This window comes from Ictidomys tridecemlineatus, chromosome 6 (assembly GCF_052094955.1).
Source record: "Ictidomys tridecemlineatus isolate mIctTri1 chromosome 6, mIctTri1.hap1, whole genome shotgun sequence".
Classification (NCBI taxonomy): domain Eukaryota; kingdom Metazoa; phylum Chordata; class Mammalia; order Rodentia; family Sciuridae; genus Ictidomys; species Ictidomys tridecemlineatus.
The window spans coordinates 159,059,333-159,347,690 of NC_135482.1; the positions used below are offsets into that span (position 1 = coordinate 159,059,333).

The following is a 288,358-nucleotide window of genomic DNA, read 5'->3' on the forward strand; positions in this document are numbered from 1 at the left end:
CACTGTGCCTCAGTAGCAACTCCAGAGACTGACCCTAAGGGTGCTTCAAATTTGAGTGTAAAAGACCCAGATAGCTGCTATGGGAGAGTTGAATACATTCTCCTGGGGTTCATCAACTGTCCTCCCACCTGGTCAGAAAAAAAAGATTTCATGTTCCAAGGGTGAGCAGGAGACAGGAACAGAAAGCTTGCCTTCCTAGGAGCTGATGGTAGAGCTTCTCAGAGTGAACCCTGATATCTGGATCCTGAGATGTAGGGCTCAGGATCTGTACCTTCTAAGGATCTACACTGGGAGGGACAGGGGACTCTGAACCTTGGCAGCAAACTAAGTACATTTCCCTCCATCCCCAGGCCAGAGTATACAAATGCTATAGCTGTGTACTGAAGTTTTAAAACCTCCTTTCCTAAAACTAAGAAGTCCCAGGGAGGACTCAGGCTTGGCTTGGGTCAGCTGTCCAGCCCTGAATCAAAAGATCATGCCTGCAATGGAGGGAGCACCCTTGTTCTATTTTGTGTTTGGGGTCCATCAGGCTGGACTGAAAGGAGGGTATCAATTCAAAACAAAGCAACAGTTCCTTCAGTCAGCATGGCGGTGGGGGGCAGTTCTAGAGAATGATTGGTATTGAATGATCAGCCCCACAGAGGGCTTTTTTTCAACTCACCCCTTAAACATGTTCTGCAAAACTGTCTTCTCTTTTTCAGCTCATTCTCCTGTGACTTTGCTTTTTCTGCAGATACTTTATTACTCTCAAAGCTGAATCTCTGGGCATCCATCTTTCTTTACCTCCAAATCCCCTTCTTGCTGGTCTTTTCCACTTGTGTGCTCCACAGGCACTTCAAACACAACATGATCAAAAGATAATTCAATATTTGCTTTAAATCAAAATATGCCTATAGAAGCAAAGAATATCTCTGGGGAAAAGCCCCACGAGAAACCAATAAGTGTAGCTGCTATGTTCCAACCTCTCTTCTCTATTATCTCTTCCCATGAGTGGGAATTACAGACAATAAAGTCACCTAATCCAAAGCTCAGGAGTCATTCTTGAACTTGGTTATGAATATTAAAGTTATGGAAAAGACCTTTTTAAAGTGCAAACTTCATTATGTCACTCCCTTACTTAAATTCTTCCAATGATCCCAGAGCCCTCAGATTAAAGTATTGACTACTTCACAAAGTCCTCCATGCTGAGGGGAAAGTGTTTCTACCTCCCTCCCTACCACCCACCCACCCACTCCCTGTTTGTGCCACCTGCCTCACACCTCTTCTGCTCTTCTTTTGCAGAAGGTGTCTACCAAATGCCAGTCAAGGATAGTATATAATATTTAATCAATATTGAGAGTTTCTCCTTGGGTTTTCCCACCAGCACTAAGTCTTTGAACTTGCCTCTGACTGCGAATGTGTTTTGAAGATAGCATGCATATGAACCCAGGTAAAGATGGGTGTTACTACATTTTATTCTCTGGTTTATTTCAATGATAGAATCGCCTTATTGATAAAGTATTACATCTTTTAGCCTTGAGAAACAGAATTATTGAACATTCACCTCAAAAATATCCTGTAGTTTGATGACTCACTCAGCCTCCCCAGCCAATGGGTCACTGCTCAATTATTGTCCCAATGGCTACTGGAACTATTACAACCTCCCCCGCAACTCCCATACCCATACCCAGATTGTGAATTCTCTGAAGGCAGTATTTTTTTCTTTTTATTAATGTAATTTCTAGAGTCTAACTGAAAAACTTTACTGTTACTCAGTAAAGTTTGTGAAAAGGGAAGGAGACGGAGAAGGATTTATAAATCCATAAATGGATAATTTTTATTAGTTCTTTTTAGTTATACATGACAATAGAATTCATTTTGACATAATTATAAAAGCATGGGATATAATTTGTTCTAATTCAGTCCCCAGTACTTCCCCTTAGAAAGATCATTTTTAATTCCTAAATAATAGCAGTAAAAACATTGATTCTTTTCTGAGTTAACCACTGGTAATCTTAGCAAGACCACAAGGAGGCACTAGAATCCTACATGGGCTCCCTCTACCAAGAAAAGCCAGATCCAGCTAGAGTTTTGACCTGGGCTGGGAGCTTGTAACAGATGCCTGGCTGAACTGAGTGAGCCAAGAAAGATGGTTTGAAATGAGGACTGAGGGAGAAATTAATGCAAGCAGGCCGAAGAGCTGAATGGCAAAAAAGACGAATGATCATTTTCAAGGGATTATAATACAAAAAAAAATCGGAATTCCCCCTCCACCTCTGAATGACATCCCACCCCTGCCCTGGGAGCCATACATACAAACGACCGCCTATTGTTCCCCCTCCCTAGGCATCTTTCTCCTCTAAATTAGCAAAATACTCAGGCTCATCATATTGGGTTACTAGTCCACCAGGCACAATTTTCCCACTGAGTCCTCTCTTTTTCATTCCAGAACAGATTATAACTGTCACAAATATTATTGCCTTTTTTCCCCTTTTCCTCCCAAGAGGTCACTAAAATTTTCATCCCAGACCTTTAAACTCTAGATTTCTGTGTAGGCAGGCAAGAAAGAAAGGAAAAAAAGCCTTTTAAATTTCATATATATCTAACTACTGCAAGGTACCGGGAATGTAACCATGGAAACCAGAGCATGAGTGTAACCATGGAGACCCATTTAAACCAGCTGGGCCATTACCATCTAGAATCTGGTAGGCACTAGCTGCTAGAAGAACAGTTAGCCTTAGTTAATGTGGTCAAGTGATGTCAATCGCTTAGTGTTTTACAGACTTTGAAGTATTGTTTGAGTACTGCCAATACTTTAAAATGTGAGGAAGAAATCCTTTTCATAGGATTTTCTGTTAGACCAAATTCTAAAGACTCCCCTAAATCATTCTCCCTGCTTCCTAACCACACCTCGAGAGTCATCCCTTATTCATTCGTTCCTTTAGCAAACACACACTAATCACCTTGCTGTGCTGGGCACTCCACTGACCCCACTCTGTCTATGTCTCAGATAATAAACATTATCTGCCCCACCAGCTTTAACACTGAGGTTCATGTATCAAAAGGCTGCTTTACCAAAATATGCCAGAATTTGGGTTTGTACTTCTGTAAGTAAGATATTAATGAGCCTTTTTCCATTTTGAAGGAAATTCACTCTTCCCATGTCTTAGCAGTGCTTTGCAAAGTCAGATTCTTCTTTCCACGTGTGCATTACCACCCCATATCTCATCCACAGCCACAGCTTCAGAGGCCTTGGGAGAGTGTGAATCATGAGCTCATGAGCTGCTGTGGGGTATGTTTTGAGTACCATTGTGCTAAAAGGTGGAGCATGGGGTCAAATCACCTGTCACCCTAGCCAAGTTACTGGACCTCTTTGTACTTCCAAGTTTCCTTCTCTATAAAAGGGAAATAAAAATCCATTTATTTGGGCCGGTCAGTGATAACTGCCTACAATTGTGAGCATTTAGTCTGCAAGGAAATGTTATCTTCTGTCCTTGCCTGTGTCCCCCAGTATTACTCAGCAATATTTTTTCATGTTATTAGTGACTCCCCTTATTTTACTCAATAGCTGGTCCAAATGTTTACACCTCCAACTGTGCTTCTAAAACCCTTTGGCTCAGAGACAGTGATGGTCAGGATGGTGACAGCCACACTTGTTATAGGATGTTTAGCATACATCAGGCACTATCCTAAGCATCTCACATGTTTTAACTCATTTAATTCTTACAAGAATCCATTGAATATAATTATCATCTCTGTTTTACAGATGAGGAATCAGAAGCCCATAGTGTACAGGCACACCTTCTAATCATAAGCTATAAAATGGCAGAAAAAGCAACCTCAACAGCCTCCAGAATCTGCCCTCTCAACCACTGCACACATGTCAGCCTCTTCCAAGTGATGATGCTTCCTACCTCAATGAGAACAGAGTCCAATAGCAGGAACTCTTCAGCTTCTCCTGTTCAACCCCTATAACCTCCTCTACTAGCCTCCTCTACAGCTTCACCCTGTCCCAGAAGTCTTTCTCCATGTTTCAGAGAAAAGTCTTTCTCCAGTCATTGCCACCTGACTTCAAGGTCTTTGCTCCCTCTGTTTTCCCATCTCTTCCTGATCCTCAGTCTTTCCTCTCACTTGGCACCTCCCTCTCAACATGTAAAAAGGTCCAAATTGGTTCTATCTCCTACCCTTGTCCCCCTACCCCCATGTTGGTGATTGATCCAGGGCTTCCTACATGCTAGACAAGTGCTAGACTCTCTCTGTTTGTCATCCTATCTCCTTTCTCAAGACAAATTCCTGGAAAGAATTCTCATTGGCCTGGGGGCTGTGGTGTTGGAATATCTGCCTCACATGTTTGAGGCCCTGGATTTGATTCCCAGCACTACAAAAGAGAAAAAATAAATTAGGTGCTTTTCTTTACCTGCTCCTTTCCCCTGGGCTCTGAACCCTCTTCAGTCTGACTACTGCAACTGTTCTCCTGGAGGGGGTGGGGGCAGGGTCCCCCAAATGGCTAAAATTAATGACATTCTTAAAGCCCCACCTTGTTCCTCTCAGCAACAATTAACTTGCTGATCACCTGTTCCCCTTTAAAGTCTTCACTTCTTTGGCAGGACCTTCTCCTGTTCTTCCATGCTCTGCCATTTCCTCCTATCTCCTCCTCTGGCTCCTCCATCACTGCCAATTCCTTAAATGTGGGTGTCCTGGCTGTCCTTAACCTGCTTTTCTTCTCTCTGGGGATGATCAGCACCATGTCAGTAGCTTGAATTAGACCTTGCTTCCAGGGAGGTCTACAGCCCTAGATGGAAACAGCAACTAGCCATCTGGATGATCCATGGGCTGCTCATCCTCAACTCCGCTCCACTGTCCATGCAGAGCCCAGCTCATAAAAGCTGAGGTCATGCTCTAGTTCTCCCCTCTCATCCCCATCACCACAGGCACCTTAAAGAACTCCTCTCCATTCCTGATTCCCTGTCCTGCCTGAGCCCAGGTCCTCATCTTTACTCTCTTAAAATACATACCTCCTTGCCAGTCCCACTCCTCCTTCAAACTTCTACCTTAATGGCATCAGCAAGGTCTTTCTAAACTGCAATCAACCCATTGCATAAAATTCCCTGAAGAACCTCAATACTGATGCAAGGAAAGGAATTCCTTGGCATAACAAGAGAGGCCCTTTCTGGTGTGACTCCTGCTTCTTTCTCCAGCCTCATCCACTGCCCATTCACCTCCCTAACCACTGTCTTTCTAAAAGGTTCAGTGGCTACAATGCTGGGCTGGATGTAATGGTCCCAAGTATTACTCTCCTCCTTCCCCGAGCGGCACTTTCCATTCCTCATTTCTGGAACGGCTTCCCCAGGAAACTCCATGTGTGTTCTCTTTTTCCTTTTGTCCTCCACCTATTCCCTTCCACCCCCTTATAGGCATTGCCTGCCTGGTGCTTTCTACATACTCTCATCCAAAAATTATCATTTGGTCTCTTTCCCTTTCTAGACTTAACTTTTCTTAAGGACAAATACTATTCTTTATTATGCTTGCATTTCCTGTCTCTCTATTGCCCACTAAAATGTCTTATCAACAGTACTCATCTACTAAATATTAGATATTAATATGTTTTCAAAGGGATGGAAGGTGTCACCTGACACCTTTCATCCTCACCACCACCATCAACATCAGAAAGCACATATGAAATGCCGATGATAACAGAACAAAGAGACCTAACCATGTAGTAGCTCGGAGCCAGGGGAGGGTATTAGTCAGCACACATCCCACATGGATGACACACACCCACTGACACACAGATCCTGCTAATGAACACCCCAGGTGAGAGCTGCACCAGGTGACTTCTAATGTCTCTTCAAACTCTGACATTTTGTGAATGGTGACATTAAACCAAGACATCCCATCTGATCAATTGCCACAGGAGGGCCTGTGATGTGGAAACTATTGCACTAAATGTCGCAATGAATGGAAGGAATTAACTCCAGTATTGAGATCAAAGACAAATACAGTTAAAGGCCATTTACATGAGAGACTGGGGAGGCAGAGAGTAGCCATTCAATGAACTCAACTACATTTTGTGATGTGACCCAGCACTTTGCCAAAGTCTTATGTCAGGAGCTGGAGCATTACAACAAAAACTGTGTGGTCTCCTGGCCCAGTGAGGCAGACAGACAGACAACCCTCACACAAAAAGGTCAGAGAACAAGTGTGGCAGGAGAGATAGAGCAGAAGAAAGTATAGTTCTTAAGAAATTTTTCAGTTATGATGCTTGGCCTGGCTCTGGAGAAGCTAATGGACTTTTTCAAGCATAGAAGGGAGAGCTTCTCACCAAGGCAACAGAGTAAACAGAAGCACAGGGTTTGAAGCCAAAGCACCTTGGAAACCATTGATTTTCTTCAGGTCACAAACAGCAAGTAGCTCAGCACTCCACATAAGAATATGGAATCCTGCACCTGACAGGCCATGTGTGCAGAGTCTGGGAATGATTGGCAGCCTCGGGTGGCTGGGGCACAGGGTGCAGGCTGGGAAAGCTAACTCACATCAGTACTCAGATGTGAGGAAGGTAAAATAGCTGTTTTAGTCAGTTTTTTTGTTCCTGTGACCAAAATACCAAAAAAAAAAAAAAAAAAAAAAGAACAATTTGGAGGAGAGAAAGATTATTTGGGGATCTTGGTTTTAGAGGTCTCAGTTCACAGGCAGCCAAGTCCATTGCTCTGGTAGGACAATGGAAAGATGAGCAGTTCATGGCAGAAAAGAAGATGCATCTTTCCAGGGCACACCCCTAGTGACCCACCTCCTCCAGCCATCCAGTTACCACCTAGTTAGTCCATTCAAACTAGAATGGATTGATTAGGTTACAGCTCTCATCCAATCACTTATTTACTTATTTCACCTCTGAATATTCCTGCACTAACACAGGAACTTTTGGGGGACACCTCATATCCAAACCATAAGAATAACTTTTTTTATGGATGGGGGAAAAGGCTATATCTCTATGTTGCCCAAGCTATCTCTGAACCCCAAGTCTCAAGCAATCCTCCTGCCCCAGCCTCCTGAGCAGCTGGAACTATAGGTGAGTACCATTGTGCCTGACTAATAATTTTTGAATTTAGTCTTATCAATGATCTAGCCTTCCTCATCTAACTCTATCCACACTTTTGTCAGGAAAGTAAGTAACTATCTCATACAACAGCTTCACTATCTGCATAGGTGACCTACATCCACTGCCTCTCTCAGGCAGCCCACTCTACTCTCTGTTTCTCTTCCTAAGTTGATGTTGGGGATTATCATTTTTGTAACTCATGATGGCCAGGAAGAATTGGGGGCTTCATGAACCTGGGGCAGTATCTCCTTTCTCTAGGTTGCTCCCTTAAATCATTTGAGAGTGAAAGTGCCTGTCTTCCCTGGTCTAACTCAGTTTGATCCAGCCTAGTAGCAGTCCCTGGACTATGAACCCTCACTGGGTCCCCAAACCTTGTGAAGTCTGTGACTTCATATCACCTGGGGTAGATGTATCTTCCTGGCATGTGCCCTCACTTTTTGTTCAAAGGAGGCTGGAGAAACAAGGATTTGGGACTTTCTGATTTTATAGTAGAGATAGGCAGAGCTCAAATAGAGAAGGTTCAAAGATTGGACAGTCAGTGTGACCAGAACGCACTTCATGTCCTTCCACACAGCTTATTATCCTACTACAGTCATCCCTCTGGATCTGAGGAGCATTAGTTCCAGGACCCCCAGTGAATACCAAACCTGTGGATGCTCTAAAATTGCATAATATTTGTATATGACATAAGCACACATTCCTGTATACTTTAAATCATTTCTAGATTTCTTATTGTACCTAACACAATATGAATGGTTGTTACATTGTACTGTTTAGGAAATAATGACAAGTAAAAGTGTACATGTTCAATACAGATGTACTTTTTTTTTGAATATTTTCTGGGGGGCTGGGGATGTGGCTCAAGTGGTAGCACGCTCGCCTGGCATGCATGTGGCCCGGGTTTGATTCTTAGCACCACATACAAACAATGATATTGTTTCCGCCAATAACTAAAAAATAAATATTAAAATTCTCTCTCTCTCTTTCTCTCTCTCCCTCTCTCACTCTCTCTTTTAAAAAAATGAATATTTTCTGTCCGAGTTAGGTTAAATTCATGGTTACAGAACCAGTATATCTAGAGGACTGACTGTACATAATGGTCCTTAGCTTCACTAACTCAGGGGTAGGATTACCAAGTTTGAAAAATAAAAATACAAAATGTCTTGTTACATTTTAATTTCAGATAAATAGTGATTTTTTTTCTTTAGTATGTCTCATGCGATAATTGGAATACTTATATTAAAAAGTTATTTGTGTTACACCTAAAATTTAAACATAACTGGGCTTTCCTGTTTCTTATCTAGCATCCCTCCTTAAGGGCATCTTTTCTAACTATACTACACTAATATACACTGTCCCAGGGCTTGGTTTCTGGATATGCTACAGATGCTCATGTGCAAAATTCACATTCAAGACGACAGTCTGGCTGCCGAATCCTGATTTTGAGTTACCCAAATTGAAACCTACCCCAGCCTCCCCACTCCTGATTTCCTCCCATACAAGATTTTCATCTCTACCAATCAGACATATGCCCAGAGCCAACCAAGGTAAAGGTTATATTCTTGGAAAAGCAAAGGAGAGAACCACATTAAAATTTAAAAACCGATTACCCAGTTGCAATAGAAAGAAATAAGAGTAAGCAGTGCAGAAAGATTTCATGAATTTTTTATACTGGGCTCTTAAATTCTGGGACCTCAAGTTTACTATGACTCACACTTAACAGGGTTTTAATAGGAGGTGAAACTATAAAGTAATGAAACTGATTTTCATGTGTGTTGTATGGTAATGAGCCTCGATGAGTCAACAATTACTGTTTCTCTCACCTCCCACATCCCAGGGTGGGTCCATTACCCAATTGCAATCTGTTCCTTTGATGCAAAACGGTGAATTATTTTCAAAGCCACCCCATTTCAATATATTATACACAAAAATGATAGGAGTATTTCCTAAGGTTACTTAAAATCATAAATAACACAAACAAGGCATACAACTTTTCTAAATTCTTCTCAAGCAACAGACACAAAGACTTGTTTACACAGGTCTTGCATGAGGAATAATTAGACCTTCCCAAATCAATGTCAGCTTTCTCTGGGCTGCTAGACAAACCACAGTGGGATATTTCCAAGCCACAGAAAATAAATGGTGTCTTTTAGAGTTGGCTCATCTGTTGGAATATATTTTGTTAGCCAGCCTCAGGTCTTTGGAAAGAGAATCAATTTACATATTTCTTTAAATTAAACCTGTTTTCAATTCCTCAGACATGACTTGTCCTTCCTGTTTTGGAGTCTTTGGCACTGTTACTTTTAGAACGTTTTTCCTTGCTTCATTTGTTAACTCCTTTAGATGTCTACTCAAAATCGTTTTTTCAGGAAAAAGTTAAATCTCCAAACCTCCCCAACCCATCCTCCATGACTGGATTAGGATTAGGGATCCTTTTTTATGCCTTTGGGGTTCATTCTACCATTCTTTCTTAGTTTTATAAGAATATAGTTATATGGTTTTGGGGTTAATGTCTCTTTCCCTGTTAATTTGTTGTTGTTGCTGTTGTTTTGCTACTGGAGATTACACCCAGGAGCACTCTACCACAGAGTTACATCTCCAGACCTTTATATATTTTGAGACAGAATCTCCCAAAATTTCTTAGACTGGACTTGAACTTGCAATTCTCCTGCTCCTGAGTCACTAGTAATGTAGCCATGCACCTGTAATCTTTGGTAATGGACATTTTGGCTGAGTGCATGCCAGCCAGAGACCACATTTCCCAGACTCCTTGCAGCTAGATGGGGGTCATATGACTAGAGTCTGGCTAATGGTATGCAGTCCATCTCTGAGTGTTGTTTTTAGAAGAAAAGAAGTATATTCTCCTCTAGTCTCTTTCTCTCCAGCAGTTTGGAAGGTAAAGGTGAAGGTGAACTGAGGAAAGGATGGGAAAGGAAAAGGAAAAAGGAGTCTGGGTGTCCAGCTACCAGATTAACCCTCCATTCATTATGCTGATGGTTAACCTCAGAAAGGATTACGCTACTATGATGTTTAAGCTCTTGTATTGAGTCTGATTAAGCAGCCTATACCGAGCAAATGTGGATTAGAACCCAGGGCCTCTTTATCCCAGATTCCAACCTCTGAACTGCCACAGCATGTGCCTTTTCCATACTTCTTTTTGGTCTACAATTTCCATGATATATCACAGATAACACAGACCACTTGGTGAAAGTGGAGCTCCCCTCTGGTTCTATTCCAGATCCCAGAATGAATAAAATAGAGCACCCTCCAAGAGACTTTTTCTCTCTATTTTTTCCTAGTCAATTTTCATATATGCATTTACATCTGGGAGCCTTCATAAGGTTCTCAGGAGCACCTGCTGTAACAAAATTACAACTAAGTAATTTTGTTCCTAAAATATCAGCAGCCCCACATGGCTCCCACCAACCTTCTATGCCATCACAGTCAGAAAAAAAAAGAAAGCTGACCATAATCAAGAGTTATGATCTCTCTTAGAGGTCAATATTGATTAATGCTGTTTTATCCCTTGGTAGTTAACATGTACCTTTCAGAGATGATGGAATCAAATCTAAAGAGCAGCCCCTTGGTCTGAAGAAAAAAGCAGTTGATTTTGGGGGGTAGCACTTTTTACGTAAATCTTTGGGGTCTGGAGTTGTAGTTCAATGGTAGTGCATGTGCTTAGCATAAACAAAGCCCTGGGTTTTATCCCTGGCACCACAAAAAAATTATTTTCTGTATCACACATAATATCACATGAATGCATAGCATTTGCTTTTGTTATTTTGGTGCAATGCTTTTTTTTTTTTTTCCTACTCCACTTGTTTTCCTGCTCCCTTTCCTCCTCTTCTTTCTCCCTCCAATACCAGACATTGCCCATTAACACACACACACACACACACACACACACACACACACACACACCAGAGAGATCACCAGTCTAGTGTTCATTCTCTTGTGATTTGTCTCTGTGCTCACAAAATAATGTGTGCAGATTTAGTGGTGTTTTGTTTTTGTTTTTGTTTTTGTTTTTTTGGGGGGTGAGTAACTTTTTGCTTTATAAAGGCAAGAACACAGCCAGTCATGATAGCACACACCCTATAATCCCAGAGACTCGGCAGGCTAAGGTAGGAGGATCAAGGCTAATGTAGGAGGATCTTAAATTCAAGGCCAGCTTCAGCAACATAGTAAGACCCTGTCTCAAAAGAAAACACAAAAAAGACTGGGAATGTATCTCAGTGGTGAAGTACCACTGGATTCAATCACCAGCACCAAAAAAAAAAAAAAAAAAAAAGAGAGAGAACATATTATATATGGTTTCTACATATTTTTCTTCTCACTTAATGATACCTCATGAAAAGCTTTCCAAGTCAGTTGGTTTAATTTTAATTCATTCTTTTCAATGGCTGAATAATAATTCAAGATGTTTGATATGCCATACATTATTTAGCCATGGGTTTTGTTCACTGCTTCTGTCACCATGAGTACTGTTGCTCTAGCATCTGAGTATATGTGCTTATATGAGCTAGTGGTTTTATCTCTGGGAAACAGAATCCCTGAAATGAGTTTTCTGGGTCAAAAGTTATATGAATTTTTAATTGTAATAAATATTATATTTAGTTATAATTGCTTACTTCCCTGATATTTTTAATTGTTTACCTTTATTTATTTTATTTATTTATATGTGGTGCTAAGAATTGAACTCAGGGCCTCACACATGCCGGGCAAATGCTCTACCACTGAGCCCCAGCCCCAGCCCTGCTTACTTCCCTATTATTTTTTTCCTTCTAATTTAGAATTCTCTTTCCTTACTTCTCTACTATATTCCTTCCCTGCTCTATTTCCTATAATTAAGAGTAGAAATGTTTATGTGAGGTCAAACATTAAAGCTAAACTATATGTTATTTGTATTAATCTATGAAAACACAATAAATATTATAAAATTTAAAACCCACATTGTTTTAAAAGGCTCAACAGGAAGAAATAAAGAATGTGACTATAGGTGTGTAACATGATTCCAAATTAAGAATGTGACTATATTATAAGACCTATTTTTGCTCTCTTTTTGCATTTAACCAAGATATATGTTCACAAACTCCCAAGCACTGAATATATATAGCAACTGAATATTATCAATAGCAAATTACACAGTCCTCTGCCAATGTTTCCTAGGTAATTCATCATAGGAGATACTGCTTTCCTGGGGCATGCTCTGTCCCCAAATTCCATTCAGAGGACCATTTATTCACTTGATAAAGAGTCACTGACATGTGCTAGGTCCTGTATGAGATGGCAGGTATAAGATCTAGAAGTTCTCTGCATAGGGCTTTCCTTCTAGCCAAAGGGAAAGAGATGAAACAGTTAATTACACATAGGTTTGGATAATTTTTGATTGTTTACTTTTGTGCTGGGGAATTAAATCCAGGGCTTCAAGAATGTTAAACACACATTCATTCCCTAAGCTATACCCCATCCCTCATAATATATTTTTAGTTGCGGGGAAATATGCATGATGTACAACTTACCACCTTCAGCATTTTTAAGTGTATAGTTCAGTGGTATTCAGGAGTTCCCAAGGCTCAGCCACCATCACTATCCATCTGTCCATCTCCAGACCCCGTTCAACCTTTAAACTGAAACTCTTACTCATTAAACAACAATCTTCCATTTTTCTCTCCATTTACCCCTGGCTATCACCATTTTATTTCCTGTCTCTGTGAATTTGACTACTCTGGATACCTTGTATAAATGGGATCATCCACTATTTGTCTTTTTGTTTCTGGCTTATTTTTCTTAACGTCCTTACTGTCCACCCATGTTGCAGCATGTATCACAATTTTCTTCCTTTTTTCAGGCTAAATAGTATCTCATTTTGAGTATATGCCCCGTTTTGTTTATCCGTTCATATGTCAATGTTCACTTGGGTTGCTTCTACCTTTGGGATAATATTTTTAAACGATTTTTTTCATTTAAAGAAGTGTAAGTTTCCACACTAGACCCAGAGCCAAGGACTGGCAAATTATTTCTCCCACATAACTTCAACTCCACATTCCCAGACAAAGTAAATATATGTTTGAACTACTATTTAAAAATATTAACCAGTGTTTTTTCTTTTGAGCAAGTTCCTTTCCATTCTTTGTATTTTTTCCATTTAAATATTGAGGTCGTGTCCATTTCTTCAGAGTTAGCTGGGCAGCACAAAAGGCCTTTCCTATGGCTATTGTCCAAACCCCAGGTGCTCAAGGAAATAGAATTAAACAGGACTTCAGATATCTTAACAAACAGCTTGATGGGCAGATAACACTGAGACAAGGTGGGTTCCCCAACACCTTCTTTTCTTCTCTTCCTCCCACCAACTCTTGTTATTTTCTTTTGTTTTGTTTTTGGTACCAGGGATTGAATTCAGGGTTGCTTAATCACTGAGCAACACCACCACCAGCCCTTTTTATTTTTTATTTTGAGACAGAGTCTTGCTAAGTTGCTTAGGGCCTTGCTAAGTTGCTGAAACTGGCCTCAGATTTGTGATCTTCCTCAGATTTGTGATCTTCCTGCTCAGCCTCTAAAGTCAATGGGATTACAGGTATGCACTACAGCATCCGGACTCTCCCTCCAACTCTTGAGGCTTCATCCTACAGAATTATTTTATCCTTTGGGACCACAAATTGATGTTTCTTACCACCATGGTTGAATGGACTCTTGAAGTAAAAAAATTGTGATTTTTTTTTTTTTTTTGCTCACATGAGGTGTGACCAGAGGTTCCTTCCCCTAAACAATTACTGACTTCATGGTCTTGCACACTGTGAAAGAATGACTTGGGTCCATGAGCACCTGTTAGGAGAGAAGTGGGCTGTAGGTGTCAGATCCCTTGAATCTGAGCTGAGACCTCAGGGATGAATGCAAAGTAACTTAAAAGACAAGGTCAAGCAGTCACATCTCCAGTGTCATTAGCACCTCATAATCCCCTGCCCATTTCCAAAAAATATTCTCACCACAGCATTGTTATCAGCCACATACCCTTGCAGGAACTATTATTTTTTCAATTATTAATATTATTAAAATGCCCAAAGACCCTTGAAGATGTCATCATTTTCTAGGAGTTTTACATTGAGAATTCTCTAGATGTTTTAAGATGCCGTCTTGATTTTTGCAGCATTGTCTGCTAAACATATGAACATCTTTCATACAACAGACCTATCAGCTCACATATTCCCCCTCACAGTATTTATATTCAGCCTGACACTCCATCTTTCAGCATATAAAGCCATCATGTTGAGAAGCAAATACAGAAAAAATATTTTCCCACATTGTTAATTACTCCATTTTCAAGCAGAACAAACAGTTTTCCTCTTTTTATTTGGAACAGCTACTATGCTGCCAGCTGTGATTCCCGGGGACTTGAAGAGCATTCATCACCAGAATAAGCTTTGTTCTTTTTTTAAGGAAAATAAGACTAAATTAAAGGCACACATATTTTCCACTAGCTAGACTAAGCACAAAATTTAGTTATTAATTTCTTAGTGTCCACTAGTGACTTTTTAAAGTTACTATAATTTGAATAAATATTGAAAATATAAGCAAATTTAACTCTTCAGCCTAAATTTATTTTCTGAGCTTCAAACTCATATATTTAATATCACTATTGACATTTCTTTTTATATATCTCATGTCATGAGCATCTCAAAATACACATAGGAAACTTAATTTTCTTTTCTTTTTATTTTTCCCTCCAGGATCCCCGCCCCTTCCTAATACTTCTTTATTTCAGTTCTGGGAATTGAACTCAGGGCCTCTTGTATTAGGCCAGCACTGATTTTTTTAAAATAGCTTCTTTTAAAAAAAAAAAAAAGTTGTGGTTGCAGATGGACATCATGCCTTTATTTTATTTGTTTATTTTTTATGTGGAACAGCTACTAAGGAGAGAACCCAGTGCCTCACACTTGCTAGGCAAGTACTCTGCCACTGAGTTCCAGCTGTGGCCCTGAATGCTTGATCTTTCTTTTCAAATCTGGTTTTCCACCTATCTTTCAATATTGATAAATATTATTGATACTCACCCAGTTGCTCGGTTCCTGGATTCTAGAAGATACTTATAAACATCATCCTCCTGTCTATCGTGCACTTCTCCCAATTCTTCATCTGAGTATCCTCCATCTATCTCTGGCTTAAATGTCACTCAGTCAAAGGTTCTTTCCTGACCCTCTCCCAATCTAAATTATATCCCTTCAACTTCCCTATACTTCTCCCTTATAGCACTTATTGCATTTACCCTTCCTAAATGGTTAGTTATCCCCACGTCTGATGCCATAATGCATAAAAAACAAACAGTTCCTAATATCACTAAATAGCCTGTCAACGTTCAGACTTCTTTAACTGACCCATAAAATTTTTAAACTGTTTTTCAAAAATTATTATAGTTGGTTGAAATAGCATTTAAGTCTTTTTTAATGGATAGATTCTCCCTCCTTATATCTCCATGCAATTTATTTTTGGAAAAACCGGGACCGTTTTGTCCACAGAGTTTGCCATACTGTGAATTTCAATGATTGCATCCCTGTTGTATTACTTTATGTATTTCTTAAGAGGATACTTTTATAAAAATGTAGTTTTTACCCTGTTAAAATATACAACTGAATTCTCATATTATGATTGTTTACATGTTATTTTTGGGCTCTGTAGAAGCAAATAACAACTCAAGCTCACTGACTTAGACAGTGAGCTATAAATCTATAGCTATACATCCCCTTGTATAGGATGGCTGTAAACCCTCCACCATTCCTGAAATAGCCTGGAGGGCTTAAATAACAAACATTTATTTCTTACCATTTTGGAGACTGAGAAGCCAAAATCACGGAGATGGCAAATTTAGTATCTGATGAGGATACTAGATTTTCCTGGTTTCAGATGTCCTTCTTCTCATTGTGTCCTCACATAGTAGGGAGCAGAGAGAGAAAGAAAGTTCTCTTCCTGTCCCTTCTTATAAGGGCATTAATCCTATCATGAGAGTTTCACCCTAACAACCTGATAACTTCTCAAAGACTCCATCTCCTCATACCATCACAGCTGCAAGTGCCATCAATGTATGAATTTAGGGGGACCTAAACCCTAAGTCCATAGCTTTAGCCTAAGCAAAAAGATGGTACATTTGAAGATGGCAAGCCAGCAAAGGCTGCTGGCTCCCCTTTCCAGCCCAGCTCTGCCCTGAGAAAACTGGTTTATGATAATCCTGAAATAGTTCTAAAAGTTTTCTATGATTGAAAGAGCTTACATTCTAATAGGGAGGTACAGGTAATAAGTTAAAAATATATGTTTGGTGGTAATAAATGTTACAGAGAAAAAACATATGAACCTGGAGTATCCCAAAGACTCCTTCCCTCCCTCCATAGAAGAAAGTGGAATTGGTTGATCTGATGATGCTGGGGGACGGGCAGGAGGAGGGTACTTTTCTTTCTTGAAGTGACTGCAATCTAGAACTAGAGTTAGATGATAATATCAGTGTGTTGGGGAAGAGAAACCGGGTTGGCTGCAGACAGGATGTACTACCCTATTCATCTAACTGGGGAGAAGATAAAGAGCTTAATCCATTTGAGAAAGTGATGGGCAAAAATAAATATCAGTAGTCTTAATTCAATCTGCCTACTTGGAAGCTGGAAAGGAGAGATAAATTTAAAAAAAAAACAAAGTATAGAAAATATCAAATAATATAGAAAAAAGCAAGGAGAAATATATGTAAATGTTGAATTCATCAATCGAAAGACACTCTGAGTTTTTTTTTTTAATTAGTAAGATTCAGCAACGTATAAATTGTAAGATGAGACAGATTTGAAATGAAAAGGATGCAAGTAGGTAAAACAGAGAGAGGTGAGGAAAGATAAAGGCTTAGGAACTAAAAGATAACCAAGACAACAATTTTAACATTGGAAAAAAATAGGATGCAAAGTTAAAATACCAGAAAGTTGAGGGGTGGTGCTGCATACCTGTAATCCCTGTGACTCAGAAGGCCAAGGCAGGAGCATTGCAAGTTCAAGGGCAGCCTCAACAAATTAGGGAGACTCATCTCAAAAAATAAAAATTGGGTCCTGGAGTTATGGCTCACCAGTAGAGCGCTCGCCCCTAGTACATGCAAGGCCCTGGGTTTGATCCTCAGCACCACATAAAAACAAACAAACAAATAAATAAAATTGTTGTGTATAACTACAAAAAAATAAATATTAAAATATAAAGGGCTAGGGATGTGCCTCAATGGTGAAGTGCCCCTGAGTTCAGTCCACAATAAAACACACACACACACACACACACACACACACAGACACACATACATGCAAGTGAAAATAAAAACATAAAGAGGATGTTAAATATAGAAACAGGAAACATTAGATCAAGAAGATACAGGACTGAGAAGATGGCAGAGTAATGGATGTGGCTTTCCTGGCTGCTTGGTGGTGTGAGACCCAGTGGCAGATACACAGCTTCTCAGTGAAGTGAGTCAGAGAAGGATTTTACTGGGATTTAATACTGGACACTCAGAGAAAGCTTGGGGACTCAAAAGTGTGGATGCATTAAAATAAAGAACAATGTCCATGGGGTGGGGGGCCGCCGCCAGAGCCCATCCACCACAGACAAAAAGGAGGAGTAGAGGAAGTTGTGTTTCAGGCAGCACCGAGGCATGTCTTCTCCACAGAAAATCCTAATTAAGCTTCTCCAGAGACCCTCACCATTATTGTTCTTAGACTATCAGCAAGATTCCTGCAAAAAGTCTTCAGATGGGAAGTGTGTTTACAGAAGCAGTCTGGAACTAACTCAAGGCCTCTCTCTAGTCAGGCCTGGAGCCTAAACAGAGGCGTTTGCATTACAAAGGACAGTAGCTGGATCCTAGGGAAAGTCCTGTACAGTCCAAAGATGGGAGTAAATGGCACAAATTAGGGTCCTTGGAAAACAGCTGGCTGAGGGCAGGGCGGCCTCTCCCTTTGTCAGGCACTGATTTTCACAGAGAGTGTGTTTGATTTGTTTTCCAGGCCTGGGTTGATTGCCCAGAATAGTAGGAAAAAACCCCCTACTTTTATGTGGACTTTTGCAGGTAGTGAGCCTCTGAGCTCTCCCTCCCCCTACACACTAGATATAAAGTTCTAAACACTTCTGACCTCAAGGTTCACAGGAATGAATTGATTTAGGCGAAGGCCTCCCTCTGGACCTGGCTGCAGCAAATAAACCTGCTTCCTGCTAATTCCTTGGTATTCATCCTTGGCCATCCTACAACAAAATCTGAGATCAAAAACACTGCCTAAGGGCTAGAGTTGTGGCTCAGAGGAAGAGCGCTCGCCTAGCAAGCATGAGGCATTGGGATCGATCCTCAGCACCACATAAAAATAAAATAAAGGTAGTGTGTCCATCTGCAACTAAAAAAAATAAATAAATGTTAAAAAAAAAAAAAAACCTTGCCTAAACTTGTTTGAACTAAGAGGCAAACCCTGCAGGTCCTTGACAAGCAGCCCCAGGTGTTAAATAAGTCATGCTGTTGTAGGGACAAATGAGGCAAGGCACCGAAGATAGCAGGAAACAGTTTTATTTGGCTGCAGCCAGGTTCAGAGGGTACAGCTTTTGCTGTAATCAATAAATCCCCCTGAACCCCGAGTTCAGGGAGTTTCAGAGTTTTATACCCAGCATGTAAGGGGAGGGGTTCAGAAGTTCACAATCTGCAGAAGTTCACATAAAGCAGCTTTTTCTTTCACTGCTCTGGGTAAGTTAACTCTTCAAGGACAACACCTGAGAAGAGGAGAGCTTCTTCTCCCCTTTCATTCCTCCCCCTGCCAGCTGTTACCATGGAGTCCATTTGTAACTTATCTTAAAAATGTAGACATCTCTGTGAAGCCCAGCTCAAGGCCAGAGGCCCTGTTTGCACATTTCTTCAAAGTACTATACTGGATACGTTTGTGAAAAACTAGTAAGGGGGTGTCCAGCACCTGAAGTGCTGGTATCTTCTTGGCCAGTGGCCAAGTAAACAGGGTGACACGAAAATAGGAAGTTTATCTACAATGGACTCTTTTGCTGACAGTCCTAAAATCAGCCATGGTAAAGAGGGCTTTTGTGTGGAGAAAGGGGGTGCCACTTCAATGCTGTATCCCGACTGGCCATGGAAAGCGGAGGAAGGAGCCATCTTGGGATGAGTACGTGCAGTGACATCAGTGGGACTCAGGAGATCAGGAAAACAAAAAGAAAGAACCACACATAGCAACAGTATCCCGGCAGGCATTTATGGAGGGACCTATATCTGGTCCTAATGTGTGAGAAAGGGGCGTGGAGTGGACTGTGTCTAGGGGGACTCCGACTAGCAAGGGCAAAGGGGAGACTTTGTGTCTGATGGCTCATGTGACCAGCTGTTTTTGTCAGTTTTTTCTATGCTGCAACTAAGACCCAACAAGAAACCTGTAGAGAAGGAAAGGTTTATGGGGCTTATGGTTTCAGAGCTCTCAATCCAAAAACAGCAGGCTCCATTTTTCAGGGCTCAAGGTGATGCAGGACATCATGGCAGAAGTGTGTGGCAGAGGGAAACAACTCACATATCAGGAAGCAGAAAGAGAGAGGCTCCACTCACCAGATATAAGTATATATCCCAAAGCCATGCCCCCAATTCCCACCTCCTCCAACTACACTCTACCACTTCAGTTATACTTAGTTCATCCTTGTCAGAAGATTAATTCACTGATTAGGTTGAGATTATCACAACCCAGTCATTTCTCCTTTGAAATTTCTTGCATTGTCTCGCATGTGAGCTTTTGGGGGACAACTCACATCCAAACCATGACATCACCTGAAGCAGTCTGGGAGTCAGAGCAGGTGGAGTTGAATACACTTAGCAACTAAACCCAGGAAGGCCAAGCTCCTGGGCAAAAGTGAGTATAGGATTAGCCTCTCTGCCCCACAATTGAATTTCCAACCCCACAGAAATGATTGGCCAAAGTTTTGGCCAAAATTTAGCCCAAAGGACCAATTAACTTAGTCTCTCCAAAGAAGACACCTTTCAACCTAGCCCCAAAAGATCTGAGGCCCAAATAGGCCTCACTGCCACCTGCCAGATCTCCCCATAACAGAGTGGGAGTGCATAGATCTGGTACGAAGGGTCAAAACACAAACCTACTGTATTAACCCATTCCACTTCATACTGGTGAGGAGGGAGAGTGAGTCTTATATCAAACAGCTTCCATCTTAGGCCACTCCAACTAGTAAATCAGAGAGCAGCGTAACAACAGGGAGGGGTTAATATTCCCCACCCTTTGTTCTCTCTCTCAGTCCTTTACTCAAATATAATTGGTAAGAAAGACTATTGGACATAGACATTGACCACCCTTTCTGGTCAAATATTTGGACTACTTCAATGGAGAAACTCCCTTCAGTCTACACCGAGATATTAAATTTTTTCTTTTTCTGTCTTTATTTTTAAATATATATATATATATATTTTAAAAGTATATATATTTTATATATATTTTAAAAGTATATATATTTTATATATATTTTTAAAAGTATATATATTTTATATATATTTTTAAAAGTATATATATATATATATATATATATGCTTTTTTTCTTATTCCTTCTGTTTGTGTGTGGGGTGGGGAATGTAATCATGTGAATTCTGGCTATCTTGAATCCTTCAGGATCATAATGCATACACTCATTTGCATTGTTTCCTCTCGTACTCACCATTTTTAATGTGATCATCTTTTTCTAGCAATGTCTAGTGAGGGTTCAGGTTCATAGGATTATATATTTGATTTTGTGTTATTTTTAAGTGTTTATTTCTCTTTCAACCTTCTTTTCCTGCTATTGGCCAAATTCTATCATTCTATCGTTCTTCCTCGCATTCTCTCAACACCATGCTTCTGCTCTTTTTCCCCTCCCTCTGTATGAACACCACCTGCTACTGCTCTTCTGCATTCTCTCTGTTCACTTTATGAAACTGTATAGTCTTTTCTAACTTCCTAACACATTTCCTTTTACCCCAATTAACTGTATTTTACCATTATTCAGAACTAAATGGTTTATATAACCCCTGCCTGGACTATTAATGCTAATACAATCGTTTACCACTGAGGATGATAAAGTGGACACCTGCTATTTGCTTTAAACCCAGAGTAGTTCATGGTTATTGTTTTCACTGCTGACAATTGCTGAATTCACATTCCTGTTTATAGAAAGCAATTAATGTGAAAGATGTCATAGTAGGATCTGGGTATTTACTTTAAAACTGTACTGTTGGTTGTTTGCAACAATTGTTACTATTGTTTATTTTGATCCCATACTGTGAAGTACTGGGAGCCCTACAGGGACACTAAAAATTAACAGGTTAAAGATTCTGCTACAGAACTAAACATTTCCTCACATTACTCCAACTCAAAGAAAGGAGGAAATAAAAAGCCTGAATCTTCAATAAGGACCCAAGGAGGAACAACAAGACAGGGAACTCAGGTCCCACCCCTAGGTATCTACTCATACATCAAAAACAGAAATCCCAGAACAAATAACTACACACAAAAGGACATGCACAAAAAGAGAGGTACAGGAATCTACTTCAATTGTTTGCAAAACCAAGGCCTTTGAAAACACGAGAAAATAGGCAAACAAATCTCCTCCCCAAATCCACAATCCCCCAATAAAGGAACCCACTGAGTGTGAGGTAGACAAAACCCCAAAGAAAGATTATAAAAAACGGATTATAAAAATGTTCAATGACTTAACTAACATCTAAGGAAGGAATTAAGAGGGCAATTACACCAGAATTTGGAGGATGGCTGATTAGAATGAAGCGGTGTTTCTCATAGCTTGGCTACCTGGGACTCAGACAATGGGAATACTGCTTCTCCCTGAGGTGGGTGAAAAAGGAATTTCATTAGAATTCAATATTGGACAGAGAGGCTGGGGAAAATTAGAAAGTTTGGGTACATTAAGCAAGGGAAAAGGACAGATTAGAGATTATCTGCTTGCAGGAGTGGTAGAATTAGCACACAAGGTCAGAAAAAACTAAGAAGTACTATGAACAGGATTAGCATGGAAAATCCTGAGACTGGAGGGGCAGCCTCCCCTAGCTGATCCAGAGGTTACTGGATTCATTAAACAAGTCTACAAAAGAAGCCCCAAGCTTATCAATCAAATGCAGGGAGACAAGCTAGGAGCTATCTTGGGACTATTGAGCAGCAGTGCTGACAGGAACAGGGAACTCAGTGGGAATTTGGATCCAGGAGTTTGTGGCTGGGTCCATATGAATTTATCTGAGCCTAACAAAGACTTGAATGAGCCTAACAAACCCAGGAAAAATCAGACACTGAGAGTATTTTGCCTGGGGAAATACAGTTGGAGAGATTGGGAAAAACCTACCTTTGAGTCCAACACTTTTGAGTTAGGTGGTTCCGAGGGGCTCACAAGGCCAGCTGCATGCATCAGGTCCAGAATGTCAATAGATGGGTCTGACAGTACTAGGCACTTAGCTTGTCTGGCCCACCTGGTCCTGGCTCCAGCATGCCATTTTGCCACCCAGCCCACCTCTTGGAGCTTGGCATTTGTCCCTGGGAGGCCAGAAAGGGCAATATAAGAGCAACAGAAGAAGGATAGGATAAGTTCTCCTGTCCCATGAGGGAACCCTGTGGAGACCCCTGGGGTATAGTCTCCTAACCTAGATTGGTATTTACTGGGCTCTAGAGGCACATTGATTCAATACCACCAGAAAACTCACCATGCAATAAAGCATGTGGAACCTCACTTAACCTGAGCCCGGCACCTGGCAACTTCACCTACAGGAACTCCCCCCACAGAACGCATTGGCAAACACATCCTGGGAGTGGAGCTGACAGCTTTTCCCATCCCACCCACACCACTCTGCCAAGAAGAGGAGCTGAGAAGTCTTAAATCCCAGCTGGAAATTTGGTAAACAACATAATAAAAAAGAAGGACTGAGACAGCCTGTGGTCCTTACTCCCATGCTCAGTTCATACCTTAAGAAACAAAAAGAAAATCAGCTGGGCCCAGACAGTGAACACACATTCTCATTCACTATTCTGTCTCCTCTAATGGAAGCACCTCCTTAACTTTTCACCAAGATTTTTCATTTTTCTTTCTTTCTTTTCTCTTTTGAATATATACCGATTGATTCAAGGACATTTGTAAGGAACTGCCCTGGATGCAGACCTTCAAGTTCTGATGCCCTAAGGCACTGACCAATTATTGCCTTCAGTCTGGCATGATAGTGCCAGGTCGAAATAACTTGTGAGTTACACAGCGAGTTACACAGCTCGGATAAAAAGGCTGGCTCCAACAGTGTAGGTGTAGGTGTAGGTGTTACCATGAGGATTGAGTAACACTCATCTCTTCCTTTGTAATCCCACCCCTTGACTCATTTGAATGGTTTCTCCCAAATAAAGGGGTTTAGCACATGCTCCTCACTCTCTTTCTTGCCTGCCTTGCTCCCCTTGTGGGAACTGCAATGGAGGAGCTGTCACTGAACCCAAAGAAAAGGTACTTTCTATGTCTGTGTCTTTATTTGTTTCCCAAATTCACTTGGAGTGACCCTGACTGGTTTAGTTGTGAGATGCAACAGACATTTATATAAACACATATTTGTTTCTGTCTTCTCATTTCTAGCCTTCTTTTTTGAAGATAGTTATTTTTTCCTTGCTCAGTTATTTGAGGGATTAGGGTTTTTGATTCGTATATATATTTTTTTGTTTTGTATGGTCTTATCCACTATGCTATTTCCCTCTCTCTCTTTCATTTTGTTAACAGTGAAATTCTACTGTTATCTCTTTCACTCTTCCTTTACATTTTTTCTTTTATTTTTTTCTCCTCTCTTCACATAACCAACACATCCTATATCAACACTGCATCCGCCCCATTCACCCTTTGAAATTGCAATCACTTTTCTATCCCCCTATTGCTTCTTCTTTCCTCTTGATCAACTGTATCCTTACCACTTCTTAACACTCATTGATTTATATAATTCCAGCCCATGACACCAATCCGATAGCAATAATTAATACCACAGGAATCATAGACAATGCCTATTGTTTGATTTTATGCCAGACATAATTTATGATTATTTGCTATTTTTACCAGAGGAAATTGCTCATCCTATTATATTTGCATATTGTGCTAATTAACATTGTAGACATCATAATAGGAACTAAGTACCTAGTCTATTCCTATATATTATTTGCATATTTATTGCTGTTATCAGCCTCCTCTCTAATCTGCAAGTTACTAGAAACATGCAGGAATGCCAGAAGCTCATAAGGTAAAATATCTGATGCTTCAGATCCATCCAGATAGATGGATAAAAAATCATAGACAATACAGAATACCTCAACAACCGACATCATTGACACCACAGTGGAGGAAATGTCAGAGATGGAATTTAGAAAACTCATAGTTAAGCTGATATAAAAGGTAAAAGATAATGTAAAAAGTGAAATCAGATAGAAAATACAAGAAATGAAAGATCATTTCAAAAATAAGATAGAGATTCTGAAAAAAGAAAACATTGGAAATCCTCAAAATGAAGGAACCAATAAACTAAATTAAAAATTCAATGGAAAGTATCACCAATAGTCTAGCCCACTTGGAAGATAGAATTTCAGGCGACAAAGACAAAACACATAATCTTGAAAATGAAGTTGACCATGGAGGAAAAGATATTAAGAGACCATGAACAGAAGTTTGAAGAAATATGGGATAATATGAAAAGGGCAAATTTAAGATTCATTAGGATAGGTGAAGGCTCTAAAATACAAGCTAAAGGAATGCACAAGTTTTCTAAATAAAATAATATCAGAGAATTTTCCATGGAAAATCAAATACAGGAAGGATACAGGACTGCAAATATATAAAATTACAACACACACACTCCTAGGCACATTATTATGAAAATGCCTAACATATAGAAAAAGGATAGGATTTTTAAAGTGGCTAAAGAAAACAAGTGATCACCTTTAGAGCTAAACCAATCCAATCTCAGCTGAGTTTTCAACACAGAACCTAAAAGCTAGGAGGTCTTGGAATTACATATACCTAGCTTTAAACAAAAATGGATGCTGACCAAGAATACTATATCCAAAGTTAAAATCAGAGATTCAGCACTGCAAAACATACTTAAAAAATATTTCATGAAGAAGAAATAGAGAATAAAAATGAAAACCAGCAGAAGGAGAAGCTACACTAGAAGAATGGTCAAAAAGGAGAATCTAATTCAACTTAAAAACTATAAATAAATCAAAATGACAGGAAATAAAAAGAATTTCTCAATAATAAGATTAGCTTTAACTGATCAATAAAAAGATATAGGCTTGAAGATTAAATTAAAAAAAAAGACCCAACAATATTCTGTCTCCAGGAGGCTCACTTCATAAGCAAAGACATCCTTAGGCTAAAGGTGAAAGGATGGGAAAAAACATATCATTCACATGGATTTCGTAAACAAGCAGGGATTCCTATTCTCATACAGATAAAATGGACTTAAATGAAAGTTAATCAGAAGAGACAGAAGACCATTTAATACTGCTTAAGGGAACTATAAAACAACGAGTAAAATAAGTCATATGCCCCAAATAATTGAGCATCTATATACATCAAACAAACCCTCTTCAATATCAGGAAACAAAGAGGCCACAACAGAGTAACACTGGACGACTTTAACATGTCTCTCTCAACAATATATAGATCATCTAAAACAAAAACTAAATAAAGAAGAAACAGAACTAAAAAAATACAATTAATAACCTAAACTTAACAGACATATATATCATTTCATCCATCAGTGACTGAATACACACCTTCCTCTCAGCAGCACATGAAACATTTTCTAAAATAGAGCATAATTTAGGCCACAAAGCAACTCTTAACAAATGCAAAAAAATATAGATGATGCCCTGCACTCTGTAATATCATAACAGAATGAAATTAGAAATCAATTGATAAGACAAAAAGTCGGAACTACTCTAACATCTGCAGACTAAATAATTTACTACTGAATGATGAATGGATAGCAAAAGAAATCAGGGGTGAAATAAAAAAATACTTAGAAGTAAATGAGAATAGTGATACAACATATCAAAGTCTCTGGGACACTATGAAGGTGGTTTCAAGAGGAAAGTTCATAGCATTGAGCTCATTCATTAAAAGAATATAAAGATACCAAATAAATAACCTAACATTACATCTCAGGTCCCTAGAAAAAGAACAAATCAGCACCAAAATCAATAGAAGACAGGAAATAATTAAAATCAGAGCTGAACTCAATGAAATTGAGATTAAAAAAAACTCAAAAGAATCAATGAAACAAAAAGTAGTTTCTTTGAAAAAAATAAAGAAATGGATAAACCCTTAGCCAAACTAATTAAAAGAGAGAAAAACCTCAAATTGTTAAAATCTGTGATGGAAATGTAAACAGCACCACAGACACTACTGAAATACAGAAGATAATCAGAAACTATTTTGAAAGTTTATACTACAGAAAGCTAGAAAACCCTGAAGATATCAATAGATTCCTAGAAACGGATGACCCTCAAATTGAACAGGAGGACATAAAAAATTAAAACAGATCAATTTCAAGTAATGAAATTGAAGAAGCCATCAAAAGACCACCAACAAAGAAAAGTCCAGGACCCGATGAATTCTCAGCTAAGTTCTACCAAGCCTTCAAAGAACTAATACCAATCATCCTCAAATTATTCCATGAAGTAGGAAAGGCGGGAAATCTTCTAAACACATTCTATGAAGCTAGTATCAAGCCGATACCCAAACCAGACAAAGACACATCAAGGAAAGAAAATTTCAGACCAATAACCTTGATGAACACTGATGCAAAATTCTTCATAAAATACAAGCAAATCACATATAAAAACACATTAAAAGGAGTGATCAATTGGGTTTCTTCCCAGGGATGCAAGATTGGTTCACAATACAGAAATCAATACATGTAATACATTACATGAATAAACTTAAGGACAAGAACCACATGATTATCTCAAGAGATGCAGAAAAAGGATTTGACAAAACACAGCTTCCATTCATGTTGGAAAAACTAGGGATAGAAGAAACATACCTCAACATTGTAAATGCTATACAACAAACCAAAGGCCAATATCATTCTAAACAGAGAAAAACTCAAAGAATGTCTTCTAAAAACAGGAACAAGACATAGATGCCCACTTTCACTTCTATTCAACATAGTTCTTAAAACTCTAGCAGAGCAATTAGGCAAAAGAAAGAAATTAAAAGGATGTGAATTTTTATAAAAGAGCTCAAGTGATCTCTGTTTGCCAATGACATGATTCTATACTTAAAAGACTCAAAAAAAAAAAACCCTCCACCAGTGAACTTCTCATAAATAAATTTAGCAAAGAAGCAAGATATAAAATTAAAATGCTAAAGAAAAAACCCGAGGGAGACTTTAGAAAATGGAAAGATCTTCCATGTTCTTGAATAGGCGGAAGTAATATTATCAAAATGGCTATATTACCAAAAGCACTATACAGAGTCAATGCAATTCCCATCAAAATTCCAATGATATTCTTTATAGAAATAGAAAAAGCTGTCATGAAATTCATTTGGAAAAATAAGAAGCCCAAAATAGACAAAGCAATCCTTAGCAAGAAAAAGAAAGCAGAATATATCACAACACCAGACCTTAAATTATATTACAGAGTCACAATAACAACAAGAGCATGGTATTGGCACCAAATCAAGCAAGACCAATGGAACAGATTATAAGACACAAAGACAAACCAACATAAATATAGTTACCTCATACTAGAGAAAGACGCCAAAAATATTCATTGGAGAAAAGAGAGATTCTTCAACAAATGGTGCTGGGAAAACCGGAAATCTATATGTAATAGAATGAAAATTAACCCCTACCTCTCACTTTGCACAAAACTCAACTCGAAGTGTATCAAGGACCTAGGCATTAGACCAGGGACCCTGTGCCTACTTGAAGAAAATGTAGGCCCAACTCTCCATTATGTGTGCTTAGGAACTGACTTCCTCAACAAGACTTCTAACGTTCAAGAAGTAAAATCAGGAATCAATAAATGGGATCATATCGAACTAAAAAGCTTCTTCACATCAAAGGAAACTATCAAGAATGTGAAGAGAGAGCCTACAGAATGGGAGAAAATCTTTGCCACCTATACCTCAGTTGAGCATATACAGGGTATACAAAGAACTCAAAAAGTTAACACCACAAAACCAAATAATCAATAAACCCAATCAATAAACAGGCAGAAACTTAACAGGTACTTCTCAAAAGAAGAAATACAAATGGTCAACAAATATATGATAAATGGTTCAACATCCTTAGCAATTAGAGAAATGCAGATTAAAATTATACTGATATTTCATCTCACTCCAGTCAGGATGGCAACAATTAAGTAACAGTAAAGGCTGACAAAGATGTGAGAAAAAGATATGCTCATACATTATTGGTGGGACTACAAATTGCTACAACCACTCTGGAAAACAGTATGAGGATTCCTTAAAAAACTAGAAATTGACCCATCATTTGACCCAGTTATCCCACTCCTACACCCTTCTGCCATAATATTTTGCCTCACTTCAGGTCTAGAGCTATAGAATCAGTCAACCAGGGACTAAAATCAGCATATTATAATGATGCAGCCACATCAGGGTTTATAACAGCACAATTCACAATAGCTAAGCTATCAAGCCACCTATGTGCTCTTCAACAGATGAATGGACAAAGAAATTGTGGTATATATACACTACTCAGCCATAAAAAGGAATGACTTTATGACATTTGTTGGTAAATATGGGTCTGGAGACTATCATGCTTGGTGAAATAAGCCAATCCCCTCAAAAACCAAGGGTCAAGTGTTTTCACTGAAATGTGGAAGCTAAACTACAATAAAGAAGGGAAGGGAGGAAGAGAAGTTCAGTACATTAGGCAAAGAGGAATGAAGAGATGGTGGGAAGGTCTGGAATATGAAAGACTATAGAATGAACTTAATATTAATTTTCATATGTGCATCGCTGAAAATACCTACGTGAATCCCACCATCATGTACAACCATCAGAATGGGATCCTAAATTGAATAAGAGATAGTTCATACTCCTATAATTTTGTCAAAATGAATTCTACTGTCATGTATAACTAAAAAGAACCAATAAAAATTAAAATTAAATTTTAAAAAGGGAGCAATTACAGGAAATGAAAGATTAATGAAGAAAATTTAAAGAGTAAAAAGAAATCAAGCAGAACTCCTAGAAATTAGGACAGGATCAATCAAATTACAAACTCACTGAAGGCATCACTAATAGACTAGCTGGTATAGAAAACAGAACCTTAAACCTTGAAGACAGAGCTTCAGGCATTAAAGACAGGCTGTATGATCTTGAATACATAGAAGGTAGTAAGGGGGAAAATTATAGAACGGGATCAGAATATTCAAGAACTCCTTTTTATTATTCTAATCAGTTACACATAACAGCAGAAAGCTCTTCAATCCATTGTACACAAATGGAGCACAGTTTTTCACTTTTTTGGCTGTACATGAAGTAGAATCACACCATTTGTGCATGTACCTAAGGCAATGATGCTCGTCTTATTCCACCATCTTTCCTATCCTCATAGCCTCTTCCCTACCTCTCCTTTGCCCCATCCAAAGTTCTTCCACTCATCCCATGCACCACCCTACATTATGGATTAGCATCCACTTATCAGAGAAAACATTCTGGTTTCTAACTGGTTTCTAACCCAGTGTCAGATCAAGAATAGATCTGATCAGATCAAGAATAGGAAATTATGAGCCCTTTGCACTTATGAGCATGAATATATAAATATAGATAAAATATTAACCATTCAAATCCAAAAATATATTACAAATAAAGCTCAAGCAGTATTTATCATAGGAAGGCAGGATGAGGGCAACATTAAGACCATCAGTGGGTGACTGCCAAGCACATTATAAATGTTCAGGGTTAGTTATTATTATTGACTATTAATGATGGCTGGAGTATAAACCATTACAACAACTTTAGAAAATAATTTGACAGTGTTTCCTGAAGTTGAACAATTGCATAACCTCCAAATCAACAATTCCACTCTTAGTAATATGCCCTAAAAATAATTTATTTATGCACAATTGTAGGTATGTAGAAGAATGTTCTTAGCAGCTTTCTTTGAAATATGAAGAGCGGGTGAGGGAAGAAGGAAGCAACCCAAACATCCATCCACAGGAAGATGGAAAAATAATTTGAATTAAAAACATACGGTGGAATGCTATTCAGCAGTGGGGTTGAAGGTATGAAAATGAAGGTCAAAATGAAAGAGGAAAAATCATTAAAACCGAGAGGTGATTTGCATAAAGGAGCATGGTGTGCTATACACTGTAAGTGTGCAGGAAAGAAGGTGACAAGCAAGGATTTATTACAAGGACACATTGTTATTTCATAAACTCCAAGGGCAGGAATGCAGAAAAGGAACTAAAATGAAGGCCCAGGAAAATTCCAAGACTTTTTCTCCATCTCTCATCTATTCCTCCACATGAGTTTGTTATCCTCTTCTCTCTCATGGACTTGTTTTCTCCCTCTTCTGCAGTTTCACAGTGGTTAAATTTACAAGTTGTAAGCTTTAGCTGCATAATGAGTATAATCTGACTTTTCCTAGGTCCAATTAAAAACTTCTAAAAAGAGAATTGTATAGGATGTCAAGTAGTGACCCCCAAACTGTGGCTCATATGACTCAAATACAGGTACTGAGGGCCACGCCTGTGGCCTAGGGATCTGAGTCACAATTCCCCAAAGAGGGGGAATCCTTGTAACTTAACAGTTACCTTTTGCGAATGCCCTATCTAAGTATCAGCCCTATCTAAGTATAACAGCAATTCATATACAGGTCAAGGACAAGGGGACTTGATCCTTCCTCCCCAAATCTCGGTTTCTTTTTTTCTTTCTTTTTTTCTTTTTTTTTTTTTTTAGTGTGTGTGTGTGAGTGTATGTGTTCTGGGGATTGAACCCAGGGTCTTGTGCATGCAGGGCACACACTCTACCAAATGAGCTATATCCCCAGCCCCTAAATCTGTTTTTTTTTTTTTAACATTTTTTTTAGTTGTAGTTGGACACAATACCTTTTCCATTCATTTATTTTTTATGTGAGGGCTGAGGATCAAACCCAGGGCCCTGAGCATACTAGGTGAGTGCTCTCTGCTGAGCCACAATCCCAGCCTAAATCTGGGTTTTTAACTATAGTAATTCTGTCTATACCCACAACCAGCTCATCATGTAAAGAGACTCTTCAAAGAGTTGTTATCCAGGTAGAGTGGCAGGGCAGTCTAGATAGAGGAAGCAACAAGGTTAGAAAAAGGAAGAAGAATAATAATGTGGATCGTAAGGAGTGTCTGGACCCTTGATGTGGTCACCATACAATTCCATGTTGGGATCCTAAATGGAGGGAAGGAAGCAGATATGCTGGGATTGCTTGTGCATGCCTATAATTCCAGAAACCGTGGAGGCTGAGGCAGGAGGCTTGCAAGTGTGAGACTAACCTGGCAACTTAACAAGATCTCCTCTCAAATTTTAAATTATTTTTTAAAAGAAGGGGAGCTGGAGACAGCTCAATGGAAGAATGCTTGCCAAGCACGTGTGAGACCCTGGGTTCAATTCCCAGTACTACTGCTACCAAAAAAAAAAAAAAAAAAAAAAAGCAGCATATTTGACAGGCTCAGACTAAAAAAGTTTTATATGCCAGACATCTGAATTTTATTTTGAAATTGTAAGGTTTGAAACAGAAAGTTCTGGAGCCCAGGAGTGTCAAGAAATCATGTCTAGTTTAGCAAAATAAACCCAACATCACTGTAGTAGACAAAGGAGAGTGCTATGGTTTGGATATGGGGTATACCCCAAAAGCTCCTGTTAAGTAGAATGTTCAGAGGTGAATTAGCCCATAGGATGACTTACTAATTTGAAAGGACTAAACTGGATGGTAACTGTAGGCAGGCAGGATGTGACCAGAGGAAGTAGGTCCCTGGGGTCATGCCTTTGGGGTTTATATTTTGTCCCTGGCAAATTAAGCACCTCTCTCCCCATCTCCCTCTGTCTCCCTCACCCTCCCTGCCTCCTGGATGACCTGAGCAGAGCAGCTTTTCTCTGCTCCACCCTTCTGCCATGATGTTCTGCCTCACTCCAGGTCTAGAGCTAGAGAATCAGTCAACCAGGGACTGAGATCTCTGAAACTGTGAGCCAAAATAAACTTTTCCTTCTGTTTTGTTCTGTTCGGGTGATTTGGTTACGAAAGCCTAACTAATACAATGAGGTTAGTCACTAATATTAAGTACTAAAACCCGTAATCATTGGTGATAGAAATTGTTTCTTGAATTTATTCTAGTCTTCAGATTAATTTGGATTTATTGGCAAAACTTTTCTGGATAAACCAGAGAAGTTGTTAAGCAACCATTGTCCTTGGCCAGTAAATACGCAGCTTATTCACAGAATCCTCCTCCTCACCACCTGCAGAACAGAAGGAAAACGCTGCACCTTCACCCTCAGCATACTTTGAGGGCATTATAAATAGAGTCCACAAAGAAGGTTCTTAGGAAAGTTAGCATGTTGCAAACCCCAGGCACTTTGTTCATGGACTATGAATAGGAGATGCTCTGAAAGTAAGTGATATGATCAAGCCCTAATTTGAGCAAGATGCTCTAAATGTGCTGCACTTCTATGTGAATACCATTATTTCATACTGATTCATTAATTCAGGTTTTCTCTGTGTGCTCCTCTCTTCACACTTATATAATTTACCAACATCTGGTTTCAATAAGATCACACAACTCATCAACTTTTTTTCCCATAGACTTTTGATTAGCCAATAATACCCTCACAGGATAGTATTCCCTATGCATATGTGAACTCTTCTTACAGCCCATTTTTTATACAAACTAATATAATAAATTCATGTGCAGACCGTTGCTAGAGTAGAATTTCATTTAATTACAAAGTTCGAAGTAGCTGAAGCATATTTGAGGTTCATAAAAGGGAAAATAACCAGAGCAAGAATAACACATCGGTGATAGGTGTCAGAGTAAGGCAATTAAAATCCTTTATGCACAGCTTCATCCTTCTGCATGCAGAAAGCCAGAAAATGTCTCTTCATTTCTTTTTTCCCCTGGTATTTCCTCTTGTCATAGGCAGAAGGGCAGTTTATGGCCCCTTCAATGGTGAGGAAAGTCAAGAAATAAAGAATATAACCTAAAAATAGAAATAATAACAACCTTTCTACTTTCCTCGCTGATTGCTATGAAGATCTGACGAGAAGCATTTGAAATTTCCCTTGTAAACTACACAGGGGAAAATGGCTTCTGTCACAGCCTTATCTAAAACCTTCCTATGTCTCCCCAAGGACCTTGGAATTAAGTCCACAGTGTGTGCATGCCTCAAAGATTCTTCCTGACCTCCACCCACCCCCACAGACATCCCCAATCTCAGCCCCTTCCCACTGGGCTTCCCCCATTCAGTGTCCTGGACATGGCTTTCACTCATGCCCACCTAACCCTCTGTTTGCATCCTTTCTTCCCTGTTCCTTCCTGCCACCCTCATCTGGGTGAGTGCTCATCCACAATGCCCCCTGCCCATCTTGTTCCTTCCCCCAGGGCAGCATTTCTCAGCTGCAGCACAAGGGTTGACAGTATAAATTTTTTTCCCCCTTTGGTTCGACTTTATTGTGGAAAGTTGTCCTGTGCATTGTAGCATGTTTAGGAGAATAAATAGTGTCTAATCCACTAGAAGCCAATAACAGGCCCCTCCAACCAAAGAAAAATGTCTCTGAACATTTGCACCTTACCTCTGGGGAAGCAAAATTGAACCAGCTGAGAACCTCAGCTCTAAGATATCGCTTGTGCTGGGGTAGGTATAAGAGCAATTGTCCAGTGCTCACAAAATATATACATAAATAAAAACACAGCTTGTTTTATTTGCTAATAGTGGGCTGAACTTGCTTTTATGCCAAGCCACCATCACACTGGTGAGAGGTAACACTCAATCTGGCTAAATAAAGTTATCTTGTTCTTTTCTGGTTTAAAACCTTTCATTGTATGAAATGGGAAGAGTTGCCCTCTGAAATTTGGTTTTACATTTACTCACAAATCCCAGTTGCTCTCAGATATCATTCACTTTTGAGTAAATGTGTAAGTTTGCCTCAGAGCACACAGATCTCTTAAAGGATATTTTGTTTTGTATCTCGGAGAAGTGGGACAGAATGAGCTGGATACGAAGTTGCAGATATAAAGGCTGATTAGTGGGAAAGGAGGGGCAGACAGGGGACACTATTGCTGACAGTTCTTTATCTAGAACAATTTGCCGGTTCCTAAGCAGACGCATTTTTGATTCAGCATTTTTCAAATAACACTTGGAATTTTCTCAGTCTTTACCCAAGGAAAAAAGGAACAATATTCCCTACTCCAAGATCACCCCTAAACTTTTCAAGTTATTTGAAATGTGTCTCCCTCCTCCAGCTTTGGGGTGGAAGAGAGTAGGGAAAGACAAACCCTCTTGACCTTCTTCCCTCTCTGCTTCTCCTTCAGAACAAAATCGGCTTTGTTTTTCTTTCCCTGCTCTCCTGGAAGGAATTTTCCCCAAGTTCATAGCCTCCTCCTTCCCCAAATGTCATTCATTATTCCCCTTTCCTGCAGTCATCATAGCAGAAAAGCTGCAGGGATTCTACTCCTCGACACATTCCTTAGACAATATCCAGTCATCTATATTTCTTTGTGTCCTAGCAGGGCAGGATTGTACTTGCCTTGTGGATTCTTGTATCCCCAGCACTTGCCATAATGCTGTATCACAAATTACCAGGAAAGTAGCAGCTTGCAATAACAAACATTTGTTATTTTGCAGCTTTCTCGAGTCAGGAATGTGAGCATGGCACAACTGGGTCCTCTGCTCAGGTCTCACACAGCTTGAATCAATGCATCAACCACCACGCCTGAGGCTCAAAAGTCCTTTTATAGTTATTGGCAGAATTCATTTCTCGTGACTATTCTAGAACTATGGTGGCTTGTTTTCTCCAGCAGAAGGATCTTTAAGATACTTTCAGGGCTTTCATTTGATTTAGACCCACCCAGAATAATTTCCTTTTTGATTGACTCAAAATCAACTGATTTGCAAAGTCACTTAACCTTTGCCGTCATCACAGGAGCAGCATTCATAGTATTTACAGGTCCTGCCAAGATTTAAAGGGAGGAAATTACACAAAGGCATGAGTCATTGGTGGGGGGAGGTTGTCCTGGAATTCTGTCTACCATGGTACCCACCAAAATTTGTTGAATGAATAAATGAAAGAAGGAATGAAGGAATGCATTCCATTAGTCTTCACAATAACCCTGGGGTATAAGTTGTGTCACTTAAATTTATAGGGAAGGACAGTCAGTCTCAGAGACAGAAAATGATTTATTTTTGCTCACAGAGGTAGAAATTGCAGGGTAAGGCTCCAGATGGAGGTCTGTGTCTTCAACAAAACATTTATCTAGCAAAACATTCCCTCTCAAACCTCAGTTCTATTGTGCTGTCTATAACACAAGTAGGTGCAGCCTTCCTGCTTCCTCTCCCCAAGCTGCAATCAGCCTTGAGATGGATGTGGAGGCCCACAGGTCTGTTCATTTTTCATCCACCAACAGATAAAACTGTTGTGAACTTGGCCACCCCACATAACCCAGAGGTCAGTCCTGGATACCCCAAGGATTCTGGGCACTGAAGGTGAGCAAGGATCAGCTAGCTCCTGCACAGAGGTATTGCCTTACAGTCCACCCCAGGAGCAATTGGCCCCTCCATGATGGAGAAAGGGAAACTAGTGGGCCACTTTTTTATTTTCCTCCCTCCTTGCCTTTGGAGTGCCTAGTAGGCTGGTCCTGTGCTCTGGTGGAAATGGGAAGGAGGGCAGACAATAGTCTCTAGAAACAGAAAGGCAAGAAGCTAGGTAATCTCTGGGAGAAGGTAGGGGTCCAGTTTGGGCAGAATGAGAGTGGTTTCCACACGTTAAAAAAGTGAAATAATTTGTGGGACAAGAGCAACTGACTAGGCTTCTCCTTCCATCTTCTCTCCAGTCACCCCTTTCCTGTGTTCCTTTGATTGGGCTGCAGATATTCTGTGTATTCTATGGGTCTAGCACACAGTGGCTCCTTCTTGTGCTTCCCTGCCCCTTGTTTATGATCTTATTTTTATGTGTTGTGTGTGGTGCTGAGGATTGAACCCAGGGCCTTCTGCTTGCAGGGCAAGCACTCTACCAACTGGACTATATCCCCAGGCCTGTTTATGATCTTTAATAAGCAATAGATTTTTCATCTGCCTTTGTGTTGATAAACTTGTAGCTTCATCACAAGGAAACTCCAAATGACATACTAAAGAGCCCCCATTATAGAATTATGCATAATGTCAATCATATCCCCCCTACCATTTCACAGCATGTGAGGTGTAAACCCAAGGCAGATGATATTTGTTCATATATTTTCATAACCCAATTTAGACTTTAATTGCAATGAAGCAAATAAAAGAAAGATATGAATACATTATTCTGTGGCTGGCATCTTTGTCATTCACTTCATGTTGACTATTCCCATTGAAATTCAAACATCAGCGGCTCTCCTTCGGTCTACTGACAGCATCCCAAACAAGGGATCAGCAACCTTATGAATATCCAGCTCATTCTATCTCACTTCCTTCTCCCGAGACACAAAGCAAAATAAACTGTTAGGATATTTATGTGCTGAGAGGAAAACTTATCATTTGCTTGAAACTGAACAACTTTTGAGAGCCGCTGCTATTCATGAGGAAATATGAAATTAAATTTCAGAAAGGAAATCTGGCATTTTCTACAAATAAATGTTCTAACTGGTACATACCTAAAGTCAGGCAAAACAGTCAAGAGTCCTCCAGAGCTTAGTTAGATTATCCAAAAGAAGCTTTAATTGATGAAATATGAACATTTTGAATGAGTGTGCCTGTTCTCATTCTCTGGGCTTACTCCTGATAACCACTCTACCCTATTGATCTCCCTGTCAGCATCCAATTTGATTGATTAAAACTGAAAAGGGGAATTCCGTGGAGGCATGGGGACATTTAGATCTGCTACCACCCTTTCATTTGTGGAAAGGAAAGCCATCAATCACACCTGGAGGTCAGAGGGGATTAGTGTATGATAGAGTTTGGAAAATAACACACACCTGAGCATCCAAGGCCTTTCCTTGAGAATTTTTGGTTCTGTCCCAGGCAGCCTCTGCAGGAAGTACCTTCTGAAATGAATTGAGTGGCAACTGCCCAAAAGATGTTTCTGCCTCTTTTGGAGTTGGAAGGTAGGATGGGGGTCTCTGAAGGGAAGGCTCCAGAAGCCTGTGACTCTGAACCGGGAAGGAGAAGACAGAGAGGTAAACCTCAGACACAGGGCAAAGAGGGATTTTAGAGATCTTGAAATGAGATCATTCTGGGTTTACAGGTGAACCCAAAATCCAATGACAAGAGTCCTTCTAAGAGTCAGAAAAAGAGAAGACAGTCACAAAGAAGATGGCCAAGCTAAGACGGAGACAAAGATTAGAGGGATGCAGCCACAAGCCAAGGAAACAGCAACCACTGGAAGCTGGAAGAGGCAGGGGTCAGAACTTCCCCTAGAACCAGCAGAGGGAGACGGTTCCTGCTGACTGACATCTGGATTTCTGACTTCCAGCTTCCAGAATACATGGTCAGCAAATAAATTTCTGTTGCTACACGCTACCCACTGTGTAGCCATTTGCCCTAGGAAACAAATACATCCTCCCACACTCCAGCCTTCGTGGCCATCTACCTTTCATACTTAGCTCAGGTGTGACATCCTCCGTGAAGCCTCCCTGAGCAGTGGTGGAGGGGGGAAGGCCCTCCCATTCTCAGCTTGCCCTGAGTTTTTCTTGGTGGCTATTACAATTGCCATGCGCTTTCTCCCATTGTTCCTCTTTCATTCTCTGGCGATCCCAGGTAAACTTGACCTTCTCTTTGGCATTATGACTAAACATCCTCAAGTTACCCTCAGACTCCTTTCCAAGGGTGTGACTGAAAGCTTGGGATTTGACCTCACATTTACACTTACTCACATGGGTTCCAGTGTGATGGTGAGAACAGATTTAGATCTGTTACCCCAAAGATGCCTGGAACAAGCCTTCAGATGTACTTTCTAGCTAATGGGGGCAACCTCAACTTACCTTCCTTGGCTCCTGCCATCAGAAATTTGGCTCTCCTGGCTTCTTCTCACTGTGTTAAAACAACTCACAGAAGCTGTACAGCTGCCTTCCTGGGAGGAAGGCCAGAACTAATCATCTCACAAAATCTCTAATAAGAGGTTAAATACATGTGTGAGACATAATTGAGACACAAAGAATGGAATTCTGTGAACTCTAAGAAACGGTGCATTTGCTTCCAGAATCCCTGCTTGCTCTGTGTCTGGGTTTTACCTCTCTGTCCTTCCCCCTCCCAGGTACAGTGTTATTGGCTTCTGGAACCTTCCTTTCAGTGATCCCATCTGACCTTGCAACTCTAAGTTCTTCTTGCCTGCTAGTCCATTCTGTCTTGGGCCTTATTCTGATATGCAAGACCAGCAAAGCAAGAAGCCCACCCTCCCTGGAGAGCTATTTGCTTCACACAATAGTTTGGGTGTGAATGTTTCCCCAAGGACCATATGTTAAATTCATGTCCCCAGTCTACGGCACTGTTGGGAGGTGGGGAAACCTTTAGGAGGTGGGGACTAGGGGGAAGAAGTTAGGCCATTGGGAGCATGCCCCTAAATGGGATTTGGGGACTTCTGCCCCTTTCTCTTCTTCTCTTTGTTTCCTATCTGCTGTGAGATAAGCAGTTTCCTCCCCAACATGCTCCCCCACACCCATGATCTCTCTCATCATAGGCCCGAAAGAAATGGAACATAGACTGGAACATCCAAAATTATGAGCCAAAATAAACCTTTTCTGTTTTAAAGTTGATTATCTCAGGTATTTTTTTTAATAGCAACATAAAGTTGACTACTATGCCTAGCTATTCCCAGGTAATAATTATCCCTCACACCAAGCAGCTTACCCAAGCCTTTTCATCACACACTTACAATGCTTTCCTTGATAAATCAAGGAAAAAAACTTTTCTCAATCTCCTGATACATATGACTTTTATAATAAGAAAAAAATTAAATTAGAAAACACGTGAAGCTGTGCTGTATAGCATACTCAGACAGAAATAGTGTTGTTAAGACAGCCTGACTGTTGATAGAATTATGCACTGGAAAAATCTTTTAGGAAGTTGATTTGCCAGGATCTATCAGTGTTTAAATATGTTTCCTCTGAGACCTGGAAATCGTCCTAGTAAGACAATCCCTAGAAAAAAAATTTCTGATTTTTCTGAAAGATTGTTTATGATACACTGGTGAGTGTTTACCTGCCTCCTGTGTCAGTTATACATTCATTCACACTGTGTGTGTGTGTGTGTGTGTTATAAATACATGTCCATTACATCCCAGTGTAGCTGTGATTATGAACTACCATCATTTGAAGTGGAGGGGTAAAATTTAATTCAACACCACAATCTTTTTTTTTAATATTTATTTTTTAGTTGTAGTTGGACACAATGCCTTTATTTTATTCATTCACTTTTTTAAAAAAATGTGGTGCTGAGGATTGAACCCAGGGTCTCCCACATGGGGGACAAGCACTCTACTTCGGAGCCACAACCCCAGCCCATCAACACCACAATCTTAATGCAACCCAATTATCTCAATAGTTGCTCTTGTTCTTTGGACGACTCATGCAAATGTTCAGTCCTTGCTTTCTCCGAAAGGCAGGTCAGGTCTATGGGGAATGTGGTTTGGGGTATTTCTGGTGTGAAGAAGAGCAGCTGGCATCCTGCTGGGCCTCGTGAGTGGGCTGGCAAGTGACTGCTGAGGTGTGAGGTGTCCAGTCCTAATCTCTGAGCCCTTGGCTCTCATCAAACCCCACTTTCTCTTAATTTGTATTCCACATTGCAGCTGGAGTGATCTTTTTAAAAAATGTAAATCTAATCATGTTACTCCTTTATACAGCTAACCTTAATACCTTCTCATTGTCCTCGGGAGAAAGACACAAACATCTAAGAAGTGTCACATGTGTCACCACCCCCCTCCAAATTTCCCTCCTGCCACATCTTGTATAACCTTGCTCCACCCCAATGCACATGGTCCTTCCAGTTCCTTGAATGTGAAAGGCTTCTGCACCTGTCACATACCTGTGTATTCTGCCTTTACTAATTCCTTTTATTCCTCCAGATCCACTCCCTAGGGTTTCCTTCCTTTATCTCTTTGACAGCTCCAATTTTCCTGATTATTGGCCACAATACATCTGTCTTCAAAGCTCTTGTCACCAGTGTAATTTTATAGTATTTGTGAAATATATGGTCCCTGAAATAAATCAGATTCTCCACAATATTAGTTTCTCTTTCTCCTTTCTCATTTATAATTAGGCCTATGTACCAGGTTGGTGCTCCCTGAGGGAGTGTCTGTTATCCTGCCAGCTAGATTAATAACTTGAAATTCAAGTTGATAAAGCAGCTGGAGAATTTGGGTTAGAATGAGTCAGCTCCCCAAAGCCAGTCACATATGACATTGCAATGTTGTGTTAGCTTCCTGGGGCTGCTGTAACAAATTGCCATAGACTTGATGGCTTAAAACAGCAAGCTTATTCTTTTATGGTTCTGGAGGCCAGAATCTGAAATAAAGATGTCAGCAGGATGTGCTGAGGCTGTAGCTCGGTGTTAAAGCACTTGCCTAGCACATGTGAGTGCCTAAGTTCAATCCTCAGCACCACATAAAGATAAAAAATAAGTAAAATAGAAGTATTGTGAAAAAAATTTTTAATAATAATAATTTAAAAAAAGGTGTCAGCAGGACTGTATTCCCTTCCAAGTCCTCCAGGGAGGATACTTCCTTGCCTCTTCCTAACCTCTGGTGCTTGCTGGCCATCTTTATTTTTCCTTAGTTTGAAGACGCATCATTCCAAAGTCTGCCTCCATCACCTCCCTGTGGGACTGTGTCTAAATTTCCCTTTTCTTATAAAAACACCAGTCATTGGATTGGAGATTATTTTATCCACCATGAGCTTACTTTAACTTGACTAATTACATCTGTAAAGATTTTGTTTCCAAAGGAAAGACCATGGAATGAATCTGACATATCTTTCCTACGTACATATATAAATATACCACAGTGACTCTTACCATCGTATACATCCAAAAGACTGAGGTTCTAATTAGAAGAATATATATTCCATGTTTGTATAATTGTATCAAAATAGATTCTACTGTCATGTATAACCCAAAAGAACCAATAATAAAAGATCTGTTTCCAACAAGGATCACAGCCTGATGTCTCAAGTGAATAGAATATAAATTTTGGAGGGACACTAGTAGACCCAGTAGAAAGGTGTATGAGTCATCATTTAATATGCCTTATTTGTAGGCTTATTAACATGCTTACAGCAAAAGGAGGCACAGAGTATTCCTTTCTGTATAGCTAGCATATGTGAGATACAGTAGGAAGTGATAAAGTCATGGAATAAACTCCAAAACAAACTAAACTCTCCTTTAGTGGTTCTAACCATAGCATTTTGATGACATTCTGTTGTCTTAGTTCAGACTGCTAAAACAAAGTACCATAGACTGGGTAATTTATAAACAATGGTTCATCAGTAAAGATGCTAGGAAGTCCAAGATCAAGGTGTCAGTAGATTCAGTGTCTGGTGAGGGCTCAGAGCCCTCTGCCTCAAAAATGATGCCTTCTTTCTGCATCCTCACCTAGCAGAAGTGGTGAACAAGATCTCCTGGGCCCCTTTGATAAGGGCACAAATTCCATTCTTAAGAGCACCCCCTATGACCTTATCATTTCCCAAAGGCCCTACCTCCCAACATCAGCATAATGCAAATTATGTTTTAATATATGCAGGAGAACACAAACATTCAGGCCAAAGCAAATGTTTATGTAACATATTTTAGTGTTTATTCCCCTATGTCTTGGATATAAATTTGCTCACACTTAATCCACATCTGTAAACATGATGCTATTCCATTGCTTTCAATTAATGTATCTCATTTAAAGAGGCTCTCCCCATTTCCCTAAAATGTGAAGCCCAATTCACAAGAGTCTCTCATCTATCTCTGAGGGATTTTTTATTTCTCTTCTAGATTAGACACATCTGGATGTGTAACCTGTGGAATAAATTAAATCTAACTGAAACCCATACATATAAATGGAAGGGGGAAAGGGAGGGTGGAGAGAGGAGAGAAAACCATGCTATACAAAAATATATCCCTAACAGATATAGATACTGGCTGAATGTTTAGTGGCTGAGCATTAAAATCAATATTTCCACTAAGGCAAGATCAAAGCTAAATATGACCAGCAAAGAACAAATTTCTAGAGGCTGTTATCAAATTTTTCAATTATTATAAAATTTGGTGGCCTACTGAAAAGTTATTATAGTATAGAACAGCCCTGGCTCCTAGATTGCTCCTGTGACCACCATACCACACATTTATGTTACTAAATTGTCACTTTTTATTGAAGTTTGAAGAGTAGCCAGACTTTTTTTTTTCCTAGCTCTGCCAATAGAGACTTTGGCTGATGGGGATGTTACCACCACAATATTAAGCTTTCCTTCTTTATTCATAAGGGACTACAGTAAAAACTTACTTTTAGCACCTGTTCTTGAAGATGAGTAGATTATGATAATGTAATTTCACTAAAACCATCTCACAAATTGACAGTCTGGGCACTGCTTGAAAATGCTTTCTGCATATTTTCAGAAGCAGACTTAAGACTGTAATGATGATTTGTATTCTTCCATTTCTAATATTTTGGTAGGCACTTGTGGCTTCACAAGATCACTTGAGAAAATTTTATCCTTAAGCCTTGGAAGCATACAATGGAAAGCATAATTCACATGACTGGTAAGAACAAACTGTGTTTCAGACACTCCTATTTTCTCTACCACTTCTTTTCTTCATACTTTTATTCTTTATTACGTGTGGATCATAAGTGATTGTCATAATGGAGGTTATTTTTGCTTGTGAAATTTTTAAGGCGCAAAGTTGCTATGACAGTATAAAATTAAAATTTGGTCTCATAAATTGTGAAGAAATCTTTACAAGGACTTTTAAAAATAAAAAAAAAATAGGGCTGGGAGTGAGTGGTGGAATGAATGTTTAGTAGAGGCCCTGGGTTTGATCTCTAGCACAACACACAAAATAAAATTAAATGAATAAACAAAACTATGGTTTAAATTTAATTGAATACAAAAAAATCATATAAATTCTAAAACAGACACACACACACACACACACACACACACACACACACACACACACACACACTCTGGCCATTATGCCTCAGTCTATCATAGTGAGAAGATAGACAACTTGACGTTCAGACATCTACCGACTGGGGAGAAGAGTTGAGGTGTGGTCCTGCTTTGAGAATGAGTACCTCCTTGAATTTTGAGCTTTGGGTTCTTTAATTACCTCACCCTAGGTTGGACTCATGCATCTCCATAGCATCCCTGTGACAATACATAGTGGTCTTCCTGCACTTGGTATGGCAGGACAATGTGATTTCGGGAGAAAGGCTGGATAGGTTTAGCATAGACTCAGGAGTCTGTGAGGAGTGAGAGGGAAGAGAAATCAAGCCAGAACTCCTCAGGAGGAACTCTTTCCTCCTGGAGTTTTTCCTCCAGCAGCCTTCCAACCTTCTTCAAAACAAACTCACTCGTCTCTGAAGCCACATGTTCAGTGGCCATTATGAGACTTTCAACAGCCTCTCTTTTGTGGTGAGTCCCCTGTTTTCTGATCTCATGTCTTCCCCTTCTTGATGTTCTGCCAGACTGTTTTGGAGAATATCCTCCAATACCTCCCTGAGAAAGGACTCTTGGGAGGTTGTATTTTGAGAACTTCTATGGCTGAATGTTTCTTTATTTCTTCACCGAATCATTGATAATTAGGCTGGGAATAGAACTCTTGTTTGGAAGTTATGTCTTCACAGAATGTTGAAGTCAGTGACTCATTACCTTCTGCTTCCAACACAGCTATTGAGAAACCGACCACATTTTTATTTCTTATTCTTTGTGGTCTGATACCTACCACCTGCCCTGCCCAAGAATCCCTTAGAATTCACTCTTGGTATCTACCTTTACATATCGATTGTGCCGGTTACTCCAAGAACATTGATTCAAATATTTAAAGTTTTCTCTTAAATTCCTTTTTGTCCTGTTTGTTGAGGTTTCTGTCTTTGATGCTGATGACCTGAACTGAAGAGTGCTTAGTGATCCCTCTACGTCCATTCTCACTAAAGAGCGAGTCACTAAAAGTCTCCATAGCTTTCTGTGCTTCTGATGACAATGGAATAACTGTGATCATGTTTACTCTTCTACTAAAACAAACAAACCAAAAAAAAATATATGGATAACAATGATTTTCAGACTTTAAGCATCAGGTAGCACTATCTCAGAGAACACTGTCTCAGAGGACAGACAAGATAAACACTACCGATAAACATACTGCTTTTAACAAGTTTGCAAAATATTAGACCAATATTTTAAAAATCCGTTGTTTTTACATGGATTAGCTATCATCAGAAATGAAGCTTTTATCCCAATACAAAATTCTTGTCAAAGCATTTGCAAGAACAGTATACTGAAAAAAAGTAAAGACATAAATAGTGAGATACAACATGTTCATTGATTGTAAGACTCAATATTATCAAGAAGATAATTCTTTCAAACTTGACCTATGGAGTCAATGTAATCCTAGTAAAAATCCCAGAAGTTTTTGTTTTGTTTTGTTTTGTTTTGTTTTTTGCAGAAATCGGCAAGCTGTTTCTAAAATTCACATGGAAATGCAAAGGAACTAACTAGTCAAAGAAATTTCATAAAAGAACAAAGTTGGAGGACTTGCTACTTGATTTAAAGACTTCAAATTTAGTTATCAAGACAGTGAATAAAGGTAAACATACAGATCAATAGACACAACATAAATATTGGTCATACGTGACACACATAGTCAACTATTTTTGACAATTCAAGGGGGGAGCCAGGCATGGTGGTGCACACCTGTAATCTCAGCTGATTGGAAGGCTGAAGCAGGAGGATTGCGAGTTCAAAGCCAGACTCATCAACTTAGCAAGATCCTAAAGCAACTCAATGAAACCCTGTCTCTAAATAAAATATTTTAAAAGACAGCTGGGGATGTGGTTCAGTGGTTAAGCACCACTGGGTTCAGTCCCTGGTACCAATAAAAAAGAGACAATTCAAAGGGGGAATAGATAATCTTTTTGATTAACAATTCTAAAATATTAGAATTGGCATATGCAAAAACAAAACAAAAATGAAAAACAACTCTCATTTAACACCATAAGTAAAAATTACTTAAAAAAATTATAAAGCTTCTAAGAGAAAACACAAGAGGAAATCTTAATGACCCTGTGTAGCAAATTGTTTTATACAATAAAACATGAATTATGAGATAAAGTTTGATAAATGGAAGTTCATTAAAATTACTTTTGCTCTTCAAAAGACAAGACAATGAAAAAGCAAGCAACAAATAGATAATATTCACAAGGCACATTATTGATGGAGAATTTAGAATATATCAGGAAATTTTACAACTCAGTAACACAAGATAATCCAATAAAAATGAGTAAAATATTTGAACAAATATTTCACAAAAGAAGATATATAGATGGCAATAAGTACAAGAAAAGATAATCAATATCATTAATCATTAGGAAAATTCAAATTAAAACCACAATGAAATATCATTACAATCATATTAAAGTATAAAGAATGGTTTAAAAGCTGAGCACAGTGGTGCATACCTGTAATCCGAGTGACTCAGAAGGGAAGGCCGAGGCAGAAGGATTACAAGTTCAAAGCCAGCCTCAGCAACTTAGCTAGCCCCTGTCTCAAGATTAAAAAATAAAAAATAAAAAGGACTAGATGTGAGACAGTGGCCAAGCGCCCTGAGTTCAATCCCCAGGTATCACACACACACAAGGAATGGCTGAAGTATAAATTCTGACCATACCAATATTGCAAAATTGTGAAGCAATTGAAACTTCCATACATTTATTGTTGGTAGGAATATTTTGTTTAAAAATGAAGCAACTATTTTGGAAAACAGTTTGATACTTTCTTTAAGTTACCTCTGTACTGGACCTATTCTGTGGCCCAGTCATTCTAATCCTAAGTGTTTATCTAAGAGAAACAAGGTTCACATCAAGACTTGTACACATGTTAATAGCACTTTGTCTCTGATATCCCTATCATACATTACTTACACCTCAACAAAAATATAAAATAAAGCCGATTGAATCTGTGTGTGTAAGTTGATTCAAAGGCTTACTGTGTTGAACTGTCTCTGCATTTTTCTTCCTGGAAAGGATTATACACAATTATACTTTGTCTAATCGAAATTTACTAATATTTAAACAATTAATATTCCTTTAAATATTCACAAGCTATTAACATAACTAATAAAGCAAATGATTTTACAAATGAGTTTTACAAATGAGTTTTCTCCAAACACTAATTGCAAATCTAGTCAATTAAATTCCTTAAAGTCTAATGACTTAGGTTCCTTTAAATTCAGAAATTACTTTAAAAACAAGAAAAACATTTAAATATCTTAATGATTATAAAACTAATCAGAATACTCATAAATAAACAGATAAAACTTATTAATACTATGTATTTAAATATGTTTTTACTGTATCTATAGTTACCTATGTTTGTTTATTCTCCATATTTATAGCCTTCCTTATTTTTCTTATTGTTTTATTTCTTTCTAGGAGCAAAGATTTAATATGTAATTCCAAGAAGTGTTTATTTTCAGGCAGGCCAACATTGTGGATTCAGGTTGATAGCTGACATTTCAGGACTGAGGACTCTTGGCAGGGTGATTTTCAGTCCATTATCCAATGGGTTAGTTCTCTTGTTAGAGCTCATTGCATCAGAATTTTTACAATTATTGGCCCTGACCAAACAGCATGGGTTTGATTTCTTGGACCCTAGTGTTTTTCATAGAGTGCTTTTCCTGAGTCTTCTCTATAACACAATCTAAATCACCTATTTTGCAACTTCTTTTAAAAAAATATTTTAGTTGTAGGTGAACACAATACCTTTATTCGGTTTATTTTTTATATATTTATGTGGTGTGAGGATCAAACCCAGTGCCTCATGTATGCAAGGTAAGTGCTCTATGCTGAGCTAGAACCCCAGCCCCTATTTTGCAACTTCTTATTGCATGATAAGCCTGACTTGGCTTGCTCAAGTCTTAAGTCTTTGATAAAGCTGTTTTACTAAAACAACAACTTTTTCATGACAAGCAGTATCAGGACATCTGTTCTCTGGGGGTAGAACCTCTGTCCAAGAAGGGAACTTAGAGACTCCTGTCTGGATAGCTGCTAACATGCTAGGAGCTAGGCAGTCTACTTGGGTGCTACTGTTCTAATGCAACCCTCACACCTTCCAGTTTGGGTCTTCATCCCTACCTTCTACAGAGTCCTGTGTCCCTGATTCAGAGTGTCTCCTCTTTTGATTTCTCTAGAAAATAGTTTGTCTCCATACAGTGAGAAAGGGTACAAGGTTGAGCTCTCAGGATATGTGTGGGAGATAATTTGCAGAGGTATCCAACTGGTTTGCCAATAGATTTTTAACAAATTACAGGGTTTCACCCTGTGCATCCTTCCTGCTTTCCATAAAACCTGATGACTATGCTGGTCAGCTTTATGTTACTGAAACAAAACACTTGAGATAATAAAGTTATAAAAACAAAAGGGTTTCAGTTCATAGTTTCTTGGCCCTATTCTTTTGGTACCTCATGGTAGAAGTGCATGCTAGTAGAAGCTTATTCACCTCAGGGCAGCCTAGAAACAAAGAGAGACAGGAAGTGCTTGGGGTTCCAATATCCCCTTCAAGGCATGGCCCCCCTGACCTAACTTCCTTTCACTAGGCCCCACCTCCTAAAGGTTTCATTCTTTTAAAAGCACCACAGGCTGGTTACCAGGCCTTTAACACAGGGGCCTTTGGAGGACACTCAAGGTCTAGACTCTAGCAATGCCTTTCAGGCAAACCACTTGCCTTTTGTAGGTCTCTGTGGCCAATTCTGTCAGGTATCCACTATGTCAAGTGTTCCTCTTCCTTGCTCACAAGATATCCATTATCTCTAAGACAGCCAGATGCCCAGCTTCAGGTGAGACACACACTTTCTCAAGCTCCATTGTAGGCACAAGAGACCACTATAACTACAAGTCTGAGCTTCCCCTTTGCTCATTCTTTCTTCAATGCAGATACATGATAAATGGAGCTGTAAGAACCAACCTGTGGCCATGAGGCCAACTAAAGTCAGCAAGATGGGGAGTGCTGAGCAGAAAGACAGAGCCTGGCATAGGTGAAGAGTTGAGCTAAGGCCAGTAACCATGTTCCACTAGACCTCTTGAGGCCAAAGAAAATAAACCCTTACATAATGAAGCTTTGGCTTGTCGTGTATTCCCTTACTCACGGCTGAATGCATCCCTAACTGATGCAAAAGCCTCCTTCCTTAGGCACTCAAACTGTGCCTTCCACTGCCGAGTCAGTTTTCTTCTTCTATTTTATTTTTTAAATGTATTCACTTATTTTTGAGATAGAGTCTTGCTACATTGCCCAGCTGGCCTTGAACTTCCAGGCTCACACATTCCTCCTGCTCAACCTCTCAGTGCTGCAACTACAGACATGAACCATGACACTCAGTCTATAGCCTTCTATTTTCTAGTTTCTAAAACAGTGCTGAACTCTTTATTTTCCCCTTCACTGTTCTCTTTGTCCTTTTTCTTACATGTAGAATCCTTGCAGCCAGAACTTGGGGGATGAAGATATAAATATATGGTTATTCAGCCATGTTTAACTGGAAGTTCTTCAATAACCTCTCAATTCCTAGTCCCCCACCCATCACCATTTAAGTGTAATAATTCTTGCCTTAAAACTCATCTGCTTAAATCCACGTGGTTTTGTTACATGAAGGTAACAGTGAGTTGCTCTCAAGACTTGGAAAAGTTAAATGCCACGTGAGATGGATGGGAGAAGAATGAGCTCATGGTCCCACCACTCACCATTTTCCTGGGGAAACTCCCTAGGGCCCAAGTCACCATGCTGAATAGCTGCAGGTTATTGCTCTGTAGGTCTTTTGGGTGAAAAGGTAATTAAGAAGTACTGTGTGAAGGGATTTCTGCCAAAAGAGAAGGGAATGGAACCAAAGAGTGGTGGAAAATATAAGCAAAATGTGAAGTCAATAAAGATCTTGTGATTTATGCTGACCAAAGAGCTGGACAGAGTGAGGTTTTGTTGTTGCTAGGGAGAACTAAGAAATAGTGATGGTGACTGTGCTGAGCACTGTAATGTGCTACCCACAGAGAGCCCTTCAGATGATCAGCATTTTCTGAGCTAGACCAAGGTCAAGCTCCTTCCATGGGCAGCACATATCCAATAATTGATTGATGGAGGGTATCTTAGAAAGAACTGCAATAATAAAATACCATAAACTGGGTAATTTAAACAACAGGCACTTATTCTTTTCCCACAGTTTTGGAAGCTGAAATCCCAGAACAGGGTGCCATCATGGTCAGGTTCTTGGTGAAGGCTCTCTTCCTGGCTTGCAGACAGTCGCCTTCTCATTGAGGACTCACATGGTGAAAAGAGAGAGAGAGAGAGCAAGGTCCCTTCTTCTTTGTATAAGGACACTAATTCCATCCTGGGTGCCCTACCCACATGACCTCATCTAAACTTAATTACTCTTCAAAGGCCCCATCTCCAAATCCCATTGCATTGGAGATTAGAACTTTAAGAAATGAATTTTAGGGGACACCATTATCCAATCTGTAAGAGAAGACAGAAAAAGATTTGGCCCATTCAAAACAATCCTGAAGGACTCTTCTAATTTCAGAGCTGGCTGAGAATTTTGCATCCACTCACAGCTCCATTTCTCCCTGTATCCATCTTGCTTCCTCCTCCTTCCTTCCAGGAGTGCTGATCCTGAGGATTCCTTAATTGACATGCTTGTGGTGATATTTATTAAAGTCTTTACAGTTGAGAAATCATACCGAGAACAGTACCTAATACCTGCTTAGCAGTTTTTGTTTTGTTTTTTTTGTACAATGAATTATACCCAGGGGCATTTAATCCTGAGCCACATCTCCAGCCCTTTTTATTTTTTATTTTGAGTCAGAGTCTCACCAAGGGCCTTGCTAAGCTTAGGGCCTTGCTAAGCTGCTGAGGTTGGCTTTAAAATTCTGATCCTCATGCCTCAGCATCCAGAGCTACTGGAATTACAGGCGTGGGCCACCACGCCCAGCCTGCTTTGCATTTTACAAGTAACTTTTGACAACATGTTCCCATTCTCTGCTTTAATTCTCACACAAAAATTTGTTTTTCTGCTTAGGATAAAAAATCCTGAAGGTCAGAGAGGGTACCACCCAGGGCTGTGCAGTTTATTGGAAACAAGACCCGGATTATCTTGGTCTCCCAACTCTGACCTTGAGGGGGTGGGCAATTCTGAAAAAGCAAAACAAGGAAACAAATAACAAAACAGGCCTTTGCCACAGGCCAGGTTAGAGAATCTGGTACCAGAGACTGACTGCTTGTGCTTCTCTTTTCTGTAACAAACCTGTCAGTCATGAAAGCACACTCATTAAGATGCCAACATGTTACCCTCCAAGGCCAGCGGCACTCAAAACATTAAAGAAACGAGTGGAATCTTAAAACGTTGGCTGCCCTAATGAGTTTTCAGTTTTTCTCTCTGGGAAAGTAACAAGCAAAGCTGTTGTAATTCTTTCCAAGCAATAGGGCACCTAGGACACAGAGATGCCAATAGTCTCCTTAGCAACCATCCAAAATCGAGTTGCTGGAAGATGAAATCCTGATCTCTATTCATGCAGCAGATCACATGGGGTCAGGTACTGTTTATCTCTTTAGTAGAAACCACCAGGCACTGGGATTTTAATTGCATCCTTAAGATCAGCAAAAATAAAAAAAGAAGATGAAGTAAACAGGAGAAATGGGTGCAGTTCCTAATGAGCATGTACTGAACATAAAACATTCAGCTAGCTTCTTTGAAGCATGTACTTTTGTACAGTATGCCTCAGAAGCCATTGCAGATGGGCGTACACACACACACACACACACACACACACACACACCTTTAAGGCTTCAGACGCTGCCTGCTCTTCATTATAATTTGAAACTCACCAACCAAGCTCATTATGTAAATGTTTGGTTCAGGAGGATTTTTTTTTTTAGCCACATAACCATTTGACTATTATGTGTTTGCTTCACCCAGAATTGCTTTTTAACAATCTTCTAAAAGACCACAATACTGAGCAATCCTGGAAGCATAAGGGCTATAAATCAATGTTATCCTTTTTCATTAAAACAGCCTTGCCGAGGGAGCAGGTGGTGACTGGTCATATCACCAACTGCTGAGTCCTTGACAGATGGGGGTTTAAATGCTATTTTTCTGTTGCTTTTCTGAACGCTATTTCATTTATTAATTTAACAAATATTTATTGATATGCTTTTGCTATTCATGTGTCAAGCACTCATTAAGACTTAAAAAGTACTGATACTTAGTGGTATAAATTAGTTGACAAAATTTCTCTACCAACAAATAATTCGGACCATGTTGTTTAATCACATTTACATACATTGAAAGAACCAGAGATGTGACTGGGCAGAAGAAGACCTGTTTCTCATATAAATAAAAGTTAATACTATTTTCAAGGGTCAAAAAAGGAGCTATTTTATAAAAAGGGCACAGTTTCTTGTCTTACAAATCAATTTTTCCTTTAGCCTTTGAAAAGAGTTGCTTTAGAAATCTACCCTCTGAAGGAAAGGAAATGACATTTTAAAATAATAGCTTTAACTTTTCTTTTTCTTTTTTTTTTTCCTGGCTGCTAACTGAAGGAGCTAAACCAAAGACAATCTGCTTGGGAGACCTGGCGCTTCTGAATAGGAAAGGAGGTTAGCCCTACCGGTGTCTATTCCTCCATTTCTTGCTTATCTTCCTTCTTTCTTTTGTTTTCCTCCCCATTTTCTTTTTTCCTGTCCAAGGCCCTATTAATGGAACTTAAAAGATAAAAACGTTTCTAGTTCCATGGCTGGTGGCAAATAGCAGCAAGTTTTAGCTTCACAATTATGGATGGACTTGTGCCATTTTTTCTAGCTTTCCCTGAGGGCTATTGTTAGAGATACAATTTGGAAGATACCCAGCCGATGCTTGACATGCTGTCAGAATCTCACTGTTTCTAAAATACTGTGAAATTTCCCAGTGATTTGTGGAGCAATTTTGAAAGTCAAGTCAGAGAATCTCTGAATCCTTACGGAGGGGGATCTGTAGCAAGCTGACGGGGGTGGCAGTGGGTGTTTAATGTATGTGTATATTTTTTTACTCCAATTTTAAGTAAGTAGGTTTCTGATCTTGAGGAAATGTTTCCCCTACTCTCTCTGATATCTGTCTTCATCTGCAAAGTCACAAGATTCTGTAACTACTATTGTAAAAAAAAAAAAAAAAGGCCAGAGAAAAATAATTCAATCTGTCGTGAAGTCAGATTAAAAAAAATAAAACTTTAAAGCTGGAAGAGAATAGAAAATTTGTTTTATTTTGTTCATTGGTCCATTGCCAGTGCAATGAATATTCAATAAACATTTATGAAATAAGAATATATGAATTAACCATGTTACTCTTTCCTACTTTACAGATGGGAAATCTGAAGTCAGAAGGATGAATGATCTACCTACAGTTTCACAGGAAATTGGGGGAGCTAGAATTCTAAACCAGGCTTCTTGAATTTCCACGTACATAGGAATCACCTGGGGATGTTAAAATGCAGATTCCAATATAGTGAGTCTGGGATAGGGCTCTAAATTCTGCGTTTTTAACAAAGCACAAAGTTGACTCTGTATTATTAGTCCAGAGACCACACTTTGAACAGCAAGTTTTCCAAAACAGACATTTCAAATTTCTTCTTCTTCAAATACCTTCATTTTATTATTATTATTTTTTTTGTTTATGTGGTTCTGGGGATTGAACCCAGGGCCTTGCGGGTGCTAGGAAAGCGCTCTGCCACTGAGCCGCAACCCCAGCCTTCAGATTTCTTATAAGTATTTCCATGTTAAAAAGTACATAATTGGGTTTTCCTATGTAGCAGCTGTTTTGTTTTATTCATTAAAGTCATGATTTAAAAATTGGATTGTTATGATTGGCCCTGTTGCGTTGCAAATGAGGATTTGGGGACTGTATACCAAATGAACAGACTTTAGTTGCCAAGAGGCATTTAAAAAAGAGAGTTCTTAATCTGCTTCCATTTATGAAATTGTCATTTCTTTCACTCCCAACAGAACTTTGGCTGATTTAGGCCTCTCTGGGCAGATACTCCTAGAGGGAGTACATTTGCTTTCATAGATATGTTTGCTTCTTGAGTTCTAAGAAGAGATTTCTAAAGAGTACAGAGAGGTGTTTCTGCAAGATCAATACTCCCACACATTGACAGAGAGAACCTTTATTAGTTATGTGAACTTTATGAAAAGCTGCATCTCTAGAAGGGTCCAAAGTGGTTAACTGGACCTAAGATTCAGAATGGAACCCCAGAGCCACCCGACTATGAGGTCACAAGAGTACTCTGTGTAAAACCACCCTTCTGAGATACTCCGATCTTCAGGTCTGGAGTGATCTATCCATAGCAACAGACCGAGTTAAAAATTACCTCTTTATGAGAGGGAGGGAATTGGATGGAAAGTTATTCTTGTTGCCATCTAGCCATGGGATTCATGTGACATCACCTGTACCACATTCTGGGTTTGAAGTGAGTCACAAGGTCTGACACCCATCAAGAGGAAAGAAACTAGGCTTCATATTTTGAAGAAAGAAGTGATCAGGGAATTGGGACAAGTCACCTGATAGGCACACCAATGGCAGTGGCAGTTGTCCAGGAAGATGAGCACTAACTCAAGTCTAATAGTGGCTTGCTGTATCATTCTGCCAGCAAGTACAGAATTATAGTCTCCATTTTTCTTGCTTGGTAGAATTAAAATAACACATAGATAGCTCATCTGTATTCAAGTAGTTCTACGGCAGGTGCAACATATTCACCCTAGTCCGCTTCTTCACATAAGAGGATATTGGTTAAATCTGTTTGATACAGAGAGGAAGTTTTATTCTAGCATTTGTCTCTTTACCACCTGCCAAACCCAGTACCACAACCAATGCAGAAAATCAGGATTTTAGGTGCACTTTGGAAAAAGCACTGGTGATCTACATTTTAGATTGAGAAAAGATAATGAGAGGAAGCCTCATAAAATTTAAAAAAGATAATGAATAAGCTGAGTCTAAAGAGTCACAGTAATTATTTCATTTAGAAGATGTTAAGAGAGGAGAAAAATCTATTGAAAACAAATCTGCAATTGAGTTCAATAAAAAAACCTCTCAATTATAACTTTTGTAAGACTAATGGTCAATTCCAATTCTTCATCTGGTTTCTTAGTAGCTAGTGGATTTATGATTTACAAAGAAGATGCTTGACCCCAGAGAAAGCAATTAGCATTCTTTTCACAACATAGCTTTCATTGCTGAAGGTCTTGGAAAGCTGCAAGGAATTGTAAAAGAATCAATATAACAAAAATCAATTTAAAAATGTGATTTATGTAACACTCTCTGGATTTGGGAAATAGGCAAATTCTTATTATCTTATTAATGAGGGGCACATAGGAACAAAGGAATGTAAAATGATAAGTAACTACTAATGGCTTTCTTTCCTACTATAGTTGTGTCTGAGCCTTGAAGCCATAAAAATAAATAGCAATGGAGCAGAAACATTACTAATTACTATCTCCTCTCAGGAGTCATTCTATCTGATCAGTTCTGTTCTCACAAGTATAATGTGAATTTACTGGTCCTCAGACATTATAAGGAATGTGTCAACATGGGACAGCTAGTTATACAGCAGACTTGTGACCATTCCAGATTATTTCCACTTAGTGGCCAGCCCATGAGGTATCTATGTCCATGGAGTTGAATGTGTATCCAAGCAAACCATCTAGCTGGTACTTGAATTCTTCTAGTTTAGCATTCGAGTAGTTGAATAAAAAAGATGGTGCCTTTTTGTCTGGATGCTTCTGTAGGCAAGGCAACAGAAATCCATTTTGTAAGAATAAAAACAATTAGACTCTCAACCACATGGGAATTTGGGAGCTTCAATTGTAATGGGCCATGGAAGTTTTTCCTGATGAATGATCAAGCGATTTTTGGGAAAATCAAAACAAAGAAGACTATAGGTTTGGAATGAAGGGATAAAGAAGATGTGAACATGGGCATCAGAGCATTACAAATGAATTGAGAGCCGATCTCCCTGGGGTATTCTTTCAGGGATCAGGATGCATTTTTTTAATATTTATTTTTTTACTTGTAATTGGACACAATATCTTTATTTATTTATTTTTATGTGGTGCTGAGAATTGAACCCAGGGTCTCGCACATACTAGGGGAGCACTCTACCACTGAGCCACAATCCCAGCCTTCTCAGGATGCATTTTTGAATCCAAGTACACATTGACCAACTACCCAGCCTTCACATGATGAAAGTCTCTCATGCATGCCTTCACTTAAGTTTTTATGCTATATCTCATGGGAACAATGACGAGAAAATTTCTCCAGAGAAGTAATAACAACTTTACAACCTCTGATGAATTACTAGGTCTGGTCAATGCTTATTAATGACTGCCTGTGTCACAGAAAGAATGAAGGAGGTTATGTGCCTCATGCTGGAAGTGCACAAGGCCACACATGAGTAAACTGTTTTTCCCCCCACTGAAATCAGACCTGAGTTTGACCATGCCTGGAAATCTAACTCATATGTTTAGAAAATACAAGGAAGGAAGAAAGTAACATCAAACATGAGACCCTAGGGAGTCAATCAGAAAAACCCAGAATGTAAAAAGCTGTACAGGACGAATAATCTAGTTTCTTCGACAATGGGGAAGAGCAAAGGATAGAGAGGAGGAGGTAAGGAACAGGAGGGGGAAGGAGAGAAGGTAGTGGAGAAGGGAATAGAACCAAGAGACATAAAAATCAACCAAATTGTATGGCCCTTGTTTGGATCTCAATCTAAACAGACTATAATTGTGTTTGTATCTATACAAATGCATATATATTTATAATATATATTGATATATATATACTATATGTACATATATGTATGTGTGTGCATATATATGTGTGTGGATATGTGTGTGTATGTATATAAATTTTTTTTTTTAAGCTTTGACCAAGGTGATGAACAGTCTTTTTTGCGTTTCCCCTTCTTTTCTACTGGCTGGAAAATGCAGACATTGTGGCCTAGTGTGTAGACAGGACAACACACCAGAGATGATGAAATAGAAGATGGAAAGTCCCCACACCCTCAACAACTTTGTACAGCAGAGCTGCCATGTCAGCTGAGTTGTTTACACAGAGCAAAGTGAAAATTTTGCTGACAGAACTAAGGCAAGAGCTCTGCTTTTATAAATTGAACTTTCCTGGCTACCACCCACTGATATTTATCTAATATTTTCGCCTAACTCTGGATGAGGAAACTTTCCTGCCCCTGATGTTTGTGTATTTAAGTAAAAAGTCTTATCCATCAAAACGGGAGCTTTTTGCCCTTAGGAGAATGGTGGACATAATTCCTCATTGATATTCCGCCCGTGTGGCTTTTCTGGCTTTGAAATCTGAACAGTAGTGAGGATCCATCTGTTTAATATGGTATTTTAGGACTTACTGTTATTTGTGAATTTTATCTGGGCATTTTGATTAGTGCTATTTTCTAACTATAATTTTATTTAATATATAAAGTATAATTTAAATGTTTTTGATAAACTATACACAAAAACAAATTGGATTTCATTACAGCAATGATAAATTAAATTTTCTCATGCTTTATTTAACACTTATGCCTACAGTAATCCCTAATGGGCAATTAAACTGACTTACTGAGAGTGAAGGTTTCTTGCAGGACACAGCAGCCATATGTTTGATCAGACACAAGGCATTTACAGAAGTAATTCAACAGAATCATGTCATCCATCAGGCAAATATACGCAGAGTCCTGTCTGGTCTCCCAGAAGGAGCCATGTTGTTGTATGTGTATGTTTTGTTTTATTGCACTGAGTTATCACTTGGTAGTTGGTACTATTTTGCTACAGCTAAGAATCACAAAGTTTTATCAATTCTACCTCCTAAATCTATCTCTGATATGTTCTGGATTCATCTGCTTCTCTTGATCTCTAATCCCATTTCCCTAATCCAAACCATTGTCCTCTCCCACTTGGATTAGTGTAATAAATACCTCACTTGGCTTCTTGGCTTCCATTCCAGTTCCCTCCAATACATTTTCTCCAAACCAACTAGAAGGATCTTTTAAAAATGTAAATCAGAGATGGGCACAGTGGTGCATGCCTGTAGGCCCAGAAACTCCAGAGGATCACAAGTTCAATTCAAGCCTGGGCAATTAGTCTCAAAATAAAAAATGAAGAGGGCTGAGAATGTAGCTCAGTGTAGAGTGTCATTGGATTCAATCTCCAGTACCACACAAAAAAGTTAATGTGATTATTTAATGCACAAATTTAAAACTCTCCTTCCAGTCTACAAGTGCTGTGAACATGTCATTCAAATTCCCACAACTCACTTGTAACATATCTTCTAGTAGTGTTGCTGCTTCTACTCTAATGGCTACCTCATAGAATTGTAGAGTTCTGAATTTACAAGACATGGGGAAATTCTAGCTGTAAGTCAAATTTCTAGTAAGCTTTCTTCTCATGCTTCAGAACTTTGATGCTGGCCCCATCAGAATAAACTCTATTGATGCAGGATTAGAATAATGATTGTCAGATTTTGATGTGCCTAAGAAATAATTGGGAACCTTGCTAAGATAACAATTTTCAGACCCATCTCTGGAAATTCTGATTTTGTTTACCTGGATAACGGCTCAGGTCTACATTTTTAGGGCATCCTTCAGAGAATGCTAATGCAGGCAGGAGGTACTAGACAGAGAATACTCATTTTAAAATGGAGCATGTTTGGTAGTGGTTGGGATCTGTTTCTGTTGTAGTTAGTCTAGAAGACCCACAAAACAGGGTCTAGTATGCAGAGAGGGCTGCCTTAAGGTCTGAAGTCTTAAAGATGGAGTTGCAGCTTGGTCTAAGCACTATTAGACTTATTGAAAAAGTTGTAGCCAGCAGTGAATTTTGGGCCCTGCTTCCTAGAATTGCATTTGTGCTTAAAAGACTTGATAAGAACTTGAGTAGTCAACCATGTAGGAGAGAAAGGAATTTGAAAGTACCTTTCTTGGGAACTGGCTTTTAGGTACCATACTCCACTGTGAAGAAAACTAGGACATGGTCTCAGTTCTTGGAAGTTGATACTTTAATAATTATGGGGCTATATTAAGGAATAATAATACCTGCCCTAGTGAATTGTTACAAGGAATAAATGAGATGATATGCATAGAACACCTAGTCAAGTGTCTGGCATAAAGGTCTTAGCTAGGTGAAAGATCTGGCTGTAATGTCTATCATTTTCTGGATCTCCAGAATAAATTTGCCAATCTGGCTCACAGAGCTCATGTCTTCCTCTTCTCTCACAGCTTTGTAAATATCCCTTCTCAAAACAGAAGGAGAAGAAGAAAGGACAGATAAATAGGGGAAGATTGTTCTTTGACCAACAGTATACAAGGATGAGGTGCTGAATAAATTGTTATTTATTTCCTTTTTTTTCTGTATAATCATTTTCAAATCTTTACTTTTTTTTCTTCAATAGCTTCTTCTATAGTGGGTTTTTCTATCCCAATCTCTCATCCCCACATACTCATATTTTAAGGCCTTGCATGATCCATAGATAAAAGTCAAGTTCACAATCTTTTACTTTAAAATTCAACCCTAGGGTATTCTAGGCTACTTTACTTTCTTTCTCTCATGGCCTTACATTTTAATTTATATTTTTTACTTGATAAAAATTTAAAGCCATTCCCTTCATCTGCTTGCTCTTTATAGATTTTAGGGCCTTTCCAAGCTGTTACACAAGAATGCAATCTTCTTTTTCAGGTCCCTCTTATTTTTCTTATTATTTTTGCCATCCCATCTCAAAGATCTGACAGCTTTTCTTGGCCCTATGCAGCACAGAAATAGAATTTTTTAAATTTTGTGCATGGCTCTCATGTGTGATTGAATAAATTACTTGCCATTTTTACAATACTTTACTGTTTGTTTCTTTCCAGTGAATGTTAATTCAACGAAAGTCTACTGAAATCTGACAATAGTCAAACACTGTGCTAGCCCTTCCACATATGAAATGAATAAACCACTATTTTTTAAATTTTAATTTGTTATATATGACAGCAGAATTCATTACAACTCATATTACACATATGGAGCCCAATTTTTCATATCTCTGGTTGTACACAAAGCACTATTTCTTATTCATCACTTATGACTCAATAAAGCTGGGTGGTGGTGGTGGCAAAGGTAGACATGCATATGTTTACAGTGCAGTATGCTATTGAACTTCTTTTGGGAGAGTTGATAAAAGGTCTCATAGGAAGTAACATTTTCATTAGTCAAAAGTAGAAGTTTACCAACCAAAGGAGAAGGATGAGAGTGAGGGAAAGGATGAGACAATTCACTGGAGGGAGAGGGAGACCTCTGCAGAGTCACTCTGCCCAGATCTGAAGTGACTGAGAAAGATCCTGATGAGTTCAGAGAGGTGGATGGATTTGGTGCGGTTGTATGTGCACCACAGTAAATACAAAGGGACCAAACAGAGAGGGCTCAGTTGAAACAGAAGTTTGACTCTATTTTAGAAGGAAGAGGAGAAAGAAGAAAAGGCGTAAGGACGGAAGTTAAAGAATCAGTTTCGTCTCTTTCATGTTGTATTGTTACAGATCCAATTATATGGTATCCAGATTTTGGAGTTTGAAAGAGATGTGCTCTTCTTGCTTAATCAGAAGAGTTTGGGCGCAGCCTCTGAGTTGAGACACCGCTTTCTTTTCAAGTTTATAAGTGGCATGTTTTCAATATACCCAGGGTTACTCCGTCCGACCCAGTGTGGATTTGTGCTTCAAGAGCTTTGGCAGAGTGCCAATCTATTACCACCTCCTTGTCATTCAGACGTTCGCTCTCTTCGGCTCGGATTTTTGTCTCTTTGAACCCCATTTTTCCGTTTTGACATTATTTTTCTTAATTTATGCAGAACTTGTCTTTAAATGCATTGCAGCCGTTTTGGCTTTTTCTACGCTACTTTTAAATCACCCAAAAGCACACCGCCAGCAGCCACGCCCACCTAAGAAATTGCGGGAGCATAAAGTTTGTTCACAGCAGCGCGCCGTACTGACGTACAGTGCGCAGGCGCGGTTTCCGGTTCCCAGCGGCGCGTTCCTTTCTCCGGGTTCCTGGTATCCTAGTAAGAGAGGGACCCCGGCTTCTGTCCTTCTACTTTCTACCGCTTTTCGCCCTTTGCTTCTACACTCGCCCCGCAGCTCCAGCTCCCCAGGTCGCTGCTTCAGCCCGCTCGCTTCCACCCGCGACAGACCTATGGCCGAGCGCGGGGAACTCGACTTAACCGGCGCCAAGCAGAACACCGGCGTGTGGCTGGTTAAGGTAATAATGTTGGCTAGTCTCCTACCTGCGCTCCTCCTGGGAGAAGTAGTTTAAGAAACTTGAGACCGTCCGGGTCCGTGCGCCTCTTAAAGTTCTTGTACAGCTATCTCCTCAGAGCGTCTTTGAACTTTTGCCTCCGTTTGTTTGACTTATCTCACAGCTCTATAAGTGTGACTTAAAATGATGGAGTAAACGGGCATTTCTGCGTATTAAGTGGAGGAGAGTCATTAGGGATGACTCCCTTGCCCACTGAAATAAAGAGCTTGAGAAAATGTTGGGACTTGCAACGATACATTTGTGTTGAGAGCACAGTAAATGCCCAATAAGTGTTTGCCTTACAGAATTCGTATGAATGGATAGACTGTATCATATGGAGAGGGGCAGAAAAGCCAGACTGAAAATAAATGTTAATGGTATGTCCTGGAAAACAAAGGAGACCCTAGAACAAAAGGATAGTATAAATAAAGGTTTGAGGTCATACAATAAGCCTGTTTTGGAGAGTTTTGAGTAGGGTAGGGTGCAAAAATTTATTTGAGAAAAGAAATAAGTTTTGCATTGTGCAGTATAATTTAAAGGCAAGGGTAACGAGTCAGAATTAGAAAAAATTCACAGCATCATGGGTATATGCTAATGAAGCCTGAAGAGTTTTGAAAAGCCTGAAACTTTTCCAGTAAAGTTGTTAGAATTTGGTGACAACTTTTACTGGAAAGACTTTAATTCATAGACTTTAATACATAGCCAGTGATTTGTTCTCATTTTAAAAAGGTATTTGTGATATTTTTTGTTTCCAACCTCATTGCTTTTGCAAGCTATGTTTTTTTTTCTAATCCTGTGTATCAAAAAAAAAAAAAAAAAACCAGACTTGCAAATATGTATTTCCAGAGTGTGAAGTCAATGTGTTGGCTATTTTCTCTTTCTGGCCTGTTCTTGTTCTCCAACAATCTTATTTCTGAGAGAAAATAAGAATTGCTGATAAATACTTTCTATTTTAGGACTGGAAATGTAGCTCAGTGGTAGAATACTTTCCTAGCACAGTGTGAGACTATGGGTTCAATTCCCAGCACCAGGAAAACAAAAACCCCCAAAACAAAAACAAAGTAAAACAAAACAAAAAAATGAAAAAAAAAAAAACCAATTTTTTTTTTTTTGTTCCCAAGTCCATTCATGTTCTCTCTTTATTTAACAAGTTTTAATTCTGTACTAGTTAAAGGAGTCCCTAAAACAGTGGGGTTTGACTTAGATAACCTGTCAGGTTGAGATTATTTCATTTTCCCTAAGATTAGTATTCAGTGTGATTTCTGTGCCTATATCTTAATCATACATAGATGATTTTTTATTATCTTTTAATGTGGAGTAATATTCCATTGTGTATATATACCACAGTTTCTTTTTTTAAAATTCCGATTTGTTATATATGACAGTGGAATGTATTATAATTCATATTATACATATACAGCATGATATTTCATATCTTTCGTTGTATACAAGGTATATTCATAACCATTCATGTCTTCATACATGTACTTTGGATAATGATGTCCATCTCATTCCACCATAATTTCTAACCCCATGCCCTTCCCTTCCCCTCCCACTCCTTTGCCTTATCTAGAGTTTGTCTCTTCTCCCAGTTACCCCTTCTTACCCTATTATGAATCAGACTGATGCTGGTTGTTTTAATGAATCATCATAATAGCCATTATTTATCAGGTGGTTAGTATATGCCCAGTACTGTTAAAACACTTTATGAACTAGATTTCTAAAGTCATGTTTGTTGAGATATAATTTATATATGGTACAATTTGCCATATTTAGTTTTATAGTTATATGAATTTTGACAACATAAATATAAAAAATGGCTACATATATATGGATATATACTACTACAGTCAACATACAGAACATGTTACCTTGTTCTCCTTTACTACTTATTTTTTTTAAACAAATAGATAAATTAATTTTAATATATTTTCATTTAACCCAATGGATTACCAACATAATTTGCAAAGAAAATAATTGTAAGATATTTCATGTTCATTTTGTTTGTCCTAGTAATTCTTTGGATTCTAATGTCTAATTGTAATTAAGTAATTGTTAGTAAGATATTTTATGTTCATTTTGTTTGCCCTAGTAATTCTTTGGATTCTAATGTCTATTTAATGCATAGCATGATCTCAATTCAGACTAGACACATTTCAAATACTCAGTAGCCTCAAGTAAGGCAATGGCTGCCTTATTGGCTTCTTCATCTTTCACCTTTTAGTGAGGCATGCTGTAGGCTACATGATAAGTTCCCTTGTTATGTGATTTCTTGTTGAGTTCCATCAGAAAGGGACACCAAAGAGATGAACTTAGAATATACAAGAGTAGAGTGAGGTTCCTTTATTCCTCCGTGTAAGACTTTTATTAGACTGTGAGTTGGTTTCTTCATGCTTTTGGTGGGAATTACTTAAGTTAGTTCACCTTCTCCAACAAGGTTTTCATAATGGCTCTCTTCTTTTACCTACCTCTCTTAAGTCTACAGAAGGAAAGGTGCTTCACAAAATTTGTTGGTTTCCTTCAACTTGCCCTTACCTTTATAAATACCATATTAAACAATTTTTACCTTGATTGATCTTTTTCATCTTGAATTTTGAATAATAGTTTTTTAATTATAAGAAAGTAAAATATACCTCATCTTATATCACAGACAATGTATATACACATACCAGATTAATAATATAATAAAATATAACATAAAATACTAAACTTTTTAAAGAAAATATTTGTGTAACTTTGTGAAGAGAAATGGAAAACTAAAATTACAAAATAAACAAAAACCTGAAAAATTAGATGATATTGTAGTTAAAATTTTTATGTGTAAAAATTTAATCAAAAAGGGTTGAAAGAGACATGAATTATATTTCTGGTCATTTTGCTTATTTTTGGTATTTAGCTTGACTTGGTTTCTCCTTTGGTTGGCTTTTCCTTTATTGTAGTTCTTCTCTTTGCAGATTATCATTCATGTTTTTCATTTCTTCCTCATGGAATATTTTGCCAAGAATGTTCTGTAGTGTAGGCTTTCTTGCTGTAAATTCTTTGAGTTTTTGTTTATCATGGAAGTTTTTTATTTCATCGTCAAATTTGAAGCTTAATTTTGCTGGATATAAGGTTCTTGGTTGACATCCATTATCTTTTAGAGTTTTAGTATATGTTGTTCCAGGATCTCCTGGCTTTTAAAGTCTGGGTTGAAAAATCTGCTGAGATCTGAATTGGTCTTCCCTTAAGGTAATCTGATTGTTCTCTCTTTAAAATTCTATCCTTATTCTGTATGCTAGGCATTTTCATTAGAATGTGTCTTGTTGTAGATCTGTTGTAATTTTGTACATTTGGTGTCCTATATGCCTCTTGTATTTTGAGATTGATTTTCCAATGCATTCTTTGTGCTTGGGAAATTTTCTGATATTATTTCATTGAAGAGATTGTGCATTGCTTTGGTTTGAGTCTCTGAACCTTCCTCTAACCCCCAAAATCTTAAATTTGGTCTTTTGATGGTGTCCCATAATTCATGGATGTTCTGTTCGTAGTTTCTTACCATCTTTACTGTGAGGTCAACTTTATTTTCAAGATTGTATATTTTGCCTTCATTGTCTGGGGTTCTGACTTCCAAGTGGTCTAGTCTTCTGGTGATGCTATCTGTTGAGTTTTTTAATTGGCTTATTATTTCTTTCATTTCAAGAATTTCTGTTTTTTTTTCAGTATCTCTATCTCTTGAAGTAATCTCTTGCAATCTGTATTTGCTCTCTTACCTCTTTGTTGGTGTGATCAATTTTTGCCTGTATCTGCTCACTTAGGTCGTTCTTTAATTCCAAAATCATTTAGTTGTGTATATTCTGAAGTCCTTCTCTGACATTTCATCTACTGTGCTATCTATGGATTTTATTGTTGTAGTAGCTTGGTTTGTTTGGGGCACTTTTCTCCCTTGTTTTTTCATGTCTCTGTGTCTTTCTCTCTAGTAGTATAGATCCGAGGTATTACAGCTTCTGCCATATTGTCTTATATCATCCCTGTAGGTTACCAATACCTCACTTTTAAGGGAGAGATCAATATTACAGCCCTCATTGTATCCATCATGCAGCCATATATCAGTTAGCTTCTATTTTTATATTTACAATTTTGTCATTTGTCATTAAAATCAGAAATGAGTTATCTGGGGATATCTCACAGGTAAATCTGGGCAATTGTGTGGATCCTGCAAGGTTGGGAGCTGTGGTGGGATTGTCCTCTGGAGGGCTTGTCGCTTGTTTTAACCTAGAAATATGAATCCAGGGAGTTAGTTTTTTTCCTTCCTGTTGGAGTTTTGCAGCATTGGGTGTACACAGGACTACCTGTAATGGCCCTTCCCATTTTGGGGTTAGGGGGGATCTTTCCCCTGCTGAAGAAAAGTAGACCCATTCTCCTGGTTTGAGTGGAAAGGAGGCAGTTGAGTTCTCTGGATCCAGAAGCAACAAATCTTGTTGCTTCCATAGCTCAGAGCATATAAGGAAGAGGAGGGGAAGAGCATATTGGTCGGGGAGGGGCCGAGGCTCTGGTGAGATTCTGGGGGGGGAGAAGGGGATGACCATACATTATCTCAAAGAGGTAAGCAAGGGATGGCTTATTTTGGTAAAGCCCTCATGCGTAGTAGGGCAAGAGGAAGGAGTTGAACCCAATCTAAATGAGTCTCTAAAGATAGTTTTGTTATGATGTCTTTCATTGTGCGGTTGGCTCGCTCAACCTTACCTGAGGCTTGGGAGCGATAGGGACAATGAAGGTGCCATGGGATGGACAATGTCTTTGCCACATTCTGGGTTACTTGAGAGACAAACTCAGGCCTGTTGTCAGATTGGATTGAAGCGGGCATCCCAAACTGAGGGATTACTTCAGTTAGGAGGATGTTAGCAACTGTGGTAGCCCCCTTATTTGAGGTGGGGAAGGCCTCTACCTAACCCGAGAATGTGTCTATTAAAACTAGTATGTATTTGAAGTTTTTTATTCTGGGCATGTTGGTAAAGCCAATCTGCCCTGGGAATATGGCCCCTAGCCTGATGAGAAGGGAAGGTTCCAGGTTTTAAAGATGTATTGGAATTCACTCTTGCATATCTGGTGTGAGGCTGTGATTTGCTGTATCACTTCTTTATCTTGGGGAGTCAGAGTAAAGAAAGAGTGGAGAAAGGCTTTGAAAGTTTGAGGACTGGTGTGGAAAATGGAGTGGAGGTAAGTAAAGAGGGCATGTTTAGATGGGTCCCCGTTATTGGGTAATGATGGAGAGCACGTGGCAATGAGAGATGCAATGGGGTCTGAAAGGGCAGCTGACCTGGCTGCCTGATCTGCTTTTGAATTCCCCTGTGTGACCGGGGATGAGTCATTTTGGTGTGATCTGCAATGGACAACTCCAAGTTTTTTAGGAAGCTGGGAGGCTTGTAATAGCTGGGTGATGTATGTGGAATTGGTTATAGAGGTGCCCTTTGAGTTCAGGAGACCTCTCTCCTTCCAAAATGCTGCATGAGATAGAAGAATGTGGAAAATATATTTGGAATCAGTATAAAGTATAAGATTTTTCCTTGCTGCCAATTCGCAGGCTCGCGTTGCATCTACCAGTCAGCCTGTTGCTTGGTGGTATTTGCAGGCAGGGGATTGGCTTCTATTACTCGTGATAGGGACACTATGGCATATCCAGCTTTTCTGATCCCCTCATGCATAAAGGAGCTACCATCAGTGAACCAGGTATAATCAGGTTGGTCTAGAGGTTCCTCAGTGATATTAATTGGGCATGGGAGGAAGTTTTCTAGAATTTCCCTGCATTTATGTATTGGGAACTGTGTTTAACCTTGAGCCTGAATGGGTAACAGAGTTGCCGGGTTGAGAGGGGAGCAGGTTTGGAAGGACACGGAGGAGTCGTAGAGGAAAGAGACCAAGAGAGAGAATTCGACAGGGAGGGAGGGTTTGCAGTCCTTTGTATGTTAGCAAGTCCTTGAGGTGATGAGGGGAGGTGACAGTGATTTGGGCTCCAAAAGTAAGCTTTTGTGATTCCTTTAATAAAACATAAGAGGCTGCCAGGGCGTGGAGACAAGGAGCCCATCCCCGGGCAGTTGGATCTGTTTCGAAAGGTATGCCACCAGAGCAAAGGTGGGCCCATACATTTGTCCCAGAACCCCCAAGTCTTGCCCTTTGTTTTCATGAACATAGAGAGTAAAAGGTCTATAAACATCTGGCAGGTGTAGAGCAGGTGCTTGTAAGAGGGCCTTCTGGAGGGTTCTGAAATGTGGTACTGCTGAAAGTAACAAGGGCTCATGCTTGTTCCCATTTGCTAGATCATATAATGGTTTGGCAAATAATGAGTAATTTGGTACCCATGCCCTAAAATAGCCTGCCAGACCCAGGAACGAGAGAATCTCCTCTTTAGTTTTTGGTACTGGAAGGCTTTCAATAAGGCCTTTTCTATAGGTTGTGATAGCTTTCTTTCCTGGGGAAATGTGGAACCCTAAGTAAACAACCTCAGAGAGAGTGAGAGAGCTGGACCTTTTGTGGAGAAACCCTATATCCTCAGTGAGCAAGAAAATTCAGAATGGTAGCTGTGTTCGACTCTGAGGTTTCTAATGAGGGACTTCAGAGGAGGAGGTCATCAGCATATTGTAGGAGGGTTGAGTCGGGGCATAGAGGGAAAAAATCCTCAAGATCTCCAGCGAGGACTTGTCCAAAAATATGTGGGCTGTCTCGAAACCCCTGAGGCACGGCAGTCCAGGTAAACTGTTGGGAATGTCTAGTTTCTGGGTTAGTCCAGGTGAAGGCAAATATGTCTTGGGAAGAGACAGATAGTGGAATCGAAAAGAAGGCATCTTTAAGATCAATAACTGAAAAACAGGTGGAGTTTGCAGGAATGGAGGAAAAGATAATATAAGGGTTTGGAACCAGGGGATGTATGGGACTGGTTGAAGAATTTATTAACCTTAAGTCCTGCACCAAACAGTATGTTCCATTAGGCTTTTTTACTGCTAAAATTGGGGTATTGAATGGAGAGTGTGTGGGATGGAGGAACCCCTTTCTTAGTAAGCTCTGAACGATTAGCTTTAGGCCCTTAAGACTGGCAATTGGCAGCGGATATTGAGCCTGGTTTGGGAAGTGGTTAGGGTCTTTAAGATGCACTTCCACGGGAGAGCAATTTGCAGAGGATGGGGTTTCAGTATCCCCATCAATTGTATCTACCATTTTACAGGGGAGGGGAAAATGTGTGTTCTGGTGGTTGCTGGGGTCCCCACACCAGACACAAGGGGGTAAAGTCTCTTCTTCATCAGGGAGTAAAGCCATGACAAAGATATAAGTAGGGGAGGACAATAAGGGTAAGGATAATATATCTCTTTCCCCTCAAGGGGACCGGACACTGAGGCATAACCAAAAAATGGTGTGAAAAGGAGAACTCAGATAAGGAGCACATGAGGGGAGGAGTTCTGCGCGGGATGATGGTTTGACCTCCTACCCCGAAAATAGGAGATTCAGAAGGATAGGTAGTTCCCCAAAACTCTCTCAGAACCAAGAATGTGGCCCCGGTGTCTACCAAAAAGTTTATGGGACGCCCATCCACTCGGATAACCACCCTGGGTTCCTGCTTGGTGATTGAATAGTTCGGGACAGAAGACCCAGGGCCCCGTCAATCCTTGGCTGCTAGGCCCAGCAAGTCACTGGCAGGGTGACTGAAATCAGCTCCCCTCCGGGAATTTGGGCAGTCCGATCCCCAGTGGCCAGGATTTCTGCATCTGGGGCACGGTCTGGGTGGTGTCCTGGGGTTAGGGCAAGCTCTAGCCCAATGTCCTTCATCACCACACTTAAAGCAGGGTCCAGGGGGTTCTCATTTGGGGGATTGTTGTCTCCCCCTTTCCATGGGTTGGAAGCAGGGCCCAGAGGGTCCTTGTTGTGGGGGTTGTTGTCTCCCCCTTTCCATAGGTTGGAAGGAGTCCTGTAACACCTGGGCCAACATCTGGCATTTTTGGCGTTTTGCTCTTTCATCTCTGTTGTGGTAGACCTTGAAGGCCATGGCCAACACCTCAGTCTGAGGAGTCAAGGGTCCCCTCTCTAATTTTTTTAGCTTTGCCTGGTCGGGGTAGCTTTGTGAGAAAAAAATAGGTCATAAGAAGTTGCCTCCCATCTGGGGATTCAGGGTCCAAATTAGTGTACTGAAGGAGAGCCTTTGTTAGTCTAGGAAGGCTGAGGCATTTTCATTTTTCTCCTGGTCGACTTCCTGGAGTTTATCAAAGTTAATAGCCTTTTGTGCTGCTGCCTTTAGGCCAGCTATCAGATAGGTAATAAGGTGATCCCTATGTCCCAGGTCTTGGAGGTCATTATAATCCCAACGGGGGTCTTGGTCTGGAACCGCCTGGGCCCCTAAGGGATAGTGGCCATTAGTCTGATGAACCTGGTCTGCATAGGCCCTAGCCTGGTCCCAGACCTTCTCCTTTCTTCAGGGAGGAAAGTATTGCAGATACTCTGCAAATAGAATCATATAGAGATCATGAAAGGTGAGGCTATAGGCTTGAGTTTAGTATTGAAACTCTTTAATATAAGACAGAGTTTGCAGTGTAAGATCCCAATTTTTTTTCTACTTGGAAAATGTCAAGCATAGAAAAAGGAACATAAATCCTTAAAATCCCGTCCAGCCTGGTCCCGAAGGGAGTTTGAGTTAGGTGATGAGATGTGGTGACTTGTGGGTTAGGTGCTATATTATTAGTGTGTGAACCGGTGGCTGAACGGGTGGCAGGTGGACCAAACTGAGGTGGAGGGACTGGGATGGAAGGAACCGAAATGGGAGGAGTTTGTGCGGAAGTATCGGGAGGAAGAGGAGGAGGAGTGTCCGAAGAAGAAGCTACAGATGTAGAAGAAGGGGAAGTGGGAGGAGGTGAAAGTGGGGAAAGTGGGGCTTGAGCGACGGGAATCCCGTCCCAGGTTTTGGCACCAATGTAAAGGACAATGGAAAAGCTCCATAAACTCAACAAGCCAAAACAACCATTTACCTGTCCAAGATTTTATTAGCAGGACTGTAGTGGTCAGTTGCAGAAGAGGAGGGAGGAGAGAGAGAGAGAGAGAGAGAGAGAGGAGAGGGGGAGAGAGGAGAGGGGGAAGGGGGAGGAGAGGGGGAAGGGGGAGGAGAGGGAGGAGAGGGAGTAAGAAAATAAGAATAAGAGAACTAACACGAACAGGGTATTGATATTTATAGGCTTAACACAGGATGAGGAGGAGCAAGGCGAGTGGGCTGTTACTTCTTCATTGGCTGAGAGTTTATGCCACTTCAGGGATTGGAGGTGCGCCATTCAAAGTTCTCGCCATTCACAGGGATTCGAGGTGATGGTTTGCGCACCTTCAGTGCGTCATGGACCTGAGCTCCCGGAAGAGAAGCCCTCCTGGCGCCATCTTTACCAATACTCTTGAGCTTCCGGAAGAGAAGCACTCAGGGCGCCATCTTTACCAACAGATTCTGAGATGGAGATTAGCATGCCAGGTTTTATTAGGGAGTGCTCTTGGAGTTCACACTTCTGAAAAGAAAGGATTTAAGCAGCATTGGGCAGAGGTTGTAGTACAGCCTCAGTGAGGGCCAAGGCTGATTCCACAGGGTGCCTCTAGAGCTGCCCTGAGTCATGAACTGTACCCCATGCTCACGGATTTTTGGATGTGGTGGTTTGCTCTGAGAGGACAGCATGACCTTGGGCAAGGGGCTTTTTTCAGGGAATGAGTGTGTGTGTGTGTGTGTGTGTGTGTGTGTGTGTGTGTGTGTGTGAGAGAGAGAGAGAGAGAGAGAGAGAGAGAGAGAGAGAGAGAGAGAGAGAGAGACTGAGAATTGAACCCAGGGCCATGAGCATGCTAAGCAAACAGTCTGCCACTGAGCTACATCCCAGGGCAGACTATTTTAAAAATGCTAACAATAAAGAGCTATCTGCTGGCCACATTCCCAGCAGTTGGGGGAATAGGCCTTCAGTGCTAAAGGGATGTGCTAAATATGGATGTCAAGTTGCAGTGTCCACTACAGTGCCCCTAAATTGGTTTTACTCTGGGAGAAATAAGACTTTGATGAGTAGTAATTGGAGGAACTAGCTATTTGATGAAACAGAGTTGCCAAAGCAGTTAGGAGAGTAAGTGCCATATATATATCACCTTATAGAAGTAGGTACAGATGGCCAACATGAAGAATTTTCTCAATGAGTTTTGATATAAGAGGGGCAGAGAAATGGGACAGTGGGTGAAAAGGATTGTCAAGTCTTCCCTTAGTAGGTGTGTGATTTTGAGCAATTAGTTAATCTTTTTGTTCCTCAGTTTCCTAGCTTATAAAATGGAAAAAATAATAGGATTATGTATTAAATAGTTAATATATTTAAAAGCATTTAGAAGAGTGCTTGTCATTTAATGTATTAGTTATCTACTGCTGTGTAACTTATCACCATACATTTCATAGTTTTAAACACATATTAATTATTTCACAGTTTGTGTGGATCAGGAGTCCTGACATGCTCTTAGTTTGGTCTTCTGCTTCACAGTCTCTGACAGATACAAAGTGTTAGCCATTGCCATATTCTCACATGAAGTCTCGACTAGAGAAGGATCTTTCCAAGTTCATGTAGCTGTTGGCCACATGAACAACAACCTCTGGGTTGTTGGGCCTAGAGTCATAATTCTTAGCTTGCATTTGGCTAGAGCCTGCTCCTAGTTGTTGTTTTTTCCTCCCCTGCCATGTGGACCTCTCCAACAGGGCAGCTTGCATAATCAAGGCATGCAAAGTGAGAAAACAGTGAGAGAAGCAAGACAGAAAGCACAGTTGTAATGTAACCCAATCAGAGAAATGACATCCCATCCTTTGCCATGTGTTTCAGGTCTATAAGGAAAATGGATTACACAAATGTGTGATATCAGCACAGGGGAGTCATTGTGAACCAACACAGAGTCTTTCTGCCACATTTAGAAATGAATTACACAAGTGTATGATATCAGCACAGCTCGCATATTGTGAGCCATCTTACTGTCTTTCTGCCACATTTAGTATGTACTGTTAGCTGCTATCATTATTCTGATGGAAATGAAAAGGTAGAATTGAAGGAAAGATGTCCTTGATTAGACAGTGGGAAGAGAGATGGATGTGCACAAGTAGAGGGATTGGCCATAGTTCATCTGTTGTTTTAAAATGGGGAAAGCAGCATAAAAATACCTGTGGCTAAATGGTAGACTCAGCTGTTTTCTTTTGTCTTTCCTTTGTGGAAGAGGAAGTTAGATTATCAGCATGGAGGGAGGGGAATGAAAGAGATGTTGTAGATTTAAGAAGTGAACTTTGGAATCATCTGGAGTTTGGGAGTGAATTGACTAGGGAGATGAATTTAATTTGCCAGACATCACCCAGGGATTAATGTCATGTATTTAAAGTGAGACCAGTTAGCAGGGATTATGTTTCTTCAGCTGCTCAGATGCAAATGTGGAAAGATGATAAGGCTTTAATAAGGATTAAGGTTCTGCCAGGGTATTTGGTGGAGGGAACATGAAAGGAAATGTTTATAATTATAATGATTGGCCATGAAATCTAGGCCCCTTAAAGAGGGAAGTGAGGCTTAAGCAGATGGGGAACAGTGAGAAGATGTTAATGAATTGAAAAGATGGAGGAATTATTGGACACAAAGTACTGAGGAAAGAGCTGAGAAGTTAGGAGATCATGATCAGATTGGTTGCTTGAAATACAGGATAAGGAAGGGATACTTGAAATGCAGATTATGGAAGGCCTTAGGTATCTGGAAATAGGGTTTATTTGAACCATTGCCTAGGAATATGATAAAGAAAAGACACCATCTTATCTCTGATGTCTTTACTAGAAAATATGGCTTGTGATTAGTAGAGTGGACTGCTTCTAGAGAAGGCAGTTTTCCTTTTGCATTGGAGTAATTAGTGTGAAGGTTCCCTGGAGTTCAAAATCAAAGACAAAGTAAGAAGCAAGAACTTAATTGTGAGGTAGTATGTCAAGATTTGAGGCCATAAGGTAATAATTTATATAGTCCAAGAATTTAAAGATTTTATTTGACTTTGAACAGTACTTGTATAGATCTTGTATTTAGTTGTGAACATTTGCTTCCTCATCTTTTTTGTTTCCTCATTTATTTTTTATTAAAATTTTAAGCAAATACATAAAAACAAAGATTATAGATATTATACAGTACCATATGTTTCAGTACATGTGTACATTGTGTAATCAGTTAAACATATCTATCTTCTCATTTATTACTTCTTCATGGTGAAAACATTCAAAATCCTTTCTTCTTTTTTGAAATAATACTGTACACAATTGATATCTGTAGTCACTCCACTCTTCAAATAGCATACTAGAACTAACTTCTGACTTGTAACTGAGAATGAGTACCTTTCCTCATCCTAAGTTGAACTTTCCTCATCCACCTCTCCTGCTCTTGACAGCCTCTGGTAACCTCTATTCTCTCAATTTTTATCAGATCAACTTTTACAATATTTCACATATAAATAACATTATGCAGTACTTTTCTGTCTTTGCCTAGTTTATTAACAAAATGATTTCAGTTCTATCCAGGTTGTCACATTCATTTTTATGCCTGAGTATATTCCATTGTGTGTATGTACCACATTTTCTTTAACCATTCATTAATTGCTGGGCTCTTAGGTTAATTTCATTTTTTGGCTATTTTGAATACTGCTGCAGTAAATATGGGAGTAAAGATGTTTCTTTGACATACTGCTTTCATATCTTTTGGATATATACCCAGGAGTGGGATTGATGGATCATATATTTGGTAGTTTTGTTTTTAATGTTTTGAGAAATTTCTGTGTTTTTTTCTGTAATGACTGTATTAACTTACATTCCTGTCAACAGTGTGCAAGGGTTCCTTTTTCACAACATCTTCAAACTCTTTTGTCTTTTTGTTTATAACCATTCTTACTAAAGTAAGGTGATGTCTCATTGTTTTGATTTGCATTTCCCTGATGCTTAGTGATATTGAGCATTTTTTTAATATACTGGTTGTCCATTTGTAAATCTGGTTTTGAGAAATATCTACTTAACTCTATCACCAAATTTACAATTAGATTTCTTTGTTATTAAGGATTTTTTTTTTAAGTTTCTCATCTTTTCTTGTTAGATGTATGGTTTGCAGTCCCTCTCCCCCTTCTACAGACCGTTTCTTCACTCTGTCGATTGTTTTCTTTTTTTTTTTTTTAAAGAGAGAGTGAGAGAGGAGAGAGAGAGAGAGAGAGAGAAATTTTTTTTTAATATTTAGTTTTTTTAGTTCTCGGCGGACACAACATCTTTGTTGGTATGTGGTGCTGAGGATCGAACCCGGGCCGCACGCATGCCAGGCGAGTGCGCTACTGCTTGAGCCACATTCCCAGCCCCTGTTGATTGTTTTCTTTGCTGTATAGAAGCTTTTTAGTTTGACATGTTTCTGTTTGCCTGTATTTCCATTTGTTTTCTTTTTAAAAAAATCCTTACCTATCTAGTGTCTTATAGTGTTTCCCTCTATTTTATTCTAGTAGTCACATTGTTTTGGACTTTACATATCAATTCATTCTTCCACACCTGCATACCCAGTTTTTCCAGCACCACCTATAGTTTACTAATCAGCATCTGCTTACCTTGACATAGTAATAACACCTGGATTTTCCTTATGGTGACTAGTATTCCCTGTTTTCAATTTTTGTGATTCTAAAGGTGTTTACTGCCCTTTTCTAAAGATGTCATCAACTCTGGCTAGCCTGTGAAAATATACCCAAGGAAGTAATTGCCACTTGGGAAGGAGACTTTTGCTGTTTTGGAGTTGCTTCAGCCATCTTGAGAATTGAGTCAACGTGGGTGGAGGGGAAAAGAGTTGAAAGACAGTGAAAGAGTCCTCATGATAATATTTGAGCCCTTAATCAAGTGACCTTAATGCTGGTTGTCTTGGGCCAATAAATACTCTATAAGTAGATTTTCTTTTCACCCATGATCAAAGGATACCTAATGGATAGATAAAATTACCATAAGGCTTTTGCCAAATCCTTTAAGCTTGTTTGAGTAGTGTGCAGCGAAGCTTACATGTTAAGATAATAGAATCTTCAAAGTCCTTTTTCCTCTAGTTTTTTTTTTTTTACATACTTTTCTTATTGTTGATACCCCTAAGGAAGGCAGTGTGGGGCAGTAAGAGAATATCAGATCAAACTAGAAACAAGCCTTATGTCTGATACTAGCTAACTATATTGTTTCAACCTTCTTAGATTCAGTTTTTATCTGTAGAATGAGGAGAATGATGGTGATTTTATAGTTAATTGGAAGGATTAAATGTGATAGTGAATATGAAATGTCTGGCATGATCCTTGATTCTATTTGACTCCCTTCCTCCTTCCTCTTTTCCCAACCTCTGGTATATTGTTTGATACACAACAGTAATTCAATACATTCTAGTGTAAAGAATGCATACATAATTGACCAAATACAATCAGGCTCTTCTTTTTATCCTTCTGTTTTTGAATTTTTACTATATTCAAGGTACTGTCATTTATTTAATAGTCAAGCATTTTTTTCTTTTCCTTTAAAATTTTTTTTAAATGAAATATTGCCACATAGATCCCCCCTCCCCCCCAGTTTTGGCATCTGCCTCTGGCTCAATTATGCATTCATGTTCACGTTATCATTCCAAGATTATTGTGAGAAATAATGACACATAACATTCATTGACTACTTGCGTCACATAAGGCATTGTACTTTAAACTTTACATATAGTATCTTTTTTACTCCTCATAATAGGATAAACTTAAAGGTATGTAATGATTCCAGAGTCCATACTACTTCTTAAAAGATTCAAGGTTAGATATATAATAGACATTCAACATTTTATTTTATTTTTCTTTATTAAAATTAAGTTCCTTCTAATTGCATGAGTACAGTTATAGACACAGTATAATGTATTGGGTGAAGAATGCAGATCCTGGAGCTATGCTGCCTAGATCCGAATCCTGGCTCTAGCATTTACTAATTATTTAAATAAGTTATATAATCCTGGGGTACCCCATTCTCATCACCTGTAAAATGTTTCACTTCATTTTAGGTTCCTAAATATTTGTCACAGCAATGGGCTAAAGCCCCTGGAAGAGGTGAAGTTGGGAAACTGCGGATTGCCAAGTAAGTTATTTACATATTACTAACATTTTAAAAAGTTGTTTTTTAAAACATTTTACAGATGTTTTGTTTATGATTATAGTTTTTGGTCAGAGAATTTACTTGGAAGATGAAAAGAATGAGCACACCAAGGCTTGTCAAAAGAGATGGTTATGTGTCTTGTAAAGAGAAATTTTTGTCTGTGTACTTGCACTCTTCAGTGACTGGTGGTGTGAATATAGGGTGTAATTTATTGGTAAAATGTGAGGTCAATGAAACAGTGGAGTATATAGTTCCCCTACTCCTCTATCCTCTGTATGTTTTGTGTGGAGGTGTGCCTGGGTTGGGTATAACTGGAAGCACCAGAGAAAGCTTTTCAGTAAAAGGACTTTGCCACTGTTCTACCATTCCTATTTTTAGGCACTTTGAAAGAAAGTAGGAAACTTCTAGTAAACAGTGTAACAGAGAAGCCTCAAAAGCTGAGCTGCTGTAATCCTAAGGTCTCATATTCCTTTTTATCCATTCATTTTAATCAAAACTCTAGTCAGCTTTCCATGCCTACTACTTGATTGAAATAGCTCTTACCTATTAACTATATCTTCTCCTTTATCAATTAGCTTTTGCTTTGTAACAATCAACCCCAAAACCTGGTGGTTTAGAATTAAAACCATCTTATTTGTCTTTAATTCTGTGGATTGGTTCTAGTTGGGCTGACCTGGCTGGCTTTCTTTGTTAAAATGACATCCTTAGTGTCTTGTGATGTGATAACAGCTGGGCCAATGACCATTCGTTTCATCTCCAGCATATTTATTCTCATAATGGAAAAAGAGTTCCAAGTAGCCAAAGAGAGGGAAGCCCCAGTGTACAAGCACTTTGCAAACCTGATCTTGTGTATGTTTGCTGGAGTTCTATTAGCAAAGCAATTCACAAATCTAAGCCCAAACTCAAGGGTGGCATTATAGAATCCCATGTCAAAGAATTTGTGTTCCGTTTTTTTTTTCTTTTTAAACAGAGTGCCATATCCAAATTCCTAAATCCTAGAGTCAAATAGCAGTCGTCTTAATTGACCTTCTACAGAACTTGTTATGGCTGATCACGTCTTTCCTGGATTTTTTTTTTTTTAAACTTCACATCTGAAATGACACTCTCTTGACCTTTCCCTTGTTGACTGTTCCTTCTTAGTCTCTGTTTTTTATTTTTAGGTGTAGAGGGACACAGTACTGTTTATAGTAAAAAAGAACTTTTCATGACTTTGTAATGAGATGACTCCCAATCTTAAGAGGGAATTAGACTGGGTTCATCAAGTACTTTTATTTATTTATTTTTACGTGGAGCTGAAGATGGAACCAGGTGCCCCACATGTGCTAGGCAAGTGCCCTACCATTGAACTACAACCCTAACCCTAAGTCTCTATTTTTATCTCCTTCTTAGGTCAGTCTTCTAATTTAAATGACCCTGAGTTCCGTCCTTGGTTTTTTTCTTCTCTTTTCACTTGCTTTCAGGGTGTCCTTATCTGATTTCCTAGCTGTAAATAGCTCAAGCTTTGCTCTACACCTGAAATCCACACTCATAATCCTGATAGCTTCCTTGATGTTCCTTTTCACATGTCTCAGATGCATCTCAAACTTAGTAATTGCAATGAGAGGCTGAGACAGGAGGATTCTAAGTTCAAGATCAGTCTTAGCAACTTAGCGAGGCCCTAAGCAACTAAGTGAGACCCAGTCTGAAAATAAAAAGGGCTGGGGATGGAGCTCAGGGGTCAAATGCCCCTTGCTTAAATGCCCAATACCAAAACCAGAACTCTTAGTAATTGTACTTCATCTGTTCCATCTCTTTGGAACAGTCTTCCTCTAGATGTCTCCGCGGCTGGTTCTCATACTTTTGTTTTTAGGTCTCTGGTCAAATAACAGCTCATGAAAACCTTTTCTAACCACTATATACAAAATAGCACCCTATATTTTCTACCTTTCTTACTACTGTTTGTCCTTGTTGTTTATAATTTATTCACCTTCTACTGTGCCAGTCTGGCATATTGTATATTTGTTTTGTGTATTTGTGCATTTCTCCTACTAATGTATAAGCACTATAAAGTCATATTTTTTGTCTTGATGATTACTGTATCTCCAGCATTGAAGAACAGTGCTTAATGCAGTATATATTTGGTAAATTGTTATTGAATCAGTAAATGAAAACTATACATTTAAGTGGAAACAGACTTGAACCAACTCCAGTTGGTTCTAGTTTCTGCTTGATTAGTTACTATCAGTGAAGCTTTGTTCAGGTTACTGAATCTTTTCTGAGTTTTTATTTCTTATCCTTAAAGTTGCCTGTTTTGTAGGACTTTTATATAAATCCAGTGAGATAATATAGATGTAATTATTTGTATTTAACTTTATAAAATGAATGTATTCTTGGGAGGTTGTAGATAAATTACATTTTCCGTAGTTGTCATACTTTTATTTATTTATCTTTTCTGTGGTGCTGGGGATTGAACCCAGGGCCTGGTTCATGCTAGGTATGTACTTTACCCTAGCTAGCCTCAGTCATACCTTTACTGTAAAAGGAAACAATGTGTTAAGGTCAGGCGAGCCTCAGAGGAAGAGACCACCAAGAGACTGTCTCATGCAACAGCAGAGGGTTTATTGGGGGTCCAGCATGCTGGGGCCAGAACTCACTTAGATGGAGCAGAGAGCCCCGAGAACAACTTAAGCAGAGCTTATATACATTCTTTGGAGAGGCAGGGACTTTACATACATCACAGCATCCCTTAGAAAATCATCACACACCACGGGAAAATCAAATAACAACTCTAAAACATGATTAGCACATTCACTGGCGGGAACAAGTTGAGTAGGGGTGATTGGTCAGCACAAACAAAGGGGTATACATTTGAACTGGTTGGGTTAAGCCCTGAGATGTGTATGTGCTGAGAGCTGCATGGTCTCTGGGAGGGGTTGTTTTTACAGAGTGACCAGATGGTCAGGAGAGATTTCTCAACATACATTTACTGGTCTTTCCGGGAGTTGTTTTGACCCCTCCATAAATTTCAGGTCCCAGGAAAACAGAACTTAAAGAAATTGAAACTTAACAGAACTTAAAACAAATCTTATCCTTTACATTTTAACCTTTCAAATGTATACTTTTAATTGAAATCTGTAGTGATTTATGTTTTTTTTTTTTCCTAGAAGTGGAATTCTTTGTAATGCAGATAATACCTACTTTTCTGTTAAAAGACTTTGGAATTTTTTATATTAGATTTTACCGGAATGGGAGCTACCACCAAAATCTCAGAAATGTATGTCACCAAAGAAAGGCAGGCCAAAGGAGAAGGGCCTTAGCCACTTAACTCCAGGATGTTATGTTCTGACTTCATTAGAGCTCAAGACCTGGCTTTTCATCCCAAGTATTTGTGGATAGTTGATTGGTTTGGGGCCTTATCTCTCTAGCCTTAGCTTTTTGTCTTGTAAAATATGAATAACAATGTCTTCTCCACCCATGGGAGGATGTTTATAAGACAAGTGAAATAGCTTAAGTGCTTTGAGTTGGTTAAACAGATGTTCTCCTCCTACCATTACATTTATGTTAATCTCTGTATAAAGAAAATATGTGTTTGAGGAATGTAAAAATCTTTCTTTTAGCGTGGGAAGGGGAGACTTATGGGAAGAGAGTAAAAGGAACCAAGGTTCAAGTAAAGCCATGCAAGCCTCAAATATTACTTTTATCACTAAAGTAAGATCTTAAAGATGACATGCTAAATAAGCAATAATGAGTATGTTCTGCATTTTTTCTTGACAATCCCGGCTTAGTAGAAAATTTCAAGCTCTTTTCTCCTTAGTTTAAGATAGATGGTTTAAATGATTGCATTTAACATATAATGCCTGGAATACTACCGATTTATGTGTTTCTCTAATGCAATTACTAATGGGTCTCTTGTTCTTTTTCCATAGTGTACTGGTTTTGTAAATTATATGGTTACCCAAAATATTAACAGATTGTGTGTGTGTGTGTGTGTGTGTGTGTGTGTGTGTGTGTGTGTTTGTTTTCTTCCATCCCTTACCTGGCCAGTTTGCCAGTTTTATGTGGTAGTATAGTTGATTCCTGTAGGACTTCAACCAAAAGTCCATAGAAATATTGTGTGTGCATTTTATGGCATAAGTAGTACATATTTTAATTTTTTTTTTGTACAAAAGAGAAAGGAAAGCTCATCTGTTTTTCCCATTCACAGTCCTTAGAGGTGGTGACAGTTTGGTATGTAACCTTCCAGATTACATATAGATTATTTTAGGTGCTTAGCATATGGACAGAGTTTTAAAACATCTTTATTTATTCTATAGCTAAATGTTTCTCAAACCCCTTTAAGCAACATTTTGCTACTTTTGATCATAGCACAGAACTTGGCTTTTTTTCTCTTTGTCATTGACTCATATTTAGCTCTAAGACTTTGGTTTATTCTATTTCATTTTCCCTTATGTCTCCCTTAGGATCCCTTGTCAATGCCTCTTTCTTGTTTTTCCCATTTTAGTTTCTGAATTCTTTTGAAAATAAAATCCTCAGTTAAAGTGGTTTGAAATCCCCCATATTTATATCACTTTAATCAATACAGTTGAATCAAAAAGTATACTTACCAGATTTTCTTAAAAGGGAATTGTTTTATTTAGGAGTTTTTATACAAGTGTAGGAGACAGAAAAGGAGCAGACTGTGAACGTGTATATGTATTTATGTGTTTTATATGTAGGCAAAAGATCTAATACAGCAGTAAATAATACTATTTACTATAAATTTATATATTTATATATATATTTTATATATTTATATATTTATCCGTATTTATACGGATTTATAGTAATAGTACCTCAAGATTGCTGTGGAAATGCTTGAAAACATCTTGTTCCCTACTAGGTCTCCTGGCTGTATTCTCCAGGCTGTCTTGTTTACATTCATAATTTAATTTTTGTTATTCTTGGTGAATTACAAGATTTGCTATTAAACAATGTAGGATGAGTGAAGGAATGGCTCAGCAGTACGTGTGTCTAGGTTATCAGAATTTTAGTTATTTCAAGCATAATATGAGTCATCAAATTTATGTGGCTGTAAGCAAAAGAATCCATTAATAGATATTTGTTGTTTAGAATAAAGTGGGATGATAGTCCCACTCTCTTCTCTGCTGTTAGCTCACAGTGTAAACATTATGTTTAATTCTTTATGCTGCTCTTGAAGAGAGTCATGGCCAAATCAGTTCATTCAGTGAACTGAAACTAGGGATGAGAAAACTATTTTAGTCAGTGTCTAATGAGGAATGTGGAACGTTTGAAGATACTAGGACTGTTAAGAGAAGATTTAGGACAAACCAAGGAAACTGTCTTCACATGTTTTTAAGACTAAAAGATGTGTGATCAACTATTGATTCTTGAGAAGAAAACTAACCAGTTTATGGGGTTACCTGTGGCTTAAAAAAAGTAATTTGGTGCTGGCGAGGATGCAGGGAAAAAGGTACACTCATGCATTGCTGGTAGGACTGCAAATTGGTGCAGCCAATTTGAAAAGCAGTATGGAGATTCCTTGGAAAGCTGGGAATGGAACCACCATTTGACCCAGCTATTCCCCTTCTCGGACTACACCCAAAAGACCTAAAAAGAGCATACTATAGGGCCATAGCCACATCAATGTTTATAGCAGCACAATTCACAATAGCTAGACTGTGAAACCACCCTAGATGCCCTTCAATAGGTGAATGGATAAAAAAAAATGTGGCATTTATACACAATGGAATATCATTCAGCACTAGAAAATAACAAGATCATGGCATTTGCAGGGAAATGGATGGCATTAGAGCAGATTATGCTAAGTGAAATTAGCCAATCCCTAAAAAACAAATGCCGAATGTCTTCTCTGATATAAAGGGGGGGGGTGACTCAAAATGGGATAGGGAGGAAGAGCATGAGAAGAAGATTACCACTAAATAGGGAAGAGAGGTGGGAGAGAAAAGGAGGGAGAAGGGGAATTGCACGGAAGAGGAAGGAGACCCTCATTGTTATATAGAATACATGTATTATGTTGTGAGAAAAAAAAAAGAAGTGTGTCACATTAGATTGGGTAGAGAGATGTGATGGGAGGGGAGGAGAGGGGAAGTGGGGATAGGAAGGGCAGCAGAATAAAATAGACATTATTATTGCTGTATGTATATAGGTCACTGTATGACCAATGTGATTCTGCAACCTGTACAATCAGAAAAATGAGAAATTATACCCCATTTGATTAAAAAAAAAAGTAATTTGGGATAAAAAGTGAAAACAACTGAGGTGTTTGGAAAGGCACTGTGGCATACTGGTTAGGAATATGGACCAGGGTGTCAGGCCTAAGGTTTAGTTCTGATTTGTCACTGATTAGCTGTGTACTGTGGAAAAGTTGACTACCTTCTCTCTTTCCTCATCTGTTAAAAGTTTGAGCAAGTATTACTACGTCGTAGATTGAAAGTATGTTCAGTTCTCAGTAGTGTTCACCTACTGTCATTCCACACAATCCAGATAGGAGGCATTGCCTGTGTCTGATGTGATGTAACTCTGGACACTTCCTGCCACCAACTCTCCCAAAGCTAAGCAGCAGCATGATGTGCAGTGTAGGCCAGAAGCTGGGAAGATCTATGTGGTATGGTGGGTCATTCCAGCAGAGAGAGGGCTTCAGTATGGAGAGACTGGGAGAGGCAGAGGCAAGAGAAGAATGGGAGTGCAGCTGGGAGTGTTGCTCCTCCCAAATTTGGTTCTGACTTAACACCTGAAAAAAGGAGAGTCCAGTTGTGAATAGGGTAAGAGTAACAGCCTATTTTAACAGTTGGTAACATTTAGGCCATTTGTGTAAAGCAATCTATGTGATGTTCCTAAAACGTTGTACTTGGATTATTTTTATACCTTTGGGCGTTTTGACATATACTACATTTTAATTAGCTTATAGTTTTGCTTTAGCTTTAATTTTAAAGCCAGCTTTTTTCTACATCATCTCAGAATAGTTCTGTTTTCTAAATGTTTGATTTATGTTATATTTTCTTGACAATCATGAATCATACCCTATACAAATAAGACTTCTCCCAGAGAAACATCATTTGTAGTTTTATATCTAAACACATTTATTATTCCATGTCATATAGGGGCCTACCAATAATAGAAAGTCTACTTTCAATTCACAAATTCAATGAGATGTAATTTTTATTGATAAATTTAATAAATTTAAAAGTATTACACTGTTGATAGGCATTTAAATTGGTACAAATTTTTAAAAATTTTAAAAGGTAGTCTGAAAACATAGGTATATGTTTATAATATATAAAACACACATGCAGTATATAATATTGCTGCTTAAAACAGAGTATTAATCCCATTGTTTTCTCTGACAGCTAAACCTCAAGCATTATGTTTAGTTCTTGGTGCTGCCATTCTAGAGGGAGACAGATAAACATACCCAGCAGAATAGGGTGAGGATAATGAGAAGGCTAAAATTAAAAATAAAATGTTCATGCCTGTGACTAAGTAATCCCATTGATTTCTGGGAGTTTATCCCTCAGAAGCAATAAGTTGGTAATGTGGAGATTGATAATTAGTGTTGTTAATTGCAGTATTATTTGTTATAGAGAAAAATTAGCAATATCCTTATATTCCTTAGTAAGTGGTTATTTAAATAAATGACACATTTTAAACTTACTTCAAAGCTTTTATTTTAAAATAGTCTCAAGCTATAGAAATGTTTGAGGAATATTGTAAAGGTCTTTTTTGCTGGATCATTTTAGAGTAAGGTACTGACCTCATTCCCTGCCACCCTCTAGTATTTTAATGTGTATTTCCTCCAATGATGTTCTCCCACATAATCACAATTTACCTCTTCAAATCAGTAAATTAACATAAAAAAGTACTACTGAATCCTTAGACTTCAATCAAGGTTTTCCAATTGTCTTAATATTGTTTTATAACAAAAAGATCCAGGGTAGAATCAGGTTGCATTCTGTTGCTATGTGTTTGTACTTTGCTTCACTCAATCTACAGCATTCTGAAGTTTTTCCTTGACTTTTCAATCTATAGGTGTCAATGCAGTTGTCGTTTACAAAGCAGTTATTTTATAAAATTTCAGCTTGTCTTATGTATCTTTGTGATTAGATTTGAGTTATGTGTCCTTGGCAGGATTATAACAAAGGTGAGGGCTGGGGATGTGGCTCAAGTGGTAGCATGCTCACCTGGCATGCGTGCGGCCCGGGTTCGATCCTCAGCACCACATACAAAGATGTTGTGTCCGCCGAAAACTAAAAAAATAAATATTAAAATTCTCTCTCTCTCTGTCTCTCTCTCTCTTTAAAAAAAAAAAAAACAAAGATGAAAATGGGTTCTTGTATTCTAGCAAAGTTTGCATGCTTTCATTTTTTTCCCATTACTGGCGGTGTTAACTTTGATCATGCTATGCTTCACTGTAAATTTATTTATTCTTTTCATCTTTGTAATTATTGCATATTCTGTGGGGGTGGTACTATAAATATTACAATATTTTCAACTTATTCATTATTTTAGTATGAACTCATGGATTTTGATTTTATTCATTGGGTCACAATTTGCCATTTCATTTATTCTGATGTTCATATTGTCTAAAATTTAGCCATTGGAAACTTCTTGTAGATGACTTCCATGTCCCTTTATTTCTATTTTTAATTTAATTTAAATTTTTTATGGTACTGGGAATTGAACCCAGAGTCTTACACATACTAGTCAAGTGCTCTACCTCTGAGCCATTCTTATCCCATTCTTATCCTATCTCCAGCCATTCTTATTTTTTATTTTGAAACAGAGTCTTGTGAAGTTGCCCAGGCTGGCTTTGAACTTGAGATCTTCTTGCCTCAGTAGTATAAGTATTGTGACCTTTTGGCATGTCCTCATTATTCTTTGAACACTTCTTACTTTTTGACATAGAGAGATGTTTTAGACTCATCTTTTACTGGTTTGGTCTCTGGATCAGCCATTTCTATAAGAAGCCCCAGTTCCTTTTAGAAGAGAATGATTTAGAAACCAAGATCTGGATATCCCAGGTGTTCATTGTGTTCTCAGGCCTCTCTGTGAGCAACATGCTTGTATATACCCGTGCGCGCATGTGTGTGCGCTCACACACACACACACACACACACACACACACACATACACATACACACACACACACCCTTTACATCTATATATCTACATATATTGAAAATCATGACTTCATACCGTTCTGGTTCCTATCCAACACTATAGGATATGTTCCAGTTTTTTTCCCTTTTCTTGTTTGTCTCCCTTTTCTAAAAGTGAAAACCCTGGTTCTAGTTATCTTTAATATATTTACTTGTTTGTTTAGGCTTCTGTTCTTATTTGTGTAGTCCCTGCCTGTCCCACCCCATGTGGGATGCCCTTGAATACCCTTCTCACTCTGCCTGGGCTGTAGCTCCCTGATTTGGCTCCCACCTTTGCTGCCCGCCTCACTCACTCAGGCTTCCATTCCATCTCCTACACAGGAATGCTTTCCTAGGCTGCTAGGCGTCTAGCAGCCTACTTCAGCACTTATTAGGCTCAGAAGAGCCACTCCTTATCCATCTTGGCTTTGGTACCTTGCCTGGGCTGTTTCCTCAATCCAGGGACATACTCTTTATCCAGCTTGTGCTGTTGACTATTGCCCAACCTTCTTTGCAGATTCTTGCTTGATTTCACCTAATGTTTTTTTTTTTTTAACCTAAATTGGAAGCAGAGGTATTAATAAGGATTAAAAACAAAACAAATAACAAAAATCCTTAAGCAAATTGAAAACTTGATGTTGTATGGTTGGTTTTCTTTTTCTTATCTTTTTTTTTTTCTTTTTTTGTGGTACGGAGGGCTTCACACATAGTAGGCAAGTTCTTTACCACTGAGGTACATTCTCAACCTTGGTTGGTTTTCTTAACTGAGAAGGGATGATGCTTTATTATCAGTGATAGTAAAAAAAAAAAAAAAAACTCACGACTCGATTGGTGTTAGATCTAAGAAGTGCTTAAAAGTGTAAGAAAAAAGAAAGACATGACTATTAATAATTTTTAAAAAAGAAAGAGGTATGAGACTGGAATCCAAAGAAGTAGCTGTTGAGTGTTGACAGATGAACTTGTAAAGGTCAAATTTCTAAGCTGATTCTAAGCTGCAAAAGCCTGAGTTAAAGTATAAAAGACTGGGCATTGTAAAGTTTCTAAATTGCAAGGCCTGGGCTAAAAAGTAAACGACTAGGTATTGTTAAAATTCCTCTGCTACCCCCGGAATCTGTAATCCCTGTAAGCTGTTAGGACAATACCTGAACTGCCCAGTAAATATTTCTCCTGGTCCCCTGGTTGTTTAATAGCTAAGGGCTCTAAGTAGCTTGGCACGTAAGCATCCAGGCCCCCAAACCAATCAGTTTAAATGTGTACCCCGCTTAGGAGTGACCAATCACCCCTGCCTAGACTGTTACCGCCAATGAATGTACTAATCATGTATCGGAGTTGTTGTTCAATTTTCCCGTGCCTCATGTTCTGATGTATGCAAAGCCCGCCCCCCCCTCCAAAAAGTGTACTTAAGCTCTGCTTGACCTCTGCTCTGGGCTCTGGGCTGCTCTCCTTTCTTGAGTGGGCACAGAGCCCCAGCATGCTGGTTCAATAAAACTCCCCCCCTGCTTATTGCATGAAGCTGGTCTCTTGTGGTCTCTTTCTTCGACGCTTCGCCGGACCCTTACAAACTAAGAATAGCGAAAGGGGAAATGTTATAATAGTTGATGTTTGTCAGTTAGACCACAGGCCATTGTGCACAGGGTGTATTATATTTATAATGTAGAACAACAAAAGATTGTGTGTAGTTTTGTACATGTATGCATGCGAGCAAGGGGGATGTGTATCTTCCTTTTCAAATAAGTTTTAAGTCTTAAAGTATTAACTTTCCCCTAGAAATTTAACTCATCCAGAGCTCATCAATCTCTATCATTCTAGCTAGGCTATAATTACATATGTGAAGATGAAGTTATTCTCCTCTCCTGTGTTCCCTAATTGCATCTGGATGATTTTCTAGTTATCCAGATTGGAAATGTCAACATGATCTTTAATTCATCCTTTTTCCTTTGCTGCCCACTTCCAGTCATTTCCTCTTCTGTCAGTTTTGTAAGCTGTTCTAAAAGTTTAATGACCCATCATGAACTTTATTGCATTTTATAGCTACCTAATTCAAGCCTTCATTCCTTTTAATGTAGATTTTTGTATTTGCCTCCATATTCAGTAAACATTTTGAGAGCACCTTTTGTACTCAGCATTTCTGTTTAAAGGCAACTAAATTAAATGCCTCTAGAAGCCAAGTTCAGGAGTGACAGGGAAGAGACTGGTGGAGTTAGTGCCTTTGTCAAACACATGTCTACAGGATTGTTGTCAAGTGGAATTGGGGGCTGGTTGTCAAATCTTGCAGTCTTGTAAGAGAAACTGGAAATTCACATTTTTATGTGAAATCTTAGTATCTTCTCATCTCTATTCTAGATACTTTCTCAACTAAGAGAACATGAACACTGCCTTTTAATATGCAATGAAAGACTGAGAAACCTATACTAAACAAATCTGTGTAAGAAACTGGACTGCTTAGTCTGGTCTAAAAGACTTGACTGCTTGAACCCAGCCTTCCATTCTGGTGCCAGAAAGAATGTGTTACTTTGTCATTTCAGATGTTTCCTTGCCCTTGTGGGCTGTTCCTGTAGCCTGGAATCTCCCATGGTGTTGATCTCACCCTGCACTCAGATTCAACTTTTCTTGGCTTTCTAGTCTGCATTTCCTTGACAGGGTGTTTTATTTCTACCATAATGCTTTATCATTTTGACAAGATATGAACTGCCTTATTTGTAGTTGTTTGTGGACCTGACTATTTTTATTAGACTGGAACTTTCTGAGGACAAGGTCCTATAGTCATACTATACCAGGCTTCTATAACAATGCCTAGGATTTATAATGACAGAATGAATGATTAAGCGACTGAATAAAGGCAGATTGGAATTAAGCTAAGTGGAGAAACTGGTCTTCATATCTCTAGTCATCTTTAGTCTATCCTACACGTTTTCTGGTGCAAATTTTCTGGAGTATTTTTGACCTTTATTCATTTGTTTCAACAATGTCTGTGGATCTTCATTGCCCAAAGAATTAAGTTCATGCTTTGGACTGTGATATTTAAGATATTCCATGATTTAACTTCTGTTCATCTCTCACTATGCCTCTCATTTTTTCTTTTTGTGTATGTATGTGTTGAAGATTGAACCCAGTCTCTCGTGCATGGGGGAAACAATGTGCTATACCACTGAGTTATTCCCCCAGACCCACCATTCTTTATATTGCCTCTTTAGCAGCCAAATCTGATTGCTTATTTGTGACGAGACCTTTCTGTGACTTGACTGAGCTATTCACTTCTGAAACAGTATTTTCCCATCTCCATTTATTGCAGTCTTAGTGTTTCAAGGATCAGCTCAGATCTGCCTCTTTGTTGAGCCATCCCTTAAGTCTTAAAATGGAAGAAATTATATTCTCCCATCTGATCCTAGCACACATAGCATGGCTCTCTTAAGGGAATATTAAAATTTATGTATTTTGCTGGCAGGGGCAGAGACCTTCCCCTCAGTACTTTGCATGTAGTAAGTAAATACATATAAATACATATTTTTAAAAAAGTTATGTTATTTATATAGGAGGCACATTAATTCCATATTTGTAAAAAATTTTAAATGGGTAATTCAAATATGTGTGAAATAGTGTAGAAGGATTTTTACCTGTATTAAGATGTAGCAGTGAAATTATGGCTATTTCAAAACATTTTTTTGGTTTGTTTGTAGTAAAAAAATGTTTATAATAGCCATATTTTTTTATAATGGAGAAAATTTCTTATGATTTTAATATATGGTTAAATTTAATAACTTTTGATCATTAAGACTAGGTAAGTGAAACCTTTTCACATAGACGAAGTAAATAGTAAAATTTGGTGAAATATTATTTAGATCAGGTATTAAATATACATTCACATGCTGCTGAAACTGAAAATGTTCAGAAATAAAGATAAGAATCTTAGGATCTTTATTAGGACAAAATGTAATTACGACAGGTAATAATAGTGTTATGTGATATAAGTTCATAATATCTAAAATAATCACGTAGGATCAGTGTAACTTTGTTTTTTCCTATAGGATTATAAATAGTTGGGGGAAGCCAAGGGTAAACATTAGTCTTTATAAATGTAATATTTTACGTAAATATTAAGTAGCATTATTTCTTTTAGCTCTTAACTCATTTGAAAACAATATGAAATCTAAATAATTTAAAATATTTTTTTCTTCTCTTTTAGGAATCAAGGAAGGACTGAGGTAAGATTAATTATATGAAAAAAATTTAAAGCATGGAAGTATTTTACTCTTCATTAGTAAAGAGAGGGTGCTGTTAGCTTTGTGAAAAATCTCCACATCAAATCAAATGAATGCTGGTGACCAGGAACATATAAAGTTAGAAATGCTACCCTTGTGTGAATGAATGGACTCCTCCGTTGTTTGTTGTCAACATTTTTCTTGTTTGACTTAAATATCCCTTTCTTTGTCAACATTTTTCTTGTTTCACTTAAATATCCCTTTCTCAGTATTGTTAAACTGAATAGACTCAGTAATGTTTTAGCATTATTTCAATATGGCAAAGGCATTTGACTCAGATTTTTGAGGGCTTTAGATTTTTGACCCCTTGGGTTTAGTTCATGTACAGTACCTATGGTACCATAGAATATATTTAATAATATATTTCATGATTTCCTTATGCTATTGGGAGACCAGTATTGTTTATAAATCTCTTTAATGCAAAATTTGATGCTCTTTTGAGAGGATCTCGCATATAATAAAATAATTTGGAAAGTACACCTACTCTCTTTTAATTCTACACCCTGTTATTGAGTTACCCTTGTAAATATTTAGTTTTGTTAAAATATTAAAAAATAAAGCAGTAATATGTACATTAAATGGTCATTAAGATTGAAAAAGAATATAACCACTGTTGATGAGAATGTTTAAGCTTTTCAGAGTAAATAGCTCACATTTTCCCCCTTTCAAGTACCTTTGATTTCTTAGTATTCTTGAAATAATCATTCAGCAATATTGTTTTCTTTTTTGTGTCAGGTCCTTTGTTAGTTCTTAAGGATATAAAGGCAATAAGATATATTCGGACCTCAGAGATCTTAGGAAAAAGTAATTTTATTCCTATTTTGAAAAAGGTTCTTCAGTTATAGACCATAGAATATTTAAAAGTTGTCTTTCTTTGCAATGAGAGATGAGCCCCATCATTCTGACACCTGGGAATAGGTTCTCTTTTATAACTAAGTATTAGAGATTTTTTTTGATGAGTTTAAAAAAATGTTTAATAAAATGACTAGAAAAAGACATTTTAAAAAAAGTGTTTGATTTATAATCAAAATTTTTGTAAAGTACTTTGAATATAAATGTCTATTGTAATAAGTTCTGGTTAACATGTCTATTAGGTGTCATTTACTTTGAATGAGGATCTTGCAAATATTCATGATATTGGTGGAAAACCAGCTTCAGTCAGTGCTCCTAGAGAACATCCATTTGTCTTGCAAAGTGTTGGAGGACAGACCTTAACAGTATTTACTGAGAGTTCATCAGGTGAGTGGGAATGGAATTATCTAATGTGATTCCTGTACAAGTTTTATAGATTTTCTGTTTCAACATATACTCCTGATTGCTTTTCTAAGGTCATTACCAATGCTGTTCCACCTATCTGTCAGCTCTGTTTCTCATGTCATGCGGCTGTTTGTTCTGTATTTTCTTGTGATTAATGGAATTTTGGCCATTACTTGAAAAGGGTTTAATTTCCATTTGAGATATGAGCATACAACACAAAGTAGATGGAGAAATGTGGTGCATCAAACTGCCTTCTAAGATGTTGAAGAAACAACTTTTTGAGTTTGGGTCACCTTTGCTAAATTTACGTTCAGCAAGTATAAGTTATACTTTAAAAATCTTGGTTAATATTAGGGAATATTTTGGTCTGAATTTTTGTACTTTTATGCTTTGTATACTAAGAAGGTCTTTTTATTACATAAAAGATTAACTTTTAATTGTTGATGTCTTCCAAGAAGTTCTGTGTATAGTTTTTAAATTGTGTGTGACAGCGGTGAGGTATTTTAAAGAGTTGAATCAGTTGGGAGCAATTGTTTTAGTTGTGAATTAAATAGAGGGAAATTTTTGTTGTGTGTGTTTAGCTTGATATTATTTTCGTTGTTTCTTTCTTTCTTTCTTTTTTAATTCTTCAGTGAATTCATAACATTACTACTGAAGCAGCACCCCATCTCAATTTAATGGAACTAATTTTCTCCTACCCCTAATTCAAACTTATTGGTTATGTAAAAGAAAAAAAAAATCTGTGATTTTTATCTCAGGTATCACAAAGAAAGCTGTAAGAATTATAGTATGCTAAGAACATCCTTGTTTTACAGAAGGAATATCCTCAAAAGTTTTTGTGTAACCTTGAATTTTACCAGTAGCTGCATAAATTGATCTAAGTAATTAGTGTTTTTCTATTTTATTTTTCTTTGATACCGAATCTTAACAAAAAGATCATGTGGTCAAAGAAAAAGAAATGGTTTCACCAAAAAATGTTAAAATATCTTCAACACACATATTTTACCTGGAGAAGATTGAGCCATTTTAGAACTACTTATTGTATACTGTGTTGTTCAGGGCATAGTATAGTACCTCCAAGGGAGCTTGAAATTTGTCTTTTGATTGATGGGATTTAATAAGACTTGTTGAACTTGTGAGGTTCTCTTTTTTTATTTTATTTTTATTTATTTTTATTGGTTGTTGAAAACATTACAAAGCTCTTGACATATTTCATATATTAGATTCAAGTGGGTTATGAACTCCCATTTTTACCCCAAATACAGATTGCAGAATCACATCAGTTACACATCCTCATTTTTACATAATGCCATATTAGTAACTGTTGTATTCTGCTGCCTTTCCTATCCCCTTCTATCCCCCCTCCCCTCCCCTCCCCTCCCATCTTCTCTCTCTACCCCATCTACTGTAATTCATTTCCCTCCTTGTTTTTTTCCCCATTCCCCTCACAACTTCTTACATGTAATTTTGTATAACAATGAGGGTCTCCTTCCATTTCCATGCAATTTCCCTTTTCTCTCCCTTTCCCTCCCACCTCATGTCTCTGTTTAATGTTAATCTTTTCTTCCTGCTCTTCCTCCCTGCTCTGTTCTTAGTTGCTCTCATTATATCAAAGAAGACATTTGCCATTTGTTTTTTAGGAATTGGCTAGCTTTACATAGCATAATCTGCTCTAATGCCATCCATTTCCCTTCAAATTCCATGATTTTGTCATTTTTTAGAGCTGCGTAATACTCCATTGTGTATAAATGCTACATTTTTTTTTTTTTTATCCATTCATCTATTGAAGGGCATCTGGGTTGGTTCCACAGTCTAGCTATTGTGAATTGTGCTGCTATGAACATCGATGTGGCAGTATCCCTGTAGTACGCTCTTAAGGTCTTCAGGGAGTAATCCGAGAAGGGCAATAACTGGGTCAAATGGTGGTTCCATTCCCAGCTTTCCCAGGAATCTCCATACTGCTTTCCAAATTGGCCACACCAATTTGCAGTCCCACCAGCAATGTACAAGAGTGCCCTTTTTCCCACATCCTCGCCAGCACTTGTTGTTGTTTGACTTCCTAATGGCTGCCAATCTTACTGGAGTGAGATGGTATCTTAGGGTGGTTTTGATTTGCATTTCTCTGACTGCTAGAGATGGTGAGCATTTTTTCATGTATTGGTTGATTGATTGTATGTCCGCCTCTGAGAAGTGTCTGTTCAGGTCCTTGGTCCATTTGTTGATTGGGTTATTTGTTATCTTATTGTTTAATTTTTTGAGTTCTTTGTATACTCTGGATATTAGGGCTCTATCTGAAGTGTGAGGAGTAAAAATTTGTTCCCATGATGTAGGCTCCTTACTTACCTCTCTTATTGTTTCTCTTGCTGAGAAAAAACTTTTTAGTTTAAGTAAGTCCCATTTGTTGATTCTTGTTATTAACTCTTGTGCTATGGGTGTCCTATTAAGGAATTTGGAGCCCGCCCCACCATATGTAGATCGGAGCCAACTTTTCTTCTATCAGACGCATAGTCTCTGATTTGATATCAAGCTTCTTGATCCATTTTGAGTTAACTTTTGTGCATGGCGAGATAAAGGGATTCAGTTTCATTTTGTTGCATATAGATTTCCAGTTTTCCCAGCACCATTTGTTGAAGATGCTATTCTTCCTCCATTGCATGCTTTTAGCCCCTTTATCAAATATAAGAAAGTTGTAGTTTTGTGGGTTGGTTTCTGTGTCCTCTGTTCTGTACCATTGGTCCACCCGCCTGTTTTGGTACCAGTACCATGCTGTTTTTGTTACTATTGCTCTGTAGTATAGTTTGAAATCTGGTATCGCTATACCGCCTGATTCACACTTCCTGCTTAGCATTGTTTTTGCTATTCTGGGTCTTTTATTCTTCCATATGAATTTCATGATTGTTTTCTCTATTTCTACAAGAAATGCCGTTGGGATTTTGATTGGCATTGCATTAAACCTATAGAGAACTTTTGGTAGTATCGTCATTTTGATGATATTAGTTCTGCCTATCCACGAACAGGGTATATTTTTCCATCTTCTAAGATCTTCTTCAATTTCTCTCTTTAGGGTTCTGTAGTTTTCATTGTATAAGTCTTTCACCTCTTTTGTTAGGTTGATTCCCAAGTATTTTATTATTTTTGAGGATATTGTGAACGGAGTGGTTGTCCTCATTTCCATATCAGAGGATTTGTCACTGATATACAGGAATGCCTTTGATTGATTTATGCGTGTTGATTTTATATCCTGCCACTTTGCTGAATTCATTTATTAGCTCTAATAGTTTCTTTGTAGACCCTTTTGGGTCTGCTAGGTATAGAATCTTGTCATCTGCAAATAGTGATAATTTAAGTTCTTCTTTTCCTATTTTTATTCCTTTAATTTCTTTCATCTGCCTAATTGCTCTGGCCAGTGTTTCGGGAACTATATTGAATAGAAGTGGTGATAGAGGGCATCCCTGTCTTGTTCCAGATTTTAGAGGGAATGCCTTCAATTTTTCTCCATTCAGAATGATGCTAGCCTGAGGCTTAGCATAGATAGCTTTTACAATTTTGAGGTAAGTTCCTGTTATCCCTAGTTTTTCTAGAGTTTTGAACATAAAGGGATGCTGTACTTTGTCGAATGCTTTTTCTGCATCTATTGAGATGATTATATGGTTCTTATCTTTAAGTCTATTGATGTGGTGAATAACATTTATTGATTTCCATATATTGGATCATCCTTGCATCCCAGGGATGAATCCTACTTGATCATGGTGCACACTTTTTTTGATGTGCCTTTGTATCCGATTCGCCAGAATTTTATTGAGGATTTTTGCATCTAGGTTTATTAGAGATATTGATCTGTAGTTTTCTTTCTTTGAGGTGTCTTTGTCTGGTTTCGGAATCAGGGTGATGTTGGCCTCATAGAATGAATTTGGAAGAGCTCCTTCTTTTTCTGTTTCCTGAAATAACTTGAAAAGTATTGGTATTAATTCTTCTTTAAAGGTTTTGTAAAACTCCGCTGTATACCCATCCGGTCCTGGGCTTTTCTTGGTTGGTAATCTTTTGATTGCTTCTTCAATTTCATCCATTGATATTGGTCTGTTCAAATTGTGTGTATCCTCCTGACTCAGTCTGGGCAAATCATATGACTTAAGAAATTTATCGATGTCTTCACTATCTTCTATTTTATTGGAATATAGGTTTTCAAAATAATTTCTAATTGTCTTCTGTATTTCTATAGCATCTATTGGGATATTGCCTTTTTCATCCCGTATGTTAGTAATTTGAGTTCTCTCTCTTCTTCTCTTCATTAGCATGGCTAAGGGTCTGTCAATCTTATTTAGTTTTTTGAAGAACCAACTTTTAGTTTTGTCAATTTTTTCAATAGTTTCTTTTGTTTCAATTTCGTTGATTTCCGCTCTGATTTTAATTATTTCTTGCCTTCTGCTACATTTGCTGTTATTTTGCTCTTCCTTTTCTAGTGCTTTGAGATGAAGTGTGAGCTCATTTATTTGTTGGTTTTTTTCTTTTTTTGAGGAATGACCTCCAGGCGATTGAATTTCCCTCTTAAAACTGCTTTCATTGTGTCCCATAGATTCCGATATGTTGTGTCTATATTTTCATTTATCTCTAAGAATTTTTTGATTTCCTCCTTTATGTCTTCTGTAACCCATTGATCATTCAGTAACATATTGTTCATTTTCCATGTGATGTAGGATTTTTCCTTCCTTCTTTTATCATTGATTTCCAGTTTAATTCCATTATGATCAGATAAAATGCATGGTATTATCTCCACCCCTTTATATTTACTGAGGGTTGCTGTATGGCATAATATATGATCTGTTTTTGAGAAGGATCCGTGTGCTACTGAGAAAAAAGTGTATCCACTTGATGATGGTTGATATATTCTATGTATGTCAGTTAAGTCTAGGTTATTGATTGTGATATTGAGTTCTATAGTTTCTTTATTCAACCTTTGTTTGGAGGATCTGTCCAATGGTGAGAGAGGTGTGTTGAAGTCACCCATAATTATTGTGTTGTCGTCTATTTGATTCTTGAACCTGAGGAGAGTTTGTTTTATGAACGTTGCAGCACCCTTGTTTGGTGCATAAATATTGATAATTGTTATGTCTTGTTGGTGAATGGTTCCGTTTAACAGTATATAATGTCCTTCCTTATCCCCTTTGATTAACTTAGTCTTGAAGTCGATTTTATTTGATATGAGGATAGCCACCCCTGCTTGCTTACGATGATCGTGTGCGTGGTATATTTTTTCCCAACCTTTCACCTTCAGCCTGTGTATGTCTTTTCCAATCAGATGTGTCTCCTGGAGGCAGCATATTGTTGGATTTGTTTTTTTAATCCATGTTTCCAGCCTATGTCGCTTTATTGGAGAGTTTAAGCCATTAACATTTAGAGTTACTATTGATATATGGTTTGTACTTCCAGCCATGTTTGATTATTTATCTGTTTTTTTAAATTTAGTTTGTTTCTCCATGGTTAGCTTTCCCCCCGCCCTCTGTCTTTATTGAGGTACTTCCCACTGTTGGTTTTGGTTATTGTTTTTCATTTCTTCCTTGTGTAGTGTTTTGCTCAAGATGCTTTGCAATGCTGGTTTTCTGCCTGCAAATTCTTTTAACTTTTGTTTATCATGAAAGATCTTTATTTCATTGTCATACCTGAAGCTTAATTTTGCTGGATACAGAATTCTTGGTTGGCATCCATTGTCTTTCAGTGTTTGAAATACGTTGTTCCAGGATCTTCTCGCTTTCAGCGTCTGTGATGAAAAATCTGTAGTTAACCTTATTGGTTTACCCCTGAATGTAATCTGCCTCCTTTCTCTTGTAGCTTTTAATATTTTCTCTTTGTTCTGTATATTGGATATCTTCATAACAATGTGTCTTGGCATTGGTCTACTGTGATTTTGTATGCTTGGTGTCCTGTATGCACCTACAATTTGTATATCCGTTTCCTTTTTTATTTCTGGAAAGTTTTCTATAATTATTTCATTCAGCAGGTTGATCATTCCCTTGGTTTGAACCTCTATACGTTTCTCTATCCCGATGACTCTTAGGTTTGTTTTTTTTTATGTTATCCCATATGTCTTGGACGTTTCTCTCCTGATTTTTTACCAGCCTTTCTGAGTTGGCTAGACTCTTTTCAAGATGATATATTTTGTCTTCATTATCTGACGTTCTGGCTTCTACTTGCTCCACTCTGTTAGTGGTACTCTCATTTGAGTTTTTAATTTGGTTTATAGTTTCCTTCATTTCTAGAATTATTGTTTGATTTTTTTTATAATCTCGATCTCCTGATAAAGATGCTTATGTGCTTCTTTTATCTGTTTATGTAATTCATTTTCAATGTGTTCTTTCACTGTTTGAATTTGCTGTCTCATATCCACTTTAAGATTCCATTCCATCTGTCTAAGGTATTCCTTGAGTTCTTTATTTGACCATTTTTCTGATGCCTCTAGGTCTTCCTGAATATTTAGGCTGTCCTGCATTGTTTGTACTCCTTTTGTTCCTTTTTTTTCATGCTGCTCATGTTACTTCTTGTTCTTTTGACTGCTGAGTTACGGTTTACTCCTGTAAATTTATTTGATGCTTGGGAGAAAAGGTATTAGAAGGGAAGGGAAGAAGTCACTAAAGAGAATGAGAGTAAGAAGGTAGAATTCAAGGAAGGGGGAATAAGGAAATTGAAAAGAAATGAAAAGACAAAAGAAAAAAAATAGAAAATAAAAAAATTAAAAAATCAAAATTAAAATAAAAAAATAATAATAAAAAAAATGAAAATTAAAAAAAATTAAAAAAATTTAAGAAATGCAGTCAGAGTTTGATTAACTTCTCTTCCAGTAGGTGGTGCTGTGCCCACCGCGCCAAGCTTCTCCTCTCAATACACGGAACCAATCACTGTGCAGCAGCTCCTCTTCCCAGACTGGGCTGGTCTCCAATCCTGAGTGCCTAGGGCCTTCTCTTGTGTCTAGTCACTCCCCCACTTTTCCTCAAGCCGGGCCCGCTCATCCGTGATGCTCACCACAATACTGGCTACACGCCAGGTCTGTTGCTCCCAGGAGCCCTATTTTCTTGAACGACTGGGCACACTCTCCGTTTGCCATTCCCTCAGACCCTAAGTTTGTAGAGCTTGGGGCTGAGAACCCTCAGCGAATTTTGCTTGCCCTCCAGTAGCCATGCCCCCAGTAGCTGGTGCAAGAGACCTCAGTTGTCAGCAATTGTGGGAGCGGTAGCCGGGGGTTCCACACCGCGGGTCCGCACCACTCCTGATTCCCTCGGTCTGCTATCGTGCTCACGGGAGAGCTGGGAGGGGCCCTTAAGGTTTCCCCGCTCTGTGGAGAGGGATGGCTAGGGGTTTACACACCTGCCGCTACCAGTTTCAATGAAGTTATCTCCTCCGCCGCATTCTGGGGCTGTCAGTTCTCCGCCATGGTGGTATCCCATGCAAATGGCGACAGTTCGTTTCCCTTTGCCGGGTGACCAATGCAACGGGTGAGTCCTGACTCGCTCCCCCAAGCCCCTCAATCCTGTGGCCACTGCCTATGAAGGCTCGGTTGGTATTAACCTCCGCAGCTTCAGAAGGGCCGACCAGTTGTTTCAGCGGGATCGTTTAGTGCTGAGTTACAGCGGTTTGTCTGCGAGATGCAGGCGAATGGGAGCTTGAATTAAGCCGATCCGGGCTCGGTGAGTGTTCTAAGAGGCCCAGACTGTTCGCCCCAGATCCACGTCAGCTCAGCATTGCCTTGTGATCCTGAGCAAACAGCATTTAGACGGTTTAGGACTCCCTATGCCCGCGTAGCTGAAGAGGTCAGAGACTTGATCTCTCCGCGCCCGCTGCCATGTTGGATCGTGAAGTTCTCTTCTTTCGATTGTCCCTGGTGTAGTAGAGGCATGGCACCAAAATAATAATAAGGAGGCTCAGTCTTGATAAAAGTTTGAGGTAGTCAAACTTGAATTTCTTTTGTAGAAAAAGAAAAAAGTGTAAAAAAAGTTTTTGGGTTTTTTTTTGTCTTATTAAGTGACTAATTTTTCCAAAGCATGATATATTGTTGGTGCTTATGCAAAAGATCATGATTTAGGAAGCTAATATGTATTATCCTCAAAATTAATCTTCAGTTTTCATGTTTTAAATCCTTTTAAACATTTTGTGTTCTCATTTCTGGTTACAGTGTATTCCTAAGTGAATATGGTTTTATAAGAATTATTTTGGCAGACTATGGAAAATGATCAAGATTGCCATTCTTATTCTGGAGTTTGGACAGTATGTTCTTGCTTTGTAACTGAAGAATTTGTAGAATACTTTGTAGATCAGAATTTTTTTCTACTTCATTAATTATTTCCATTTTCATGTCATTGTTTCTTGACTGTGTTCCTGTATGTGCTTTTATTTCTTCATTTGTGAAATGAGGATAGTAATTATTTATATTTATTTTAAACATAAGCTTATTTAACATACTTAGAACAATGCTTAGTACATAATGAATGCTCAATGAATATTAGCTATTTCTATTACTAATATTGATATTACCTTTTATTTAAAAACTTTCAAGTTATCTTTTTAAAGCATATGTAGACATTTTGACTCCATATTTGTATATATCATTTTATAAAATTCAGTGAGTAGGGATATTTATATTCAAGTTTCTCAATTGCCTGGATGACAGAGAAAAAGCTCTAGAGTTGTTAACAGTTTATCTCCTTCTCTGTGGAGTCTGACATATTTGCTATCTAGTCATTACAGCAGCAGTTCTTTTGATCTCTAGAAAGTCATAAATAGACTGCAGGGGCTCTGCAGCTGCATGCAAATTAAAATACAAGATGTATGTTGTATGTATACATCCTTTTCTATAGTATAGGACTGTAGCTTTCAGTGGAGCCTCAGAAGGGTCTGTGACCCAGAAAACTATTGAGCTTCGACTTTTACATTGCTTTGATTGGTCGTGAATCTGCCAAAGTATAAGTGACTAAGCCATTTTAGAGTAAGCTGTTTATTTTACATTGAAATATAAATGAAGTAAGCAGCATTTTTTAATACTTTTGCATTTTTCCTCAAGCCTAGAATTGTACCTGCTTATTATAAAACATTGCTTTTCTAGGCTTTTTAATTTTTTTCTAATAGTAACCAGGCCTACAAAATGTAGAATTTTGTAAGAAAAATTAAAACCTCATTTGAGTTCAATATGTTTAGAGCTTTAATTTTAATAACTTTATTCCTTCTGTTAATGTAATTTTACTTGTTTTTAAAAGGCCTCCTTTGAGTCCCATTTTTCTCATGGTTTAATGCTACATATTTGAGTATCTTGGGGAGGTGGAAGTATGGGACTGGTGCTATGCATTATAATACTTAATTGAAACAATCTGCTTATCATTAACATTTTATGACTCAAAATTAATTTGTTTCTAGTTGAGTATTGCTGAGAGAATGTTTTATTTTTATGGGCTCTTTTGAGTTAGGTATTTCATCTCTGCATTTCTCTGAGAAATACAGAAGATCTATTTCTCTATTAAATATTTCATGGGGATCTCTATATTTATTGCCTATGTCTCTGTAGCAATTCCTCGTGTGTTTCTGCTTCATTTCTTCTCCCCACCTTTGGTATTCAGCTTGATATTTATGTCTACTATTTTTTTAATATTTATTTTTTATTTGTAGTTTGACAGAATACCTTTATTTTATTTATTTATTTTATGTGGTGCTGAGGATCCAACCCAGGGTCTCGCATGTGCTAGGCAAGCGCTCTACTGCTGAGCCACAATCCCAGCACATTATGGCTACTATATATTGGTAACTATGTACATAATTTTTATTTTTTCTGTCTTTAGCATCCCTATTTTTATTGAAACTTAGATTTTCTTCTTTGTAACTGTTAATTTTGAACAAAGGAACCACAGAAGCAGGTGGGCAGTGGTGGTGGCAGAGAGAGCAAAAAAGGACTAAAGCTTCCTTAAAAAAAATAAGAAAGAAAAAACTGTCAGTTCTAGTCAAAAAGTGTTCATTCGTCTGTTCAACACATTTTTGTACCAGGCTCTGTGATAGAATAGGATCAGACTTCTGTCCAGTGGGGTAACCAATATGTGGGAAAAAAAATTGCTACGATAAATGCTCAAATGGAGTTATGTACAGAGAGGAAAACAAGTAATTGAGAGAACTGAGAAAGTCTTCAAAAGTAGAGATATTTGGAGTGGACCTTGATGTGAGTAAGCATGTATAAATAGGAGTAAAGAAAGCAAAGATCAAATTTATTTTTCTAGTTTTCAAGCATCCTATTCTTCATTTTGCTTTTTTTTTTTTTTTTGCTTTTTATATTCTATCATATCTATCTAAAAGAATTATATAGTGCAAGCTCTTTCATGGATGTTATAGTCTTGTTTGAAGATGGGGGAAATTTTGAACTGGTGCAGTAGGAGTAGAAAATTGCCTGTTCTAGAGATAACAGGCAATTTCAACAGCTTTTGGTGATGAAATGGCTTTGGGAGACTTTGAAGAATGAGATTTAGAATGGTTTCCAGTCTCTTTTGGCATGAGCATCTTGGATAGATGGTGAGACCTTCCTGAGTTAGGAAATATTGGAAGAACTGGGCAGGGTAAAAACTAAAATAGAAAGGCAGTGACTTCTTTTGTTCTCAGTGTTTTGTTTTGTTTTGTTTTGGTCTTTGCTGCCCTTGTAGCAGTTCGTAATTCAAAAAATTGATATTTCTACTTGCTTCGGGGGCATTCTTTTATGCACGGGGTACTTTCATGAGCAAAATCTCAGCCTTTGCTTGTATAGTAGACAGAAACAATACACATAAGTAAATTACATCACAGCCTAGAAGGTGAAATGGCCTCTGGTAAAGAATTGGCAAGTGGAATCAGGAGTACTAGATGAGCTAGTGGGGTGAGGGTGAGGATCACTGTTTTTAGTAGTATGGTCAGGGTGGGGGGTTCTCATCAGGAATTTGAGATTTGAACATTCTTGAAAGAGGTAAAAGAGTTAATCCGCCAAAAGTTTTCAAGGCACAGAGGGCTGGTAATGACAAATGCCCTAGGGTGGGAGCAAGCCTGACAAATTCAAGGAGTAGCAAGGGGTCATTGTAGGTGGAATGAATGAACAGGGGGAAGAGTAGGAGGCTTTTAGGAAGGAGCAAGGGGAATGGGGGTGGTAGCGCAGTAAGGAATTTGAAACCTTTATAAGGATTTGAGATTTTACCCTTAGTGAATGGGGAGCCTTAAGAATGTTTTAAGCAAAATAGTAATATGATATGATTACGCTTAAAAGATTTGCTCTGTCTAGTAGCTTGAAAAGAGACAGTGGGAAGATGGGCAAACATGGAAGCAGGAGGCCATTACAGGGGAGACTACAGAGTAGAAACATTAACAAAGGACTCTTAGGTCATGTCCAGCCCAGTATCTTTGGTTATCTTAATAGATAGTCCACTTGGATTTCTTATCATCTGAAACCCAAAACATAGAAAACAGATTTATTTCTCAATTTCTTATTCTCTGTATATTCACATTTCTCTCTATTTGCTTGGTGGTAATAATAATAATTATTATTATTATAATAATAATAATTATTATTATTCTTAGTCTCAAATTTAAGTTGTGCCGCAATCTGGCTGGGCAAAATAAGTGGGGGGTGACAAGCAACTTGTGAAGGTTGAAACAGCTGGAGCTGCTTTATTACGGGATAGTAGAGGTATATATACCCAACTAATTACACACAGCTTAACTTAATTAACATCATCTAGATACAGCAGTCAGTCATTAAGGAATCCTCATCGTCTTAATGGCTCAGTGGCATTAACTCACAAACCACTCCTCCTGGCAAAGTGCCAGGCGCCATCTTGACTTGGTTGTGGCCCTCAACAAAGTTGCCTCATTTGGTCATTTCTAAAGCAGAAATCACACAGATCTGTAGTGGATATTACTTAATCCAAAGTAGTCCTCTGAAAATTCCACCCATGACCTCTGTCTTCTAGTCCCATCTGCTGGAATCTCCTGCCTTTACAGCAGTTTTTTGCACAGTGACCTCTGTTATCCTCTTTGTTTTCCTCTGTCAGGGATTTGTCTATCTTTTATAGTCATAATCATCTTTCCCTTTATGATCTAGGCTTTGTGTCTCTTCCTTCATCTAGACACATATGGTGGTAAGATTTGTAATTACTAATTTTCCCCCTATTAAACTTTGTGATCAGGCAGTAAATCTCTTGCTTATCTCCATTGCATCTAATACAGGGTTGAGCACAGAGTGGATGGGTTGGAATCATTTATTTCCTTCTAAGAATAACTAGTGTTCCAGGGGTGTTTTTAGAATGGTTCTTAAGTGAGATAACTTGTTAATGATGCACAATTATGGGTCTTCTATTTTGAAAGGTAGCAGTGTTGTCCGTAAGACACTTAAGGTTCAGAATTGAATATAAAATTCTTTTGTTCCCCACTTTATTTTTTGCTCATTATATTTTTGTTCTGGCATGGATACATTTTTTTTTTCCTTGCATGGATACATTTTTTTTTTAAGTTTTTCTTTGCCAATCTGATTAGTTCAGCACTATTATCAGTGACAAATGGTTAGCTACTCTACACAATATGGTAAGACATATTCCTTAGGTAAAGTAACAACCAAGTTACTTGGTAACAGGCTACCCTGTTTACTTTAAAGCTTTACTTTGATAACATATGCCAGACACATTCATCTTAAAATGCATTAATTTGTAGTTGTGGAAAAATATATAACTATCTTCTTTGAAGATGTTGAATTACTGGTCATTTGAGAACCGTAGTATTTTCGGTTTTTAGGTTGAATTTTTTTTTTGGAGGGGGGGCGGGGTTGCTAACGATAAAACCAAAGGTGCTTTACCACTGAGCTGTATCACTAGCCCTCTTTACTTTTTTTTTTGAGACAAGGTCATGTTAAGTTGCCTAAGGGCCTTGCTGAGTTGCTGAGGCTATCCTTATACTTGACATCCTCCTGTTTCACCCTCAAATTACAGGCATGTACCACCACACCCAACTTTAAGTTGAATTTTTAAGTGGTTATGGAAAACAGTTTGGTGCATTTTCCCCATTTGCTGGGAATAACATTATCAGGCATATGATTTTAAGAGTTTGAATTAACTTTCTGTGTGTGTGTGTGTGTGTATGTGTGTGTATGCTTATTAGCATTTAAGGTACAGTTATTTCTTTCTCAAATTGTTATCACTTATTTTAAACTTGAATTACACTATGTTTCTTAAATTACCACTGGATGCATATTACTAATTGCCATACAGTAGGACTCTGAGGGATTTTATTTGGCCTTGTCTATTATACTTGTGATTATTTTGAATCACTACAATGGTGTCGGTCTCAAACTTTGGTCTCAGGATTCCTTTATGCATTGCATACTAACATGTGACATTTTTATGTGAGAAAGGAACCTATTTTCCAGAACATATAGTGGGAAGAGTGGCATTTTGCAGATCTCTTCAATGTCTAACTTAAAAGACAAGCTGGATTTTTGTCTGTGCTCCTGCATTCACTCTTGGAATAGGTTGTTTTGGTTGAAGTATCTGAAGAAAAGCTACTTCTTACAAATACAGAAAAAGGAGGAGTAATTAACTCTTTATATGGTAGTTTCTTAAAGGCTAGTTGCAGTATGGAATCTGAAATCCATAAGTGTATTTTTAAAATACTTTTACATTAAAATTTGCTATCGCATCTGGAATGAATCTTTTTCCTTTGTGTGATTCCTGATTTGGAGATTTGGTTCACTAAGTTATACAATTCTTTCAAATGTTGACACATTTCTTTATACAGTATCAAAAATCTACATTCCATTAACAGCATCATTGATTTTCATCATAAAAGTCTTAAGTATTGGGAAGTTGTCAAGCTTATGGTGAAGGGTACAGTTTTTTTGGACTTCTAATTTCCACTTGAAAAGTTAAATTTTATTAGTGCCTATAAATATTGTTCAGTAGTTTTTTTTTTTAAAGGATGGGTGTTTTTCATTTATATTTGAGAAAATATTTTGAGATACTTGAGTTTAAATAACCGTGGTTTGCCAATTGTTCTTTCAAATTATCAGTGATCTTCTATGAAAAAAATTGCATGGATGGTGGAAGGAGACCCTCATTGTTATACAAAATACATGTATGAAGATGTTAGAGAAAAAAAAAAAGAATAGCGTTACCCTAGATTAGGTAGAGAGAAGTGATGGGAGGGGAGGGGAGGGGTTGGGAGACAGGAAGTATAGTAGAATGAAACAGACATTATTATTACTGTGTGTATAAACACAGTGAAAAAGGCAATTAAATTTTTATTTTAATGAAAATAGTTTTGAACTTGTTAATATCCAAATGATCTTGAGGACCCCCAAGGATCTGTAGACCGCACTCTGAGAAATGCTAATTTAGCATACTTTAACGAGCAAAGATTGCAAGTTATATTAGTAGAGACTTCCTCCCTCCAGTGCTTCTTAGGGCAGCACCATTCATAGCACTGAATTGCATTCCTATTTCAGTGTGTGAGCTTGATATTAAGAGTATAGTACATATTTTTAAAACTGATTTGAATTTCAGTAAACAATTTCCTTTAAGCATCTATTTATTATACTTCTATTGGTGCACAACTTGCCTTCACATATATTATTTAATTCTCCCCTTCTCATGAGGGAGGAACTTTGGAGAGCTCCATTATGCGATGAGAAGACAGAAATTCTCAAGAGACTAGCCCTTCCATTGGTTCACATTTAAATATTTTGTTAAAACAATCTTGAATTATAAGTAGATAACAGAAATGCTGCTATGATTACCAGTGTTGATGCCTGCTTCTGAGCTCTGGCGATTCCAGGTTGTCTCCCTCACACTTCCTGAGCACCATCTCCTAGTCCCAGCCACCTTACCAATCCTGCTGGCTTTCTCTCTCTTCCAGTGTGTTAAAAGCAAAGTCCTCTATAGGAGGAGAGAAGGATTGATTTTGCTTACTCCTTTGTGTAGAAACCATGACACTGAACATTTAGAATCATAACTCATTCCTGGCAATATTATGAGGAAAAAAAAACTGAAATAAAAATGTATGACTTTATTGTTGTGTATATTTCCTGAACCATCACCAAAGTTTGTGGCTGACTATAGAGGTTCAGTATTGGATTTTATTGCCAACTGCCTAAGCTGTGTTTGCTCTATGAAAAAATAAACATAATAGCAGAAAATGTTCCTTTATTCAGTAGCTGGAAAGAGAGTAACAGGAATGTTTGTACTTTTCATGTTCAGTATGCATGCATAAAATGAGGTTGGTTTATGCTGTAACTTTAATAATCTGAGTATGATGGGGGATAAGGAATGAAAGAAGAAAGTGTGGGGTATGGGGTAATATTAAGGAATAATATTTTATAATCACAAATTCATTAAAATGAGTGAAGTAGTTCAGTCCTTCAGAAAAGTATGAAGAATAGTATAACCTGTGCCCAACAGTTGTATTTCATAAACATTGACATTTATCATCACTGTTTTTAAGGCTATAAAACATTTTAGATACAATTGACATTCCTTTTTTTTTTTTTTACTTCCTAGTCCCACCTGCATCCCCATTCCCACCTCCTTTTCCAGAGGTAACTATTATGCTGGAATTCGTGTATATTATTGTGACTCATTATGACTAGTTTGCAATTGCCTAAAACAACAACTTTACAGTTTAACTGGGAAAAGCTAATATGGCTTTTTTGGAGATGGTTTAGGCTGTGTCCTCCAAATTTCTGGCAATTACAGAAGTTCAGTACTTAGATTGAATAGAGATTTTTCATTGTAGGCTATATCTTGACAAACTTTCCTCCCCCTTCTGTTTCTTTAATACAAGAATTTAATTTTTTTCCTGGAATTGTAACATAATTTGAGTGATTAAAGGTAATTATCAATAAGAAACTTAAATTCAGCCTCATGTTTTCTAGTGAAATGCTGAATGATCACTAGAGCAGAAGGATGAAAAAAGATGTTTGAATTCTGTTAAACTTGCCATGCTTGTATATCTTATTTTAGTAAGCCTCTTCTTCATCTGTATTATCATAATCATACTGATGATATTTTGAATATGAATATGAATTAAATAATATTTAGAATAGACTTCCTCAGAAGGTCTAATTTACACTACTACAGGCAATATTGGCACATTTGGTTTTTTCTTCCATTTTAGTCATTGCTATGAATTTGTTAAAATAAATTAAAATTATGAAGTTCCGGTATTTATGAGTTCCACTTAAATTCTAGGACTTAATAATCTACTGAAGTTTGGGTTGTGATTACTGTTAAATAAGTAACATTACTTTGGATGTCTCTGCTTTCTGTATATCTTTGTTATGATTTTTATGGAGAATGTAAAAAAATCATCATCAAGTTTTTACTTTTATTAGTATGTTTTTGCTTATTCCTGAATTCCTGGTACTCAGTTTTTATTGAGTGCATTCATTTTGTTTGGTAAAACAATCAAGAAGAAATTAGAAAGTTTTGTTACATCTAGAGAGAGAATGGCAGCCTATACAAACATGTTTCTCTTTTTTCCTTTTGATTTTCTAGTTTCCAGTTTATAAAGCTGGTTCTTTGTTTTGATTCACATATATTTAAGTTCCTAGGAAAAATTAGCTTCTATACAAACCAGACTCAGCATAGTAAAACCAATTTAGAAGTGTAAATTGTTTACTTGAGGAATTGAAACTAAGTCATTGACACAATTTTTACATTAAAATACTTTATTTTTATTTATTTATTAAATTATTCTAATTTGCTATACATATTGACAAAATGCAATTCATTTCTTATTACATATATAGAGCACAATTTTTCAAGTCATTGATTATACATAAAATATTTTCACACCATTTGTGAAAACATATATGTACTTAGGGTAATGATGTCTGACTCATTCTACCATCATTCCTACCCTTTTGCCCCCTCTCTTCTCTTCCCTCCAGTTTGCATTTTTCAGATAACATGATTGTTATTTTTTTAAAACATCTTTCAAGGTTTCTGTTGCACCCACACATTATCTCTTCCTTAGTTCTTCAGAATTTAAAACAACATACCATGTGACTGATTTTTCCTTCTCTGCAACATAACTTTAGATTACAAAAACAAAAGATAGTTTATGTGATCACCTTTATTTTTTTATCTCTTAGGGAGGTAGTCTGTTGATAGGGTGATAAAATATAGTAATTTCCTTGACAAAGAAAAAAGATTTTAAAAATTTTCTTATTATTTTTAAAAGTGATACATAACCTTTTGTTAGAGTACAAAAGGCTTTCAGGTTGAAAAAAAAAAAAAGTAGCCATCCCTTCTCCCCCAGCCTCTCTAGTCCCATTTTTAAAATATCCGGTGCTAGCCAATAGGTGATGTGACAAAATCAGGTTATGTGACTTGTTTCACTGCAGAATAGCAATGAATAGGAATGGGTATCAAGATGAATTCAACTCCTGACTTGAACTGTTTTTTTGATTACAGTGGTTGTGATACTTAGTACATTGTACCATTCTATCTTCTCATAGAAATTTGGTTTGGAAAAAGAAGAAGAATTTTCTTTTTACTCTGGTATATAAATATACAATATTTCCATCTTTATTAAGCAATGAATTTATTTATCATTAAGTGATAGCTTTTTATTTACTTATTTATTTTCAGTTGTAGATGGACAGAATGCCTTTATTTATTTTTATGTGGTGCTAAGGATCAAACCCAGTGCTTCACACATGCTAGGCAAGTGCTCTGCCACTGAGCTACAGCCGCAGCCCAGATGATAGCCATTATTAAGTGAAAAGAGGTAACTTACTCAGCACTTACTTGCCTCATTCATTTTATACAACAAGCCTGTGTAGTAGACAGTATTGTTATTTGTTTTATTGATGAAAGCAGTTATGTCTTAAATAGCCTTGGCCAATATCATACAGAATATAAGCCTATGTTTTTGATTATCATATTAGTGGTTTTTAGAGTATGGGTATGAAATCAGTTTTGTGGGTATTAGGTAGCATTCAAAACAAGAGGATTAAAATGGAAAATACTCAACTCTTTTATTTTGGAACATGTCAAATATATTCTGATGTAGACTAATGTAACAAACCTCGTGTAGCACTGCCTAGCTTTATGGTATTTTTTTGTTTTTAATGTGCTATTAGTGATTATGGAGCAAATTAGTTTTGTAAAGATATCTATAATTTCACTTTATATGTTTTCCCCTTCCCCACCATCGCTTTGATATTTGTTATCTCCTAAGGTTCTAGAGAGGCTATGTATCTTTTTTACTTTATCAAAGTATAGAGTTTAGAATTTCTTCCCTTCCTTGATAAGTTTCCTGTTTGGTTTTCTCTGTAGGAACAGAAATGATCTGTTTTATCATTATCTGCAAATTATGAATGTCATTCCTAACGTGACATTTTCTAGATGTAAATTTCCATTAATATATTTTTTATCTAGTGCAGTGGGTGACTTATGTCAATGTCCAGAGACATTTTTGATTGTCACAACTGATACATACTAGTATCTAGTGATAAGGTATACTGATAAACATCCCATAGTGCACGGCAAAGTTCTAGAACAAAGAATCATCCAGCCTCTTAAAACTGTCTGTAGCGCTCAGGTAGAAAACCCCTGATTTAGTTTAAGTGAAGCTATTATTTTTAGTGGATAAGCTATTTGGTGTATTGAAGTTATTAAAAGGGTGGTTTTTTTCAAGGAGCCAACAGGAATGATCAGTATCTCTTCATCCTCCTAGTGGTTGTTTTTTGCCTTCTCTACTCTCCAGTCCTCTCTGCCTTCTTTTGTTTGTCCTTTTTTTTATTATGTTGGCAGAAACTTGTGTGCTTTTAGGAGACTATTTATCTTTATATTGATGATTTTTAAAAATTCTACTCCTAAGTACCCTATTTTTTCACTAGATATTATTTGTGAGCTCACTCCTGTAAAACAATTTGGGGGTATTTACTTACCCAAAACCACAGAAACACATTTTTTTTCTTAATCTGTAGCAGCTTTGTCTAAAGAAAATTCTTCAAACAATATACATAGTGTTTTGTTTTTTTTTTTTTAAAGAGAGAGTGAGAGAGGAGAGAGAGAGAGAGAGAGAGAGAGAGAGAGAGAGAGAGAGAGAGAGAGAGAGAGAGAATTTTTTTTAATATTTATTTTTTAGTTCTCGGCAGACACAACATCTTTGTTGGTATGTGGTGCTGAGGATCGAACCCGGGCGGCACGCATGCCAGGCGAGCGCGCTACCGCTTGAGCCACATCCCCAGCCCTACATAGTGTTTTAAATATGACTTTTTATTTCTTGTGAAAAAATTCTTCCATTTGGAAAGAAAATCTCTGCTTCCGTCTCACCTACCTTTAATTTAAGCTTAGGGACTCATGCATAATAAAGAGAAAAGTGCACTATAAAATTGAAATGTGGCTGATTTCTCACCTATGTATTAGTAAAGAAGAATTACAGAGTTTTTCGGTATAAATAGAACACTTAACAGGAGAGAAAATGGAACTTTGTTTTCTACCCTCCCATTCTGCTTTTTAAATTTTCATGGTGGGACATTTTGAATGTGTACAAAAATAAAGAAATAAGTATAATAAACTTCTATATACCTGTCATCAAACTTCAGGTGATCAAAGTCTTGTTTCAGTTATACTCTAGCCATTTCCCTTTGTACCTTACAGGATTATGTTAAAGAAAATCTCAGACAGCACATCATTCCAGCCTTAAATTTTTCAGTACATGTTTCCATAAGTATTCTTTTTTAAAATCCATATTTATAGACCATTGTGATATCTATAAAAGTAACAATAATTCCAAAATATCACTGTAAATGTTGTTAGTGGAAACTACTTAATGCTCAGATTTCATTATTTTCTGATTTTTTTTCTTCCTTTAAATACATTCTATTTTCTTGTCTCAAGTCATCCGAAGTCACCATGCTTATACAGTTTATAACACCCACTGGGGAAGATGCAGTTCATCATAGTATTACTGTGATGGCATGAAGCAGTATTTCTGCAAAACTATTTAAAAATTCAAATGATAAAGAAGTGAAAGAATAGAAAATCATTTCTAGAGCAATTCTGAGGTACTGATGTTATACTTGAGATAGTAATGGGCAAAGTACTGAAGCTGTGCTCACTGAACATCAAATGGATTATTTTCAGAATACATCTGTTAAAATGAACAAGTAGATACATTTGGAAAGAAAAAAGAAAATCTTGTCAATCCACTATGACCAAACTAAGAAATAGAGGGTTTTAAAAATTAAAAGTTATAGTAAAACAGAAGCAGGTGGTATAAAAATGTATATAATGAATGAAATAAAAATATTATTTAATGGCATAGATTAGATATAAGTAGGGATTATATCAGTATATCTCAGTAAAAGCAGTAGAGACATTGTATATAACATATATGCAGACCTTAATTTAGAATGTCAATTTCTTGGGAAAAGAATAGAAAAATCAACTTCATTTAAGTTTAAATTTAAAATAAATCTTTTGAAAATTAGGTCATACTGTTTATGCAAAATTACTTAATAAACATTTTAAGTTCTGAAATGCTATTTGTGTGCGTGTGTGTATATGTGTGTGTGTGTGTGTGTGTGTGTGTGTGTGTGTTGCCAGGGATTGACCTCAGGGCTTTGTGCCTGTAAGCGTACTCTGCCACTGATCTACAACCTTATATTCTAAAATGAAACTTGTTTTTATATATTCCTACCAACTGTAGAAGTAGACTGTTTTGCCCTAGCCAGAGGTCAAACACTAATATGAGCCAGAATGTCTCAAAAAACTCTGTTTAAAAAGAAACTCAGCTAAAGTCTGTTCTGTTTTTTCTTTCTTTTTTTAAGAACTATATATTTGTATCAGTGCACAGTTTCTTGCTTATTCAGACTCTATCATTAGCTATTCCCAAAAGAAAAAAGGGGGGAAAACCCTACTGTTTTGTTTTTGTTCCCTCTAAAAGAGCCTTTCTTAAGACTATTTTATGTTTGGAAACACGGCCTTCTGTGCTCCGAGAGAAAGAAAAGTTGTCTGCCCAGGGTTGTTTACAGCTTTGGTTTCTTTTATATAACTATGTAGAACTTAATGACAGATAATTTATGAGTTTTTTTTCCTTACTGTGTAACTTGTTGTGTAGCATAATTAGTTAGTTTCTTGAGAGGAATACCTCTGCTGTTTAGCAAAGGAAAAAAAAAAATCTGACCTAGAACAGTTGTCAATACTTTTCTTCTGTTTCTTGGTGAAGGCTGAAGTTTTTTGCAGCACAAATTAGAGACAGACTCCCATAGTTTAGGGGCTGTGATGTAAGTGCCATCGATGCTTTTGGTGCCCACACTTTGTTGCCTCAGATCTGGCATTTTCTGTGCATACTGGCCAACTTTTAAATTGCAACTTTTCTTTTTCTCCCTGAGAGTTATTTCTACTGCCATCTACTCAGCCCACCTGAAGGGCAGGCCAGAAATGCCAAAATATTAACTTTTAACTCTGGGAGTGGCTCCTCAGCCTATATCTGATTTGAGTTGGTGGATAAACACACAGCTCTCTCAACCTTAGCTGGGTTAACTCTGAGGCATATATTCTGCATTGTCTTCCAGAGTTCTGCACCTGGATTAAACAGTTTCCCTCAGTGGTGCCTAGCTCGTTCTGGTTTTCTAGACTAACCTCTTAATTGTTTTTCTCCTTTTTTTTAAGGAAGATTTATTTGACAAGTTTCACTTAGCGCAATACACCTAAAAGGAAATCATAATGCAATGAAGATTTAAATCAAGGCCTCAGAATTTCATACAAACACCAAGACCGAAATCCTGAAGTATTGGTATTGCATCTCAAATTTTCCTCATTAAAAAAAAAGCTTAAAACTTGCATGCCTTACAGGTTATTAAATGAAACTAGAATCAACAAACATGCCAAAATGTTTCACTCTTAATTTTAGACACACCTCCTATATTGAGTTTTACAAAAGCATGTCTTTCAACATGCATCCAAACAGTGTTCAATGTAATATGGTATAAGAGCAACATTAACATAATTCAACTGATTTACCTAAATATGCTTACTGCTTAAGTACAACCTACAATATAACTAACTTGAGAAAAGCTGAAAATTGTATAACAGTTATAGTTTATTCAACTTTGCTGTTAACATCCTGGATGACTGCTGTGTTAAAAAATACTGAACCTTAAATCTTTCGAATAATCCTGATTCTCACATATAGAGTAAGCATAAGTCACAGGCTTGGATTGCAAAATCTGTTAAACTGAAGTTTTGTTTTTTCTTTTAAAAAAAGTTGACCAAGAGTCAGTGATCAGGATCAATTATATTCCCCATCCACCTTCTGGACATGCTAGACATCCCTCCCATTCCGTTCACGCGCATAGATGTATGGCTTCCACTACTGTAGTAGCTGCTATTCATTGCTCCTTGGCTACCTATGCAATGTTGGACTGAAAATCATTGGAGTTTTCCTGTAAAACTTGGTCATATCCACTCATGCTGCTCTGGCCTCCATAGCCTCCTCTATAACCACCACTCAGTTGCTGGCTATCTGGGCCACTATAACTGGACTGGTTTGACAAGCCCAAGCCTCCCATCGTTTGGCTACCATAAGCACCACCACTTGCTCCTGTTGTAAAATTCAAGAAGAGTTCTACATATCTGTGTTGCATATTTGCTTTGTCTTTTGACATAGCTGCCACAGCATCTTCATGAGTAGCAAATTTGAGGCTTCCTCCTTCTTTCTCTCTTCCCCAATCCTCTTATCAATATTCTTGAGAATCACTTAATAAATAAACTGCCCAAAGTTTAAAACCTGTCTCAGTGAGCTTATGAAGGAATCTAAACCAAGTCAGAAATAGTGACCTGTAACTCTACCTCTCTCTCCCTTTACTCAGAAAAGTATAAATGGTGACTTTACAGGGATAACCTTGCCTTGAGTGTGCACACAAATGTACCTTTTAAAGAACCATGGACTAGGCTGGGTGTGGTGGTTCACGCCTCTGATCCCGGCAGCTTGGAGGTGGAAGCAGGAGTTCAAAGCCAACCTCAGCAATTTAGAGAGACACTAAGTAACTCAGTGAGATCCTCTCTAATAAAATACAAAATAGGGCTAGGGATGTGACTCAATGGTCGAGGCCCCAGAGTTCAATCCCCAGTACCCCCCCAATTTAAAAAAAAACTTGGGATAAATTTGATATTGTAAGCCTTATCAAATTACTTAATGCCATACTTCACAACTAACTGTTTATGCTGATGTTTGTGAGAGCACACACCTGTTCTTTGACCTTCTGCTGCCTTTCATTGGACATTTGTGCATCCAAATGATTTTAAGCCCTAGTGTGATTCCTAGGAATGCTGTATGTAAAGCAGAATAAAGCATACTTTTATAAGTTGAGTTATTGAATTCATTAATAATTCGGGAATCGTGTTATTGGCTGAATTATGTTCCCCCAAAATTCATATATTGAAGCCCTAAGAATATGACTGTATTTGGCAAATAGAGACTTTTAAAATGGTGATTAAGTTAAAATGAATCCATCAGTGTGAGTCTAAATCCAGTTCAATTGATGTCTTTGTAAGATGAGGAAATTTGGACATATGGGAAGATACCAGGTACACAAGTACAGAGGGATAACCGTGAGAAGAGGCAGAAAGAGGTTAGTTATCTGCAGGAGAAGGAAAATAGCCTCAGAAGAAATCAGAGCTGCTGGGTCCCTTGCTCTTGGACTTCCAGCCTATGTTGAACCGTGAGAAAATAAACCTCTGTTTTTTAAACTACCCTGTGTATAGTATAGTATAGCGTGGCAGCCCTTGCAAACTATTTTTTTGATTCACCTGAGAGGTCTAGTTGGTCAAACATGTTTTCTTCTTATGCTTTGCTTTGTTAATAAAATTTTTGAGATAGAAACTATATTTAGGGGGGCTGGAGTTGTGGCTCAGTGGTAGAGTGCTTGCCTGGCATGCATGAGGCACTGGGTTCGATCCTCAGCACCACATAAATGTAAAATAAAGACATTGTGTCCACCTAAAAATACTTAAAAAAAAAAAAAAAGAAACTATATTTAGGAAGAGTACATTTGTGGTAAGTGTAAATTACAGCTTTGATGAAAATCATGAAGTATACTGATGTAACCACTACCCAGATCATAAAAGAATATTGTCAGCTCTACTCTGATTTTTTTTAAATTCATAGATCTAGTATTTAATTTTCTGGACTAATCTCATTTACATATCCTTAGTAACTTTCTTTCCTTTCTAATGTATATTATTGTTTGTTTTTTAACTTCAAGCATATACAGTCAGCAGTTAGAAAAATTGCAAAGTTAGTAATTTTAAGCCTTTTTGCGGGGGAGGTACTGGTGATTGAACCCAGGAGCATTTAACCACTGAGCCACATCCCCAATCCTTTTTATTTTGAGACAGGGTCTCACTATGTTGCTTAGAGCATAGTTGCTGCGGCTGGCTTTAAACTTGTGATCCTCTTGCCTTGCGGGATTACAGGTGACACCCAGCTGATATTAAGCTTCTTAAGAATTAACATGTTCAGGGCTGGGGATGTGGCTCAAGCCATGGTGCGCTCGTCTTGCATGTGTGCGGCTCGGGTTCAATCCTCAGCACCACATACAAACAAAGATGTTGTGTCCGCCGAGAACTAAAAAATAAATATTAAAAATTCTCTCTCTCTCCATCACTCTCTCTTTTTAAAAAAAAGGATTAACGTGTTCAAACAAAAGTTATGGTTCCAACATTTATTTGTTTTTATTTTTTTCTTTTCTTTTTTAAATAAGTAGGAGACTATGATTATCTTTTTGAGACACAGTCTGGTAAACTTACTATTTTATAGGCACTTACCAATATATAGTATTTCTTTCCCTCACTTAATATCTTTTTATATTTTTCTTCTGACATGACTTAGGAGCAAGTTAAAGCATTTGTGAAAAGTGAATATCAGTTGAATCAGGGATGCAGGTAATTTATTTGAATTACTTTTCATGAGTTTTATATTCTGAAAATGAAATAGTTTCCAACAAATGACATTTTTTTCAGCTAATGAGATACTCTGTACATGGAATATTTCCCCCTTGCAACTGTCTTTCTGAGTGAATTAGGTTATCAGGGAAAGGTTCTATGGCTTTGAAATTTTTATTTCAGAAAGCTAGAGAATATAGAGAATCTGAGCACATTAAAGACTGGAGGTTGCTATTAGAGAAAGGATCAGAGGTGGCATCTGAGAGAACCAACTTGAGACCAGAAGGACATTTCATGGAAAAGCTGGAGAAGTCCTAATGAAGAAAGGGTAGAAATGAAAAGACTCTGGTTAACACAGCAGGCTGAGGGGAGATTGTGATGAAAGTCTAGTGAAGCACAGCAATAGCATAGCTGGCTGGTCACATTGGGTGGGTCACAGAATAGTAGAGGAAAATAATGGAGGGCAGCCAGAGTGGTAACAGGAGATGATGGGACAGCCACAGACATAGGCCCAACTTAGAGGAGAGAAAGCAATGTTTGCCATGATCCAGGCTTGAAAAAAATTACTGTCTAAAACTGTGTTTCGGCTTTTATTCAGAACTCTCAGTTTTGGGATATTTGAGTCTATTAAGGTATGCTTTCTTGACATTATTCCTAGAAATCACAGTAGGGTTTAAAGTCATTTAGATTCACAGACACCCAAAGAGCAAAAGCTGAGAATCAAAGAACACATGTGTTTTCTCTCAAAAGTACTAGTGTCATTTGTGAAGTGTGGCACTAAGTATTTTGATAAGGATTATACAGCAAATTTGGAAATTATTTTTTGAAAAGTGCATGTGTGAAAGTTTTCCCTATAAAGTTATCATTTTCACTTTTCTTATAAAGAAGAGAGGAGAATAGTTACAGTTTACTACCTCTTCTCGGTTTGAATTTCTCCAGAAGCCAACTCTATGAGTTATGGTGGAACGACATTTGATTGGGAACTTGAGAAAGACTCTGCAGAATAAGATTATGTCTGCTTGTATTTTCCACATCATTGGATGGTAATAAAGAGATGGATACTTACAGAATTAGAAGAGATGCTATTTTACAAGTAATTTTATCACATTGATAGAGGAGATGACTTGCCTTTTGGAAGAGAAGTTGGGGCATCTGTATTTATGTTGGTTGTGGCCCATTGACAAAAAGAGAATTCCTTTTACTAGGAAAGGTAAATTGACATTGAAGAGAGTGGTTTTGCTGCATAGGTAAAAGGAGAGCATACAGAGAATAAGAGGACATGCCTAAAGATATCAAGTTTACTAGTAAAAAACTGAATTCATCTGCAGTTCTATTTTATTTGGCCTTCACATGATTTTTTTTAATGAATATTGATGCTTTGGATAGGGCAATCATTCATTGTCCAGAAACCAGAATATGACCATTGTCCCACTCACTTTTTTCATTAACCTATCTAAATGCCCCATTCTGGAAACCATTTGAGTTTGAGATCCCCCTTGGATTTTAGTCCAGTCTATTTTGAGGAAGTAGAATTGTTTTGAGCGATTTTGAAAATAGGATAAGAAAACCATTTCCTAACTCATGTTCTTGTCCTTCCTACCATGGAAAGAAATAAGAAGCAAAGAAATGACTAAAAGTCAAATTATGCTGTGGACATAGGATAGAATGATAATGTACTTTATAGGTTTTGGTTTAGGAGTCAAGACAAAACATTAAAAAAAAAACAAGGTTAAGGAATTCGGGGATCTGTATGATTATTTCAAGCATTCTGATGTTCATTTTGAACCATTACAGCAAATTGGAATGAACCTTTCCTTTCAGTATGAAGTTGGGGAAAGAAAAGGATTTTTTTTCCAGGAGAGAATCTTTATTGAAGGTTATGGGACTAATCTCAGGAATGGATTCATGTGTTTATTTAATTAGAAAAATAAAAATCAACAGTAGAGACTAATGAGATGTTTCTGTTTCCCAGCTATAAATTAGGATCAAAAGCATTGTGCTTTACTATCTAAAAGACAGGTATATCTCTTAAAACTCATTTTCTTTGTTCAGTGCTTTAAAAATGAAATGTTTTGAAGAGACGAAAGTTCTTGTCTTCAGAGACTGTCAGTCTAGAAAATGGGTAGGAGGGGAAAGGGTTAGTAGAAGCAAAAGAGAATAAGCAGCCATAATATCCTGGGTCTCACATAAAAATGTCTCAAAATAAAAAATAAAAAGGGTTGAGGATGTAGATCAGTGACAAGTGAGAGAAGTTTCCCTGAACACCTAGCATTGGAGTTAGGCATTTACGTGAGCAAGTAAAACCTCTTAAATGCAGAAGTAGTGTGTACAAAGGGCTGAGAGAGCATGATGAGTGTGGAACATTGCCAGGGAAAGGATGAGGCACGGCATGATGAAGTATGGGGCTAGAGGTGTATGCGTACACAGGAGTGAATCCAGCTGTGATGAGACTGCTTTCCCCCACTTTGATAAAGTAAAACGAGAGCTCATGAAATCTGTATGAATCTGGTGAAAATAAATGGGGAATATTGAAGATTGGCAGTATCACTGGAGCCCAGGAGGTGGGATCTCTGGGGCAGACATCTCAAAGACTCAACAGTGCTGCTAGAATAAAGTTGGGAGAAAGGAGAGAAGTAATATTTCATGCCCAGGGTTTGTCAGACACAGTTGCATAATTCTAGAAGCATTCATCCTGCTTTGAGCTGCCATATTCTTATAAGAGACTCAATATTATTCTGAAATTAATTGTCACAGCTGTAAATATTGTATGTACATTTAGAATTCATTCTTTTATTGCTTCTGATGAATGAGGAATGCTTTTGACATTTTTGGACAAAGAACTCTTCAAGAGACAATTATTAGCTTTGTTCATTCTAGCAGGCAAGTGCTTCATTCACTGATAGAGACTGTTTTCCAATATTATCCCTCATTCCTTTTGTTCAGGTAATGCACGGTACTCTGCTTCCTTAGCACATTGTCATTCTAAAATTTGATTTGCTTTTAAATACTTTGTGAAGAAGTTCACACTTTATGATCCTCCTTCCATACGGTTACCCTTCGGTGAAAGTAATTAAGTTGTTTATAATTCTTTTTAGATTCTTTTATTGTGCTAATTGTCAACCCTCATTGCAGCTAGTTTTAATTGGCTTGATTAATATATTTTTTAATTGACTATGCAGATTGTTACCTGGGGGTAGTGATATTTTTATAAAAAGTAATAAACACATTTCATCTACTTTCAATCTAATCATATCATAGATAGTTGATACAAGTAGGTAAGAATTTTCATATCAGTGTGCTTTGCTTTATTTGGGTGAATATTTAGACAATGTCTCAAAATGAAAAATAAAAAGGGTTGAGGATGTAGATCAGTGACAAAGTACCCCTGGGTTCAATCCCTAGTGCAGTAAGGAGAGGGGGAACAAATGGCCAAATGATGTTGAATTTTTATTTCCCTTTCTTATCTCCTTTATTCACTGCTGTATTTTTTTAAAGCAAATCTCGATCACTTAATCCATAGATACTTGAATATAGTTCCCACATCTTTCTCCTTTAGGTATTGTGCTATTCCCTCCCATTTTTAGAAATAAAAATATAAAATAGTAATTAATTCCAAAATGAAAACTGCCTGTCTGCTTAACCATGGTAATGAATTTCTGAATTTTTCAAAATCTCCAATTTCATCTGTAAGCAAACCTGATGTTATTTAGTAGTCTTATAAGTGAAAGGGAGTGTTTATATTATTTTGCCTTTATTGTCACGCGATTCATATTTCATCCATTAAAGTATACAGTTCATTGGTTTGGGTATATTTGTAATGTTATAAACCTATCACAAAATTACAGAACATTTCTATCACCTCATTAAAAATTAAAAAAAAAATCATATCTATTAGCTTCTACCCATTATTTATATACCACCCTCCCAAGCTGTAGGCAGCCATTTATCTACTTTCTGGTGCTATAGATTTATCTGTCCTGAAAAGTTCATATCAATGGAATCATGCAATATTTGATCTTCTGTGATTGGCATTTATTACTTGGTATAATGTTTCCAGGGTTCATGCATTTTGTAGCAGGAATTAGTACTTTATTCATTTTTATTGCTAACTGATATTCTGTTGTATGGATGATATACCTTAGTTTATACATTGTAGGGGCCCACCCCTGAGCTATCTGAATAGCCTCTGTATGCCTTGGAGCCAAGGAGATTTTGGTCTGGCATTGCAAGTCATTTTGTGGCTTATTATGCAAAGCAGGTGGTGACCTCAGTCTTCCTTCTGCTAGAGAGGCTGCTTGTGACTCCGGACTTAGGCGAGTTACCCATTGGCCTTGGATAGTCCCCCTCCTAACCTTATTTGGCAAAAGAACATTCCATTGAAATCTTCTGAAGCCATTTTGTATAATAAAGAAAACTTGGGCTCCTGTCTCTCTCTTCTTCCAGTGTAGAGGCAGTACCCCTGAGGTCATAGAGCCTTCCTATCCTCTTTTTTCAAAATTATTTCTGTGTTGTGTGATTTTTCACCATGTTTCTCAGCCAGCACATTTCACACAAGGGAAACCCAAATTTCATAGCCCATGTGGGACGTGGGAGAAAAGTATAAGAATTGAGAATTTATTTATCAGCTGATGGATATTTGGGTTGTTTCTGTTTTTTACTATTATGAAAAATGCTGCTATGAATTTTTGTGTCCCAGTTTTTGCAAACCTATGTTTTTATTTCTCTTGGATACATTTCTCAAGTGAAATGCTAGATTATATGTACATATGTAACTCAACGTTTAACCTTTTGAGGAATTGCCAGTCTGCTTTTCATAGCAGTGGTACCATTTTTTTACTTCTATTAGCACTGTGGGAGAGTTCCAGTTTCTCCATGTTCTCACCAACAGTTCTTATTCTCATATTCATTCTCTCTCTCTCTCTCTCTCTCTCTCTCTCTCTCTCTCTCTCTCTCTCTCTCTCTCTCCATACTAGTAGTATGACTCATCTTATTGTGGTTTGGATTTATATCTCCCTGTCAGTAATGTTGAACATCTTTTCATGAAAACCACTGACTTATTCTCTATATCTGTAACTTTTAAATTTCATTTTGTTGACTGAACCAGGGGCACTTAACCACTGAGACACATCCCCACCTCTTTTTATTTTTTTATTTTGGAATAGGATCTTGCTAAGTTGCTTAGGGCCTTGAATTTGGAACCCTCATGCCTTAGCCTCCCAAATGCTGGGTTAGAGGCTCCTTCCTCCCATAATGCTTAGCTTTAACTTTGTCATTTAAAAACTATTATATAAATAAATAAAATATATGTATTTTTTTCACTTGGCATAAATTCCATGAGAATCATCTAAGATTTTGTTTGAATGAATGGTTCCTTTTTTTGCTGAGTACTCCGTGGTATAAATGTACCAGGACATCACTTATTGAAGGACATCAGAGTTGTTTATAGTCTTTAGCTATGAATGTTTTATGTATAGATTTTTGTGTGAACATAAAATTTTATTTCTCTCAGATAAGCATGTTTTTGCATGTCATGACAGTTTCAAGCAAAATTTTATAAGTGAGTATTTTTTTAAAGCAAAAGTATAGATAATTTTAAAAATTTGAAAATGTGACTACTAAAACTGCAGAAAAGATGGGACAAAACATGTTCAGCCCCTTAGAAGTTTCCAGGTATCCCTAGATCACAATTCAGTCCTTCCTCCATAGAGATAATCATTATTATTGGCACTTATGATAATCACTTTATTTTTATTTCATAATTGTATCATTTAAGACTTCATTCCTCTGCAATATATTTTACTGTGCCTGATTTTGAGTGTTATATAAATAGAATCATACAATGTGGATTGTTTTTGGTGTGGGTTTTTCACGAAGCTTTGTTTTTAAGACTTGATTCATATTTTGTACAGTAGTTAATTCAAACCTGCCCTTAGTTAATTCCTAAGTACATATTTAACACATTTGTTTATTTTTACTGTTAGTGTTTGTTGTTTATAATTTTTGCTTAGAAACAGTAATGCTGTGATGTTTGTGTGCATGGGCATTGGTATATGACCTTTTAAAGGTATAATCCCAAGCATGGTTACAGGTTACAGGTATATTCCCAAGCATGGCTATATGGTTACAATCTTTACTTCGAGTTGATAGTTAAAAAATGTTAACTGTTACAATGAACATGTAATGATTATTCATTTTGGTTTAGTTTGACTTTTCCCTGATAATCCATTTGTATTTCCTGTTTTATGAAATGCTTATTTGCTCTCTTATCCATTTTTTATTGGGTCATCTTTTTCCTTTTGAGATCTAGTCCTTTATATATTCTAGGTATAGCCCTTAATTGAAAATAACTTTTATTCTGTGGCTTGACTTTTTACTCTTTCAAAAGATGTTTTTGGATAAACAGAAGTTATCATTAATGTAGCCAGTTTGTGAGTCTTTTGTGGCTTGTGCTTTTTGTGTCTCATTCAAGAAATCGTCTATCTTGAAATATCAAAATATATTTTACTTTATCATTTCCCAGAAACTTTTTTGTATTGTCTTTCACATTTACGTCTATAGTATACCTGGAATTGTTTTTCTGTACGGTGTGAGATAGGGGTAAAATTTTGTTTTTACCCTATGCAGATGAGTATGTAGCATTTTTAAAAAGACCATCATTTCCCACTGTTGTCAGCACCACTTTTGCCATAAATCAAGTATCCACTAAAGCACACATCTATTTTTGGGTTTAGCCTTTGTGCCAGTGGTTAATTCATGTATCCTTGTTTTGGTATCAAAGTTATATTGGCTTCAAAGAATAAGTTGGTGGGGATATGCTTCTTTTTTCTATTATCCCGAAAACTTTGTGTAATACTAGCTTTATTTCTTAAATAGCAGAATTCACTGGTTGGTCTAGTCTAATTGGGCATGTAATTTTCTTTGTGTGCTAGTTTTTGTTACAGAATGTTGAGGGTCGATTCTCCATGACATTTTTACACGTCTTCTGACAGTTTTTGTCCCATACTATTGTTTTTTTTTTTTTTTTTTTTTTAAAGAATGGGCTATGGCAAAAAGCCTTTGATTATAGAAATAAGGTCTTTCTACAGGGCAAAGGTTGGGTAGGTTTGCTAGATTGTAAGATTGGGGGTTTCCTAAATTTGATATTCCTCAACTTGGTATTTCTGACTGTGTTCATTGTATCCACCTGGACTGCTCTGCGTTATTCCCATAGGGGTTTTGGAGGGAAAAGAAGAACTAATAGAAACATGCTCATGCATTATCTGCCTTTCTGAGAATAATAAAATTCTTTCCCTTGACCCAGGAGTCTTATATCTTTTGCTAGCATCTGTGAAGTTGTGGCTAACTTGTTAGCCTTAAGTAGATTTTACCCTACAGTTCTTGACATGGAGCCAATTTCTGTATTCATAAGACTATGTCGATCTATCTTTGATTTTCTACAGTTTTAATATGATTTGTCTATGAGTGGATTTCTCCTTGTTTTAGCTGTGTGGGATTCATTAAGCTTCTTGTTTCTTGATGTCTTTCTTCAATTGTAGAAGTTTTTCAGATACCATCCCTTCAAATGTTGCCTGTGCTCTATTATTCTTCCCTCTTTCTAAAATTTTGACTAAATAAATGTTTTGAACATATGCTTAGCTGTTTCATTATATTTTCTATATCTCTGTTCTGGATTGTTTTTGTTTTGTTTTCGGTCTTTTTTCTTTGCAGTGCTGCACCCTAAATAGTTTACTTTTCCTATATACCAGCTCACTAATTAGTTCCTTTACTTTTGTCTAGTCTGATACTAAACTTGTCCAAAGTGGTTTAAATTGTACTTACTCTATTTTATTTCTAAATGTCCCATTTGGTTCTTTTTAATCTATGACAGTTTTTCTTGTAGGTATTTTTAAGTCTATCTTTTATTATTGTTTTTTAATCACAGGACAGTTTTATTGTCTGTATCTGAGAATTCCAATCTCTGATGTCTTTTAGGGTCTCTTTAGTGTTGGTGCTTTTGCTCATATTTAAAGAATCTAGTTTCTTGACTGTATGTTGGATATTATAGGAATACCATGTGACTTTCAATGAAAGTTCTTTTCTCCAAAAAAGACTTATACTTGCTCCCACTAGGCTGTTGGGATCACTAGCAGTTCTGATCCACTGTTTGAGTAATTTATTGCTGTGTAACAAGCTACCCTAAAACTGGATCTTAAAATAACAGTGGTGTAATATTTGTATGAATTGTGTATTGCGTGGGTTAAGCTGTGAGTACTGTTCCACAGACATCACTTTTGAGTTACTCTTGGATCTGCATTCATCTGGGGTGTCAGCTGCAGTTCATTGTTCAAGACTACCTCACTTACTGTCTGAGACTGTGCCTCTGTTTTCCTAAGTATGGCCTCTCCACTGTACTCTCATCATTTAGTGTTCTAGCCCCAACATCTTTACTTGGCTGCTGTTTTTCAAAAGACAATAGGATGCTAGGTCTCTTAAGGTCACTTTAGTTATAGTCAATTGATCACATCAAGAAGAGGAGAAATAAAATGGGTTTCATTTATGGATGAGACTAGCTGTGTGCAGATACAGGAATAGGAAGGATTGTTGACTGTCCTTTTCAAAGGTAGTCTGCCACAGTCACCTTAGACCATGCTCAAGGCTTCAGATTTCTTTGATAGGAAAGCTCTGAAGATTGAAACTAGGTGTTATTAAGATGGCCGTGTAATTTACAATCCATGCTGTGATAATTTGAGAGTAAAAAGGAACCCTGTTTAAGTATGCCAGGATTCTTAGGTATAGCCTGTGGTCACTCTTTTTTTCCACTTTGCTTATTATTACCTTGAGTCCTTTGGGATTTTAATTCTTTGTAATAAGGAACTTCTGTTAGATTTTCTGCCTTGTTAGGTTTTGACCTTTGATTTCTGACCCCTTTGTCATAGGAAGCTATCTTCACAAAGGTTCTTATTTTCCTTGGGGAGATTCCCTATCTTTCTCTCAGGATTCTGGTTTTCTCTGTTTATGAGACTTGTAATTCCTATTATCTTGTGGTCTTTTTTATTAAACTTTTATAGGTATTTACAGTGGGAGATTTGCTCTAGATAACTCAGCCCACTATTATAGAAAATAGGGATAATTACAGTTAATTTACTTGAAATAACAGAGGGAAAAGAACTGAAAGAATTACTGACTGGCAAATGCTTTCTTTCCACAAGAAATATAAATTTTTAAAGAGTTCTCTCTAAAGTTGGGAGGTGGGGGAGGAATGAAAGGATTGGAGTCCCTACATCATTACTTTGTAAACTCCTTGCTTCACTTTCGAGAGTCTATTCTCTGTTTGAAATATTAGGAAATTGTATTCCTCAAAACAATTTTCTCAATTGTATTATCACCTTGTCAAGGCTTTCAGTATTAACATTCTACAGTTATTCCCCTGCTATTTAGCCTTATTGTTGTAAATAAGTTTGTATTTTTTCTAGTTTTTTGATCATACTGTCTTATTCTTGAATTATTTATTTTTGTTCTTTATTTTTTAGTTTCAATGTTAGATCGCTTTTTTTTTTCATGAGTGAATTTTACAAAATAAGCAATTTCTTTTGAGGTCTTATAAAATTTTAGTTTGCACTTGAGACTTATGACTACTTGTGTCTATTAGATGTATAATTTAATTTTCTAATTTTCTTGAGAGAGAGAGAGAAGTAGGTTTTAATTTCTCAAAACAGTTCTAGCTCATAATAAATGTTTATTGTTTGAGTTGACAATACACTATAAACACTTCTATTGAAGAATTGTCTTATTTATTGAACCATACTTTCCTTTTCTCTTTTCCTCAGACTTCCTTTTGATGTTGAAATTTAAGTACATATTTTTGTCATAATTATTAACTCTGGTCTAATTTGGTCCTTATTGCTTATATCATGTAAAAAATGATGGGTTGTTTTATTTTTCTCAAGTTTTATTGGTAGCAAAATGGATTGTGCTGTTAATTATTTCCATGGGTTTATTATAACTTGATTCTGTCACTTAAATTAATTTGTTGTACTAATTACTTTTTCCATATGTCTTAATATTTTCTTTAGAAGGGTATAGTGATTTGAAGAAGACATGAATTTTTCTTTAAAAGAGATATATTTTTATATTGGTAAGTGCCAGTGTCTTAAGTGGTCCTTGTCATATGTTGTCATCAAAAAATAGAAGTGATTTTCAGATATGGCATGAATTTTTCTTCCTACATCTCCTTCCCTTCTCATTCGCTGTCCTAATAAGGACAGTTCTATTCATTTCAGCTAAGGAGAGCTTGAAACTTATTTGCATATTCACAGTAATTTTAAGAAAAGTAATTTCTATAGTACTTTAAAATAATACAAAAGGTCAGTTAAGAGAGATCCTTTGGGGAATCTTTGAATGAATAACTAAAAATGTTAAAAATGTGTCAGTTACTCGTATATAAACATTTATTCCTAATGTTCTTAAAAACAGTTTTAGCTGAGCAACCTTATCTCTGAATCCCATCAATATTACGAAGATGTTTCACAAATCTTGTTTTTCATAAGTGGAGAGAAACAGCTTTCTGCTTTTTAAAGGGAAAAGGAAGACTTTAGGTTCAGAGAATGTGTTGTAGTAGTTGAGAGAGGGATCTCGAACTGACTGCTGAATTAAAATATTCCATTTCTTACTATGTACTCTGAAATCTTAGATTCTTTACTAAGTTTCCGTTTCTTCAGTTGTAAATTGAACATAGCAGAAACAAAAGTGTTTAGCAAAGTGCCTGGTATGAATTCATGCTCAGCAAACATTTGTGAAGTTTAAAAATTCTTCTTTTTTTGTATTTGTTTTCTTGTATTATTTATTATTTTCTGCATGTATGAGTTTATACTTAAGACTACAAAGATATTTTTAAACAAATGTCCATTACAGACATATTTTAAAAAATGGGCCTAAGATAATGAATTGTTTTGGCCTGTATTATATTAAAAGAAAATATAAAATAAATCTACCATTAATGTTTAAAAGATGGTATTAGCAATTTAAATTAGATGTGTGTTCAATCCAGCAAGATTGACCAAGAATTGCCAGTTGTTCCTGTATTTCCCTATGTGATTTTTTAAAAGATTAGATGAACTTTGTGATTAGGTGTCTTTCTTGAGTCCTTAAGAGTAAGAATGCTTTTCTATTAGTTTTCATTCTGTTTTGGTTAATTAATACAACTTTCAGGGATTTAGCTGTGTTGGCTTTGGTTCACATTTTTCATTTATTAATTTGCTAATTTTCAAAATACTTTACTGTTTCTGGTATTTTTACATGTATACTTGTGTTTGGGTCTCCTCCAACTCCACCCATACTAAGGAATGAACCCATGGGCACTTTACCATCAAGCTACATCCCCAGCTCTGTTTTTTGTTTTTTTTTTTAAATTTTGAGACAGGGTCTTGTAAGTTGTTAAGGCAGTCCTTGAACTTGGCCATTCTCCTGCCTCAACCTCCCAAGTGGCTGGGATTACAGGTGTGTACTACTGTTCTTGGCTTGTGCTTGAATCTTTAAAGGGTTTATAGATATTTGCCTGTAAGATAACTGTGCAAAATAAAGGTTTTAAATAGTAATTTTACATGTTATGTCATGAATCTATATCATAAGAAACAATTAGTATGTATTTTTAGAAGTGAATATAAATCTATTTGCCTGTGAATGAATGCGTGTTGCCATTAATTAATCATCATATTGTAGCTATGTGAGTCTGGAAAACTTACTGAGGGTCTTTTGGGTCACTTTTTGCCTGTTTTTGCAAACATAGCATGAGTTTTAGCATCAGTACTCCAACATTTTAATTTTCATCTACAAGAGCTAACTGAAGATTTTCTTGATGCTTCTGTTGATATTTTGTTGGGGGAAAATGTCTAATTGTTTGAATCGTTTATCATAAGTTTGTTAATTTGGACAACTGAAGAAAGTGTTCTGCTGGTTAAAGCAGTAGCGTCTCACCCACCCCCTGGAGATAGCCCTTATGAAATCCTTTCTTCATTCATACCTTACTGTTTCTAAGAACTTGGCCATTCTCACTTCTAGCTCCCACCAATTCCATTTTTTAGAGTTCATACTTTACTTCTTCCCAAATGACTCTGAAACAGAGCATTCAAATGCCTTGTGGTCTTGCGTAAGATCTTGAAAAGTTGCCTGATACTGTAGGGAAACAAGATTACACCCTTTCTCCTTCTACCTCTGTACTTTTTTTCTACCTCCAATTGGGGCAGTACCAAAAATTTACTGGATCTCAGAAATATGTAATATTGTTCCTTTGTTAACATGCTATATAAATACATTTCTTCTTCCCATGTGCTTAAAGATATTCTACTTTTTCTTGGATGTTCTCTGGAAGAATTCTTAGTTCATATTTAGAAATCTGTTTCATAGGTATTTCCCAGTTGATAGCTATTTCTTCTCTATTTAATCCAATAATCTGCCCACTTCATGTAGGTCTCTTCCCTGTTTAGAGTTCTTATCCCTGACCTACACCACCTCTCACTTCTTTGATTATAGCCCCACCATTTTCTGCCCCAGTCTTTTCTTGCAGTATACTCACCCTTTAGGCTGAATATCCTTTTGCTTTACTGTGGGCTGCTTAAAACCATTTTAAGCTAGGTCTTGTCCTAGTCTAAAGTGTAGAGGTACTGATATTCCTTCAGCATTATCTTGCCCTTTGTCAAACCTCCTGTCCTCTATTGAGTTTTTCAGTCCAGTCTGAAGACAGTATCACTCAGTGGTTAAGGGCTTGGCACTTGAAGGTTGTTAGCTGTGTGATTGTGGGCAAGTTGCCTAACTGTGTGGGTCTCTGTTCTTTCATCTGTAAAATAAGGGTTCTAATACTATCCACCTGTTAGCAGACAACTCTAACAGGTGGATAGTACTCTGACAGACATCTCAAAATATCTGTGACTTAAACATATTTTTTTCCCCTTTTAAAGGAAGCTCTACAGTAAGAAGTCCAGGTCTACTAAGGTGATTCCATGGTTATCAGCAACTCTCTCATTAGCTTGTGACTTAAGGTGATCCAGAATGATTGCTGTAACTATAACCATGATATCTATTTCAGGCAGCAAATGGAAGCAAGAGGAGCAAAAGAGGCTCAATAACTTTGTAACTCTTAAGAGCTTATTAAAAAGTCTCACTGTGCTTAGATTCCATTGGTCATACTTTGATAAACTTGGCTGTAGCCTACTAGCAGCCATAGAGCACTGGGAAATGCAATTTAACCTGCTTATGGTTGCCACCCTGAATTAGATTTGATTTCTAACAAAGAAGGGAAAAATGGATACTGGGAAAGTAGCTAGCAATCTTTATCCAGGACCTCAATCTCACAACAATCTCAGGTAGGTGCTTTGAAAGTGATAAAGCATATAATTACTTAGTGTTGTGCCTGATACTGAGTATCACTTCAGCAAATGCCAGATGTTTTTATTATCTCCTCTGTTAAAGGGTCAGCAGGTTCCCAGTATCTTCTATTCTTTCTTCTCATTTTTGACTCATTCACATACTTTCCCAGAGGGCTGATCTTTTCTAACACACAGAAACAACCATACATGATTTCTTTGCAGGAAACAGGTGGATAGGTGGTGGTTGTTGGAAAATGTTTAGTTTCTCTAGAAGTAGTTTTATTCTTTTATTTCACTAGTCATTCCTAACATTAAAGAGTTGATATCTCTTTTTAACTTTGATTTTGAAGCTTCCAACTGCTTTCCTTTTCCACTGCCTTGAACCTCCCTTAAAACAAACTACCATAAGGTACATGTTAAGTTTAAAATATAAAGTGAGTTAAAAGTAATTCTGCTTGAAATTTTTTATTACATCCTTTAGTTAAATGTAAGGTCTTGGGTTGATTCAGAATGAAGATTAGGAACAGTTTTACTTAATGCATTGATAGCCTTTGGCTTCACTTAAGCATTTCAGTGTTAACTGTCTAAATTTGTACGTATTTTATATAAGCACAAGTTTGTTATTTTCTTCGTATCCATCATTGATGAACTTTACAGTATACCCAGTAATGCTTTGTTCTGTAATAGCAAGAGATATAGTTGAGCCTCCTTTTTCTTGCCTTCATTAAGTGCAATCTGCCTGATTGTCAGATAATCTAAACTTTCACTGGGACACAAAGAAAAGGAAATATAACTGGGAAACAGTGACATTTTAATGTATCCTACTTCCAGTTTTCAGAGTACCTGACTCTTATATACTGAATCTTAATGTGGTGTTTTTTGGCTGCATTATAACAATTAGACATGTATATTATGGTTTCAGTTTTGGTTGTTTTACAAATCAGTCATGTATGATTTTTTCCTATTGTACAACATGGTGATTATAGTTAATAACAGTGTATGCTTCTGAAAGATTCTCACTGATATATAAGTATGTGAGATAATATATATGTTTCTTAGTATGATTAGTCATTCCACAATGCATAGTTATTTCAGAACAGTATGTTCTATACCATAAATATATGTAACTTTTATTTGTCAATTTAAAAATATTTTTTTAAATCTCTTCTGAAGGAATCACCTATGACTTGTAGATTTTTGGTGCTTTGAGTACTTTCCTAGCCATTATTAATAATTATTTCCATGCACAACTGCATGTAGTTTTTCATTTTTTCTTTCTTTTGGAATTTCTTGTAAAATATCTATGCAGGTACAGAAAAGAAATTAGAAATCAAAATAGTTTTGTTAAGATGTGTCACAGTATCTTTATTTGTGTTTATTTAAAATATTTTTTAAATAAATATAAATAAAAATTTTTCAAATAATGATACCAAAAGTAAATTCCAAATTTTCTCATCCCCTTTAAAAAACATATTAAATGATGAAACATTATTAAATTTAAGTAACCATTGAGATAAAAATTAGTCTCATTCAACATTTTTAAAGTATCCTAAAAGATAAGTTAATAAACATGTGTTATGCAGGCAAAATCAGTGAGGTGCAATTAAGAATAAATCAGTAGATTTGCTCAGTTTTGCACTTTAATAATATAGAAAAATTTGTATTCAACATTCTAGAAGACAGTATCAAAATTACTTTTATAAACTTAACCTATCTTCAAAGAGGAATTTTAAAAATTTAACCAGTTTTTTAAGGCAATTATTAAAAGTTGTTTTAAGTAACTAAATACTCTGGAATTCTTGATTTGGAAAAACCATGCTTTTAGGTTAACTATTATGTTTTTTTAATAGAAAACATTTTTAAATATATGTAATAAAGGGGTATATTATAATTCTTATTCTTTAATATTTTCTTAAAGATAGTTTTAGTATTTAACACAAAATGCTTTAGATACATTTTAGGCATTGTTAGAAAATTTTAATTACTATTAATTTAAACAATTTATAAGGTAACATAGCAGTGATTTTTGTGTGATTAAAAACTCTTGAGCTATTGTGTATTTTTGTCAAGAAAAATAAGAATACAGTCACCTCTTTATAAATTATTTTAGATTTTATCTTGTATATTTCTCGCCACCCAGCATGTGTTCCTTTAACATTACTCCCTTGGTGGGTGTTGACAAAAACAAATTAATTTTAATATTAACATAAGCAAAATATGATTAGGAAGACAAGCCTAGTACAGAAGAGGTAATGTATGTCAAAGCTAGATACAAATCATTTCTAAGTTGTATGCTATTTTGGATAGTCCATATTACATCTCTGCTTCACTACCAAGACAACTAATTATGATTCAAATGCTGTAATTTTAACTATGACTAACACCATTTCATTTAAGGTATTTAATCATAATTTATTAGATGGACGTATCTTTAAGATTGCATGATCACATGTATTGCTTCCATTGATTTTAAATTGCTTATAAAACAGCAGCTATATTTATTTTGTTGTAGATTTTTCTATGAGGCTAAAAAATAATTCCAAAGAAATTCATATGTATTTTTAAACTAATAAAATGAAATCTGTTTGCTTATAGTAATTTAAAGAATATTTTTGTGTCTTACAGTACTTCATTACAGAATTAAGTATGCATTTGTTATAAGTTCTCTGTTTAAGTAGAAAGCCTAATTAATGAAGTGTGCATTTTTATGCCTATTTTTAATGGCTGTGAATGTGCCTTTGCACTAGACAATAATCAGTGCTATTATTGAAAGTCTGTGAAGGGTGAGCACTTTACATAAAATTCAGAATTTAAATTAAACCTTTCAAAAGCCTTATCAAATAATTACTATTGTCCCTGTTTTGCTGTGCAGAGGTTGAAAATTTAAAAGTTAAGGATCTTGCTTATGATCCTATAAATAAGTTAGTGAAAGTAGTGGAATTTGAACCCAACTCTGGTTCCAGAATCTATGTGAGTTTCATTGTACCATATTTTCTCTCATAATGTATTAGTTCAGTGGATTGTACAAGTCATAACAAGTTAACCTTCTTTTTAGCAAACCTGATATGTAAAAATCTAGATTCACAAATAGAAAAATTTGAAATATTCTTTAGTCTTGTGAGATGGATGATTCACCTCATGTTCTTTAGATGACATGACATGACATTAAAAATATTATTTGCTTTTCCAAAGTGCAGTTTGTCACTTAACATTTTAGGAATTCTTGCATTGTGAAATTCTGTATTTTGGGATTTTCTATTCAGACCTACTTCATGAATGCCTATTTTGTGCCATGTTTTAGGTGTTAGAAATATAATTGGCCTTAGAAACTAGGCAATACTTACACTGCTGGCTCTGGAACTGCTATGAGTTTTAAATCTTGGTTCCATGATCTTGGGCATCTTAGTCTTTCTCTTCATTTGTAAGAAAATATCAGTATCTTTCTTGGGTTGTTTGAGAATTAACTGAGATAATTGTGTTCATAGCATAATATCTTGTACATAGTAAAACACTTAACAGACATTACTTTTTATTAATTACATTTCAAATGCTTAAGTTAGCCATATACATTTTGAAAATGTAGTAAAGGCCATCAGCAATGTTTGTATTTTGCATATTTTAAAGTTGGTGCTAAAATCATTGCATGGGCTAATTCCAAATACAAGAGAATATATGTTTAGCTCAAGGCAACTATAGTAACCTTTTTGTTGCCTTTCTTTAAAAAAGACAGATAAAGACTCACTTTGTGATTTATTCTTTACAGTATTTACTTTATAAGATTTGAGAAAAATTCTTCATTGCTTGCAAACAAAATGTGATAAAAGCTTCATTCTGGATTATAGTTGACATTTTGTATGATTTCTTGAGTTTTTTGAATAGAATATATTTCTAAATGATTTCAGAAAACACTAAAACCTAGGTGTTTTCTATTCATAGTGCAATATTACAGGCATTTGAATATGTAAATCCAAATACAAGTAATTTTTAATTTCAGGAGGTACATTTAGGACTAGAGATGCATCTCAGTGGCAGAATGCTTTTGTGCATGCATGAGGCCTGTGTTCGACTCCTAGTGCCACATACACATACAAATAACACAAATAATAATAATAATGTACATTTATGAAAAGTTACAGGGATAACCAGTCTAGTCAAATTTTCTTCTAAATTATTACATTGTTTTATAATACTGTGATTTATCAGAAGCTTAAGGAGAAATTAAATGCATCTAGATATGATTTGTTTGCCTGTTGTATATAAAAATGAATCTGATTTCTTTAGTGGTTTCTCAAAGTATTAACTTTGTTATGTAAAATTTAATTTATCTTTTTGTGAATTGATACAAAATCTTACTTGTAATAATTTCTAAGGATATGGTTCAACCATATCTCCTATAAAATATATCATGTCAGGGCTGTTTTTATTATCGGTAGTGAAATCTTGTTAGAGCAAATCTGACTTTGACATTAAATTACTACCATTTTTTGTGTATTGAAGTAAAATGCCAAAGAAAAATAAATCCATACACTGGAGCAGTATATAAACATTTCAATTATAGTGACTGTTAGATTTTACTATTTTTCCATATTTTTTTTTAGTTCCTTTAGGTCCTGATTAAACCATTAAAAGTAAGTATGAAAATTTGCTATTTTAACAAAAAACATTTTCTTCTCAGTATACATAAAGGAAAAACTGTGTAGTTGATGAGGAATTTACTGTTGTTTTTAGTGTGAATTTTTCAAAAGACTTTTTGGGATAATAGGTTTAAAAAGATTTCTTTTACACAGCCAACTTTTATATTACCCTAAATATTGTAACTGAAAATCACTTATAGTTCTGTGAATAAGTATTAGCTTTATTCATTCTAACTTTTTATGAGTAGTCAAAATTTTAGTATGTATACTAATTTAACAGTATCACCCCAGTCAACATTTTCAGAAATGTTTTGTTGAGGTTCATTAAATCTAAGATTTAGTTATCAGTTTTAATATTTTATTTTTAAAGTAGCAAATTTAATATGTTCTTAGAAACCAAAGAATGAGTGCATAGAAATGATTTAGCTATTCTTTGTGTGGGGGAAAGGGGGATGCACTCACATTTAAAGAGTTCAGATTGTAGATTATCTAATTAAAACAACCACATGTAAAACAGTTTTTAAAAATTAGCATGGGTAAACCAACACAATTCTCATGTCTAAGATTTAGCATCAAGATAGTTATTGAAAAAAATCAATAAAGTTCTTCCATGACAATAATGTTTAGTGATGTTCATTTAATATTTTTGAGCTTGAAAAATGAACACATATTTAGGTGATTGTGAAAATGGTCTTTTTTATTATTCTAATACCATGCACTCCATTGAAAATATTATTCATGCTGTATTGAAGCTCATTGTGCAAAGAAATGAATTTGCTTATTTTTGTTACTCATAAGACCAGCCAGGGTTACTATAGCCTTCTGGTCAATTACATCAGTGCATAAATAATAATGTGTGAAATCATCAAGTGTACTACTTGTTTTGAAAGTGACACATGTAACTTTTTTATCATTATAATACAAGCAAAGAAGCTAGCAGTGCTTTTATTTATTTTTTATTGTCATCAAGCAGTTTTCTAGGAATTCTCAGCAAATTATCAATTAAGCTATAATTCCAGCGTGAGATACAGAAATTGTAAATAAGCTTTTGGTGCCTGCTATTAAAAATCAAATCAATAGCTTTAACAGCTTTATACATTCTCATTTTGTTTCACTATAGCTCTACTCTAGGTAGATCTGCACATCTGTTTTGCTTTCACTGGTAATTTTACCTGTTCAGTTTCTTTGTAAATTTCTGCCATAAGTAGAAAGGATTTTAAACCTTAAAGCCCCTTAAAATATTTTATTACCATTTATTGAAATGCACTACAGATATTGTACATGCTTGTTTTTTGTGCAAGTACCCAAGACATTCTGATTAAAAGACAGCTTAAGGAAAAATAAACAAATAGCAAAAAGCATTCAGTCTTTATTTATAGAATATAGAAGATTACTGTTTTCATTTTAGGTGGAAGAGTCCAATCTGCAGGAACACCCCAGAGAAGAACATCTTTAGCGATAGAATTTACATACCATTAGCTCACAGTACTTGATTAGCAGCAGGGCTCTGTAGTACAGAGCTAGCTGGGCACGCTATTTGGGATGCCTTTGATGCTGTGGTTTTCCGTTGCTTGCTGGCTGCATGCTTGTTGTCTTTGTTCATAAGACAGGTAATTACTTGATAAAATGAAGTGCATCGCTGTGAACAATTGACCCTTTGGAACAATCCAGGCTGGTCAGCAGTCTAAAACCACACTTTAACGCCATCATTATAGCCTCAAACTTCAGAGTTTCCAAGGTACAGACAAAGGTGTTGTCTTCCTTTAGTACCAGTCGAGTGCCATTTTCAGACTTTATGAAGTATTTAAATTGAATGATATTTGATGATATTGAAAACTCCTCTGGAAATCCATCCAGCCTGCTTTTAGACACCAGAACAATTCGAGATTTAATTTTTGATATGAAATCAGGAGCATTACAGAAGATCCTCAGTCCTTGTGAACGATCATGGTTATCTGTTATTTCCAAGAAAGTGGTTTCTCTGGGTGTTAGCTGTTCTTTTTCCCACCTGGATTTCACTTCCTCCGCCAGTCCCTTGAGCTGAAAGAATTCTGCTTCTTGTGCGAGAAGTTGATTTTCTCGAAACCCTTCTGGCAACAGAAGTTCTCCATTTCGTAGGAAGTTTAGGACATGCCTGAAGAGGAGTCCATCCCTGTCTATGAAATAATGGCCATCAGCATCAAATGGACAAAGGATTTTTCCATTTACTATACCTTCAAGGAAAGTGTCTGGGTACTTGGTCAGTGTCTGTTTTTGAGTAATGTATAAATATCCACCAACGTTGAGAGTCATCAGTGTAGATTTGCAGTTCTTTCCTTGGTCAGTGTCTTCCAGGCTGTTGTGTTTCCCTTCATATTCCTTTTCTTTTTCTCTTCTGATTATTTTACGCTCCATTTCTGAAGATGCTATTTTAGCTTGTTCTTCTTGGCTTGAGGCTTTTAAAACAGAAACACTACCACACAAACACGCCTTTATTCAGTCCCAGCCTGGCGATGGAATGGAAATGCTGGCAGCATCGCCTGTGCTGTCAGCTCGGTTTTGCAGTAGGTGGCGTGTCGGCTATGTATGCAGGAGCTTTCTGGAGTAAGATGGAAAAGAGAATTTGCATTTAACCGTATCAGGGCAGGGAATTGTTGTGAAGGGTTTTTATGTATATTCTTTGAAGTACTAAGAATTACTCAGAATAAATAGATTTTCCTCTTACCAGTTTAACAGTTACATGTTTTTAATTCTACAAAAATGTGAATTTCTATCATTTCAAAATGTTTAAATTATTTCTCAGCCAGTCAGGCTTAATATTGAATAATGCTGTCATTTTTTTTTTGTAAATAGCAAATGTTTCTTAATGTCATTTTAAAAGTAAATCATAAGTAGGAAACTAAGCTGAAAGGGCCTAGGTGTATAGAATTTTCTCTCCTATAAAAAGTCACATATTTCACAGTAGTGCAGTCATCATTTTTGAGATCCAAGTAAGGATATTTAAACCTGTTGTTTGTGGCATCATACTTGAATTTGTTTGGATTTGCATGTGACTCTGATTTGAGGTTCTTGGTTAAGTGGGAATAAATTTTCATAACACATTTTAACAAAATAATTTATTATTATTATTATTATTATTATTTACCTTAAAGGAAAAATAAAATAGGCATTGTAGTACTCTTTCACGTGGTTTTTTTTTGTTTTGTTTTGTTTTTTTTGGTTATGATTTCCTGTGAAATATATATGAGCTTGTTTCACCCTAAACCTGCTTGAGTGCTGAACAAAGACTACTGTAGAAAATACGGCACTGTGTGTATGCGGTATGTGTGCATGTGTGCTGGGGAAGTAGGAGAAAAATGAAGATTCAGAATATCTACTACAGAGTAATGTCATAGGCAAGTTTGTTTGTTATTTGTTGGTTTATTTCACAAAAGGTCAAAGAACTGTGTGACTGTGATGTCCCCGCTTCCTCTATAACTTGCCTTCCAAAGCATTTTATGTTATCAAGCTTTAACTTCTAAAATTTAAAGGCATAGTGGTGAGAAATGTGAACCCTGTCCCCAGTGTACTATTATTTGACCTACCTGTCTACTAAATTATTCTGAAGAATTACATTGTTTTTAGAGTTAGACTTTAAATTTAAATTAAATTGATTTATGTTTCTATTGCACTAAAGGTATTTTAAAATTATTCAGCTGTATGTTGTTAGAAGTATTAGATTCCTTTAAAAATGTCCACCTTTTATTTTCTCTCAACAGTGTTAGATTTCCTTCAGATATAAAAGATAATATTCTTAACTGTGTGTATCATTGAGATTATTAAAAGCCCATTGAATTTGGACTTGAAAACTGAGGCATATTTTCAGAGCTGAATTTTTGCTTAGAAATGATGAAATTCGACTGTCTCATTTTATGAAAGTTAAAATTGCATTCCAGACAATTTTAGTGTTTTATCTTGACTTTACAACTTGTTAATGGCAAAGCCAACACTTAGTCTAATGTTTCCTCTCAGTCTTACAGCATTTTAATAAGAGTTTGCTCTTGTATTCTGACAGTCTCATGTCTGTGTTGATTTTGCTGTTTCAGAATCAGATATTTTATATATGTAAAACTTTTTCAGAAATACTTAATAGATTTGGAGGAGGGACACAGATTGGAAATGTGGCATGGATTCTTATGTTACCATTACAGATGGTCACTACATACAAGTAGCATAATATAATAGTAGAATTAACAAAAATATAACAGTTTCATTTATGAATTTTATGGGACACTAGGATCAATACAGCATGACTGTAGTATAGTGATGGAGACGGTGCTAGAATTTTCTCATATGTTAAATAAAATAATGTGTTTATATCCTATGTAATGCTGCATTGCTTCTTTATACTCTGTTTGACCTGTCTACAGACAGGTATGAGACTCTGGGGAAGTTGACACTCTTTCTGCTAGAGGATGGCTTCCACGGGAGCAAGGAGGTAGGAGGTGAGGCAGGACTGCTGGGTGTGGGATTGTGGTCCTCTTCAGTCATCATTCCTTACACTTGCTAACTCACTTCTGGTTTCTGCTGCCAAATTTTCAGAGTCACTAATTCACTTCTCCAGGCTTGCCTTGATAGATGCTGATCCACCCCATCATGTGCCTGTTACCCTTGATCTCTTTTCCTCACTCCTCACTTCAATCTTGTCTACTTGACTTTTGCAAACCTGCCTGCCACCTATAGCTTGACAGCAGTAGTCTTAACTGAAGCCTGATATTAGTGCCTCACTAGAAGCTGCTGTGAATCATGATACTTTTCTTTTCTGTAGTCTTTGCCCCATTAGGCCCCATCTTATCCACATTACCTCCATCATAGAGATTTATTGATCATTGCTGCTTGTTGTTGTACATGTGCTCCTTTAGAGAGGGCCAGTTGTAAGTCTGTCGTAAGTCTGTCCACTTGGTATGGGGATAGTTATTGTAGGTAGTGTTGAGGAGGTTCACTATCCCTAAATCTAGAAAATGGTGTTTCTGTACCTACACCAAGGGAAACATTCCTTATTTATGTGACTATATTTCTCTGCCTTGCTGCAGATACAAACTGTAATTAATCATTTTATCAGAAAGGCTTAACCACACTTCAAGGGTAGCATGCCTGGGTACATTTGATAACGAGATTTAAGGATTTCATCTGCCTTTGCAGGTGGAAAGATAGAAAATTTTGAAAGATAGAACCTTAGTTCTTTATAAGAGTGAGATGCCTCTAATTTAGATAACTGTAATGGTACACAAAATGGCCCTTTAGCCACCTTTGACAATTTAAAGAAACCCTTGGTATAATGAGCCTCTCCTGAAGTCAATTGGGCCAAATGCCCTAACCAAATTCCAGCAATACTCTCTACTATGAGATAACATCTCTTATTGTCTGCATTAGGCACAGTTTATTCCAGGATAATGAAAATAATTCCCATCTTTCCTGCCAACTTCTAATGGGGAAACAAGGTCCTTGCCATCATCATTATCGATATAGGACATCATCATAATAATGTGCTTCCTCCATTTTTATTCCAGAAATATTCCTGAGCTATGGAAGGAAGTAGAACCTTAACAGGAAGATGTGTCTTTTGGTTGGAAGAGACAAAGTTGGACAGTTCCCTTAGACTGAACAGATCACTCCTCTGCACTCAGTCACTGCTTTTCAAGGAAAAGGCATGTCCTAGGAGCTGCCTTTGATAAGAACACCTCTACCAAATCTTTTTGGTTTTGTCACCTATAGTTTGTATGCCTGTCTTTTGAAAGGATTGGTTCCTCTTACATAGAAAGAATAAAACTACCTATAGCTAGAGAAGCAGTTATCAGTTTCTGCTTAAATATGGCACTATGTTTCTGTCTAGGACTTCCCCACATTTTTCCAGTTTGTTGACTTGTGCTTTACCTTCCTATGAGTTTCTTCTTTTTTTTGAAATATGGCTTGTTTCTTCATAGCCTCCTGTTAAAGGCATTAGATGTGAGAAACAAGGTGATAATTTCTGTGAATATTTTGTTAGCCTCTTTGTGTGCTAAAAAATAAATGACACTGTATTATATATTAACAATTCAAGAATTGAGGATTTTTCAAAACTAATCTATTTCTATTTGTCAATACTTAGTTTCATTTTGTAATATAAAGTTCATCTGCATTAATATTTTCTGGGACTGGAATCACACTAAGACAAGTACAATGTCAGCCACCGTATATAACTGACCACAGCACCTCAGGAACTATGCAAGAATGCTTGAACCTTCCTAGGACTCATTGGACACAACCTCTGACCAAAAGATCATGTGAATGTGTCATTCCAGTCAAGTGAGTACACATATAAGTGTTTTGCAGTGTTGAACCAAGTCTTCATAGAAGCCCAGGAAACTTGGCTACATTGGTGAATTTTTTAGCCTCATTTGAGGAAAGAAAACAGTACTGTGTATCAAAAAAGTGCAAATAAAAATGACAGACTAGCTAAGAAGTTCAGGTAAAATTCCATTCCACATTTCTTTGCTTTTAACTGCAGAAGTAATCTTGACAACAGTTTATTAAATCATATTAATCCATATTTTGAGTATACCTTGGAAGGTTAATCTTTCAGGAAAGCCTATGTTTTATAATTTTCTAAGCAGAAGGCATATTTTCTGCTTTTTTAAATGAAGCTTTTATTTTGAAGTGTAGCCATATACGTTATTATTGACCTGAAAATTTTATTGTAACCAGATGAGCAAAAGCACTTTATTGAGCTATTAAATCAACCAATACTGAAATTATAACATTGTATAGAACTCATTTTTATAGTGCTATTTGCCAAAATGGAATTTTATCCTCTCTTTGGGAAGAAAATATTTTATTTACATTAATATACCTATGACCTATAAATGAATGACATGATTTTTTTTTTTTAAGAAAGAGAGAGAGAGAGAACTTTTTAATATTTATTTTCTAGTTTTCGGCAGACACAACATCTTTGTTTGTATGTGGTGCTGAGAATCGAACCCAGGCAGCACACATGCCAGGCAAGCGTGCTACCGCTTGAGCCACATCCCCAGCCCAAATGACATGATTTTTAAAACTCATGTAAAGGTAGAATTGTATGAAATCTGTGAACAAAGAGGGTCTTTGCTCCCAAATGCTCTGCCCCTCCACTGTTCCTTTCTGTCTTTAGTGATGAGATGGTGCAGAAGAGAGAAGGGTCCTGAAGGGAGAGAATAGTAGATGGCAGCTCAAGGGAACATATGTGGAGTAGAGTAATTATAGATTAGAGATGGAGAAGTCTCATATTAACATTTTTCACTTTTAACATTTCTGAAATTGAGGTATATCTTAAAATCTTGGCTTGTCAAAGTTTAATGCTAGTATTTTGTCTTTCTTAGTGATACATTAAATAATGATGAACAGTGCAATTGATGGCATTTTTTTAACAGCTCTGTGAGCTATTCCTTTCATTTTTCAGGAAAATAAAATTAACACAAAAGGATGGAGGGGGGAGATAGTAGAGGAGATGAGAGAAAGAAGAGAGAAAGACATAGGAAAAATAGTGGCTGCTGCGTATTAAAATTATCTAGGGAGGTCATAAAAATGACACTACTTACTTCTTTCCTCATAGTGCAGTTCTAGCACAATCTTTGGGAGTGGGCCCAGTTATTTTTTAAAAGCTCCCGTGTAATTCTGATTATTTACCAGAGTTTCAAAACAAAACACCATATTAAGGAAATTGATGGACTCAGGAAAGAGCTTTTATCTCAGAGGAGTCCTTGATGGAGAAATAATTTCTACCATGTAGTTGTGAGGATTTCTTAGTATCAAAGTATATTGAAAATCCTAACTGAACTAGTCATGATATAACTGCTATTACTGATTAAATAAGGTAAAGAGAACAAGACTTATTCAAGACATAATTAACAATTTGACTCATATTCAGCTGATTTAAAAATGTGTGGTATTGAATCATCTGGAAATATTTAACAAATATTGTGTCCTTCAGCTGTACTGTAGTCTTCCTAAGCACAGGTGTCTGTATTTTTCTTCCTTATGTTCCTCATTACATCTATGATAGTATTTGACACTATTTGACCTAAGTATAGCACTATAGTTAAGTCTGTACTTCAGATAACGCGATCTTTCCAGAAGACTTTTTCTATATATTTATCAGTCACTTTTGCTATTGTTTTAAGGCTTTCTCTTATTTTAAGTGTTGTCACTAAAGCTAGATAGCATCTTTTAATGAAGGTCTAACTAAAACAAACTGCAGATTGAATATTCCTAATCTGAAAATGTGAAATCCAAAATGGTTTGGGGGGAAGTTATAATTTGTGGACTTTAGGGCTAGGGGACTCAACTGGTAAAGCCTATGAAAATATTTCAGAATCCAGGAAAATTAGAAATTGGAAGCAATTTTGGATAAGGAATACTCAACCAGTGTTATAGTACTATAACTTCCCTGCCCCCTTTCTTTTATTATTGCAACACAGCATTACTGTGTATGCTATAGAAGCAGCACTTGTTTGTATAAATCTATTTATTTTTGCCCATGCCTGTTATTTTTGAAAACAACTTTGGGAGTAGAATAGAAAAATGTCTCTTTATACAACATCATGTCCACATTTGTATTTAAGAGGTTTTATTATTAATTTTAATTATACATGTTGATAGAAAAAAACAGAAGATTATAGTCTGAAGTGCTTTATGAATATTAAAATATACAAATATGGTGTCTATTTTATTTTTTAATATTTATTTTTTAGTTATAGGTTGGACACAATATCTTTATTTCACTTATTTTTTTTTATGTGATGCTGAGGATCAAACCCAGGGTCTCGAATGTGCGAGGCGAGCGCTTTACCGCTGAGCCACAACCTAAGCCCAAATGTGGTATTTAAAATGCTCCTTTATTTACTAGTTTTTTGTTGTTGTTGTTTTAATCAAAAGTCGTACAGCTTTCAAAAACTGATAGGACCATCCAGACTTCTTCACACATTTTGTACCTTAGTTAACAACTTTCTGCTCTGCACAACTAGTCTTATTCACAGACACTCTGGGTAACATTACAACTTAATCTTTTATACAGGAATCCCCTTTTTTGTATACAATCTCTTTTTCTCCCTATTCATGTGAAGAAGTTGAGGGGCAGTATTATGGGTGAGGATTTTGAGTTGTTTTCCTGATACTGAGTCTTAACCTCCAATTAAGGTTTTTAGATTTGATTTTAACTTGAGAATTCTCAGCACATTTGTCATATTTGTAATTTGAACATAATTATAAGAAAACATGTATAAACAGATAACTTTAGGATATATATATCTGATATTAGTTGTCTTTGAGGTAAATAATCACACGCTAACTAACCCTGTAAATTAGTTTACTGAAATCTAAGCATAAACTTTATTTCTAAAATTCCTGAAGGCAAATAGAAATCAGAACATCAGTTCGCAAATTTGAATCTTTTCACCTGTTTAATAATATAGGAATAAGAAGTTTGCCAAATTGGTTTGTTAAGATGCCAGGGGGCATTACCCTGAGACTCACAGGCAGAAAACTATTAGGAAAATGGTTTAAATGAGAAGAAAGGAGACTGCTAGGAATATTAAAAATGTTTTACCTTTTAAATGCACTTGTTCTGTGGAAATACTTCTTCTGTCCTTTTCCAAAGAGTATAGACTCTGGAATGATGTAAATAAGAGAAGAGTCACTTTAATAAAAGTCTGAAGGATCTGTCCAAAGTCTTGGTTACTAGCCCATAGAACTGTGTTTTAGCTCGAGTTTGAAGTGCTCTTAAAGGCCTCTCCATACTGGATCCCGAGTGGTCTGTGGAAATGAATGCCTATAACTTCCTGATGCCTAAGGACTTCCTAACATGTCTGATCTCATTACTTACATGCCAGTGCTAATAAGCACCCTTCCTGCTTGCTTACTAGTTTAACTCAAAACAAATTAAGGATGTCCTTTAAAAAATATCATGTAAAAAGGGCCACTTGGTTATTTCTCTTCAGTTCTTGAGCATAGAATGTATCTCAAATTAATATGTAGAGTAGGAAGGTCCAGTTTGGGGAAGTTAGAATATTTTCAAGTCTTGGGCAGCTTCTTAACTTTTTTTTTTAAACTTTTTTTTAGTTATTGATGGACACAATTCCTTCATTTAATTTTATTTTATTTTTTTATGTGGTTCTGAGGATCGAACCCAGTGCCTCACACATGTTAGGCAAGTTCTCTACTACTGAGCCACAACCTCAGCCCAAGCTTCTTAACTTTTTATTGTTGTCCTTTGAAGAAACAGTTCTCTCTAATTTTTACCCAAGGAAATTTTACTTAAACCTAGGTCTTTTAGAAAATATTAGAACAAGCAAACTAAACATTGATAAAATAATAAAACATTCCCAATTAAAGGGGAGGGCCAAGGTTTTTATTTATCATTCATACTAGTCCTTTTTATAGGATGTATTTGTGTACTTACCCTTTAAATTTTTCTCTCACGGTTTTCTCTGAAACTAGGTGGCAGGATATATATATAAATAAAACACCATTGCCCGTTTATACTTATTAGCATTCTCTTGGCTGTAAGTAGCAGAAACCAATTAGCAAACCAATCTGGCCCAAAAAGCAGTTAGGGTGGGGAGAAGAATTTTGAAAGGATCCTAGAATTTTTCCCTAATCCAAAGAAGAGTTAAATGATCAGCCATGCCTAGGGAAAGAAAGATAAAAACAGTATTTCCAAGGTCTTCGGTAGGATGAGCTTGTATGGCTTCTCTTCAGATTGCTAGCAAGACCGTGTCCTTCCAGTGACTTGTGGTATGAGTCTCTTAGTTGAAAATTCCAAGTATGGCCATTGCTAAGGCTGTTCCCACTCCTTTCAGTGCTCTTCCTTCTCAACCCCACCACTACCATTTTATCTAAATCCTGCCTGGTTTTTAAGGTCCAACACAAACTTAGCTTTCTCCATCAAAGCTCTTCTTGATCCCCAACTAGACAGAATCTCTTTATGCGTGTCTTTAATCCCAGTGCCCTCTACATGTCTTGGTTTTATAACACTTGGAATCTCAACTTGTATTCTCCTTTGTACAGTAGAATCCTGTAGGTCATATGGAAGGACTAGAAGTTGGTCAGTTAAATTAACAGGTAAGAAATCATTTAAAAATTTTATCAAGCCAGATGCAGTGGTGCACACCTATAATCCCAGCTACTCAGAAGGCTGAGGCAGGAGGATCACAAGCCTGAGGCCAGCCTTGGCAACATAGCATTCTGTCTAAAATAAAATTTTAAAAAGACTGAGGATTTAGCTTAGTGATAGAGCATTTTTCTGTATACGTGAGGCCTTGGATTCATTCCCCGCTTACCCCCACCCCCACACACATATACAAAAGATATCAGTATGTTTTTCTACCTGCTTCAAATAGTTTAAAACTTATAAATGTACATTTAGCTGCTATGCACAGGTAAGGTAAGGCATTTGTCTTGAACATAGGATGCTTATTGACCACCTGCTTTCTTTTTTCTGGATATCAAACCCATAATTTGGCTAGATTTTCAGTTTGAGTTTCTTTCAAAAAAGGATTAAGAATTTAGACCCTGGGAAACAAGTGTGTATTTTATGTATGTGTGTGTGTGTGTATTTGATGCACAGATCCTGCTAGATTTATGTGCTTGTCTTCCAGTCTGCAGTTGTCTCACCCTTACCTAATTTAACAGTATTTTTTAACAACTTACCTTTAATCAACTCTTACCAATGCATTCAGTCTAGTTTTCATAGAAACATGTTCCCCTTCTTAGACCCATTATTTGAGTTTATGTAATACATAATCAGATTGTGTAATTATAAAACTAGCGGCAACAAGTTCTAGCAGAGTTTGAGCAGAAGTGTGTGGGAGTACTAGAGATGAACCTGCTACCCACTAGTATATAGTGAGTTGTGGGCATCTGTCACTGTATTTAATGGTGGGGAATTGAGAGCCTTTGCTAATCTGGAAGTTGATTAAATGGAGATATATCAAAAGTGTTTCTGTTGTATTAAATATACCTGTCTCGTGATCTACTTAGACCTATAGCACTCACAGTGTAGCTGGGAACTGCTAGATAGAGGGGTTCCTGTGATCCTTTCAAGGGGTCTATGAAATCAAAACTATTTTCATAATACCACTAAACCTTTTTGCTTTTTTTACTCTCATTCTCCAAAAATTTCTTATTTGTTAATGTGATATTGGTAGTTTAAACTACCAACTATTGGTAGTTAAAACTTACAAAAGTGAAAATTATTTTAGGATTTTTATACTTTAAAAAATGTAAATCTATTCATTTATGTATGTGGGATTTTTTTGTAATTGACAAATAAAACTTGTATGCATTTATAGTCAACACGATGTTTTGATATGTGTATATGCCATGAAATGGTAATTAAAGCTATGTTTATTTAAGATATATGCTACAGAGAATACATATTTAAGAATGGCCATACTCAGCTATGCACTCCTTGAGGGCAAATGCCATGTTTTGCTTATCTTTGTTTCTTCTGATGTGCTTTGAATGATCTTTTACATAATAGGCACTCGGGAAATAGTTCATAAATGTGTGAGAATAAACTGGATTATTTTTCAAATATTTATGGTCTTTCAAATTGGTCCAACAAAGTAGTTTTAAGTAAGGTTCCTGTATTAATGAATGGGATATATAATTAACAGCAGTGGTATGCAAGTGGGAGCTTTTAAAATAAAAGTTTTCCTTGAAACTTAAGCAATGTTTTGAAACAGAAGCATAGCATGGTTTAGTGAAAAAAATATGAGAATCTGTTCCTGTAGGTTTTAGAAAGTATATGTTGGCTTTTAAAAAAGAGCAGGCAAATCACACTTAGGGGCTATATCATAAGTAAATGGGCCTTTTAAGTTTATATAAGGGGAGAAGGGGCAAGGAAAGCAAACAGATGTGAGGTTATTTAAGAACATCCAGTTGGTCAGAAAATTCATGGCTGATGATTAAGGCTTTCCTCTTTACTTGAGTAGCAGTTGGAAGCTAGCTAAGATTTGAAAAGAAGACATGATGGACAGAAAATTATGGTTTGAGGAGATGAATTTTATTGCTTTACAGGAGTGACCTGTAAAGGTCTTACTAAAGAATATCGAGGAGAATAGTGATCAAATTGAAATGGGCAGGTGCTTTGAACCTGCTTTCTACCTTTCATATGTCATACAGAGAAGGTTGGCTATAGAAAACTTGAACTAAAAATTAAATTCAGCCTGTCCACCTGGAGTAGATACTGCTGAATAAGTGGGGAGCATTTACAAGTGGTATTAAGAGATAGCTCTTTCAGTATTCAACATTAGTAAGTACTTGGATTTGTGATTAAATCACTTTCAGCAGTGGTATTTTAAAATATTACTTTATGTCCCAATATTAGATTTTTTCTCATAAATTTTATGCACTTTTACATTAAAATTTTTCCCAATCTTGATGATATTTTTATGCCTGAGACTTTTTCTTAATAGAACTTTCAGCTTCAGTGAAGAGACAAACTTGAATATAAGATTTGTTTTTGCTTTAAAAGAAAATTCAAATTTTAATCTTATTAAATTCACTCATGAGAGGAAATTATTTTTAGGTTTTTTAATTTAATACAAAAATTTGATGGCTTTTTAATTATTTCCTTCCGGGCATGTTTTGGTATAAGGTAGGCTTGCTGCTGCTTGTCATTGCTTTCTCCAGCCATCTCATGGCCTGCACTTGAGATTTATTGCATATGTTGCCTTGAGAGACCCTGGAAATATTGAATACACACAGTGTATTAGCAATTAGTTTTTAGGAGCTGTAGTACAGAATCCCTTGTATTTTGGAGACAAAAATCAAGAACAGTTCCTAGAGGAAAGATCTTTTAATAAAAATCACACAGGTATAAATCTGTATGCATTCTACATTTCGTTCAGTGCCGTCTCCTTCAGTGAATTGTATGTGTCTTGAAGACAGTTCTGTATCTTAATCATTGGTTTTACAATGCCTAGATGGTTCCCTTTGTGTGGTAAACATTTAGTTAATGTTGGTGGAATGAAAGAAGTCATTCATGCTAAAGTGATGAATCATAAATGCATTCCTGATTAGCCAGGGGATTTCCTGAATCTCTTCTTAAAACCCAGGTGAATTCTCATAGAAATATGATTGAACCAAAACTGTTTGTAACCATGGTCATACATTTCCAGGTTATAGTAAAGCTGGTGTCAGTGAGACATTCATATACATATTATATAATAGGTAAGGTCTATCTTGTGACTGTATAAAAATGCTGATTGCCCAATAGGCTCACTGTAGGTGCTAGCTCTTGTTTCCTTTTCCTGTTACCCCATGTGATTTTTTTTAAAATATTTTTTTTAGTTGTAGATGGACACAATACCTTTATTTATTTTATTTATTTTATTTTTATGTTTTTATATGATGCTGAGAATTGAACCCAGTGCCTCATACATGTGAGGCAAGCACTCTGCCACTGAGCTACAATCCCAGCTCTGCCCCTATGTCAGGATCACGTAAGCATTACTAGTGGTATAGGAAATTGCCTTTCTCTTTGGGCAAGTATTCATAACGGATTCACTTTTGACCACACTCAAATTTATAATTCTGCTGGGAAAAAGAAGTCAGAGCAACAGGCAGGCTAAACTGGTACACAATATAACCTAGGCAGTGACCTGCCCACTTTTACAGTATTTTGCAGACCGGCCTTTCTAGACACAGCTCATTTTAGAATTTTATTTTATTTTCACATGGTGCACACATGCACCTATGTGCATGCGTGCATGTGCGCGCGCGCGCGCGCACACGCACACACACACACACACACACGCACACACACACACACACCTTTGATATAGTGGTTTAGACTAGCAGTTTTTACACAAGTTACTTCTTTGCCAAAGATAATAGCCTCCCTGCCCTTCAAAAAGTTTTTATTTGATTTTATGCCCTTTTAAGTCACTTTATTTAGAAAGAACTAAGTTTATGAAAGCTGTTATTGGCAAGGGGCTACAGCAGCTCAAGAAACAAATGTGACATGAGTCAAGTTTCCTACTAGGTAAAATAAGGTTTTTCTCTATTCTAACTAGTGATACGGCTATAAACTTTATAGTTTCCCTGATTTTTACTGTGAATTATATTTGATTTTATATTACATCATTGAAAATGATGAATGTTATCTCTGAATACATTTTTTTCCCCTTTCATTCAAGATAAACTCTCACTGGAAGGAATAGTGGTACAAAGAGCTGAATGCCGACCTGCTGCCAGTGAAAACTACATGAGATTAAAGAGGTAGTGTTTTGTAACTTGAAATGATTCAATTTAAAATGTTTAGATTGCCTTCTATCTACATGAAAACCACAATTATTGTTGCAGATGTTTGCTTCAAAGACTCTGGTTTTAAAACCAAATAAGAGTGTTTTTGGTACTAGGGAACTTCCAGAACCTGGGTTATTTGTTTGAGGTACTTTAAGCTATTGTGTTAATATATTATGGAATCAGAGTTTTTAGAGTACTTTTTCTCGTTGTCCTTTTAAATTCTGATTCTCTAAAAACATGTAATAAGTCTTTTGCACTATTTTATTTTCTAAGGCTATAATTTTCCTAGTATGTATGTATAGATATATACACATACACATATATACACACAGAGAGATATATATATCTAGATACCATACTGTATAAAGCAAGTATACTGAAGTATAATTCATTTTTCTTCATCTATAGAGAACTTTTTTTTAAACAAACTTATGTACTATTAAGAGATTTTGTTTCAGAATCCTGCCCCGCAACTTTTGTGTGTATGTAGCATTTTGTAATTTATGTTTAAAGATGATGATTGCAGATTCTTAATATTTCGGGTATTAAGACTTTGAAATAGTTAACAATTTTTTAAACCCTGAAAAGTATTATATATACCTGCTTTGTAGTTTTATTTGTGGTATGTCAGTCCCATGATATTTAGAATTGTAAGTTCACTTGTTTGTTTATTTAGCATTTACTGTCTACCAGGTGCTTTCTTAGTTAGGAGATGGAGAAACAGTAGTGCACCGAACAGCCAATAGTCTCTGCCCTGGCAGAGCCTCCACTTCAGTGGACTGAGCTGCACCATCTGTTTGGTGGTTGAGCATCCTGCTCAGTGGCAGCAGCAGCCTCTTGGATGTCAGCATTTTCATTTATGAAAGAGGATGGGTTGATGAACCTGATCATGTCTAAAATTTTACATCATCTTTTAAATTTCCCCCCTTTTCTCAGTTAGATTGAACTGTGTCTCCTGGGAATGGCACAGAGAGACTGGTTTCTTATCTAATTATTCTTCTAATTTAAATGCTTTCCCAGAGCAAATGAAAAAGGATGACAATCAAAATGAAACATTTTATAACAGAAAATAGCTTTGGAAAACATATGTTTCATTCTTTGTTTTAGTAAAGTTTATCATATGATACTTTTTGAAGACTTGTCATCTTCAAACAACTACTGAAATAGGGAAAAACCCACAAAATGTGGTTACTGAGCTGCTCACCAATATGTGTTTCTGTGATCTTCATTTCTTTTAAAGGGTTTCTAAAGATTTCTGATGATGACAGCAGGCAAATAACCTGCTGTGTTTGTAAAATGGCTGCTTTTTTCTTACTAAAATGGAAATGAAAATAACTCAGCCTTTTAAGTATGCTAGAAGTCCAACCATTATATATTTTAGTCCTTCCTCAAGGTGACTTAGGAATGGAAGCAGGGTGATTCAGGAGGTGATGACCATCTGAGTTTCATGAAGTAGATGATAGATGATGACATCAATCTTGAAGGCTGAGATTTTTTTTTAACCACATGAAAAAACAGAGGTAAAGAATATTTAATGTAAAACAACATGAAGGGGCTGCGGTTGTGGCACAGTAGTAGAGTACTTGCCTTGCACATGTGAGGCACTGGGTTTGATCCTCAGCACCACATAAAAATGAATAAGCAAAATAAAGGTATTAAAAAAATAAAAATAAAACAACATGCAGACACAAAGACATGATATGAAGAATAATAGTTCAGGGATATGTGTCATTGTGTAAATCTGGAATGCAGCATTTGTAAAAGACAACAGAAGCTTCAGCCCAGGTTTCTCTCTTGAATGCTAAACATGTATATGAAAACCTGGATGAATGTCCAATAAGCAGTTCAACTATGTCAGTAACTGAACTCCAGATCTGCCCCACCAAAACCTGATCACAAACAGTCTCTCATCTCAGATAATTCCAAGTCTGTCCTCTCATTTCCACAGTCAGAAAACCTTGGTCACATCTTGACTTCTCTTTTATCCCATTTTCAGTGTGTCAGAAAAATCTCATTGACTATACTTTCAAAATATTACACTCTGGAGTCTGGCAGTTTCTTACAAACCACAGGTGCTTCCATTATTTATCATGGATTACTACAGTCACCTTCACCAGAGTTTCTACTCCTCTCTTTGTCCCTCAATAGCCTATTCTCTGCGCGGTACTCAGAGGAGGATCAGTTGTTTAAAATCAGTCAGATCATGCCATTCCTCTCCTCAAATCATTTGCAGTGCTTATGTGTAAAATCCAAGTCTTTGTAATAATGGTCAGCAGGGGCCTGGATGGTCACCCTACCACTGCCTTTACTTTTTCTCTCTGTCCTCCCCCTTTTCCCTCCTTCTCCTTCACTGTGTTCTAATCTCCTAATGTCCTTGAGCACTCTAGACATTGTTTTAATTGGGTCCTTTGCAGTGGCTTTTCTTTTCTGCCCGGAGCAGACTTTCTCCAAATGACTGCATGGATCCTCACTTTCCAAGTCTCTTCTTAAATACTTCTTTTTACTAAGACCTACTTTGACTACCCTACCTCCTTCTGTACCTGTATTTTCTTCATATCACCTCCTGTTAAACTGTATAATTTACATGTATTTATTGCCAGCCCCTCCCTGCTGCAGTTAAAGAGAACAGGATTTTTTGGTGATTTTTTTTTTTTTTGGCTTTAGTTTTTGGTTCATGTTATTTAGTTCACTCACACACATATCTGGAATACTTATGGCACATAATAAATAGTAAATACTGGATGAATGAATGAATAGCAAAAGATAATGTTTAAAATGTTAAGGAGTTTTATGTAAGAAATTCAGAATTTGTGTACTGTAGCTATTATGAGGTACAGAAAACTTTTAAGCTGAATGGGATGTGAAAGGATTTGTGTTTTCCACATAATTCTGACCATAGTATAAAGAGTAGAACAGGGAGATAAGCTAGATGCTATGAAATAACCCAGGTATGAAATTTTTGAAGGACAAAACAACATGGTTCCAGTCATAAGGAAGATGAGAAACTAGGTTTTGTGGATATTTAGAGGTAGAGTTAGTAGTATTTAACTCAAATTTTTATAGTTGTAGGCTGGAGGATTTCTCTAGCTGAAGGTGGCTCTTATGGCCTAGATATATATCAGGCTATGACTATCCCAGATGAGCACCCTACCATCCTATACATTGCATAAGAAGGTTTATACCAATGAGAGAGGAGAGATATGGAAGTTTTTTGTGGTTTCATTTTTTAAAAAACCATTTTTGTAGTTATAGATGAACACAATACCTTTATTTTATTTGTTTATTTGTATGTGATGCCAGGGATCGAACCTATTGCCTCACATATGCTAGGCAAGCGCTCTAACACTGAGCCACAACCCCAGCCCCTCCATGTTTATTTTAATTTAAATCCTAGTTGGCAATATACCTAAAAGACCTGAAGCAGAAAGTACTTAGAGTTACAAGAGAACACTAATGATTAAACTCTTAAAAGAGCAAAATAATGTTATAAGTTGTATCTCATGTATTTTATTTATAACTGCTCAACATTTTTTAATATATACTGTGATTGCTAAGGTAAAGCTCAAATTTTTTAAATTCTTTAAAAAAAATCTCAAGATACTATTTTTTCTCTAGAGGGTTTATGGTTGTTGAACCAGACAAACACATACACAGGGTTTTTAAAGGAATCTACCTGTCTGATGCTAGAGTGGGTAGAGGAGTAGAAATTTCTCACTGCCATTGAATGTAAGATGTAAAGGCAGATTTCCAGATGTAGGTAACATTAAAGTAGAAGTGTTTGAGAGAACAGAATTGGCAAGTTAGTACTTGAGATATCGTATTCCCTAGATATTTCACACATATACTCAAAGTTTTTCAAGGACTCTTATGATTGCCTTCTCCTTAATGATATTCAAGTGTTTTTAATAATCTGGCACTTGCCTCATTTTCTGGCTTCATTTTTCAGCTATTTCCCTTTATGTAGACATAAAAGAGTTTTATCACTTTGGAGTCGTTATCCGAGATATCAAGGCACTTTTCCATCTCATACCTTTGTTTTTTCGTGCTTCATTCTCCACCCAGAACTTCTGATCTACCTCTGCTAAGATCTTTTTTCGTCTTTAAAACCAATCCATCTCAGGATGTGTGAGATCTTTGGGTAAATCCTCTAAACTCCTGTAGCAGAGTACTTGCCCAGCATGCATCAGGTCCTGGGTCAACTCTCAACACCACCAAACAACAACAACATCAAAAAACACCTAGGTGTCACTCAGCAAAACCATCTCCTAGTTTGCATTGCCCTATCCATTAGGACCCACCATTTCTCTTCTACATTCTTCTTTTTGGTACCGGGGATTGAACTCAGGGGTGCTTAACCACTGAGCAGCATCCCCAGCCCTTTTATTTTTTAATTTTAAGACAGGGTCTCACCAAGTTGCTGAGGCTGGCCTTGAATTTGTGATTCTCCTGCCTCAGCCTCCCAAGCCTCTGGAATTGCATACGTGTGTCACCATGCCCATTCCTTTTTTCAACACTCTTACGTACTTACTCTTCTTTGATGGTGTATATAAATAATGTCTTATGTTTTCTCTTGTTTAGGGAGTTTAAGTTGTATCTTCTGTAAGATTATAAGTATTATAAGAGCAGAGACTGATTCTTTTTCCTTCTTTCTGTTCTCTCTCCCTCTTTCCTTCCTTTCTTTTTGTATTCTCTATGATAGTGCATTACAAATAATAAATATCCAAAAATATTTTTGGATTGAAATGATTTAAAGTAGAAAGAAATGGCAAAACTATATATGAAAAGATGGAAATCATTGGTATTCAGCTTCTGAGTTTTTCCAAAGAACTACTCTTGAAAGCTATGATTTTTTTTTCAGTTTTATACATATAAATATGGGTATGTATACAATACACACGCCCCTTGCTCCTTGAAGAGGAGAAGGGGATTAAAAAATAAATGTAGGAACATTTCATAAAAAGTGGTCTGGGAGTATGTCTCAGTGGTAGAGCACTTGCCTAGCATTTGTGAAGCCTTTGGGCAAATCCCTAATCCCCAGCAAAAAACACATACAAAGTAAAATGAATAAATAAAAATGCATATACACGTACATCATACACAGAGTAAGAAATGACTAGACTTCCAATTGCAGAGGATTAGAAGAGAAGGCACTTTTTTCAGAAGACTTCTCCTTGTCATAGTTCAGTAGATTTCTTAAATTTAATCAGTGAGTTTTTCCTGTATTATATTTTAGCAAATGACCTCTGAGCTAAACTCTTAGTAACAAAAATGACTGTTACAAAGTGTAGTATTTATAAATACTGTATTTATAAATAATGCTCTTTAAGAATGATCAGTTTTATTTCATTGGGAATTTAATTTTAGTAATCAAATCTTATTATAGCTCTCCACTATTAAATTTTGGCTGATGAATTATCCAGTTATGAAAATTATATATTAGTCAAATGTGATTTAGTAAGATTCTATCATTCATTTAGATATAGGTAGAAATTAAATATATAATTAGTATTATAGAAAGCTCAAGAAATATGGAAACTCTTTTATTAAATGAAATTCAGACCAAGAAAAGAAATATTACACTATATCTTTCTTTCATCAAATCCCATCACATAATAAAGAATCCTACAAGAATCTAGTTAGCCACTAGAAAAATATGAAAATAAAAAGGAGAAAAGAAAAAAAAACTTTGCTAGTCTCAAAGTTCTAATAGTCCAGTCCAACTTTTCTTATGGAGAAGAAAAATGTTCAGTTGGTTCCATTACTTCCTATTTGAAATTATTTCAGGTTGATCTGAGTATTTTATTAGGAGATTTATTTTGAATTGGTAATGTAGTTAATATCAAGTCATATCTGATATACTAATTAAAATTGATCTAATTTGGGTTATTTTATTAAGTTTAACTTTTATTTTGCCTCTTGAATTTCTTCTTAATCTTTGAGTAGTAAATTATATGATCACCATATCTATAATTCCTGTTTTACTTCTTTCTGAAATATGAAGGAACATCATCCTAATTTGCTTTCTTGTAGGAAAATTATAGCAATAGGAAAATATATAGCTTTTGTATCTCTCTGCATGTTTATATCATCAATTCATCTAAAAAATATTTGCCTGAAAAGTTTTTTTAAAATTTTTATTTTATTTATTTATGTATGTATGTATGTACGTATGTATGTACATATGTACTGGGGATTGAACTCAGGGGCACTCAATCACTGAGCCACATCCCCAGCCCTATTTTATTTAGAGACAGGATCTCACTGAGTTGCTTATAGCACCTTGCTTTTGCTGAGGCTGGCTTTGAACTCATGAATCCTTCTGCCTCTTGAGCTCCTGGGATTACAGGTGTGCACCGCCACGCCTAGCTATTTTTAATTCTCTCAATATTTGTGGGTTTTCTTCAAAAGCAAAAACAAACCTAAGAAAACTTTTTTCTTAGGAGAACCTGTAGAGAGCAGAAAATTAAAAACTCTGAGCTCTTTCCTATATCAAGATACCAGACATGGGAAGCAAGTTATGATTCACATTCTTTCCTGGGGAAAAGTTATCACGCTGTACCTGCCTAGATTCCTGATGGCAGATATATAAGTAAAGATGTCTTAAAATACCTTGCTGCAACTGACTTTTCTTATAGTCAAATAATTGTCTTATATCTGTCCCTTTATATTTAGAAAAGAAGTAGAGATGAATTAAAAATAAGGGGATCATAGACTGGGGTTGAGTGCTTGCCTCAAGTGTGTGAGGCACTGGTTCAATCTTCAGCACCACATAAAAATAAATAAACAAAAGAAAGGTATTTGTTAATCTACAACTAAAAATAAATAAATAAGGGGATAATCTAATTTATCATTCAAAATAGTATTCTTTGAAAGTGAAAGTGGACACTAACCAGAGAGAACACCACACTACAGCAACAGGGTAAACTGCAACAGTCCAAGATAAACTGGGACCTACGCTCACTTCTATTATAAGTAGCTCAGGCATGCTCAAATGCTACCCTTTACAATAAGAACTGGAAGGTAAGAGTCAAATAATGAAAGTGCTGGCAGTTAGGAAATTTATATTAGAAATTCTCAATGAAAACACAATACTCTGGATGAACAGAAACTATTATGTGATTCTCACATAATCTATGACCAGAGAAATATAGTATGGAATTTTTACTTTATGGTGATCTTATTTGAAATAGATTTTGATGAATGTCAAGGTTAATAGTTAAAGTACTTAAGTAAGTTAGTGTGCTTTCCTTTGTAAGTAGAAAACCCAATGCACACTGTCTTAAAATAAATCATCAACTCACATAGTGAATCCAGTGTTAACTGTGGGCTTCAGCCTTGCCTTTATCTAGGAGTTTACAGTGTTATCAGAACTCTAGCACTTTTCTCATTTTCATGGATCTTTCTCTAGCTCAACTATTCCCAGGCTGGCTTTTCTCTTAGTAACAAGATGGCTGCCCTCTTATTATTGCTGCCTCTTTATTTATATGGTGTGCTGGAAGTTAAATGACTCTTTTTGCCAACCATTAAACAGAACTCTTCGCTACCTTCACTGGGTCAACACAAGATTCTGAGTCTATCCCTCAACCAATAAATGTGTCAATGAAGATGCAATTCCATGAACTGGTTAGGGCACACCTGTGAAGTATATAGGTGGTGGGGTCAATCTCATACAAAGCAGGTGTCTGGTGCTCAGGGAAGAAGTGGAGTGGAGGTTTAGGGAGGCAGTCACAAGTCCCATGACAAACCTGTTCTACCAAAAAGCATCTTAGGGACTGGAAGCATTATTCAGAGATAAGTCACAACCCTTATCACTTCCCTTGAAGAAGAACTATTTTATCTCTAAAATGGAACAAAATTTTATTAAAAAGCAATTCTGAATAGTGGGACCAAGAAGCTAAGAGGTTGGGCTCTGACAACAGATTGTCAGATTTCAAATACCAGTTTCCTACCAGTATGATCTTGGAAAAATATTCCTTAAGGGATATCAGGGAGACTGGTTCCTGGGAATCAAACCCAGGGCAGTATGCGTTAAGAGACAAGACTACTGAACGATATCCCTAGCCCTCCTTAAAGACATCTTGATGATTGATAAATCTCTCTATATATGTCAGGTATATATATATATATATATATGTGTGTGTGTGTGTGTGTGTGTGTGTGTGTGTGTGTGTGTGTGTGTGTATCAGAAACACATGGGATTTCAATTTATAAATCTATTTTTGGATGCTTAAAACCTTTCTGGAAAGTATAAAGGACAGTAATCCTGAAATTTTCCTAGGTTGTATTTGGAAATAGCCTCATCATCCTCTCCTACAGGGATACTGTGTCTGATCTCTCTCCTGAGGTGCCCAAGTGTACAAATTTTAAAATATGGGTCTCTCGAGTCTTTTTTTCTTTAATTACATACTTAGAAAAAGAAAATCAGGAAACAAAGTCCTTCTGAAACGCTAACCCAGGGAAAGAAGACAACTAAGCCTTCTCTGCCATAGGCTGCCCCTGTTCCTACATCTTTTCCTCTTGAACTATTCCTTTTTAATTACCCATCCACAAGTGAAGGATGGTGTGAAAGACACTGAACATCTTTATTAAGTTATTGGTTAGTTTTTATTTTTGCAGTCTGGGGATCAAACCCACAGCCTCATGCATGCCAGGCAAGTTTCTTACCACTGAGCCACATCACTAGTCTGGATATCTTTGTTAAAATGCAACAATTTATAATATAAAACATATTATAAATAGCTGTAGTAAAATTGCAAAACCAGTAAGTTGTGCCATAGAAAGCTAGGCAAGGTGTTTTACCCAAAAATTTTAAAAAGACTGAAACAGTTCTCACAGGAAATGCCATTTGGTGCAAGGAAACCTCTATAGAGAGTCTTTTGGGGTGGTGATCAGACCCTTTTTTCCAGAGACCATAGCACCATCTCTCTGACAGCCTTTTCACTGTAGATTGCCTCTGAGATTACTTTCATAATGAAATAAGAATTTCCAAATGTGTGTAAAAGCTTCTGGGAAAATTATGAAAAATTAAAGTACTGACTGACACAATAGCTTTATTTATATAATTTTGTTCTTAAGTCTTCTGCTGTTTTCACTTTTAATTAGGAGAATAGGAGGAGTTTTTCTGTTTCTGAGTTCTGTCTCTCTTTGAACATCTTGTCTTCTTTGATATTCCCCCACCTTTTCTGTCTTCTCTGTGCTTTCCTCAGCTGGTGCTCTCCTGAGATACCAAAAGTATGGTTTTCAAAACCTGGGCCTGTGTGTGTGTGTGTGTGTGTGTGTGTGTGTGTATTTTCTTTTTTTTAAGGCCAGAGAACAACAAGTTCCTTTGGGCTCTGGGCTCTTCTTTTTCTGCTGCCGTTCCAACTCAAGTGTGTACTTTATCAAAACTGGTCACTTTCACTCTGCCCCAAGTTCATCGTGTGCTTTCCTGCCCTGCGGTTTGTGGCATTCTGCTTGCTTTCTGTGAGCCAAGCTCCTATTCATTCCTTAAAATGTAGCTCAAATGTCAGATCTCTGCAGCCGTTTCTCTCCACACAGGACAATAACCATCTTCATCAAGCCCCTGTTTTTAACAAACCACTGAATCACATTTTGCTTTTTGTGTTACTTTTATTACTTTTGACTGTGTCTGTACTAGATTGTGAGATTCTTGAGATCAGGGACTGTATCTTGTTCATCTGTGTTCTAACAGCTTTATGTTCAGTGAACACTAGTCAAGATCAACATTTTATTTAAGAATTTATAGTGATCCCTTGATTAGTGAATCTCCAGAATTGATACTTTTAAAAAAAATGCATTTAGGTGTGTTTAAGATTAAAATTATTAGGTCCTGAGCAGCAATATTGGCATGTGGTATTGTTTGTACAAAGCCTCACAGCTTCATGGGATAAAAATACCTCAGTACCCAATTTCTCTTTGTTCACTCACAGTTGAAAATCAACAGGGCTAACCTGAGGCAAAACTGTGAAATATGGAAAGTTTGTCTTTATTATCTGCCCATTTCCTTTTATTTCTTTTCCCCCTTAGCTGTCTTTCTCTTAGGTATCTACTCTTTATCCTGATCCTTTTTATTCTGCTAATTTTGAATACATTTTTAAAATAATGGGCATAAGTCAAACTGGACATTTGATTTTAAACCTTTAATGTGAAATAAAAGCCATTAGGTTCAAAGTATTTGAGTGAGCAGAATTGTTACCCACCATGGGGAAAAAAAAAAGGAGAAGTTATTGAAATTATGCCATGTATAGGTTGACTCCAAACACAAAATTGAGTAGTGGTTTTAGTTTGTCGGGGGATTTGTCACCAGACAACCATGCTTCCTGGGCCAAATAGGTAGGTCTAGCCTAGTTGCAATGTGAGAGATCTGTTCTGAGGGATTAAAACTGACTGTTGAAAGCAACCCACAAAAGTGACCAAATTCCCTTAAGCAGAACCCGGACTCTTGCCAACTAGTCCATATGATGCCATTGTACAGATTAGAATACAGTGATCCTTCCTCAAGAGTTTTTATTATCTGTTAGAAAATGCTTATAATTTATTGATTTTATTAAACAAGACATTTCTGCAATCTGCTAGAAAATTGTCACAGTAATTAATGTGAGTCTTTGTTGTCTTTGATATGAATGTGCCTTCCATGTGGCACCATTGTTCACTGCAAAACAGGCAAACCTGAGAAGGAGCTGCACTCTACCATGTCCTGTTGTCTTATCAATTTACTCAGAAGTTTAGGATGCTTTTTCTAGTCCTTAAAGGCACTGGAACTTTCAAGCCTTGATCTGATTCCCTGAAGCATTTTGACTAAGCAACCAGTATCACATTTTCTTCTGTTACAGAATTAGGGTCCCATTTAGTACATTGATCAGTGGACTACTAAATGGCCTAGTGTAGTTAAATGCTGTTAATCACGTGTATAACTTACTATTAGGAAGAACTAATTTAGACTTTGAGATGATCAGAATTTAAATATTCTTAGCAGTTTGTCACCCAAAGTTCAAGAAGACATAACCATAAACATATATTTCCTTTCTTGCTTGAAACTAATACAGTTGTCATGGAATATATTGTAAACAAAACTGAATTTTTTTTAAAAGCAATCTTTTATTTTACAAATAGGATTTTTAAAAGCAGTCTTTCAGTTTATAAGTAGACAAAGAGATGTTGATTTAGCAATCAAAGACTACTTAGAGAAAATGACTTTCAGCAAGAAGTCATCATACATGATGGGTCACTCAACTCCTAAAAGGCTTCATATCATAAGAATTTGATGTTCTTTTTAGTTACTATGCTTTGCTGGGAGGGGGGCGTGTACACAAACCTTACTTCCACTCTCACAAAAGAGAAAACTGAGTTGCAGAAAATGTGATTTATTCAAGTCCACATTTTATATATGGTAAAGCTGGAATTTGAACCCAAATCTGATAGATACCAAGGGATTTTTAACAGGTTGCATCTTTCAGCTTTCACATTTTTAAAAGGTTACCTTTCTTACCTGTAGGAAAAGAGAACAGACTTGTACTCTCCTCTCTTGTATTAGATGACTCTTGCTTTAAAACCTCACAACTTGAACCAAATATTGTTACTGGTACTATGGTTTTGTTATATTGCAAGTTAAATTCAATAACATTTATAAGATTTATAAAAGACATATAAGTCTTCTGTTCTTTCAGTTTGGAATTTGTATCTAATTTCTGATCCTACAACTTTAAAGTGAACTCTTATGTCATAACTTAAATTGAGTTTCAGAGTTGAATTGAATATCTGCAGATATTAAATGATTTAATGTATCTATGTGGTTCATTGTTTTACTTCTATAAACTTTGTGTGAAATCTGGGATTCTTTAAGTAGCTTTGATGAACTAAGTAGTTGTGGTATTTTGAAGATCTGCTTCTCTAATGTACCCTAGATATTATAATTATCATATACTGTGTACTGATTTTTTTATGACTTTGAAGTCCATAGAATCTCCATAATTCTTTTCTTATAGTGTGTTACAGATTTGAAGAAAACCCAAAAGAAGGAATTAATAATGTTTAAGCAGAAACTTTTCAAACTAAAGAATAGTGTATGTGTCATGAATATGGAAAGGATAAAGTGGGCTAGAAAGCTTATCCAAAGCAAAACATAAGAGTGGAACGGTATTCCCACCACATTGCGGCTTTACAGGGACAGCATTTTATGTGTGCTTTATTCAGGAATGGATCTCTAATGACTATGTCTGGGAGGTCTGGGCTTATACCTCTATGTCTCGAAGGCTGCCCAGGACTTTGATCACAACGAGTCATTCCTCTTTAAGCTGTTGCATGTCACCATGATTTATCTAATTCTATTACTTCCTCATACTTCATAGCTTCCAAGTGTCACTTTTAACACAGGTATTTACTGAGTATGTAATGTACACTAAGCAGTTTTGTATTATAACATTTATCTTTTTTGGAAAATGGATCACACTAAATTAATGTAATTAGTAATTTAACATTATTTTGTGCTGTAGAAGGGGTTACCATAGGCAGTAAATACTAGATTTCAGAAAACATTGAGGAAAATAAGAAGTCAGAGAAAGGAATTAATGAATTTTGAATAAATAAAGGGTGGGAATAGGGAGTCCAGAGAGGAATGGCATAGCATAATCAGGGATAAAGCAATAGGAATATTTTAGGAAACTTAGTAAATCATCTCAGTAAAGCAGAAAAGGATAGATAAAAAATAGATAGAATTGGTTGATAGGTTAGGCTGATTATAGAGTATTTAAATGACCAGCTAAACTGGCTAGACTTGATCTAATAAAAGTCACTGATTGGATATATTTTACTCTAAGTGTGGTTTCAAGTCTTGTCAGCTGTACCAGAACAGGGTGTAAGATACTGTCTTTGCCTCTGAATGCAGATTCAGAAATGACTACATGAAATACAGAGTCTAGAGCAAATTTAAAATATTGGCTCATAAATTACTAAAAATTTCAAAATGGTGATAGTTCATTGAACCAGTGTACTTGGAAGCTCAGAGTGACTGCATAGGACACCCCTCTATGAAGCTGGCCCTAATTAGTGGCTTTCTGTCTTCCTTCTATCAGCCATTCTTCACAAATCAGTCAGTCATCAGTATAGATCTGATCGTATTATTTATTATAGTTAAATAAAATTTATAAGATTCTGACTGACTCAGACTTAAAAACTTTGATCTGATCCTAAAGCTTCTTCAATCTCTTCTTCTGCCATACTCCTCTCTCATTCACTGGGCAGCAACCAAAGTGGCCACTTTTTGTAACTCAGAGGAAGAACAGTTCCATCTCAGGGCTCTTCTTTCTGCCTAAGCACATCCCTTTCACCAGATCTTCCAGTGGCACCTCCTTTCTATTGTTAGTTCTCAGATTATGTGGGATCTCCTCAGGTAGACCCTTCCTGACCTTCCATTGGTAAAATAGGAATTTTCTTCCCAAGGCCACAGCCTAGTTATTTGCTATGCCGTTATTCAGGTTTATTATGTTAACACTTATTACTATATGGAACTATCTTTATTAACTAGTTATTAATTATTACTTATTGACTATATCCCTATCACCTAGCATAGTGCCTGGCACATGATAATGCTCAATAAATATTTATCACATTAATAAATATTTATTGCAGTTTTTTAGCCTCTTTGGTTTTGGAGAGTTATCTAAACTTAACAGGATTTTTTCCCTTTGTTAAATTCTAAAACATTTTTATTTATTGAGTTTTCATAACATTGAATTAATTTTTCATTTATTCTATAGTTGATATTTGAATTTCAATGAAATTAATTTTTAAAATAATGTCTTTTTACACAAATAGCACAATTTTTCATATCTCTGATTAACTGTAATGCATTCTGCTGTCACATACATATAAATAAAAAAAATAATTAAAATTAAATAACATGTCTTGGGTATATGTGATAAGATACATACATGTACCACACTGCTGTAGTTCAGTTTTAAATGTCCTCCGAAGGTCCACTTGTTAAAGGCTTGACTTACAGAGTGACACTATAGGCAGCTGGGAGAAACTTTTGAAAGTGTTGGGTATTGAACCTGGAACCTTGCGTATGCTAGGCAAGCACTGTACCACTGAGCTGCATTCTAGCTTCCCCAAAAGGTGGAAATTTTAGGAGTTGGGGCCTAGTGGGAGGTCTTAAGTCACTGAGGGCATGCCCTCAAAGGGAATAGTGGGAACCCATCCCTTCCTCTTCCTCTATTTTTGCATCCCAGCCATAAGTAAAGTGATTTTGCTCTTCTACACACTACACCTGTTGGGATACAACAGGTCCAAAAGCCTTGGGGGCCCGTCCTGCACTGAAACGTTTAAAGCTATAAGCCAAAACAAACCTTTTTCTCTAAGTTGATTATCTCAGGTGTTTATTATAGTAACAGAAAGTTGGCTAACACACTTAGTTTGAATAGAGAATTAGAGAAGTCATTACTTATTGAGATATGAGAAGATTTTCCCCTCAAAATCAGTTGAATGCCTTGATTCTAAAGATTTCACAGCTGAAGCTGCACAAATTTACGTAAACTCACTAAGTAAACCTTGAGCATTTGTTATGTTCCAGCACCCAGGAATGAATAGATGAATAAGACAATGTTCTTGCCCTTGAGTCACTCACTGTAGGTAGTTTGTTTTTTAATATGTATTATTCTGTATTGTTTCAAAAATACTAAATGTGCCTCATGAACTACAGCTAGATTTTTTTAGCTAGAGTAAGAAAAAAATTTTTTTTAGATGTTGATGGACCTTTATTTTATTCATTTATTTATATGTAATGTGGAAAATCAAACCCAGTGCGTCACACATGTTAGGCATGTGCTCTACCACCCAGTCACAACCCCAGCCCTGATTGTTTTAGCTTTTAAGATTTTATTTCATAGTTTTATATGACTGCATCATTTTGGACTATCTCTCCCTCTCATATACATAGATGCAAATGTTCACACACATGCTCCCCTCATGAGACTAGCATGAACGTGAAATATTTAAAATTAATGTACAAATCTGTTGTTTACCAGTACTATCTGGTATGCAAACCACTTTTGGAGAGGAGGTGGGTGTAGTGACCCACATATACCATTGTTCACAGAATTTTCAATTCTTATTACATAATTACCTTGAATACCATATGGCATTTTACTGTAGCTCATTAAATGACTGTGAGTGTATGCTTTGTTTATATTGTCAATAATGCATTTCAGTAGCACCTTTTTTTGTGACACAAAACTATAGATGTTCCTTTTTCATAAAAATGTTATCCTTTCAATGAAAATAGTTCATAGAATACAGTACCATGTGGACTGTCTTTCAAATATGTAAAATAACTATTGATAAACGTGTTAACAAAAAAAATTGACCTTTTTTCCCCAAAGACATTTTGTTTTGAAAATTATCTCTGTTGGTTTGGTATATTAATAATTTTCCTTCCTAGAACTTTAAAGGAATAAATTGTTGAGTATTTCAAATAGTTATCAAATGCTTTAAAAGTTTCTCATTTTTTAACTTTTAAAAATTAAAAATTTTTTAGATTTTTAATTAATTTTAATGAATTAAAATCTTTCTAAAGAATAGTATATATTACCTATATCCATACCTCACAGAATATATTGAGAGCTTAAATAAGTTAGTCTTCTCTTTTAACTTAGTTTTTCATATAACCACCTATTTTTTAATTATGTGGTAGATGCCTTGAAGTATGATCAAGAATTGGACTATTACCCCTTTTACAAGATGGGCCCCAGGGTATTTTGGTTTGTAAGTCCTTTTGCTTGTTTTATATAATTCTTTAGTTCTCTTCTATCAGCTGTCATTTTGTCATGTTGATTGTGTTACTATCTCTTGGATCCCTCTCTTTTTTCTGATGTAGTGTTTTTAATTTCCTGCGACCTAGGAATCCAGTTTAAAAATTTCATCAGAATGAGTAGTGTGTTTAAAAGAAGCCTGAATCGTCTCTGAGTGAAGGTCTAATAGGCTTGCCTATGAGTCAAGTGCCCAGAGCTGTCATGCTTGGCCTTGTGACATCTGTTTTGGTTGCTGAGATACCTTTTTTCCCCCTTCCTTCTTTCTTGGTTCTGCTTAGGGCAGACGTCATTGTATTTAATAAATTACAAAGCAGAAAATATGTAGACTACCTCATTTTAAAACCCTTCCTTTTAGGTCACTTGGTCTTTGTTGTTAATGTAATACACTTTGTACCATCTATCTGAAGTTCAAATATATAATAAAATATTGCTAATTAGATTTCCTGACATCTTTCCAAGTGCTTTTCTGTGAAACTGAATCATGCAAGTAAATGAGCTCTATTAAGCTGTTGTTTGCCAAAGCTGTTTCTTGCTCTTTATTCAAATCTCTATCATGTATGAAGCATGCAGTTTCAAATTTATTTAAATGTTGTCAACAAATCAGCATGTTTTATAGTCATTCCCAATGTACATTCATTATACCTCCAAAATTGGCAGGAAATCTTCTTTGTCAGATATTTTTAGGTATTGTATCTACAATGCATAAGAAAGATTTCTGTGTTTAGAGGGGTTCCATAGTACCTCATCTTTCTCAGACTTTCATGTGTGTATATAAACCATCTGGGGCCTTCATTAAAGAAATGAAGATTCTAGGACCAGGATTCCAGAGTTTTTGAATTGGTAAGTCTGAGTTAGAACTAGAAATAGACATTATTCATAGACAACCTGATGATTCTGATATGGGTGGTCATTAGAGCATATTTTGAGAAATACTAGTCGTGACATACAAGGAACTCTTAACAAGGTAGGACAGCTTTCAGTATGTAGACAAGAACAATATAATGATACGTGTAACCTGATTGCTGTTTTATCTATAATTTAAACTACAATTATGTACCACATAATGACCTCTCAGTCAACAGTGGACCTCATATACAGTGGTGTTCCCATAAAATTACATCACCTAGTGATACTATAGCCATCTTCATGAGTTTAAGTACATTCTGATGTTCACATAGCTAAACCACCTAACAATGTACTTCTCAGAATGTGTCCCATTGATTTAAAGCTATGATATTATTTGAGGAAGAATTAGCTTTTTTGAATATTAATCTTACCATTTAAAAACACAACATCTTTTCATTTATTCAAATCTTCTTTGATATTTTTCTATAATAATGTGGTGTCCTTAGAGGGTTGAACATTTTTGATAAGGTTTGTCAGTATTTATGTCTTCATTGCTATTGTCAATGGTTTGCCTTTATTAAGGGTAGTGTATCTGGAATACAGGGAGCTATTTTGGTATATTTGTTCTATTTCCAGTGTATCATTTGTTCAGTCATTTCTTTTTTTTTAAGGTATGTAGTTATATTGTCTGCAAATGTATATTGACATTTTAAAAGTACATGGAATTTAGAAGAGTATATAATCAAGTTTTATATAAATGTATTTTCATAGGTATTTTATTAAAATTTAAAGCAAAATTTTTGAGATTATTGATCCAAAATGGACAATAACTTTGGTTTATTGATTTCTCCATAGAGAAACAAAATTCAGTACTTGACTAACCCTAAATTGTAAGATTGGGCAAGTTTTCTGAAACAAGTAGCATGTGATTTCATAGGTATGTTTTCATGAAGATTTATAAAATTATATGCTTTAAACATCTGAGGTTTATTATGTCACTTACACTTCGATATCATTTTTCAAAAATCACATCACAAAACTTTTGCCTGAGCCAGGTTTCCCTTCCATAGTGTTCCCTTTGTTTGCTTTAATTGAAGATTTCGCTGGCAGTTTTTGCTAATAACCTTTGGAAGGAGTCTAGATCAGTAGTTAACATAGTCACTGACAGGTAATAGACACCAGATATATTTAATGGATTATAATTGAGTAACACATTGAATTTTCCTTCATTAGCACAATTCTTGTGTTCACTCTTTGATGATTGTGAGAATAGAGTCCCTCCTCTGGCGACAGCTGCAGTGAGAAGATGAGTAAAGTACATGGGGAACAAGGAAGGCTTTTCTGGGGAGGTGATGGTCCAAGAAGAAGTTTGCCATGTAAATAAGGGGAGGCTGAGGGCTAGAAAAACAGCTAATAAATTCCAGGAATCACAAGTGAGGAACCAAGTGGCACATCCTATAATCTCAGCAGATCAGGATGCTAAGACAAGAGAATTGCAAGTTTGAAGTCAGTCTGAGCAACTTAGTAAGATCCTGTCTTACTAAGTAAAAATGGCTGGGGATGTATGTACCTCCCTGGTAGAGCATTTGGCCTATAGGGATGAGGACCAGAGTTCATTCCCTAGTACCACCAAACACTTCTGTTTTTCAATTTAATATAAAAGATAAACTAGGCACTTAGGAAATTAGAGTAAACAGGTTAATAATGGCAGCCCATGTGTGGTTAGGTGCTTGAGTATGATAATAGAATTGATTCCAATATTAATTTGTATGCATTGAGCAAATGCTGATGAGAAAAATGATAGGAAGTACTGGAAAAGCAGAGAGAAGGGCGATTGGGAATAGTCTTTCATGGGGTAGTGGGAACAAGTCACTGGGGTAAATAGGATAGGATTTAAAGGACCCAGTAAGACAAATTCAGAAAGATAATAAATTGAGTGCTCGGTAAGGAAGGCTTTTACATTTAAGTGTTTATACTTTTATAAAAACAAGCATAGCATTGCCTAATATTTGCTAGAAGTCAGAAAGTTTGTTATAATGCCTGTCTTTTTTAACAGTAATAGTGGTTTTGTGAAAAATCTTAACTAGAGCTAATGTTGTATCTTAACTAGAATGTTGTTGAGGTATTTGTCCAATATGAGATGCTTTGTTATTTTTTATTTGTACACAATACATTTATTTTATTTATTTACTTTTATGTGGTGCTGAGAATTGAACCCAGGGCCTTGCACATGCTAGGCAAGCGCTCTACCGCTGAGCCACAGCCCCAGACCCGCTTTAATTGTTTTTAATGATGTGCTGAACATAATTAGTTGCAGGTTCAATCGTTACAACAGAATTTTACTTTGAAACTAGGATTTTTTTTTTCAGTACTATGGATTGAACACAGGGCATTTTACCCTTGTGCTACATCCCTAGCTCTTTTTATTTTTTATTTTGAGACAGAGTCCAGCTAAGTTGCTAAAGCTGGCCTTGAACTTGTGATCCCCCCTGCCTCGTCCCCATCAGTTGCTGGGATTACACACCCAGCTTCAGTTAGGATTTTATATTTGTGGCATTGTGTCACCAAAAGGTCATAATATAACTAACAACTAAAATACAAGTATATCTTTTGTTAGTTATAAGGGTTCTTCTTAAAGTTCTAGTGGCATTGTTTATTCATGAGGAAAATATAAAAAAGCATTTGGGATTGAGTTTTCTTAGTTTGCATCTTTTTTTTTTATGAGATTTGGCGTGTAACTTTTTGGAATGTTAGATAATTGGAACTTCTTCAAGTTAAGTCCAATTCTAGCATTAATCTTTTTTGTCACTGTTTCACAGATGTTCATATCCAGCTTTTATTGTCTTCAATTTAAAGTTTAATTTCTTAGATTTGAAAAATGTGCAGAAATCCTTTTTCTCACCCCTCTCTGCATCCTCTTGATGAAGAGAGAGAAAAAGACCATGTGGCTTGAAACCTTTTCTACAGAGCAGGGAATCAGTAGGGAGTCCTTCTTTCCCTATTTGCAGTCCTAAATGGCAATCTCAGTGGCTTTCATTATTTAATATCAATATCAGTGCTACAGCAGCTGGTCCTAAAAGGAGCTGTGTCCCTTAAAAGCCCTACTACTTTCTTCTGTGATATTTTCCCCCATGGTTTGATATTTGGCTTTAGTTAGCACAAAAATCTCTTTTCTCAATATTTCACACTGCATCTTATAATTGACCCTTTATTTTAAGAAATTCCCTTTGAATCTTGGCCCTCATTGTGGCCAAATACTGGAATTTCCCATCTCTTCCAGCATTTACAATTTAATGGAGTCACTAATGAAGTAGCCATTTCTATATTTGCTTTGTCACCATAGCAACTGTGTCTTGGTTAGTATACACCTGGGTAACTTCCTAATTTTGTTTTCACAAAATACACTAATAATCCTGATTTCTGCTCCAGAGGCAAGTGGAATTTTGCAGACTAGTGTTTTTTAATTAGCTGAATAAAAATTATTTGGTCCCACTGCTGTATCCTGTTGGCACGCATCACATAGTCATAGGGTCATAGAAATTTTAATTTGGGAAAAATGATTCATACTCACAATATATATCAAAGTAGCTGACTAGAGAAACATTGCTTCCATCACCATAAGCAGCTTATTTAATTTCTATCCTAAACATTTTTAGCAGTCCATCAAATTGATCCAGTGAGTTAGAAATTAAGACTGCTTAGTAATCTTGGGTGCTTAGTGTTAAACAATTTCAAATAATTTTGGTTATAAGCCTCCAATTTTTAGTATAATAATTTGGAGAATTGGAAAGTACTTCTCATCACAATAATTATACAGTCTTCTATTGTCTAATTTCTGTTAGGTCATCCTCCTTGGACTACATTATCTCATTTATTCCCTCCTACACACTCACTTTAAGTTCTTTAGTCACTACTTAAACTAACACACAAAACTATTTGTACTTTTTAAATGTGTTTCTTTCAGATTTCACATAGTATAAACACATCCTTTATAGAAAAACACATTCTTTAGTAGACATTATTTAGAGAAAGTAGTTTATGGCAATAGTATTTGCAGTCTGAAGAATCCATCCTAACCTTAAATGATGTAAAGATTATCACTGAACCTGCTATAACTTAAACCTCAGTGTTCATTCCTTACCTCAATGGCTTTTTATCAGACATTCTCTATACTTTAAGCTCTACCTTGTGTTTGAATTAATCTGTAAAAGCACACTTTTCTCATTTTGATCTGTATAAAAATACAGCAAGTTCATATCCTTACTTAGTCTTTGTTGGCTCTAAATATTGAATTAGAAGAAAAATGGGCCTATTTTGGTTTGTGTTCCCTTCAAATATAAATATTCTAAAGTTGTTTTATTTGCCATTTGAACATGTTGCCTTGCCTATTCCAAAGACACAGACATTGATTGTCCTTACCTTCTGCTGGCAACATTGAATAAACCTTTAAGGAGAACAGGGAAAATAACTTGGTATAAAAATGCTACCATACTGGGAAAAAAAATGATACAGGAATTTGTGCTTTCCTAATAGTAAATTATCTTTATTATCTTCAAATATAAGGATGTTTACTAAAGCAGTATTTATAAAGATGTGCACAAATGACTCAAATCATATGAACAGCTGTCATGTCTTGAACATGCAATTATAGCTGTTTTAACCCATATTTTTTATCATCTGCATGTTGATGCAGAAAATTTTTCTATGCATTTGGACTTATAGTTATCCCATGACTTACCAGAGCTATATATCCTGATATCCCAAACATTATGTAGGAATCATAGGCCATAAAATAATAAAGGGCTGGGGTTGTAGCTCTGTCATAGAGTACTTGCCTAGCACGTGTGAGGCACAAAATTAAAAAAATAAGTCATAGAATGTGAAGTAATTTGTAAAAGAAAATTTTCAAGTAAATTCATAAATTGTCAAGACTCTTTTTCCTCACCTCTTGTTTAGTAATGTTTTTACTATATTCTAAATTCAATTGCCTTTGTATAAGATTAATATTTTTAAAAAATTAGTTTTGTCACCAGATGTGGCGGCACCTATCTATAATTCCAGCAGCTTGGGAGGCTGAGATAGGAGGATCACAATTTCAAAGCTAGGCCACAACATATCGAGGAGTCCTTGTCTCAAAATAAAAAATAAAAGGGGCTGGGTGTGGGGCTGAGATTGTGGCTTCGAGGTAGAGTGCTTTCCTAGTATGTGTGAGGCACTGGGTTCAATTTTCAGCACCACATAAAATAATAAAATAAAGGTATTGTGTCCACCTACAACTAAAAAATAAATATTGAAAAAAAGGGCTGGATGTGGTTCAGTGATTTAAGTTCCCCTATGTTTAATCTCTAGTACTAAGGGGAGTGGGTAAATTGAACTAGATAATATTTTATATATTTGGGAAAACCTGGATGAAGCATTTCTGTAAGACCTTTTCCTACAGCACTGGGGATTGAATGCAGGGGCACTTAACCACTGGGTCACATCCTCGAACCTTTTTATGTTTAATTTTGAGACAGGGTCTCCCTAAGTTGCTTAGAACCTCAATAAATTGCTGAGGCTGGTTTTGAACTTGTGATCTTCCTTCCTCATCCTACCAAGCCACAGGGATTACAGGTGTGTGCCATCACATTCAGCTGTAATGCCTTCTTGATTCTACTAACATGAAAAATATTTGTTATTCTATAATCTTAAAATATTGGCTTCAGTTCTTCATAGAAGGTTCTATATAAGAGAAAAATTTGCATGGTAGCCAGGTAACTTGATATAGTGTTATATAATTCCTCATCAGATTATACCAGACCACAAGCTTATTTGTCAGTCGGTGAGTATACACTCTGGGGAGGTTAGAAAAAGGTGGTCAGAGTTGACTGTCTTATTGAGAGGGCTAGCAACATGAACTGACAAAATTGTGAAAGTACAGAATCTTAGTGTAATAGTTACTCTTAGCACTTTATCAATATGCTAACATACAAGCCATCAGAATTTCTGTTATAAAACAATTAACTTTACTGTACTAGTGGTAGTTCCCAGCATTTTTTTTTTAATTTTTAAGGAATTTTATCCAAAAAGATAAAATTTGTGAGATTAAGCTCTCAAAACAAAATTAAATTGATGAACACATTTCAATCCTTGATGAAAAGAAAAGGCTTTAATAATTTATCTTACCAATAACGTATTAGAGTTGATCCTTTTGAGTTTTCTTCTTGGCTCATGACAAATTTAGGAGGGGTAAAAACATCTAAAATTTATTTATTTTTGTTTCTAGTGTTTCATTTGCAGTTTTAAATGCTAATGAAATTAGCAAATTAAAATGGAAATTTCAGCTGGCTTGGTACATGCCTGTAATGTCAACAAACTAGGGAGGCTAAAGCAGGAAGATCGCAAGTTCTAGATCAGCCTTTGCAACTTAGCAAGACCCTGTCTTTTTTTTTTTTAATTTTTTATTCTAATTTGTTATATAACAGCAGAATGCATTTCAATTCATATTACACATATAGAGCACAATTTTTCATATCTCTGGTTATATACAAAGTATATTCACACCATTTATGTCTTCATACATGTACTTAGGATAATGATATACATCTCATTGCAAGACCTTGTCTTAAAATAAAAATGTAAAAAGAGCTATGGATGTAGCCCAGTGGTAAAGCAGCTCTGCCTTCAATCCCCAGTACCATTTCGAGGCAAGGTGGGGGGTGGAGTTTGTGAAATAAAAATTGATTATATTTGAACTATATGCTTTAATTTCTGTATTAGCCTCATAGCCTTTGCTATAGTAATTTAAAAATTATAAAACGTACAAAAGTGAAAATTTTTTTAAATAAAAATTGGGACTGGAAGGAATCTCATTTGTAGGCTTAAACTTGATACCACTATCTAGATTTTATTTAAATCCTTCTGGAGAAGTATCTAGTTCTCAGACAATCAAGGTGTATGTGGTGAGATTTGAGAATATTCAAAGGCCTGGAGATCCCAAACATTACACAGTGCCTGCAGTTGGCTAATTCAGTCATCCTCAGCATCACATAAAAATAAATAAAGATGCTGTATGTTCATCTATAACTAAAAACATATTTTTAAAAAAAGAATCCACTTTTCCCTCACACAAACCTTTTCCTTTAAAAAAAAGTTGGTTATCATGAGTAATCTGTATAATTCAGGGAACTGTTCCACTCAAGTACATGTTTTTACTTTAGTTGAACTTAGACTTGCATTATTGTCACTATTAGTTGAAAGGCAAATAGTAGAATCAGGGATTGGTTTAAGTGCCTCAAAGGATTAAAGTTTAAATTTTTTTTCTTATATTTAAAATCCAATGAATTTTTTGAATTGTATGTATAAGTAGCCAGGTTGTGGTAGCACTATACTCCCAACAACTCAGGTGGCAGGAGGATTGCAAGTTTGAGGCCATCCTGAACAATTAGTGAAACCCTGTCTCAAAATAAATAGTATTAGAGATGTAACTCAGTGGTGGAGTTCTTGCTTAATGTACACGAGGCCCTAGGTTCAATCCCTAATACCAAAAAAGGGGGATAAATAATTACTAAAAACTGTAAGCTAACAAATTTTTGTCTTTTGGTACTGTGATTAAATTACTGTTTCTAATTTGCATTTCATGAGCATTGCATGTTTTACCTGAATAGCACTTTAAAAAATTATCTTTGAAAATATCAAAAGCAATAGTTTTTATAGCCAAATATCCCCTACCAGACAGCATAAAGAATGAACACAGGTTTCATAAGTCTTGGTTCTACTATTGTGTGAGCCAGATTAAAAGGAGTGCTTACTCAAATAACTCCCATCCATTTCTGTTCAGTATGAGTATCAGGATCAGTGGTAACAAGTTACAGTGATAGCTAAAACATACTGAGTCTATATGGGACAGGTCATCCAGTAGTTAGTCGATTTGTAAGGACTATTTCATTTATTTCTATTATTAACCTCTTTTTTCCTTGAGGGCACCAAGATGTTAGAGAAGTTGACTCACTCGACCAGTGTCACACCTAGTGATTGACTGGAACTTAAAATCAGAGTGGAGTTTCAGACTTTGCCATGTGATGTTATGGTACATTGTTTTATTCTAAGCATTATTCAAGGCCTTTCTGAATGCTATAAATTTACTTTAATCTCTGATTTTTTAAATGTAAAATTATCAGCATGAATCTTAATGCCAAAGCTGTCCTTTTTTGCTCCCTCTAATAGTGAGTTTTGTAAGTATTACTGGACCTTTTGATAGAAGTGCTTTTACCCTCACTTCTGGGAACTATGCCAAATTATTTAGACATTTTACTTTTGTTTGTGTTTGGAGAAGAGAAGTAAAATGAAAAGTTCTTAATGAAATTCAAGTGTTTTGTCATTCACCGTCCACTGGAATTTAAGGTAATTTCATTTCTAACAGAGAAAGAGTAGCTAATTGGTCATGTATTGAGGAACAATAAATGGTCCCTGATGAGCTCAACTTTTTTTTCCCCTCATATTTTTAGTTTTTGCTTATAATAAAATAGCAACTAGAGTGTGCAGTTAACAGGGGATGCATAAACAGTAAAGGATTTCTTCCATCAAATGCTATCCATACTCTTCCTTCCCCTTTCCTATTATCACACACTTGCATTTTACCTGCGGATCCAGACTTTACAGAATGAAAAGCAGTCTGCTTTCATTGGAGTGGTTGAGAAATCATGCCTGACTTGACCTAAAGAAAAAATATTGCAATGGGTAAATTCAAAATAATTAAAATTTGTAGTTATTTGAAGAAGATCCCACATTTATAAGAACTGTAGTTAACTGTGCTGCCTTCCTCTGCCCTCCACAGTTTGGGCACCTGCAGTGCTTGCATGCAGTAGAGTACTAGTGACTTAGAAGTAATGCTCCACTTTAAGGTAAAGCTAGCCACTAAACATATTCTCAAGTTCAAGATGATAGTTTACATAAGGAAAGAATATAAGCGAAAAGGGAGTTATATAAATAAAGATGTTTAGACTATGAGGAAAAATTCTTGTATTTTGGACTAAATGTTCAGTGAAGGTTTTTTGTTGTCTAACAGGTAAATAGATATTCTCTCGGCTGCTGCTAGTTTTCTTCTCCTAGAAAAGTGAAAATTAGATAAAGGACTGAGAGTCTTACAATGTTCTAATGAAAAACACAAGCTATACAATAATTAAAAACAACAAAAATAAGATGCCAAAAGTCTTCATTACATTAGCCGTCATTTATTTACCTTACTCTGCATATACCTGAAACTTGTGGGTGGCTGTTGTTTCTGATAAAAGTCTAGGATTAAACAAAGTCCAGTGTGAATCATCGTTCCCTTGCTGATTGTAGGATCCTTTCAAGGTACCTTGCTAGCTAATGTAAGAGGCATACATATTTGGAGCATCATGTATTTTCTTAAAAACTATAAATATTTAAAAAGGGATAGTATATATTTACCAAACTCAAAAAGATGTCTAAATTGCTTCATTATAATATGGTGAATTATGATTAGGAGATAAATGCTGGAAAAGGAATTTTGAATTTTTTATTAGTTTGCTTTGAGATGGGGTCTCACTGTGTTTCCCAAGCAGGCCTTGAACTCCTGGATTCAAGCCACCCTCCTGCCTTAGTCTCACAAGTACCTAGGGTTATAAGCCTGTGCCACCAGCCTGGCTTGGAATCTTAAACCACCCTCCCCATCTCTGATAAGCTGTATGATCATGAGCAAGTGTCAATTATGCTAGAACTTGGTTATTTGAGTTGTTTTATTTTCATACAGAAGAATTAATTCAGTATTCTTTTATTAAGAAGCAGCTAATGGTTGAATCATGAGGTTTCTGGTTTTATGAGCCAAAAGTTATCAAGTTTCTGTGTTGCACAGAGGCAGATTTTTTCTTTTTCTTTTATTCTTAGTCTGGGCATCAGCTAGAATGCAGTCCCTTAAGTCCATCAGCCAGTTCATGAATTGTCCCTCTGGATGGGCACATGTGAATGTAGGTCAAAGGACTTGCCCTTCCTTAAGTAAAACTGTAATGTTGAACTGAGTGGGTTTTTCCTACTTGTCATGATTTTGCTGCTTCTAGTAATAAGTCTTTGTTGTTGTTTTGCTTAAAAAAAACACTATGGGATATAGATATACAGATTAGACAGCTGCTAACTGGTGGCCTAGTATAGCTAGTGTTCGGGTTTATTTTTTGGAAGGGATTTTTTTTCTTTTGTTTTGGTGAGAAGGTTGCCCATTTTCTTAATTGAGTGAGTTGGCAATGTCTGATGGTTTCACATAAAACTGATTCTCTTGCACTTTGTTGAATAAAACAATTTGGGAAGAGCATACCTACATTCCTGCACAATAGCAGTCATCTGTAGCAGAGCACTTATAGCCCTCCTGAGGTGGAGCCTGTGGTCTATTTCCAATTCACCATAGCCCCTCCTCTCACTGTTGCTTTCTGCTTTACCTGACACACTCTGTCCTGCAGTATCTAGTAGATATTCTGTAATGATAGAGGTATCTATGTTATCCACCATATCGGCCACTAGCCATAATGGCTCTATGTACTTAACTGTAGCTAGTGTGTCTGAGAAACGGAATTTTGAATTTTATCCATTTTAATTAATTTATATACACACATATGGGATGCAGTATTTTCCTTTATTATATATTTCCCTAGAGTGAAAAAGTAATTAATTAATACTAACACCTTATGTATATCTCTTCTTTTCTATGCCATATCTGAATGTTGCTGTGTTATCACTATGCCTGTTCTGGCACCTAGGCATATGAAAAGGGTCTGTGCTTTCACAAAGCTTACAAATTATAAGTATTTGTAGGAGACACTTGTCCAAGAAATGTGACATTTGCTGTATGATCCTTCCAGTAGGCCTTTCAGATAAGGATATGTAATTTAATTCCTTATCAACCACAACCCCCAAAATTCTCCATTGCCACCCAGATCCACATTCTAATAGTTTTGACATATACTTACTATTGCAGTTCCTCTAAGAAACTGTCTTTGTTCCACTCCCCAGTTTTGGAACTTTCTAAGATATGCTGTCTTAAAACTAGGCTGCTTTAGAATTTTTTCATAATAGTAAATCAGCTCAGCCTTCACCTGGTTATTTTATTACCTCAGCCTTCTGTCTACCTATTCCCAAGCAGTACCTTCTTCCAGAACTTCTTTTTTGTTTCCTGACAGGATAGAGTGTGTGGGTGCTTGCTCGCAGGCAGTCCCAGTGCTCCACTGTTTTTTCTGATTCTATCTGCTGTTAGACGTTTTTCTTTCACCCTGCAAATGTCAGCCTCTTTCTCTCTCTTGGGAGGCACTGTGTACCTCCATTCATTGCTTCATTCTCTCCCTTTCAAAAATGAAATCTAAATTTAAGAAAATACACACTCTTTTGTAAAACCTGTCATTTTAAGAATAACATAAATATTGCAATCAAATGTAGCTACAGCATAAATGATAGATGAACGCTAAAATGATAATTACATTATGAAATAACTCCCACATTTGCCATTGCTAGTGGAAACATTTGTTATTCGGTGTTGTTTGAAGTTGTTTAATTCTGTTGCTGATAACCAGATTAGCAAGGCAGTATTTCATAAGGTTTTCTGCTTAGGCATGAAAGTAGTCTATGTGTATAAAATCAGACATTATTATGGCATTTGTTAATATGATATTTGACCTTTTCCTTTTTGATTTAGTTGTCCAGTTAAGGTGTTATTTATTTGCTCAACAAATATTTATTGAGTTGCTGTGATATATTTGCCAATAAGTATTAGCTAAAATTTGTAGCCTTTACTTCCCGGATCTGCCAACAGCTTAGAGCCATAATTTGACATTTTTCCATTTTGTCAAGTTTTAACAATGTTCATCTTCTGAAATATTTGAGGGATGTATATGCTGCTCTCATTTTTCAATAATGCCAAACAATTTAAAAATTGAATTTCCAGTTTAGTATAACTCTTGATAAAGTATAATAATGAAGAATATCTTTAAATGATTTTGGTAAGGGTGATTATGGACCATGATTATATCCCAATAACTAGTGATATTGACTTAATAGGCATTTTTTGTGTGATGAGTGTCGGGGGGGTAGGGCTGTTATAAGGGAAAATCTACTCTTGCTTTGTGTGTGTGCGTGTGTATGTGAGAGAGAGAGAGAGAGAGAGAGAGAGAGAGAGAGAGAGAGAGAGAGAGAGGGGGTTTAGATCAGTTATTGGCAGGCTGATGACTATCAAGAAGAAATTATTTATTTTGAACTAAGTTCCATGGGATTTTAATTAGAGGCTGTATTCTCATATATATATATATATATATATATATATATATATATATATATATATGAGTCAGCGGAATGCATTACAATTCTTATAACCCATATAGAGCACATTTTTCATATCTCTGGGTGTATACAAAGTGTATTCACACCAATTCGTGTCTTCATATATGTACTTTGGATAATAATGAGCTGTATTCTGTTGTATGGTCTGAATTCTGTTATATGGGACCATATAGAATGAAAATCTTAATTTCAGTTCTATTGTTGGCTTTATCACAAGAAGAAAGTAAGATTGGGGCGATAAAGGGAAGGCTCTTAACACAGTTTCCAGAACATAGTGCTTTTTGTTTTTATTTTGTTTTTTTTTTTAATTTTTTTTTTAGTTGTAGTTGGACTCAATATCTTTTTTTTCTTTTTTTTATTGGTTGCTCAAAACATTACAGTGATCTTGACATATCATATGTCATACATTTGATTCAAGTGGGATATGAATTCTTATTTTTACCACAGGTACTGATTGCAGGATCACATTGGTTATACATCCACCTTTATATATACTGACATACTAGTGTCTGTTATATTCTGCTCCCCTTCCTATTCCCCCCTCCTCTCCCCTCCCCTCCCATCATCTCTCTCTACCCCACCTACTGTAATTCATTTCTCTCGCTCTTTTTTTTCCCCTTTCCCCTCACATCTTCTTATATGTAATTTTGTATAACAATGAGGGTCTCCTTCCATCTTCCATGTAATTCCCCTTCTCTCTCCCATTCCCTCCCACCTCTCGTCTCTGCTTAATAGTGATTTTCTTCTCATGCTCTTCCTCCCTGCTCTGTTTTGAGTCGCCCTCCTTATATCAAAGAAGACATTTGGCATTTGTTTTTTAGGGATTGGCTGACTTAGCATAATCTGCTCTAATGCCATCCATTTCCCTGCAAATGCCATGATTTTGTTATTTTTTAGTGGTGAGTAATATTCCATTGTGTACAAATGCCACATTTTTTTTATCCATTCATCTATTGATGGGCATCTAGGTTGGTTCCACATTCTAGCTATTGTGAATTGTGCTGCTATGAACATTGATGTAGCTGTATCCTTATAGTATGCTCTCTTTAGGTCTTTGGGGAATAGTCCAGGAAGGGGAACAGCTGGGTCGAATGGTGGTTCCATTCCCAGCTTTTCAAGGAATCTTCATACTGTTTTCCAAATTGGCTGCACCAATTTGCAGTCCCACCAGCAATGTACAAGTGTACCCTTTTCCCCATATCCTCACCAGCACTTGTTGTTTGATTTCATAATGGCTGCCATTCTTATTGGAGTGAGATGGTATCTTAGAGTGGTTTTAATTTGCATTTCTCTAATTGCTAGAGATGGTGAGCATTTTTTCATGTATTTGTTGATTGATTATATATCCTTCTCTGAGAAGTGTCTGTTCAGATCCTTGACCCATTTGTTGATTGGGTTATTTGTTTTCTTATTGTTTAATTTTTTGGACTCAATATCTTTATTTAATTTTTATATGGTGCTGAGGATGGAACCCAGGGCCTCACACGTGCTAGGTGAGAGCTCTACCTCTGAGCCACAACCTCAGCCTCAATATAGTGCTTTTTAAATGTCTGTTTTCATGTGCTATCAGTTTGTTGGTGTTTTAGCTCTTGGGTTACATGACCTTGTAAACTTTCTCTTTGGTGGGAAGAAATAGGAGATAATGCTCTCTATTTTTATTTAGTTTCCCACCCCCGTGATACTGGGGATTGAACTCAGAGTCTCTTTACCACTGAGCTACATCTCAGTCCTTTAAAATAAAAAATAAAAAAAAAAATTGAGACAAGATCTTTTTAAGACTGTCCTTGAATTTGTCATCCTCCTGCCTCAGCCTCCTGAGTTTCTTAGATAACAGACATGTGCCACTGTATCCAACTTTAATGACTCTTTAAATAATAATATTAAACTCAGAATTCAGTGAAGTTGATTTTGACTATTCCCTTAAATAGTAAAAAAGCCAAATAATTTTATGTGGCCCAAGTTATACAGTAATAGTAATTGTTAGTCATTATTTCTTTTCTTTTTTTAATTAATTAATATATCTTACAGTAGACTGCATTTTGACATAAAATTGTACACAAGTAGAGCACAACTTCTCTTGTCATTATTTCTTGTCCAGAGAAATGAGTTGCTCTTGGTGCCATTCAACATTAGGTGTTTGAATCTATGTTAATCTTAAGTGTGAGGCATAGAGAGTACCTCATATGTTTGTATAAAACTTGCTGATTAAGAAATATTAAAATCAGTATATTACAATGATTCAGCCACATCAGTGTTTATAGCAGCTCAATTCATAATAGCTAAACTGTGGAATCAACCTAGGTGTCCCTTAACAGATAAATGGATTAAAAAATGTGGTGCACACAAACACACATTCACACAATGGAATATTACTCAACCTTAAAGAAGAATGAAATTATGGCATTTGCCAGTAAGTGTATGGAGATGGAGAATATCATGCTAAGTGAAATAAGCCAATCCCCCATAAGACAAAAGCCGAATGTTTTCTCTGATATGTGGATGCTAATTCGCAATGTGGTGGGGTCAGGGTTGGGGGGTGACTAGGGAAGAAAAGAGTTACCTTAGATTAAGTAGAGAGGAATGAAGGGAGGGGAGGGGGATATGGGGGTAAGAAAGATAGTAGAATGAATCAGACATTATTACCTTATTTACATATATAATTATACAACCTGTGTGATTCTACATCATGTACAACCAGAAGAATGAGAAATTATACTCCATTATATATAATGTATCAAAGTGCATTCTACTGTCACTAATTAAAACAAATAAAAAATATTTTAAAAAGAATTTAAGATAGAAGGTGTTAGCATTTATCTTATTTTCAATTGTAGGAGCGGAGTAAATGGAGCATCTCAAATACAGATTTTTGTAGTAAAGTGAATTCTATCAGTTTTATAGTAACACAGTCTGACCCCTCTTCTTGGGTTATAGTTGCTCAAGCAAGAAATCTAAGCCCAATTATTCTTATTGCCTTTCTTCCTCTTTTGTACCCCAGTTCAGTTGAACAATTTCTATTGAATCTCTCTTCAAAATATTTTCTTAATTTGCTAAACTTGACTTTTACCTCTTTAGCATCACCCTCATCCAAATGAGTATTATTTTTCCTCTGTATTAGGACAGTAGCTCTTCTAGTTTCTGGGCTCCATGTTTACTTCACACCATCCTGCAAACAGTAGTCAGAGGAGTATTTTAAAAACACAGGTCTGGTCACTTTTTTACTTTAATATTCTCTGATTAAACTTAAGCTTCCTAAAATAAATAAAGTTAAGCTTCCTGAATATAATCTATGGTATACGATAGATATCTGTAATTTTCTCTCAAGTGTTTAGTGTATTTGCTGTTACAACTCAGGCAACTAATTTAGGGACTATTTGCAAACTTCACCAACTTGAGCTTCCAAGAATATAATTCTCAGCTACCTAAAATTTAAATTAAGTTTTTTTTTTAAAGAAATGGAGTTGTATTTAGAATGCATCCATATTCAAACCTATTTAATTTTTAATACTTAAAAATATTATGCTTTGACAAAATAAGTATGATTTATGATGTCACAACAATTATCTCATAAATGTATATTTCCAAGCATTTTGTCTCCAACTATGGAAAATGTAAAAAGATACAGTTAAATCCTAACCTTCTATGAATATGTATATTCATATTCATAATGATGCTAAGAATCAGCACCAAAAACTTTTAGATTTGTAAAACAAAGTGACCACAGAATATTGCTTTTCTATTACTGTTTCTTGAAAATAACATCATATTTTAAAATTTTCTGCAAAAGTCAAAGCCCATTTTAAAAAATAGTCAGGACTCTTAACTTGCTTGCAGTTCAGCCCAGCACCTCTGTATGTGGTTTGGATATTCTGATTTGCAAACCAAATAGTTCCAAATCATATTATTCTGATAAACCCAGGTAAACCTTCTTTTGACTTTGAAAGCCTGTTGAGGTCAGTAATGTTTAATTTAGTATATTGTTCAGTGATGAAATGGAGTTGCAAATTGTTCTGACACTTCATGAGATAAAATTAAATGAATTATTTAGTGTTAATTAAAGAACCTGCTAAATTATTTTAAACCAGTCAATGTTAATTAAGGTATTTTAAGATTTGGTTCTTGAAAAATAGGCTGTATTTTCAGTTCCTAACCTTTTGAGCTTGTAATCATAAGATGCCCTCTTCTTATTAAAACAAAACCCTTGAAGTTGACTTTTTTGAAGTACAATACAAAGGTTGAATTTTTATATTAGCTCTTTATTTTAAAGCAATGATCATTGTTTTTCTTTATTTAAAAGATTAAATATTTTGAGGTTACATATATCATGCTAGTCTGGATGGTGAAACTGACTTTTAGAATTGCTGAAGAATTTTTCTATAAAGGAAAGTATGCCACATGGACCTGAGTCAGGAAGCAGTGACTACAAAAAAATTCTTTATGTGTGACATACGAAAGGCAAAAGTAATATAGTACTTAACTATTTATGATTGCATACCCGGTAAATTTCTGAAGATATTTCCAGAGTATTTTTTAACATTTTATAAAATAATCATTTTATGTATTTAAAGCTTAAGTATGGATTAATAAATGAATGAATTTAAATATTTACATTTCCATATAGAAATAAGTATACTGAATTTGGGGCTCATGGTAAAGTATACCTAATACCTAATAATGTAGATTTCATATATAAAAAATAGTTGGTAGACATTGAGTATCTCAGTATTTTGCTGTTATATACCTAAAAATAAACAGAATAGGGAATTATCTTCATCTAAGATGATTTATCTTCATCTGTATTTAGTAAGAACATTTTTAAATAGGTACTTTTTGTACTTCGAGGTGTCTTTTTGAATTTTGAATGAAAATTAGCTTTAGTACTTATTCTGTTGAACCAAGAATTTAAAGTCTGAGTCAAATTTTATATAATATACAATTTTGAGCATGTATTATTTTTGAATGACCAACATTTTATGGCTTTCAAATTAACCATCCAAGAAATAATGGTATTTTGTATTTATTAGGTATACTTCCTTTTTTATTATAAAAGTAATAGATGCTTATTGCAGAAAGATTAGAAAATATACAGAAATCTTAAAATGCACTAATACTGAACTCTTCCTTTTCATCTTTCATGTTAATTTCACCTTTTTTTTTTAAAGATACTTTCTTTTTGTTTTTATTAAGTAGGCAATTTTCTAACAACGTTTTTCAATTTCTTTGCTGTGACCATTGCATCCCACTCCTTCCTTTTGGATTTATTTTCCTTCACCGGAAAGTAAACCTTTCAATAATTCTTTTAAGGATGATCTGTAAATGTCTTAAGGGTTTTGTCCAAAAATACTTTTATTTCATTCTTGCACTTTACTTACAAATTAGCCACATATGAGCATTTTCTTAAATATACTACATATTTATATTCTGATACCCTACTGATGAGAAATCCAAAGATACAGTGAAAACTTTTTTTTAATTTTTTTAGTTGTAGATGGACACAATACCTTTATTTTATTTGTTTATTTTTATGTGGTGCTGGGGATCAAACCCAGTGCCTCCTGCATGCTAGGCAAGTGTTCTACCACTGAGCCACAACGCTGGCCCCACCTTTTTTTTTTTTAAGCTGCACTTTTCTCCTCTTAAACCAGTTTTTTGGATTAGCAAATGAATTTCTCTTAACTTTTAAAGTAAGAAATAAATGTTTGAATGTGTCTTTCCACATTTAATACAAACAAAATATCCTAAGTCTGTTACTTGAAGATGTATGTTCAGGTATTATGTTTTGTAATATGCTATACATGGTGTCATGTATTTTATGGCTGTTTTCTCAAAGGCAATATTTCAAATTATATTTTAATTTGGATGGAGTCCTGTAGTAATTTTAGACCATTCCTATCTTTTAGAAGTCTGTAATCACCGAAATGTTCTGTATCTGTACTAGCCAATGAGACCTTTGGTGCTGATTATACTAGATACTAGACCTTAGGTGCTGATTTATTCCATTTTGTTAGCCTTTATTTCTAATTAGATAAATGGAAATTTTGAATTAGCAACTTGATTAATTTTAGTTTATATAGTTTAATTTTATTTGTAGGGTTGGTTGGTTAATTGGTTGGTTTTCAGAAATTTTCAGGTGGTTGGTTTCTGGTTTTTAGTAGTTAAGATTTGCCTATACAATATAGGATTAGAAGTAAATTATAGACTAATGAAGGAACACAATAGTCATATATTTTCACTGTGGTTTTTGAATGTTCTAGTAAGGGTAGTATAATAATCTGAGGTTTATACATTAATTGGTATTTATTGAATAAGAATTACAGAAATAAGTCTTCAGGTTTCATTCTGCTAAACAAATAAGTGTATATAATGCCTTCTGTTTTTCAGATTGCAAATAGAAGAATCTTCCAAACCTGTAAGGCTATCACAACAACTAGAGAAAGTTGTAACAACAAATTACAAGCCTGTTGCTAATCATCAATATAATGTAAGTTTTCTGCATGTTTCCCTTTATTCGATGTTATATCTTTATTCTTTTCTGTATTATAGATTCTTAGGTTTTGAAAGTACTCATCAGTCATAAGCCTTACCCTCAGGTGCTTGAATACCTAATCCAGATATAGTAAGGAATATGACAATTTGCTAAGCATAGAAAACAGCTTGCTCTACATCATAAGCCACACCTTAAGAAGACAACCATTGTTCAAAGTATTCTTGATATTCTTTATTTTTTGCCCCTCCCCACTTTTCTATACCTTTATATTTGTTCATATGAGATCTTAATATATTGACAAAAAAATTAAAGGTCATACATAGATGTGTACATTTATTATCTATCAATGTTTTTTAAAAAATTAAATATCATTCAGAAATTTTTAAATGTCCTGGAACAACAGTAATTTTTCTCAATGATAATTAAGATTACTTTGCTCACAGGTATTTTTACTATCTCTTACTGCTGTGCAAAGGGAAGACTGCTTATATGTTTTCAACCTTTTTTATTAAAGTATATTTTATACATACTTATATATAATATATAATATATATAATAATACTTATATATTATGTATACTGGCATATTATGTGGTGTTTACACTTCTGAGTGCTTTTTAACTAGTGACACATAATCTTCATACCTACCCCATGAAGTAACTACCACTATTATTATTAGTTTATAGTTGAGGTCCTGAGACTCAAGGAGGTTAGCTTACTTAAGATCACACAGCCGTTTACCATTCCAGATGTTCAACCCAGATAGTGTGGCTTAAGAATCAAACTCTTAACCACCATGATTATTGCCACAGGATTAACAATGCTAAAATGGCTAAGGTTTGGAGGTTTGAAGTAACTGTAATGCAAGAAGAAATGTAATGTTTTTTAAAAATATATATATTTTTAGTTGTAGATGAACACAATGCCTTTGCTTTATTTATTTTTTGTGTGGTGCTAGGGATCCAACCCAGTGCCTCACATGTGCTAGACAAGTGCTCTACCTCTGAGCCACAACCCCAGCCCAAGAAATATAATGATTCAATGAAGCTCAAATCAAGTAGCAGTTAACAGTTGAACTCTTGTATCCTACTTTGTTGCTTAAGATTCCTTTTGATACTGAGCATAGAAAGAATGAAAACCTCTTTTAAAACTGACCTTAAGTGTCCAGACTTATTAAGTACCACAGAACAGTGTCTGCCAAAATAATACTTTATGGTATTTAAGTTTCTAGTGGTTAATTTGCATGAAACATAGCAAAAGCTTCCAGGGCTAAACAGGCATGTAACTGAGCAGAAGACTGAGGCTTACGAAGGCAAATGCTGGGGAGTGTAAGAACTGTGTACACCTATTCCTTCTGGAGACATTCAGATGTTTGAAAAAAAAAAAAATTGTTGCACTGATTGGATTAAACAAGGCAAAACTAAAGAAGACAATAGTGTCAGATAATACAAGGGAGGTATTTTTCTGTTGGGTGTAGATAAGAGTCTGCTTCTTGTCCTCTTTTGCCTTTTCTCCTCTTAGTTGGGTGCACAGTTATGTAATGTCTGATTGGGATATGTTTTGAGAAATGTGTTGGTAGGCAGTTTGATCATTGTACAGACATATAAAGGGCACTACACAGACCTCCATGGGATAGCTTGCATCCCTTGGCTGTATAATACTGTCATATACGTGGTATTTTCTTGACTGAAATGTTGCTGTGCTGTACATAATTGTACACATGACTTCCTGGAGTTAATGGAAATAGAAAACTAAAATAATATAGGTCTTATTTGTCTTTGCCTTTCTTCTTCAATGGTGTTCTTCTCCTATAACCTTTGACTCCTCTCTTCTTCTCTTATGAGCCAGGCTTCTATATACAATTTCTACTCTTTGTCACAGGGAAGATAAGATAAATAGCACTTTCCATAGGCTGTGAAGAGATGTAACCTTTCTGGAGGGAATTTTAGTAATTTGTATCAAAAGTACTATTTAAAAGGATTTGTCCTTTGACTGGCAATCTTGAATATAGGAATTTATAATAGTAAAACAAATGTCAAAAAAATGTATGTGCAGTAATGTTTCTCTATGTTGTTTAAGATAGAAAAAGACTGGAAACAAATATCCAGAATTGGAGATTGGTGAAATATCTGACGTCATTAGTTTGGGATCGTAGGAACTAGAGTGATTTTATCCTAATTTTCCTCTTTTTAAAGAGGTTTACAAGAGAACCTAATGGGTAAGGGGAAAACATTAGAACTTACATTTATCTTGTTTTTCATCTTATAAAGGGAAAAGTTTTAAAAATACTTACCACAGGAATTGGCTTTATGCAAACCCTTATGCACTTCCTAAAATCAGTTGTTTTTAGCAAAAGAGTAGAGATAGTACAGCACAGAGGAATTAACTATGGTGCCCACACATTTTTATTTGTTTTCAGCTTTTTATATTTGGTACTAAATTCTGAGATATATAGGTTATAATACCTTTTGTTAATTAAACTCAGTCTCAAAAATGAGCAGATGTCTTTAAAAATTTTCCACAAAGAAACTGTAGATAATGCCAATAAAGCAAATACATGTGAATAAAAAAGTAGAAAAACTGATACTTCTCTTACTTCAAAATGATCTCTGTCAGTCACTCTATAAAGTAGCAAGAAAGGTAAAGGAATCAGATCCTTAGAGGAATCAGATCCTCTTTAGAACGAGATTGGCTGTTCTAAAATGGAAATTATCAATACCATTTTAAATATGACTCGTCATTCCCTGTCTTTAATAATGACTCAGTGTGTCTCTCTTGGAAACAGAAACAGCTCAAGATATTTGTAGCAGAAAGGGATTCGGTGTAGGGAATTGGATACAAATAGTTTATGAATACAAAGTGGAAGAATTGGAAACGGGAGAAGAAGCCTGGTTACAGAGAGAATTGCCCTTCCTCCTGGTTTCATTCTCCCACTGACAAACACCAGCCAGCAAGGGAATCTTGGAAATGTAGCCTGAAGGACCCTGCCACCACAGCCACCATGGCCTAAAGCTAAAGCTTGATGCTGTTACAAAGCTTTCATAGTTGGCAATATTTTTAAAAACTAAGCATGAGTATTCAGGCTAGGGATGTAGCTCAATGGTAGAGCACCTCTGGGTTCAATCCTTAGTGCCACGCCAAAAAAAAGGGGGGGAGGGGGGGAGGAAGGAAGAAAAAGAAGGAAGCTAATTTACAAGATTCCTTTCAACTCCCTCCATCTCTCAATCACAATTGTTGTGTGTGTTCTGGTTTTATATGTTGTCATCTGGCACGTGTAAATTTCGTAGTATTCTTTGATAATGCTTCTCAACATGGGCTGGATAGTAGAATCAGCCAGGCAGCTTTATAAAAGAAAATGCCTCCAGAGTTTGATCATTTGATCCAATGTGGGAGCCAACTATCTCAAGGTGTTTAAAGTTCCCTAGGTTATTCTAGTTTACAACCACTAATCCAAAGAGATAGAAACTTTTTACAGTTCTGTCTGCCATCTCCTGTTGAGGAAGGGGTGGGATTCAATAATGATATGAGGGAGGAGATCAGAAAGTTTCTTTCTTCCAAACCCAGGATTTTTAAAAAGAATTAATATCTTCTTGTCTTTGTTATCACCTCTATCCCCTGCTCCTGAGTTTGACAAACAGTGTGTTCTCTAGCCCTTCTTAAGAAAGTGAGAGAGAACCAGAAACACTTAACTAGAAAAGTGATTAATTCAAGTAATAGAATTGTTATATAGAACCTTGAGGTTAACCCTCAGGAACTAGAAATAAAATTTGTCCTTATGCATAAAAAGAAACATTGTTTCTTTAGTGTGGCAACTAACTGTTTTAGTCTTCAGAAGTAAGATTATTTAGTTTGGTTTTTTTTGTTTAATTTTGCTGATTAAAATGGATGCCTGCAAGAATATATCATAAAGGCTTTTCAGCAGTGTTTGCCTAATATAGTACATAGTATATCTTATCCATTTGAATTTGTACACCAAGGACTGTGGATTCTAAAGAAATCATTTCCTCCAAAGAAATGATGGTACACTAAGCAGAAATAGAAGCATTTGTAAAGGGGAAGGGGAAAATGATCTTTCTTAAGGACTTAAAATGCAAAACCATGATAGTTGAGGCTGTCATGCTCACTTTCGCAGTTAAAATAAAAACCTTCACAGAGACTGCCTTGACATAGCAATCAAAGTATTTCTGCAAACAACAGTCTCAAAATTTACAGACATCTGAGTTATAATATTTTAATTGGTAGTGGGTGGCATTTATAATTTTAGTCAGTGATTACGGTTTCAGTAATGACAGTTGAACATCTCTTTACCACATCCACAATGGATTTTCAACATTTCCTTGAATTTTAGTATTGAATAATTTGTTTTCTGTTGCAAAAGTAACATTTGTTGTGTATGATAGATTTTTTAATTATAAAAATGTATAACTGGAGATAAAAGTTTAAAGTACTTCCTGAATTTAAGTTTATTTCTACAATATTGGCTACATAGTGATGTATAGTCATTAAAGACAGAAGAAGATCAGTAATTAAAATTCACATGACTTAAAACTATTTGTTTTAATAACTGTCAGTAATATTTTGTATTGGCTGCTAACAAGTTAGATGTCTTGACTGCTTTGAGTGCTGTTTCTTTTTTTTTAAGAGAGATAATTTTTTTAATATTTATTTTTTAGTTTTCGGTGGACACAACATCTTTATTTTATTTTTATGTGGTGCTGAGGATCGAACCCAGCGTCCTGTGCATGCCAGGCAAGCGCGTTACCACTTGAGCCACATTTCCAGCCCAAGTGTTGTTTCTTTACAGTGCCTGTGTGTCAGAAACAAAGTGCCCAAAGAAAAAATAGTTAACCAACAGAAGTAACATTATCTCAGAACTATAAATTTCTCTGAAGTATACTAGTACATATTATTTGCAGTTTATTTGTGTAATTACTCTTACCTGCAGTACCAAGATTAAGTTGAATACTAAGATTACCACTTCTATACTGTTTAGATTTTAAAAAGAAAAAAGAAAAGTTAACTTCAAGGACCTTAGTTTTATCCTAAGCATATTAGGTATTATTAACTTAATCAACATGGGAATAATTTAAACCCCTTTTTATAATTACACATATACTGGAACTTCTTACCTGATACAACAAAGGAGAATTTGGATTATGGACCTGTCTTAGATATTATCAAAAAGATTTAACCAGTTTAGCTTTAAAGCAATATTTTTTTATAAGTTATCCCATAGTACAGGACTATGACAATAATAGATGTTTTGGGGTTTTATAGGGGTTTTTTGTAGTGCTAGGATCAAACTCAGGGCCTTGCACATGCTAGACATGTCCTCTACCACTGAGTTATACCTTTGCCCATTTCTTGTTTTTTAAAAAAATAAACATAAGAATAAATGTGTTGGGGCTTTCAGATTACACTTTTAAGAATTGTTGTTCAGTAGATAAGAGACAACACTACCTCAAGGAATTGAGCCATTGGTGGACACGGTTAACATGGAATGATTAGCATACATTTCTATTCTGCTTTCCCCTTTAATTTTAAAGAAGGAAAGCACCAACATTCAGTGCAGTCACTGTATTTGAGCAGGAAGTATGTAAACCAATTTTTTTAAAAAAAAGTCTATATAGAATTTGGTGGTTTTCTTTCTACTCATTAACATTATAAATCACAACTTAATCTAACTTCTGATCTTATCCCTGGTAATGATTTTTAAAGTTCCTTTCTAATTTATTCTAAATTCTTGCTGTTGAATTTTGGCCATCTTAACTCTGTGTTTGGGAATTGATAACAAATCCTTAAAAAGTTTTTCTCACCATTGCCAACGAGAATATTATATCTTGACCTCTCTGAAGTAGCCCTTCTTGCTTTACCAGCGTGTTTCTTTGAAAACATTTTTTTCTATTAATCTTCCCAGCTTCACCCATCATTTTATATAATGAAGAGCCTCCAAAGGGTAGAAATCACTTCTTTTTTCTGAATTTATCTTTATCTTCTTTCAACATAAACTAAAGCTGGGAAGGGAGTGAAGACAGTTGTCATGCAGGATCTGATTGCATATGAAGGATGCAAAGGCCTAATCCCATTCACACTTGTATTCCCGAGGATATGGAGGCTGGGGCAGGAGGATTGGAAGTTCAAGGCCAGCCTGGGCAACTTAGTGACATCCTGCCTCAAAATAGTATAAAATAAAAACTCAGTGGTAACACTCTTACCTAGCATGCATGAGGCCCTGGGTTCAGTGCTCAGTGATGGGGAAAGAAAATAAACTAAGCTTTGATCTTCTCCTGGGTCCCCACTTTGTCTTGTCTTCCCTGGAAACCAGTAGCTTTTGACAATAAATGAAATCCCACATCCCACCCAACCCCTTGGGAAGGGAATAAGCAGTTACCATGTCTCTTCTGTGTGTAAATAGATTCTTTGATTTATTTTCTAGATCCCAAGGTAAATTTCTCTTATCACTTGACTGGGGTAAAGGATTATAATGTCTTCATCTCCCAGTCCTGGCTTTTTTCTGCTTTTCACCAGGCCCACGTTCTGGGTTGTACGATACTGTGTAAGTGCAGTGTGACAGTGAAAGGGGATGTCAGGATTCAAACTAAGTAAAGATATGTTGTAGTCACTGGTCAGCAAAGAAAGGCTTAACATATTTACCCCATTACACATCCCATGATATCATCCCACTTTTTAACCCAAAGACCCTGATATTTGGATTTGTGAGTTTTATCCGGTCTCTCATCCTTTTTTCTCCCCAATAATATAATCTTCTTCCATCCTTTTTTGGACCCTAGAGAAAGCCTATATTCTTTGAAATTCTTTGTAACTGCCCATCATGTTCTCTTTTATGCTATTCTCACCCAGGAAATCTTGAGACTGCCTGGCAGGATTTCGTTCCTCCCCAACAATGCAATCTGTGTCGTACATTTGCATTATTTTCAGCATCGTGATCTTATCCTAGGTAGTTCTGTGGTCTACTATTACTACATTTTAAAAAAATACTGTTTTAAAGAGAAGACTATCTTATTTTCTCCATATTTTAGTGCACTGCCTAGTACATAGTCTGTGCTTAATCTCCCAAAGAAACGAATAGAATTTTTTTTTTTTTTTGGTACCAGATATTGAACCCAGGGGCTCTTAACACCGAGTCACATCCCCAGTCCTTTTTATTTTTTATTTTTAGACACTGTTTTGCCAAGTTGCTGAGGCTGGCCTTGAACTTGTTATCCTCTTGCCTTAGTCTCCTGAGTCACTGAGATTGCAGGCATGCACCACTATGCCAAGCAAGATAAATGGATTTTGAGTTTCATTCCCAAGATGTACATATTTTTAAAAAATTAAGATGATTAAGTTACCGCTTTCTCCCTTGTCTGGCTCCTAAGTTTATTTCATTAAAAGGCAATATTGTCAAAGTTGCCTTTTTAGCCACTGATTTGTAAGTCTCCAATTATATGTAAGATGTATTTTCAGTTTTAGCATCAATAGATCAATTGCAACTAAATTTTATCATTCTTGACAAATCTCTAGTGTTAAAATATAGAGAATAAACCTCACTGCAGGAGATGGGGTTTATGCAATAATTTAGTTGTTACTTTTGAAGTATATTTTGTTATATTTTTTTAAGCTAGTCCCCAGATTATAGTCATTCCAGCTGATGAACAGGAGATTGTTCTCTGACAGCTTTTACCCAGTCTACTGACATTTTATTTACCTGGTGGGTTGCTACCATTTATGTATGTTTCCTATAACAAGTTTCTATGCTTTATAAAAATGAAGTGCGTAGATGGACACAATATGTTTATTTTATTTATTTTATGTGGTGCTGAGGATTGAACCCAGTGCCTCACGTGTGCGAGGCAAACTACAACCCCAGCCCCAGAGAGAGAATTTTTTACAAATGAACAAACCCAGGATGATAACAGGGGAAGAGAACTTCATTCTTTTGGGGCCATTGCTTCCCAAATTTATGTGCATGAAAATATGTCAGACTAAAGGATACACACAACATGCGGCCCAAGAGTATTGTTTTTACTTAGATTAAAAAAAAAAAAAAAAACAGGTTCAAGGAGGCAGCAGGGTCCAGAGGGAAAACTGGCACTGCCTGTGTTCTTTTTTATTTTAACCTTTGCTTCCTAAACTTCTTACTTCCTAGAGAACCCATGGTATGATCTAACTGCCCCTAGGGACCTCATGTTTGAAAGGTGTTACCTTCCAAACTATGTCTAGTACAGAAACTCTTACTATATATTAGTTAATAAAAAAACAAAGGAACTGCAAATTACAGTTTCTAATCACCACAGGCTAACCAGAAAGAAACCTTACTTGGGAAGAAATAGCCACATTACATGCAGAGCTTCAGGAATACTGAAGATGATTTACTGATTGTCATTATTACTATCCTAAACCTTGAAGATATAGGGAGTCCTGGGAGCAATGAGATCCCAGGCTCTGAACCCCAGTTCAGAGCTCTTCTGCCTACAATCTTCAAATCTTTTTATTTTGAGACAGTCTCACTAAATTGACCAGGCTGCCTTGAACTTGGGATCCTCTTGCTTCAAGTTGCTAGGATTATAGGCATCTGCCACTGCACATGGCCCAAAACTTCAAATCTAATCGTTTTTAGATGTATAAAACAGAGATGCCTGTGTTTCAAGTGAGTGTGTGTTGAATTGATGCTTTTCTTTCTTTCTTTCTTTCTTTCTTTTTTTTTTTTTTTTTTTTTTGCTTTTCGCATATAGATTGAATATGAAAGGAAAAAGAAAGAAGATGGGAAGCGAGCTCGAGCTGATAAACAACATGTACTAGATATGCTGTTTTCAGCCTTTGAGAAACATCAGTATTATAATCTTAAGGACCTGGTGGACATCACAAAACAACCCGTGGTATGTATATGTTCATATCTATCCTTTAAATAAGTCCTGCTTTGTTAACATGTACTTCTAAGTAGAAATGTGTGTTTCGCTTATGATTGAGTTCACATTTACTTATACTAATGAGAGTTTGTGCGTTAAGGGCATGTTTTCTGGTTTTTTTGTAACATCAGCTTCATTGATTTGTTTACTTTTGGTATCAGGGATTGAACCCAGGGGCGCTTAACCACTAAGCCACATCCCCAGCCCCTTTTTTATGTTTTATTTTGATACAGAGCCTTGCTGAGTTGCTGAGGCTGGCTTTGAATTTGTCACCTTCCTGCCTCAGCCTCTTGAGCCACTGGGATTAACAGTTGTGTGCCACTGCACTTGTCTACTTCATCATTTTAAATTCCAAATACATTTAATATAAATAATTCCACACAAAGAAAAGGAATTATCCTCCTTTGGATTTATTCTTGACATTAATCTGTAGATTTTGTTGTACATAAACCTTTCACTTTTTGTTAAGAAATTAAATTCTAAAAGAGTTAAATAATTTTTTTAATCGAGCAGAAAGTGTTCATGCTGCAGTATTATCAACTCATCTTAATGACTTCAGTCCCTTTGGCATCAAAGCCTTAGAAACAGCATTCCAAGCTAGATTGAAAAAGAATAATTCATTAGCTAAGCTGCATTTCTTCTGGTCTTAATGAAGTTTATCTTTGTATTTTTATATATAAGTGCATCTACATGAAAATGGCTTCCAGAAACTGACAGCAGACAGGACATTCTTACAGAATAAAACATACACAAAATTGACATTGGAAAATAAGCACTTACAGAGAGACATTTTGATGATACTAAGGAATGTAATTTCTTTGCTGTAGAAGGGATATAAGATTTATTCATTTTACATCAAAGATATTATAAAGCTTCTATTTTGTTTCTATAGATAATTTTTATATGGCAATACACAATAAATCTGATAATTTTTGACTTATGATCAGGGGTGGACTTCAAGGGATCCATTAGCTTCCTGAATATGTGCAAAAATGTTTGGGTTTTTCTCAGCAGCTAATCCATAGTTTGTATCAGATTCTCATAGAGGACCACTGGATCTAGATTATAAAACAAACTTATATTATTTAGAGACTATTTCCTCAGCAAGCAGATTTTTGAAGACAGGGTTGTGTGTTTTTCCTAAATAACCATATACTCTACAGCATAAACTTAGCAGAAATTCACTAGTTAATTAATCTGAAAAAAGGAAAATCCTAGTCCCCCGGAACCATCATATTTTCCTTAAATGGATTTTGACAGGCCTCCTGTCATTTATGGTGGGGGTTGGGGACAAAGAACCAGTGTCAAGAAAGTGTAGAATGTCTTTGCCAGGCTGGAGGTGGACCAGAGCCAGACATAGGGCAGAAGGAGATAGCGGTGGAATCTAGCCCTGCTGTTTACCTCACTGGAAAGTCACTTTCATTCCTAAAATTGAAAGAGTTGGACTAGATAATATTTATGATCCCTTCCAGCTCTGAATCTGTGATCCTCTCCCTATTTCATCATCTTCTCCTATTTTATCTCCTATTTTCTTCTATTTTATCTAAGACCACTCTGAGCCCTAGCACAGTTTTCTAACATAGCACCCATTTACCAATATTCCTTTAATCACACATTTCTATTAAAAGTGTCATAGAAAAAGAAAGAGAGGAAGGAAGAGGGGAGAAAAAGAATATCAGCTCTGATTATAACTGAACCTTGTTTCCTGTTCTCTGTCCTCTCAATTTTAGGTCAAAATTCAGGGAAGTTTATTTTTAATTATTGATTAGCCATTCTAAATCAGGGATCCCTAATCATGTTGATCCAGTGGGGCCATATTTTAATTCAGAATGTGAAATTGAACAGCTGGCATGCTTTTAGTTAAGGTTCAAGTCTACAGGAAAAAACTAGTTACAGATCAGTGCCTATACTTTATATCCCTGTTATGTATATATGTATGTATGTATACATATTTGGTACTGGGAATTGAACCCAGGGGAACTTAACCACTGAGCCACATACCCATCCTTTTTATTTTTTATTCTGAGACAGGGTCTTACTAAGTTACCCTACTGCATCAGCATTTAATACTAGGTAGTATTAACCTAGTATTTAGAGTTTATTTTCAGAGAGGCTTAAGTAGGGGTTTGAATAAAAGTAATAACAGTAAAAATAAAAATAACCAGAATTTGGAATCAAGATATAAAAAAAGTATGCTGTTTTACAGGGTAAAATAGCTAGAGAATTTGAAATACTGAGCATTTTTCCTATCAAAAATAAAAATTTATAGGTATATTCTATTATGGGTCTGTGAATTGGTTGGGATTCCTTTAAGTGCAAGAAACAGAAACCCAGTTCAAAATAAAAATAGAACTAGGCTGTAAGCACACACCTGTTAGCCTAGCAACTCAGGAGGCTGAGGCAGGAAGATCATAGGTTTGAGGCCAGCCTCAATAACTTAGTAAGACCCTTTCTCAAAAATAAAATAAAGGGCTGGGATTGTGGCTCAGTGGTAAAGCACTTGCCTAGCATGTGTGAGGCTCTGGGTTCAATTCTCAGCACCACATTTAAATAAATAAAAAATAAAGGTCTGTTGACAATTAAAAAATAAAGTAAATAAAATAAAAACCATTGAGGATGTAGCTCAGAGGTAGAGTACCCCGGGTTTAATCCCCAGTACGACCAACCAATCAATCAATAATTTTTTTTAAGAAATAGATTTTATCACCTCATATAGCTTGGAAAATTCAGGAATGCATGTAACTTTAGAGATAGCTAGATCTAGCTAATGTTTAGTCACAACTGTCCATTTCCATCTCTCCATAGCTCTCATCATCTTCTCATCTTTCTTATTTGTTGTCTATTTTTAAGTAGATTCATATGGTAGCCAGAATGGCCTTCTAAAACACCTCACAGCTAGCAACCTCTAACCCCACCCCACCCCCCAAAAAAAGATTTCTATGCTGATTATTTGAATAAAAGCCCAAAAAGAGATTCTAATTGACCTGGTATAGGTCATATGCCTGCTTCTGACACAAGAGGATGGACCCAGGAGTGCTCTCGCCAGCCAAGGCCCAGTGCGTCTCAAACCCTGTGCCATATTGCTTTAGGTACAAAGTTTGTGCCTAATCAATATTAATCATTTTTACTGCTGAGTCAGATTTAATGTGTTCAAAACAACTCTGATTTCTACACTCACCAAGAACTCCCCCAGACTTTCTCATTTCAGTAAGTGATACCACAGTTCCCTGCAAGTTATTCAAGCCAGACACCTGTATCCCATTTCTTTTCCACAATAATGTGTGTCATTTTCTTCCTGTTCACATATTCCCTTCTACTTCTCTCTTCATTTTTCCAGTAAGTGGAAATTTTTATTTTGAATGTTACTACTAAAACTAAAAAGACAACCAGTCTCCCAGCAGAGCATATTAATTAATGACAGCCCTTTTTGATATATCTATTTTAAAAACTAATTATTTGCTAACTTATGAAGTTGAATCTTAATTAAAAATGTTAGGATATGAAATGTCATACTAAAATAAATTATTAACTGTTGAAATTTACATTTATGAAATTTTAATACTTTCCTTTAGAATAGAAGACTCTAATAATTACTTGATCTACTACCAAATTAATTATAACTTAACGTTTTCCCTTTTAATTTCCTATATGGTTTATTTCAGTTGTTTTCTTTTTTCTTTGCCTCAATTTTTGAATGAGGGAAAATTTGAAGTGAATTTTGTAGCATACTCACTTAACTCAAGATTTTACATAAATATTAACTAATTTGCTGAAAAATTTCTGTTGGTAAGATACACCTACAGCCTCCCTTGCTTGCCGTTTAATTTTCAATAATATTTTCAAATAGAAAAATAATACTATGCCATTGATATTTTTTGTTTGTTTGTACATTCAAAACTATTCTTCACACCAAACCTACTAATAATGAAACAGTTGCCATGGTTCTAAATGCAAATATTTATTTACATTTAAAAAGGAATTTATTGTTTGCTTCTTTATCTGTTAAGACTTGGATACCTTTCTGTATGTTTGTGTATATATGTATATATTTTTTTTCTTGTTTCTTCCAGTTGTAAGCCATTATAAGTCCCAGCCTTGGAATACCTTATAATATCCCAGAATAAGCTATAGTCAGTATGCAAATAAACTAGTGCAGTTTAGAAATATTAATATTTAATATTAACTAACATTAGAGACATGAGCATTTCTCCTATCAAAAGTAAAAATATATAGGTATATACTATTATGGGTCTGTGAATTGGTTGGGATTCCTTCAGTTGCAAGAAACAGAAACCCAAATTCAAAATATAAATAGAACCTGGCCTAGTGGCACATATCTATAAGCCCAGCAACTTCCCAAAGAAAGTAAACTTTGTCTGAAATATTCAAACATTTGCCAAAGCTAAACAGAAAAGGTATTGCTAATAAGATGATCTACAAACATTAATACAAACATTTTTTTTTCAAGGTTTGGATTAGGGTCGGCCAGGGCTTCTGCTTGACCATTTCATTACCCATCTGTCTGTTTTTTGGAATTTCAAAGGAAGAAATGAAGCCAGTGGGACCCTGGGAGGAAGATAGGGCAGGGTCTAGCAGAGAAGAGGAAGTAAAACCAGAAGGAAAGGAGAAAAATGAAGGCATAGTCTGTGTTCCAAAGTAATTCTTAGCATCACCTTCTCTTCCTGTGAACAGTTTTTTTTTCCTATCTTAAGTAGTGAAAACATCTGTTGCCTTCTTTCACAGTTTATTTCTAATATGTAGTTTATTTTTAATGAAAGAATTTCATGTCTTAGAGCCACTTACAGCTTCATCTGTAAGTCTTCTCTTCTGTTGACATCTCAGAAGATTCACCCAAAAATCATATAAAGCTGAAATGACATTTTGAGATTATCATAGAACCAATAAATGCTTGGATCACTTTATGAAAGCATATAGTATATTTTCCATTGGGGAATCTTTCTGCAGTCTTTGGTATAGATTTGCATATTGTAAATATGCACCCAGCTTGGTTTAACCTTTTTGAAAGATATTGTGACTAGAAGCCTAGTAGGCTTACCTAAAGCTTTAGTAGTTTTGATAAATTCCCTGTCAAAGATATGTTTTTAATCAAATTCTAGAAATTTAGATATAGCTGATTTATTTTATAAATTGTATTTATATTGCTAGGTGTATTGCTTATCACCAAAATGCCTGATAAAATTAAATGGAACATAAATCTTCCATTTGGTGGGCAGAGCAGGAAAGGAAGAGATAGGAGAAATGGAAGGAAAGGAAGGAAGGAGAGCAGAGAGACTAAAATAGTAGTTTCCTAGGCTTTGTGGCTCTGCATAGGTTTGCCTTGGTCTTGTGAGGAAACTAGGAAGTTTGGTCTGTGAATTTCTGACTTTGAGGCTATCACAATTTTATTTTGACCCACAAATGCAAAGCTCAACCTAATTCATTGACCTTTTTGGTCAAGTATGTGCTTTGCTGTTTCCTTCCATAGGTACTATGATGTTTTACTCTCTCTCTGCTTTCAGACTTGCTGTAAATTCTCTCCCACAACATGCCTGCCACATCCCTTTGAAGAATTGTTGGGCCTGAGCCAGTTTATTCAGATCATGTGCTGCAGCATGGCACATACTCTTTAATTAGAAATACCCCAATCCCATGACATAAAAGTCTGCTTAGTTCTAGAATTCTTGTTTAAAATAAAGATGGTTAGACAAAAATTAAATTGAAAAATCAGTCATGTTTAGAATGTGTAAGAGGAGTAGAACTAGTTTCTCTTGCTCTCTGCACAAAATTGCCTTGCAGTTCAAATGATCAAATTTCTGGCCTCAAGGAACTTGGCATGTCAACCAGGCTGGGTCAAAGTGCTCCCATGATCCCCTGCACTCCTGACTTTATTACACTTGCCTGTTTGTACATCTTTATCTGCACCCTTATCTTAAGTTGTAAATTCTATAAGGCAGAGAGGACTGACTAAGCACCACTTCACCTGGCACACTTTAGGTGTTGGAATAAATATCTGAGTAAATATGTGAAGAAGAAAAATGAGATTACCAATTGATATTCTTTTTTAAAATATTTCCATTGTAAGTGGACACAATATCTTTATTTTATGTATGTATTTATTTTTATGTGGTGCTGAGGATCAAACCCAGTGCCTCACATGTGCTAGGAAAGCACTCTATCACTGAGGTACAACCTCAGTCCTACCAATTAAATTTCAATCCTGATAGAATCTTTAAAATCTCCTTGTCTTATTTTAGTACCATAATACAGCTTTTAGTAATACATGTCATCCACATACAGGTAATACTGTTTAATCAGTCAACTTTTATTTCTCAAACTATACTTACCTCTTGACTTAAAAGAACTAAAAGTTCTCATGGCTTATTCCTCTGGACCTTCTTAGTGCTCCCCACTCATCACCACCCTCTCACAAACAGTCCTCTCAACTGCCTTGTCACTCTTGAGCATACTCATACTCTGTTCACTCTGAATAAGTACACTGAGTCTGTGTGATGTGCTGTAGTAGAGCACGCGGTTTCAAAGGTGAGAGAGAAGCATGTAAGAAAGGAGTAGAATATAGTATAATAAGAGCTATCATTGAAATCTATGCAATGGGAAGTATAAATCCAAGGGTGGAGCTGTGAGGGAAAGTTCCTCTGAGAAAATGACATTTGAGCCTAATCTCAAAGGATAAGAGGATTCAGATTCCAGCGAAGGGGATGGGCAATACAGGGAAGGGGAGCTGCATGCATATCCAGAAACTGGAGGTGTATGCACAGTGGAGTATCAGAAGAGGACCCCAAAAGGAAAGGCAGATTTGAATGAATGCCTGTAAAACAATGTCTTTGAAACACTATGGAGGAATTATCTGCTCTCACTGTTCTGTATCCATGTCTTCCTCCCTTCAGGGATTTTGTCTCCCTTTTCCCTTATCATCACTACTACTTTCTCTGCTGTTGCTTTGTGCCTCTTCTCTTGCCAAACTAATTCATTTGGTTAGAGTAAAATAATCTCCAGTTGTGGTTTGAAACATCCTAAAAAATCCAAGACTTTTTTTTTTTTTTTTTTTCAGAAAGTTGGAAACTACTCCCTTTTCCCAGATCTGCACGGTTGGCCCTTGTGATCATAATCCTATTTCATTACTTGACAAGTCTACTGGCTATGATTATATCATTCCCTTCTTATTATCACAAGGAAGAAAGAGAGGGGACATCTTTGTGTATAAAAGTTATCCCATATATTAGACTAAATTACCAGAATGAGAGTGCACTGAATGTGAAAGCAACTGCATTTATACACTGAAGATTTTCTTGATATTTGTGTTTACCTCTTTATAGGCTTTTCACTTTCTGTGTCTAGATTATAAATAGGCACACAACATGAAATCAAGAGAGCTTCTTTTTTCTTTCAAGCTATCAGTCTGCCCCTGGCAATTGTTCTTTTCATTTTTGACCATTGCACTGCATCCACAATTGTATGATTGTTTGTGCAACAGGATCTTAGCCAATCTCACAATAAACCATTCTTAGGAATTTTACAAAGATGTCATTCTTGGCACTTAAACTGAGAATCTATTGTGCCTCACCCATAATTTTCCATTTATGAATCCAGTTTAATTAGAAAATAGTTGATGAACAGTGTCTCCTTTTTTAAATGTAATTTGAAGTAGCAGATGGCAGACATGCACATTACCTGGGTGTCTCAATCCTTTATGCTTACTCATTTGCATGGGTCCTTCAGTGAAGCCAACTGTAGAAGGTGTGGGAGGCAGGCAAGCTGGGGGGCGGGGCGGGGGGGGGGACCCTGGGCTCATTTGGTTCATTGCTGCCACCTGCTGGGGCCTGGCTGCTGGTAGGGAAAGGCTGCCCAAGAGCTAAGCCATCAGAGCCTTCCTGCTAAGCAACATGTGTGTGGTTCCATTGCTAATCATTTATTATATTTCTAGATGACAGTGTACTAACTGAAAGAACTTTATGAATTGTACAGCATTATACCAATCAGTGTAAAATGGCATTAGGTTATGTTAGTAACACACAGTATTAAGTAGGGGTGAGACTTAGAACTAAGCAACCCACCAAAGATTCAAGCGTCCTGGAGTATCAGAACTGGAAGAACCCTTAAAGGAGATATGGTGGACCTTTAATGTAATTAAATGAGGGACTTGTTAAAATGCAGATTCCTGGGCCCAAAATAGTGCTTACATAAGCTTCCCATATGATTCCGATGCAGGTGATCTCATACCATATGTAAGAAGCTGCCACTAGAGCTTCTTGGCCATTTCTCTAATTAGTGCCTCATTTCAGTTAATTTTTTAAAATTACATTTTCCATCAGTGAGATGAGTCATCTCAATACTGTAACAGGTTCTTAAAGCATACACACAAAAATTATTGTTGGATGGTTTTTTTTAAAAAATCACTTTTAAATAATTAATTTTTATTTCTCCGTAAGAAGGAAATATTGCAGTTTATATTGGTCAGTTTACAGTGGAATGCTTACACCTTGGGTACTGACAAGCAAAGGTGAGGATTTAGTATTACATTATGTGTCCATTGAATTTTCAGGGACCTAAATACCATAATATGGACTCTTACCTTTAGAGGAGCCAGGTACACAAAGCTGCAGCCCCCATGGTTTTAGTTTGTCTCATTATCACTTCTCACACTGTCTTGGCAAGCTTGACCAACTTACATGTAATAATTAACACAAATAGTGAGGCTGGGGTTGTGGCTCAGCGGTAGAGCACTCGTCTAGCATGTGCGCACCCCGGGTTCGATCCTCAGCACCACATAAAAATAAATAAAGGTACTGTGTCCAACTACAACTAAAAAATAAATATTTAAAAATAATAATAATAATTAACACAAATAGTAACTTTCCTTTCAACACAGGAAAAATAAGTAGCCTGGTATGCAAGTCTGAGAACCTACCTTAAAACTGAGAATTCTAAGGACATGTCAAGGAAAGTAAACTATAAGCCAATATCCCTGATGACTTAGATGCAGAAATGCTTAATAAAATATTAGCAAATGAAGAGCTGGGGTTTGGCTCAGTGGTAAAAGTGCTTGCCTGGCATGTGTGAGGCACTGGGTTCGATCCTCAGCACCGCATATAGATAAATGAACAAAGGCCCATCAAAATAAAAAATTTTAAAAAATATTAGCAAATGGTGTTCAACACCATATTAAGAAGACTGTACATCACATCCATGTTGATTTTATTCCAGAGATGCAAGGATGGTAGGATGGTTTTTTAATATATGCAAATTAATAAATGTAATTGATCTCATAAATAGAATTAAGAACAAAAATCATTTTGTCATCTCAGTAGATGCAAAGACGGCCTTTGAAAAAATTTAGCGCCCATTCTTGATAAAAACAATGAAGAAACCTACATCAGGAAGGCTATAAATGAAAAGTCCAAATCCAACCTCAGAGTGAATGGTGAAAACTGAAAGCATTTTCTTGGAAATCTGCACCAAGACAAAGATGTCAACTGTCACCACTCCTATATAATATCATGCTAGAAATTCTAGCCAGAGCAAGTAGGCAAGAAAAGGAAATAAAAGTTATAAAAACAGGAAAGAAAGAAGTCAAATTATCACTATTTGCAGATATGATCCTATACTTAGAAGACCCAAAAAGATCCCATCAAAAGACTGTTGTAGTTAATAAATTCAGCAAAGTATCAGGTTACAAAATCAACACACAAAAATTAGTAGCTTTCCTATATACCAACAATGAATCTGCTGAGGAAGAAGTCAGGGAAACAGTTCCATTCACAATAGCCTCAAAAAATACAAAATACTTAGAATAAATCTAACCAAGGAGGTAAAAGACCTCTACAATGAAAACAGTAAAACATTGAAGAAAGAAACTGAAGACCTCATAAGATGGAAAGACCTCTCATGTTCATGAATATGCAGAATTAATATTATTAAAATGGCCATACTGCCAAATACAATCTATAGATTCAGTGCATTTCCCATCAAACTACCAGTGACAGGGGCTGGGGTTGTAGCTCAGTGGTGGAGCATTTGCCTTGCACATGTGAGGCACTGGGTTCAATCCTCAACACCACATGAAAATAAATAAATAAAATAAAGATATTTTGCTCATCTACAACTAAAAATATGTGTATTTTTAAAAATACTAGTGACATTCTTCACAAAACTAGAAAAAAACAGTCCTCAAATTCATTTGGAGGAGTAAAATATCCAATATAATTTTAGGTCAAAAAAGCCATTCTGGGGGCTGGGGTTGTGGCTCAGCAGTAAAGTGTTCGCCTAGCACGCTTGAGGCCCTGGGTTCGATCCTCAGCACCACATAAAAATAGATAAATAAAATTTTAAAAAGGTATTATGTCCAACTACAACTAAAAAAATAGATATTTTTTTAAAAAGCCATGCTGGAAGCATCACAATATCTGATTTCCAATTATACTACAGAGTTATATTAATAAAAGCTGCATGGTTCTGGCATTAAAATAGACACATAGACCAGTGGTACAGAACAGAAGACACAGGGACAAACCCACACATCTACAGTCATCTGATCCTTGACAAAGGTGCCAAAAACATACATTGGACAAAAGACTACCTTTTCAACAAATGATAATGGGAAAACTAGTTATCCATTTATAGAATAATGAAACCAGAATCTTAACTCTCTCCTTGCACAAAATTCAACTCAAAGTGGATCAAAGACCTAAGGAATTAGATCAGAAACTATGAATTCCTAGAAGAAAACATAAGGTTGACACTCCAGCATATAGGCACAGGCAGTGATTTTCTTAGTAGGACCCTTAAAGCTCAAGAGATAATGCCAAGCATTAATATATGGGATGGCATCAAATTGAAAAGCTTCTGCACAGTGAAGAAATCAATTTGGAATGTAAAGTGAGAATCAACCTACAGAATGGGAGAAAATATTTGCTACCTACTCTTATGGATTAATATCTAGAATATATAAAAAACTCAAAAGACTAAGTAACCCAATTAATAAATGAGCAAGTGAATTAAACAAACACTTCCAAAAGAAGAAATACAAGTGGCCAAAATATATGAAAAATGTCCAACATCATTAGCAATTAGGGAAATACAAGTCAAAACTGCACCGAAATTTTGTCTCACCACTCAGAATGGCAAGAATACAAATAATAATAAATTCTAGAGAGGAAAGTCATCATACTGTAGCAACACATGTGAACCATGTTTTTTACGTATATTTTGGGGGGTTGTGGATGGACACAACACTTTTATTTTTATGTGATGCTGAGGATTGAATCCAGTGCTTCGTGCATGCTAGGCAAGCTCTCTACTGCTGAACTACAACCCCAGACCCATACCCATGTTTTTAGCCAGTAGCTAAACTCTGGAACCAGCATAGGTATCCATCAATGGATGGGTGGATAATGTGGTATATATACACAATGGAGTTTTATTCAGCCATAAAGAAAAATAAAATTATATCATTTGCAGAAATTATTAATATATTAATAATAAGTGAAATAAGCCAAACTCAGGTGGTCAAGGGTCATATGTTCTCTCTTGGAGGGAAGATGGAGAGGAAAAAGGAAAAGAAGGACAAAAGAGTTGTAGGAATCTCATGAAAATCAAAGGAAGATAAGTAGAGGAAAGGGACCAGAAAGTGAGAGGCAGGGAGGGAGAGGGGAGGTGCTAGGGAGTGATATTGGCCAAATTATATTGCTATATTGTGTACATATAAAAATAAATAACAATAAATCCCACCATTATTACAATTATAATGCACCTATAAAAATGTGGAAAAAGGAAAGAAAACTTTAAAAAATACTTGTTAAATAATAAATAAAATACTTTTAACAAAAATCTTGTGTGGATAAGATAAAAATACAAAAAAGAACTGAGAATTCTAAATATCTGTCACATGTTTGCTTCATTGAATATTATCTTTCTATTCCAAAAATGCTTGTTATTTTTGATATATGCTCCTGCTTCCAAAACTACTGATTCCAATCTGACTGTAAACTGAGACCTTGAAGCCATTGACCTCCCGGGCAAATTACACTTGATGTATTAGGTCATGTTAATAAATCCTGAGCACCAATAATTTCCAGTGTATTTTCCTCTAGACATATTTATTTTTCCTTTTAAGTTTTCAAATTGTTGCTTTTAGGATGTTCAGTCCCTTTGATGCAAATGACATATATTTAATGAGGTGTTATATATCATAGGTGTAGAATCAAAAGGCAAGCTGGGCATGGTGGCACATGCAGCAGCTCTGAGGCGGGAGGATCATGAGTTCAAACCTTGAGACTCTGTCTCTAAATAAAATATAAAAAAGGGCTGGGGATGTGGCTAAGCGGTTAAGAATCCCTGAGTTCAATCCATGGTACCAAGAAAAAAGAGAAAAGGCAGTTTATTTAGTCTCTTTATGAAGAAATCTTGAGCTTTTATTAGCTTTATAATTTTTATTACTCAATTGTGCTTTGACATTTTTGTTTTCTGTCTTTATATCTCATCTTTGAAGTTTTTTCTTTCTTTTTTTTAGGGATATCTTAAGGACATCTTGAAAGAAATTGGAATTCAGAATGTAAAAGGGATCCACAAAAATACGTGGGAGCTGAAGCCAGAGTACAGGCATTATCAAGGAGAAGAGAAGAGTGACTGAGAGGCCTTGTAGCCAGAATGCTGATGGAACAGCTGAGTGGTGATGCTAACCAACAGCCCTGTTACCAGGAAGCTTGAGCATCCTGTGTTAAAAGGAGTAAAATGATTGGTACTTTAGTTTCTTTTAGTAAATTTTTAAAATCTGTAATTCTATAAAATTTCTTAAAGTGTTTTTTGAAAAAGGACAAATTTATTTATAGACTTGTATTAAACTTGTAAATTCATGATGGGGATAGGGGTTAGGGATTAAGAGGGCTTTCATTTTAAATGTTAACTTTTAAAATGTTAAGATTTGGAAATGTTTGCTAAATGAAGACTTTGTCCTTGCTGCCTCTCTGAGAAACTAAAGTAACTCAGGTCCAAAGTGAATGATATACAAGGGAAAAAGGTCAACTACAGAAATCATTAAAAGGAATAAATAACCAAAGCTTCTTTTTTCTGAACTTGTTCAAAAATGAAGTTGCCTTTTAAAAAAAAGTGATCATATTTCATGTTCATTGGTACATTAATAAAAGACATTCAGTTCATAGTAGAATGACAATTTTTATCATTAGCTTATTTTATTCTAGTGATATTGATAAGCAGAATGAACAAAATCATTGTCAAGTCATGTGTCTTTTGTTTGCTTTTAAAGTAAGTAAAAACTGAATACCTGTCCAAAATTTCATGATTTATCTTCTTCGGGCAGATTATAAACTTTCCAAAGTCTGGCTTTGCCTGCAGAATTTCACTGCCCATTCAGCAGGTACATATTGACTTCACCTGGCAAGTAACACTGCCAACTAAAGGAGGGTTGTAGTGGCGCAATGGAGACTGAAAAGGTTAGTGTCAGTTCCTAGAGCGTGAAAATGTTTCTTTTATCTTTCTCTTTAATATTTAAATGAGCAATACAAGTACATGATGAAATTTTTCTGACATAAAATGTTGTATATTAGGCAATCCAAAATCATACCCACAAACAAAACCACCCAAAAAAAGGAGTTTTAGCAAACTAAGCACAGTGAAAAGTTGTTTAAAACATGAATTCATTTTGTCATTTAGGATATTTGCAATCAAAAAGTGGCAAATGCCAAAATTTTAAGAAAATATTACATCATTACAGCAAGGAGATAGCTCTCCATTGAGAGAAATAATGTTCTGTATGATTTGCTTTTAGCAGCAGAACAACAGAATTCTGAAGTGGAGTGCCACTGAACTAAGAAAATTTTTATCTTTGCATTCCCACCATAAAATACAACTCTGATTAAGGAGGGTGGTCTCATTCCTCACCCCACTTCAGTTGTCATATCCTACCTTGTTCTGGTGCAGGAGGCAGATATGGTATGCCCATTACCTCCTCTGCTGATGACTGGAAGCCCAGTCATCGAAAGCTCTCAGATAAAGGTATCGCTTTATAGAAATGAGAATTCTGGGTACCTGCCATGTGCATGGTGTATTACACAGGATGTATCTTCCCACAAAACTTGCCCTTTTTTGCTGTATGATACTGTCCTGAAACACAGAAAATGTCTCCTCTGTATTTGTTTTGCTTTAGTTAGGACAGTCTCGCCAAATTGAACTTGGTAGCAGTTCCATTCGAGTTTCCAGGGCACAGTTGTGTCTTATTTGAAACTGTGCTTTGTTGTTGTTGGGTTTTTTTAATATTTATTTTTTAGGTATAGTTGGACACAACACAGTGCCTTTATTTTTATGTGGTGCTGAGGATCGCACCCGGGTCCTGCCCATGCTAGGCGGGTGCTCTACCGCTGAGCCACAATTCCAGCTCAGGTATTTTTTATAAAACTGCTTTCTTTAGCTTCTCATAGTTGCTTTTTACCTAATCATACCTGATTGCATCTGCTTGGGTCTCTAAAACATCAGTTATTTCTTCAGTAGAATAATTGATCTAGATGGTAGACTAGTGCCAGTCCTCATTCATTTTTTGGATTGAACCCACTGCTCTACCATTTCTTTTTCTTTCTTTCTTTCCTTCCTTCCTTCCTTCCTTCCTTCCTTTCTTCCTTCCTTCCTTCCATTCTTCCTTCCTTCTCCCTTCCCTTCCTCCCTCCCTCCCTCCCTTCCTTCCTTCCTTCCTTCCTTCCTCCCTTCCCTCCCTCCCTAAATTGCTCAAGATGGCATCAAACTGGGGATCCTCCTGCCTCAGCCTCCCACATAGCTGGAATCACAGTTATGCACCACTGCTCCCAAATCCTTTATTCTTCCATTTCAGGACTCTCTTGCTCTGACAAACATGCTTTCAACAGCTAAAACTCAAGAAGTAGGAACCCTAAACTCATAAAAAAGTACTGTGAGATTCAGAGAGAAAAAGGCTGATAATAAAATGTCACATCAGAAGAGTACAGGAAGGCCATATTTCATAGATGAACCTCAACTTCTGCACTTGCTTAGGAGATGTTTTAACTGACAGAATAATATTAAGATTTGGTTGCTGGACATTAGAAAGATTTCAATTGCATGTTGCTACGGTAACTTACAAAATGGTGTAAATTTAAAAAGAGGACAGATTTTGCTCTGTTTTATCATGAGCAAGCTCTGAAGGATTTCAGCAGTTCTTAAAGGTCTGTGAACAGATTTTTCTTGAAGCTTATTTTCTTTATTGGTACGTATCAGTGAAATAATAGTAAACACTTATCAGGCCCTCTGTGCCTAGTAGTGAGTTAAATGCTCCAAAATATTATATTGTTTAATCCTTCAAGATTATGCTGAGGCATAGGTAATGTCCATTTTATGGAACCATTTCCTGCCTAATATCTCTAGAATGTTGGTCCCCCTTTGTAGGAATCCTACCCATGGGGCAAAATCAGTGTGTTTTTCCAAATTATCTCCCCATCACCTCATTTCACCTCCAAATCAAAAAAATGAAGCTGATCCAAGAGAGTTCGAAGAAGGATCTTAACCTTTGGTATCCCTAATGGAATTTAGACACCAAATCTCATACCCACAGGATGAAGACTGCCCTTAAATTCAGGATCCTTTTGCTAAAGTTTAAATCTCTGTTCCACTTCAAGTGGAGGGTGAGATGAGAATGGACCCACTATGACAGCCCTCTGAGTGGAGGTTGCTGGTGGAGAGTGTTCAGAGGGGTACTGGACTGAGCTGCCAGATGCTCAGATGGCACCGGCTCACTCCACTTTGTTTCACAGGATGCTGCCCTGATTTCTCTAGCATTCCTACGGGAGTGTGGGAAATAGTGAGATTTGAATTTGACTTTTGAATTCTGCTTTCTTTCTAACACAAGTCTAGAGCAGGTTCCTGAAGCCTAATGAAAGCATTTGGATAAGGTGTTTTTAAAAAAAGGGATTGGAGGTCACTTTCTTCACACACACACACACACACACACACACACACACACACACACACACCCCCGCCTTTGCTTTGAGTCAGGGTCTAACTAACTGCTCAGGCTGACTATAAACTTGCAGTCCTCCTGCTTCAGCCTCTCAAGAGGGACAGAGGTCATTTTAATTATACTCCTAGTTTTTCCTCCTCCCTTTCCTTTGAGTATGTGTCATCATCCATAATGTTTGTTATAAAAACAAATCAGGGCTTTTATCTGATTGTTAGAACCCATATAAACTAATAGGACTAATGAGATGCTTTAGGTTCCAATTTAAACTGGATTCTTTTACATCATTTAATCTTAAGTTTTAGGGCTTTTAAGAATTATTTTATTGTGGGCTGGGGTTATGGCTCAGTGGTAGCATGCTCACCTAGCATGCATGAGCCACTGAGTTCGATCCTCAACACCACATTAAAAATAAATAAAATAGGGCTGGGATTGTGGCTCAGCAGTAAAGCGCCCACCTAGCACGGGCAAGACCCGGGTTCCATCCTCAGCACCACATAAAAATAAAGGCATTGTGTTGTGTCCATCTACATCTAAAAAATAAATATTTTTTAAAAATAAAGAATTATGTTCTTAAAGTGTACCATATCTTAAGATGTTGAAATGTGTATTTAAATTGTCTTAAGAGAATGAATTTTTTATTGTGCTGTGGATCTATAAATTCAGCAAGAGTATGTTACTAAGCTAAAAACCATAATCTGGGGTGGTCATGAAACACAATGGCTGTTTATAATTTGGCAGGTATTAGTAAATGTAAACATGTCCCATGCACACACAAAAGAGTTTACAGGGCTGGTCCTCTTGACATTTAAGCCTTGCTTCTGATTACCATTCCATTGTCTCTTCAACAAAGCCTATTTTAAGCTACTTTGCCAACTCATTAATTCTTACCACAACAGTTTAGCATGGGCTCTCTTCTCCTTGTTTTTTAGATATGAATCTTGCAACACGGAGAGGTTGAAGAACTTGTCCAGGGTTATACTGTAGCCAGGGGCAGAGACTGATTCATATTCAGTGTGGCCACCATTGGTGTGTTGGGTAGTGAGCACACACTGCATAGAGCCCAGAGCAGTAATTCACCTTCCCAGACCCTCTCCTCACTCGTAGGGAGCAGTCTCAAGAGTTATGTTTCTTCAACAAAGAGTTGCTTCTGGATGATGCCTCAGTTGTTCCATCTTAAAGGTTCAGTTTCCAGTTCCTACTCAGTTTGTGGAGTTTCCTGCTTGTAGAATGATGTTCTTTTTTTGTTGTAGACTCCACATGAGGAGATATTTCTCAAGAATGATTACCAGTGGCCAATGTATTTTATTTACTTATATCCTAGACCACCAGTGATTCATCAGTGCCAGGCTCATGAGAAAGTTTCTGGTGTGGTTAGTCACAGTTGGTGGTCCTTGCCTTGGCTCAAAGAGCACAAAGGAAGTCCCTCATCTTGAGACTCCAAAGTAGCAGGGATATAGAGATGAACAAATAAGATAGGTCTTTGCCTTCAGGGACTTATGATATCGAATAAGACTTGGAAACAGATACATGGCAACATAGATTATTAAATACGTGGAAGAATGTTTTAAGAGCTAACTGGATTCAAAGCCCATGACTTAGAGGAAGTTGCTTACTCTCTGTGCTTCAGTTTCAGTATTGTAAAATATGGCTAATTGGGTGTTTGGAGAACAGGAAAGCTTCTTAGAGGATTTAATTCTGGGTTGGGTTTTGAAAGAGTCTAGAAATTCATTAAGAATCAGCAAGCAGGAATTACAGGGAAAAAAGTTTAAGGGCATCAGAATAACCTTCCTACATGAGATGGGTGAAGTGAGAGCCCACACATACTTTTAGTTTACTGGCAGATACAGGAGAATAGTAAAAAATTGTGGACAGACAAGTTGAGCCCTGACTCAATATGATGCAAGAATTTAAGGGTCAGACCAAGTGGAGCTGAGACAGGAGGATTGTAAATTCAAAGTCAGCCTCAGCAACTTAGCAAGATGCTGTCTTAAAAAAAAAAACTGAACAAAAAAGAACTTGGGGTCAGCAAATCTCACCTGTGCCCAAGTGGAATGGGTAAAGAGCTCTTTACCTAGACAGTCCTGCACTTCTTAAGCTGTGCACACAGATGCCTGCTGATGCCAGCAGCTCAGTTACGCCCTTATTTGCAGCAGACTTTTTCACCTTGACTCATCCCTGCCTGATTCATTCCTGAATACATTTCTTCACTGTGGTTCAATTAGAGCTGAAGTCGAGATCTACCTGAGAGAATTATGTGTTAGAGGTTTGAAGTGTCAGTCACTTGCCCTCCACCAGAGCAAGCTCTGATTAATGAAGATAACTTGGGGAGCACAAGCAAAATGGGATTGAGTTATAACATTTTTATTGGAGACCCAGTCACTCCTAGTTCTGCTGGAAAGCCTAGCTAGGAGCTGAGGCCACAGTTGAGAGAGCCCCTTATCTTAGTTTCTAGAGATGACTAGAAAAAGTCACTGACTGGTCACCTGTAGGTAGTTGGTCTGACCTAACACTTGTAGTGAAAAGCTGGACAGCTGAACTTCCCAGCAATGGCACATCCTAGGGTGCTGATCCCTGGGGGAGTGAACACAGGGGTTCAAAGACAGTACACACAGAATGGGAGGAGATGGACAGAGCTGTTTTAACACTGTTAAGGAATTATTAATTTGATGTAAATAGAAGATGGGCTTTGTACAAGGCACAAATGATTGAGTGGTAGCAGGCCACCAAATGAGTTTTTACTCAAGACCCATTTTAAATCAACCTGCTGCCACCTAGATTTCCCTTTAGACCACAAATGACCCCACATCTACCGCTAAGACACAGCTGAGATGTTAGTGAGCATTCACTTGGCCATATGTTCAGAGAACACCTGTCCAGTGTGGACCTCCAAAGAAGACACTAAGGCATGTCTCTGCTGATAAGGCCTTCAGAAATAAATGATGATCTCTCACCAATGATGCCAAAAGAGGGAGACTTAAAATTTCAATATAGAGAACATAGTTGTAAAACACATTAAAAGATTTGTATTCCAACTATATAAAGATCTTTTAAAACACAGTAACAAAACATACAGTCCAGTTTTAAAATGGGCAATAAATGTAAAAGAGATGGATGGTGAGTAGCTTATAAAAAGCTGTTTGACTTTATTGGTCATTAGAGAAATGCAAATTAAAATCAACATAATGCCTGACAGAATATCTAAAACAAGAATATATAAAAATAAATATATGTGTGTGTGTGTGTGTGTGTGTGTGTGTGTATAAAATTTAACTGGAGGTTTAACCCAGGGATGGATGCTTTACTACTGAGCTACATTCCCAGCCCTTTTTACTTTGAGCCAAGATCTTGCTAAGGGCCTCACTAAAGTTGCTGAGACTGTCCTCAAAACAATTACAGGCATGTGCCACTGCACCCAATCAAAATGGGTAAAACCTTAGAAACCTGATAGAATCAAGTGCTGAGGAGTATGTAGAGCAACTAGAACTCTCATACATTGTTTATGGACATGCAAGATGATGCAAGTTCTTTAGAAAACAGTTGGGCATTTTCTTATAAAATTAGACAACACCAAACAACCCAGCAGTCCCATTCTCAGGAGTTTACCCAGGAGAAATGAAGGTGTTTCGGTGCATAAAAACCTATTCATAAATGTCTATAACAACTTTAATCCTAATCAGAAACTGGAAACCGCCCAGATGTGCTCCATCTGTGACTAGATAAAACCAATTGTGGTGTAGTCATACAGCAGAATTCTACTCAGCAATGAAAGCCAGGGCTTTAGTTATACGACTTGGACCAGTTCCCAGTGCATTCTGCCAACTGAATGAAGCTAGACTCACATGGTTACATACTGTGTGTTCCCACTTACATGACATTCTAGAGAAGGCAAGCTACAGGGATAAAAATACATCAGTATTTACCTGGTGTTGGGGTATATGTAAGAAGGCAAGAGAAACTTGGAGGAGATGAAAATCCTGATTGTGGTGATGATTATATGGTGTAAATTAAGACAATCTACACATTTTATTGTTTTTGTTTTTATTTTTTGGTTTTTGTTTTTGGTATTGGAGGGTTGAACCTTACTGTTTTTATTTTTTGAGATAGGTTTCATTGAGTTGCCAAAGCTGGCCTCAAACTTGGGATCCTCCTGCCTTAGCCTCCTGAATCTAATCTACGCAATTTAAGAGTGAATTTTACTTCATAGTAAATATATCACAGCCAATCACAGTGGCATTCATCTATAATCCCAGTTTTTTGGGAAGTTGAGGCAGGAGGATCCCAAATCTGTCTCAAAAATAAAGAAATCAAAAAGGGATGGGGATGTAATTCTGCGGTAGATCACTTGCCTAGCATGCACAAGTTTCTGAGTTTGATCCCCAGTACCACAAAAAAATAAAGAAGGGAAAAAAACTGGAAGCAAGTGTCCTTTAACATGGAAAGGCTAAATAACTCTGGCCTGTGGTCTGTTATGTAATGTCTACAACATTTAAAAAGAATTAACCTGGGCTGGGGATAGAGCTCAGTTGGAGGAGTGCTTTCATCACATGCATAAGGCCCAGGGTTCACTCCCCAGCACCACACACACACACACACACACAGAATAATTTACTTCAGTGTTGTACTAATATGGAAATAATTCCATATGGTTAAATATAAAAAGCAAGTTTCAAAACTATTAATAGTGAAGTCCTTTTTATAATAGTAAAAACAAAACATCTGTTTCTACATGAGCATCTATGCATACAAACATACAGAAAGAAGTCAAGAAATATACCAGGCTTACTTGTGAAGAAGAGACTGGAGTAGGAGGCAAGACAAGGGGAATTTCTCTTTATTTGTGAAATACATACCTTTGTGTGTGTATAAATAAAAAATTCCTGCCCAAGGAGAACATGCCTTTAATGAAGTAAATGCACTTCTTAAGGCTCCTCCAAAAACTACATCCAGCCCCATTTTCTACCCTACCAGGCTTTTAGGATTAGAACATATCTGAAATCCTGCCATCAAGGAAGGATGGCTCCTTAGAAGACTAAATGTGGGTGAGGGAGATGGACGTGGTCCATCTGACATTCAGTGATGGCCTCCTGAACGCCACATAACCCAGGAATCTATAAATGGCTCCTGTCAAGAAAAGTTGTGAGAGAAGCCTATAGGTTCTTTTTACAGTGCTGCTGCTCTGAACTGGCCCACTCTGTGGCCTTGAAAACTCCCTCGAGGGTTACTGTTGGTAAATTCCATCTCACAAAGGGAAGAAAGTTCAGGTTCATACAGCAGAGGCCACAAAAAGCCATCAATGGAGTGAGGCATTATATGCCCAGAGTAAATTTGGGATATGATTGTCCCTGAGGGAGGAGGAAACTCCTCTCTCCTTTAATGTTTTGCCAAACATTTGAGAAAGTAATCTTGAGTAAATACTGAGCTGCTGCAGGAGGGAAAGAAGAGATCTGTGGGGTTTAAAGCAGAGAAAACCCAAGGCAAGTTTCTGACCCTGTCACAAGGGAACTGTGAAAGGCTAAAACTTGAGCTCAAGCTGATACAGCTTTTGCTAAATTGCTAGCCCACGACATCCTGTGAACAAGGAACCTTCTTCCCACGGGAGCCAGGGATCTGAGAGGAGGAGGAGGGCGGGTGCCAGCCTTGCCGTAAACTCCAGCAGAAGACTTCATCACAGGAAGGCGGGATTGCTGCAGCACATTGAAGGAAGGACCAGGCGGCAAGAGGATTTTCCTGTTCAAGTGCAGCGTTTGGAGGGAGTGAGTCATTCCTCACCAAGCTTTCTATCCTTTTTGAAAATAAAACTCTTCATCACCTTCAGATGGCAACTGGCATGTGGAGCCTTAGCAGCGTCAGCCAGCCAGCTCTGAGATCACATTGACAACCACCCACACCCAGGTTCACACGAAAGCCCCACAAGCCTTCGCCTGTGAGCTTATTAGTCAATTGAATCAATCTCGCAGGTGGGTTTCTCCTGTTGCATATGTTGGTGTTGCAAAAGGATACCAAGCAATCAGCTGCTGAAGAACAGAGAAGAGAAACAGGATCTTTTTGTTTGCTTTTTGTGTCAGAGTCTTTCTATGTTGCCCATGCTGGCCCTGAACCCTGAGCTCAAACAATCCCGCCTCAGTCTCCTTAGTAGCTATGACTATAGGCATGTGCCAGTCATTGGGTTTCTCCCCTGTTCCCTTGCTGGGAATGGAACCCAAGGCCTTGCACATGCAAAGCATGCACTCTACCAATGAGCTACATCCCCAGCCAGTGGGATTATATCAAATGAGTTCTTTAAAAAGAGAACTTCTTAGTTGGGCTCAATTGGTTGAGTTCCTCCTGAAAAAGTTGTGTGTGTGTGTATGTTTCAGGGCTAAAGTATCACATACACTAAAAAAGAAGCCAAGACATTAGCATTTCACATTCTCAATATATGTGCTGAGAGCACTTGTGCTGGTTGTTTTTAGATATTAATTATCACCAGTAACAGGATGAAGAAGTTTCCTGGTTTAGGAGAAGTGATTGGAGAAGCTAGAAAACAGAAAAGGGTGTCTTGTACTGGGTAGGAGGTTTGCACAGATAATCTTTGACATCCCTCAGAGTTTTAAGATTCTAAACCATGGGCCTGGCTGGAAAAAGAGTTTGCTGTATTGTCTTCTCACAGAGCAGGGGCCATCTGTGACACACAGGCTCAATTTTACACATCAACATTCCTCTGTGCTCAAGAGGCAGACACCAGATAGGCACATGTGTTCTAGGAAATGGTTGTTCCCTGCATGACATCACTGCCCCCTTCTGCAGGCCCACATGCTGCTGTGCCCTTTTGAATACCCCCTGAAATTCTTGCCTCTTATCACCTAATGGTCTCAGCTGTCGGCCTGCCTCCGTGCAGCCGCTACATCCTGCACTCTGCAGATTGACTTCCTTGACTCCATGAAGCCTGTGTTTCCCTGTAACTCAGTGTGTACTTCGATTTGCCTTAACAGGGTGCCTACTCCGTCCTCAATTTCACATGACTTTGGTTCAACTCATTCACAGCTGAGTACTGGTTGTCATTCAGGGTCCCATCTCCAGATCATCTACAACAATGTGCTGCCCATCTGGGTTCAGGTGTTCACCCCAATCTGATTATTGGGGAAATAGGAGGGTACAGAGACAGAAGCCCCATCTAGCAGTGGTAGGAAGGGTTCCCGTGGAAGGAGTTGTGTCTAGCTGAGCACTCCAGGTGACTCAGCTGCTCAGGAGTGCACACCTGGAAATGGGACACTCCTATGGTCATTGTTCCATTGCATTCTGCTCTGGTAAGAGTCATGACTAGTTCTGCAGTTAAGGAGACAGTAAGAGCACTGGGGAAAGGACTCACTGTAGATCCCAAGGAATGAAATTATGGGGAGGAGGCCCTTCCGGTTCTAGAAGTCCTGATTCCTATGGAAACATAAAAGAACAGCAAATGCAACCAGTAGAAGAGTAGCTCATATATAAATTCCACCCTATAAAGGAGTTATCTGTTGGATGCATATAACAAAAAAGCCTAAATTTCAGTGAGAAACCACAGTAATGCACCATTGATACACACTATTAGCAGCAATTTCAATTATTCGACCCACATTTCTGACAAGGCTGAGGTACTGCTTGCGTTCACACATGGCTGATGTGTACTGACATAGCGTTTTCAGGATCTCAAAAAAGTCTTGACAACTGTTTCTACAGACCAGAGGCAGAGGCACTGTGTTCACACCACACCATCTGCTGGTTGAGCTGGGGCCCAGGTGCTCTCACCAGAATTCTCTGACCCACCCAGACATCAGAGTCATGGGAGTAAGGATGGGGAGAAGTGCACACTGCCAGGCACTGAGAGTAACTGGACACATCTTTTGGGATGGGTCCCCAGCTCTCTTTTCTATAAAGCTCCACAGATATTTCTGATGATCCGTCAGGACTTAAAACAGTAGAACTTTTTATTTTCAACTGGAAAACATAAAAAAGCTGTTTTGTTGGTTGTGTTTTCCTGGCCACGACCAGCTTGTAGGAAAGTACAAGGCTTTCCTGAGAAAGCACAGTGGCACCCCACCTAGTCCACATCACACCACACCCCACCCTGAGAATTCCAGAATGAACCCACACCAACAGCGTGAACCTGGATGCCGTAACGGGCTTCCCTGTTGTCATCTGGGAACCAAGATGAGAACAGGTGCTCCTGGGCTTGTGATGGGGTCACATCCAGATTAAACCCATCACCAGCTGAAAATCCTGCTAAGTCAAAAAGACATGTAACCAAAGCCGAGTGTGGTGGCACCTGCCTGTAATCCCAGTGACTCAAGAGGCTGAGACAAGTGGACCTCAAGTTTAAAGACAGCCCCAGCAATTTAGCAAGACCCTAAGCAACTCAGTGAGAACCTGCCTCTAAATAAAATATGAAAAAGGTCTGGGGATGTGGCTCAGTGGTAAAATACTCCTGGGTTCAGTCCCCAGCACACACAAAAAAAAAAGTCGTGTAATCCACCTAATCTACTGAACTTCATAGCACAGCTTAACACCGCAGAGTGTTGATCCTCTGCCCTCGTGAGTGTGTGGCTGACTGCCACCGCCCAGCACCATACCAACTCAAAATTCAACCAATGATTTCTGCTAAGTGTGCACTGTTTTCACACCATCGTAAAGTATAACGAATTTCTAGCCCCAGCCAACATAATTCAGGACCATCCTTTACCCAGTCCCAATGGTGCCTGGGGAGGTATGTGAGAAGAGTGTTAAGTGGTTTCACTCTGTGCTGCCACACAGATGTTCAGTAGAGGTTTATTGTGGAGTCTACTTTCAGAGCTTCTGTCAAGGGAATCTGCAGCTCATACCTGTCATTTCTAGCCACTTCACAGGAGATCGTCAAAAAGCCATTAACAGGGGTAAAAAGCCAAGGATGATGGAAATCTGATAATGATTTGTGGCGATTGTCTTTCTCAAACAGACCAAATAGTAAATCCTGCTTAGGATTTACACAGGTAAATATTGACTGGCTACTACGGTGGGTCCTTGCTAACTGGTTCACAGCCCTGTGAGTTCAGGGGCTCCACGGCTAGGTTTCCTCTGTCCCCTCATTTAAGGCCACCAGAGCCACCAACCCAATTCTGTCAGCCCCTGCCCAACCAGCCTTGGTACCCCTACCTCTTGTGTTTTCTTGATTATGTTCCTCTGTGGTTTGAATTCCAATAGGAAGCATGGAGAGGAGAAAGTATGTGTTGCCCCAGTGTATGTGACAGTCCTTCAAAACACTGGTTCAGTCAGTTGGGGTTATAGGTCCCATGATCCCTTCTTCCATAGTATCTACTTGAGTTTCCTTGCCTTTCAAGGAAAGGTCTGACTTCTGCATCTGAGGAGATAGTAGGAGTATTGGGAGTGAGCGGAGCACATGCCCCTATATAGTCACTCCTAGGAAGGTGGGCACTTCCAGAAATGACCATTAGATCCTCTGTACTTTGGGGTTCATGTCAGAAAAAAATATATATATATGTTTGATGCTCAGAGTTCTCCTTCCCATGTATGTGCCTTAGCATGACACTGAACTGGTGAGTCCCTCACCTCATAGGACCACAAGGACTCTAGGCACATTTTGTTGTGGTCCAACAGTTGGTGTCTGTCCTAATCCACTCAGCTGCTATGACAAAATGCCATAGCCTGGGTGGCTTATAAACAACAAGTTTCTTAAAGTCCACAATCTAGGTGCCACCATGATTGGTCATGATGAGGTTCTTCTAAATTTGTGAACATATTTCTCTTTGTGCCCTCAGACTGGGGAAAAGGGCAAGAGAGCAATCTGGGGTCCTTTCATAAGACTCCACCCTCATAACCTTATCTTCCAAAGCCCCATCTCCTTATATCACCTTGGGGATAAGGATTGCAACATGAATTCGGGGGCCATACAAACTATGACTTTGTGTCAGTGGGTTTCTCATCTAGGAACTTATTCTGTTTTTCTTTTTTTTTTTATGGTGAATAAACCTTATTTTGAAAACAACTATTTGCTGCCTTCCATCCTCAGCTGAAATGCATGCACATCTCTGTTATTTTTCAAAGTAGAGGCTACACCTACACAGAATCTACTTTTGGGCTTGAAAGAAGGTGGTTAATGCCACAGCTCACGAAGACTGACTTGCCAATTTAACTTAAATTGGGTTGAATAGCAATTCTAGCACTGGAGCTAAAATCGTCTAGACTGACCTTGAGCTTGGATGGTAAAGAATGGCATCATACAGGTGAGAAGGAACAGCAGGAATAGCCAGGGGCTGTCTTTCTAAGCATCATTTTCAGATATCTGACAAAGGGATTTTTAGAAGCTTCATTCATCAGACTTAAAGGAGCTTCATCTAGTTTTTTTGGCACCTGCCACTTTTCCCTCCCTTGGCTCCGGGATTCTTGATAATGGGTGAAGAAAGAGCTCTTTCTAGACTTGGGAGGGATGCACTAAACCAAGAATGAGTGATTACCATAAGGCTTCTGACTGTTTGTGACAAGAGAAGCCTGGGGGTCTCACAAACTTACTGTTTGAATCTGCCCTCAATATCCAGAATTTGAAAGATATCAAACTGGAGGCTGGGGTTGTGGCTAGGTTGTAGCTCAGTGGCAGAGCTCTTGTCTCGCATGCATGAGGCACTGGGTTCAATCCTCAGCATCACATAAATAAATAAAATAAGGTATTGTGCCCATCTACAACTGAAAAAAAAACAAAAAGAAAGAAATCAGACTGGGCGTGGTGCACACCTGTAATCCTAGAGGCTCAGGAGGCTGAGACAGGAGGATCACAAGTTCAAAGCCAGCCTCAGCAATTTAATGAGGCCCTAAGCAACTTAGTGAGATTCTGTCTCTAAATAAAATACAAAATAGGGCTAGGGATGTGGCTCAGTGGTCAAGTGTCCCTGAGTTCAATACTTGGTAACTGTCCCTGACCCCACACACAAAAAAGAAATCAGACTGGAAATAGTCAATTTAGTGATTACTGCAAACTTTATTCCTAATTGCACTACTTCAGTTTATCATGTATAAGCAATGTGAACCATATTTATTTTCAGAAAAAAAAATTGAGATCACCTAAAAGGGTAGAGTCTCTGGGCGGAAACAGCAGCTCGGATTTCAGCTGTACAGGGGCAGCCTCTATTTCTCTGAGCTTTCCTGTTTTATAAAGGGTACAATTATGTTGCCTACCCTAGGAAAACATTGTAAGGGTTAAACAATAGGCTGTAAAGTAATATACAAATGTTCAAGGTAATTTATTAGTAGTGTGGGTCCTTTGAATTGTAAGTGACAAACTGTCTTAAGTGAAATATAGAATAAATTTGCCCCAGGGGTCCTTATTATATTAAGGATAAATAGTTCAAAGATGTAGTTTATAGGTGTGCTGATCAGCTTGTCACTGTGACCAAAATACCCAACAAGATCAAATTATAGGAGAAAATGTTTATTGAGGGCTCACAATTTCAGAGGTTCAGTCCATGGTCAGCCAACTCCATCATGGTGGAAGGACTACAGTGGAGGGAAGCTGCTCATCTCAGGGCAGCCAGGAAGCAGACAAGGCAAGAGGAGGGGCTATAGGGAAGATTCACCCTTCCAGGGCAGCTTCCCGTGGCCCACCTCCTCCGGCCCCACTCCACCTGCCTACAGTTACCATCCAGTTAGTCCATTCTAACTAGGATGGACTGATTAGATTATAGCTCTTGTATTCCACCTCCTAACATTCCTGAATGAACACAGGAGCTTTGGGGGAACAGTAAGTTACTGATTTCTGTGCTTTCTGAAACAACCCATCCTAAGCCTGACTTGGTGCAAGTACTGAGCTTAGAGAACCTACAGGCCTGGCAGTTAGCATGTCTGTCCCCTCCAGTCTTGACATCCCCCACGCTTTGAGAGCCCTACTATGGGGAGGCATCCAGCACCTCATTAGGGGGTTCTTCTTCCTGCTCAGGGGGATATAAGCCACCTAAGAAATTAAAGTCTAGAATAATTAGTAAAGTTAAATTTTGTGCATGGTGAGAAGTATCAAAGTCTAGAAATACCTCTCGAGAGGTATTAAAGTCTACAATAATTAGTGAAGTTAAATTTTGTGCACGGTGAGAGGTAGGGGTTTGTTTTCATTTTGCTGCATATGGATTTCCAGTTCTCCCAGTACCATTAGTTGAAGAGGCTATCTTTTCTCCAATGTATGTTTTTGGTTCTTTTGTCTAGTATGAGATAATTGTATTTATGTGGGCTTCTCTATATGTCTTCTATTCTGTACCATCGGTCTACATGTCAATTCTGGTGCCAATACCATACTGTTTTTGCTACTATAGCCTTGTAGTATACTTTAAGGTCTGGTATTGTGATGCCTCCTGTTTCATTCTTCTTGATAAGGATTGCTTTGGCTATTCTGGGTCTCATTTTTTCCAAATGAATTTCATGATTGCTTTTCTATTTCTGTAAGAAATGACAATGGGATTTTTAATTGGGAATTGGATCAGAGACCCTGTGCCTAATAAAGGAAAAAGTAGGCCCAAATCTTCATGATGTCAGATTAGGCCCCAACTTCCTTAACAAGACTCCTAAAGTACAAGAAAAAATCAAGAATTAATAAATGTGAAGGACTCAAACTAAAAAGCTTCTTCTCAGCAAAAGAATCAATGAGATGAAGAGAGAGCCTACATTTTGGGAGCAAATTTTTGCCACACGCACATCAGATAGAGAACTAATCTCCAGGATATATAAAGAACTAAAAAAACTTAACACCAAAACAAACAACCCAATCAATAAATGGGCTAAGGAGCTGAACAGACACTTTTCAGAAGAAGATATGCATTCGATCAACAAATATATGAAAAAATGTTCAACATCAAACCTACTCTTAAGATTTCATCTGACACCAGTCAGAATGGCAGTTATCAAGAATACAGACAACAGGGCTGGAGTTGTGGCTCAGTGGTAGAGCACTTACCTAGCATGTGTGAGGCACTGGGTTCGATTCTCAGCACCACATAAAAATAAATAAAGGTCCACCAACAACTAATAAAATATTTTAAAATAAAAATACAGACAATAATAAATGTTGGTGAGAATGTGGGGGAAAAGGCACACTCATCGATTGCTGGTGGGACTGCAAATTGGTGCAACCATTCTGGAAAGCAGTATGGAGATTCCTTAAAAAATGTGGAATGGAACCACCATTTGACTCAACTATCCCACTCCTCAGCCTATACCCAAAGGACTTAAAATCAGCATACTATAGTAATGCAGCCACATCAATGTTTCTAGCAGCTCAATTCACAATAGCTACACTGTGGAACCAACCTAGATGCCCTTAAATAGATGAATGAATAAAGAAACTGTGGTATATATATACACAATGGAATATTACTCTGCAATAAAAGAGAATAAAATTATGGCATTTGCAAGGAAATGGATGGAGTTAGAGAATATCATGCTAAGTGAAGTAAGCCAATTCCAAAAAAAAATCAAAGGCTGAATGTTCTCTCTGATGAGTGGATGCTGATCCATAATGGGGCAGACATGGGAAAAATGGAGGAACTTCAATGGGGCAAAGGAGAGGGAGCATGGGGGTAGGAAAGATGGTGGAATAAGATAGACATCATTACCCTAGGTATATGTATGACTGCACATATGGTGTGATGCTACATTGTGTACAACCATAGAAATGTAAAGTTGTGCTGCATTTGTGTACAATGAATCAAAAGGCATTCTGCTGTCACAATACCTAATTAAATAGAATTTTTAAAGTAAAATTCTCCATGAAAATTTAAAAAGAAAAGAATAATTAGTGAAGAACAAAAGACAAAGTTGGAAAGAGTTTCAAAAGATGGAGCCTGTCCACACAGGAGCTGGAGCTAGACAATTAGAAAATGGCTCCAGTGGTTTATTTAAGGGGTACATCAAAGGCAGGGATAAGGTTTCAGGGGTGGAGTCTTGCTTTGTGATGTCTTGCAGTCAGCGGGTTGATTGGCATCTTGGTAGGCCACTCCCATCTCAGAAGGACTGTGCGGCTACAGCAGGTCACTCCATCTCCGGTGCTGTGTGGGACCTGGGGCAGAGCTTGAATAGGGCTCACAATGTGTCTGGGCGGTCAGCCAGAGGAAATGTCCACTGGAAGTTCCCAGACACCAGATTCTCCTATTCACTAGGCTGCGATGCCAATGTAGTCCACTTGCCTACCATGAATGAATGACAGCCCACGAGTGGCTCTCAATACCCCACCCTACTCAGTGGGGTCACTCTGCTAGCAAACATATTTGCAGGAAGGGGACTTGGGAGTATTCTTCTTAATAACATTCTAAATTTCTTTAAGAAATGGCACCAGAGCCAACGATACCAACATAACTATAAGACCCAGCTACTTGGGAAATTGAGGCAGGAGGATCATTTGAACCTGGGAGTTTGAGGCTGCCTGGGACATATAATAAGACCTCCATCTCAGAAAGAAAAAAAAAGAAAGAAAAGAAAAGGAGAAAAAATAAGTGGGACTAAAGTGACAAAGTTAGAGGGGGAGATATAAGAATTATGAAATAGGGCACTGCTAAGACACACAGACCCTTGGGGATAAATCGGGTTCTGAGAACCAATTGGAAGCTCAGAAGAACTGAACTGGCAGGTTCTCCAGGGCTGGGAACACAGGGGGAAAGACTTTTCTGCCACCTGAGAAGGCCATAGATGTGTGTCACTCTCTATTAAGCTGTGAACAACTCCTACCAAGTTCGAATTTGGAATTAGCATTCGCTCCCTTTATTTAGTACAATGCTCGACACACCAAGAGATGTTTGATAAACATTTGCCAAATGAATGCACTGAAAAATAACCAAGTTGAGAGCTAAGATGGAAATGGACCAGAAGGGCAGAACAATGACGTTCTGAAGGAAGGAATGGCTGAGTTCATCATGCACATGTGGGAGGAGAAGAAAGATCCAAAATGAAGTCGTGATTTTATTTGTTTCGATCTGGTGGGTGGCTACAGGGAAGCATTGACCATTTTCATTGAGGCAAAAGTAGCCTAACTGCACGCGGGGAACTAAAGTTAAAGATGGGGCCCTACAGGCGCCGGAGGTCTGGAGTTAGCAGTGAGTGGTGGAGGTGTCGGTTCTGGGAATTGGGAAGAGGAGCCAGAGGAGAGTGGTGGAAGGTGGAAGGTTGAGGACTTCCACTAGCAGGAAACAGAAGCCGAGAACTCCATGGCTGCTGTTGTGGGTGGTGATGATGTTGTCTTTAATTAGACATATAGCAGCCTGGGCCCCAGGAAACAGAGTGGAAACCTCCTGCACTCCCTCTGGAAGGTCTCCTGGGATCTCTTTCTCTCTCTCTCTCTCTCTCTCTCTCTCTCTCTCTCTCTCTCTCTCTCTCTCTCACACACACACACACACACACACACACACACACACACACACACACACACACACGCTTCATTCCAACCTGCAAAGCTTGGCACAGGAGTGATGTTCACACCCTCTTCAGCCCCAGAACACTGCAGATGGGTTTCTGGGAAGAACAAATCTTTTCCTCCCTCAGTTCAGCTTGAAGAACTGACCTGCTGTGTTTCCCAGGTGAGGGAGTTTAGGAGTCTCGGGCAGATTAAAATGTTTCAATGCAGTTGAGTTCTTAGCCCTGGTAGCATGCTCATGATTCTCTTTGTTGGAGGAAACTGAGGCCCTCTGGGGGGAGACGAGCCCTTCCAGCTGCCGGCCCTCCAGTGTCTGAGTTAAGAATTAGTCAACACAGCACACTGGACAGCACCCTGGGACAGGCCAGAGCGCTGCAGACTGTGGCCAGAAGGCCAGGCAGGGCGCACTGGCCCTGATCTTGCTTCAGGCCAGGCCCAGGGCCTACACAAAATCCCTCCCTCTCTCCTTTCTGCTCCCTTCCCAGCCCTGTATCTATGTCTAGCGTCTAGCTCCTCAAGAGATTTCTCCTTCCGTGTCTGTCCTGAACTTCTGCTTTTTCCCTGCCCCAATTTCCCCCTCCTCTTCCCAGCTTCCCCCCCCCCCCAGCGTCATGGTGGCCCCTGTGTTCAGCTGCATAAAGGAACTCCCTTCCCAGGCCCTCCCCCATGGGAACTTACTAGGATATGGGCTTTAACTTTTTAATTGATTTCTTCATCCTACTAATCATGTCTGGCCAACCATGCTAGTATCAGCTACGAGGCAGGCTGAGGAGGGGGGATCACTTGAGCTAGGAGGTCAGTGCCAGACTGGGCAGCAACATAGTAACATATCTTAAGGGGGGAAAAAAAGGATGTATTTCTGTCTTAGTTCATTGTACTTCTCTACAAAATACTCGAAACTGGATAGTTTACAAATAATAGGAATTTATTTCTCACCCTTTTGGAGGCCAAAAGTCCAAGATGCCAGTGGGTCAGAGCCTAGCTGCTTTCCTTAACAATTCAACCTGTTGCAGAAGGTCAAGAAGGGTCTAAACCAGTTCCCTTCAGCTCTGCTCTCATGGCAGTCACTTCCCAGAAGGCCACACCTCCTAATACCACCTCAACAGGGTTAAGGTTCAACATGAATTTTGGAGGGTAGGAATGCCCACTGTAGGAAACTCCAACAGTATAGACAGGGGTAATAAAGGCAGAACAAAAGTCACCAGTAGTAAGTCTCTTCGGAAACCTGTGGTCTCTGAGTTTCATTCTGGGCTCTGCATCTTGCTGTACCTGTGTCACCTCAAAGCTGTTACCTCCCCTCCCTATACCTGAGCTTCCTGTCTGCATCTTAGTGACCATTGCATCTAGTAGCGTTGTCTGAGGATGGGTGCCTCAAATAGGACAGAACAAATGACAGGGATGGGTCTCAATGAAGTGGTAGCTGTGATTATGGTTAGATGTTCAGTGCTTGGAGCTGCTTTCATTACCATTGCCCATTGCTGTCTCTCTACTAGCACCAGGAAGTTCTCTCCCTACAGGGTGCCTCCCAGCCGCCAGGTTGCTGCCCATTTGTTACAAAAGACTTCAGTGCAGCAGCTGCTCATGATGCCTCACGATTTGTTTGAACAAGCTCCCAGTCAAACCTAAACATGTAGGATTTGTATCCCAGAGGGCTGGTGGCTTCCCTGAGGACAGTTTGGTCCTGGGGATCCTCTACTCTACTCATCCTCCCTAACCACTGTACTTCACTGCCAGTCCCTCAGCCACCCTTTCTGGTTCACCCACCCCCCTCCCTGGCCTTTCCCCTGGCCCCTAGGCTTTCAGTCTTCCCTCACTGCTTCCCTGGATCCCTTCCTGCTTCACTTCTCAAAGAAGCAGATGCCAAAACTGAGAGACCAGACAGATTTCTCACTAGCAGTTTATTTTGCTAACTAGCACTTTTAATTATAAAAGTACATTTTGCAGTGTGTATTATGCATATGTTTAATACAAACAGACTCATAATATATATGCTCTTTCGCAAGTCGCCTTTTTTATTTACTATATGGTAGACATCTTTCTGTAGCAGTTCATGTAGCTCAGCCTCATTCTTTTTAACAGCCATCGAATGGTGTATGAATAAATAAATCACATATCATGAATCTATTTAAATATTCCCCTACAAACATGCATTCAAGGTGTTTCCAGACTTAGATTTTGTTTTATTCTGCTTTGCTCCATAAACAATGCTGCAGTGAACATCTTTGTCCATAGATCCCTGGGCTCTTGTGGGACTTTCAACCCTTTTAGAAGGCACTGTCCTCAAACAAGGGGCCAGTGTCTCTATGAGCATCAGGCAGTCGCAACGTGGTGTGCTCAGACCTGAGTACTATGCTGGTTCTACTCCAGGACCTAGAGTTAACAGTTTGCAGATCTGCTACAAAAAACACATGAGGAGTTGTCCTTCTCTAAACCCTGCGGATTACTAGCCCTCCAGCCCTGTTTGCCCCACTTTCATGTTTAGTATTCATACAGTGAACTTTCTCTGCCTTTAAAGAAATTTTACTGGGGGCTGGGGCTGTAGTTCAGTGGTAGACAACCTGCTTCACACATGTGAGGGATGGGGTTCGATCCTCAGCTCCACATAAAAATAAATTTAAAAATAAAGATATTGTGTCCATCTACAACTTAAAAAAAAAAGAAATTTTACTGATAGCTCAATAGTTCTCCTACCTATTCAAGGTAAGACTTTTACTTTTTAAATAAATTTTTTTTTCCTTTCTCAGAGTTTAATGTCTTCTTGTTCCTGGCTACCAGTTCAGACTTTTTCCTCTTTCAGAATTTTGCTCTAGACCCAACTTCAGCCCACTCAACTATGAATATTTCACTCTCTTAAAGAAAATTAAACCTAGATATAGATACAAATATTGGCATCAGAGCATCTTGTGTGGGGCTCAAAGATCAAGTAGCATGTACTCTACTGTCCCTGCCTCCCCTTCCCAGACTTTTTATCCAAACTCTGACTTTGTTCTATGGCCTTTTGTTTTCCTGGAGTTTAAAATGATCTTTCTTTTCTTCCTCTCTACCTATTTATTATTCCATCGAGTTTTATCAAATTCTCTGTAATGCTAATAACTCCATAGAGGCCCCTTTCCCAGTTGGAATATGACTGAGGACAGTTGGAATCCTCAGTCATATTTCTCCAAATTGCATTATACATCTCTTCCTAGGAGTTATTTTTATCATTCTCTTAATTCTCCTTTTTCATTTTCTCCTTATTTTTGAGGCTTACATCCTTAAGTAACTTCCTAAGAAAGGACATTTGGGAAGTAAGTATTCTAAGTCTTAAATGTCTAAAGAGCTCTTTATTTTCCCTCATGCTTCATTGCTCAGAAACACTAAGACAATAGGAAAGAGAGTAGAATGAATAGGACATAACTTTCCTATGTTCATAAATGAATATACAACCAGTGAAACTCCACATCATGTGCAACCACAAGAATGGGAAGTTATTCTCCAGGTATGACATGTCAAAATACATTCTACTGTCAGGTATAACTAAAAAGAACAAATAAAAAAATTAAAGAAAAAGAAAACAAACACTCAGTGAGCCATTTTGACTTAGCATCTTTTGTTGCTGGAGAAATCTGCATCTTTCCCCTGGAGGTGAACTATTGAGAAGCAGTATGTGTAACCATTTAGGGTGCAGGCTACAGCACTTAGCTTGCCTGGCTCTGTTACTGTTTGCTGGCCTTGTGATCTTAGTTTTCCTTGTCTGTGAAATAGGAATCCTACTCATCAGGTTATTGTAGGGATAAAATGATTTAAGAGAGAAATGGTTCTTAGAGGAATTCATGGAATTGACATTAATGTTTTTTCTTTCTTTGACTTTTTTTTTAAAGGAAAGAGAGGGGGAGAGAGAGGAGAAAGAGAGATAGAGAGAGAGAGAGAGAGAGAGAGAGAGAGAGAACCTTTTTTTTTTTTTTGGTAGATGAACACAACACAGTGCTTTTTATTTTTTATATTTATGTGGTGCTGAGAATCGAACCCGGGTCCCGCCCGTACTAGGTGAGCGCTCTACTGCTGAGCCACATTCTCAGCCCTTTCTTCAACTTTTCTATTTTTCCTTATCTGTAATGAATTCTGATATTTCACTAAATGTAAAACATCTAATATGCCCTAATATGAGTCTTTTAACATTTACTGGGCTTAACACACAACATCACATTTAGTTTGAAAACCTACTTAATTTCAAGGAAATTTTTTTATATTTCCTTAGTAATTTCCTCTTCTCCATGTTCATGCATCTCCTCCCACTCCTCTCTCTCTGCTGGGGATTGAACCCAGGGCCTCCACATTATCAGGCAAGCACTCTGCGCTGAGCTACATCTCCAACTCTCCTTTGCCTTTTGGAAAATTTTATTCTGAGCTTTCATTGTTATCTTTCAATCCTTTCCATTAAGAAATTTTCTCATTAAAATGTTTTCATTTCCAAGAGCTCTTGTTCTTTTCTTCTGCTTACTTCATAGATGCTCTATCTTTGTGGACTTCTCTGAAAATACTAATGAGAGGCTGTTTTACCCTTCTGTCCCCTCCCCCAGCGGGGGTGAACAAGAGGAAAAGAGGGGTGAGGGCCTTTTTATACAATAGCAGCAAACTACACCTGAAAACAAGGTCAAGAATTCAGCATACAACATGAGCACTAGCCCAGCCATCTTCCCGTACATAACAGTGATCTTGAGTGATCAATGCTGCTTCTCCACCATGTTTTCCAGCAACAGAACCTCCTGGCAGGGAACCATTCTGGTCTGAATTCCACTATCTTTTGAACTGCGACTGGCCCTGGAGTTCTCTAGGAGACAAACTTGGGCTCCCTCTGGTGGCATTCTATCGAATTACATCACTCAAACCGCCAGCACTCTTTTAAATAGGCTCGCCATATACGAGTTAATTGAATGAAGTCCCTTTTGTATATAAACAGGATACATGCAAGAGCTTCCCAAAAGTGTGATTTCCAAAAAGAAAAAAAACTTTATACTCTTTAATCAATTGCATATGTTTTCTTCATTTCTTACTTTTATTTATATCTTAGTAGAGTGCAACTAATGGGTTCTGGTTGTTGGCTGTACCAATTTTAATAAAATAATATGGTCTCATTACCCAGTTTAATATTCATGGGAAACCTTTGAGAAACGGTTTATCAAAGTTTACTAAATTTTGCTTGAGAGCGGGAATACCAATGATTGACTTGTGTCTTCTGTTTTTCATATTTGCTGGCTTCAGAAGTCCCTGGGGCATGATTTCAGGTAGTAACTCTGAATATATCTTCCCTCATACTTTGTGTCTCCACTGTTTGATCATTTTCCCTGCCTTTCGCTTTTCTTTGGAGCAGAAAAGAGCAGAGTAGTCACAAGATACTCAAGAGTGATTGCCCGTGTATATAAGAAGGACTTGGTAATAACAAAGGCAGTTAGGCAGATGTGCTTTGCAAAGTACTTTACTCTCAAAGAATCAATTCCTGATAAGTCACGATAATGGCGTTAGCCGTCTTAGAATGCCTACACAACAAATAACAGATTGAACTCAAGAGTCCCCAAAGCTCTATTTCCATTCCCAAGGGAATGTTTGGTATCTTCCTGCAAAGACAAAATTGGAAGCCTGACGACATCCCCTGCCGCTTAGCCATCAAGCATTTCAGTAATGAGATGCAGCAGTATCTATTTACTTTGTACCTACCTGCCTTTTATTGTAAATTTTCACCTTAACGGTTTTTATTAACACTCTGACTTAGGTTGCTAAGCAACGAGCCGGGTCTGGGCTCCTCCCCAGACTACACCAGCGTCTGCCTGGTTGTCCCCGTTGTCCAGGAAACTCGACTGTCCCAAGAAGATGCCCCTCACGGTGGACGGTTGTTTTCTCTTGGCCCTTTTCTTTCTTTCCTCGAACCGCTGCCAATACAGACCTACTGTCACTTCGATCCATCTCGGAGCCACGCTTAGCAGCAGGCGCCTGCTCCAGGCGACATCTCCCATCTGCGAACTCGCGGGGAGAGACGGGAGGCAGGGACGCTCTGCAAACCACAAATCGTCTTTGGGAAGTTTGTTTGTATTTTCCCCGACTAAAGCGAACAGCTGTTTGGCTTATAAAATAGCTGCAATTGCAATGGCCCACACTCTGTCATCAGGAAATGCCACTTCTTGTCACTTCTTGTCATAGTTTCCGGAAAAGAGGATGGTGGAGGAGGAGGGGGAGGAGATGGATAATGCCGATGAGTTGCTTTTTTTTTTTTTTTTTTTTTAATTTGGACACGTTCCAGTACATTCTGCTAGGGAAAGGCAACGGAGGGAGAGGCCAGAAAGGCCGGGATGTGCCACGTGCCGGGAAAGCCACCCAGCACGCAGCGGCCCCAGGACCGGCAGGGGGCGGAGAAGGGCGGGGCGCGAGCGTCCTTGCCTCCGGATGCTCGGTCTTTGGGTCGTGCTACCAGAGTCCAGCCCCGCGGAGGTGTCGCGGGTGCTAGGTCCCGCGTGGAGGAGGCGACCCTGCACCAAGGACTGGAGGAGATTGTCTGACTAAGGCTCTTCTGGGAGGCGAGGAGCATCAGATAAAAATCTGCCCTCCACCCCTAGGTCTGCGGGTGAGCCTCTCAACAATGGTTTTTGAATTTCCTCTGGAGTGATCCACAGGGGGATCCAAGCCCCAAGTCACTTCCAAAAGCCTATGTGTGTTCACTGAGTGTTTTCCAGAAGATTTAACACTACATCAAAAAAGCAGGCGGACAAACACCGTTAAAGCATCACCAGAACCACGCGGTTCTTTCCAGACAAACGTCTTGAACTGTGTCTGTCCTAGTGGAAAACAACCATGCGCGCGGCAAATGACTCTTGGGGCCTTTTATCATTCAAAAGCTGAGGAGTAGAACATCTGCTCTGCAGAAGTGTGGGTTTGTGGATTTGAGGCCGTTTTCCTGGCACGTCCCTTTTTCAGAGAAAGAACGTTTTGCCTAATGACATTTTTTGGTTAGATTTTAAGCTCAAATTCTCCTCTTTTTGTTGGTTTGGTTTGGTTTGGTACTGGGCCATTGAACCCAGAGGTGCTTTACCATGTACCATCCCCAGTCCTTTTTAAATTTCTTATTTTATGACAGGGTCTCACCAAGTTGCTTAGGGCCTCTAAGTTGCTGAGGCTGGCCTGGAACTTGTGATCCTCCTGCCTTAGCCTCCTGAGTTGTTGGGATTACAGGTGTGCACTGTGGCACCTGGCCTCTTCTAACTTTTTGCTTTGTTCTTTTTTCAGCAAATATTTATGAAGTGTCCACAATGAACTAAATGTGCCCACCAATGAATCTTAGGCATGCGTGCAACCCGGGTTCGATTCTCAGCACCACATACCAACAAAGATGTTGTGTCTGCCGAGAACTAAAAAATAAATATTAAAAAAAAAAATTCTGTCTGTCTCTCTCTCTCTCTCTCTCTCTCTCTCTCAATTTAAAAAAAAAAAAGAGTTCAATGTAGATAAATCTATTTTCATGCTGCCCTGTTTACTTGGCTGAGAAGATACCAGCACTCCAGGTGCTGGATACCCCCTTATTAGTTTTTCACAAACGTATCCAGTATAGTACTTTGTAGAGATGTGCAAACAAGGCCTCTGGCCTTGAGCTGGGCTTCACAGAGATGTCTACATTTTTAAGATAAGTTACAATTGGGTGCCATGGTAACAGCTGGCAGGGGGAGAAGAAGCTCTCCCCTTCTCAGGTGTTGTCCTTGAAGAGTTAACTTGCCCAGAACAGTGAAAGAAAAAGCTGCTTTTATGTGAACTTCTGCAGACTGTGAACTTCTGAGCCCCTCCCCTTACATGCTGGGTATAAAACTCTGAACTCCCTGAACTCTGGGTTCAGGGAATTGATTGATTACAGCAAAAGCTGTGCCCTCTAAACCTGGCTGCAGCCAAATAAAACTATTTCCTGCTATCTTCGGTGCCTTGCCTCATTTGTCCCCACAACATCTGCTTTCAGGAAACTTGCATTCTCATGAGTGCAAGGAGAGGGCTTACAAGAAGGAGTGTGTAACATATCAGGAGATGACATGTCTGGAAGAGTAAGGGAAGACATGTCCATCTTTGGGAAGTTTGGTTGATTAGCAAAGGCCTTTCTGATGAGAAGAGACCTTAAGAGCAAAGAGTGGGGGCTGGAGGTGTAGCTCAATGATAGAGTGCCTAGCATGTTTGATGCCCTGGGTTCCATCCTCCAAAAGAACTGAGTCTAAGCCACAAAGAAATCCAGGGGCAGAGCAAGTATAACTCCAGGCCTTGGGAGGAATGTTGAAGGGCCACTGTGGGTGAAGGAGCCTGTACAGCTAGAGCTGACTGAGGGAGAGGAACATGCAGGAGATGTGCTAAAGAAAAAAAAATATATCACTTAAAACAGTGAGGCAGGCTTTAGTCAGCAAGACTGTTGCTGGACGAGGATGAATCTCAGTGATAGAGTGCTTATCTAGAATTCTGGGTTCAATCCCCAGGACCAGGTTAAAAACAAACAAACAAAAAGAGCCAGGAACGATGGTGCGGGCCTGTAATCCCAGTGGCTTAGGAGGCTGAGGCAGGAGGATCCCAGTTCAAAGCCAGCCTCAGCAAAAGTGAAGCTCTAAGTAACTCAGTGAGACCCTGTCTCTAAATAAAATACAAAATAGGGCTGGGGATATGATTCAGTGGACAAGTGTCCCTGAATTCAATCTCCAGTACCTCCCCCTGCAAAAAAAAAAAAAAAAGAAAAAGAAAGAAAAAGGAAAAAACCCATTGTCATGAAGAGGAACTTCTGCAATGGGTGTTGCAACAGGGAAGAGAGATTGGGCACAGCTCCAAATACAAGGGAAAGTGGGAATGTATAGCCAAGGAAAAGGGTAGGGGTTGGTGGATTGAAATTGACTAAGAGGAAACATCAAGGGTATGTTAGTCAGCTTCCTGTCATTGTGACAGAAAGTACCTGAAATAACCAACTTATAGAGAAGAAAGCTTTATTTTGGCTCACTGCTTTGGAAGCTAGAGTCCATGATGGAGGTCCATGGCTTTTGAACCTGTGGCAGGGCAGCACATTATGGTAAGAACGTGCCATGAAAGGTGCTCACCTCATGGTAACCAGGAAGCAAGCAAAGAGAGAGGAAGAGAGGGACCAGGGACCAGCAGCCCCTCAAGGGCATGCCCCCAGGGACCTCACTTCCTCCCACCAAGCTCTACCTCCTAGAGTTTGCATGCACCATGGTCTAGGGACCAAGTTTTTAACACCTGGGCCTTTGGGAGACACTTACCCAAACCAGAGCAAAGAGTAAGAGGGGGATTCTGGCTCAACTGACCTCCTAGGATTCTTCCTGAAGACAGGGGGCTGAGCAGACATCACTTAGGGATGGTGGGAGATAAAGAACCTGATCAGATATTGAAGGTAGCTAGATAAAGAAGGAGTGTCTGGGGGTGGGGTGAGGGTTCTGGCTAAACTGACAGGCTTTTTGCTAAAATTGGGTTATGCAGGCCTGGCAAGAACAGACACTGAAAGCTGAGGTCTATTTGGGAAGAAAATTCTGAGGATCCAGACTACAGTTTGGTGGAGAGAGTCTATCAGATGCATCAGGGAGGAGGAGGGTGCCAGACCACCTTGGGTCTGGTAGGACATGGTAACATCATGGGATTCTGTTCTCAGTGACAGGGGAAGCTGTTGGAAGATGTGAGTAGAGGAGGACATGATGAAACTTACGTTTTTAAAAGCTCACTCTGGTGTTAAGTTTTCTGAGTTCTTTATATATCCTAGAGATTACTACTCTATCTATAATGTGCATGTGGCAAAATTTTTCTCCCATTCTGTAGGCTCTCGCTTCACATTAGTGACGGTTTCCTTTGTTGAGAAGAAACTTTTTAGTTTGAATCCATCCCATTTACGGATTCTTGATTTTATTTCTTGTGTCTTTGGAATTGTGTTAAGGAACTCAGGTCCTAAGCTGACATAACGAAGACTTGGGCCTGCTTTGTCTTCTATTAGGAGCACAGGGTCTCTGTCTAATTCCTGGGTCCTTGATCCACTTCAAATGAGTTTTGGGCAGGGTGAGAGATAGGAGATGCCCTTCAACAGATGAATAGATAAAGAAAATGGGGTCTGTATCCACAATTGAATGTTACCCTTAAATAAGAATGAAATTATGGCATTTGAGATAAATGGATGGAGTTGGAGAATATCATGCTAAGTGAAGTAAGCCAATCCCCCCAAACCCAAGGCCAAATTTTTTCTCTGATATGCAAATGCTGATCCATAATGTCAGGGTGCTAGGGGAAAATGGAGGAACTTTGGATTGGGCAGAGGGGAGTGAGGGGAGGGGAGGGGAAGTGGGTGTGGGAAGGATAGTGGAATGAGACGGACATTATTACCATATGTATGTGTATAATTGCATGAATGGTGTGACTCTGCGTCATATACAACAAGAGAAAAGAGAAGTTGTGCTCCGTTTCTGGACAATGAATTGAAAAGTATTCTGATGTCATGTATAACTAATTAGAGAGAAATAAAAAGCTCATTCTGCCTGCAGAGCTGAGAATGAACTGTCAGAGCACAGACTGAATTAATTGGGAATCTCTTAGATAGTCTAGGTGAAAGGTGATAGTGGCTTAGGCCTGAGTATTGGCAGTGAAGGTAGTGAGAAGTGGCCATTGTCTGAATACATATGAAAATTCTTCCAGCTTTTTGTTTTTTATTTAGAGACAGGGCCTCACTGAATTGCTTAGGGCCTCACTAAGTTGCTGAGGCTGGCTTTGAACTTCGAATCCTCCTGCCTCAGCCTCCCAAGCCACTGGGATTACAGGTGAGCACCACCTTGTCCGGCTAGGTCCAGGTTTTATAGGGCTCAAAGCTGACATAATCTGGAAAGCCCAATTTGAAGAAATGAATATCAAACTGATCCACAGAATGAGAGTGACCCTTGCAAGGAAATCTTAACCTGGGGTCCATGGGCTCCCCTTCCCACCTTCTATGGGTAAAATTCAGGAATGCACTTGAGAAGACAAAAAAAAAATGCATGTTAATTTTCATCAGCCTCTAACAGAAATCTAGCACTGTCTTCAATTATAAATGTAAACAGTACACAGCTGTGACAGCACTACCTGTGACTCTGTCACTAACAGACATCACATATGACAGCACAATGGTGCAGAAAGCTTGGGTTATCACTAACACCCATCATCCCTATCACATTTCGGTAATTATAGGGCCTGCCATGAAACTTCCTATTTAGTGCACTAAGAAGCAAATTTACTAGAATATCATAAATTTGTTACTTTAATATTGTGATAACTGCCAATGTAATTGGTGTCTTTTGTAATCATATATATTATATTTTATACATTTTAAAACATCCTTGTGAGAAGAGGTACATAGACTTCATCAGACTGCCACAGAGATTTATAAACACACACACACACACACACACACACACACACACACACACACAAAGGTAAAACCTTGATTTACTGTGAGAAAACAAATCACACAAAAAGTTCAAATTTTGAAAAACTGACAGATATCCAGAAAGACAACATAATATTTTTATGAATTGTCTACCACATCTCAATATTTTTCCCTACTTTTTAAAGTGCAAACTGCTTAGCCACCTCTTCATTCTACAGATATTTACAAAAACATATGTGCCATGCAAGAGGGGTTCCAACTTCTCTCAAAAACTCAAAAAGATCTGGCAGTGCTGGGCCCTCTTCCCAGTATTCATACAAAATGACTTTGGAGTACAATTTTATATGGAATTTTATTCACATGAGGAGTGGATGACTTTTTTATATAATAGATTCTGGCTCCATCTGTTTTATTTTGTATTTTGTCTCCTGTCCAGTTTACTTCCTATACTGGGTCTTGGAAGTTTATATCATGATGGGAACTCTGACAGGACCCCTGTACTAGGGGTGGCACCCAGGGGTGCTCTACCACTGATCTGCACCCCCAGCCCTTTTTTATTTTTATTTTGAAACAGGGTCTCACCAAGTTGCCCAGAATGACCTGGCATTTATGATCCTTCTGCTTCAATCTCTCCAGTTGCTGGGATTATAGGCATGCCACTGCTGCCCAACATGACCTCCGACCTTTTAAGTCACTTCTGAGTGATTTGTCATAGTGGGTGGTAGGAGAATTTCATAAAATCATTCCTGTGTCTGCATAGCTGGTCATAATTTCACCAAGCATGTGGATGACTGCAGATCCTGTGCACAGAGCCCACTCAACACCAACTAACTGTACTCAGCTCACCTTCCCTTCCCTTGGATTCCAGAAATGTCTGTAGCTACTTCAGTGCCACCCAGTAACAGAGAGAGAGTGACAGAGAGGAAATCAAGGTAAACAGATTCCAATTCCAGATACAATATCTTTCATTTGTAAATTTCACATGAACATTTGGTCTTGGAAGGGCCCAGGCAGGATCACTAGCTTTTCCCTTTCGGGGCTACAATCCTCTGCAGCTAGGTTAGGAGCGACCCAGGGCAGTTGTTCACCATTGTGACCTTTCACATCCCAGCCTGCTTTTATTGTATTATGTGACCCATTAGCACCAGTAGCCACTGGAGTTTGTAGCCCCAGTGACCTGCTTCTCTGGCCCCAAACAAACTTTAACAGTACCTCTGAGTGAAGGCTGTTCAGCCTTCACTGAGATTGGAGTAGGTAGAACAGCTGTAGTTAAACATGTTTGTCTTAAGTTGGAGAAAAATCGAGAACATTTGTTAAAGTTTAACACAGCAAGGGGCTGAATATATAAAAGATCAGTTTAACCAAAGTTCTGATGTATGCATACAGAGTACGGTGGTGTGTCCTGACTGAGGAGGATGACGGAGCCCTTCTAAGTGGCAATTTCTCTGGAACTTGAACAGTGAATAGCTTTGGGGCGATGGGGGAGGGGGGGCGGGATTGAGCTCCATGGAAGAGCACCTGTCTGAGGTGGGGTGGGGGCAAAATGGCCTGAGCAGTAAGAAATGGATGCAGGAAAGTGGAGGCTGTGTTGGGGGATGCAGGAGGTCAGCAAGGAAGAGGCTGGAAAAATGTGTCCTATTGTCTCAGATGAGCAACACCTATGAAAACTTAAATATAGTACGTAATATGTAATTATATAAATGTTGTAATATTATAAAATTATAATATAATATTAAATAATATCTTAATATATATAAGCTTCAGATTATGGTTTCCTATCTCTTTTAGTGCATTTATGTCAATGTTGTTGAAATATTTGCAGAATTGAAAACTTTGGACTTAATGGGTTAAGTTATTGGAAACTTGAAGGACTAAAATGTTAATGATTAATAATCTGTTAATATGTAACCTGCTGGGAGTGCCAACACTTTTTAAAAGGACTTTGGAGCCTGGAAGACTTTGGCTCAAAGGTAGTTGGCTTTATTTTTTTAATCATGGAAAATTTCAATAATATAATATACCCCATGTATTCATCTTTTGGCTTCGGTAATTAACCACTCAGAGCCAATCGGGCCTCATCCACATTGCCATTCACTTCTCCCTTTCTATATTGTTTTAAAATAAATCTCAGAAACAATGTTCTCTGAAAGATTAATACTCTTAAAAAACCCATAATATCATCAATGTCATCCATTTTTTTTGCAGTTTGTTTCAATCAAGATCAGTACAGTACAAAATGAAATCCATACATGCCAATGGTTGATCTGCCTTTTTTTTTGTCTTTTTTTTTTTTGTCTTTTTTTCTTTCAATGTATTTGTGAAAACAAAAACACACCCAAGTTGTTTGTCCTTTAGAATTCCCCAGAGTTAGGACTTTGGTGATGGCATCATTGTCTTGTGGCTTAATGCTTCCCCATCTCTGCAGTTGCTGTAGTTTGCTTTGTAGATGTTGATCAGATTCAGGTTTGATCTTGGACCATTTTGTTGATGGCATTATGTTCCCCATCAGGCAGTATATCATGAAAACCTAGTTGTCTCTTTTTGCAATGTTTCTACTCATTGATAATATCAAGATAGGAATGGATGTTTAATAGTGGAATTTCAGTATACAAGAAGTTCAATAGGCATAGCTATTTTGGAAGACAGAGAAACAAATGTTTTGGTACTTCTTATATGAAATCTTAATCATACAAAGAAGGCAAGTTTTAATATTTTTTTCGTATAGCATTGGCTGCATTATTCAGTGGACATTGGCTGAGTGCCTACTATATACAGAGAACTGAAGTAGGTGGATCCTATGGAGATCATGGGATTGAATGGATATAGAACCTGTGATCAGGAGTATCTAGGATCCAGCATAAGAGACAAGAAGATTCAAGATGAAAGAGATCATCACTATAAGAATGGTAGAGGTAAACATGTGACTTTCTGAGGGGGCCAGTCAATTCTAACTGGGAGGAAAAAAAAGAAGTCTTTGTGGTGTCCCCTGAATACTCCCATCCAGCTGATCGGGTGTGATCTGGAAAGAAAATGACAAAAAGAAGGGCATAGAGGCAGGAGATCCTAGGACATGTCCGAGAAAATGTGAATAGTTCAGTTCGGCTCAAAGGAGGGTAAGAATCATGGGAAATAGAGTTGGAAAATTGGGTTTGGAGTGAAATATCCACCTACTATACTGCCCAACCATTCCTCTCCAAGGCTTTTACTCAAGAGAAATTAAATCCATGTCACTGGAAGGTTTATGCACAATGTTCACAGTAAGCAGCAGGTTCATCTGGGAGCACCACACTGCTGTTTAGAGGGAAGAGGTCCTGAGGTACCCAGCAACGTGGATCCTCACCTGAGTCATTAATGTGGTAGTGAATGGAAAAATATGCGTGAGGGGGAGACTGGCTGTTTTGGGGAGTTTTGTTATTTTCTGTATAGAAAGGTTGAAAAATACAAAATTTGGATTTGTTAACACTGACTGCAGTTTTGATTTGTCAAAATAAAGACACATTAAAAAAAAAAAGAATGAGAGGAAAATGCAGAACTAATCTATAGTGACCAGAGTAGTGGCTGCTTAGAACCGGGGACACAGGGAATCCTGGGGGCGAGGTGGATGGGGAAAGTGATGGAAAGGCTTTGTGGCTGCACCTTGATAGTGTAAAAACATTTCATGTGCAAAAACAATTCATTGAAACTCATTGGCTATACACTTTAAATGGATGCCGCTTATTGTACATAAGTTATCCATTGATAAAGCTGATTTTTAAAGGCACATTTGGGACACATTATAGAGGTTTTTGAAAGGCAGGCCAAAGTTCTGCAAGCTTTTGAAAAGGAGGGCGAAATGATTGTGTGGCCAGATTCCAAATCCTAAACTAAGCTCAGGCCAAACAGTTACACAACATGTATAGTCCAAAGTCCAGGGAAAAAAAGCATTTAGTGATTTTAAGGAAATTTGACAGAATAATTCTTGTTTATTGAATCTAAAAATGAAATCTAATACTCTAATAATATAAGTTGGAAACTGTATTTTATATGTTTTTATTTCCAGCCAACATTTCTAGTAATTCATGTTTATTGCATTTACAAAAAAAGTTTTTATAGACCAGATTGGAAATTTAAAGAAAACCAACCCTTCACCACACCATTTTGAAAGCACCAGCTTCAGAAGAGTGCAAGGCAGCCAGGCACAGTGGTGTATACTTGTAATCCCAGGGACTAGGGGAGGCTGAGGCAGAAGGATTGCAAATTTGAGGCTAACCTCGGCAATTTTGTAAGCCCTAAGCAACTTAGCAGGACCCTGCTCAAAACAAACAAAAAATACTAAAAATGTCAGAATGTTGCTCTGGGTTAAAGGAGCCTTGGATTTCAACCCCAGTACCAAAAAAAAAAAAAAAAAAAAAAAAAAAAAAAAGAAGGAGAAGGAAAAGGAGAAGGAGAAAGAGCATGCAAAACAAGGTTTCACCTTTCTAGTTTATGTAGGGTTATTGAGAAATAACCTAATAATAATAGTGTGTTAATCAAAAACTGGCTGTAGCCAGGCCCGGTGGCACTTACCTGTAATCCCAGAGACTCAGGAGGCTGAGGCAGGAGGATCTCAAGTTCAATGCCGGTTTCAGCAATTTAGGAAAGCCCTAAGCAACTTAGTGAGACCCTGTCTTAAAATAAAAAAATTGAAAAATGGCTAGGGATGTGGCCCAGTGATTAACCAATCCTGAGTCCAACTCCTGGTACCAAAATTTTTTTAAAAATAAAAATAAAAGGTTGGCTATAAAGAGACTTGAGGTTTGTGCAAGGAGTGGAAATGTAGAAGGAGTGTCAGCAGCTGGGGCAAGTGGCTTTCAAGTGGCAAAGTAATGACAGCCCTCCTGGGTTCAAAGTCCTGCAGTGCTCCCAGAAAGTCGTTCTATATTCAGATTAAAGTCTAGGCTGCTATTAAATAAAAAGGAACAAAACAACGGAGGGGAAAATAGAAGCTTTCTTCTTCTTTTTCTAACCTCCTGCTATAAGCTGGAGGCAGAGCTACTTTCAGGTGTTTCAAGAAGTTATGTATCCATAAGGAAAATGTTTTGAAAAAAATCTAAGGAAGAATAGGAAAGTCTAAGACATAAGACACTGCGGAAAAATGTCACTGTGTAAGAGCTCCATATGCGGTGGGTGACAGGACTTGGGCTCTGTGCCTAACAATGCACCACGTGGTTATATAACATACCATACACACCCTCCTTTGGAGCCTGGCTGCCTTGCACAATGACCCACAGCCTGCAGGGACCGAACCCCGAGGAGAAGACGAAAATAGGTCTATTCTTCAAGCAGAAAGGTGATCAGGAAGAAAACGGCCCTTTAAACATAGGGAGCAATTTCTCTTCTAAGACAAGAAACTTCTGACTGGAGTCTCCCTGTTCGACCAGGTCCAGGCCTGTGCAGGCAGTCAAGAAAGCACATTTGAGATTCTAATCATGTTAAATGAAATAAATTATGTAAAAATGTGTGTCATATATAAAACATAGTACAAATGCAGGAAGCTGTGCAGAGTTTCCGACACCCCTCCAGAAGCGTCCATGTGGACTTTTTCACAACACACAACCACATGCTAATAAGTGTTTGCTGGTGACATAAATTGTGGGAGTCACTGCAGTTCTAAAGATCAGAACCGTTCCTTCTCCTCTGAGAGAGTCGCCCATTACCAAAATAAGGCTGTGCACCAAACCACCCCCAAACTGAATGGCTTAAAACAATGTCACTTGTTTAAGATTTTTGTGGATCAGCAATTTAGGCTGAGCTTAGCTGGGCCGTTTGGGTCTCAGGTGGTTTGGGGAAGACCTACACAATCCTCAGCTATCAGCCACCAGGTCCACTGACCACTCTCACCCACTAGGTCCACGGACCACTCAGGGGTGTTTTCCTCAGCTGGCACCATCCATCTTCTTCTGCTTGGTCTCTCCTCCCCAGTAGGCAGCCCAGGAGAGTTCTTGTGGGGAGACAAGATTAGATGGACTCACAAGGTCTCTGGAGGCCTCACCTTGGAACCGTCACATCAACACTTCTGTTACAGTCCCACTGTCAAAACAAGTCACAAGATTGGTGAGAAATAGATTTCCTGCCTTGGAGAAAAAAAAAGTTACAAAGCCTCATTGCAAAGGGCAGGATCTAGAGAGGCCATTGACGCTACCAGTATCACCTGTCCCCATTGAAACATTTCAACCTGGCCTTTATTGAAGTAGGGTGAGCCATCTTTTTCTAAGAAGGATTATAAACCAGCTGCCTCTGATCAATATAATGAGGGAGGCGAGGTTGGTCCAATTGTGTTTGGCTTCAGTTCAAACTAAATCTCAGCGGGAGGTTAGGCAGAATCCAAGACACACCAGGGTGGGGTGACAGTGAGAAAATAGAATGAGGGCCCAAGCAAGCAGAGAAGGAAACGATATACGGCAAACATATCTGAAGTCTCCAGAGAAACCATCAAGTCACAAGATTCAAAGACTTTACCTACCTGCCACTCAACAGATGAATGGATAAAGAAAATGTTGTACACATACACAATGGAATATTACTCATATAGAAGAATATTACTCAACTGTAAAGAAGAATGAACTTATGGCATTTTCTAGTAAATGGATGGAACTGGAGACTATCATGCTAAGTGAAATAAGCCAATCCCCAAAAAACCAAAGGTAGAACATTCTCTCTGATATGCAGATGCTAACATACAATGCAGGGGTGCAGGATTTCATTGGATTAGACAAAATGGAATGAAGGGAAGGAAAGAAGGATTGGAATAGGAAAGACAGTAGAATGAATTGGATATAACTTTCCTATGTTCATAAATGAATGCACCACCAATAAAACTACACATCATGTACAATCACAATAAGGGGATCCTGATTAGAATAAGTTATACTCCATGTATGTATAATATGTCAAAATACACTCTACTATCATATATATCTAAAAAGAATAAATAAAGAAATTTTTTTAAAGACTACCTACTATCTTGTGCTTTGATGCAGCCCTGACCTCTGTGAAGGGATGAATGTTCCAGAATGGTCTCTCTCTTTGCCACATTGTTCGTTCCATAAAAAAACGTGTTCACAGGGAAGTCCTGTCAGTGCCTGATGGATAGCCTGGGTGGTAGTTGGGAAATTCTTCTCTTGTCCATCTGGAGCACCCTAAGACTGGATCTTCTTAGCTCCTCTCAGGAGGGAGAAGACAATGGCCTCCAATGTCTTTAGCATTGGCAAATCACAAAGGTGATCTATCTATATCTATCTATATCTATATCTATGTCTATGTCTATATGTGTGTGTGTATATATATGTATATGTATGTATGTGTATATATATATACATACATACATATACATATATATACTTTTTTTAATCCATTCATCTGTTTAAGGGCAGCTAGGCTGGTTCCATAGTTTAGCTATCTTGAATTGAGCTGCTATAAACACTGGTGTGGCTGCTGATTTTTAAGTCCTTTGGGTATAAACTGAGATGTGGGATAGCTGGGTCAAATGGTGGTTCTATTCCAGGTTTTCTGAGGAATCTCCATAATGCTTTCCATAATGGTTGTACCAATTTACAGTCCCACCAGCAATGTATTAGTGTACCTTTCTCCCCATATCTTCAAGAATATTTATTGTTGTTTGTATTCTTGGTAATTGCCATTCTGACTGAGGTGACATGAAATCTAAGTACTTTTGATTTGCATTTCTCTAATTGCTAAAGATGTTGAACATTTTTTCATATATTTGTTGATCCATTGTATTTCTTCTTCTGTGAAGTGTCTGTTCAGTTCCTTAGCCTATTTATTGACTGGGTTTTTTTTTTTTTTTTTTTTTTTTTTTTTGTGTGTGTGTGTGTGTGTGAAGTTTTTTGAGTTCTTTATATATCCTGGAGATTAATGCTCTGAGTGCATGTGGTAAAGATTTTCTCGCTTTCTTCAGGCTCTGTCTTTATGTTATTGGGTTTTTTTTTTTTCTGAAAAGAAGCTTTTTAGTTTGAATCTGTCCCATTTATTGATTCTTGATTTTACTTTTTGCATCTTAGGAGTCTTGTTCAGGAAGTCAGGTCTTAAGCCAACATGGTGAAGATTTGGGCCCACTTTTTCTTCTGTTAGGTGCAGGGTCTCTGGTCTAGTGCCTAAGTCTTTGATCCACTTTGAGATGAGTTTTGTGCAGGGTGAGAAGTAGGAGTTCAATTTCATTTTGTTACATGTGGATTTCCAATTATCCCAGCACCATTTATTGAATAGGCTATGTTTTTGGTGCCTTTGTCTAGTATAAAACATACTCTTTTTAAAGATAGTTTATATATATATATACACATATACACATGTATCTGCATCTGTATATGTTTATATATTTTCTTTTTGACACCAGGGATTGAATTCAGGTGTGCTTAACCACTGAGCCACATCCCCAGCCCTTTTTTAAATATTTTATTTTGAGACAGGGTCTCACTAAGTTGCTTAGGGCCTCAGTAAGTTGCTGAGCCTGGTTTTGAATTCACGATGCCTCAACCTCCTTAGCTGCTGGGATTACAGGCGTACACCACCACACCCAGCAGTTGAATATAATTTAAAATTTAAAATATTTTTATATTTACATGTATACATGTAATAATTATTATATATTTATGGGAGCAGTGTGATATATCAATACATGTATATATGCAATGTGCAATGATAGCATCAGGATAATTGGCATATCCATCACCTCAGACATTTATCCTGTTGGGAGCATTTAAAAACCTCTCTAATAGCTATTTGAAATATGCAATTAATTGTCATCAACTATAGTTATCCTCCTATCCAACTGCACCCCTGTACCCATTAACCATCCTTTCTTCATCCCCCTCTCCCTTAAAACATGTTCTGTGCATGTGTGTGTGTGGTACTGGGGATTAACCCAGGGGCCCTTTACCACTGAGCTATATCTCAACTCTTTTTATTTTTATTTTGAGACAAGGTCTCACTAAGTTTCTAAAGCTGACCTCAAACTTGTAATTGTCCTGCCTCAGCCTCCTGAGTTGCTGGGATCACAGGCATGCACCATCAGGCCCGGTGCCTAAAATATATTATCAAATCCTTTTCTTGTGGCTGCATCAAAGTCAGAGAACAGTGCACAGACATCCTGTGTGTTGTGCTGATTCACAGCAGAGACCAGTATCCTTAGAATTTCTCATGGTGAAGGTACCCCCATATAGCTTCCATTTACCAAATGAGTCAACAAGGCATGTATCAGTATCTTTGCTATGTGAAGATTCTGAGGCCTGAATAGATGCTGCAAAAGGGGCGAGACTTTAGTTAGAACCCAGATTTCAAAATAACACCACTGTACTCTAGCCATTCCTCATGCCCTCTTCCAGACTTAGAAGTCTGCCAAACTGATGCAAAAGGATATCTTTCATTTGTTTTAGCAGATCTAAAATGGAATTTCAAAAAAAGAAAAAAGGAATTGAGAAGGAAAATATCTACAGCTCAAATCAGATTCTGAAACATCTGGTGTGCAAAGTGAGAAAAAGGTATCACAATGCAAGTTCCTGTATGTGAATCCAAAATCTAACAGCAGCGGTGTAAGCACGGGAAACAGACCTACTTTGCAGCAGAGGTCATGAAAAAATAACTTAGGAGTTTAGCTATCAGAAAGCTCAATATGAGTCACCTGTGTGATATCATTACCCCCAAAAAGCAAATGTAATTTTAGGTTGCCTTAAACTATTATTGCTCTAAGGTTTTATGTGGAAAAGGAGGCCATCCACACTTGGAGAAATGCAGGTCATTCAAGGCTACTTGGTTAGGAGGGATGTGAATCGAGGGTCCTGAGCATGGGGTGGGTGGGATCATTAGTTGACTTATAAGACTCTTTTCTACACTGGTGCTTTGTATTTGTTTTAGCAAGACAGCAGCTACTGCAACCCAGCCATGCTGGCTATTTTCCTTTCAGTTATGCAATGGACTCATTTCCCTTCCATGATTTCTGAAATAGTGGCTCTTCAACCTTCAATAGGTAGAATTCCCAGAGGAGCTATAAAAATGATGGACATTCTGAACTGTGCACAGTGGCCCATGCCTAGAGTCCCAGCTACTTGGTAGATGTGTCTCTGTATGGTGTGTCTGTAGGGATGGTGTGTCTATATTAGCTTTCCATATGTTTATCAAGTACTTATAGTTCCTGCTCTGAGAACTCTCTGATTTAACCCCTTGCTCATTTTTCTACAAGTTTCTGGTCTTTTTCTCATTGATTTGTAGTGCTTGGAGATAATCCTCCATGGATCTATCATGTTCTTGCATGATGAAGGCCTTGTTTCAGGAAAAGGATATATTTTAATACAAATAGTCTGAGAAGTTGGAGATTTAGAGGTGTAACTTCTCAGAAGGATCTCGGGGTCATAAACCCAGAATCACCTTCCCTGTCTGCTCCAGAGATTAGTTTACAATCCAGGGTAATTAGTAATGTCCCCATTCAGGGGAACAGCTATGCTAGCAGCTTTATAGAAGCTCAGGGTCTCCTAATTTGGGGGCATCTGACCATCACATGATCTTGGGGGATGGGGCTTAGGAATCAATGCAAGATGTTGCTGTCTGCTATTTTAGCATGAGTAATAAACTGTCTATATCTTTGCCCCAGATGTCTATGTCTTTGGTTGGAATATGTTGAAACCATGGTAAGCTCATTTGTTAGTTTGCAAATAGGGTCAAATCACAGCTCCTTTACAGTTTCTGACAATGTGTAGAAACTCCTCTGTAATAAGGATTGCAAAGAATTCCACCTATATTTTTAAAAGTCATAGCAGATAGTTCTGAAGTAAGGCCAGGGATGAGACAAAGATGCTGCATCCTTTGAGATTCAGCCAAATGCCACATCTCCCACTAAGCAGTTGTGTGTTGGACCTAACTTTGGAATCTTGAGTAGGATTAAAAAAAAATCTATTATGCAATAGAAAATGCAAAGAGCATTAAAATTAACCAGACACTGAAAGAAAAGCTAATCATTTACAAACATTAAATGCTTTGAAAAATAGTCATTTCACAATTAAGATAGCAGAGAAGCATTTCACATTACCCTGAGATGAAGTACCCTAACCTAAACTCCACTATGGCTAAGGGCTCATGAGGAAAGCCTTCAGAGAGAAGACCCTGTGGTTCCTCAGGTCAACACATTGCCTGATTATCCACTTTATCCATATTTAATGATTGCCTTTGAGAGATCTGGAGCAAGCCAGGTGCAGTGGTGCACATCTGTAGTCCCAAAGACTTGGGAGGCTGAGGCAGGAGGATCACTTGTTCAAGGCTAGCCTCAAAAACTTAGTGAGATATTGTCTCAAAATAGCCTAAAAAGACAGGAGCAATCTAGAGAGAAATACAGTCCAAAGCATGTTGGGGACCCATGAAGCTCATTATTTGCTCCCCAGTAAATCCTAGCTGAATGCTAGCTGTGCTCTACTGGTCAAGAAGGAAGACTAAGAAAACCCCATCCCTATTTTCAGGAGTAATGTAAAAGAGAGGGAATTCAGTGATTTCCATTGAGGAGAGAAGGGCTCATATCACTTGTTTGTGAGTGTTAAGTAGGATAGTTAAAAGAACTTGGGGGTGTGGTGGTGCATGCTTATAATCCCAGAGACTCAGGAGGCTGAGGCAGGAGGATTGTAGGTTCAAGACCAGCCTCAGTTATTTAGCAAGACCCTAAGCAACTTTGTGAGACCCCCCTCTGTGGGGAGCAGTGACTTGGATCAGGATCTCTGACTGTCTCGAAGCAGGAGCCTGCACTTGCGCTGGGAACTTCTTGTGCAAAAGTCCAGGTCAAGTTCACCCCAGTTGCTATGGTGATGCCCTGCTTAACGAGGTTCTGTGAAAGTCAGGAGACTGCCAGTCTTGACCCTGAGTTCAGACACCAGCTGCCAGGGGTAGAGAATTATGAGCGCAAAAAGATAATTATAATTGGCTGTGAGTCTTCAACCTTCAATCCTTCATGCTTTGAAGAAACTTCCTCACAGAAAACCCTTTTGATGATAAAACCTATATATAAACATGCTGAGCTAGCTCTGGATCATTGTTGCTCCATCAGAGGACAGTGTCCCTCCTGGACCCAACTCTCTCTCTCTCTCTCTCTCTCTCTCTCTCTCTCTCTCTCTCTCTCTCTCTCTCTCTCTCTCCTCTCCCTCTCCCTCTCCCTCTCTCTCTCTCTCTCTCCTTCTCTCCTCTAATCTCCCATCACCCACTGCCAGTTTCTAAACCAATGGTGGTGCAGGTTGTGGCACCTGTATCAAAATTAAAAATTTTAACAAAAGGAGCTGGGAACATAGCTCTGTGGTAAAGCACCCCTGTGTTCAACCCCCAGTGCCAAAAAAAAAAATGTATAAACTCTTCCAAGTTGAAGTGGTACTAGGCATGGTAGTGAATGCCTGTAATCTCAGTGACTCAGGAAGCTGAGGCAAGAGGATCCTGAGTTCAAAATCAGCCTCAGCACCTAGTGAGGACTTAAGTAACTTATCAAGACCCTTTCTCAATATAAAAAATTAGAAGGAGTGGGGTTGTGGCTTAATGCTTAAGCACCCCTGAGTTCAATCCCTGGTACAAAATGAAACAAAACAAAATATGAAGTGGCCCACCCTTGAAGGCTGGGTATAAAAGAATAAGAATTTTTCAGGAGAGGGGAAAGTTCAAGGGGCAAATCAGGGTCAGAACATTTGTGTTTCACCTGGCAGCTGAGGATGAATGGGAGGGGAGCAGGTAAGGCTGAACAGGCAGCAAGTGGCCCAATTAGGAAGGACTTTGAACAGAATTTCATCATAGGTTTATATGGAAAGAAATAGTTTCTTAACAACTTCAAAAAATTTTTCACTTATACCTTACCAGGTCCTATACCTAGTTACAAAGTAGACATTCAATGCTCAGTGCCCAGCTGGAAATTTAGGTACATCCTCTTGATAATCATCCCTGTCGAGATGGTCATTCCATCAAATGGGTCATTTCTGCTCTGTGTGCTCAGGAATATTAGCCATGATTTTTTTTTTTTTTAGACACAGGGGGTTGAACCCAATGGTGCTCTGCCATTGAGCTATACCCAGCCCTTTTTATTTTTTGAGACAGGGTCTCACTACATTGCTGAGGTTGGGCTTGAACCTGCAATCCTTCTGCCTGAACCTCCCAAGTAGTTAGGATTTAGGCCTGTACCATTGCTCTTGACTGGAACTTTTGCTATGATTTAGAAAAAGAAATGTTTGTCTGGGATATCAGTCTCAATTATTCTCATATTTCTTTGTTGGAGAAGAGCCAAATGTAAAAATCCATATATTCAAAGCTTTTATCTGCATTTTTAATTTATTAGATTAAATCACATTCATTGGTCAACGTCCTGTTATTCAAAGAACTTCACTGTCAACAAGTTACCTCTGCCTCTCCTCTTTCCTTGCTTCACCTGCCACTAATTACCAACCTTCAACAGAATATACACATACCTCTCTCATCTACCCAAGCACACATCTGGGACTGGTGACACAACCTGTGGGGCCCAGTGCAAAATAAAAAATGCAGCATCCTCTTATTAAGAATTGCAAAATGGGGGCTGGGGATGTGGCTCAAGTGGTAGCGCGCTCGCCTAGCATGCGTGCGGCCCGGGTTCGATCCTCAGCAGCACCACATACCAACAAAGATGTTGTGTCCGCCGAGAACTAAGAAAAAATAAATAAATGTTAAAATTCTCTCTCTCTCTCTCTCTCTCTCTCTCTCTCTGTCCCCCCCCCCTCTCACTCTCTCTTTAAAAAAAAAAAAAAAAAAAAGAATTGCAAAATGGCTGGGCACAGTGGCACATGCCTAAATTCCCAGTGGCTCAGGAGGCTGAGGTAGAAGGATCGGAAGTTCAAAGCCAGCCTCAGCAATTTACTGAGGCCCTAAGCAACTCAGGTGAGACCCTTTCTCAAATAAAATATAAAAAGGACTGGGGATGTGCCACAGTGGTCAAATGCCCTGGGTTCAATCCCCAGTATCCAAAAAAAAAAAAAAAAAGTTAACACAGGCAGGAGATTGACTGGAGGGTAATAAAAAGTGGCTTGAGATAAAAGCAGATTGAGGGATTAGAAGAGAAGAATTATCCAGCAAGATTTTCAAAGGATCTTTGATAGTGGAAGCTAATCAGTAGTTGAAAGATTTGCACAACTCACACACCCAATTGATATAGGGTTTAGTGAATGCCTAGAAAAATGAGCCTCCATGTTGCTCTTGGGGTGCTAATGGGGGATTTCAGGACGTGTTACCCCCAACTATGTCATCTTGGCGTTTGAAAATAACAGAAGCAGCAGGAAGACACCCCTCCTTTCCCTTTCGTCCTTCTTCCTTAAAACAGATCATCATACTCTCATTTGCGAGGTGCCCTTCATATCCCCAGAGCAAAGGAACATCAGTATCTCTGAAGACACAGGGACACTGAGGGAATCTGAGCAAACAGGCCTTGCTAAGTTTCCCCCATCTGTTTCCATTAGATCACACCCCTGCGTCCACTCCTCACCAACCCTAAGCATAAAAAGATTAAATTATATTCTTAAAAAAAACAACAACCCCCCAAACCCAAGCCTAAACATAGGCAAGTTTACCTGTTTTTTTGGGTCTTCATTTCTTCATGGAAGCTCCTGTGTCATGTAAAACTTACATTAAAAAAAAAATAGTACATGCTTTTCTCTCGTTAATGTGTCCTTTGTTAGAGGGGCCTCAGCCTTGAGCCTAGTGATGATGGTAAGGAAAGAGCTTTCCTCCACCACAGGAAGTCTGTGCAGCTCTCACACCCCCAGTCCCACCCTCCCTTGTCTATTGAGCAGAGTGGAACAGGTTGCACATTACTTAACCACATTTCAGAGGCTTAGTCACTTTTACTTTTAATAGATGCCAGCAGTTGGTGTTACCGTTATACCGATCCCATGGCAGTCACCCAGCCCATGTTCCACCTGACAAAATTCACTGCTGTGAATTCCCCTCCAGTTTATACACCAGGGGAGGCTTCGGAAGAAAGGCGTGCTAGGCTCACGATGGAGAAAGGTTATAATGCATCACACCAGCCTCTGAGTTGACTTAGCTTCCCATTTTATACTCACCATTTGTTGACACATTGTTCCACCTCAGTGAGGTTGTCGAAAAAAGGTATCTGTGAGACAGGAGGATTGCAAGTTCAAAGCCGGCCTCAGCAACTTAGCAAGGTCCTAAGCAATTCAGTGAGACCCTGTCTCAAAATATAATACAAAAAAGGGCTGGGGCGTGGTGCAGTGGAGCACGCCTATAATCCCAACTGCTCAGGAGGCTGAGGCAGGAAGATTGCAAGTTCAAAGCCAGCCTCAGCAATGGTGAGACATTAAGCAACTCAGGGAGACCCTTTCTCTAAACAAAATACAGAACAGGGCTGGGGATGTGGCTCAGTGGTAGAGTGCCCCTGAGTTAATCTCCAGTAACTACCCCTGCCCCCCCAAAAAAGAGGGCTGGGATGTGGCTCAGTGATTAAGCACCCCTGGATTCAACCCCTGGTACAAAATAAATAAATAAATAAAGGTGTCTCTTTTCTTTCTAATTTCATGCACAGTACTTTTTCTTTTTAACCAGCCAGCTTTTTCCCCAGGTTGAATATTAGTTCAAGTATTTACTTGCACGATAAATTGGTAGTTCTTAAAGAAAAACCCCCAAATCAATGTATTCAAGGAAAAGGAAATTACAAGTATTGCTCTGTTTTGAGTTGCGGTCCAGAAAATACCATCTTTCTCTGCAGATTTCCAAATCTCTTCCAGCTAGAGAATGGCAGACTATGCACTGGGTAGAATAATTTCATAACCCTATGCTCTCAATGAGGCCATGTGCAAGTTGCATTGGATAATAAACTATGATTTATCTGTCACCTTTACATATGAGGACAATCACCACATACATGACTAGATTTCTAGTATCCAAATGAATGTCAGAACCAAAGGCTGTCTAGTAGCGCTACAGGACTATTTTCTAAAATACTAAGGCACTGGGTTGTAGCTCAGTGGTAAGAGTGTATGCTTAGCATGTGAGAAGCCCTGGGCTCCCCCCAGCCCCAGCAAACAAACAAACACAGAAACTAGAAAAATTGTACTTTAAAGGTGGAGTATGAACTGTCTCTGCATGTTTTCTCCCAGTCAGGGGATTCCTCCAGTGAGTTACCCAATGTCCTAATTTTCATTTTGTCTGTAACTTGTTACTTGCACAAGAAAAAACATTGCACAGTGTTTTCTATCTGTGCTCTCTGCTTGACCTCTAAGCTCATAAAAGAGCAGAATGCAGACTTCAAGGGACACCGAGTATATCACAGGACGAAGAAAGGCAGTAATTGAGGGAAACATTGACAAGTTACTTTGGAAAGAATTTTCCTCTAGGCTCCAATTTAATATTTTTCTCATTGAACTGTATCACCCCTGCTATCGCCATCTATCCTTAGCTGGTGACCTATGCTGGGTTCACAAATCTGACTATTCCAATAACTTAAGAAATGGCAAAGAAAGCACGCACACACACAGAAGTACCTTTTCAAAATCCAGGATGGCTCTCCAACCTTAGGGGTCCATGGAAAGAGAGAGCTACTGGAATTCTTTATTTCTTATATAGGAGACACACACACACGGGCAAGTTCCATGGAACATTCTATTCCCAAAAGGGCAAAGGGGTAGGATTACAAAGGAACAGGTGAGTGTAACTCAGTCCCACAGGGTGATGCCTACTCTTGGAGCCACGCCTCATTATCCAAGCAGAGGTAAAGCCCAAGTTATTGAGGGGCGCAATAATTGTTCTGTATCTCTTGCTCAGGACTTAAGGGTGTGTATTTCCAGAGTGACTCCCGATACCCTGCCAGAACCACATCCACACCATAGCTTCTCATGGCCTAGCATATAGAATTGCAAGTGGCAACCTCCAGGCACAATGATATGAAATCATGTATAACAGGAGGAATTCATGGCCTACAGTCTCTCAAAAACAAACAAACAAAACCAACCAACCAACCAAACAAAAACCCTGAATATCCTCTTAGTTAAAAACATGCACCTGCAGTACTCCAAGATCTATTTTGGATTGCTGACTTACATATGGTTGGTTGTACATCATTGCCGCCATGGCCAAGGAATGGACTTGGAGGAATTCCTTGGATAAATATAAACTGTCAACATGATTTTTAACTTATCTGCACAGTCCAAGAATCTAGCTTATTGAGGTGGCTCTCACAGCAGTTTTAAGCTTTATTTAGTAGAAGGTATATAGGACTTCTACTTCTTTATGTTGAACAATTCAAGGACTTCTTGAAATAATGATTATTAAATGTTTCCAAAAATATCAAGTTACACCCTCAGTTCTTATGGGCAAAGTCTCCAGAAATACATGCTAATTGCCACAAAGCTGGAGCTCTTTGGGGGTGGGGGGTAGATTTGTGCCCAATAGCAGGCTGTTAACTGTATACTTCTACCATAGGATCCAGGATCATGCAGCAGTGACCTACTGTTTGTTGTAAATCACCAATCACTATGATACCAATGAATTCAAATCCACCTGAGTTTAGTTCCATTTTACTCAGAGTATAGACTACCAGACAAGGTCACTCCATTTTACATGTGAGCACACCTGTATACACTCAAAGGATATACATGTATATCCATGTATTCATTTTTTCAAGTTAATTGAGGTTCATTGCTGTTCTTCTTGCAATCTTGTGTCATCATTACTGTTTACTTTGTAGCGAATTATTGAATACACTGTAGTTCAGAATGGTAACACAATACTAATCTAGCAATTCAACTAAATTTTGAGAAAAATTTCTAATGATTCAAATGAGTCATTCACATACCTTTTGCTTAAGCAGATGTAACAACAAGCACACAATTGTATTATGACATTTCATGAGCCATGTGCTACCTGTGAATGTGTTTTTGGAGCCCATTTCTTCCCCACTACTGAAATCCAACAGTTGTCACTCATTTTGCTCAATCCATTCATTAAGTTCATTCTCACCTCTCACCTCACACATCATCAGCACAGCTTACTGCCTCTACCTTCATTTCCAACCATCTCTACTACTACTGCTGTCATCTCTTGCCTAGAAATATTGCATTAAATGCATAATTGCTCTATACTTTTTACCCTGCTCCCAGGAACCAAAGTGATCTTTGAAAATTTAAGTCTTATAACTCTTCTGTTCAAAGCAGCACTGTGGTTTTCCTGCAAGCCTTGGTCTTTCCCCATATGCAATCATACTTCTTTACTTCAACTCTTTCCTTTCACCTTCTTGAGTCAGCACAGTGGCCATCTTGTTCCCAGAACACATTAAGCACATTCCAGACTGTGAAAGTGTTCTTTTGCCTGGATGGTCTGCTCACCTCTCCCTACATACAATTGTGACCTTCTTTCCACATTATAAAGTCACTATAAAAATCCTTCTCTATTCATTTATTTTCCATACACACAACAAAACCCTTGGCCATGGGCCAATAAAAACCTGCCTGTACCAAACTTAGTGTCAAACAAAATGACATGTACTTCTGATGTGTTTAGGAAGCAATAGATCACTTATTCATCTCAAAATGTCTTAACCTAGAATAACCAAAGACCCCCCCCCCAAAAAAAGGGATAGTATTTAAACAACTACCTGGACTCTTCACATGGATGGGGGGGGTATACCTACAAAGATTAACAAGGGACAACTAAGGACTTTTTGAGATGTTGGGGCAGGAGAACCTGTTCACCTCCCCAACAGCCTTTACTATTTCATTTTCACTTTCCCAGGGCCAGCTCACCTATCAGACTTCAATTTAGATGTTACCTTAAAGCCCTTACCCCTCTGCCAGATTGTCCTGGTTTTAACAGAATTGATCACCCCAAATACTTTCTAATTACAATGTTTCAGAAAGTAATGGCCTAAATAGGGCTGGCACTTTTTCCCTTTGATTTCCTGTCAGAGCCAGAATGCTTAAATTAACTGGAGAGTCCAGTGTTTGGGTCTGCTTTCCATCACCAGGGGGCACTATTAACCTATTAGCCTTAAATTCAGGACCACATTTTTTGAAATTATATGGCAAATTCCATAGTCTGATCTTTGGATTCACATGTCCAAATGGAGTCAATGAAGTGACTGGTCTTTTTTATGTTTAACCTTTTAAAGATGTAATAAACCAAGCAAAATATTCCATTTGCTAAAAGAATTTTCTGTTTTCCCTCTCAACCTTAGTTGCCAAAGAGCAAGGTCATTTTTTCCTTCTCACCTAATAATGAAAACCTTAGCAGCAGATTTTAATTGCTCCAGGTCTGTCAGATGCATATTCATATCCATTCCAAAGCACACAGCTTTTCTGGATATTTTTCCTCTGGCCACCAGCTATTCCCTTTCTTTCAAAGGAGGGATTGGTGTGCTTCAAGGGACCTGGGTTTTAAGGACTTAAAAGGCCCAACCATCACATTCAACTGCTTTTTCCATTTTACAAACTATCGTCAAACCATACAGTAAGTGTCCCAAAAAACTGGACACAAAATTTCATATCCCATAAGGTATTCTTTTGACCCCCCCCCAACATTTAAAGATACAACCATCACCTGGAGCTGTACAGGTAGAAGAATGAATGAATCCCCTTTGCCAACCCCTGTTCTAGTTACCAGGGAATTGGCAATTCATTCTAGGTAACTTAATTCTACTTATGTTAAAATAAGCTCAGACAATACATTGCTTCCAACTGAGTTAGTGTCTCTTTATTCTTTTGGTAACCTCTTCCAGGGTTAACTACTTCCATTGTAGGTGATGCAATGTGTAAGTTCCACACTTCAAATGTTGGCACTGTTATGAGCATGGTCTTTCCCTTTATTACAAGTCAGAATTAAAACCTTGATTCTTGTTTTTTAGATTCCAGTTGCAGAAGTAGTTTTCACTGCAGGAGTTATCTGAAGACAGTCAGCTTTCTAATGGTGGCCTACAATCAGGCTCTAGCTTCTCCAGGAACACTACAGGTTGGATTTAGTTTAAACATGTATTAAACTAAGAGAACTTCTCTCAAGTGAGTTTAAATGCACTTTATTTTTAGACAACCTACATGACATGTTTTCTTAAAAAACAATGCCTCCACTCCAAATAAATCACGGTCAAAATAAATGTGCTCAAGATGACATCAGTTCCATTTGTCTTAAGTCCTGGTGTTGTGTGGATGACAAGCAGCAGCCAGTTATGATGACAGATGATAGGTCCAAAGTAACTGCCAAATTTGTTACTGTAAAAATAAAGTAAGATCACATTAATACCTTTTCCAATAAAGAGTACCAACTTTTCTAAACTACAGCTGTATTCCCCAATTCAATCTGGACTGCCACACAGACAGACAGAAAGCGCAGGGATTATTTTCTTTTGCATCCTAGTGCAAACCAAAAGAACAACAGCAAATTGTTCAAGGTCTATCAGTGGATGCAGAACATTCTTACCCAATTGGAAGTAGCACATTTTCCAGAAAAATCTTATTATGCATCAAGTCCAATTTGCAGTATTATACCACCAAAAAGCTCAAATGGAGTATGAATGGTCAACCATCTTGTACAGTCCCTAATTTTAGGCCACTGTTGCCATTTATTTTGCTCATATCCTCTACTTAATTTATAGGAAGCCCTGAAGCTAGGACAATGTCTGTTTCCATACAGCCTCTTTGCAGGAAGTTCCTTGCACAGCAAACACACTTATTTTTACTAAAAATGATCTTAGCAGTCAGTTCTAGCTACTTACTAGAATATAATATCTCAGACTTTCAATGATCAATTGCTAACTATCAGTAAACCAGAGTGCCACTCATGCATGTGTGACAAAATAGAAGTCATATCTAATGGGGAAGGTCAACATAGTGTTGTCTCTGAACCATCTACACTGTTTTCTGTAGATAACCAAGATTCTAGGCCTTTATACCACAAGAATCTATTACATGTGAAATACAATCCTCTCTAGATCCCCAAAGAGAAGCAAACTAAATCCCATGTTTTAAAAGTAATGTTGTAGAATCCATTCTGTCAAGAAACACTTAGAATCATACCTAAAAATCTCTATTTTCACAAATTACTGATTTCAAACCACTTTCTCATACTTACACATTTCTCCATTTCTAAACCATCCTTAAAGAAAATCATATATGGGGTCACACCATCCTCACGGTAGTCCAGGAGAGCGACCATGCCATCTGGATTCATGTTTTCACCAATAAAGAACTTGGGAAACAAATACCCAGAATTAGACCACCATATATGAATATATCATATCAAAGCAAACCTATTACACCACCAAAAAAAAAAAAAAAAAAAATCAAGCAATTCCAGCAAGTAAAAGCTGATACCTAAAAGCAGTGCTCATTATTCACAAACATCAGTTCACTTGATTAAAGCACTAATAAATCAAAATAGTGCAGACCAATCCTGGAACACTTTAGGCTTTCTAGGAACTTTTACTTTATCAAGCCCACATGAAATTCCAACTAACCTGCATGCCTCAGTAGTCAGGCTGACAATATTTAAAGTATATCAAATGGAAATACAAGTTAGTTAAAAAATTTTAAAGCCAGCTTGCGATGTGTGTTGTTTTAAAATTACATCTTAGAGGTCAAGGGGAGTCACTGAAGTTTTCCAATAACAGATCCAACAAGCTCAGATGCATCCAAAAGCCAGTGTCATAAGACACTGAAATTTAAAATAAAAGTTGGAATATTTAGAAAGTTAAGGAAGTCCAAGAAGGCAGAACTGAGAAATGTTATGAAATAGCATAAAATAGTCATAAAATATGGAAACATTTAAGATCCTGGAAGGTTACTTCCTATACCTGGACTACCATTAAGCCTATGCATCAATGTATTTAAATGACTCAAACAATTATTATAGGAAGATTAAAAACTTACCTTCTGTTTTTGCAGCTAAAACAGTACACCCATTTGATTCAAATAATGAAAGTATTTACCTGGTAATTTTTAAAATTAGCAAGGATGTGCTTGATTTGTTCTGCAGCCCCTGTCATAAAAGGTTTTACTCTCTCTGGTCTCTGTTCTTCAAGTTTGCCTTTGATTCTACAACAATATCATTAAATGATTGTTAAAAGTATAGAACTTTGAACAATATAAAAAATTTTAAAGTAACAAGTACAAGCAACAAAGAATTCTGTAACACTAGGCCTAGCTTTCAATAAGCAAATAGCACAATTAAGATATTACTACTTTACAGAAGGAATCTTTCAAGAAATGTTTAGAATTCCAAATATTTTAAAAATATCATTCTAAGAAGACCAGACTGCATGCTTAAGCATGCTTGCAGTAGTTTACTGAAAGCAACCACCCTTGTCAGTGAGCTTTTCAACAAAGTATCAGGCCTTTCACAAGAACTTAAAATAAGTGATCTACTACTAAGGAACTTATTAAAATAAGCAATCCCAGACTTTGGCTGGGTGTTAAGATCACTTACGATTTCATGTAATCTTTGATGTACTTCTTGTATGCTTCTTTTGTGAAGCTGGTTTCCTGCAAGTGATGGTTCATGACAATATCAACACCAGTGATTACTGTGCTTTCGGTACCTTCGCCCTCGGGTCCTTCAGCGGAGGCATTTCCACCAATGAGCGAGTCATCAATGTTACCCTCGGTCCTACTGACCATCTGCATTAGAGTAAGTAGTTTAGTTACAAAAATGGGGGAAAAAATTCCAAAATAACTCCTATGCCAGCAGTTTATGCTTTCTCAAATACTCTTAATTTTTGTTGGAAACCACAAAAGCACCATTTTTTAGGGGGAAGAAATGTTGGTTTCTCAAAACGGTTTAACAGAAACTAATTGCCTGTTTACCAGAACGAAAATGGGTTCACTATAAGCATGTGGAACGCGTTTCCAGTTGTGGGCTCCTGGGTTGCCACTGGTTAAGTGATGACAGGGCAAATGTTTAAGAGTCTGGGGCTCCCAAACCAGAGACAAGATGTCCCGGAAGGCCCGGAAGGTGGATGGGCGCCGAGACGGCGGACCTATTTCCAGGCTCAGCTCCGCCTCCACTTTTCTAGAAAAACCCGAGCCCGGAAAGAGCCGACTCCTCCGCCAGGAGGGGGCGGAGAGGATTGCACAACCTCGGGCGGGGGAGTCGCGGAAACCCGAGCCCGCCCGCCAGGCTCTGCCTCCCCCGCGCGGCCGGCCGACCGACTCACCTTGCCCTCCACCTCCAGGCAGAGCCCGTCCGCGATCTCCCGGATCTTGTAAATGTCGGAGAACATCTCATCATCTGTTCGGGGACAGGGAACCACTCATCACGGTGTGCCGGCACCGAGGCCTGGAGCCGGCTCCGCCATTTCCCGCGCCGGGCAGGCGCACGCGGCCCCCTGCCCCGCCCCAGCGCTCGAGACCCGGGCGCTTCCCCGGCACCGATCCCTCCTCGCCCCCGGAAAGGTGGCCGGCGTCCCTGGACCCAGGACGGCGGCGGTGTCCGCCTTCTCCGCTCCCACCCGCACCCCAGTTCCTCGTGGGCCAGTAAGAGTAGTGCAGTCAGGACTCACGGCTGATGAGGTCCCGGTAGATAATCATGATGGCGACTGGAGGGAGACGGCGGCAGCGCTGGCTTAGCAGGAGCCCGGAGCTCGGAGCGAGCGCGGTGCAGCCGGAGCGGCGCTCGGGGGGAGGGGGGAGCGGGCGGAAAAGGCCGACTCAGCCGCTCCCCAACCTCATATAGAGGGCACGTCCCTCTACGTCATCGCCCGCTGCGCCTCCGGAAGCGCCGCAAGCGGTGACGTGGCACGCAGAGCCGCGCGGGGGTGGGGCTACGGCGCGGTCCCAAGAGGGAAGGCGAGCATCCGGGAACTTGTCGCGGAGACATAATATCGCGTTGGGCTGGGTGCGTGAGATGGGGCGGGAGGAGCGCGCGGGGGAGGGGATTTGGAAGGGCTCTAGGGCGCTCCCCGGCCGGGGTGGGGCACAGCTGGGGAGGCGGGGCGTGGTGGCCCTACCCCGCGGGGCAGCTCCTGGAGTTGCTGAGCCTGGGTGGGGCCTAGATGACGTCTCAGGCTTCCGCCCCAGCCTAGCGTTGCTCACCGCTGGCACCTTCCCTTCTCTCCCCCTCTCCCTGGGAGCAAAAATGTCAGCTGATGTAGGGGGATTTCTGGTGCAGAGGGCTAGGACCTTGAATCTTGAGGGAACAGCGGAGCTGTCTACGAGGTGAAGGGCAGGGCGCGCGGCCTGTCTGGCTCTTCAGATCTCCGAGAGCCTCAGAGAAGTTTTCAGGGGCTTTCCAGCTGGACTTCTCCACGTCTTTGTGGGGGCAGAGCTGAGTCTGGTGGTGGGACCCGGACCTCAGCCCCCGGGGAATCGAGGCGGGCGCGGGGCCTGGGGCTGAGGGACCTGGTGAGGAAGGAAGGTGTCATAAGCGTTTACACGGATTTTTTTTTTTTTAATCTCTTTCATTTGGCCCCAGATTTGAAAATTTTTCATCTATCTGTGGCGGACAGCTAAAGACATCTTTTCTGTCTTACACCTGGGCTTGAAGACCTGGGCTTGAATTATGTGCTTTGTTTGAAAAAAAGGGATACGTTGTCACATTTAAGATGAAGTGTAAATTTTATATCCGGTGCCACAAAGTTACCAAACAAAAATAAGGAATTTCCCACTTGCCCACTTGTTAGTTGAAGGACTTTAGACCCAGTTACTAAGTACAAAAACAACAACAATACAAACCCAAAACACACCTTTTTAGGTATGGTCTTTTTATATACCTGGATGAAACTTGAGGGCTTATTCCATTACCCCTCTATTTTTGTGCTCTACCGTATTCCTGGCACTGGAATTTCCACAGAAATGAAATGATTGCGACTGTGAACAGATTAGATCCAGAAATTTGTAGATTCTCATTCTGGTGAGTCAAAGAAGCAGGCAATTATTATACATTAATAATTTTTCATAAACGCAGACATTCATCAGAATAAGAGAGCAAGCCTGTAAAAGAACAGGACATAGGACAGTATTGGGATGATGAAGTCAAAGTGGCAGTCATCTAAGAAATGGGATTCTCACCCAGTATGGAGGCACATGTCTGTAATCCCAGTAGCTGGGGAGGCTAAGGGAGGAGAATGTCAACAATTCAGCGACTTAGCAACTTTATGAGACCCTGTCTTAAAATAGAAAAAGAACTGGGATATAGCTCAGTGGTAAAGCACCTCTGAGATCAACACCCCCAATACCCTCCCCAATAAGATTATTACAGGATTTTATTAGCTTTAACATTCACATTATTTAAAACATTCCCATTCACTTATACAGAGCCCTTAAACATTACTTTTTCCAGCTCTTTATCCAAAGAAAAACATTATTTTTTTCAAGATACATAAAAACAGTGAAAAAGTGTTGAAGAGACCAAGGCACCCTAAACTGAAATCTTGGTTTTACTAGTTCTGTGACCTTGCGAAAGTCAGCTTCCCTTGAGTCCTAGTAAAAAAGGGAGTTTTAAAAAATTGAGAAAATGCCTAGTATCCTCAACAGGTGAGCAATAAATGTTGCTAGAATTTCAACACATAATTCTTCCCCAAATTTAACACTTTTCAGAAATGTCCTGAAACTATTCCATTAATTCTATGGTATATGAAAACATTTTGGGGACTTTGTTAATACATATTGTACTAAAGATGATCTATTTCATCCCAGTACTAATAATGGATTGCTGATCCCCTTGTTGATTGCAGATAGCTGATCAACTTGTAGCCTTAAGATTTTCTATTTCAGGTTCATATTTGATAATTCACAGCAATTTTGTGATTACATATTCTAAAAAAAATCTCAGGAATCTGATTTGAGTTTTAGTATATTTTATACATATCGTTCTGCAGTTTAGAAAATCTGTACTGTAGTTGAAAATGCCTATTTAGAACACCAGGAATACAACTGGTTGGGCTAAAATTAAGTACTAATTGTAAGTCACTGACAAAATGGCAAACATTAGGCCTTTATCTAAACTAAATATCTTTCATTTTCATATCATTAAAAATTGTTTTTTGACAACATTTTTCCTTAACAATGATTTAAGCAGTGATTTCTAACAAAATCTATATCTGTCCTAAATTTTACAACTGATAATAACTTGGCATTTCTTGCATTTAAGGAGATTTTAAAGAGAATGTCTTCTGGCTTCTTCACACAAAGTCCTCATATGAGAAAATTACCTTAGAAGGACTCCTCATTTTATCTAGGATTGACTACAATGGTTTAAATACATAAGTATTTATCTTCATGTAGAATAAATTCAAAAGTATGGTATCTCCATGGGCATCAGGAGCCCAGACTTTTCCCTTCTTTTCCACTGTCCATATGGTATATGTCAGGTGCTGGAATTCCAGCCATCAAATTGTTCTTGCAGGCAGCCCACAAGAGAGGAAGGACATAAGTGGTTTGTTCCAATTGTGTGTCCCTTTTGAAGAGCTCTTCTAGGGGTCCCACTGAGAGCAATTTCATGGAGGCATGCAGTTGCAAGGAAGGCAAAAATTGTAGTTGTCTAACTCATTATCACTGGCTCATGGCTATACTAAATAAAATCAGGATTTTTACAGAAAGGAAGAACATGGGCAGCTGATAGTTCCTGCTGTGACCATAGTGCAAAGAGGACTGGTTCTGATTCTCAGCTAATTTTTACTAAACTCCTAAGTGATTGATTTGTAAACCAGAATGCCACTAATTTATAATGAGAAATTTGTAGCTGTAGTAAGAAAGTAAGTTATCCAAAACGTGGTTCAATTAATATGGAATTAGGCAGAGGAGTTCAGGATGCAATAAATAATTGTTTGCTATTTTTTTAATTCTTGATAAAGCTTCACTTATTTATCTATCTATTTATTTATTTATGTGCAGTGCTGAGAATCAAACCTAGTGCCTCACACATGCTAGGCAAGTACTCGACCACTGAGCCACAACCCCAGCCCTGCAATATATAATTGTGACAGAGGTGATTAGGAATGAACCAGCCAAACTGTTCTATTCCTAAGATGCAGTCTGAACCTTCTCATTCTGAGAGTGTGAATAAATTCTTACTCTTCTCTCTCTCTCCCTCTCTCTTTTTTTTTTTTTTGAGGCTTTATGTCAACAAGTCATTATTTTAGTCAAGTTATAAGGTAGTTTTCTTCCTAGAAATGTTCTATATCTGTTCCAACCTAGCCACTAACCTCATGTGTGGCTATTGGGCACTTGAACACTGGTTAATCTGACTATGGAAATGAATGTTTATTTTTGCTTAATTTTAATTAATTTAAATTTAGATACTCTTGTCTAATAGCTGTATTGGACAGCACAGCTTTATAATGTAAAATCTATGAAATCAGGGACTTTGTTAACTACTTATAACTGAGTCAGAGTCTGACTCAAAAAATGTTTTCTAATAAGTGAATGAAGATTTCTTCATCTCAATTAGATTGAATCTAATTCCTTCTTAATTAATTGGATTTAGCTTATATCTAAAACCTAATCAGCGTGTTTTAAATTGAAGGTTGAGAAAACAATTTAGTGAGTAGTGAACAGCTTTATTGAAAAAGAAATAGAATAGTGAGCATAGCTCTCTGAATCTCTTTTGGTTCTGAGAGTTGCCTCATTCATGAATCATTCTTTGCTAAAATCAACTGTTAAATTTAAAAAAAGAGAGAAAGAAATAGAAAAGAAAGTTTTCACATGAAAAGGTGAATCACAGTAAAGGTGAGTATTATGTCATTAAACTTTTGTTTAAATTTATGTATGTATGTACTAAATCCCAAATATATTTCTTCTTGTGAATCTAGGTCAGAAATTTTGACTTAGTCAGATTCTCTCTTTGAATATATTGTTTGGCGGCATTAACTATTCCATTTTAGCAGATGATTTAAAAAATGCCCCAGGATTTAGTAAATACTATTTTTTATTCTCTAGCCCAGTTGGACAAGGTTCACATTTTTGCCTATGTTAAAACATGATATGGTCTTGTTTTTGTCTTGATACATTATGGTCATAGAGTGGCCTTTGAGACTGATTTTTCTGGGATATTGGTTATATTCAACAGAGGGACACCAAGGTCTATCTGTGAGTGCCAGAACAATGTCTTCTGCATTGAGACTTCACTGAGAATCTACAATTCCTTTCTTATAAGCAAAACCACCAAGTATCATAATGAATATAATTTTCTTAGTATCTTTGATGAATATAAAATGGTCATTAGACTCTAAGATGCTCTTAAATTTGAATATTTCTTTTAACTTTGAAAAATATGAACTTTTCCTGGTTATACAGATAATAATACATATTTTAGAATGTTTTTAAACTACAGAAAAACCACAGATAATTACTGTTAACATTTTAGTATTCTTTCTTAATATGTTTATAGGGCATCACATGGATGGTAAAGCAATTTCTCCATCAGATGACTTTTAAGCATTTGTTGGTTTTGTTTCATACTTGCTCTAAGAGAAGAGATTTATGAGCAGGCTAATTCCATGATCTGGCTGAGGCTATTTTGGAAAATAGATTAGTTAAATAAGCCTTTTTATGTTAGTTAAAAAATAAATAAAAACAATGTAGCCCAGTGTGGTGGCGCATGCCTGTAGTCCCACCAACCTAGGAGACTGAGGCAGGAGGATCACAAGTTCAAGGCTAGTCTCAGCAATTTAGTGAGGCCCTGAGCAACTTAATGAGATCATCCTGTCTCAAAATATGTAAACAAATAAAAGGGCTGGGGATATAGCTCAGTGGTAATGCTTCCCTGGGTTTAATCCCCACTACAATTCTCCCAAACAAAATCTAATAGATGATTATTAAGCTAATCAGCCAGATGTTTGACCCATATCATTAACTATATTTTTTCTAGGTATTAGGGCTTTACATCAGAGCCACACCTACAGTCCTTTTTATTTTTTATTTTGAGATAATGTTTAATTAAGTTGGCCTTGAACTTGCCTCTTTTTCCTGTCTCTGCCTTCTGAGATGTTGGGATTACAGGAATGTACCACTGTAGCCAGCCATTAACTATTCTCCTGAAATGCTATTTTAAATTATTATAAACATTCTAGCAGATGAATGTACTATAATTTCTTTTTATACATTTGAAAAAATATCACTGCCAGGCATGGTGCTGCATACCTGTAATCCCCATTGCTCAGAAGTTTGAGGCAGGAAGTTGCCAATTTGAGGCCAGCTTGAGCTATTCAAAAAGATGCTTTCTCAAAATAAATAAATAAATAAAAAGGACTGGGCATATGACTTAGACTCTGTGTTCAGTCCCCAGTACTAAAATAAATAAATAAATACATAAATATTAGAAAATATATAGACATTAAAGGAATTTTTATTTTTTTGGCACTATTGAATCCAGGGGCCCTCTACCTCTGAGCCACATCCCAGATCTTTTATTTTTTTAGTTTTGAGACAGGGTCTTACTAAGTTGCTTAGAGTCTTGTTAAGTTGCCAAAACTAGTTTTGAATTTGGGATCCTCCTGCCTCAGCCTCCTGAACTGCTGGGATTACTGCTGTGCACCATTGCACCTGATAAGAGTTGTTAAAAGTAAGCATTCACGTTTCCACCAATCACAATGAACAACTGCTAACACATTTATTATTTGCTTCAAGATTTCTTTCTTTCTTTTTTTTTAAATGAGTGTAATATTACGGCTAAAATTAAAAATCTACTTTCTCTTTTCCTATCCACAAGTTCATTCACCTCCCCACACACCTCTATTCAAATAAGACATCACCCATATTGTCCATCCATTAAGAAAGGAATCAACAGGGATTCCTTTCCTTAAAGGGGATTACCCAGAAGTTGCACAAATCATTTCTTGTATCTTATTGCCATTCCCTATCCAGGCACAGTGGTGCAAACCTATACTTCCAGCAACTCAGGCTGGTAACAAGAGGGTCATAAATAGCCTCAACAACTTAGTAAGAGCCTGTTTCAAAATAAAAGGAAAAAAAAGCAAGGGATGCTGGGGATATAGTTCGTTGGTAAAATGCCCCTGGATTCAATTCTCAGTATCTCCCCAAATTTTTTTAAATAAATAAAATTCCATTCCCTGACAAAACAACAACAAAATTATAATCTCTGGCCTCCTCTTGGAAAACCCTATTCTTTATTCCTTTTTTTTTTTTTTAAACCAGGGATTGAACAGTGGGGTGCTTAACCAGTTGAGCCACATCCACAGCCCTTTTCATTTTTTATTTTAGTATCTCACTGAGTTGCTTAGGGCCTTGCCAAATTGCCAAGACTGGCTTTAAACTTGCAATCCTCTGGCCTCAGTCTCCTGAGCTGCTAGAATTGCAGGTGTACATCACTGGGTCCAGCAGAGAACCCTATTCTTCCTTTCCTTTCTTTCTTTCTTTTTCTGTGCTAGGGATCTAACCCAGAACCTGGAGCATACTAGGCAAGTGCTCTACCACTGAGCTAATCCTAGCCCTCCCATTATTCTTTTTTTCCCTTCTTTCTTTGTAGCACTTACTATTAAACAACTACTATTTCTATTATATTGTCTGTCTCCCCTCAAGGCAATGTAAGTGCTATGGAAGTAGAGATTGTATTTTATTGCTCATAGCTCTTTCCTCAGAACCGGGAACAGTGTCTATTATAACCACTAAATAACTGTTAAGTGAATGAACTTCAGACCAAGACTAATAATAAGTAAATAAGATTGGGTTAGACCATATACCAGCACAGTGACATTATGAGGTAGTCACACTTGAATAATCAGATTTTCCGAATTTCAAGCCTGGGAAAGTAGTTCAGGGGTCGCATGCTTGCCTAGCATGCATGAGGCTCTGAGTTCAATTCCCTTATCTCCAAAAAGATTTTCCACATTCCTTTTTGACCTGTACGTTAGGTGTTTTTCAGTGTCATAGTCAAGAGCAAAGATGGAAGAACAGCAGCTATTGCCAGAAGATGTGTTTGGATGAGTTAACATAAAAAACACTTCGGGGAGCCACCCTGGAGCTATTTGAGCATCTTCACTTGGCCTTGGAGCCAAGGAGATTTTGGTTTGGCATTGCAAGCTATTTTGTGGCTCCTCCCTCTTAATGGATTGTGCAATGCATGTGACCTGTCTTCAGTCAGCTAGGTCTCCTAGCTCCCGAGTTGGGTATGACTCATTGGGAACTAGATAGCCTACATCCTACCTTAATGGGCTAAGAACATTCCGTAGAAAGCCTTTAAAGTTCTCCCATATAAATAAAGCTCTCTTTTCAGCATGGAAGCTTGACCCTTAAGGTTAAAGCTGTCCTGCCCCTGCTCTTTAAAACTATTTTCTGTGTCATGTTATTTTTCACTGTATTTTCTCATCCAACCCACTCCACACAGGGGACCCAGCTTCTGTTGCCTGCACAGGCCGTGGGCAAGAAAAGACCTCTTTCCTTTGAGTAGGAAAACTGCCCTAAGATATATTATTAAGTCAAAAAAGCAAGTTGCAGAACAGTACAACCTGTACAACATTCATTTGATTAACACAGACACACAATACAAACCAACATATTACTATAGATGTATATATTTGCATGATTATGCATGAATCTGGAAGGACATGCATCAACAGTGGCTGACTCTGGAAGGCATCCAGGCTCAGGAAGAGCAAGTGGACAAAGGGAACTTTAGTACTAATTGTATTGTCAGGATATTTACCCACAAGAATGTTTTCATATTTAGTTTCTAAAGCATTGTTTTCCTCATAGATATCAAACATAATAATGAAAGTAAAGCATGTGGAAGTGTAAATATCATGTATAGACAACTTAGAAGGAAAATGCTTTGAAGATACAAGAAGCACACACACACCTGAGAAGAGCTAAGGGAGTTCCATATTTAAGTCCTGAGGCTGACAGGCAGTGGCTCTTTTTGACAACTTCACATGCATGTTGTGTGTGAGTGTGTGTGTTTGTGTGTGTGTGTGTATGATTTTGATCTAATATTGACCCATAAATTTCTTGCTACAAAGGGCAACAAGTACTTCTTAGCAAGTAGTGAAGAAGGGGTGGATAAATGCTTGTCAACTTGCTGCAGGAGGAAGATAGCTTATCTTCTACTTTCCACTTTTTCAAATAAAGAGCACACTGGAGTGGGAATTAGAGATAACATAATTTGGAGAGTTTATGAATTTCTTTTTATTACTCTATGCCTTGGTTGAAAATTTAGTGGTAGCAGCTTTTAGAGTTCTATGTAGCCAGTATCCTTCAAATATTTGATGAATTTGTACAAACCAAAACTGTAAATAAGATAAGGTCAGGAGTAAGGATGGTGACAAACTGGGTGTTACCAAGTTCTACACAATCAATAGAGATGGGCTGTAAATTAGGTTGGAAGCTTTTAGCTATCAAAGCAAAAGAAGGATTAAGCTATAAAATTCACCATAATTTCTGAGTAAAAAAATAAATATTCTAGGAAACATTCTTTGGTTTCTGAAAAGGAGATATACAAAGTTTTTCTCAGTGGCCCTCATCATATGATTATTTTCAAAAAAATCTTTATAGAAGCCAGGCAAGGTGGTACATACCTCTAATTTCATTGATTTAGGAGAGGGTAAGGCAGGGAGATTGAAAGTTTGAGGCCATTCCCCACAACTTACAAGAACGTGTCTCTAAATAAATAAATAAAAAGGGCTGGGAAGGTAATTCAGTGGTAAGTGTCCCTGGGTTCAATCCTCAGTACCACCAACAAACAAAAACAACAAAGAGCCCTATAGAAAATTTAGCAGTGAGTTTCACATGGCTTATTTCTTATTTCCTTCAGTGTAGGTCTAAATTTTAATTCTGTAAAAATAATTCTGCTGTTAGGCAGAACAAAGGCATCCTGCTTCACAGTTTTCTGAAGTCTGGATTGATTCAAAGATAAAATTATTTTATGATCTGGAACAGACAACATTATTCTAGTAGTTTACCACACATACTCTTTTCATTACACAGATGTCTGCTGGAGTGTCCTGTCTCCATGATACCTGAAGAAGGTTGGCATGAATCCTCATGATGTTTATATTCTCATGTCACTGGCAGTAGGTGGGAAGGAAGGGAGCATTTCATTGTCATTGTTGTCATTTTTATCATCCTCATCCTCATCATCATTTTGGTACCAGGGATTGATCCCAGGGGTGCTTAACCACTGAGCCACAGCCCCAGCCCTTTTAAAATAATTTTTTTTTAATTTAGAGACTAGGTCTTGCTAAGTTGCTTAAGGCCTCACTAAAGTGCTGAGTCTGACTTTGAGCTTTCAGTCCTCCAGTCTCAGCCTCTCAAACTGCTGGATTACAGGTGTATACCACTGTACCTGGTGGAAGAAAGCATTTTGTTTCACAGCAGTGCAGCTTCAGAATAGCTCTGGGTGACTCTGTTCTGAAAGTGTTATCAGTCATTCACCATGACTTCTCAGAGTCTTACAATCTGTCACCAGACAAGAGATACCACCAGAAGGTCCCAGGGAGTTCCCAAAGGGAAACTCAACACAGGACAAGTGGGGTCCTTGACATACGTGATGAAAAAGAATTTCAGCCCACATCAGTAGAGGCACAGAGATTTATTTAGGAAAGCAAGAAATCCACTTTCAAGGGAGAATGTGGGCCATCGTGAGAGTAAGAGACAATTTTGGGATTTTCAGGCTCTTTTCAAGGAAAGTTGGTGAAGAGTGGACATGGGAAGGCACATAAGGATGACATCAGTCTGGTTGTTCTCAGGATCCTTAGCTGATGTGGTTTCCATTATTGGATCCAGTAGATAATGATGAAAAGTACCCTAAATTATATTCTTAAAATATCAATCTATTGGTAGGCCTATTAACAGTGCACAAGTATCATAAGTGAGGGAATTTATGATGATTGAACCACTGATATACATCTTCAATCTTTTTTATTTTTGATTTTGAGACAGGGTCTTGCTAAATTGTCAAGGCTGGTCTCGGGTTTTCAATCCTCCTGCCTCCTGCCTCAGCCTCCCGTCCTTAGTCACTGGGATTATAGGTGTTTGCCACAGTGCCCAGCAGAGTATTTTTTTTTTTTTATCCTTTACAGGATCTCTTTTTGAGCTGGGTGTGTTGGCACATGCCCATAATCCCAGCAGTTTGGGAGGCTGTGTCAGGAGGGTCATAAGTTCAGGCCAGCCTTGGCAAATTAGTGGGATCCTGTCTTGAAATAAAAAAGAGTTGAGGATGTAGCTAAGTAGTGAAGCACTCCCTAGGTTCAATCCCCAGTACGAAAAGAAAAAAAAATTAGGATCTCTTTAAAGTTAGAGAAATATTTGGTGCCAAACCTTAGGAAATTTTGCACTGGGCTGGGGGTATAGCTCTGTGGTAGAACACAGGCTTAACATATGACATGCTAACTTAAATTGGATTTGGATAAGAATACATGAAGGATGAAAGAGGAGTTCACAGGTACCCATTCCTGGGCTTTATGGTCATGGAGGAGGCCTAGGGTGACTATATCGCATATGGTGGCTGTGGTCGGGGAAGACAAATGCTTTTATTCTTGGAGCCAAATCCTCCCCAGGTGGCCCTGATCCTGCTTATTAACCATGAGTCTGGAGTGGGGAGAGAGTGGAGAGTGAGTAGGGGCCTGTTGCTGGGATCCGATATTTGTGGTTTCAGGTCAGATCTGCAATGCTGCTGATTCTTTTTTGACATCTGTTCGCATTTACTGTTGCTTAGATACTGTGTTAGTTTCCATTACTGGGACAAAACCTGAGATAATCACCTTATGGGGAGAAAAGGTTTATTTTGGCTAGTATTTTTAGCATTTTCAGACTGTGATCAGTTGGCCCCCTTGCTTTGGGGCCTGTGATGAGGCAGCCCTCCATGGTGGGGGAACATGTGGGAGAGCACATCTGTGCCCCTCACGGTGGGGAAGCAAGAGAGAGAGGAAGAAAGGTTTGGGGCCTCACTATCCCCTTCACAGGCACCCCCCTCCCCAGGGAACAGAAGAACTCCCAGTAGGCCCTACCTCTTTCCAATAATGGCAAGCTGGGGGCTAAGGTGGGGGTGGGGCAGTATTTAAGATCCAAACTATAGCAGAGAGCTTCCTACAAGGTATTTGACCTAGAGAGAGATTTTGAGTCTTGGTATTTCCAAAGCATTTTTTGGCCAAGGAGCTCAAATGACCAATATTCTTAGGGATCAAAAAGTACTACTTCCTTTCCCAAAAGCCTTATGAGGTTTAGGAACCAAGAATGGTAGCTACAGCAAATCCCATTAGGTGAATATTTCTTTGAGGGACTCTGGAATCTCAGAGTTAATAGGATCAAAAAATTTAAAGAAAAATTCTAATGGTTAGTTTTCATTTCCATGAGGTTATTTAATGAAAAATAGGCTGATTTATGCTTTAAAGTGATATTAGAGCCTAAGGCTGAGCTCAGTGGCATACACCTATCATCCCAGCAGCTCTGGAGGCTGAGGCAGGAGGATCATGAGTTCAAAGCCAGCCTCAGCAAAAGCAAGGCACTAAGCAACTCAGTGAGACCCTGTAAAAAAAAAAAATACAAAATAGGGCTGGGGATGTGGCTCAGTGGCTGAGTGCCCCTGATTTCAATCCCTAGTATCCCCACCAAAAAAATTAAAAAAATAAAGTGATATTAGAGCCCATAGCTCAAAATTCATTCGTATGAAGGAAGAGATGGAGGCTATTTTATTTACTTTTTAATCTCTGACCTCTGTTCTTCCCAGACTGTCATTAGTGAGGTTTTCTTCAATTCCCATCTTGGGCCCATTCATTGGGATTGAACTCAGCAGTCAGCAACCATGGGTATTCTTAGGTTCCATGGGGTAGACCTGTAGGTGCTAAGTCACTCCCAGACCAATGTTTTGGTAGTAGAGTCACCATAGTCCAGTCTCTCTTCCAGTCAAGAACAAGCAAGCTGATGAGTCAGGTCTAATTTAATTTCATGGATAATTAATGAGTGGAAAGAACTACAATTCCAGTTCTACATGTTGGTATGCATTCTTTAATCCTATCATAAGTATAGGATGGTTCCCTCAAGGAGAATCTGAGCAATAGAAGGGACTTTTGATTCCTTATGCATTTTAGAAATTAAAGCGTAATAGCAAAGCAAATAAACAAGAGATTAAGAATAATATGCTTATAGAAAGTGCTTTCATTATAAAGGTAGAGCCCAATATTTTTTCACAAACTGAATTCATGCAACCAGCATCCAGAATCCTGAGATTACTACTGGCACCTTAGGTGACCCCCTTTTTGCTCCTAAAAGGAACTTTGAAAGGATATTTTACACATTTATCTGCTGTTAAGTGGGCTATGCCTAAATTTACCTGCATGCATGGATAGATGCTCTCTTTTAAAATTTATTTTGAGATAGACCCACACCTACTTATTAGTTTTATGCAAATGCATTAATGCCATTGATAATATGTGCTTTTCTGTGTTAGTAGAACATTTTTTTCTTTTTTTCAGCTGGCTCCCTTCTACCTCTCCTTCATGCACACTAATCTCACTACTTTGCACATTTTTGTAATCACTCAGGACAAGGAATAGAACAGTTTGTGTCACCCCAGAAGCTGCCTCCTGTGCCCCATTCCACTAAGCATATGTCCTATCTTTCTATATGAACCATACTCCCAGGGAAACCAAGGAAAATGCAGGAAATCATTTTTTAACAAAAGATGACCAATTAATAACTTTTATTTATTTATTGGGATACAATGAACTTTATTGATGGTATGTGAACTAAGGCTCCCTAAGCCCCTCCCCTTCTTCAGGAGGTCTTGGATGGAAATTGGGATGACAGGAGATTCTCAGTATGTTGAGGGACTGCCCAGAAGCTGAGGGCCTCTCTCTTCTTCTTTGTTCTTGCTGGGGCAGGTGGTCAATGAGTCCTTTCACAAGGGGCTCTAACTCCTTGGAGGCCATGTAGACCATAAGGTCGGCCACCCTGTTGCTATAGCCAAATTCATTGTAATTCCAGAAAATGAGCTTGACAAAGTAGTCATCAAGGGCAATGCCAGCCCCAGCATCGAAGGTGGAAGAGTGGTATCACTGTTAAAGTCATAGGAGATAACCTGGTTCTCTGTGTAGCCCAGGATGCCTGCAGGGGACCTTCTGATGCATGCTTCACTATCTTCTTGATGTCGTCATATTTGGCAGCTTACTCCAAGTTGACAGGTCAGATCCACATTGGGGGTGGACACATGGAAAGCCATGCCAGTGAGCTTCCCATTCGGTTCAGGCATGACCTTGCCCACAGCCTTGGCAGCACCAGTGGATGCAGGGATGATATTCTGGGCAGCCCCAGGCCATCACAGTTTCTCAGAGGAGCCATCTGAGTGACAGTGATGGCATGGACTGTGGTCATGAGTCCTTCTACAATGCCAAAGTTGTCATGGATGACCTTGGCCAGAGGGAGGCTAGCAGTTGATACAGGAGGCATTGCTGATTATCTTGAGGGAATTGTCATGCTTCTTGTGGTTTATGTCCTTCACAAATTTAGAAGCAGAAGGAGCAGAGGTGATGAATCTTTTGGCACTGCCCTTCAAATAAGCCCTGGCTTTCTCCATGTAATGAAGACAACAGTGGACTCCACAACATATTCAGCACCAGCATCACCCCATTTGATACTGAAAGATGGAGACAGACTTTCCATTGATGACAAGCTTCCCATTCTTAGCCTTGACTGTGCTATTGAACTTACCATGGGTGAAATCATACTGGAATATGTAGACCATGTAGTTGAGGTCAATGAAGGGGTCATTAATGGTGACAGTATCCACTTTGCCAGCGTTGAAAGCAGCCCTGGTGACCAGGGACCCAATAGGGCTAAATCTGTTCACCCCAACCTTCACCATCATGTCACAGATGCTGCTGACACCACATAAGACAAGAAGATGAGGCTGTCTGTTGAACGGGGAGAAGCAAAGAGCCCCAATTAGTAACTTTAAAAACAAGAAATAGGAATTTAAAATTACCAATTATAAACTAAAACAAGAAATGGTAGAATTAGAATATCACCTTTTTGTGCCTTTCAATTAATTCCATCACTCCTTTTCTACAAAATAAACTTGATTTGATAATAGTGATTGCTTTATTACATTTTAAATTGTCCTTATCAGCCAAATTGTATCCTTAGACATCATAATTTGGTCTTATCTATTTAAAAAAAAATGGGCTTTCTTGATTTGCAGACATCCCTTCATTCCTTTGTTCTTTCTCCTCTGATTTATCAATTAAAGAATTCAAGCCAGTGCAGTGGCACATACCTGAAATCCCAGCATTTCAGGAGGCTGAGGCAGGAGGAACGCATATTCAAAGACAGCTATTTAGTGAGGCTGTAAGCAACTTAGTGAGACCCTGTCTCAAAATTTAAAAACAATTAAAAAATGTCTGGGGATGTGTCTCAGCGGTTAAGCACACCTGAGTTCAATCCCTGGTATCCAAAAAAAAAAAAAAAAAAAAAGAGTCAATGAGTCAGGTCTATGGGCTGGGGATGTGGCTCAATCGGTAGCATGCTGTGCGGCCTGGGTTCAATCCTTAGCAACACATACAAATAAAGATGTTATGTCCGCCGAAAAATAAAAAATAAATAAAAATAATTTTAAAAAGAGTCAATGAGTCAGGTCTAATTTCATTTCATGGATAATTAATGAGTGGAAAGGACTACAATTGCATTCTTTAATTCTATCATAAGTATTGGATGGTTCCCTCAAGGAGAATCTGAGCAGTAGAAGGGACTTTTGGTTCTTTATACATTTAAAAATTAAAGCATAACACCAAACAAAGCAAATAAATAGGAGATCAAGAATAATATGCTTATAGAAAGAATTTAGATAGTTTGACCTGTCTCTCTCACAATCTGGATCATTTGACCTGTCACAATCTGGATCTGTGAGGTTCATGCTCTTCTGTCCTGTGTATTTCCTGCAAAGATCTCCTTCTAAATTCAGTGGCTTGATGAGACTCAGGTTAAGTTCACAGGTAGGGTGAATTGTTTCATTGGGAGCTTGGGATGTTTACTTTTGCTCTTATTTATTTATTTATTCTAGAGCAATGGTAGGGCTGCTCTTACCACTGAGCTGCACCCCAATCCCTTTTTATTTTTTGAAAGAAGATTCTCATTGAATTGCCTGGGGCTGGAGAACATGCAATTCTCCATCCTCAGCCTCCTGAGTCGATGGGATTACAGGCATATGCCATCTTGCCTGACTTATTTTTATACTTCTAATATCAGCAAATTACATTGTACAGGATTTTACCTCAGTGCTTCTCTATTGTTCATTATTGTGTGAAGTGCATTTTCCTGAATCTTTGAAAGAAGTGGGCTTTAACTCCTCTTCCATTATTTTTGTTAGGTTTCAATACATAGCAGCTTTTGATCTGGACTTCCTGGCTCTGCTTCCTTCCCTCACTTTTACCTGTACCTGCTGTTTCTTATGTTCCAATTTCTTCACTTCACTGAGCTAGGCCATTCCAGTCTCTTCAATCCCACTGCAGACTCCTTACTTTGTTACATTTTGGAGTGGGCAAACCTCCTCAGGTTTCATGCTTTCCAGCAAATATTTGGGCATTTTCCTGTTTTCAGGTCTTCAGTGCAATGGTTTGGATATAGTTTGTCCCTAACATAACTTATGTTGAGGCTTAGTCCCCAAAATAACAGTGTGAGGATGAGGCGAGACCTTTAAGAGGTGTTTGGGTCACAGGAATCTGTCCTCTTGGAGGGATTAATGCTCTCATGGGAGTTAATTCTCACTCTTGAGGAACTAGATTAGTTACCAGGAGAGTGGACTGTGATACAGTGTGGCCACCCCTCATGTTTTGTCTCTTGCATGTGACTGTTTGCCCTTCCACTTGCTGCCATACTCAAAGTAGTATAAGACCCTTGCCAGATGAGGCTGTTCCATTTTGGACTTCCCAGCCTCCAGAACCATGAGCCAAATTAAACCTCTCTTTTTAAATGAATTATTTAGTCTCATAAAATGGACTTAAGACTGATAGACATCACTTGTTCCACTCTGCCTTTTCCTGCTCAGATGCAAATCCCAGGTGGTCTGGGGCTTTCAGAAATTTGCCCTTATCTGCTTATATTCTTGTGTCATGGAGATATCTTATTTCCTAATTCTGTTGAAAGTCTCTATAGGTTTTTGGTTTGTTGTAGTTCCATTATTTTATTTGAAGATTCAGAGACATTTTAAAACTACTCCATCCCTGCCTACTGCCGTCTTTCCAAAATCTCTTTACACACACACACACACACACACACACACACACACACACACACACTCATTAAGGAGTGTTTCAAACAAACACTTATTAACTCATTGTTTTATGGGCAATGGTTCAATGAAAGGCATAAGCTTTAAAGGTTGTGGATGTAGCTCAGTGGTAGAGTGCTTGCTTAGCATGCTCAAGGCCTTGGGTTCAATCCCAAGCAACCCCCGAAAGTCAAAAGTATAGGCTTTAATTTGTAAGAGATCTCATTTAATTTTCTCTGAGTGATACCTAGAACATATTCTATTATTAAAACACCTGACTTATAGCCCTAATTCAAGTCACTGGGGCCAATCTGAAGAGGACCTCTGCCTGGGTGTGGTATAAATATTTGGGTCCTTAAGATTGTGTGAGCAGGGCTTAACCTGGGACCTTTAAAAACAGTACAAGAGAACTGGAGGTGCAGTTCAGTGGCAGAACACTTGTCTAGCATGCACAAGAACCTGGATTGTTAGATCCCTAGCCCCACAAATTAAAAAAACAAGATAAAACAAAAACTGGTACAGCCTGAATTAGTAGCTAAGGATATTTCTAAAATGATCTGCTTATCATTGGGAATAGAGGCTAAATCAAGATTAGGAGTACAGGAGAATCTAAGGCACGTTTCTCACATTAGCTCAGTCAGAAAATGACTGATACTTGATTCCATGGAACCCATGTGACACTATTCTGTAATTTCTTTCAAGTTTCTTGATTAAAAAAAAAGAAATCTTATACCACTTTGAGAATTTGATCAAACAAAAGACCTTCTCTCCCAGGAAAATGTACATAGTCACAACAGTTTGCATATAATATTTAGTATTTATGGACTCTCTAATGCCCATCATGGATTCTAAATGAAGAATTCCTGAACTACCATATTTGTCCAAAGCATGTCTTCACATGAATGGTGGGCATTTTCACAATAGAGAGCAAGTAAGGTGACCATCTCTTGGGCTGTCATAAGTCTAGCTAGAACTCCAAGCCATACTACAAAGATTAGTTTGCTCCTATGGAAGGCCAAGCTGACAACTGTGGGTACATAGGCTGGACCTGAAGGCAGGCTCTGTGCTATGGCGGAAGGAAAATGCCCAGCCTTATTACATAAATATTACATATTTCTGACTGATGAACAGGTGGAGGAGTCCTACTTCTCTTGCTTTTCTAGATTTAGTTTTTAAAATCAATCATGGTGATCTCTCTTGTTTAATTTTGGTACTGGGGTTGAACTCAAGGGTGCTCTACCATTGAGCCACAACCCCATCTTTTTTATTGTGAGACAGGGTCTTGCTAAATTGCCCAGGCAGGTCTTGAACCTGAGATCCTCTTGCCTCAGCCTCATCAGTAGCTGGGATTACTGGTTTTCAAGGTACTCTTTATCCTCTTTGTTGGTTCAGCATTTCCACTGATGTTAATTCTCAAGGAGGTGAAGTGCACACACACAAACTGCACGTAACTCAGGAAGATGCAGCTAGAAAGGCAGAATGGGCATCGATGACTTGGCGGTGCAGGTCTTGTGCGCAAGTCAGAAGCTGCCCAAATTTGTTCTGGTCTTTGGCATAAGCCTCCTAATTTATCAAACAACTAAGTCACAGGGTAAGCCCAAACAAAGGAACATACTGTTTCCAATTTGCCCAGAGGATGGGCTAAAAACACTAGTTTTGTGCTCTTTCCCAATGAAAATTTTTAGAAATTTCTTTGATCTTAAATTCACAATAATGTGTGTATAGGTGTCAGTTTTCCCACATGTCTCCACGTTAGCCTTTCTGGAACCTCTTAGTTGAGATCTTCCATCTCTTTAATTCTGGGAAATTAATCTCTACTCTATCTTCAGATATCATCTCCTCTCTATATACTTCCCTTCTTCTTCTCTCTCTTTTTTTTTTTTTGTGTGTGCGTGTGATGCTGGGGATAGAACCCAGGGCCTTGTGCATACAAGGCAAGCACTCTACCAATTGATCTATATCCCCTGCCCCTCTTCTCTTCCTTTTATGAATCGAGTTACCTGGATGTTGAGACTCTTATTTCTATCTTCCATGATTCTCAACTTTTCTTTTTTCTTTTTTTTGGTAACAGTGATTGAACGCAGGGGTGCTTAACCACTGAGCCACACCCCAGTTCTTTTTGTATTTTATTTAGAGACAGGATATCGCCAAGTTGTTTAGGGCTTTGCTAAATTGCTGAGGCTGGCTTTGAACTTATGATCCTCCGGCCTCAGCCTCTCAAGTTGCTAGGATTACAGGTGTGGGCCACCACACCTTGCTCTTTTATCTTTTCAATGTCTTCGTTTCTTCTTTCCATTATAATTTCTCAGCTCTATTATTTCCAGTTATTCTTTTCTTAGCTTTATCAATTTTACCATGTATTTTGTTTTTTATTTCATTATTTATTTTCTATTCCAATTTTTCCATTGAGTCTTCTGTGCGGTTTCTTATTTTTGTGTATGTCAGTGCTGGTGAGGGTTGGGATGAGAGTGGGACCTGGAGATAAGGGAGGTGGATACATCCTAGGGTAGAAAGTCCCAAGAACGAGGATCTCACCCCAGAAACAAGCTCAGAGCTTTCTCTTATTCCTTCCAGGCAGGGAACTGTGAGCTCTGGGGAGGGGAGCATCGCTTGGAGACCATCCTCCAGACTTAGAGTTTAGTGGGGAAGGTAGAGAGGCAAATCCTGGCTCTGGTCAGTCCCACCTCTTTTTCCCACATTCTTCCCCGTCCACCTCTGGCTCTGCACTGATGCTTCTCTTGAACCTGCAGACCCTACATCTGACAAGCCTCAGGTGAGGCAGCAAAAGACCGGTTATCTCAAGCAGCAGCAGGGCTAGACCCTTCTCTGACTTTCTGCTTCCCTGGGCACCTTCTCTCAGCCCCACACCGCAGGGACTCCACATCCTCATCTAGAACTGTCCCCTCTCTAGACACTGGTGGTGATGCTGGGGAGGGGTCAGGAGGGACAAGTAGGAAACAGAATGTCCCACCCGAAGAGATTCATTTATAGTTGGCTTTTGTAATCCTTTCTTTTTAACTAAACGATTTTAATTTAACACTATCATTTCTGATACCTAGCTATGCTTTGTCTGCTAAATGCTTGATGTTCAAAGAGTGGTTCTTTGGCCAGTAATCTCAGCATCACCTGGGAGCTTGCTGGAAATGTGGTGACTGCTCCCCACTGCAACCTCCTAAGTCAAAAGCTGCATTTTAATACAGTCCCAGATGATTTGTATGCTCATTACACTTTGAGAAGTCTCTTTCTACAAGATTTGCTTTTATAATTAGGAAATGATAGGGGGCATTGTTGTTTTCTTTTGGTTTTAATGGTAGAATTTCCCCAGTGACTTACCCACCCATATTTCTGGGCTGTCAGGCAAGAAGCTAGAGACTGTTTTTCATAGAATTGCTTTTCCCTGTGCAAGTGCTGGGCTTCAGGGTGAGGACTCATTTTCCTTTCTCCTTACCACAGAGACAAAAATCCTCTTAAAACATTTACTTTTTAAATTTAAATTTAAACTTTTTGGCATTAGGGATTGAACCCAGGGGCACTTTACCACTAAATTACACTCCCAGATCCTTTTTATTTTCAATTCTGAGACAGGATCTTGCTAAATTGCTGAGGCTGGTTTTGAACTTTCAATCCTCCTGCCTCAGCCCCCTGAGTCATTGGATTATAGGCGCGCATCACCAATCCTAGACAAAATCCTCTTAAAACATGATGTCAGGAATTCTCAAGGAAGAAATAAACCCATTAAATCAGCAGATTCTTTGATGATGCTGTTTTTATTATCATGGGATTATGGAGACAAATGATTGCTAACATCAGAATGCTTTCTGGGGAGGAAGATAATAAGGAAGAAAGAGGGAGAAAGGGGGAAAACAGAAGTGGTGGCAGGGAGAGAATAAAAAAAGGAAAAGTACCACAGGAAATGACAAGAAGAATTTAAGTAATAAAGCCCACCCACACATCCCCCTCTGGGAGTGGATTCTGTCTTCCACAGGCCCGTGGGCATCTGCACCTGAGCTGACTTACCCTGTCCGCTCCTCTCGGTAGGAATCAAAGGGAAAGTGTTGACACTTGTCCTTCTGAAGTGGCACCCCCTTTCTCCACAGAAAAGCCCTCTTCACCATGGCTGATTTAGGACTGTCAGCAAAAGAGTCCATTGTAGATAAACTTCCTGTTTTCATGTCACCCTGTTTACTTGGCCACTGGCCGAGAAGATTCCAGCACTCCAGGTGCTGGACACTCCCTTACTAGTTTTTCACAAACATATACAGTATAGTACTTTGAAGAAATGTGCACACAAGGCCTCTAGCCTTGAGCTGGGCTTCACAGAGATGTCTACATTTTTTAGATAAGTTATAAATGGGCCCATGGTAACAGCTGGCAGGGGGAAGTAAGAAAGGGGAGATGAAGCTCCCCCTTTCTCAGATGTTGTCCTTGAAGAGTTAACTTGCCCAGAACAATGAAAGAAAAAGCTGCTTTTATGTGAACTTCTGCAGACTGTGAACTTCTGAGACCTCCCCTTACATGCTGGGTATAAAACTCTGAAACCCCCTGAACTCGGAGTTCAGGGGATTGATTGATTACAGCGAAGGCTATACCCTCTGAACCTGGCTGCAGCCAAATAAAACTGTTTCCTGCTATCTTTAGTGCCTTGCCTTGTTTTCCCTACAACACTTCTATTTCAGGCATACCCAACTACCTTTTAGTCTACATTGAGACAAGCATGTGGGCTCCCTACACTAGCCTGGACTTTGACTCAGGAACTCCACAAGTCTGAGCCAATTCTTTTCATGTGTAAGGAAACAGGAATGAGGTGTCTCTTTTGCAGAGAACAATATGTGCACAGCCCTAGGCTGCTTCTTTCTTGTGATTTATTCCTTATTTTTTGACCCTCCTCAGATGTTGGCAATCTTTCTCTCCATTCTTCTCTTCCTGGATCCAATCTTCAAATGTTGGAGAGGGTTTGGTCCTTGGAACTCTTCTCTGTGGACATGCTCTTCTTGGATAGTATCCTTCATTTCTGTGAATTAAATGGCACCTATAATGGATTTGTTATGGTTTGGATATAAGTTGTCCCCCCCACACCCAAAGCTTCTGTGTTAACATAGTAATGTTCAGAGGTAAAAATGATTGTTAGACCCCCTCCTAATTTGAATGGACTAACTGAGTGTTAACTGTAGGCAGATGGAGTAGGGCTAGAGGAGGTGGGTGCCTTGCAAGGCTTTAACTTATCTGAGGCTGCTTCCTCTTGCTCTCTGTTTTCTGGCCACCATGAGCAGGGCAGTGTCTTTCTTCCACACCCTTCTATTATGATGTTCTGCTTCATCTTGGGCCCAGAGCAATAGAATCAGCTAATCATGGAATGAACCTCTAAAACTGTGAGCCAAAATGAACTTTTCCTTCTCTAAGTAGTTCTTGTCAGATATTTTGGTCACAGTAACAAAAAGCGGACTAACAGCATTTATAGGGAGTATATTTCCATTTCTAGCCTATATTTCCATTTCTGCACTTCAGAATTAGGTAAATTAAGAGTTTGCCTTTATACACATTAAGTTTGAGATGCTGGTCATTTATACTACAGCCTTCTTGGTTTTCACTTTGATGTACATTAAGTTTGATGGCATCTCAAACTCAATGTCTGCATTATTGAATTCTACCCACCCTCCTAAACTTCTTTTCCTTCCATCTCAGTTGAGAACACCAGAACCCAGTTTCCTGAGCCCAGGTGCCATCTTTGACAGCTTTTTCTCCCATATCACCCCCGCCCCACCCACCCTCACTTCTCTCTTAAATCTGTTCACCTCTTTCCTATCTCCATCTCTATACCCTTGTCTAAGCCACTATTCTCCCTTGCCTGAACATGAACACAGGAACTTAGTGGGGGCACCAGGGACACTGCAATATCCAAACCATAACATATGTATTATAGATACTGATAAAGTTACAGAAATGAAGGCTACTATCAAGGGAGGACAGGCACACAGAGAAGAGTTACAAGGACCATAGGTGAGGTGAGGGAGGATGGTGGCTTGGACAAGAGTGTAGATATGAAGATGGGAGAGAGGTAAACATATTTAAAATAGAAGAGCCAGGTGGGGTAGTCTGGAAGAGGAAGCTCTCATCTTGACCCTTCACTCTTTCCTTCTTATTACCCATTTAGCACCATCCTGTCAAAACACAAGAGATTGCCTAAAGCCCAGATTAAAGACTTACAAAGATATCTCACTGCACTTACATCAAAACTCAAGCTTCTTAATACTGCCTGGAAGGCAAGGTAGAGTAAAGGACAGTACTGAGCCTGGGTATTGATGCAGGACTGTTTGGGTTTACATCCTAGTTTTGCTACCCACTATCTTCAGAACTTGGGCAAAGAATTTAATCTCTCTGCATCTTGTGGAATGGTGCCTACCACTTCCTAAATACTTGTTAATCCCCATCTCTTTAATCTCATTTTCATCCACACCGTGCCCCCTCCCCCATTCATGGTTCTCCAGCCACACTGGCTCCCTCTGAATGTCTTAAAACCGAGAACTTATTAAGCCACCTGGACCTCTCCCGGTTTTGCATGGCTGATTTCATGTCAAATTTCTTTTCATGGCTTTAAGTTAGCTCCAGAGAGTGACTGTCCTTGACCATTCTTCCTAAAACAGGACTTTCAAAACCTAGTTCTTTTCCTTGATAGCCATTACATAGATGTTTATCTATTTAATACCTGTATCTGTATCCATCACTAGACTATAAACTCCACAAAGGGAGAATTTCTTGTCTTGCAAAGTCCTACTGACAGAAGGGTGCTTGGTATTTCCTAAGAATTCAGTAAATAACTGTTGAAAAAAAATGTGTGAGTAAATAAGTAAATGAAGTCTGGGCATCTCCTAGGGAAGAAACTCTCTACCCAGTGGTGACCCTTTACTGAATGAGTCATATGTACTTGTCTTTTCTTTTCAACCAAGTGTTTAGCTAGAACTGTTCTAATTACAAGGGAAAAAAATCATTCAATCAATTTATCTATCCATATGTTAGATGCTGGGGATTGAACCCATGGCCTTGGGTATGCTAAGCAACTGTTCAACCCCAGCCAAAACAAAATTTTTTTTTTTTAAAACCAGGGTTGAACTCAGAGGGGTTTAACCACTGAGCAACATTTCCATCCCTTTTTATTTTTATTTTGAGACAGGGTCTAGCTAAGTTGCTGAGGTTGGCTTTGAACTTGTGATCCTCCTGCCTCAGACTACTGAGCTGCTGGGATTACAGGCCTGGGCCACCGAACCTGGCTCCAAATTCTTCATTCATTTATTTGTGTGCATTTATTAATATAACTTGATCACTATGCATTTTTTTGGGCAGCGTATAATTAACACTCATCTCCGCTTCCCCGTGGGGAATTACAAAGGAGTTGGGGAGCATTCCTTGACGCCCCTACACTTGCACGCTTCCAGGTGGAGGGTTTGGCTGCAGTGGAGGTTTCGCCGTATGTCCAGTAGAGGGCGGTGCCGAGACGCGGCTGCCGTGCACTCAGGCGCGGAGCCGGGACCGCAGGGAAGAATAGAATGACGTTCCCCATGACGACAGTAGGAAGGATTAGCACATTCATTGGCCGCTTCCCAACGGCTGGATGGCCCAGCGAAATCGGGTGGTTTCCAACTCTGGCTGAGTGTTTGGGACTTGGAGAGCTTTTGAAAAAGATGGATGTCTGTTCAACAACCCCTAAAGATTCAGCAGGAATCCGGCAGGCTTTGGAGCCTTTGAAGATCTTCCCTGCTGATTTTGATGATCAAGGGGCTTAAGACCCTTTGGTGAGAATTCCTTGGGGCTAAGAGCCAAAAGAAAGTAGATCTGGTTGTACTCTTAACCCTGTTGCTTTAGGTCTGTGTGACCTTTCTGTTTATGTCCCCTTACCCTCTCTTCTCCCCGCACATGCACTTAAAAAGGAAAGCAATAAAGATGCCCACCTTGTAAGGAAGGTTAGTACGAAAGGGTATCCGGTGTAAAGCTGCTCACAATAAGTGTGCAAAGCAAGTTAGACACTGTTCTGAATCAAAGGCAGAGGAGGGCTTCCAGTGTGTCACCTGGGCTTTCTGCCCACTATCCTGTGGAGGAGGACACTGTCCAATCTAGTCATTTGGGAACTGACAACAAAATTTAGTTCAGGGGCTCCTGGCTATCTCTGCCTCTTTTCCTCTAGGAGGCAGGCAAGAACAGTTGAGAGGAAGTGGAGGAGGTTTCTAATCAGAAGGGATTTCATACAACTCCCAGTGAACTTACTATACTTCTTAAATGGGGAAACTAAATTCAGAGCCATGGAGTGATCTCACCACTATACTCCTCTGCCTTGGAAAGGTGGGGTGATGAATCTATTTGAATCTTTTTCTTGTCCTCTAGAGGAAAATAATGGTGGCTTTCTTGAAAAAGCAGGGTTGCCTGCTCTCTGACTTTGGGGTCATTATCACTACCTTATCTGACCAGCAGCAACAATAACAAAAGGATAATAGTAACTGTAATAATAATTGATGCCATTGTTAAAGTGCCTGGCACTCTGCAAGGACTTGGGTACATCATCTCACTCAAACCTCACCTTTTCCTATCCATTCACTCATCAATATTAAGGGTTCTAAGCACTAGGGATGCTGCCAGGAGCAAAGAGGTATTCAGGAGCAAAGAGAGAAAATGACACTCACAATTATACAAATAAATTTTGGATAGCACTTTGAGATGTGCTAGTGTCTGGGAATAAGGCTGTTGTGCCTTTCCAAGGAGGTGAGATTTGAGTGGAGACCTGCACAAAGAAAGTGCCAACTGCACCAAGATCTGAGAGGAAAGTTTTCTGGGGAGAGGAAAAGGCTAGTCATCAAAAGTCCCAAGGTGGGGCTGGGGATGTGGCTCAAGTGGTAGCGCACTTGCCTGGCATGTATGTGGCCTGGGTTCGATACTCAGCACCACATACAAACAAAGATGTTGTGTCCGCCGAAAACTAAAAAATAAATATTAAAAAAATTCTCTCTCTCTCTCTCTCTCTCTCTCTCTTAAAAAAAAAAAACAAGGAATGAATTTGGTGCATTCAGAGGAACTGGAAGGAAGCTGGTAGAGCTGGGAAATGGTGAGAGAGGGAGGCTCAGAATGCAGCTGGAAACAGCTGGAGAGGAGGAGGAGGAGGAGCAGATTTAAGCTGATCAAGGCCTGTGCTGGCCTTACACTGAAATGGAGAACATTTTCCCCTTCTCTTGGGAATAATGTCATGGAGGCTAATGGGCCTTGAGTGGTGGTGGTGGTAGTGGTGCTAGAAATTTTGGGAAAATAATCACCCAGGCTTAGGCGCTGGGCATTTATTTAACTCATTTCATATGTGAAGCACCAAAGGTAGGGCGGACTGAATGATGGCTCCCATCTTGAATTCCTCCAGTTCCGGCATCTGACTCTATTCCTATTTGTACCTGTGACTGTCTGCCTCTGCTCAGTGCCTTCCCAGCACTGCTTTTCCACTCAGCCCGTCCAGGCTCTCACCCAGGTCTCACTCCTCAGCCCCACCTCCTCTCCTCCCAGCACGGTGCTGAGCTCTCCTGAGGACTTTGCAGCAGCTTGTCAAGTTCTCAGATTTCCATTCCTATTGAAATTAGAGCCCAGTTTCCTTTTTTTTGTAGAGGTCTAGGCTAGTTCATGCCTTGTCCCCTCTCCTTTTGTTTATTAAGTAACACCATCTGAGCTCATGTTTCCCCTTGGAAAGGGAGGTGTCCTGAGCAGCAGAACTAGTGACATAAGTTAAATTAGGATTTTATTCTAATCTGGATTTTACCAATAAATGTCACCAGCTTTGGGTTTTTAAGGAAAGAAAGGCAGAACTTCCTCCCTCTGGGACTCACTGAGTGGTCCTGTCTCTCTAGACAGGAAAAGAGTCTGGTGGGATTTGCGCCATACATCATTATGTGTGCCACGCCCTGGGGATACAATCAATGCTTTGAACTTTAGGGAATCACAGTAGACTCACAATGCCAGACACAGTGTATAGAAATGTTCCCATATGTTGCCTCATTTGATCTTCATCATCAACCCATGAGGCTACAGGGCTGCGAGGTGTGTGTGTGTGTGTGTGTGTATGTGTGTGTGTGTGTGTGTGTGTTGGGGGGATGGGCTCCTCACATGTTGCTGGCTTAGAAAAGGTGCTTTGTCCAAGGTCACACAGCTAGTTCCTGGAAGAACTGGGCCCAACTCATGTCTTTTGAATCTGTTTTTATCCCTGTGGAATCTTAATCTTTTGAACTTTAGAACAGATGGATTCAGGATGGGGCCATCTAACAAACTGTTCCATTAACTTCTCAAATCAAATTGACATGTGAATTGTAAGGCCATGGCTGGGATTGGGACTTTGCAGGTAGAGTAGTTCTGTTTCCCTGCAGACTGGTGGACTTCTTGGGAGGCCAGAGGGGAAAGAGGAGGAGTGGTCACTTAGCAGGGATCACTTCGGGTGATTGCCACATGATCTTCTGTCAAACTGACCTGGTGAGGGGTAGAAAAACTATCTGAAAGTGAATCAAAACAAAAACAAAAGACTCAGGAAAGGAGTCAATACTTAGAAAAAGGGTTAGTTTCTGCTTTATGGCTTCCATTTTGAAAACATGTGGCTAACATATGGGTTTGAGGAACACTAGGAGAGAAAAATAGGACTGAAAAAGCAGCTGAATAAATAATTGTTGAAAAAAAAATGGGGGGAGGGGCGGTACTAGAGATTGAACCCAGAGATACTTAACCAATGAGCCACATCCCCATCCCATTTTATTTAGTATTTACTCATTCTAAAATATTTTTTTTAGTTGTCAATGGATCTTTATTTTAGTAATTTATTTATACGTGGTGCTGAAAAACAAACCCAGTGCCTAACACATTCGAGGCAAGTGCTCTACCTCTGAGCCACCACTCAGTTCCTTATTTTTTATTTTGAGACATGGTCTTGCTAAGTTGCCTAGCGTCTTACTAAATTGCTAAGGTTGGCCTAGAACTTGCGATTCTCTTGCCTCAGCCTCCTAAACTGCTGGGATTACAGATGTACACCAGAAAATGATTCATATTTGATGAAAGACGTTTACAGATACAAGAAGCTGAGTAAAAGGTCTAGAAATGAGGCTCAGTGGTAAAGTGGTGGCCTAGCATGTGCAGGGTTCTGAGTTCAATCCCCCATACCACACACACAAGAAGCTGAGGAAAACAACAGAATAAATACAAAGTAAACTATGGTGAGGCACATCATAGTAGCTGTGGTCTGGATGTGGTTTGTCCCCTCAGGTTCCTGCATTGGAAGCTTGGTCCCCAGTATGTCAATGCTAAGAGGCAGTGAGACCTTTAGGAAGTGGGGCCTAGTGGGAGGTCACTAGGTCACAGGGGGCATCTCCTCAGAAGGGATTAAGGTAGTCCTTGTAGGACCCTGAGTTAGTTCTCTAGAGTGTGTTGTTTTAAAAAGAGCAAAACGGGCCCCTTCCCACTCCTTGGCTTCCCATCTCTCCCTGGGACTTTTTCATCATGTGTTACTGACACCGCTGGTGGCTGGTGGTTACCGGTGATGAGTCCTGCCTCTCCACATGTTGAAGTGTAACACTAGAGAAGCACGCCCAGGCAAGCATATGAAGCAGGGTTTATTTAAAAAGGAATAACACAGACTTCTCCCGGGAGGGAAAAAGGGGCCATAGCTGGTGTCCTGGTATCCCCAGAAGCAGGGTGTTCTGTCCTTTTTTTATATGTCCTAGGCTTCCTCTGTTCTCCTGCCTTTTCCCCTTATCTCTCTCCTTGTGGAAGTGACTAGGATGCTCCGTGGTGAGAAGGAGATGGTTGGGGGACACATTAAAAAACAACTTTATTACTCCCTGGGACAGGTTACTTTAGCAACAGTTTGGAGGGGGGGGCAAGTTCTTGATAAGCAGGAAGGGGTCTGAAGGAATTAACATTTCAGTCCCTCACGGGACAGTCTCCAATTTCCTGGACTCAAATTGGCCTCCTTGACCCGACCTGACTGAATTTACCTATCTCTACTGACTGCCTGTCTAATCCTGTCTCTTTCTTCAAATTCACTCTTCTGCCATGATGTTCTGCCTCAACTTGAGCCCCGAGGAATGGAGATTGCTGCCTATGGATTGAGACCTCTGAAACTCTGAGTCCCCAAAGAAACTTTTCCTCCATAAAATTGTTCTTGTCAGGCCTATTAGTCACAGCAGTGAAAAGACCAACTAAAACAGAACCCAACCTTAACACTCATCTGGGTATTCTAATCTAATCT

The 288,358-nt window shown here is 37.9% G+C and overlaps 3 protein-coding genes, 1 non-coding gene and 1 pseudogene across 9 annotated transcripts; 1 reads left to right on the forward strand and 4 right to left on the reverse strand.

Moving 5' to 3' along the window:
• Window positions 1-60,516: 60,516 nt before the first annotated feature.
• On the forward strand, window positions 60,517-206,353 carry Gtf2f2 (general transcription factor IIF subunit 2). Its single transcript, XM_005340364.5, has 8 exons — window positions 60,517-60,789; window positions 75,873-75,946; window positions 89,282-89,300; window positions 90,452-90,596; window positions 148,694-148,775; window positions 184,154-184,253; window positions 192,994-193,137; window positions 205,694-206,353. Exons 1-8 carry the CDS (start codon window positions 60,724-60,726, stop codon window positions 205,811-205,813), a joined length of 750 nt encoding a protein of 249 aa, XP_005340421.1. The 5' UTR covers window positions 60,517-60,723; the 3' UTR covers window positions 205,814-206,353.
• On the reverse strand, window positions 134,458-240,948 carry Kctd4 (potassium channel tetramerization domain containing 4). 4 transcript variants are annotated; one of them, XM_078015973.1, is made up of 4 exons: window positions 240,493-240,948; window positions 174,074-174,149; window positions 143,098-143,158; window positions 134,458-136,095 (listed from the first exon to the last, which is right to left on the reverse strand). In XM_078015973.1, the coding sequence occupies exon 4, from the start codon at window positions 135,909-135,911 to the stop codon at window positions 135,132-135,134; it is 780 nt and encodes a 259-aa protein (XP_077872099.1). In that variant the 5' UTR covers window positions 135,912-136,095; window positions 143,098-143,158; window positions 174,074-174,149; window positions 240,493-240,948; the 3' UTR covers window positions 134,458-135,131. The 4 variants fall into 4 exon arrangements, with proteins under 4 accessions (XP_077872099.1, XP_077872100.1, XP_077872098.1 ...); XM_078015974.1 differs by lacking the exon at window positions 174,074-174,149 and adding an exon at window positions 180,840-180,938; XM_078015972.1 differs by lacking the exon at window positions 174,074-174,149.
• Window positions 240,949-255,641: 14,693 nt separating this feature from the next.
• Tpt1 (tumor protein, translationally-controlled 1) lies at window positions 255,642-259,635 on the reverse strand. 2 transcript variants are annotated; one of them, XM_005340365.4, is made up of 6 exons: window positions 259,460-259,634; window positions 259,115-259,188; window positions 258,388-258,578; window positions 257,891-257,996; window positions 257,035-257,151; window positions 255,642-256,175 (listed from the first exon to the last, which is right to left on the reverse strand). In XM_005340365.4, the coding sequence occupies exons 1-6, from the start codon at window positions 259,485-259,487 to the stop codon at window positions 256,173-256,175; spliced, it is 519 nt and encodes a 172-aa protein (XP_005340422.1). In that variant the 5' UTR covers window positions 259,488-259,634; the 3' UTR covers window positions 255,642-256,172. The 2 variants fall into 2 exon arrangements, with proteins under 2 accessions (XP_005340422.1, XP_040137431.1); XM_040281497.2 differs by lacking the exon at window positions 257,035-257,151 and having other exon boundaries at window positions 259,460-259,635.
• LOC120888767 (small nucleolar RNA SNORA31) lies at window positions 256,243-256,372 on the reverse strand. Its single transcript, XR_005732454.1, has one exon. It is a non-coding gene; the product is annotated as a small nucleolar RNA SNORA31 (small nucleolar RNA).
• Window positions 259,636-272,530: 12,895 nt separating the features above from the next.
• Window positions 272,531-280,397, reverse strand: LOC101978644 (glyceraldehyde-3-phosphate dehydrogenase-like; annotated as a pseudogene). Its single transcript, XR_013423358.1, has 2 exons — window positions 280,126-280,397; window positions 272,531-273,757 (listed from the first exon to the last, which is right to left on the reverse strand). The product of XR_013423358.1 is annotated as a glyceraldehyde-3-phosphate dehydrogenase-like (transcript).
• Window positions 280,398-288,358: the final 7,961 nt, after the last annotated feature.

What these genes read in the sequence shown, in the direction of transcription:
- Gtf2f2 (XM_005340364.5), top strand. Translation starts at nt 60,724, where the DNA reads ATGGCCGAGCGCGGGGAACTCGACTTAACCGGCGCCAAGCAGAACACC. An exon ending in ATTTACTGAGAGTTCATCAG is followed by an intron (nt 90,597 to 148,693) that starts GTGAGTGGGAAT and finishes CTTTCATTCAAG; the next exon opens with ATAAACTCTCACTGGAAGGA. An exon ending in ACATCACAAAACAACCCGTG is followed by an intron (nt 193,138 to 205,693) that starts GTATGTATATGT and finishes TCTTTTTTTTAG; the next exon opens with GGATATCTTAAGGACATCTT.
- Kctd4 (XM_005340363.4), bottom strand. Translation starts at nt 135,911, where the DNA reads ATGGAGCGTAAAATAATCAGAAGAGAAAAAGAAAAGGAATATGAAGGG.
- Tpt1 (XM_005340365.4), bottom strand. Translation starts at nt 259,487, where the DNA reads ATGATTATCTACCGGGACCTCATCAGCC. An exon ending in CTACCGGGACCTCATCAGCC is followed by an intron (nt 259,189 to 259,459) that starts GTGAGTCCTGAC and finishes GTCCCCGAACAG; the next exon opens with ATGATGAGATGTTCTCCGAC. An exon ending in GCCTGGAGGTGGAGGGCAAG is followed by an intron (nt 258,579 to 259,114) that starts GTGAGTCGGTCG and finishes ACTCTAATGCAG; the next exon opens with ATGGTCAGTAGGACCGAGGG.